Below are 240846 nucleotides of genomic sequence, written 5' to 3' on the forward strand. Positions count from 1 at the left end.
ATCAGAGCGACGAGTTAGTGATTTGTGAGAATCAGAGCGACGAGTTGGTGATTTGTGAGAATCAGAGCGACGAGTTGGTGATTTGTGAGAATCAGAGCGACGAGTTGGTGATTTGTGAGAATCAGAGCGACGAGTTGGTGATTTGTGACAATCAGAACGACGAGTTGGTGATTTGTGAGAATCAGAGCGACGAGTTGGTGATTTGTGAGAATCAGAGCGACGAGTTGGTGATTTGTAAGAATCAGAGCGACGAGTTGGTGATTTGTGAGAATCAGAGCGACGAGTTGGTGATTTGTGAGAATCAGAGCGACGAGTTGGTGATTTGTGAGAATCAGAGCGACGAGTTGGTGATTTGTGAGAATCAGAGCGAGGAGGAATCACCGCGTAGAGACGCGCGGGTCGTCTGCGAGCTGCGTTCCCCCACAGCGGCTCGGAGGTCCGATATGGATCAATCACAATCACACTCCACACTCACACTCCACACTCACACTCCACACTCAACACTCCACACTCACACTCACACTCCACAATCACACTCCACACTCACACTCACACTCCACACTCACACTCCACACTCACACTCCACACTCACACTCCACACTCACACTCACACTCCACACTCACACTCCACACTCACACTCCACACTCACACTCCACACTCCACACTCACACTCCACACTCACACTCACACTCCACACTCACACTCCACACTCACACTCACACTCCACACTCCCCACTCACACTCCACACTCCACACTCACACTCCACACTCACACTCCACACTCACACTCACTCTGCACACTCCACACTCCACACTCACACTCCACACTCACACTCCACACTCACACTCCACACTCCACACTCCACACTCCACACTCCACACTCACACTCCACACTCCACACTCACACTCCACACTCACACTCCACACTCACACTCCACACTCACACTCCACACTCACACTCCACACTCACAACTCACACTCACCTCACTCTCACCTCTCACCTCACACTCACACTCACACTCCACACTCACACTCCACACTCACACTCCACACTCACACTCCACACTCACACTCACACTCCACACTCACTCTCCACACTCACACTCCACACTCACACTCCACACTCACACTCACTCCCACACTCACACTCACACTCCACACTCCACACTCCACTCTCACACTCCACACTCACACTCCACACTCTCACTCCACACTCACACTCCACACTCACACTCACACTCCACACTCACACTCCACACTCACACTCCACACTCCACACTCACACTCCACACTCACACTCCACACTCACACTCCACACTCACACTCCACACTCACACTCACACTCCACACTCACACTCCACACTCACACTCCACTTTCACACTCACACTCCACACTCACACTCCACACTCACACTCCACTCTCACTCACACTCCACACTCACACTCCACACTCACTCTCACACTCACACTCCACACTCACACTCCACACTCACACTCCACACTCACACTCCACACTCACACTCCACACTCACACTCCACACTCCACACTCCACACTCCACACTCACACTCCACACTCCACACTCACTCTACACTCCACACTCACACTCCACACTCACACTCCACACTCACACTCCACACTCACACTCACACTCACACTCCACACTCACACTCCACACTCACACTCCACACTCCACACTCACACTCCACACTCACACTCCACACTCACACTCACACTCCACACTCACACTCACACTCCACACTCACACTCCACACTCCACACTCCACACTCACACTCACACTCCACACTCACACTCCACACTCACACTCCACACTCACACTCCACACTCACACTCCACACTCACACTCCACACTCACACTCCACACTCACACTCACACTCCACACTCACACTCCACACTCACACTCCACACTCACACTCACACTCCACACTCACACTCCACACTCACACTCCACACTCCACACTCACACTCCACACTCACACTCCACACTCCACACTCCACTCTCACACTCCACACTCACACTCCACACTCACACTCCACACTCACACTCCACACTCACACTCACACTCACACTCCACACTCACACTCCACACTCACACTCCACACTCCACACTCAACACTCCACACTCACACTCCACACTCACACTCACACTCCACACTCACACTCACACTCCACACTCACACTCCACACTCCACACTCCACACTCACACTCACACTCCACACTCACACTCCACACTCACACTCCACACTCACACTCCACACTCACACTCCACACTCACACTCCACACTCACACTCACACTCCACACTCACACTCCACACTCACACTCCACACTCACACTCACACTCCACACTCACACTCCACACTCACACTCCACATTCCACACTCACACTCCACACTCACACTCCACACTCCACACTCCACACTCCACTCTCACACTCCACACTCACACTCACACTCCACACTCACACTCACACTCCACACTCACACTCCACACTCACACTCCACACTCCACACTCACTCTCACACTCACACTCCACACTCACACTCCACACTCACACTCCACACTCACACTCCACACTCACACTCCACACTCACACTCCACTCTCACACTCACACTCCACACTCACACTCCACACTCACACTCCACACTCACACTCCACACTCCACTCTCACACTCCACACTCACACTCCACACTCACACTCCACTCTCACACTCACACTCCACACTCACACTCCACACTCACACTCCACACTCACACTCCACACTCACACTCCACACTCACACTCCACACTCCACACTCACACTCCACACTCACACTCCACACTCACACTCCACACTCACACTCACACTCCACACTCACACTCCACACTCACACTCCACACTCCACACTCACTCTCACACTCACACTCCACACTCACACTCCACACTCACACTCCACACTCACACTCCACACTCACACTCCACACTCACACTCCACTCTCACACTCACACTCCACACTCACACTCCACACTCACACTCCACACTCACACTCCACACTCCACTCTCACACTCACACTCCACACTCACACTCCACACTCACACTCCACTCCACACTCACACTCCACACTCACTCTCACACTCACACTCCACACTCACACTCCCACCACCCCACACTCCACTCCACACTCACACACCACACCCACCCACCACCCACCACACTCCACACTCACACTCCACACTCACACTCACACTCCACACTCACACTCCACACTCACACTCACACTCCACACTCACACTCACACTCCACACTCACACTCACACTCCACACTCACACTCCACACTCACACTCCACTCTCACACTCACACTCCACACTCACACTCCACACTCACACTCCACACTCACACTCCACACTCACACTCCACACTCACACTCCACACTCACACTCCACACTCCACACTCACTCTAACACTCACACTCCACACTCACACTCCACACTCACACTCCACACTCACACTCCACACTCACACTCCACACTCACACTCCACACTCACACTCCACACTCACTCTCACACTCCACACTCCACACTCCACTCTCACACTCACACTCCACACTCACACTCCACACTCACACTCACACTCCACACTCACACTCACACTCACACTCCACACTCACACTCACACTCCACACTCACACTCCACACTCACACTCCACTCTCACACTCACACTCCACACTCACACTCCACACTCACACTCCACACTCACACTCACACTCCACACTCACACTCACACTCCACACTCACTCTCACACTCACACTCCACACTCACACTCCACACTCACACTCCACACTCACACTCCACACTCACACTCCACACTCACACTCCACACTCACACTCACACTCCACACTCCACACTCCACTCTCACACTCACACTCCACACTCACACTCCACACTCACACTCCACACTCACACTCACACTCCACACTCACACTCCACACTCCACTCTCACACTCACACTCCACACTCACACTCCACACTCACACTCCACTCTCACACTCACACTCCACACTCACACTCCACACTCACTCTCACACTCACACTCCACACTCACACTCCACACTCACACTCCACACTCACACTCCACACTCCACACTCACTCTCACACTCACACTCCACACTCACACTCCACACTCACACTCCACACTCACACTCCACACTCACACTCCACTCTCACACTCACACTCCACACTCACACTCCACACTCACACTCCACACTCACACTCCACACTCCACTCTCACACTCACACTCCACACTCACACTCCACACTCACACTCCACTCTCACACTCACACTCCACACTCACACTCCACACTCACACTCCACACTCCACACTCACACTCACACTCACACTCCACACTCACACTCCACACTCACACTCCACACTCACACTCACACTCCACACTCACACTCCACACTCACACTCACACTCCACACTCACACTCACACTCCACACTCACACTCACACTCCACACTCACACTCCACACTCACACTCTACTCTCACACTCACACTCCACACTCACACTCCACACTCACACTCCACACTCACACTCACACTCCACACTCACACTCCACACTCACACTCCACACTCACACTCCACACTCCACACTCACTCTCACACTCACACTCCACACTCACACTCCACACTCACACTCCACACTCACACTCCACACTCACACTCCACACTCCACTCTCACACTCCACACTCACACTCCACACTCACACTCCACACTCACACTCCACACTCACACTCCACACTCCACACTCCACACTCACACTCCACACTCACACTCCACACTCACACTCCACACTCACACTCACACTCCACACTCACACTCCACACTCACACTCCACACTCACACTCCACACTCACACTCCACACTCACACTCACACTCCACACTCCACTCTCACACTCCACACTCACACTCCACACTCACACTCCACACTCACACTCCACACTCACACTCCACACTCACACTCCACACTCACACTCACACTCCACACTCACACTCCACACTCACACTCCACACTCACACTCACACTCCACACTCACACTCCACACTCACACTCCACACTCACACTCACACTCCACACTCACACTCACACTCCACACTCACACTCCACACTCACACTCCACACTCACACTCCACACTCACACTCACACTCCACACTCACACTCCACACTCACACTCCACACTCACTCTGCACATTGACTCCACACATTGACTTTGCGCGAGGCGTTGCCCAGTTAACCCTCTTAAGCGGTGGACATTCGCAGTATTTATCAAAATCTTCTTTTTTAAGTGTCTCATACCGCGGTGTTAGTTTACAAACCGCATCGTTATTAACAAAATCGGAGTCCTTCATCGCAAAACGACGCGCGACAACGTCAGCGACGTCTCTCAGTGACCTCTGGGGACGATGGTTCGACCGCACGCCCCCCTCCCTCCCAGCCTTGTTGTGACTTCCACCGCCGCTTCAGAGTCAACTCGTCTGGTGTGGCGAATCAGTTGGAGATCTCCCAGCCCGGCTGAAATCGATGTTTTGTCTTTCTAGCGCTAGCGGCGCGTACACTCGCTCGCTCGAGCCGCTATGTGGCCAAGCCATTAGTACTCTCGCTCCCCGATGCGAGGGGGCGATTGGCTTATCCCACCCGTCCTCCGGGCGGAACCGTCCCGTAGGCAATGTCCATCGTGCTGCTGCTGCCCGCAAGCAGCTGCATTGTTCTCGGCCTTGCGAAGGGAGGTTTCCATTCGTGGGGGCTGGAAGATTGAACGACGATGTTCACCCGCGGGTCCAGGAGTCGCCCTCGCTGTGCTGGGCCCGGGGGGGGGGGGCTGCTCTGCGGACGGGGAGCGGCGGTGCCAGGCGCACGCTGCCCACGCGTGCGATGTCGACTTGCACAGCATCTGGGCAATTGGCTCGCCACCTGGCCGTGTTTAACCGGGACAGTCCTGGAGTTGTCGACTGTGTTATCCGGTGGCAAGAATCCATTCGTACCATGGTACCGGCACTGGTATATTGTCGGAAATCGAAGCGTTCGAGAGACATCGGCTGACTGAGACGCGTGAACGGTCTTGCTCTGTGGAAACCGTCCAGTGGCCCTCATCGCAACTCCTAATGGCCTTTACAGCGCTCGGAGAATGAACGTCTCAAATCGCTCCACAAACGCGCGGGGCGTCCAAGCAGCCGCTTGCTTCTCAATGTCACCGCTCTGCACTTCACCGCTGGCACCAGCCAACGGCGCCTTCTCTGCGCTGACTGCTCCAGTGATGGGCGCCGAGAGGTCGCTGCCGATGGGGGCGAGAGGGCTGCTGCTGTCCAGTGGCCGCAAGCAGAGGAGTCGCCCTCGGGAGAGAGGGGGTCGATGGGGGGGGGGGGGGACCTGGGGGGTAACCGGGTGAAGCGAGGCTTTTAAGGAAGAGTCTGAGCCACGTCCTGCTCCAGCTCCTCTCGGATGGGGGGGGGGCAGCTGTTGTGTAGGGGGGGGGGGGGGCACCGTCACAGTGAGTGGCACCGCTCAGGGGATGGGAGGGAAGTCGCGTGGGGCCAGACGGACAGTGGGCGGCCCCGCAGGGCCCACAGACCCGCAGGGCCCCGTGCCCCGCAGGGCTGGGCGCTGCTGCCCGGAGGGCGAGGCACGAAGCTCGCTGCGAGGGCGAGGAGCCGACACAAAGATCACGAACGTTGCCCAGTGTCTGGCAGCAGGCGCGTGTTTGTTGTTACTGCCTTTGAAGCGCCATGAGGGTGCAGACATAGGGGCTAGTCACTGAGGAGTTGCCACGCCGCACGCTGGGCGTGTGAAACTCGGTGCACGAGGAAACAACGAGAACTCTGGTACTCGAGTGAAATGAATGTGTAGACAGTACTGTACATTAATCACACAGGAGGGCGTGCGGGCTTCACACGCAGCAGATGTGGTCTCCAGGTTACGTTACTGGACATCTGTAAAACAGAGCTTCATCTTTCATCGGATTACTCCAGTCTGAATAAAGATTCTGATGTTCACTCCCATAGAGTCGTAGCCTTCCCCATCTCGGGAGACACCGACCCTGGATAACAGTGGTGCCAATCTTGAGATTTGGTACATTTATATTTTATTGATATTCTCCAGAAAAAATTTCTTGGGGTTTTTAACTATTGGAGGAAACTGGACAACCCAGAGGAAACCCGTGCAGAGCCAGGGGAGAGAGATCACACTTACTCCACCCTCTCACACACACACACTTTGCAGAACCAGGGGAGAGAGATCACACATACTCCACCCTCTCTCACACACACACACTTTGCAGAGCCAGGGGAGAGAGATCACACTTACTCCACCCTCTCTCACACACACACACTTTGCAGAACCAGGGGAGAGAGATCACACATACTCCACCCTCTCTCACACACACACTTTGCAGAACCAGGGGAGAGAGATCACACATACTCCACCCTCTCTCACACACACACTTTGCAGAACAAGATGAGAACATACAAACTCCAGACAGAAAGGCGCCCGGGTTGGGAATCGAACTCAGGCCCTTCTTGCTGTGAAGTCGACTGTGTGACCACTGCGTCACCATCCTGCCGCCCACTCTGCCGTGGAAGTGGTGACGCGCGGTAGCTGAACAATCGCGAGCCACTGCTGCTGCGCAAGCCGCAGATGAGAATGTCATCGTCCAGGCGATGCACGACGTGACATCACGACACATCACGGCAGCAGCAGCAGCGCAGCCTCCCGTCCCGGACAGCCGTGCCGTGTTCCCGGGATGCCTTTACACAATCCTACTTTACACAATCCTACCGATCAGTGGCCAATTGCCTAACGTGTCCCCTAAGTTCACGCTGATTCACGCGGCAAGCTAAGGGGGATTTCAACTAATATATGTCATGAAACTGACCAGCGGCTCATACAATTTTACGGTTTATAACACAACTGTTGGCGAAACCATTGTGGCTGTGTACTCCAGGGGTCGGGCTGTTCCATGGAGCTGGCTGCTCCATGGAGCTGGCTGCGCCACGGTGGGATTTGAGTCAGGCCCCGCACCCACCTATGGACGGCCCTGACTGCAGTGGAGATCGGGGTGCGGGATGAAGGGTGGCGGTTAGCACGCTGCGCTACAAACCTGGCGAACCGAGTTCGATTCCTTCTCACGGCCGCCAATACCAGTGACGATGATTTGAACCGCTCCTGGGCCTCCCCTAGATCGACTCAGCGTCAAGGGAGTATCTGGTGCGATGTGTTAACATCGCCATTCGGGAGACAAGGCGGTCGGGCGTGGTGCTGGCCATCTATCTCCTTGTGCGCCGTGCCGGCCTTCAAATGATGCTCGCTAACCAGTACTTGTCCCAACAGACTCTTAAGGCTATACGCGGGCTCATGAGAGTGCGGGAGATAAGGTAGATAAACACGAGTGACGCCACGGCTGGGAGATTGTAGTCAGCCTACTTGGTTTTCCAGGACAGCCTCAATGCGTCTCAAGGCGGTGTTAGGAGGGTCGTGCAAAGTCGTCGCAGTCGGAGGCGGCCGTGCTGCTGCTGCTGTGTGATCCACGTTGAGTAATTTGCAGATAATGTTTCAGCATTGGCATTATGTTTTGGCCAATACCAGTTACATTGTATGGGTGTTTTTAGCTATGGGAAGAACCGGGGGACACGGAGGAAACCCATGCAGAACGGGGGGGGGGGGGACATACAAACTCCACACAGAGACGCGTCAAAGTCGGTGGTTCTAACCCAGGCGCTTCTTGGTGGGAGGCGCGAGAGTTGTGCCACCACTGCGCCACCACCAACCCAGCGGCCAGGTGTGGGTGGGGGGGGGTGGGAGGCGCGGGGCCTCTCTCGGGGTCACCGAGCACCACGGCGGCGGGGACATTCCGCGTCGGGTGCCGGTAACGGTGAGGGATGGGGCGGAAGGCGGTGCAAGATGTTGACAGAGATGGGAGACCTCGCGTGCAACGCGGGACTGCTGCTGCTCCTGCACTCTCTTGCTGCATTCTTCAGCGCTCCCTGTACCCTCCCGCCCCGTATGTTTATTCCCGCGCGCTGCGGAGACCCTGGCACGGACACATTCCTCACTCCTCGTCGGCCCTCCGATTAACACGGTTGGCTACGTATGGTGCGAAAGAAGTTCAACACACACATACCGCCTCCACTACCACCACGCAGCCTGGGAATTGTTTGACGCGCGTTTAGCTCTGAGAAGTGGCACTGAAAGAGAATCCACCCCAGCCATCCCATCAGGTGTCACAATTCAAGAGGGCACCGTTTGATTCAAAGATGCGGCGTGTCCCGTGTATTCTCTCCTGTTTGTTGTCTGATGTGTGTTACCTTGTTTGTAATTTTAGTCCGTTTAACACGTCGGCTTTCGCGGAAGCTCACATCATGGCGAGATCCCATCGCAGTAGCAGCAGCAACAGCAGCAGCAGCAACAGCAGCAGCAACAACAGCAGCAGCAACAGCAGCAGCAACAGCAGCAGCAGCAGCAACAGCAGCAGCTGCTCCCTGCACCTCGCGTCTCTCAGCTGCTGCAGCTGCTGTTGAGTGCAGCGCTCTGCATAACGATCTCGCGACAGAGGAGCGCTACGGGTCTCGCGGTGTTTGGTGAGCGCTACCTGCAGCCAGGGCCGCATTTAGGCAATGACGGGTCTAAGGCTGAGAGGAGGTAAGGGACTAAATATGTATTACATTTGAAAAAAAAAAACCGAAGTCATCAAACATTTATTTACCGATATAACATTTACAAATGTATTTGACTCAAGGTAAATTCATCAAACAAATCACTTACTACACGCATTGCTTAAAACACAATGTTCCCTTAACTTCAGCTGTGGAAAAGTCGCGAATGGTGTCATCGTAATTCAAAGACAAAATGTTTTGATGGCCGCGCTACCGTCGCTCATCTGTTACGACAACGTGGAATGGAGGGACTACGAGAAATGGGGGGCCTGAGGCAATCGCCGCATTAACCTCTGGGTCTGCAGCCCCGAGGTGGCGGGGAGGCAGATTCATCACGGCAGAGACCCCCGCGGGACCCCCGTCCTGCTCCGCGTTGGGGCTCCGCTGCTCTGGGCCAAGTCCGACGGTGGACGCGGCGCTGAGCAACCTCCTCTTGCGCCGAGCTCGCTCTGGCCACTGAATGCCCCATTGTGCAGGGCCCAGCTGTTTGCCCTTGGGTTTGCTCCGCGTAATCTGCGATGGTTCTGAGGCGAGTAGGAGGAGGACCTGCAGTGCACGTGCAGGAGCGCAGGGACGCGCTGCCGGCAAATTACTCAAACTCTTCTCGCACGGCTCTCAACGCCTTCTCCGCAGCCGTGGACAATATTAGGTGACAACACACGTCCTTGACGACCTCTCTTTACGACGGTAAACCCATGTTTAATCTCACTGCCTGTCCCGACTGCTTGACTCATGCCCTTTATGTAACCTGCTAATTAAACTCACAATATACCTGGCAAATCCCGTCCTACCCCTGGCCTTACGACAGCGCGTTGTGCTGGGGAATGTTGCCGCCATGAGCGGTGCTTTCCTGCAGCGCCTGTTCACTGCTGCCACGTGGAATCAACTTCAACCAGAGGTGCCACGCATAGACGGGAGCTGATCGTTTCAAACAGAACACATTTTGTTGCTTATATTATCCACAAGGACACCAATGAGTATTCTGTGTTCTGTATGACAGAGTTCTGTGTCATACTTGGACCCCTATCTAACAGAAAGGCGGCTCACCAGTGTCGATTCAAGCAAGGCAAACTCTGCTGATGAGTCACTGCGTGTCGAAACCTTTGCGAATGTTCGCTTGTGCTGAACCAATGTTGCTGACATTGAGCACTTACAGAAAGGTCGTGTGACTAATGAGATGTGGAGACAATGCCTTTATTTTTTTTATTATTGGTTCTTTCGGTAAAGTCACGTACAAGGGAAGTAATAAAATAATAAAAATAAAACATAATAAAATATGTTTTATTGTTTTACAAGGGAATTAATAAAATAATAAAAATAAAACATAATGAAACATATTTTATTATGTTATATTTTTATTATTTTATTACTTCCCTTCTACGTGACTTTACCGAAAGAACCAAGAAGATGAATCCCTGCAGTCACGAAAGCTTTATATCGAAATGCCTTTATTGTTTACGTGAAGGGACTGATGTGGGAAGGAGGCAATGTCCACTTGTTATTTTGTTGGTGACACGTGACATCTCTGTCGGATTTAAACATACAACATTCATTCAGAAACAAGTGTCACCCACTGCTGGATGGAGACCTCCCCACAATGCGATAGCCATTGGAAGTGTCTAATGGATTGTTTAAAGGAGTGATTCTGGTTAACGAGGGCCGTGTGCTCACGATTACCCCATTTGTTTGTGGACGCTGCTGCGTTGACAGTGGTGCACAAGGAGAAATCATTGTAAACTAAACACAATGTTTACCTGGCAGCCCTTTGCTTGGTGGAAAACTCACCACCGCCGCAGTTGCTGCCCACCACTTACATGAACATTGGCTGCTGACATTTGGTCTATGCCCATTTCAAACCTTTATAAACAGTTTGCCTTTAGAAGCAAACCCCCCTTTTCCTGACGACGACCGCTTGTGTTGCGATCGAAACGTCGTAGTTTTTTGTTCTTTTCTTTGAACCTATCTACGTGACTTTACCGGAAGACCAAAATAATATAAACACATTCGTCAATAACACCGTTCATGGCCTTCATAGGGAAACTGTATAATAGTCAAAGTTTCAGGCAATGACCCTTCATAGTGTATAGGTAGAGAAGCCAGAGCGATTGAGTGGATAAGAGTAGGAGACTGGACTTTAAAGCATGAGGGCTGATAAAAACAATCTATCGTAAATCTTATCAGGCCCCCATCGTGTGCTCGTAGACTCGCCCTTGCCGCCCCCCACACACAAAGCCAACTCGTGGCCTCCTCCTTCTCCTGCTGCTGCTCCTGCTGCTGCTCCTGCTGCTCCTCCTGCTGCTCCTCCTGCTGCTGCTGCTGCTGCTGCTCCTGCTGTTACTGCTGCTGCTGCTGCTGCTCCTGCTGCTGCTGCTCCTGCTGCTCCTCCTGCTGCTGCTCCTGCTGCTGCTGCTCCTGCTGCTGTTGCTCCTGCTGCTCCTCCTGCTGCTGCTCCTGCTGCTGCTGCTCCTGCTGCTGCTGCTCCTGCTGCTGTTGCTGCTGCTGCTCCTCCTGCTGCTGCTCCTGCTGCTGCTGCTCCTGCTGCTGCTGCTCCTGCTGCTGTTACTGCTGCTGCTGCTGCTGCTGCTCCTGCTGCTGCTGCTCCTGCTGCTCCTCCTGCTGCTGCTCCTGCTGCTGCTGCTCCTGCTGCTGCTGCTCCTGCTGCTCCTCCTGCTGCTGTTGCTCCTGCTGCTCCTCCTGCTGCTGTTGCTCCTGCTGCTCCTCCTGCTGCTGCTCCTGCTGCTGCTGCTCCTGCTGCTGTTGCTCCTGCTGCTCCTCCTGCTGCTGCTGCTGCTGCTCCTCCTGCTGCTGCTCCTGCTGCTGCTCCTGCTCCTGCTGCTGCTCCTGCTGCTCCTCCTGCTGCTGCTGCTGCTGCTGCTCCTGCTGCTCCTCCTGCTCCTGCTGCTCCTGCTGCTGCTCCTGCTGCTGTTGCTCATGCTGCTGCTGCTGCTCCTGCTGCTGCTGCACTCGTGCCCAGCTTCTGAGCCCCACGCAGTAGCCCCGAGGGCAGTCACCTGCTCCATTCCTCAATCACGCGCACACCACCACCACCCACCCCACGGCGAGCAGCGACCGTAACCCGACCCCTCGAACCCCCCAAATGACATCTCACGAATGCCGACCACTAATGGGTGAATACCGAGAGCCATTGGTGGCGACGGCGGTGCCACTTGGAGCCGGGCAGCAGCCGCCTCGTGCCTGCCGGGGCTGCTGCCCGGGCCACCGCCGCCCCGTGCGGACACTCACACGCCCCCCCCGCGGAACCCACTTGCTCTGCTGCCCTGTTTGGGCAGCAGAGCAAGTGGGTTCCGTCTCTACGGGGATTGACTGTTACCCCCCCCCCCCCCGTCACGATGTATCAACTCTCATCATTAACAGAGTTTGCCAAACATCACGACACAGCACCACGGAGCCGGAGCGACTGTTGGTCGCCGGCGCTGGTTCTGCTGCCTTCCCTGGCCTCTGTCTCGTCGGTTCCCGCGCCATCCTGCAACAGCTGTGCGCGTTACACATCCACTCGCTCTGGCCTTGCTATGTAGTGCTATGAAGAAGGGTCATTGCCCGAAACGTCACCTATTATATACAGTATATGTATTCATATTAAGACCACAGTGTAATTGACGAGCGTACTGATTTTGTGTTGTGAGACGAAATGGACGTGGGCAGATCATGCCACTTGATGAGCAAAGAGGAGATCCGAGTGGGAATGAGCCCATTGGGGGTGATGGGGGGGGACACGCTGTGATGGTGGCAGAGTGGCACCGCTGGGAGAGAGAGAGTGGGTGATGGGGGGGGGCACGATGTGATGGTGGCAGAGTGGCACCGCTGGGAGAGAGAGAGTGGGTGATGGGGGGGGGACGCTGTGATGGTAGCAGAGTGGCACCGCTGGGAGAGAGAGAGTGGGTGATGGGGGGGGGGGCACGATGTGATGGTGGCAGAGTGGCACCGCTGGGAGAGAGAGAGTGGGTGATGGGGGGGGGACGCTGTGATGGTAGCAGAGTGGCACCGCTGGGAGAGAGAGAGTGGGTGATGGGGGGGGCACGATGTGATGGTAGCAGAGTAACACCGCTGGGAGAGAGAGAGTGGGTGATGGGGGGGGGCACGATGTGATGGTAGCAGAGTAACACCGCTGGGAGAGAGAGAGTGGGTGATGGGGGGGGCACGCTCTGATGGTGGCAGAGTGGCACCGCTGGGAGAGAGAGAGTGGGTGATGGGGGGGGGGCACGCTCTGATGGTAGCAGAGTGGCACCGCTGGGAGAGAGAGAGTGGGTGATGGGGGGGGGCACGCTGTGATGGTAGCAGAGTGGCACCGCTGGGAGAGAGAGAGTGGGTGATGGGGGGGGGGGGCACGATGTGATGGTAGCAGAGTAACACCGCTGGGAGAGAGAGAGTGGGTGATGGGGGGGGGGGCACGCTCTGATGGTGGCAGAGTGGCACCGCTGGGGGAGAGAGAGTGGGTGATGGGGGGGGGCACGCTCTGATGGTGGCAGAGTGGCACCGCAGGGAGAGAGAGTGGGTGATGGGGGGGGGGCACGCTGTGATGGTAGCAGAGTGGCACCGCTGGGAGAGAGAGAGTGGGTGATGGGGGGGGCACGCTGTGATGGGGGGGGGGGCACCGCTGGGAGCCAGAGCCTCGTGTCCACTCGAGGCCACTTGGGATGTGGGTGACGTCATTGGCCACGATAACGATGTCGATAGCGAGTCAACTCGTCCTGCTCCCCCTTGCGAGTGAATGGACATTGGATAACAACACAATGCAGCATGATGTCAAGCAATAACAAGTTATAATAGGAACAAGATAAAACGGAGATGAGTCACTCCCTACACAGCCACAAGTGCACCACAAGTTTAGTCTGAAGTACATCTTTTCCCACCGCTGCGCTTTGTGTTTTCGTTTCAAATTAAATCGCCACTGCGCTCCCTGTGAGCCCAATGCCACAAAGGGCTCAGGGCACATTCCTCCTGCGCGGACCAACCCCCAGTCTCCAATCAGGTCGACCATTGTCCCACCAATCCCCTGTTGGGGGTTGGTAGACGAGGGTTCGGTGGGACAGTGGTCGACGTGATTGGTTCAAGCGAGCCCGGCTCTGCTGCTGCTACTGCTGATGAGACGCCGCGTGTCGAAGCCGCTGCAGGGTTTGCACGAACTGAAGCAATGCTGGTGTCATGATGCACTCGCACAAGGGCCTGCTGTGCCTTCATGGGACGTGAAACAATACTTCCGTTCATTATGCGGCGGGACAGATATAGGTAGGAGGCGGAATGTCTGATTAATTATTTAATGATGGTTTTTTAAATCGGGTTAATAGGATTAGGATTGGGGGGAGGGGTTCGGGTCAGGACCCCCCCCCCGCTCACCAGCGCCCCTCCCCCCTCGCGCAATCGCCGCCGCGTTTTACAAACGCGCTCGGCTCGCCGTAGCGCGGTGACGTCACCCGCAGTGGAGGCCTCGGGGAGAGAGGAGCCGGGACTCGGCTCTCGCGTCCCCAGCGGCAGCAGCAGCAGCGCCGTCGAGCAGCAGCAGCAGCAGGAGGAGGAGGAGGGGCAGCAGCAGCAGCAGGAGGAGTAGCAGCAGGAGGAGAGCGGCGGCGGTGGTGGCGGCAGACGCGGCTCGCCCCCTGCACGCCGCGACTCTCGCCGCAGCCGCCGCAGTCGCGCTGCTCGGACGCGGCTCCTCGCTGCGCGACCCCAGCGACCCCAGGTGACCGAGACGAGCGGACAGAGCCGAGCCTCGTGAGCCTCGTGAGCCAGCAGCAGCAGCCGTCACTCTGAGCGGGGACGCGGGGGGAGCAACCGGCCCGAGCGACCCTGAGCGAGGTCCCCGTGTGAGCTGAACGGGGTCCCCGTGTGAGCTGAGCGAGGTCCCCGTGTGAGCTGAGCGAGGTCCCCGTGTGAGCTGAGCGAGGTCCCCGTGTGAGCTGAACGGGGTCCCGTGTGAGCTGAACGGGGTCCCCGTGTGAGCTGAGCGGGGTCCCCGTGTGAGCTGAGCGGGGTCCCGTGTGAGCTGAACGGGGTCCCCGTGTGAGCTGAACGGGGTCCCCGTGTGAGCTGCGGTGGTTCCCGGTCTCGTGGCGTCGCGCTGCCTCCTCACCCCGCAGGCCGAGTGCCGCTGCCCGGCCTCGCCTGGGGCGCTTTGACGCCACCTCACCCAGCCTGGCTCGCCTCACCCTCACCTGCCCTACCCTCACCCTGCCTCACCCTCACCTGCCCTACCCTCACCCTGCCTCACCTCACCTGCCCTACCCTCACCCTGCCTCACCTGCCCTACCCTCACCTTCCCTACCCTCACCCTGCCTCACCTCACCTGCCCTACCCTCACCTGCTCTACCCTCACCTGCCCTACCCTCACCTGCCCTACCCTCACCTTCCCTACCCTCACCCTGCCTCACATCACCTGCCCTACCCTCACCTTCCCTACCCTCACCCTGCCTCACCTCACCCTCCCTACCCTCACCCTGCCTCACCTCACCTGCCCTACCATCACCTGCCCTACCCTCACCTGCCCTACCCTCACCTGCCTCACCTCACCTGCCCTACCCTCACCCTGCCTCACCTCACCTCACCTGCCATACCCTCACCTGCCTGGCCTGTCTGCTCCGAGCCGCCTGCCAGCCCGCGTGTCATTGCTGCCCCACTGCCCCGTGTACCTGCTCGCCATCCCCGCTCCATTAATGTCGCGTCTGTCGTCGTCCTGCTGCTGCTGCTGCCTCACTCGCGCCGTGTCCCCCCAGGCGAGCCGGGCGAGTCGGGCTCGCAGGTGCAGCCTCTGCTCAACGTGTGGGACACGCGATCAGCGTTCGAGATGTACCCCATTGGAGTTGTACCTCATTGGAGACGTTCACCATTGGGAGATGTACCTCATTGGAGACGTTCACCATTGGGAGATGTACCTCATTGCAGACGTTCACCATTGGAGATGTACCTCACTGGAGACGTTCACCATTGGGAGATTTACCTCATTGCAGACGTTCACCATTGGAGATGTACCCCATTGGAGACGTTCACCATTGGAGATGTACCTCATTGGAGATGTACCCCATTGGAGATGTACCTCATTGGAGACGTTCACCATTGGAGATGTATCTTATTGGAGATGTACCCCATTGGAGATGTACCCCCATTGGAGATGTACCGCATTGGAGATGTACCTCATTGGAGATGTACCCCCATTGGAGATGTACCGCATTGTAGATGTACCTCATTGGAGACGTACCTCATTGGAGATGTACCCCCATTGGAGATGTACCCCCATTGGAGATGTACCTCATTGGAGATGTGCCCCATTGCAGACGTTCACCATTGCAGACGTTCACCATTGGAGATGTACCTCATTGGAGATGTACCTCATTGGAGATGTACCTCATTGGAGATGTACCCCCATTTTAGATGTACCTCATTGGAGACGTTCACCATTGGAGACGTTCACCCGGCCGTGGCCAACGGCGATGAGTTTTTATCTCCAAACTTTACCGCCTTTTGAGACGAATCCGTCAGTAGCGCTTCGTCGAGATGAATGGGTGCTTGAATCTCTTTGAGTGATGTAGGATCTGAGACTAATGTTTAGTCTGTTGTGGTTCGTGCTGGGTTCAGCCGAACACTGAAATGGTCATGTCATTAAGTGTTCGGCTTCGTGTTTGGCTCGTGAATGGTTGTGGACTACTTTTGGTTCTGAGTTAGGACGAGAGTATAGTTCCGGGACTAGGATTTGGTTTCGCCAGTTCTAGACAATGGGCGACTTCACTGAGGATTAGGGTGGTGGCTCGGCTCAAGCACGCTGTGAATGAGGGGGCGGCTGTGAGCTTGTTGCGTTTCGGCCATCATCTGCCCGTCGCCACCGTTGTGGGCCTCTGCTGCTGCCGCTGCCTGGTTTCTGGCTCTTGTGCGACCCGTGCCCAGTCGCGCTGCTGCTGCCGCTGCCTGGTGCCTGGTTTCTGGCTCTTGTGCGACCCGTGCCCAGTCGCGCTGCTGCTACTGCCGCTGCCTGGTGTCTGGTTTCTGGCTCTTGTGCGACCCGTGCCCAGTCGCGCTGCTCCTGCTGCTGCCTGGTGCCTGGTTTCTGGCTCTTGCGCGACCCGTGCCCAGTCGCGCTGCTGCTGCTGCTGTCACGCAATCGCCACGAGCGACAGCGGCTTCCCGCAGGCCCCAAGCTCGGAGCGACTCCGGCGGTGAACTCTTGCCCGCGTCTGTGCTCGCTCGGCAAGTGACGTTCCATTTGAGGTGACGAGGGATTGGCCACTTTAGTCCGACACTTAAGGCGAAGCAGTCCGCACCGTTTCGTCTGCAAGACACTTGCATGGCGACCCGCTCCCGTCACTCGGCGACTACACGCGCGACCCCGCTCATTTGTACGCGCGCAAGCACACATGCAGTGGGACGCAGCGGCAGCAGCTGCTTAATCAGCTTCACGATCTTAAATTCTCAGCCTTAGCTTCTGCCAGTGCTGTCTCATGCAGAGTCTGAAGTTACCGAGGTCATTGTCCTCAAGCCACGGGTAGAGCCGGTCACATGAAGGCATCAACTCACCGTGGTCATGTTCAGCATTTCCAGTGCTTGATACACTTACAGCACAGGATGACGTAGTCATTGTCAAATTATAAATTTAATGGACAACTTTTACACACAACTCTTGCGATTTCAACTCCGAGTCTTATCAGCAGGAGTCGTGAATGGCCACCATTGGGCCTGTTAAGCACAGCACGAAAAAAATTGTACCCAGCTGATTGTGCCGTCGTGGAGGACTTTGGGTAACAAACGTAGGGATTAGAGGGGCTACGTTGAAACGAGTCCAAGGTGCCCTGCTTAAACAATGCTCCTGCAAGCCAATGGTACAGAAGGCAGATGGACTGATATGGGGGTTTTTGCGTTTAGACACTCATCTCTTGAATTGAACGCAGTTTTGCAGTTCATAGAGCCTTGTTTAAATTTAACGTTGTGAGAAGGCGCCACTGCCTTAGCTCTGTCACGATCTGCCCTTACACCTCTTGATACAATGCAGGCCTCTTGTGGTGTGCGGTCGCTGCTGGGGCCGATCCCTCTGTCCCTGCTGGGGCAGTGGCCCTCTAGCCCTGTACAAAACCAGCCAGGTGGCACAGTAGTTGGAGCTCACGCTTCGCAAGAGTTCAAATCCTGGTGGGGGGTCGACTGGGCCCATCATCTTTATGAAGCTGATAGAGAGGCATACTACTTTGTGGGGAGACATCGCAGTGTTTATCCTGTCACACACTCAGGAATGTGGAGTTTCTCCCGTTGGCTCAGGAGATTAGTTGGGTTTTACTCCATGCTTTTTTTTCTGGTGACCACGATTCATGTAATGTTAAGAGATTTTATGTATACATCTGAGCACACACACTATTTTGCATAGGCAATTCTTTGGGTTGTATGCATACTCTTTAAAGACTATGTAGGATTTGATTTTCAGAGCATATACAATTGTGATGTAATAACTGGAGAGAGATCATGATGAAAATATTGATTTGCAGCAACAATTAACTGACCTATATTCTGAAGCGATTGTGTGTTTGGTCTCAACCAAATGTATACAGCCAGCCAGCGTGTGGACAAGGTGTTTCACAAACACGTCCAATCAAAATATACTAAAGCGACGACAAAGCCTCTCATGAATGCAGAGAACTATGCAAGTAAAAAGTAGGCACCAAAAGTACATAGCTGGGTCACAGGGCATCATGGTAAAATGTAGATTACCCTGTGTGGTGTCTGGTGTTTGTGTGTAGTGTATGTAGCCTGTTCGTGTTGGTAGTAAACCAACACTAGCATTCTTTACTCGTTTTGTCCTTATTAGCCATCATCACTGCACTGTCCGCGACATGTACAGATTGTGTTTTATGGCTGCCACAGAAAGCAACCGGCCCACACACTGCCAGGCATCCTCCTTAACAGCCTCAATAAAAGCCTTTTCAAGGCTGGTGTTTAGGCGTGGGCTGTAGTGATGGGAGAGGATGTAGTCTTGTTTTACAGGCCTTTAGGTTGTGCTTATTCCTTTCTTTACGAAGGTCTCACAGTGTGTGCCAAGGGCAGTTCCTGAAAACAGCTGTGGGGTACACACAGTTCCAGTAGCATAGCAGGGCTGTACCACTCTGATGATTCGCACTAAAGATGTAACCAGTCCGCATTGAAACTCGTTTATTATATATGGTTGTACCATTGTGACGATTTTGTTTTATTTCCACCGCACTTCACAACCATTTTACATAATGTTAAAGTGTCGAGTCAAATGCCTCCCTGTCAAATGAGCAAGAGGGCATCACTCCACTCTTGTCGGTGGCCCTGAGCCAGTGGTGGTAATTCCACATGCCAAAGGCAAGGACCAGTCTGTAGGATTGCCACTGGTGGCACCACCGGTGGCTAAGATTGTACTGACATGCACATACACTCCTACAAAAGACGCACTCGGTATTATGGTGGTGATTTCCCCACATAGTCCTGTGGTGTAAACGCAGCTCGTATTTCACGTTAAGTGTGTTTGATATTTCGTCTCAATCTGCACTATTTTTCCAGTTGATGGCTATTCCTATCGATCAGAAGGACATTATTCCAATATGCAAGCGTGCTATGGATCCAGTATTGGAGAAAAGTGTACACACATTAGTGAAAGAAGGTGAAACGTTAATCCATCAGTGGATCAATACGGTCTGATGTGCTTACATTTATACAGAGTGTATTATTAACATAGATTATGCTGTTCTTACCAATATTTACATTAGTCCAGAGCTAATATGGCAGCAGGGTGGCACAGTGGAAACACTTGTGCCTCAGAGCAAGAAGGGCCTGCGTTTGATTCCTCATTTGGGCACCATTCTGTGGCGTTTGTATGTTCTCCACCTGTTCTGCAATGGGTTTCCTTCGGATTCTCTGGTTTCCTCCCTGAGCCAAAAAAACACCACACATTGTCACTGGTATTGGCCAAACATCCCAATGCTCAAACACGATCTGCAAATTACTCGTTTGGGATCACACACAGCAACATTGTCGTCTACTGGGAAAATATGCCATTGCTTTACACGTTGCCCTGTGGTTATACACCCAGCAATCAGTACGTGTCCATACGCAAGCAATCTTTGGACAGTGGTCATCTCCACTGGGGGTCCTAAACCAGTGATTGAAATGGCACATTTCTGCGGAAGTGATTAGTCCATCGACAGTCAACCACGATGGCCTTCCCACAGAATGAAATCCATTATACTCACTTCTGATGGGCGATGGTCCCAGTTGACACGGGACTGGAAGTCATCGGATTTGAAGTTGCAGTTATGAGCTGCCGTTCTACCACAGTGCAGTACAGTCGGTGTCTGTCAGCATTGAATCCCATCAGTTGACAAATAGGCTACACTAGTGCTGGGATGATTGGTTTATTGAATTGATAAATGGACGAAGTTTTATAATGGACAAATCTCCTGTTGGGTTATTAGCCGGGGCCCTTAAGTGATGCGGTTGATGGCGCTAATGATGTCACCAAGTCCTGCTCATCACCTCCCGTCCAGCGGCACACATGCCACTGCAAACTCAAAACAGTAAAGAATACCGCAGGCAGCTGTATTGTTCTAAATAAATGAACTGATTTCAGCGTGAATGTAACCTCGTAATGTTAAAGACGTATTGTCATAATCATTTTGTATATTTGGGATTGGCACCATACCTATAGTGCAAGGCAATCACGAATGCGCTTTTTATTGCACACAGCAATATCCAGTTGAGTAATTTGCGGATAATTTTCAAATTGGCATATTTGGATCGTGATGCTGGCACACGACGGCCTGCTCGTTTGGAAACTTTGATGTCCGCTGTGAAGCAGACGGCCTTCTCAGATTTACAGTTGATGCCCCCACGGAGTATTGTCCAGGGTGGCCTGCCAGAACCTGAGCCGTTGCAACAGGCGGTGAACGTGCTGCTGCTGGGCCATGTCACCACCATGTCTAAGCAAGAGGCCTGAGTTTATCTTTATTGTGCACGGTGTAGGAATGTTATTTGCTTTGCAGCAGCGGCTATGAATGAGATAGGTGTCTGGTTACTCCTTGGCTCACTGCAAGTTGTTGAATTTTTTTTTGTAAAAACACAAGCACGTCTAGAGAAATCCGATCGTTTCTTTGGCTGTGTGCAGCTGCTCGTAATGGGACAGCTGCACATGAAGGTTTTAAATGTTTTTATCCCCCAATTGTATCCTAACATTGGTGTCGCGACAGTGGATGGTGCGTCACCGCGTATTCAGAGTCGGAGAGCACCCCCAGCAGATTTCACACAACATCTGAAGTCGCTTTACTTGGTCTCTTGTTCACACTTGGCAGCGCACATTTACATCCCCTGCAGGGTTTGTTTGCCGTATTACAGAGTCAAACGTTAAGTCCCTTGAACACAATTTTTTAAAATAAAGTGAATAAACTAGGTTTAATAGGGTAATTGGTGACTGAGACAAGACCACAATCGCTAAACGTGGTTTACCCATGGCTGGCTGCCTGGATTCACATCAATGATCTCAGCAGTGCCAGCTCAACGCGTCGGCACGGCCATGAACCCCACGAGCCAGCCGGTCGCTGTGTCCTCTGGCTGTAGTAACCCGGCATGGCCCAGCCGCGTGCGTTATCCTGCGCTGATGCGGTCGGTGGACCTCGCAGCAGCGATGGTGTTGGGATGGCGCCCCGCTGGGCGGTGCCGGGGGGTGGGTGGCAGCACTGCTCCATCACAGCAGTCTTCTAGCCCTGCCGTCTGAACGCTTCTTTTCCTCTTGAGCGTCGCCGCTTCAGCAAAGAGCCTCGCCGCCAGGAGGATCCTGCCTCGGGTGTGCGGCCACTTCTTGTTTTGCTATTTTTGGGTAGATTAGAGCAAACTGGAGTGCCTGGAGGAAACACCTAAAACGAGTTTCTTTACATTTGAACATAAATGCATAACGTGAAGACAACTCCTGTTTAAAGATTAATTTAAACTAAAAACCTAGTGTAAGTGCATTTTCCAATGCAATACTATAAATAATAATTGCTCATTTATCCAGGAAAGCCGCACTGAAGCCAATGCTCTTTTCAGGCCAATCCTGCTATATTGGGATGTTTGGTCAACACCAATTACATTGTGTTTTTGTTAGCTACGGGAAGAAACCGGAGAACTTGGAGTAAACAACAGGGGAAGCGCATACAAACTCCACACAGAAAGCTGCCCGAGTCTGAAATCAAACCCGGACGCTTCTTGCTGTTGGGCACAAGCATTAACACTGCTGTCACCACCCTGCCACCACCAGACCACAATTCATTTTTAAATGATCCACTACCAATGCCCTGGCTTCCTGCACATAAACTCCCACAACCATCTGCATTATTGCTTTGCTGCGATTGGATACAAATCATTATATTGTATTAATCATCACATGCGGTATAAATATAGGCTTCGATGACGAGTTTCATATCTTGTTGCTGGCATTGTGCCATTCTTGATCACACATTATTATCACCCACAAGCCAAGCAGCCTCGCCCAGGCCACAGTCTAAATGATAGCATGCCAAGCAAAGTGCAAAACCATTGTTCGATTTAAAGCTTTCGTGACTGCAGGGATTCATCTTCTTGGTTCTTTCGGTAAAGTCACGTAGAAGGGAAATAATAAAATAATAAAAATAAAACATAATAAAATACAATTCTCACTAAGTGAGAATAAAACATAATAAAATACAATTTTCACTAAGTGAGAGTTGTATTTTATTATGTAAATTTTATTTTATTATTTCCCTTCTATGTGACTTTACCGAAAGAACCAAGAAGATGCAAAACCATTGTTCGTGGGGTGTTACATAAAAGCTACTCGCAGTCATGACTAATATAAGCTTGGTTAGCCGATCAACATGCGTCATACAATCGTACACAATTAACACGAATTTTAGGTGGTAAAGAATACGAGTTTTCTCGCAGAGGATATGAGATACGAAACCACAATTTCGGTGGAGAGTGGGATACAGTATTTATTTAACCCCAGGCAATTGTATATGATGATGGAATTTGTAAACAGGCGATTCGGCTCTCCGAGGGTGTCGGTCGCGAGTGTCTTTGCGTGCGCTGCATCTGTCATTGCATCCTGCGCCAGGCACCGCACCACTCAAAGGCATTTTCACACGGCTCACTGCTATAAACCGGCTGCTGCTGAGGCTTCTGCGTGTCCTGATAAACAACAAGCGATGGTAAACATTCGCATCGCTGAGGAATAATGTCGCTTCCATTGCTGGTGTTTGTCGAGCACTAGTTGGAATGTGCCGTTTACTCCAAAAAAGTGTCCCATTGATTTTTTTTTTAACAGAAATGCATCCTCTACACACATGGCTACTTGTGAAGCACCCTGACTAGCAACTGCCCCCAACAGTTGTGTGTGCTGTTTTGTGCAACCAGGTCACCAAGTTGCAGTAAACATGCAGAGGGTACGTCACTCGTGACAACACCGCTGTGGCATCTACAGATCCAACGAGCGTGCGTGAGCATGAGGATGCCGGCTTGCATGTGATTCTGATTCTGTATGCCTCATTCGCAACAAAACTCTAGCAAAGTTCCATCGCAAGGGCTCACCCATTTTAGGTTTATGGTTATAGCAATCAACGATGTGGTATGTTTAACAGACAGGTCTCCCGCAGTCCTGAAAACTTTTATCAGAGATTCTCCACGGACTCTACCCTGGCGACCTCTCCCCTCTCATCTCACTCTACTCCCCTCCACGCACTCTCCACTCCAGCAACCAAGGCTTTCTGTTGAAGTCCCCAGTCAACATTTGCTCAGTGGGAGGTCACTCTTTCCCCTCTGCTGCCCTCTAGTCTGGAACTCCCTTCCCCCAGCCAACCAAACTTTTGACTCCATGCCCCCTTGCCAGTCCTGGCTAGAGACCTTCCCCTTCTCTGCCCAAGACTGCGTCTTCTCTCTCAACGGACAGAAGATTTTCTATTTCTAATCCCAGTCAGGTATCAACTTATTTCGAAATCCCTTTGGGTTGATGAAATAAGTACCACTTTGTTGCGAGTCAGCAGTGGTTGTCCTATGGAGAGACTGGTTGCTATGGTTTCCACTACAGAAATGTGCTCAGGGCCCCCAGTACAGATGAGCATTGTCCCGTGTGGGAGCGCGGAGAGACCCCATTCTTTACATAATTAACAAAAGGTAGTGCCAGTAAAGAAGTGCATTTCCTGTGTGTACAGTATTGCCATCTTCCAGTAACAGGGCAGCAGGTTTTGCACACTCTGCACGATGAAGTTCCCACGTGACCACGCGCAATCTGCACAGGTCGGTCACAAACCTACTTGCTACTCTGCCTTATGTTGCTCATCACGAGGTCTCGCAACGCGGCACGGCTCTGATCTCTGCGCAATTTACCAACCCTGCCTCTCGGGCTCGGGCGGGCGAGCAATGCCCTTTGCCGTGTGTGTGGCGTAGTGAAGTTGTGTCGCTGCGCATGGTTTAAATACAGTGCGGCATTAAATCGCAAAGCGAGCTGCGTGCACTATGGTTGTTCTAAGCGGCTACTGCGCTGGCGATTATATTCCAGCCTGTTCCGACAATAATTAAAGTCCAAATAAGTTTGCGACTACATTTTATTAAAGTGCTACAGCACTTTATTTCAAACTCCTGATAAATAGACGTAAAACCCGTACGCGTGTCCCTGCTGAGTCACAAATCCTCCTCCAGCCTCCACCCTGGCGCAGTGTCTCTTCGCACGTTCTGCGTATCTACCATCAACGGTTATACATTCTGCAAATATCCGGGCATGTGGCTCAGTTCTCGCTTGAAACTCGGTACACGTATACAAAAGATCACTGAGAAGTGTTTTATAAAATGTATACTCGTTCAGCCAGGAAACCCTTGCTGAGTCTCAAGACTTTTTTCAGGACGGGCCTGCCAAGTTTTCAGTCAGGGATGATGATGCTGCTGCTGCTGTGTGTGATCCCAAATGATTAATTTGCAGGTACATTTTCAGCAATTACCAGTTGCATTGCATGATTTACTTAGCTATAAGAAGAAACTAGGATCCTGGAGGAAACCCATGCAGAACAGAGGGAGATAATATACGAACTCCATGCAGTCACGTGCCGGAGTCAGGATCGAACCCAGGAGCAGCTTGTGTTGAGGCGTGAGTGTCACCACTGCGTTATCCTGCTGCTCTTAAAGCTAAACAAAGTTTTGTTTCCAGACACGAATATCGTGTTCCTCACTATCCACAGCTTGACGCATGCAACGTCACACCCATCATGACGGTTACATGATTGTAAATCTGCCATTAAGTTTATCTGCTTTGGTTACACCAGATGCAAACCCTTGCTGCCCTCCCATAAGGTTCTGAGATGTGATTCCAGATTCAGGGAAATCGCATTCATCCACACTGCTCTACAAACCTAGAATAACCTGGTGTTAACGTCCTCAATTAAAGCCATCCCATTTAAACCGAACTTTTGCTTGGAAAGTTTGAGTGCTCTTGCTTTTGATAATTATCGTTCACACTTCATTTGAGTGTTGAGATGAGGATTCTGCTGAGATTCGTCAGTGCAACTCTTGACAGATCACACACAGATTGCTTGTTCAATGCAACCCCAGGACACAGGCAGTGAAATGAGAAGGCTGTCCTACCCCTACGGAAGCACGCTGCTTTATCTCTGCCGTGCCATTCATATCTATCAAGAAGAATATCGTTGTGTCTACGCCGAGTTAAATTTACCCCACAACCATAGGCGTCTCTCTTTGCTGTGCTCCACTTGTCCTGTGTCACTGCTAGGCAAGTCTAAAACTCTGTAGAGCTGAGTGGAATTGCATATCTTTGACTCTTGCTTCTGTGGCACGTCTAGCACTTCACTGCAAAGCTTCTTAATGGCTACAGTCAATTTGCTGTGCTTCTTTGTGCTCGGTGGAATGTTTTGCCATTCATTGTGTGTGCCTTCATCACTATTCCGCTGCAGCTTTATGATTTTGCCTTTCCCCGATGTAATTTTGTTGACTCGATTTCTTTTGTGAAAAAGAGGATTCTGTGGGAGGCTGCTTTGTTCGCATTGCACTGCAGTCACCATCTCTCCGGGGACACGTGATTAAATCCGGTGATGTCATTGGCTTGCCCAAAGATGTCACTGAAAATCACATTTGTTTTCTTCTGCGGCAGTGGCCTGGAACCCAAGCTTCACAATTTTTGAAACCAGCTATGAAGCCACTGATCTAGAAAAGGAGCCTCATCTTCCCCAAGGCTTAAGTAGCATTTGTTCAAAACACTGGGATGAGGTTGCATTGCCATGTAATCACGGTGGAACTAAACACAGCCATGCACTGTAATTATAAAGGAATTTGCAGGTTTATAGTCTCCAGGACTTAATACTTGAGCTGCTTGGAGGGGCAAAGTGGAAGTCACGTGACCTCTCAATCGATAAGCGATGCTTGCTTCTCCTGCAAGGTGACGGCACTTAGTGGCGGCAGCGGCGGCCACGACAGCAGCAGCCGTGGTTAGAGGTAGGCAGTGATAAAACGCTTCTTGAGAGACGTAATTAAGGGGCCTGTTTGGGAGTAAGGGGGAAAGATGACGCCCAGTTTGTGAGTTGATTCGGGTTAAGTATTGTTTATTTATGTATTCAGAGCATGCTCAAAATTTACCAAAAATGTAGAAAATTACATGCAAATTCTTAAATTGAGATGACACCACAAGATCCCTCCTCAACTGAAAACTTGGCAGCACCCTCCTGAAAATTATTCTGGAGATGAGTCTGGAGATTCGTTTAGGCTTTCCTGGGTGAACAAGCGTGGTGGTGATAATAACAACAGCTGACAGAAGCCGTGCTTCCTGGGCAGAGAAGCAAGGGGTCTGCGTGGCTTCTCACTGAGACTCGCACCATTCTCACTGGTCCCACAGCTGCCGTGGCTGTGACACGGCGTGGCTCTCCCTGTCACACCACGTGGCTCTCCCTGTGACACGGCGTGGCTCTCCCTGTGACACCACGTGGCTCTCCCTGTGACACCACGTGGCTCTCCCTGTGACACCACGTGACTCTCCCTGTGACACCACGTGGCTCTCCCTGTGACACGGCGTGGCTCTCCCTGTCACACCACGTGGCTCTCCCTGTGACACGGCGTGGCTCTCGCTGTGGCACTTGACGCTTCAAGCACCCATCGGATACAAATGCCAACACACGTGGCCATACTGATATGACTGAGGCACCCATATTGAGCTTATATAAAGCCACTGCTCTGTGTGATGACAATAATTAAACACACGACAACTTAGTATTTTTTTACGGCAGCAAAATAGACTTTGGGTGTGTAACATTTACTGTGCTGTGTTTAGAGCCCTTCTCTCATTATTTGTTGAAATTTAAATCTTCACTTAAAGCTGTCGTGACTGCAGGAATTCATATTCTTTAGGTCTTTCGGTAAGTCATGTAGATAGGTTAAAAGAAAATAACAAAAAACTATGACGTTTCGATCTCAACACAAGCAGTCGTCACCAGGAAAAGGGGGTTAGCTTCTAAAGGCAAACTGTTTATAAAGGTTTGAAATGGGCAGCGACTCATCACACGTCGGGGTCGCTGCCCACCACTTACATGAACATTAGCTGCTGACATTTGGGCTACGCCCATTTCAAACCTTTATAAACAGTTTGCTTTTAGAAGCTAACCCCCTTTTCCTGATAACGACCGCTTGTGTTGAGATCGAAATGTCGTTTTTTGTTATTTTCTTTGAATCTATCTACGTGACTTTACCGAAAGACCCAAGGAATATGAATGTTCAAATTTATTTTAGAAATCCTGGACAATTTCTACACCGCAGTCAATCTGTACAGAGATAATACTTGTGTCGCAGTTATATTGAGGGAATAAAAACTGACGGATTTAGATCGTCATTCCTGTTACACAGCGTGCAAAGTGGAATGCATGATGATTAAGTTTTATCGTTATTTGCAATGTGTGGCGTCCCTCCAACACCAAGGCGCAATCTCTTGAGGTTGGGCTCTCGGCCTGCGCCCTTGCAGCAAACCTCTCATCTCCCCCCGCATGTGCCTACAGCTTCGAGCTGCTGCGCCTTTGCTCAACTCAGATGTATGGCTGCTATTTCGCCCTCCTGCTCGCATTCTCTCGCTGTTTGCTCTTTGTATTTATTAACTCAAAACTTTGTCTTCAGTGCAGAGTGCCTGAACAGTTCTTCCTCGCAGGAAACTGTCCTTTACCAAGGCTTAGCCTTCACTATTTGTTCTCTCACCATCATAATCGAGGCATTATCCCCAGCTACGGACTCCCTTTCTCTGCTCAAGGTTCTCAGTTCTGGAACCCCCCCCCCCCCCCGCGTGCACTCCTTATGTTCGCAGTAACCTCCTCTTGTCCCTCCTGACGCGTGACCACGACAAAGGCCCAGAGCCTCCACGCTCAAACCCACGGTGGTTGTTGCTCGTCTTTTGCAAGGCGGTGGTGGTAACTCTATTTCCATGATGATGCCAGTCTTATTCGGTAGCGCATTCGCCGTCCGTTGCAGAGGTTTGGAGTTTGAATCCGGCAGGCTGCCCTGGTTATTTCTGTGGGGTGTATTGACCATAAAGTGTGCGCCGTTTAATCTACGGTGGATGTTAAAGATCCAGTGACGTCATTTGAATAGAGTAGCTAGTCGTGTGGCAGCGTCACGGTCCAAGTTTGGCAAATTCTAAAAGTTACACCGCAAATCTCAATGGGGATCACACATAGCAGCATCGTCCCCTACCGCGGAAATACTGCAGACTATGTGCACGATAGCGCCTTCCTTCGTGATAGCCTTACGCTATAAGAATGACGAGTATACCAATTGTACCCAACTGTCAATTCCCTTTAACATTCAGAAGGTGCCACTCATTTTACAGATTTTCCCAAGGAACGAAGTGTGCTTGTGATGCACACACGTGTGCCAGCACCCAAAGGTGCCCACGCTGCGGAAATGTGGAGACTCGTGTTTCTTAAAGCTATTATTTTCTTATTTAACCACTGAGGCTTTAGCCCACACCAATAGGTTGCTCAATGATTTTAATCAGCAATCTGAGCAGCCTCTCACAATGAGTCCAACAGCCAGGTATGTGCTCGCTTGCCACAGCCAATTGCACCGCTGCCGTGGATGGCTCTGAGTGAGCAGAACGAGCCATCCGCACCACCGCCTTCTGGTGCCAGCGTCGGTGACCCTATCCCAGTCTCGTCTACACAAAACTAGCAGGACAATCCGCCTCCTGTCCCATAGCTGTCCCTGCACGTAAACTACACAAGTATTCTGTGCACATCTCGTCAGCCGCACATCCGTCCAGCAGTGCACCATTTTGGCAGTGTTGCTTCAACAAAGAGCAAACTCTGAACTGGTTTTGATACTCGGTGTGTCATCAGCAGAGGTGAGCTCGCTTTAACGAAATGCTGGCTAAGTGCAGCGAGTAAACAAAGCCATTGACTTCAGCTCATTCACACCAACAAGTAAATTGCAGTAAAATGATTTCATAATGGCTGCTGGCCCTGTAAGCATTAATTACTTCAATATTTCACATTGATTCTGATGTTCACAATACGCACATTGATTTGTGCATGTACAGAGAGATTAATTTCAATGTATGCCAATTTGTATATTCATACTTTGGTTAATGATGCCATAGAGGTGATAAATAAACACTACAAATGATCCATATTTGTAGGGGCAGGTAAAATGTACTGATTAAAAACGTCCTTCTCTAAGTAGATTGGAATGTTGCTTTTTCATTATCATTGAAGCTGTACGGTGAAGGGGGTTCAACTGGAAAACACAGCAGCAGCAGACTGCTGTAGGAGTTTTTGTGAAAAGGGCAGGCGAGAGGGGGTTACAGCACTTGGAAATCTAATTAAGTCAGGGCCGCCTTGATAATCCGAGCGTGCGTGAGGAGGTTCGAGTGAAGTAGTAGAGTGAGGTGGATGGAACCATGGAGGTCGCTGTCCACGCGGCCGTGGGTCCGAACGTCCGGTGAGAGCCACCGTTGCGTGCAGCCTGGCGCTGCCGCCGCTGCTGCACTGTCCCCGCCGGTGCCGGCGGCGAACGCGGTGACGCTCCACGCGGCACTTGGCCAGCGGCCTTCTCTACATGGAAGTATTTCTTGTTAATTGTCTTTTGACTTAATTGACGTCCGTCTGAGAATATTTCCAAAATGGCAATTCTCTATTTGGCAGCCGGGCCTCCCAAATGCTTCTTATGTTCAGTGTGATGTGGTTGCCAGGCAGCAGCCCTTTGTCTTTCTATTCGAGTTGCTGTTTGTACCTGTTCCGTATCTGCACCGATGCCACTCGTGCGGCGAACGGCCGTGGCTTCTTGGAGAAGGGGACGTGGCTCAAACCCCGTTGGGTTTTCATTGTCGCCTCTGCTAAGAAGGAGATGGCCGATGGGGCCCACGCTGGTCCCGCGGCGCCGGCCCCACTGGGGGTGTCTGTCGCTATGCGGCTTTATGCATTGCTCACCGGCCATTGCTCACAGACACTGCAACGGTCCGCTCGATGGTAACGGAACTTGTTCCGCATTTAAGGAGCTTCACGAAAGCATGCGCTCGCGAGTAGTACGCACCTCCGTGTCACAGTACGATGGGCTTACACTAGGGTGGCCGCCTGGCTGGGTTGGACCAGACTGTCTGGGAGTTGGTGTCTGTGTCCGGGTGATAGGAATTGATTTGTAGCGAGATCTGGTACCGGTGTTGTGTTGAACTCAATAGCAGTATGCAGCAAGGTTTTAATAGACCTCGTGCTGACTGAGAATCGTTTCTGGGATTGGTCAACGGTAGAAAAGGTAGCAACGTGAGTGTTCACGTTGAATCTGTGGTGCAAAATTAAGTAATTCGATCCCTATTGGGTGGGCGGCGGTTGTGAGCTTCTCGGCTTTGTCAGTGGCTTTTATGAGGTGTATTTGCTTAGAGTTGAAGTTTTTTAAAGTATAATAAACAAAACCTCTATCAAGAGTGTCTTGATGGCTTTTCTGAGTAGATAGAAAACCCAAGTTGCCGTGCCTTGCCGGACGCAAGCAACCCCACGTCTGCTGTTGCATTGTACACGTGACGTGTAATTACGAACCAACCAACTCGCGATTAAGGCGGCATTGTGCCTGCTCATAGCGCGGTGCCGGTGCAGGAACAGGACAGGAATCCCACGATTCCACCGTGGAAGAAACCTGTGGGGATGATTGTTTTCGGGCAATTCCTCTGCTAACTTGAATGGCATCCTCACATGGTTAGCTCGCCATCTGGTGGGGATCCTTGGGATTGCCATTAAAGTCTAATGCTTGTGTAATAATTGAGATGAAGAATTCAACATTGAAGTCAATGGGGATGATCCCTGTCAAATATTCCCCAGTAATCCGACTGATGACTCTTGCGTCTCCATTCCAATGGAAGGGATTCTATTGGACGATCCTTAGGCTGTTAGAGAATCCCATTCTTTAAGCTGTCAAAGGATCCCATTCACTTAGTTGTAGATGCAGGAATTGCCTGTGATTTGAAAGGGGATGTTCGGACAGCCTCCGAATCATCGACGGTATCCCCATGTCGTGAGACGAGATGGGGATAGAGATGAGGCAGCGACGTCGCGTGGCCCCTGACTGCCGTTGGGACCCCGGGGATCGCGACCCCACTGTTTTTTACAGTTGCTGAGCGCAGGGCCAAGGCCCACAGCATCGAACGGCCAGCAACAAAGAGTCGTGATGGAGTCAAAGCGTCTCTTGCATTGAGCAAGGTTATTATTGTGCGAGCTTGGGGAAAGAGACGACGATGGGTGGAGGAAATCCAAACTGGATTATTACGAGGGAAGAAGCAGAAAGAGAAGTGTCGTGACTTGTCGCGTGGTGGCTAAGCACGGTGTGGATGAGACGACACGGTGCCTCGAGAGCTAATTAAACACATTGTGCCCTGCTGGGTGGCACCGTGATAGAACGGTGGCCTAATCACAGTTGGAATGTTGTAAATTCAAAACTCCAGTTATAGATCAACAGGAGTCCATCCTAATTGCAGGGTGAATATAATGAGTAGTACCCCTTTGTGCGAAGCCAACGGCACTCATGCCCATGGAGAGACCGAGGTCCGCCATCACAGTGGGAATTTTCACCGCTGCAATTCGGCCATGCCGGGACGTGAGCACCAACGAGAGAGGGGGGTAGGGTGAGCAAAGGCTCTTCACGCCTCTCTCCTTCTGTCCGTAACCGTGTGCGAAGAGAGTCGGACCGGGTTCACATTTCAGTTTACTCTGAAAAAAGGCGGCTTTCTTTGAGTCAGATGTTGTCTCGGGGTGATAGGTGTGCGGTGCTCGACAGCGTCCTGTGGCAGAAGCCAAGTGGCTGGCTTCTACAGAACACGCCGGGCGACCCTGAGTGTCCTCTTCGTGAAGGAACACAGTTTTGTTTCAAGTGTTGTTCGCAATAGGCCACAGGTCTCGAGGGTTCGCTGCAGTAAACTTGAGGTCCGTGTGTGAAGGGAGTAGTGAGTAAAATAATTTCGGCCAAATCTGGTGTGTGATTGAAACTGTGAAGGGTTTTTGTTTTTTCACATTAAAACCCCCAAATAATGGGCTCTGTGTAGTCAATATATATAAAGTCAAGTAAGCGTTTTGTATGCATTGACGTTCCATTACATAGAATGGTTAGTCGATGATATGTTGTTATGTTATAAGTTAATGGGTGGGTTGGAAATCATCAGGGTCATTCATTTTGTTGGACTGTGAAGGTCTCTCTGCACTGAAGCTTTGTATGCAGCAATAGACACACACGCTTGGTGACCCGCTTCACAATCATTTCTCTGCTTCAGTTCATTTTAGATTTTAAAAAAATTCCCCATGCTACAGGCATTGAAAAAACGTCATTCCTGCAATTCTCCCCAGGTATTTTCCACTGAGATGAGATGGCAGTGATTGTGGGTAAAGAAGGGAGACCTGGCTCAACGCCAGTTACTCGGAACAGCACTGAGTAAAAAAGCAAAGGAGATGATGACAATAAAAAGTCAGATTTATAGCACGTGCGGCATTCCTACAGCAAATAGAGTTGGTGGCAAAAGTCAAGCGATAAATTGTGAAACCTTGTGTTACCTGAGGAATTGCCACTGGCATTACAATGATGCCATTCAAGAGCGCTACGCATTATCAATTACTTTATTGTTCTGTATTAAATGTTGCTCAGTTGGTCACGGATGGTGGCCTGGACAGGATGGGCCTCCCTGCTGCACGGTGGCTGCTCGGCACGACTCGCCCAGCTCGGGCAAAACCGTCCCTGGCCCTCCCAAGCGTTGGTAGCTCCGCTCACTTCACGAGTTGCAGCGCATCGACAGAGCAAACAAGGAATGATGCCCTCCCACGAAAACTCATCATCTCTCTCGGGGGAGCGGGCGGGAGCCACGTTGTGTGGCTCGCAGCGTGGAGCGTATTAGCGTGGGGCCCACTGCCCCCGAGGTCACGCCGGGGCCAGCGGCACGAAGGGGGACGCGCAACGACGAACCTGGCAGCACCGACCCGACCTCCTGAGCTTAGGAAGCAGCGCGGTTGACTGGGCCCGGCAGACTGTCTCTCTCTCTCTCTCTCTGGGAGCTGAGACCGTCTCTCCCGCTGGGGGCACGGGGCAGGGATCGTGGGAATTTGACGCCGTGACCTCGTTGCGGTGTCCGGCCCCGGTGATGCGAGCGCTGTCCTAGAATCCACCGCTCCTGGACAGCGGGGACGTTGGTGCTGCGCGGGAGCGGTTGGCGTTGTTGGGACGGTCGGTGGTCGCACTGCGGTGTGTGGGGGGCTGCCACTTTGTCTTTGTCGGTGAGGTCGGTGCAGTTGCTGGGTCTCCTCCACCATGTCCTCGTCCCTCCCCTCTCTTTTATGTGCAGTGTTCGGCTGGCCTCCGCTTAGGTGAAAAGTTTATTCCATTGTCAATCGTTTATCATGAGTCTTGCAGCCTCATCGGGTAAATCAAGGTATTCAACCACTATGAGATGCGTTCATTACGAACAACGATGTTAACAGTTTAGGAATTTTTAGTGCTTCTTTGATGGAATTCACTGCCGTAAGTAACATCGGGTCTTTGGGATAAACCTGCATGGATTTGCCCCAGCATTGATTACATATTCAAGTTGACTGAATGTGAAGGAAATCATTCCTCGTTGCTCGGTACGGCTCCCTCGTTTGTCCGTGGTGTGCGGCGGGGACCAACGCGCTAGTGCAGAATGCCTCGGGGATTTCCGCGAATTTTACAGCAACGCCGGCCTGGAGCCGGGGGGGGGGCTGATTGCAAACCCGGGCCTCCTTGCTGTGCGGAGAACGAGTTTGGCCCTGCTCGGTGCAGGTTCGGCATTGGGAAAGTCTCGTGCATCACGGGAGGGTCATGGGAGGGAGGGAGGGGACTGGGCCCAAGGCTTCTCCGTGGCTGACGACCGCGACTGGGTCGCCCTCCCCGCACGTCAACGTGAGCACGAGGCCTCTCCCTGGTGCTTCCTCGCGCGCCGAGCCGTCGAGGTGTCGTCACGAGCGTCCCGCCCACATTGCCACTTCCGATTGTCCTCCTCTTGTACGAGTAGAACTTAAGTTCCGCGTATAAGTGAGCGGAATGATTAAAGTCCTCCCTGTATTGCCCCGTGCAGGTAGCATGCTGTTGCGCAACAGTTTGTCTCGAGCGCGGAGGGTGGCAGGGCGGTGCGGCGGTCACGCGGTGGTAACACTCGCAGCAAGAAGCGTCCGGGTTCGATTCCAGCTCGGACATTTTTTGTGTGGAGTTTGTATGTTCTCCCCCTCTGTTCAGCATGGGTGTCCTCCAGTTTCCCCACTCGATGCTGCAAAATTACCTGAGAATTACTCATTTGGATTACACATACATAGCGATGTCACCCCCACTGTGAAAACCTGGCAGGATCCTCCATAAAGAGTCTTGAGACTCGGTGATACTTTCCTGGGTAACGGGCACAATAACAATATTGGTAGTAATACACACGTCATGCCTGTTTATACAGCCCGACTCTGCTAATGAGACATTGCTATTGTTGAACTAGTGTTGCTGATGTTACGCACTCCCAAAAGACCATGTGACTGATGGAATATGTTAAACAAAGCACAATTATGCTTAAAGCTTTCGTGACTGCAGGAATTCATATTCTTTTGGGTCTTTCGGTAAAGTCACGTAGATAGGTTCAAATTCATAAAAATAACATAAACAAAAACCTACGATCGAAACGTCGTAGTTTATTACACAATTATGTGGAGCGACAGCTATGTGAAGGAGGCGTATGGTCTGCTTCGTTGTTTTGTTATTTGTAGTCTCCGCAATCACGCAAATGATTACATTTTGTCAAGAGAGGAGTCGCTTTCAATACGAGTCGCGTGTAGAGGCCGCATCCCTGCGCCTCGTCTGTGCAGTTGTTCCCATCGATCATCCGGATCCTCCTGCAGGAACTCCCCCGGTTCTCTCAAAGCGTCCCGGGAGGAGTCGCGTTTCAAAGCTTGCCCCACAAATGAGTTGATGTGAATTGATGCGTCGGTAATTGAAGCATCCAGGGTCGTGGTTTAGAAACCAAATCGTCTGTGTATCGCGCTGCTAATAGATATTGTCAGTGAATGCCTTGCAAGTCAACGCGCGTGAAAACGACCACGCGAAAAACGCATGAGCGGGATTTTAAATGACGCAAAATGTGGGAAGTAATACGCGGCAAATGATCACGTGACGCGGTTCTGTCTACCGCTTCATTCCCTCGTCCTGCCATCGAACGGCAAGCGTCACCGAAACGGCGATCGACTGGCACGTTGAATGATTACCGTTATTGTTTCGTTGTTCAAACAATTCCATCGCGAAATCTTACAGATCGTGAATTCTAGCCGAGCGAGCGTCTTGCCACGCGTCCCTGTGACTCCTCCGTCCTCCGGCGTGATCGCTCCTGCAGCGAGCGCGCCATCGCTGTTGTTGTAATTGGGGCCATGGGTCACATGGGCGTAAAGGTTAGCGTGAGTGACGGCGACGGGGTTCTCAGCTGGGTGGAAGGTTACTGTGAGGTTACAGGTGGGTTTGGTGGTTCGGGTGGTTTTGGTGATTTTTGTCGATTTTTATGTTTGAGGAGGGTTTGGTGGTTTTTGTGGTTTAGATAATTGAAGTGATTCGGTGGTTTTTCTGATTAGGTGGCTGGCAACACCTAAAGATGGACAGATGGCTGTGACTGGATGAAGCGATTAACTTCTATCAGGAAGACGATCCAATCATTCGCTAGCAGAGCTGCATACGTGTCACGAGAGTTGTTCTCGAGGTTCTTCACAAGAGAGTCACTCGGTCATTATTTTTATTCTGCTTGTTTACCCAGGAAAGCCTCGCTGTCTCTACACTCTTATTCCGAATGGTGCTGCCACGTTTCTGCTGTGTGGTAACTCAATCGAGTAATTTGCAGGTACATTTTCAGCATTGGGATGTTTGGCCAATACCAGTTAAAATGTGTGGTGTTTTTCGGGAATCGAACCCAGGCACTTCTTGTTGTGAGGCACGGGTGTCACCAATGCACCAACCTGCCGCCCACTTTTTTACACTTAATGTTACCAGAACCACCCTCTCGGAAACGAGTTTTGACTCGATTCCAGGCTGTTCTGAATACCGCGCTCAGTGATGATTAACATTCGCGTGCCATCCACCCACTCGGAGGGTTAGGAATCGGCTGGCGTGACTTAGTGCATCACACACAGGTTAATTACTGGAGCTGAACAGGCTCGCGGGTTCGCTCCGTGAGCGAGAGTCGTGGTCGTGTGTGGGAGCCTACTGCAGTCTCCACCAGCCTCGCCCAGTCAATTTCATGTAGTGGTGCTGTTAGCAGTGCAGTCAATGATGTGGTTCGTGGTGGGGATAGTAATGCGGTTAGGAGTGCTGTTATTGGTGCTGCTAGCGATGCGGTGAGTGGTGCTGCTAGCGATGTGGCCAGCAGTGTTGCTAGCGATGTGGTTAGTGCAGCGGCTGTTGCTGGAAGCCGTGGCTGATGTCTCTCCTCCTCCCACCGCACACGGGGGAAAGCGCAGCTCACGCGGTGCGGCTCGGGAGGCTATGCCGCTGCAGCAGACGCAGAACCTCTCCGAGGCCACACGGAATTCCTGCGCAGTGGAGAGCCGAGCGTGCTGCTGAGCGCAGCTAAATGCTAAACCAAATGCCTTGGAAACCCTCCAGCAACCATGGTTAATTATTTTTCACTTCTCAACAGCATGCTTGTGTGCATTGTTACACCTGATTAATTGTTAACACCTGGGTTAATGGTACACAAAGCCCTGTCCCGATTGAACACAAGAGACCCGATTCACGTGTGTACGTGTGTTTGCGTGCTGCACTACGGACCCGCGTCCAGAGTTTGATTACCGCTCATGGCCAACACCAGTGACGATTACCTGAACCGGTGGTACTGGGCCTCTCGGGAGACAAAGGCGGCTGGGCGTGGCACTGCTCACCAATTCCTTTGCGTGCTGTGCCCGCCTTCATAGGTGCACGCAAATAGCACTTTCCACAACATTATTTTAAGGCTATACGAGGGATCTTTGTCTTTTTGCCTGATCATCTCCACCCATATGACGGAGGTTTTGTTCTGATACAGAGTGCTTGCCCGGGCTGTGGCAGTGCGCCCATCGTTCCTCCACGTGTGATGAGTGTGGGGCAGTCCATGTTATAAATGAGTATCGGCAAATTCCTCAGCAGCACAGGCACCCCAGAGGCATCTGCAGGACAAAAGACGTGTCCAGGTGGTTCAAAGGATAGAGAACTGAGCTGGTGCCACTGAGGGACCTGGGTTTGAATCTTGGTTCAGCCGCCCACGATTAATCCTCGTTCTCAACTCCGCTAATTATCTCGGCCCAATCACCAATGGCTGTCACACATGTTGGTTGCATTCCAGCCCTCAGAATTAAAATACAGGTTTCACAATCGCAAGACAAACACCAATTCCACAGAAGAGCACGGCGAAAGTGCGTCCCTCAATGGGCAAGTTAGAAAACGTTTGTAGTTTTATTTAAACATTTCTGATGTTGTGCTATTGTGCGCTCCCTCCTCTCCTTTTCAGAATCTACGTCGGTTCCCTCCGAGGTGCGACGGCGTGGGGGACAGCCGCCCTCGGGCCGTGTCCGTCACGCACAGGGCCATGGCCCGTCCGCTCGCCTTGCTCGTCGCGCTCGTCGCGCTCGGCCTCGACGAGGCCGGCGCCGGGGCCGGCACCGGGAACGCGGAGGAGCCGAGCAGACCCGGCGAGCTCCTCCTCGCTCGCGCCGGGCCCGACTCATTCCCCGAGCCGAGCCTGCGGGCCCTCGACTGGAGGCCGGAGTGGCAGAGCCAGGAGCCGCCGCCTCGCGCGGAGCCGCGGGGGCCGGGGGGGCCGGGGGGGCCGGGGGCCGTGGCGGGGGCCGTGCCCGACCTGAGCACGAGCGCCGGCCAGGGCTTTGAGCTCCATCTCCCCGCGCTGCTCGAGGGCAACGCGTCCGTCCAGGTGCGCGCGGCGCGGGGGCGGCGGTGGGACGTTGCTCACGCGAGCGTGGGCAGCTGTTAATGGTTCGTGCTGAATAACTTAACGGTGGTGACCGGTGGAGCGTGGCGGTCAGGCTAATAACGCAGCGGTTCATAAGTCAAATCGATTCCTCCGCTTGTATCGTGGCTGTGAGAATTGCGCATTTCGGATTTCTGCAGATCGTGTGTCGTGTGCGTGTACCGTTGCACGTACAGCATGGAGATTGAATTGCTCGAGAGCAAGGTGCAGTGCATTGCTCGCTCTGTATGCGTGGCACACTGCAGCCCAATCCACACAACTCCGCACCCCCTCAATCATATTAGACTCGGAGTTTTTTGGGCAGTCAATCAATACAAGTTGGATGGCTCAGAAGAACGATGCGTGTGTGTGCGAGTGCTTGTTTTGTCCTTGTGTGTGGGGAATGGCGGCGTCCCGGTTACCGCACCGTGCTACGAACTCGGCGCCCCGAGTTGGATTCCCGCTCACGGCCAACATTCCAACGCCAGTGGGGATTATCTTCACCGGTCCTCGGCCTCCTCTAGGTCGACTCATCCTCAAATGGGTACCTGGTGTAGTGTGTAAACATCACCACTGGGGAAACAAAGGCGGCCGGGCATGGTGTTGGCCACCCACCCCTTCGTGTGTCATGTTGGCCTTCGTAGGTGCTACTCGCTTACCGCACTTGCCCCAACAGTCCGTTAAGGCTACACGGGTGATCTTTGTCTCCGTTGCTCGCAGGTCTACCAGGTGGGGAGTGACGCGTTGCCGCGGTGGCTGCACTGGGACCCCCGGGCCGGCCGTCTGCTGGGCCACCCCCTGGAAGCCGACACCGGCGTCTACCACATCTCCATCGGCCACGACGCGAGCCCCGGCCAGGTGTTCTCCATCGCCGTCCTGCCCGAGGAGAGCTCCGCCGGCGCCAGACCCCCCGCGCCCTTCTCCAACTCGATCGCGCCGGCGGCGGCGTGTGAGCCGGGCCAGCCCCACACGGTGCTCACGGTGGTGATCGACGCCGACGTCGACACGCTGGCGCTCGCGCGGCGCACGCGGCTTCTCGACGGGATGACCGCCTTCTCGGGCGTCGCGATGCACGACATGAGGCTGCTGCCCGTGCGGAACAACAAGCTGTTCGACATGTCTGCCTTCGTGGCGGGGCCGGGCAACGCCAAGAAGATGGTGGAGAACGGCGCCACGCTGTCCTGGCTGCTGGGCTGCGGCCTCGGCGAGGCCTCGGTGCCCAGCTTGGCGGCCGTGGAGAAGCCGGCCAAGGAGGGCGCCATGGCGACGGCGCTGGGATTCCCGGTGCTCGGCTGGTACGTCGCCAACCAGAAGCCGCCCGCGGGGAAGCGCGTGCGGCGCGGCGCGCCGCACGTGACGCCCACGCCGGTGATGACGAGCGCCCCCCCCACCCGGCACCCCCAGCCCGAGGAGCCGCCCGCGCGCGTCGTGCCCTCCCAGCCGTCGCACTCCCCGCTGCCGACGACTCGAACCGCCTGGCCGGACCGCTTCGCCGCGGGCGGCGCGGCCACGGCACCGCTCCCCGTGAAGCCCACGGCCACGCTGCCCGGCACTGCGGAGCCCACGCTTGTGCCCGCCCCTCCCGCCGTCCCCGACGTCTCCCGGAAGACGGAGGCCGCAACGGCCCCTTCCGCTCGGCGCGCCACCACCACCGCGGCCACCGCCGCCGCCGCCGCCACGCGCAAGCCGCCGCGCTCCAAGAGGCCCCGCGTGCAGAAGCCCGACGAGGCCGTGCCGAGGCCCGCGGCCAACCAGGTCCCCTACCTGCAGAACCCGGTGGACCGCCTGGACGTGAACGCGGGAACCTACTTCGAGTACAAGATCCCGGTGGACACGTTCTACGACGCGGAAGACGGCCCCACCGACAAGCTGAAGCTGTCTCTGTCCTCCCACGTGGACCACTCGGCGTGGGTGCAGCTCAACAGCGCCAGCCGGGTGCTGTTTGGGCTCCCGCCGGACGACGAGATCGCCAAACACGAGTTCTTTTTGACCGCCACCGACAAAGGCGGCAAGTTCGTCTCCGATGCTTTCGAAATCGTGGTTCGTGACAAACCCAACGGCGGCAAATCGAGCGTGAAATTCGAAGCGACGTTCGCCAACGACTACGACGCGGTGTCCAAGAGCCTCTTTCTGAAGGTGAAGCTGATGAAGAAGCTGGCTCAGGCGTTCGGCGAGAAGAATGCCAGCGTGCTGACCCTGGAGGGGCTCCGCCACGGCTCGCTCGTCGTGACGTGGAGCAACGGCTCCCTTCCCGCGGAGCCGTGCCCCCTCGCGGAAGTGCGACAGCTGTACGGCAAAATGCACGCGGGAGACGGCAGGCCGCGCGACGAGTTCCGCGCCGCCATGCTGCCCGAGTTCGAGGCGGTGGCGGTCGGAATAAAGGGAACCGACGGCTGCCGGGGGGCGAACTTCCTGTCGACGGCGCCGTGGGAGCCCGCGGTGCCGCGCGCCACCGAGCCCCCCACGCAGACCGAGCCCAGGAGCTCGAGCCAGGACGACGCTTACCTCCACACCGTCATCCCGGCCGTGGCCGTCGCCCTCCTGCTGCTGATCGCCGGCGTCGTCGCGTTCGTCTGCTACCGCAGGAAGCGCCGGGGCAAGATGTCCCTGGAGGAGCACACGACGTTCATCAAGAAGGGCGTCCCCATCATCTTCGCGGACGAACTGGACGAGGCGAAGCCCGCGCCGTCCTCCAGCATGCCGCTCATCCTCACGGAGGAGCGCGCCCCGCTCTCGCCCCCAGAGTATTCGGGCCAGACGTTCCCCGGGGGACTGCCCGAGGAGCTGCGCCCTCTGCGGGACGACGGCGGCGGGGGCAGCGTGCCCCCGTACCAGCCCCCCCCGCCCTTCGCCAGCGTGGAGGAGAGCCGCAGGTGCCACCCCAAGAGCGTCCACCCCGTCAAGTCGCTGCCCACCTACGTGCCCCCCTAACGCCGTGGCCCAGGGACTGTCCGGGACACTCGGCGCCGTGCGTATCAATCTCCTCCTCCCGCTTTAGAGTCTCGCCAACCCACCGCGCGAAGGGAACCACGTTTGTACAGTGTTTAAAGATTCCAGCTCGACTCGCTCTCTCGTTTTCTGTTACGGCTGTACGTGCGGTAGCTGTGCAAGCGTATCCACTGCCCATATAATTTCCGCATTGGTATCATTACTTTTGCGGCATTATTTCAAAAACGCTCTAGGGCTGTAGTGATTGATTTTGTCAATAAGATAAATTAGTAACCCTTGTTGATTTTGTGCGATTAATCTAGGGGTATCGATCATTCCCAAACAGCAGGCTTATGACCAAGTTTAATTAACTCCAGCACGTGTAGTGCTACGGCTTGGGCTCTGATCGCCTCTCCGCTCTTGTCACGACACCACGCTGCCGCTGCTGCAGTAGCAGAGGCAGCAGCGCCACGCTGCTGTAGTAATGAAAACATTGCGTTCTCCTGTGATTTTGTTAAAACACTAATTGACGAAAGCAATTTAATTACTGTAATTGACGTCCCACGCAGTTGCTAGTGACAGCTGTGCGCGGGAGCCGACGGCCGTAACGTTTCGGAGACACAAATCCACCCGGTCCAGCGCACGGTGGTACTCGCATTGATACGCACAGCACTACGCTGTCCTTGACTTACCAAAGTGTCCACGATTAACTTCTCGTTCTTCAGTCACATGGTATAGCAGCTAATACTACAGATGATCAGGTCTATGCACATAAGGCATGTGGTACGTAATGGGTGGCGGTTCTTGATTTTAATGACGAAGTGTACTTTATGTGCAGTAGCTCAATAAGGGATTTTGTCAATAGTTTTGAAAAGCTTTTACAACCGTGTTTGGATATTTTGTAGTATTTTTTATAATGTAAATGTGTTTCCATTCGAGGTTGCGCTGGTAGTGTCGGTGCTTGGGAGAGGGACCATGGAGGGGGGTTGGCCTTTGCCGGCGCAGGGAATTTTAATTTCAATTCCTTAATGCCCAGGATCCTCCTGGCGAGCGACAAACACTGACCGTGTGTTGCGGTGGCACGGATCGCGGAACAACACCGCCGCAGTCGAGTTGATCGCTGCAGGAGGGTCCCAGTGAGCTAGAAACCTCTAAATGCGGGATTCCTGCATTAACAGCAGATCAAGCAAACTTGTAAATTATCTGCAAATGTTGAATTTTTTGCAATACTGTACTCTTAACACTGCACACGCCTGGCACTGCCACTAACGTGGGTGCTGCGGTGGTTAAAAATTAACTACTGTAACAATTGCAAAATAATTATAATAAAAACATGAAAACACTCACAAATTTGAAACTCAAAAAGTAAAACGCAAGCGTTGGCGCTCTGTCATTCATACCGCAAATGAACAAACAAACACCACGTGACCATGGGGGGGGGGGGGGGTCGACCTGCACGTTGAAGCCCTCCCCGTGAGAGAGCCACTTGCGGCGGCTGGACCAGGGGACGGGGCGGTTCGCGTTCCCAAATCGGTGCATCTCCACGCGTGGCTTCGTCATGTTGCCAAGAGGAGAGGGGTGTGCAGTCCAAGTTATGTTCACAGTACTAACGTTTGTGGTCTTACGGCATCTAACTCTTCATATATATTTGCCAAAATTAATGTTTTGCATACAAACGGTACTACTAAGATTTTTTTTACCAACATTAAAATGTTGGTAAAAAACACATTTCTCTACCTAACGCTTGATAGAGAAATGTACATTTTTACCAGCGTTGAATGAACTACATTTGACCGTAGTGGTTTCCTGGTTATGTATGTACGTTGAACTTCTTTTGCACCGTACGTAGCCAACCTTGCTAATCGGAGGTGCGGGGGAAGGACAACAAACTAACCACACGGTGGTTAACGTCGTGGTCGTGAGCGCGTGGTTGTGCTGTCGGTACGGCGCGTGTATCGGTGCGCGCGCTGCGTTTGCCGCGGGCTGCTGCGGCCGCCCCGTTTTGGCAGCCGGCACCAGGACGGGCTGCGCCACTGAACCTTTTTATTATTAACCACGCTCACGGCTTCACTTCCAGCTTGTTCTGCAATGGCTGTGGATATTTTACTTTCTGCACCTCATTCTTGGTTTGGTAGTTCTTTCCTCTTTTTCATATAAAAAAACACATTTATTTAAAAGCTGCGTATTGTCGTTTTAATATTGTGAACGGAGTGTGAACCTTGCAATGAATACTGTCCCGTTATACAGCGGCTGTCTAGTTTGGGTTGCTACCTGTCTGGAAATTGGCATCTTGGTTTGGGTGGCGTGGATTGATTTGCTCAACATCTCTCAGTATTCTGTCAAACTGTTAGCTGTCCAGGGTTTAAAGACCTCGGCTCACCGAGAGACGTCTCTGGGTTTGGTCTGCAGTTGAAAGGAGGGTGGCAACCCGGTGGCCTGGGTCAGGCTGCGTCTGCCGGGCCCACGGTGCCGGCGTGCAGGTGGTCGAGGTGGGGCGGTCGCTGCATCCCACCACCGGAGGTTCCGGAAACAATGTCCACCACGTATCATCTCGTGGCTCCTTAATAAATATTATCATCCACATGGTCACCCAGGAAAGCCTCGCCAAGTCTCATGACTCTTTCAGGAGGGCCCTGTCAGGTTTCCTCAGTAGGGGGTGTTGATGCTGTGTATGATCCTATTTGAGTAATTTTCAGGTAATTTTTCAGCATTGTGATGTTTCACCAATACCAGTTGTTTTTTAGCCACGTGTCTGGAGTCCTGAAGAGGCCAAGGCTGTGCAATGAAATCCTCTCTCGTAAACAGTCTCGATTGTGTGCAGTCGTTGGTGTGTAATGTTACACGTTGCCACTTTGAAGAGATGTTTATGGAGCGTAGGGAAATGGCGGGGTGACTTCGAGGTCCACAAGATGTTGGGATACACGAACCATCGCCCCTTGGAGCCGCCGCCGCCGAAATCGGCTGGCGTCGGGACGCATCCGGACCTGGCAGCGTGTGGTCATCGTTAGGCAGCGCGCGGTCATCATTAGGCAGCGCGCGAGCGGCAAGCAGCCGGAGCTGATGAATTCGATATCCAGGGGCGCGTTAACGATTGCAAATTCCATCTCCGGCGTCGCCAGGCTACGGGGGTTCAACGGTACGCTCGGGGGCCACCGAGAGAAGCGGCGGTGCCCTCAGGCGGAGGGAGGCACGGAGAAAGGTGGCAACTCGGGAAAGCTTGTGATGCGTGTGCTATGATTGCGTTATTGATTTTTTCGTCAGAGCAAGAAGCCAGGCGCTTGCAAACAACCAGCATCTGTCCGTATGATCTAGCGTTACCAGCTCTGTGCCCAGTGAACAAGGCAGCAGTCGTACAAAACAGGCTTCATCAACTCAACACGTGGTGTTTCGCAGCCAATATCACAATCCAGAATAGATTTCTGGCCAAATGTTTGTAGTGAAACCCCTCCACCACCTGACATAGCCAAGCAAGTTAAATTGTCACGTGGTGTAAGAGTGCATAACATGGCGATTGTGTGGAGGTTGATGGTTCCACAATTAGGTAAGGCATGAACTCCTAGCCGAGAGCCTGATACCCTCACCTCCGATTAGCGCGGTTGGCTGCATACCGTGCGACACAAGTTCAGCGTGCATACAGTGGTGACACCACGAGGTTAACGCGACGACTATGAGATGCACGGCTTCTTATCACAGATGTTTATTTTATCAGTCTTTCACATGCGAGGTTCACATCTATATACACAGCTGAATTTGTATTAAAAGACTTTTCATTATAAATAAAAACTAGGCTGACAACAGCGTTCCTCTTTTCGACTCTGGTGACAGTCAAGTTTTGGCCACATTCTGTTCTGGATGTTGCAGTTTCCCTATCCTGGCGTGGAATCACGAGCCGCCTCCGCACATTTGACCGGATGGGAGCTCTCGGTGGCGTGTCCGCTGCCATCCTTGTGGCTCCTCTTGTGCTTGAGGATCTCCGTGGGGGCGAGCTGCAGGTCCTGCCCACACTCGTCGCAGTGGTAGAGCTGCTGCAGGCGTGCGGGCATTGTCCCCGTGCACCCGGGGCCCTGGGACGTGGCTGCAGAGGAAACGCGCGTGGGTGCAGACATCAAGATGAAGGGGGGGGGGGCAAACGATTAGTCCGGCAGTACCGCAGCCCATAAAATATGGATTTTCAACCCTCGGCTCACGGCTCCAGCAGACTGGCCAGGCGAGTGCGTTATGTACGCGTCATTGCAAACCCGAATCATTAGTGGGTGGCAATTCCCACCCTTAAAGTCGGGACGCCCAGTGGCGTTAGTTTCCAAGGTCGCACCTTGCTGATGAGGCTCTGTGAAGTCAAACGAGTCAAGTTGATTAAGAAAATGCCAGAGGCAAACATGAATCTGAAAGTCTCCCAATGTGAGGGATGAACCGTATATCTGTTTTGAATATTCAAGCCATCTAAAATATGCATTAAATCGATGACCGCTGTAGTTAAGCATAACGATCGGGGCACTTTCTTAAATACTTAAGTAACTCAAAATGCCTGTCGTTACATATCTACCATTCCATTGCCTTGCTGTAGTCCAGCCAAGGGGACCGACAGCGGTAGCTGTCCCAGCACCGGCCTGCAGATTGCATGTCTGCCAGTAGGGGGCGATGTTGCTTTGTTTTTCCAAATTAATAAATTGCAATGGATGAAATGTGGACCTTGACAGCAGCACTCATGAAACATTAAGAACTTCGAGAACCCCCGTAGAGGCTTAATACTATTGGGGAAAGTGCTGTTAGCGAGCACCTATTAAGGCCGGCACAGCACACGAGGGGGTGGGCATTACGCCTGGCCGCCTTTGTCTCCCCAGTGGCGATGTTTACACACCGCCCCAGGTACTTATTTGGGACCGTACTGCTCAGAAGTCCACAACACAAACATTAGGAGTCTGCATTCCCTGCCTCGGCCAGCAAGATCACCGAGGATGGCCCTGCAGTCGACTGACGTGAACACTCGCAGCAGTAGGCACCGGCTGCGCACGCACCCTGCTGCTGCTGCTGCTGCTCCTCAGCCGCCCGGCTGCACGCGTCGCTGTGTTGCAGCCTCTCGAGCGGCGTCAGCGGCATGTGCAGCTCGCAGCGCGGACACGTCCAGAAGACTCGCAGACACTCGCCGTACATGCTGTCCGAGCCCTCCTGCGGCCACACGTCACGCCACTGTCACGCCACCGTCACGCCACCGTGCACAGGCACAACACTGTCGTGCAGAGCATCATAAACAAAGTGGCAACACCATCACCTCGTCGCCAATGTGGAAAATTCCTGTGTAAACTCATGCGGGAATGTGCCCCACACAGAAGGCCAGGTGGGTTCACGTTTCAAGGAGTGACTTTTTTTCAGGAGCATCCCGCTTGACATTTGGTGAATTATGAACTCAATATTTTCATGTGTGGGAGGACAACAGAAATTCTTTGAGAAAACCCACACGGTGGAGGGGACGATGCTCGTTGTGAAGCCTGGCAGCAGGTTTAGTTGAGAAGCTGCGCCAAGCTGTCCAGGTGGCGGCACCCAACTACACGCCGTGCACATGCCAAGCGGCGCACATGCCAAGCGGTGCACATGCCAAGCGCGGTGATGACGTGTGGGGTTTTAGGAATTGGAATTGGGATCATGCCAAATGAAAGTTATCATACAGTTCATTCAGAGTGAAATACACTACGGTGGAACCTCTGTATACGTCGTTAATTAGTTCCAGAAGGTGGTAGGACTTATACCGAAAATGACGTATACCAAACGAATTTTTCCCATAAAAAATAACGGGAAAGGAAATAATCCGTTCCAGAGGAAAATAAATTATATTTTATATGGCATATTATACATTAATGGGGTTGTATAAAATAATTTAGACACTAACTCAAATGCATACAGAAGCCACGTGACCGCGCTGCTGCCAGCTGCGCTGGTCACGTGGCGTGCCTCAACCCCACACGCGCCTCGACCCGGGGCTCCACCCTCCATGGGGGCAGCCCCCCACGTCCCCCGCCCCTCTCGCTTTGTTTCGTCGTGAACGGGGTATACGCGGGTACTGTACGGGGTGACTCATCACGACCCATACAAGTTCTAGCAAGCGCGTCGTATCCCAAGCAAGACGTCGTATCCCAAGACATTTTTCTCTCGAAAAACACGACGTATACCAAAGCGGTCGTATACCGAGGTTCCACTGTAATACACATGGAATGAAACATGCATTGGAGACCCGAGACTGGTGGTATTTAACTGGGTAATGAACGTTATTCAACTTGGACTGGTATCTCATTCAGAGTGCTCCCGGTGCTCGAATTCTATTCGCAGCCCTAAGCCAATGCTGGAAATTCCACATTCTTGTGGCAGACCAGAGTCTATCCATAGGACTTTCAGTTACCACAAAATTACCCTAACAATCAGAATAGACTTTCGCAAGCAGCGTAGCTCATGCAAAGTGCATCTGACAACACTGCACAGTCTGCAAAACACAACGTCGCTTGTATCGTGCATTTAAAGATGTTTTCAGCCGAGTAATGAGTGTACATGTGGGAGGGACAGCACTATCCCGTACAGGTGGAAAGGATGGAGATTAATCCACTTGCTGTACCACCACCTGGCAAGCCATCGTATGGCTCCTCGACACCCACAGGCAGGGAGTGATCCACCAGCCCTCGCTACCTCCGCAGTGCTGGGTTACAGGCCACGTGCGTCGCCAAAGATCCCGCGTATAGACTAAACGGATTGGTGGGGCAAGTGCTGTTAGTGGTGAGCACCTATGAAGGCCGGCACGGCACCCCAGGGGGTCGGTGGCCAGCACCACTGCCGGCCACCTTTGTCTCCCCAGTGACAATGTTTGTAGCGCACCTCCTATGAGGCCGAGTCAACCTAGGGGAGGCCCAGGACTGGTTCGGACAATCATCACTGGTGTTGGCCGTGAGCAAGAATCGAACTCTGGTCGCTGGGTGCAGTGCAGTGCGCTAACCGCTGCACTACTGCTCCCCACCACCGCCCTGATAACCCCCACCACTGCCCTGACAACCACCACCATCACCCTGACAACCACCACCATCACCCTGACAACCACCACCGCCCTGACAACCCCCACCACTGCCCTGACAACCACCACCATCGCCCTGACAACCACCAGCTACCGCCCCGACAACCACCAGCTACCGCCCCGACGACCACCAGCTCAGTCGACCACCGACCAGGATTTCTGAGCAACTACCTGCGAGCGAGTTGCCTATCACACAGCAATTGGCCAATCAAATTAGGGGGCAGTACATTAACCAATGGGATTACCCGATCCATGGATTGCTTGCCAATAAATTGACGCAGTTAAAAACCCTCGAATAGATCGTGATGAATTCTCAAAAATAACTCAATCGGACATGTACGCCATTGGTTTGTATGCACTCTCAATCGCAGAATGTAGGGGAATATAAAAACTGACGTTTTAACGTGGCCGTCAGATCGACTGAGCAGAATGGATATGTAGTGGTGATACGTGCTGGCGGGGGGAGGATCGTGAGACAGCGCGTGGTGGGTGGCTACATCACGGTCCGCAGGCGGGTGCTCACATCGCGGTCCGCATAGGCCCCGCCCCCTGGAGCGGAGGGCTATGTAAGGCGATGCGCGGGGGCACTCGGGGAGTTGGTAACCGGCGAAGACAGAAGACGGAGGAAGAGATAGGCCCTGAGACCCCTACCCCCGCTGCCCTTGTAAGGGCCGGGGCTCTGTGAGGCTCAGAGGCGAGGCCTTGGGATTCACGGCCCGACGTCCTTGTAAGGGCCGGGCTGTGTAACTCAGTGGTCGAGACCCGTGGCCTGGCAAGGCGGGTCTGATAGCTCCCCGTGGGGAGAGCGTAGCCGGAGAGCCTGAGTGCAAGGCAGAGTTAGGCACGCGTACCCTACGGGAGAGACTGAGTGCGTGGCCGAGCTAGGCACGCGTAGCATAGGCGTTATCTCGGTTGTGCCTGTTACTGTGCAACCATTGTTAATAAATAAGTGCTGCCCCGTCAACTCGTCTCCAGCCATTATTGAGATATTACAGATACAATAGACACCTTCATTCAGGTTTCACAAGACTATATATGGGCAACACCACACCTACTTTCTTCCATATATGGGCCTATTGGAAATTTTGTCGGGCATAAAGTATGACAGCACCACCATGGTTCGGAAGCGCAGGGCGAGTGCGGAGGCCTCACCAGGAGGCAGCCGTAGGTGAGGTAGGAGTTGACGGCCACGCCGCCCTTGGTGGGGTGGGGCCGACTCTCGGCCATGGGGAAGAGGCCCGGCCCATCGGGCTCTGCGCTCACGGCCTCGCTTGGCCCCACGTACAGCGTCTTCATCTCCAGCCCACCCAGCCGGCGCATGGTGTATTCCACCTGTCCCGACGCACGCACACACGCGTTTGCGAGTACGTATGTGATTGAATGCTTGTGTGTGAGTTCACGTTTGTAATGTGAGACGCGGTAGCATAGTGGTGAGCACACTGCGCTATGGCCCGAGTTCAATTTCCGCTTACGGCCAATACCGCTTACGGCCAATACCAGTGACGAATATCCGAACCGGTCCTGGGCCTCCCCGAGGTCAACTCAGCCTTAAATGAGTGCCTGGTGCGGTTTATAAACATCAGCACTGGGGAGACAAAGTTGGCCAGGTGGGGTGTTTTCCATCCCCTCGTGTGCTTTTGCCAGCCTTGATAGGTGCTTGCCAACAGTCTCTAAAAGGCGACATGGCAGATCTCTGTCTCATTTGCGAGTTTGCGTGCGTGTTTGTCTGCGCGTTCGTGCCTTGGATTCGAGGAACTCTGCCAGCTGCTCAGTGAGCGTCTCCTTGAGCCGAGCCTGGGCCTGAGGCTCGAGCCTGGGGCCCAGCTGCACCCCGAGCGTCGCCGCGGCTCCCCCGCTCAGCAGGTGCGAGCGCAGCAGCCGCTCCCAGGACTCGCGCTGCTGCACCGCGGCCCACAGCGCCTGCTGCGCCTGCTCGGCGTCCCCCAGCGACAGCTCCAGCCAGCCGTCGGCCACCACGCGCCGGCAGTCAGCGCTCGTGTCCAGCGAGCGCGCGAAAAGCAGAAGGGCCTGCGGCACGGCAAACGGTGCAGACGGCGCGTGGGGCCAGCGGCGCGTGGCGTGTCCGTGCGTGCGGCTTGTACGGAGCGGTGTGCGCGTGCTCGTGGCGTGTTCTGCGTGTACCGTTGGTGTTCGTCCCCTGCCGTCCTGCGAAACGTCACCTATCGTGTACTCGTTCCTTTTAACGTGGCGTTGCTGACGAATATACCAAGCTTGGACGGCATGCTCCGTGGGCGTGTGCGCTGCGTGGACAACGGGGGACGGGCCGGGCCCGGGCACGCACCTGTAGCGCCGGCACGCGCATGCTGTTCACCAGGTAGGGTTTGGTCGTCTCTAACAGCGAGGCGTACGCCAGCAGCTGGTGCCGGTGGCTCTGCCCGGACTTCCGTGGCGCCGCCGTCACTGCGCGCGCGGTCAACACGGGCAGAGGAGAAGCTTGCGACACTTGGCAAGCCGCAACAAGGAACCCGTAAATGCGACGTAGCAGGCTCCTCGGAGGCTCATAATTATTTATCGCCTGCCTCAGGCTTTTGGGGAATCTTGAAAATGTATATTTTATGACATTTTTATTGGTTTTCTGAGAATAACCGTTATTTTCAGAGATCCTTTCATTCCACAAGGTTTAAGGCAACAAACTTTACACAAGTGAAGATAAAACATTAACAGACAAATCTCGTATATTTACAACTCATAAAATAAGAAATATCCATAGAATAAAAAAATATTAAAATAACCATAGCATGCCAGCATAAAATCACGAGGCTAAATTACAGAAATAGACCTTGATCTTTGATCTAAAAAAGCCACTGTAGGCAAAACCTCTGACGCGATGGGGCAGAGTTCCAGAGTCGCAGAGTGCGACCCCAGGGGAGCCACCTCCTCTCCACCCGAGCGCGACCCTCGAGAGCGTCGGGGTCACCAGCTAACCTCGGTGCACGCGGAGGCCGATAGCGAGTCAATAAATCTGACGAGCAATCTGATGTCATTTAGTGCTTTAAATGTCAGTAATAGAATAAAAAAATCGATTCCACAATTCACTGGAAGTCAGTGCAGAGATGCCAGCACAGGCATTGTGCGCAAACCTCTATTTTTGTTCTGGCGAGAACTCTTACAGCGCTACAACGCAGGAGATACGCCTGTTGTGCCTATTCTATATACCCAGTCAGGCAGGGCGGTTATCGCTTCACCTACCGGGACGCGTGTCCTCGCGCTCCTCGGGTGGGGCCAGCAGCTCGGGGCTGTTGGCGAACACCGCGGTGGGGTGCAGCACGACGAACGGCTTGCTCCGCGTGTGGAACACCTGCGGGGAAACTCACGTGAGGCTGCGTGCAAGCGCGACACGGGCGCGAGGTTTTGCACGTGGGTAGAGATTGTGACGTTTGTTCAGGCAAGACAGGGAGAGTCTCATTTGCAAGTGTGAGGTTCTGAATGCCACGCGGGGAGTGACTTGAGACAAATTCGTTTGAAATGTTGCACGCGACTTCGTGGAGAGCGGTCTGAGTGTGCGAGGTGTGAACGTGGCCGTCGTTGACGGTGGGGGAGCTGCCTGATCCGAGTCCTTCCTGGCAGCGTTGCACTCATCGGGGATCGCCAGCTGGGGGTAGAGGCCACTGCACAGCACCATCTTCAGCACGCTCAGCTGGCGCCGCGACAGCCCCCGCGAGCTCTGCGAGGAGGCGTGCAGGCGGCCCACGTCGTGGCGCAGCTTGAACTTGACGTCCTGCGCAGGCCAAGACAAAGATCCCCCGTGTAGCCTTCCACAGACCGTTGCGGAAAGTGCTGTTAGCGAGCGCCTATTAAAGCTGACTCACGACCGCGCTCGCCAAAGGCCCCCTGCGATCCGGTACCCTCAGTGGGGGGGGGGGAGGGGGGGTTGGTGGATTGTGCAACCGAAATTCCACGACAATGCAACGGGGATCTGCGCAGCGCGAGGGCTTGGGAGGAGGAGGGGGGGGTTGATTGGAAAGAAGCGAGGGCTCGGTTTCATGACGTCGATTGTCATGCAGACATCATCCTCTTCGTCTGTATAATTCCCATAATTTTCTTGCACAGCGACGTGGCACTGAGGATATGCAATACAACTTAATGTGTGTCAGAGTTTGTATTCCAGTTTCCTCCCATTTTGTGACGTAATTAAAAAGATAACTGGCCTAAAATCCCATCATCCATCTCTCCGGAGGAGTCTTCTTGAGGCTCGGTGGCCGTGTCATCTTTGAACGCTAGCGCACCGCGACGGCGGAGGAGGGAGGAGAGACAGGAGGAGGGACCTGGATGTCGATGGTTTTGCTGGAGCCGCTGGCGCCGTCTTCTTCCCCGTCATCGCCGCCGTCATCCTCTTCGAGGCCCCCGTCCTGCAGACGCAGCAGCTTGCGCTTCTGGGGGCCGCGCTGCTCGTGCTCACGCCGCAGCTGGTGCAGGCGGCGCCGCTCCCCGTGCTGCCGCACCCGCTGCACGCTGTCCCGCACAGGCTCCTCCCCGCCACCCAGCAGCCCGAACTGCACCAGCAGCTCCTGCGGCACACCAACAGCAGCGACTCATTCACCAACAGCAGCGACTCATTCACCAACAGCAGCTCCTGCAGCACACCAACAGCAGCTCCTGCGGCACACCAACAGCAGTGACTCGCACAGCACAAGCACCGACTCCTACACCACATGGCCAGCTCCAGAGCACACATAAAACATTGTCACGAAAGCACAAACACACAGAGGCACCACGGACGATCGTCCCGACTGTGACACACACTTGCGGGGGGGCCACCTTGAACTGGCGCTGCAGGTTGGCGATCTCGTAGAGGCGCTGTTCCTCCAGCCCGTGCCTCTTGCACCACTTGCGTGATGGCACCTGACCGCCCGACTTCACCTGTCGGCAGATAAACCAGGCCTCGATGGGAGACGCCAACACCGAACGCTGAGCCGGGAGGAAGCTTGCGCGCTCCGCACCACCTTCCCAACACCATCGTTGCTGTAAACTACAGCCTGGTGGATGCACAGGCCAACGGAGTCAAGTAAAATGTGTAACAAGTCAGCTGTGCAGGATGGCTTGGGATATTTTTCCCACAGAATAGACTGCATCTTATAAAAATTAATCCTATCTTGATTTTAAGCTTTCGTGACTGCAGGAATCCATACTCCATCTTCACGCTTGTGTTGCGATCAAAACGTCGTGATCTATTTTCTATCGACAGGACTTTACCGAAAGAACCAAAGAGTGTTTATTCATCCTTTTTTAAATTTAGTTAGTTGAACTGGTACGTGCCTCCTATTCCCTTTCTGTACTCATAAGTGTAGTTGGGACTTGACCGTGCCCTCCTGTCAAGTCCATTGCATCACTGCCCCTCGTAACCAGGGTAGCCCCATATACTTGGCAGCTTCCAGAATCCACACACAGGAAGTGTACGCTGTACTCCCCCAAGATGTTGAATGGAAAGTGGGGGGGAGCCCTGTGGTGTCTAACAAGGTCTAGGCAAATCAATCTTCCCGAAGTACTAAACTATTGATAATGAAACACGTGCGTAACAATGCACTGTGCGAGAGTGTTAGCGCACGAGCATGAGCACGGTACCTGCACCCACTCGTTGAACACATTGAGCAGGGTGAGCGGGTCGCCGTGGTCGCTCTCGAGCGAGCGGCGTGCGCGGGAGCAGTCGGGGTTCGTGTGGGCGCTGCGGTTGAAGGGCGACTGCACGCTCATGGCGGCCGCGATGGTGAGCACCGGCTCCACCGCACCCAGCACGCAGCCCACAAGCAGCATCTTCCCTGCAGCAGCAACAGCGGAGGCACGGCTCTGTTATGACGCAGCCGACAGAGATCACAAAACCCTGACACCGTCACGGCGAGATGCCGCCACCACGGCGGTAGAGACGGCATCTCATTCACGGCCCTCTTCGGACTAGTACGATGCAAAGGAGCGGCAGCAGCAGGCATGCAGCGACAAATACCAAGTTCCCGACGTGATTTACAAGACAGTAATTAGACCAGTACTGATGCACGGGTCTGAATGTTCAGAGTGTAAAAGCCAAGTTGGAGCACATGTTGTGCACCACAGAAATGAGGGTAGCAAGATGGATTTCAAAGATATAAGGATATAAAGAGAGGAGGAAAAAGGAAGAATGGTACTCATAGTAGACAAGCTAAGAGCTGACTCAAGTGGCTCGTAGCTACATCAGATGATGAATATGGAAGCGCCAGGGGCGGACACTGAGGGGCAGGCTAATATAGAGGTGGCTCCAAGCGGTGAGCCAGGATGTGAAGGACTGTAGAGTGGGCATGGAGATTATGGCCCAGGACAGAACGAGCGGAGCAAGAGGAGCAGGAATGGGTCAGGACCGAGGGGAGTGGGGAACACGGCAGGAAGAATAAGACTGCGGTGGATACTCCGTCCACGCTCCTCTTGACCACGCGTGTCGCTGCCGCGACGCGGCGAGTCACGGCTCGCTTCCTCCCCGTACCCGTGAGCACATCCAGTGGGAGCGTGGCCAGGACGCGCCCGATGGGCGTGAGCTCCTCCTGCTCGTCCAATGCTCCCTGCTCCTGCAGGAACTGCATGGACGTCTCCAGGCTGGAAGCCGGGGGTGGTTCCAGGAACCCAAACAAGCGCGGGTCTCCCAGCCCCATGCTCTTCATCTACGGCAGCAGAAGCGAAGAAGGAACGTCACGTGAGGCCTCCACCGGCCATATTTTTTTAGCGTAATATATGGGAAGGGAGTGTTTACAAGCGCTGCATAGAAAATCAGGGAAATTGTATAAACATGATGAATAAATAATAAAATAAACTAGCTCTATGTGCAACGGAAATCTCGTAAGCAATTCCAACAACTTTATGGACATACAGATTACAACACACAGGGCGCGCACACACACACAGGACACATACACACACACAGGGCACACACACACACAGGGCACACACACACAGGACACACACACACAGGGCACACACACACACAGGACACACACACACAGGGCGCGCGCACACACACACAGGGCACACACACACACAGGACACACACACACACAGGGCTACGAGTGACTGCGGGCGGGGAGGTGGCCACGATTACGCGTGTGGGAGGCGCGTGGTCACCTGCAGCACCACCGAGTCAAGTGGCACGCGCTGGACCTCGGGCACGGCATACGGCTCCAGGGCGTCGTACTCCGACTCTGCGTACAGGCGGAAGCAAACCCCTGGCCCCGTGCGCCCCGCGCGCCCCTTGCGTTGCTCCGCGCTCGCGCGGCTGATCCAGAACTCCTGCAGCCGCTGCATCTTAGCCTTGGGGTCGTAGCTCATCTCCTTGACCTTGCCTGAGCGGCAGAAGAGGACATCCATGACGTCAGGCTACTGCCCGAATGGTGGCGCGGCACTCATCTACCCGGGAAAGGCCCGCGGAGTATGGAGGTTATTCCACTAAAGTCCTGCATAGACATATTTGACCAAATCCTTTACGGAGTGTTTTTGCATGAAGAGAAAACAACAGTACCCAGAGAATATCCACATGTTCGAGGTGATGACACTCAAAAAAAGGGCACTGATGGTTTCATAACCCATATTTTTAGGTTTTTTCGGTAAAGTCACGTAGGTAAAACATCAAAATTAATAAAAATAAAATAAAATAAAAATCACGACGTTTCGGAGGCAACACAAGTCTCCGTCATCAGGTGGGACCGTCACAGCCAGATTAGCTACATCAAGTGAGGCAATGATTCAAGATGTAATCCCTTAAAAGCAAGTTGAGAGGGGAGGAGAGGGGGGGGGGGGAGCTCATCAGAATGAGTGCCACGTACAACGCATCGGGAGGGGGAGGGGGGCGGGGCCAAAAGGATGGACGACGGCTTGGACGCGGTTGCTGCACACGCCAACGCATTGGACAGAGAGGGGAGGCCTGATACACATGATAGAAAAGAACGAAAATGCCCATGTTTATACCAATGCTGGCTGAACAATGAAGAGAGTACTGTTAAACACTGGGGATGTTAACACTCGGTAAAGTAAAATAAAATAGTGCCTGTCAGATAAGATGGTCCAAAAAAAGTGTAATTAAGTCTTTTTTGCGTGGTTGATAACATCTTTCCAATGATTACTAAGTTTGTACCCATCATCACGGTTGAAATTGTCTGTGTTTGTATATTTGTATGGCTTCGTGTACAAACCTTTGATGGTAGCCAGGAGGTTTGCAGAGAACCTTGGTCTCGGAAAAGACAATTTCATGAGAGCCCACCGAGTTGTAGCAATGATCGGCAACGGCCGAAGAATCAGTTCTGCCGTGTTTCAGATCTGACTTGTGCTCGCGGACACGATCAGAAACATGACGTTTCGTTTCTCCAATGTAGCAATCACCACAAATGCAACTCAATTTGTAGACTCCAGGATACTGTAAGTCAGGAACGACATGCTTCACAGATGGAATCAGATCACGGAATTCATGCACTGTACTGAATCGGACTTGGATCTTATGTTTGTTTAGAATTTTGGAGATCTTTTTGGTCACGCCTGCTATGTATGGTAACGTGATAGTTTTGGTCGGAGTTTCATGTGGCTGTTTCTGTGTGGTGGGAGAGACAGCTTGGCGGATAGTACGGTCAGAGTATCCGTTCATCCTGAGGGCCCGATGTACATGTCTTAATTCACTGGTCAGGTGGTGTTGGTCAGAAATGCCATGGGCTCTGTGGTATAGCGTTTTGATGAGATAATTCTTTTGAGATGGGTGGTGGTGGGAATCCGGTTTCAAGTAGGAATCTGTGTGGGTGGCTTTCCTGTAGACAGAATGTCCCAAGGATCCGTCAGGTCTCCTCTCAAACAGAATATCCAAGAATGGTAGTTTACCGTCTTTCTCCACTTCCATGGTGAATCTGATGGATGGGTGTCTAGAATTGATGTGGTCCAAGAAGTGGTTCAATGCTGGGAGGCCATGTGGCCAGATGACGAAAGTGTCATCCACATACCTCTTCCCATTTGCTGTACTGTACTGTACTGCCATCTCCTCGCCACCTTGTAGCCCAGCGGGTTTGGGAGTTAAATTTATACAATCCATCAACCCTCACCTCCAAATTTCTGGATCACAGACAAGAGCCATCACACATGACTAACACGTTCATCATTCACACTGTGATGTAGAGAGCCTGCTAAAGGCCTGAGGGCCCCCCTGCCTTGCACAGGCCATGCATTGGTGTGTTCCCTTGCCTGCAACCACAGCGCGCTGTGTCTATGAGAAGTCTTGTACATTTGTGAACCCAATCTCTGGTGATAGCAGCAGCCAGCTTGAGGTCCACTTTCAGTTTGTGAATTTATGCGATTTTACTTTGTTTAACTTTACCGAGCAGAGCCTTACACACTCAACAAAATATTCAAGAGGGTTGGGTTTTTTTGCGAAAGATAAAAGAGTGCCCCCCTTAACAAACCGCTACCTATGAAAAGGGGATGTCTCTCCACTCAAGCTGGCAGCTTGAGACCAACCTGCTTGTCTACTGCACCTGTAGCCACCTCCTCATCGCCTTGCTCCTGAAAACTCCAACAGCCCAGCGCATAGAGGCAAGAACAGTGAACTTGTTGACAAGCACGGGGACGAACACATCCAGAAACTCGCGCACACCGCACGGCTGGAGGCGAGGCCCCGTCTCTAGGCCGGGGCGCTGCGGCCGCGTACCCGAGTCCACGATGAAGCGCACGCCGTCGATGGTGACGGACGTCTCGGCGATGTTGGTGGACACGATGCACTTCCTCACGCCCTCCGGGGCCAGGTCGAACACCTGCGCAGGAGACGCAACGCAGGAGGGGGAGAGGACGTCGCTCCGCTAACTACAGACGCAAAAAAGCTATCGAGGCCATGTCGCTCAGTTGGCTATTTGTTTCCCATTCGGTTGTCGAGTTGCAAGTGTATCAGCGCATTACAAGACGTTGACAATCTGCACGTGTCAGTCCACACCTGTGACACACCACTTCTGAGTTAAGGGCTGGTGGATCACATCAAGATGTTTTATTCTGCAACCCACTGGGCTGTGTAGTATCCCAGGGATGGCATTATAGCAAGTGGGGTTGTGAACCCATGTGTGGACCTTTCTAGTGATGAACACGAGTTCTCTCCGTGTATTCAAATCACTCGTTAATTATTTAAATGGCCAGATACCTCAATGCAGGACATTCCTGAAAAAACTTTGCGACCTCTTGAGGAAGTGCTAAATAAGTTACATTACAGTATTATGATCCTCAAAAGGATTCCAATGCAACGTTCTAATTTATCTCATTTTCTGAAGTGTGCATTAAATTCAGGTGCCAACCAGTGACAATCCTGCTACTGATATCGGTGATGACGATGGTAGCGGTGGTGACAAGAGCCAAGAATGAATTTGGCAACAAAGACCAACATTTAGCAGTCGTTGTGTGAGCCACGGTGACCAACAATTTGCCTTCCTTCACCCCTTCGTTAATAATCGGGGAGTGCAAACTCTGCCCGACTTTCTCCCCCTCCCACACCCCGTCGTGCCGTGGCCCTCATCACCACCTTGTCCTGCTGCTCCGCGGACAGCGTGGAGTGCAGCTGCAGCACGACCCAGCGCTTCGTCTCCACCGCGTAGCTCTGCGCCGCCTCGGCCACGCGGGCGATGTCGGCCATGCCGCTGAGGAAGACGAGCAGGTCGCCGCGCTCGTCGGCCGGGTACTTGTGGTCGATGCTCTGCATGATGCGCAGGTAGGGCCGCGGGTCGATCCTCTCCGACTTGCCCGTCTTCTCCTCCTCGGGGACGGGCCGGTAGACGACCTGGATGGGGTAGAGCCTGCCCGGCACCTGCAGCACGGGCGCGCCGCCCAGGTAGCGCGAGAACAGCTGGATGTTGATGGTGGCCGACATGAGCACGAGGCGGAGGTCTTCTCGCAGGGGCAGCAGCTCCCGCAGCACGCCGAGCAGGAGGTCGCAGTGCAGGTGGCGCTCGTGCACCTCGTCCAGGATGAGGACGTCGTAGCGCGACATGAAGCCCTCCGTCTGCATCTGGCGCAGCAGGAGGCCCTCGGTGAGGAACAGCACCTTGGTGGCGGCCGTCTTGGACGTCTCGAAGCGGATCTGGTACCCGATCTGGGAGCCGTGCTCGCCCAGGCTCTCGTAGGAGACGCGCTTGGCGAGGGACACGCAGGCGATGCGGCGCGGCTGCGTGCACGCCACGCGGCTCATCCCTGCCGAGAGCAGGTACTGGGGCACCTGCGTGGACTTGCCGCAGCCCGTGTCCCCCGCCACCACCACCACCTGGTGGGCGCGCACCAGCTCCACCAGCTGCTCCCTGTACTCGTGGATGGGCAGGTTCCTCTGGTCCCGCCGCAGCTTGGACAGGCGGCTCATCCGCTGCTTCTGGCAGAAGTCCACGTAGTGGAGCAGCACGGCCTGGAACTCGCGCAGGCGAGCCGGAGTCAGGCCGTCATCCTCCTGCTGCTTCTCCTCCTCCCGGCCCCCCTCGCCTGCAGGCCGCTGGTCCCAGCGTCCGGACCGGCACCGCTCTCCCCGCTCGCCCCTCGCCTCTCTACTCTCGCTCCTCTCGCCCCTGCTGCTTCCATCTCCCCGCTCGCCCCGGTGTCTCCGCTCTTCATTCCCACCCCGGTCTCCCCTCTCGCCCCTGCCACCGCGCTCCTCCCCACCCCGGTCCCCGCCTCCCCGACGAGCTGGCCTCGCCAGCCGCTCCGCGAGTCCGGGCACGGCGAGCGCCACGTTGATGCGGTCTTGTCGGTCGTAGACGGCGGGGAGGCCCATCGCGCCACCCGTGGCCGCTGGGCCGGGCCCGGGCTGCCCGGGCTGGGGGCAGGGCCCGGGCTGGGAGCCCTGCCCGGGCTGGGAGCCCTGCTGCTTCCCTTGCCGCGCCTGGAAGCGGCCCAGGAAGAGCCAAAAGTCCGAGTGGCGCGCGGAGCCGGGCTCGGGGAGGCCGCTCAGAGCCCCCCGCGGGAAGAAGATCGCGTCCAGCTCGGCGCGGTGCCGCTCTCCCCACCACGCGGGCCGCGACATCGGGGACTCGAAGAGCCGCCGGGGGTCCAAGGCTCAGGGACGCAGACGCCAGGAGACTCGAAACTGAGGGACTCACAAGGGCCCAAGACGCAGAGGCTCAGAGACCAAGGAACTCACAACGCAGTGGGGGGGGGTCGGTGCACGGCGGAGGAGACCCCCGAGGACAGCAGCTCCGGGTTCCCCGCTGTTGGGCCTCATCAGCCGGCAGCAACCTCGGCCGTGATTGGTCGAGGCCGCTCAGCTCCGCCCCTCCCACTCCTCAGGGTCACGGCCAATCGAGCGCGCGGTTGTTTGCGATGCGTTGTCGGCTACGTCACGTTACGAGTGGTCGCCGATCGGCGGCCATGTTGCTGCGGGTAAACCCGCGCGAGTTTTGCGCCGCGGTCTCCCCGCGGGCGGCAGTCGCAGGGCGATGACCTCGGCGGCGAGCGCCTCTCCCGCAGTAAGATGGCCGCCGCGAGTGCGCGACGGCGGAGACCGCGAGCCCCGCGTGAGTCGGAGTCGCGATCCGGGTCCCCGGGTGCCCGGATGATGCTGGAAGAGCTGCGCGGGATCATGAACAAGGGGTGGCTCGAGCTCGAGAGCGACCCTGGTGAGGGGGGCCCGGGGGGCACGTGGGGGACACTGGGGGGGACACTGGGGGGGACACTGGGGGGGACACTGGGGGGGACACTGGGGGGGACACCAGGGGCACAGGGGGGACACGGGGGCCCCGGCGGAGAGAGGGTTGAGGTCGCGCCCGGGCGAGCGGGCTGCTGCTGCTGCTGGTGGTGGTGTTGTTGTGTTTACGGTCATCCAGCCGTCCCGGTCAACCCGTGGTATCTGCGGGGTCTGTCCCGTGACCTCCTGTCAGCAGAGAGCCTTCGACGATCCACGTGGGTCTCGAGGTGCACCTGGCCTGGCACAGGCGCCGTGGTGACGTCACCGCCACTTCGTGGTGCACGGCGGCTGTTTATGGGGGACACGGTGTGCGGTTGTAGCTGGTTATTGGGTTGTGTAACAGTGTAACCGTGTATACATGTCTGTGTATATGCGCTCAAGCGGATACAACGCAGCGCGTTGGCACAGCAGCGGACACGAGTTGCCCATCGGAACGTGTTTAATTCTGACGTGCCCTGTGCTCTCCACTCTGGCAGGTCTCTTCACACTCCTGGTAGAGGACTTTGGTGAGTGCCCACTGACATGACTCAGGTCCTGTCCTGTCGTGAGTATGGGGCCACAGCCTCTCCGCTGGGAGTGGCGTGGGGGTGTTAGGTGATGCCCGCGTGCGGGGCCCTCTACTTGAGGACGAGTCGTGAGCCAGGTGGTCATCGTGCAGGCATTCAAATAAAGCAAGCTGAGATAACTATACATCACTTCCCAAATAGTCTCAAGACTGAGCTGATGGCTGAGAATTGTAATGTTTCCGGCTCTGTGAGGAAGTAAAACGTTACTCTTTTTGTCCCGTTATATTTATGCAGGACTCTATTTACCTTGGTGCCATGAAGGCAAATCTCTCATTGGGCGCGATGCGAGTTCTAATTCCTGTCGGGTGCTGACTGAGATCCATAAAATAAGCACCACTTTGAGTTACGTAGCAGTGGTTGTCCTGTGAAGGGGTTGGTTATGTCCTATGAATGTGGAATTTCCATCACTTACTCACCAGTGCAGATGGACATGGAGACACGCTGGGTGAGAACACCGACACGTTGATTCGAGTACCACCTCTCCGTGGGTGAGAATGAGGACCTTCATTTGAGTTGAAACATTTTGGTGTGCCATTCACTCATGCTTTTGTTTCCCAAGGGGTGAATGGAGTACAAGTGGAAGAGATTTACGACCTGCAGAGCAAATGCAATGGGTGAGCAGTGAGTTGCACATCTTATAATGAGTTATTACCTCCGATGTGTTTTAGGGTTGTGCACTGTTGTTCTGCGCCATGTCCGATGTGTCCCCCCAAGTTGCCGAACATGACGGCGACGGGCAATGTTACACGACCGCTAAGACCTACCCAGTGTGGTTTGAACCTTTTCGATTGTTGTATCGCGTGTTTGTCTTTACTTTATCGAACATAACCTCTCGTCTATATAGTTAGCTGTGTAATAAGCTTTGTGTGTGTGTCTACCAATGAGCCCGCAGAGCTCACAACGATTCAATTAGATCTTAATATAATTGGCGTTCACTGCCTTATTGTGCGTGAAATTGTGACCAGGAAGACACCATTATCGGGCTTCACCGAATACCACATCCTCACTGGACGCCAGATTCTACATTGAATCGCAACTTATTTATAAAACAATTACAGACGGTGAAGCTTCACTTCTCCCTCCGTGAGCGATCCCCCTGCCGCCTCCACACCGTGTAACGCCAGCCCCAGTGTGGAGACATCTCTGAGAGCGACTTTGCCCTGCAAGCTGAATCCAGCGACCCCATATACTGGTTGGCCTCGTCACCCCGTGCCCTGTGACCCCACACCATCAGTCATCCATCCCCCCCGTGTGGCGTGCGTGCCTCAGGCCCGTGTATGGGTTCATATTCCTCTTCAAGTGGATCGAGGAGCGCCGCTCACGCAGGAAGGTCTCTCCGCTCCTGGATGAGGCGTCCGTCATCCACGACGACATCGTCAACAATATGTTCTTCGCGCACCAGGTGCGTTGCGCGCACGCCGTCCTGGCTCCTCCGTGATATGCCTTGCTGCCAATCTGTTGTCGTTTTTCGGAAGCTAAACGTCAACGCCACACCACTCAAAACAAGTATTGGACAGTGTTCATTACCGTCCCGTGGTTTTGCGTGTCCTTGTGAGGTTTTTAAGAGATTTTGCGAGTGCTGTGATAATAAATTATGTGTAGTTCCTGTTTTGGTGAGTGTTTTGTTAGTCACCATATTCTGCTGTTAGTTATTTGTTTGCGGTCTCTCATACGTGTGTTCCACTTGTGTCTGTCGCCACATAACTCCAGCTCTAGCATGTACTGTTTATGAACGAGGGAGTTGTTGAAGGTGGCGTGGTGGGTTTCTGCCACTTCTGTGCTCTTACCTCGTTGTCGTGCTTGGAGTTTTGGATTCTTCTACCGCAGCCTAAAGCGTACTTTTCAGCCACCGAAATCGCAGTGCAAGTAAATTAATAAATTAAGTTACATCTCATCGATGTCACCGAAGTTGGTGCGGCGCAAGCTAATCTGAGCGCGACGCCACCGCCGCTGCGCGTGTGCACGGTGCAGCTGATCCCCAACTCTTGTGCGACGCACGCGCTGCTCAGCGTGCTGCTCAACTGTGAGGAGGTGGAGCTGGGCCCTACCCTGAGCCGCATGAAGGACTTCACTCGTGGATTCGGCCCCGAGGTGACGCCACATGACCAGCACAAACGCAGACATTGGTGTCGTCCTGGCAGTCGCACAGCCACCCCCGCCGCCATCACCGCGATCGCTCCCATTACCCCCGACCGCACACCTCGACATTGTCACAACAGGCACAATCATCACCTCCATTGCTGCCTTTTCCGGACTAATACCATCATGACCATCACTTCCATCATCATCTCTGCTTCTGCAGCCATTACAGCCGTTATAGCCATCGCTACCACCATCACCATGACTACCATCACCAGCACCAATACCATCACCGCTTCAACCACAGCTATCACTACTATCATCGCCATGACTACCATCATCATTACTACCATCACCGTTACTGACATCGTAACAATCACTTCAATCAATACTACTACTAACACAACCATGACTACAATCACCACCATATCTACCATTCCCACCATCACCACTGCCATGGTGGCACAAGCTGATGTTGCCGGAATAACCGCCGTTGGCACCGGGGCACCCGGTTTGTTGCAGAGCAAGGGCTACGCCATCGGGAACGCTCCAGCGCTCGCCAAGGCACACAACAGCCACGCCAGGTGAGCCGAGCCCGGCTGGCGAGCGGGCTGTGCGTACGCTGTGCGAGTGCCGTGCGTGCGCTGTGCGAGTGCTGTGCGGGCGCATGCCTCATGAGGGGGCGTGGGCGTCAGGGGGTGCTGCCACCGCTGTCCCGCACAGCTCTGTCATCTCACCTAGTGGCACACAACTCCCCATTGGGAGTGGTAGGTATACACACGTACGGTAATTTGTAGTCAAGTCGTTTTTATTTTGTTTACATATATGGCGTCTTTCTGTCACAAATCTCCCACTCAAAGTTCCATCACAAGGCACAATTGTGACCAAAGGATCGGTCCTCCCAATATGCTTTAGACCACCAAATAAATCGAGGCAAAATTACAAGCATCAGCGGATTAGACACATCTATAGGGTCCATCCTTCTTTGGAATCATCAGTACATGAAAGCTAGCCACTATTACCTACTGCTGCCTTTTGCCTCACGCATGTGTTTATACGGGCATGCCCTTTCTGATCACTTTGGGGACAGTTCGGAACTGAAGTAAAGTGCCAATAGACCTTTGGTTTAGAACTCTGCACTGCGAGAATGACAGTGCCGCATGCTGGTCTGTGTGAGTGTTGCGTTGTGTGTGTTCGGAGCATTGAGTGATAAGTGTTGGGTGAGTATTATGCTGGATGTGTGGAGGGTGTTGAGTGTGCCTGGTGTTCAAGATAGTTACTATGCAAGCATCTCTATTGGGCTACCTTTCTCTCTTGACTACATGCATGGGAGTTATTCTGCATGTTTGTGTTTGCTCCTTGCCTTTGCTGACCGTGGTATATATGATGACGTGCTGTGTGTGTAATACTCTTTGCTTCTGTACTGACTGGAGTGTGTGCCTCCTATGTGTTGTATTGTGCGTGTTTTAACTTGTGCTCGTTCGCATGTGTGATCCATGCGGTGTTTGGTGCTGCAATCTGCATTGTGCTGTGCTGCATTTGTTGTGTGCTGCATATGTTCTGTGGCTACATTGTGCTTAGCAATCCTGTATTCAAGATCTCGCGTGCTTCTTTTGCGCTGCGTACTGCGCTGCGTCGTGCTGCGATTCAGGCCAGAGCCGCGCCATTTGCCCGAGAAGCAGAACGGGCTGAGCGCCGTGCGCACCATGGAGGCCTTCCACTTCGTCAGCTACGTCCCCATCAACGGGCGGCTCTTTGAGCTCGATGGCCTCAAGGCCTACCCCATCGACCACGGTGAGGCATGCTCCCACGGCACTCCCTCAGCGCTTCCGTGGCACTCCGTTCATGCCAAGCGCGGACGCTGAGCAGCGCTCTCCGCCATAAACACTGCCGCTGCTTTGTGGTCATCTTCCTTCGTACGGATATGAATTGAGCAGCAGCTACAGATCGATGTATCGGTTGTATATCCCGATGGTGATTTGCAGCAGGAACAGGGAAATCCCACTCGTGCCCTCGGAGAGCACGCGCAGTGGACCCGAGTTCACACGGAGACCCATAGAGCCACACAGCGACCCATAGACCAACACGTGGACCCATAGACGAACACGTGGACTCATAGCCGAACAAAGATTCCTGTAGGCTCACAGTGGATATTAGCTCACGATGTTTGCCACTGTTTGTCGCTGTGCGCCACATTCGCGTTTGGGAGATCCTTTATTTGTTCGTGAAAAATAAAGAAATAATGAGCCTCAGGCGTTGCACTATACAGCATCTTCCAACCCACGTCAATTTGTGCTGGAGTTGCTGTTCCACTTCTAATGTGTATGGCTGACGTTGCTTTAGAGCAACAGCTGCAATTTTACACTGAGGTTATTAAGCCAGATGATTGTGTTAAGAGTAGCAGAGTGCATCATCGCTGTGATGATGCCTGCTTCGGGTTTGTGAATCAGGCATTGAATTGTCATATGTTCCATTGTCTGCTTTGAGTGACCACAATGGGATTCCGGACAGTTTTAAATGTTTTATTTGTGCATCCACTTTCCCTCTATAGCATTATTACGGCAGTGTTACAGCCCACGTTCAACCGGGAATTACGAGTGAACATATGTGTACTGTCAGTTGTGGGCTGTAGATCTACTCGTATGTGTACATCTATGCTTGCCTGTATGCGTGTCAGTATGTGCCTACTTGCGCGTGCCTGCGTGTACGCGTGTACGCGTGTGCGGGTGCCTGTGTTTACATGTGTACGCGTGTGCGGGTGCCTGTGTTTACATGTGTACGCGTGTGCGGGTGCCTGTGTTTACATATGTGCGCGTGTGTGGGTGCCTGTGTTTACATGTGTACACGTGTGCGGGTGCCTGTGTTTACATGTGTACGCGTGTGCGGGTGCCTGTGTTTACATGTGTACGCGTGTGCGGGTGCCTGTGTTTACATATGTGCGCGTGTGCGGGTGCCTGTGTTTACATGTGTGCGCGTGTGCGGGTGCCTGTGTTTACATGTGTACGCGTGTGCGGGTGCTTGTGTTTACATGTGTACGCGTGTGCGGGTGCCTGTGTTTACATGTGTACGCGTGTGCGGGTGCCTGTGTTTACATGTATACGTGTGTGCGGGTGCCTGTGTTTACATGTGTGCGCGTGTGCGGGTGCCTGTGTTTACATGTGTACGCGTGTGCGGGTTCCTGTGTTTACATGTGTGCGCGTGTGCGGGTGCCTGTGTTTACATGTGTACGTGTTTCCGGTCCGCGTCTGCCGGTGCTGTGCGTGGGGCGACGGTGCCGCGCAGGGCCGTGGGGCGAGGAGGAGGAGTGGACGGATAAGGCCAGGAGAGTCATCATGGAGCGCATCGGCCTGGCCACGGGGGGGTGAGTGCAGCGAGGAGACCGCCGCCCCCCTGGTCCCGACACAGCGCCTACGTAGCCACGGTGGCTATGCAGCGATCGGGCAGGACCTCCCTGAGCTGCAGCTGGGATGTACCCGTGATGTTGAGTGAGGGTGGTTAGCACCACGCCTAACTGCCCTTATTTAGCATGAGAATGGATCGGGGCCATGATCCTGACACTTTAAAAAAATCACCACGCCGACGGTGGCCACCGTGGCGACGCTGCTACCTCCGATGATAACCACGCCGTGTTTAAATAACGTGAGCACAAATTCCTCTTGTTAAGCACTGCGAGGTCTGTCATTGCAACCACAGAGTCTGTAATGCAGTGTTGTATGCCGGTGGCTGTGTCATGCATCTCTGTAGTTGCATTGTCTTGCGTGAGTGGTCGCGTGGTGCTTTGCGCACTACGTTACAAAGCCACTAACCCGAGTTCAACATCCAGGCCCTGTGCCAAGTCGTATCAGGTCAGCCCGTGCGGTGATTAAATATTAGCACCGGCGAGACAAATGCAGCCGGGCATTGTTTCCTGACTCACCACCTGCTCGTGCCCCAACGCAGTTGTAATAGATGCTCGCTCACTGCACGAACCCAAAGGCCACACAGTTATCTCTGTGATTGTTGTGTCGTGTTGCCCTCAGGGAGCCTTACCACGACATCCGCTTCAACCTGATGGCAGTGGTGCCGGACCGGAGGCAGATCTATGAGCAGAAGCTCACCATGCTCAAGGCGAACCGCAACACCGTGCTGGAGGCCCTGCAGCAGGTGCTGCTCGCTCGACTCACACGGCAGCCTCACCACCACCACCACCACCACAGCCTCACCACCACCACAACCACCACCACAGCCTCACCACCACAGCATCCTCACCACCACCACCACAGCCTCACCACCACCACCACAGCCTCACCACCACCACCACAGCCTCACCACCACCACCACAGCCTCACCACCACAGCCTCACCACCACCACAGCCTCACCACCACCACCACCACAGCCTCACCACCACCACCACCACAGCCTCACCACCACCACAACCACCACCACAGCCTCACCATCACAGCATCCTCACCACCACCACCACCACAGCCTCACCACCACAGCCTCACCACCACCACAGCCTCACCACCACCATCACACCCTCACTCACCACCACCACCACAGCCTCACCATCACATTCTCACCACCACAATCTCACCATCACAGCCTCACCACCACTAGCAAGCCTCGCCCCCACAGCATCACCACCACTGCATCTGAAGCCTTCCTTTCACGAGGATTCTTCTTCCAATGTTAATTCATTCTCTTTTAGTTTCTCTCCAAGAAAGATACACATATATTTAAACGAGGGCATTACATTTATTATCTACATATCTATCTTCTGTAACCACATATTATCTGTGCTATAACGTTTAAATAATCAGAAGCTCTTGACCTATAGTAGTGACGTGGAAAGCAAAATGGCTTGCGCATGTAGTTATTACAAAATCGTGCTTTTTTATCCCATTTTGCACTACAGCAGAGGGGAATGTCACCATGCGATAGCGCCGCTTAGTGGCGCGCAGGAAGACATCAGCGTGAGATACGACGAGCAGAAAACCATCCCAAGCTCCCTAGTCCACCGCGTCTCTGAGTGTGCACCGTGTATGTGCATGTTTGTGAGTTCGTTGTATATGTAACACTACTACGTGTACTCTCTTGCTGGGCAGCTGGTCCTGGTTACGCAACCCGAACTCATCCGAGCACAGAACCCGCTGGACGCCACGATCAAGGCCACCCTGCACTCGGAGGGCAGCTCGCACGACGGCAAGGCCGGGCCGCCCCCCGAGGGCAGCGTACAAGAGGCCAGGGCGGCACCGGCGGCGCCGGCAGCGCCAGGAGGCGGCGTGAACGGGGAGCCGTCGCGAACGGGTCCCTGTAAGGCAGAGGCCGGGGGGAGGGACGACGCGCGGCCGGCGGGCGAGAGCGGCGCCAGGGCGGCGGCGGACGGCGCCAGGACCCACGACCCGAGGAACTGCGCGCACGGTGGGACCCAGCCACAAATAGCCGTTCGCTCTCCGTCCGCGTGTGCGTAGTTGCTCGTTGCCCCTCGCGTAGTTGCCGCGAGCGCTGGGCAAGCACCGTCCGCGTACGACGGTTCTGCCTGAGCCGCCACCACCTCCTCCTCGCCCGTCGTTTCAGACGCGAGGAGCCGGGCGCGGGAGGGGAGCCCCCTGGACGCTGCCGGCCCCGTGCCCCCAATGGCGGCGCCGCCCCCCGGCAGCCCGGCCGACGGCGGCGTTGGCGGAGCCACCCCTCCGGCGCAGGCGGCCGGCCCTTCCCCCAGCGCCTCCATCCCCGCCCCGCGCCTCCCTGCATTCCTGGACAATCATAACTACGCCAAGTCCCCTCTGCAGGTGCTGCTAGGGATGGGAGCCGGGAAAACGGGCTGCGAGCGGGGATGTGGGTGGGTGGGTGAGTGAGTAGCTGAGTGAGTGAGAGGGTCGGTGAGTGGGCTGATAAGCAATTGAATCAGTGATTTTGTAGATTACTGAGTAGCTTTGTTGGTAAGTGGATTAGTGAGTTGATTGATTAGAGAGCGGACGAGTAAGGAAGTGGGTAGGTAAGTGAGTAGGTGGATGGGCAGGTGGAGTTGGTGTGCTCGTAAGTTGATAGTTTAGTGAATAAGTGGGTGAATGATGTCAGTGAGTTTGAAGTTTAGTAAATGAGTAGGTGAGTGAATACGTGGCTGGTAGACTGGTGGTGGGTGCTCGTGTTGCCAGGAGGTTGGGGATCTGGGACGCGCCCGCGTGGCCGTCCCACGTGCGGGCGGGCGCCTGGAGGAGGACGGGCTCGAGGACAGGCCGCACCTTCGCCGTGGACGGTGACCTTGGCGCACTCGCACAGTGTCGACACGCACTCCACACTAGTCACTACAACACTCGGTGTCACCGTCATCCACTTACACTACTCACACCGCTCAACACGAAACACAACACGAACTCAGCGTTGCGATAAACTCGCAAACACAAAATAATCTCAACACTTGGCTCCACAGTCGTTCCTCCACACACTCGTGCCACCAGTGAGCATGTGGTTTGTTTTGCTCTGGCAATGTCCCCTTGCCCCCTCTGCCCCTGCGCAGGTTCCGCCGGGCCCCGTCGCCACCGCTCAAAGATCCTCCCGCGCCCCTGCTCTACCGCGGGGCCGCAGGCGAGAGCGGGGACACGGACGCCGGCCCCGCGCTCGGCTCGCCGGCCCAAGCTCACGGCGGCGCCGCGGAGGCCCCCGGCTCCCCGGCGCCCAGCGACGAGAGCACGGACACGGCGTCGGAGATCGGCAGCGCCTTCAACTCGCCGCTGCGCTCGCCCGTGCGCTCCCGCAGCGCCACGCGACCCGGCAGCCCCGTGTCGCTGGCGCCCGCGTTGCCGCGCGCGCTGCTCAGCGAGGAGGTGTTCGCACGCCTCGACGCGGCCAAGCACGACCGCGCCCTGCACGACATGGGACACCGCGTCGGTCACGAGCTGCTGGCGCTCGAGCCCGATGGGCGGCTGCGCGTCACGTCCACCCAGCGGCTCCCGTCGCCCACCGACGGGCCCGGCGCTCCCCCTGCCGCGCCGGCGCTCGACCGGACGGAGCCCCCGGAAGCGGCGGCGGCGGCGCCGTCGGGCGGCCGAGCGGCCGCGCGCTCCCCGGGGCAGGATAGGGGCCCCGGCCTCCCCGCACGGCGCCCGGTCCAGCCCGGGAAATACTCGCCACAGGTGAGCACGGCTCCGGCTCCAAGCCGCGCTGTTGTCGTCACACTCGGACTCGCACACGCACGGACTAGTCGACACGTGGACTCGCACACTAACTCGCACGGTACTCGCACGGTACTCGCGCACGTGCTCGTACTCGGTCGCATCGCACGCGCTCGCCCACGCGTGGACTTGTGCACGCATTCACACGCGCGGATGCACACAGGCACGCACTTACGAACGGACCGCGTGCATTCCCACACGCGCTCACGCTTGCTCACGACGCTTGCTCACGACGCTTGCGCACGTGAGCGTGGGCTTCATTCCTCTTGTCCCGTGGCCCCACAGGAGCTCCTCACGCTACTCAAGGGTGTGGAGGCTGACATTTCCAACTACGAGGTCTGTCTGAAGGAGGAGGTGGAGAAGAGGAAGAAGTACAAGGTGAGGCTGGGTGCTGACGCTCGCTGAGCCGCGCGGATAGCAGCCTCGCCGGCTCCTTCCCAGGGGCCTTCACTGTGCCCAGCCTCACTGCCACGCACGGCACCCCAGTGTCTGACTCGCTCGCCCACCAATCACAGGCAGTCCAGCAGAATTTGAAATGTATTTTCTTCTAAAACTCTCATTGTCCCTCTCAAAGCCCAACTCTCGGTGACAAAGTGTCCTTTCCCATGGGTTTGGCTGCTCCGAGCCACGTAGAATGTGTTGATGTAGACGTGGTAATACGCTCCGAGTTCAAGTTCATTTTGTGTAACCAGGTGAGACCTCCAGAGACCAGGATAGAGTGACCTGGGGCATTAGTCTGCCAGTAGGGGGCGATGATCGCTATTTATATTCTCATTGAGTAAATTGTGATATCTTGATTTGAAGCTTTCGTGACTGCAGGAATCCATACTCTTTGGTTCTTTCGGTAAAGTCACGTAGGTAGAAAATAAAATAAATAGTGATATTTGGCAAAATTGGACCCTGACGCCCAGCACACAATAATGGATTACTCTTGAGAATGACATCAGGGGATTTTTAACGTCCACTGTGAAGCAGGCGGCTTGTTTTGTCACGGTTATGATGCAATGATTATCGGGGCAGCCGTTGGATTCGTGACTTTTGCACCAAGTGGCGAGCGCGCTACCGCTGGGCCGCGTCACTACCTGAGAGGATTCTCACCGTGTGAGCGGAGGGGAGAACCACACCAGTGGGACTGTGGCTCATTGCTGAGGCCATGCCTCGCTGTGCAGCTCGGTGACAACGCGTGTGGCAGTGCTCTTCACAACATCCTCTCCGACGCTCCCCCCCGAGCTGTCACACTCGTGTGACGTCACGTCCGCCCTTTACAGACGTATCTCACCGCCGTCGCTAGAGGGCGCTATAGCAGTGCTCGCGAAAGCAGGAATCGTCGATGATAGAAATGTATCTTTTCATTCCTGAAGCTGCTGTCAGACACCCCTTAATGTGCAGCATAGCCCTCATCACCACCACCAGCCTGCATCCCTCATGGCCTCACAACGCAACTGCTGCTGCACAAGAGCTGATGTCATTGCTCCATCTCTGCAGTTTTATTTCCTTTAACCTGCAATCTACTCGTGCCGAGCGACGGTGGCACCCACTCCCCGTCCACCACGGCGCCGGTCATGTTGAGTTCCTCGCGCGGTGTCGTGTTCGGCAGATTGACGACCAGCGGAGGACGCACAATTACGACGAATTCATCTGCACCTTCATCTCCATGCTCGCCCAGCAAGGTGAGCGCCATTTCCTCTCCAGTTGAAGTGCTCGCTGATGAGAGCAACGCTGCCGTCCGTACGCGCTTCTCTTGCGTGCATGACGAATGTCACGTCGTGTGAATTAGGGTGAGGAATAGAAATGGATTTTTTGTCTCGTGTGTAAAGAGATTTATTTTACAGGATTTTCTAATTAGAATTTTCAGACACTTGCTTCCTTTCATCACGAATGCACACATGCTTTACGGAGTAATTGCACACCAGGCTACAGGGTTTGACGGGGTTTGACGGGGTTGTTTGACGTGCGTGTGCCTGTGTGCGCTCTTGTTGGGGGGGAGCGGTGGTGTAGCGGTTTCCGCGCTGCGCTACGAAAGCAGCGACCCGAGTTCGATTCCCACTCACGGCCAACACTAGTGAGGATTATCTGAACCGGTCTCAGGCCTCCCCTAGGTCGACTCGGCCTCAAATGTGTATCTGGTGCAGTGTGTAAGCATCGCCACAGGGGAGATAAAGACGATCGGGCGTGGTGCTGGCCACCCATTTTGTCGTGCGCCGTGCCGGCCTTCATAGGTGCTCGCTAACAGCACGTGCCCCCAACAGACTGTTACAGGCTATGCGGGGGGGGGGTCTTTGTCTTTGTGCACACACACGCACACTCAGGCAAGCTGTCCAGCCTGGTTGAGCAGAACATCTCGGTGCGGCGCCGTCAGGGCGTGAGCATCGGGCGGCTCCACAAGCAGAGGAAGCCCGACCGCCGGCGCCGCTCTCGCCCCAACCGCACTCGCAAGTAGCGAGAGGCCCGAGGCCGCCCCCCACGCCCCGCACCGCAGCCGCGAAACGCACAACCAGCGACGCCCCGACGTGGGGCGGCTCTACGCACCCCCGCCCCCTATTTACACGCACACAACCACTCTGGTCTCACACCCATAGTACACTCGCCCTCTTACCCCGTCAGCAAGTGCCTTCTGTGGCGCTGCTGATCCGCGTGCGGCCACGCACCCTGCGGTTAGGCCCTGCGGTTAGGCCCTGCTCTTACTTACGCCCTGCCGTGAGCCGCCACGCTCGGCTCCTGCAGCCCTCGGCCCCCACGCTGCAGGAGCTGTCAGCGGTTGCGGTGGGAGGGAGGGATGTTTTTAAAATATGTGAAGTGTCTGCGCCCGGCAAGCGAAGATTACGTTTATTGAGCTTCTCCGCATTTTTGTTGAGTGCAGACGTCGCACGAATTTGGTGTTTAAGCAAGGCTGCTTACGCTTTATTTTTTGTTTTGTGTAATAAATTACGTTGTTCAGGTTTACTATCAACGTGCATCTTGTAAACCATTCATATGTACATACTAGGATAGGCATAACACTGTACAACACCCCCTGTATTTCTTGCCTTGATACCGCAGCCCAGAGAAGTAATTTAGACTTTACAGATGGGATGAAGGTGAGGAGATGCCACCTGCCCATTCGATGAGAACAAACAAATCAATTAATCGAAACACAGTCATGTAAATTAAACAAATGCGTAATTAACTCGCCCATACTTAACTTTGGCGCTACATTATTAAATCCCGGAACCTGTCCTTGAGAATTGGCCATTTTTAAAGTTCAAAGTTTACGCTTGGCAAACCAATGCGACCACATTCAAACCATTCATAACTCTTTATATGACAATCCTGGTGAACTGAGTTTATAACATCATTGCAAGTGCGAAAACAACTTGGATTTCTCCAGCGTTGCAGACCACGCTATAAACGGAGCAACATTAATCTACGTTCAAAGTAACTGTTGGAAAGTTGTACAGTTTAATTTCACCTCCCCACTTGTGATGCGGGCAGCTGCAGGTCACTCGCACGCGCTGCTCGTATCTCGCACGGACACACGACTCGCTCATCCCCACTTTCACCCTCCTCCTTCCCGTGCTGCCCTTCTGCCGGTCTCCCCAACGAGTTCTCTGGTCACATGGTCTCCTTCAGAATTGTCACACGAGTCACTTGATCTCCATTAGTACTCGTCACTAGTGTCCCCTTCATACAAGTCACGTGGTCCCCTTCATTTGAGTCACTCGTTACATGGTGTACTTCGTGAGTCGCTAGTCACATGGTCTCCATGAGCACAAGTCACTAGTCACACGGCTGCCATCACACGAGTGTTCACATGGCAGCCCTACAGTCGATTGGGGTGTAAATGACACCGATTTTGAGGTCCCGTTTCATAACTTTTATTCAATAACTGTTGGAAGCCTTCAAACTTCAAGCTCCTGTTCAATACTCGTTTGTAGAGCTGCAAATCGGCCCTCTGCCTCCATGGCCAGCGTGAGGATGGTCTGCAGTGCGGTCACAACCTGTAAATAAAGAACGTCTGATATGATCCGCCTGTGGTGCTTGAGTTATATTGTGACGGTATCTCTCGTACTCACAGGGAGGTTTTCAAATGGGCGCAAGCGATTCCAGACACCGGTGAAGACTCATTTTTGGTCGTTGTATTTCATGTGCCGCTACGAAGCGACTGCATCATCACCCTTCGCTGGCAGCATGAGAGCAGCAAAGCTTCCTGTGGAAAATTAAATCGTAAACACTCTCCACCTGCATTCAAAGCAAGTGAAAACATGTCATGCATTCGGTTCTCAACGAATCCATCTGAAGACAAGGGTGATTTGGTTTTAGCAGTCGTGCAAAACGCTTGTACACATGCCATTGACTACTTGTATGCACCCACACAGAGCATTCGCTGGGTTTTTTCGAAGGTGTGCACGCATTAAGCATGGATGCTGTTCTCCCCAGACCTCCAGGAAGTGATCGTTGAGACAGGTGTGCTTGAAATCCATCATGGGTAATAAATACCAACATCCAGCCGGCGACTGGAGGACGATACGCGTCATTGTGGGTCACCAAGTACACCCGAGTGTGAGTTCGTGAGGGGCTTTTAATCAAGTTGTGGCCCAGGTTACGGAGCATCTGATCGAAGGGACAGACATTGATTCACCCCGTTGGACTCCAGCTACAACAGCGGGATCCCAGGGGGTAAATCGCTGAGCTTCGACGCCTCAATGGAGTAGGTGGTAGCCACGATTTGTGATTTATCGGTGACAGAGAAGAATCTTCGCCGCTGGTCCTAAGTAGACTCCAACACACGCCCGGCCGCCTTTGTCTCCCTAGTGGCGATATTTACGCATCGCACCAGGTACTCATTTGAGGCCGAGTCGACCTAGTGGAGACCCAGGACCGATTCAGATAATCGTCACTGGTGTCGACTGTGAGCGGGAATCGAACTCGAGCAGCCGGGTTCATAGCGCAGCGCGCTGACCGCTGCACCGCCGCTCCCCTCGACCCGCACTCACGGCGAGATGCGGATCCCTGAGTCGCCGTGTCAAGGTGGCTCTCTGTGGCCGGCAGACCAAGAAGATTTTAACTCAAATTACACCGCAGTCTACGCCATCTTTTGCCCACCGAGTATGCGCAAACAGTTAATATATAATTTACCAATAAATCAGTTGCGCACAAATATAAATAGCACACATTAAAAAAAATGTAAGTGACCCTGTGGCCTTTAAAGGAACAATTTATGTGACAATTTGGGTAATGACCCTTCTTCATCGCACTGAACAGGGGTCTCGTTATTTGAATTTGGTAATTCAGGATATCAATACATGTTCTCAATTCCTCAACCGTACAAGCGAACTCATTTAGAGGAGACAATACATTTTATTATTTAATGTGACTCCTGTCACCGCAAGGATCTCTCGCTGGTGCAGAACTCAGAGGTGCGTGTGTGTGTGGTTGCCCAACAGAGGTATTTATTTGAATGTCCTCATCGGCCCACGCTAAAAAAAAAATGTTCTCCACCCCTGTCTTGAAGTGTCTCGTCTTTAAGCTTGAACTCTTTACTGCAATAGGCGCATTAACCTGTGATGTACAGCACTGCGGGTTATTTGGTGTTGCATAGACCCCGTATTGCAAGAGGTGGTGTGTGAAGAGTGGATTGACAAATAGACCCACAAATTATTAATTTATTATAAACATCATTACACTTGTAGGAGATGTAAAAAGTAGACCTATCATTCATAGTAAACGTGGAAACACAAACCTTAATGCAATAACCTAGACATCCATAACAAACAAGCACCAGAATTGTTGAAATAGTTAGGTGCGAGAAATATTTGAAATAAAGCGTCAGTAGCGTATATATAGGAAGTGAGGATTTTCAGTTTCATTTCAGTTTCATGTATTAGGTCTAACCCTGTGAGCCATGCGGCTTCTTGACTCGGATGCAACCGCCACAAACTAAAATATGAACAAGAAACATCTTAAAGTGACTACACGCAACAGAAACATCCTGGAAAAAACAGCAAAGTCTTCCAGAAAAAACACCGCATATCAACGCTGTGCGCAAAAATCCAGTGGGATGCAAGTCAAACAATAACAACCATAAGACAATTTAGATTAAAGTTATCAGGCTAACTCTGTGCTACAACAAACAAACAAACATGGCTAAACCAAAATGTTTTCGAAATCACCAAAATAAAGCTATAAAAACAATGTAACAGTGATCATAGGAACTTTGATTCAAATTTAACAATAAACGAGATACATAACATGTACGACCCATCTTTGCAGCCATAGCTGGCTGCATGAGTCACTCCATAACAGCAGGAGTATCAGCAGGAGTATCAAACTATTTCAATGCACCTTTACAGATCAGCACACTATAATCAAAACTCAACATCATACTTTGCAGCGGCCATCCGGAGCGATGCATTTGATTTCAGGCCACCCTGCATAGCAGTGGCAGCTAGGGGTGTACAGCTCCTCTACAGCAGTTTTGAGTGAAGATCTCACAGGTAGTGATCCAAGTTGCAGTTTATTGCGATAGCATTCCAGACCCTGGGGGCATCAATAGACAAGGCCCTTCCTCCAGTGTTTGTACGGCAATAGGGAATGTGAAGCTGGTAAATGAGCGAAGACCTTGGGTCACATTTGTTCTTTGAAACAGAGAGGAGATCCAGCAGGTAGTCTGCTGATTTTTTTGTAAGTACATCGTGAATAAATAAGATCTGATGCACAAGCCGTCGATCATTAAGAGAAGTTAAGTTTGACCCAATGTAGAGATCGCAGTGGTGGGTTCTATATGGGCAGTTCGATGCAAATCTTAAGTCTGAGTGATACATTGAGTCAAGCTTCTTCAGTACAGTACTGGGGGCTGATGTATACACGATGTCACAGTAATCAAGTAGAGGCAGTATGGAAGCTTTTATCAATTCCAAGCGGAACATAGGGGGGAAGCAGTGTTTGTGTCGATACAGAAAACCAATTTTTATTTTTGTCTTTTTACCAATATAATCAATGTGATCTTTAAAATTCAGTTTTGAATCAAAGATGACCCCAAGATACTTACAGATCTTGACTTGCTCTATTTTATAATTATTTAAGGAATGTAATTGGGGAAAAATAACTTCCTGCTTTAGTCTTGGTGAGAAGCATAGCACCTTGGTTTTGGAGGTATTCAGGACTAGTTTAAGAGCAACTAGCTGATGTTGTAGTTTGTTGAAATCACCCTGGAGCTTAGCAATCACGTCATCCGGAGATCGGCCAGCAGTAATCAGTCTTGTGTCATCTGCAAAAAGATTTACTCTGGAATGATCCAGGTCAGTGCCCAAGTCATTGACATAAAGAGAGAACAAGAGGGGGCCGAGGATGGAACCCTTTTTGTCATATTAACACTGTTTGACCTCCAACTATCTATGAATACAGTTTGGGTGCAAAAAGAAAGGTAATTTTTTAACCATTCTATTGCGTTTGGAGAAACGGAGGCAACTTAGTTTACAAAGCAGGGTGTTGTGGTCGACTATCAAAGGCTTTGGACAAGTCAAGAAAAAGACTGGTGCAGTATTGCTTATTATCAATGCTACTGTAAATGTGATTCAGAGAGTCTAATGCAACAGGTGTGGTGCTGTATTTTTTTCGGAACCCAGATTGGTTTCGATGTAATTTTGGGTGTATGGCAACGTGTGAATAAATTAGGAAATGGTTTAGAATATCCAAAATATCAAAGAGAACAGTAATTATTAATATTTTCTGAGGGTTTTCAGTTACTTAATTGTTACAAATAGGATTTAGTCCTTAATGTGATTATGTATAAAATTATTGTACGGTGTTGTGAAATGCAATTAGCATCAATGACTCCACTGTATAAAATGAAATTAAGATTTTAAAAAGGCCGAATTGAATGGTGTTCGTTTAAGAGAAATGTCACATTTGGTACAAATGTTTTACTGATATTAGAGCATTGTGTAGTTTTATTTACAGTCCGAATTGTAAAGGATGAATTGAATGACCTGCTAGAATCTTAACACGTAGATTAAAGAACATGTGAGTATGTTGAACTTCTTTCGCACCGTACGTAGCCAACCGTGCTAATTGGAGGTGCGGGCACTCGCAGGTGCAGAGTGTGAAGAGACACTCGTCCCTGTCATAGGAATGTGGAATTTCGACCAGTGTTTTCAGGACTTTAAAGTGGAGATGTTAATTTGGCCAGAAACTCACTAACTTGTAAACAAAATGTGGTGCTTATCAGCTGTCATCTATCAAAGGCGGCGGTCATCTGCCACACGTACGTGTGTGCGTGTGGTGGTGTCGTGGTTAGTACGCTACGCTAGGAACCCGGCCACCAGAGTTCGATTCCCACTCACGGCCACCAATCCCAATGTGATGATGCTCTGAACCCCTAAGTGGATTCGGCCTCAAATGAGCACCTGGTCCAGTGCATCAACATCGCCACTAGGAAGACAGAGGTGGTCGGTCGCGACGCTGGCCGCCCAGCCCCTCGTGTGCCGTGCCGACCTTTATAGCTGCTCGCTAACAGCACTTGCCCCAACAGTCTATAAGGTTATATGGAGGATCTTTGTCTTTGGTGAGATCAGCCCCAGCACAGGCGGAGGGCGGGGAAGAGCGAGAAGCCCGTGAAGGTCGCGCCCTCCCCTCGCACGGCGCAGGTCCAGCTACCGTCGGGGGAGACCTCCTCCTCCTCCTCGGGTGGCTTCTTCAGCCTGAAGAGGAGGAACTTGAGGGCTACAAAAACAATGCACGAAAGCAAATGTGAGTGTCCACGCATCGACGTGTACACACACAGCAACGAGAGGCGTTTACCAACCGCCGAGTGTTGGTCGGATAGAGCCAGTGGCCAGGCACGGAGAGTGGTGGAGATGACCTGGTGGCTCCGAGGTCAGAGTGCTGAGCCAACATTGCTGTTGCCTGGGTTTGAATCCAGGCAGCTGCCTCTGATTAAACTGGCAGGCTGATTTGTAGGCCGAGCTGGGTCCAACTTTGCCTCACTGAGACAGCTTCTACCTGGGCTCTACTGCCACAGGGCGCGTTGTGGCGAACTGCATGGGAGGTCCCGTTTAAATATAAAGAAATGATGATGAATGCTCATTATTATTTTCTATATCAGATCACTTGCCTTCTAAAATTGTCTGTGAATGTTGGTGAGGTCTTAGAACCATTTACGCGTCACCTGGGTTAATGCAGTTTGGACCGAAAGCGCCCCCTCGTAGTCCATTTAGAGCGGGGGGTGTGCACAGCAACAGACGCTCCATCAGCAGCTTCTGCAGGCCAGTGGGAGCGGTTGTGAGAGATTGAGTGCCACATTCAGTTGTCGGCAGCATCATTGTAGCAAGATGCAGGCTTTAAAACCAGAGCTATGGAGTTTTAAACAATGTCCTGAATTGGTTAAAGGTGCATTTAATTATTACTGTACTGTATCATTTGGATGATATGTTTCACTCTTTTCCCATGTTTTTAAAACAAAAGTTGTGACTAGATTAGTAAGCATTGATTGAGAATGGGCACAAGTTTGGGGTGCATCTTACATCTGAGATTGTTCAATAATCCTGAGAATAGTTCACAACTCACTGGGAAGGAATTATACCTCACGTGGAGCAGCAGGTGAGGTAAAGGATTTTTTGTTAGCGTTAATTGGAGTGGGATGCCCACTGCTACAATAAGGTCACCCTTCACACTACGGGTCTCTTCACGACTCAACATTCCAGTGCAGGAAGCAAGATGAGGGGATGGAGGAGGGGTTCGATGGAGTTCAAGAAATCTTGGCAAGGAATACTTGCCCCCAATTAACCTGTTCTGAAAAATTGCTGCAAATTTTAAATAGTAGTGTTCAACTTACCATTGTGATCATCCCCAATCTGCAACATAATAATATTTAATTTTAAAGAAAAGTAATCACAACAAGTCCGCAGGCCGTATGCAACTGCTTTGGGATCGTGTCTCTAACAAACAGCGCAACGTCAGCTGTTCACACACCAACTATTTACACGTCCGATTGCCGATATTTAACTCGGGTGTATGTTATTTGAGGAGAAAGATTATGAAATAACTAAAACGTTAACAATAACCACTTAATAAAGCGTTCATTTGTTTTTGAATTGTTGTTGTAACTTTCTGACCCGTTCCAACTGGACATCTGTGAAAAAGAGCTTCATGGCTCATCGGATTTCTCCTGCAGTCTAAATAAAGATCCTGATGCTGATTCTTCAGCACAAACAATCCCTCCACTACTTTCCCAACTCTCTCTGTCATCTCTCATTGTCTGTTTTTGATGTACAAATCATAAACTTCCTGTTTACTGAATTCATGCTTCCATTGCATTTGTGACACCTTGAATCATGTTTGTGACAAGTTGTCTATATTGTTTGCTAATGGTTTTACAGGGTTCTATGCATTCTATATTTTGTTTGATATTTTCCTATCCTTTCACACCTCGCCTTTACCAACACACTTTTCGTGGTTTCAGATCCCTTGCCGTCTGTTTATTTTTCTCTCCCCCCCCCCCCCCACTTTCACTCCAATGCCAATGATGTGTGTTTGCTGCCCAATATTGTACAGGAGACTGTTGACATACTGTATCAGCTGTCGAACAATTCCACAGTGATCCCGAAGAACCATCCCCAAGGGCCACCAGGCCCCTGGAGTGGCGGCACAGCGCTGTGCGCGGTCCACGGGTCGACTTGGTCCACTAACAGGGTTGCGCTTGTGGATTGAATCCATCTGTGTGGAGCTGTGAGCATTTCCCCTCTTGAGCGTGGGGTGTCTACTCACACTCAGGTTACTTCTACAACTTTGAGGCTTTCCTCGGTAAATCGTTGGCATTGTGATTCTAAATTACAGATTGCAGCGTTAATTAACTAAAAATAGCTACTCTCTCTGAGCTCTGCAGAAGTGGCATCGCCTGCTACAGCCTTCTTGTGCATTTGTCTGCTGTAAGTCAGTAACAGCAGCGAATGTGGTGATGGTTTTTGTTTTGAAAATGTTCTGCGCTGTGTAAGAACTGGATGGTCGTTTCCGTATCAACAACTTTCACTCAGCACATTAAACAAGCTCTGAGTCCTCAGGTTGAGTTACCTGCACGGCTGAAGTCATGTCCTCTTGCTGGCGACTGCAAAAGATAACGGTAAACAAATGCCTATTGTGTAAGTCACAGTTAATACACTCAACAAGTCCAATTCAAAATCAGAATCTTTATTGAGACTGGAGGAGCTGTGAAGCTTTTGTTAAAGGATGTCTCGAGGGACAGGTCACCAAATTAAAACAAGCAATACAAAAAGTATAGAAAGGGTAAGAAAGTCACTAAAAGTAAGTAAATAAAAATTAATAAAGTATATAACTACACATTGCATAAGTACATACATTCTTAAATGTTGACTTAAAGCTTTCGTGACTGCAGGAATTCATATTATTGGGTCTTTCGGTAAAGTCACTTAGATAGGTTCAAATAAAATAACAAAAAACGACGACGTTTCGATCGCAACACAAGCGGTCGTCATCAGGAGAAAAATAGCGGGAAAGCTGCGGTGATTTTCTTTGAACCTATCTACGTGACTTTACCGAAAGACCCAAGAATATCCATCCATTCTTGCCGATGTCTCAACACTAAATGCAGCTTGGGCAGGTAGCACCACGACAAGAACAGTCCCTCAATACAATTGCACATTCAAATTGAACCATCGATACATGGGCAAGGATCAAAGTAACATATCACATGTGTGACTTATTGTTCAAATGAGCATTCAAGCAGTGCTCATTCTGTTTAGAGTCTTGAGCCAGTAGTGGAAGTTCTACATTACTACTGCAGGACTGAGTCCCTCACCAGGACAAGCACTCCTGACTTGCCCACAAAGTTGTACAAAGTAGTTCCTCTTCTTGGTTCTTTCGATAAAGTCACGTAGAAGGGAAATAATAAATTAATAAAAATAAAACATAATAAAATACAATTCTCACGACGTTTCGGCCACAACGCAAGCAGCCGTCCTCAGGTGAAGAACAGGTCTGTCGGAAAGACAGCATCCTCAGGTGAAGAACAGGTCGGTCGAAAAGACAGCGTCTGTCTTTCCGACAGACCTGTTCTTCATCTGTCTTTCCGACAGACCTGTTCTTCACCTGAGGACGGCTGCTTGCGTTGTGGCCGAAACGTTGTGAGAATTGTATTTTATGATGTTTTATTTTTATTAATTTATTATTTCCCTTCTACGTGACTTTACCGAAAGAACCAAGAAGATGAATCCCTGCAGTCACGAAAGCTTTAAATCGAAATTTAAAGTAGTTCCTATTTTATAAAACCTGGAGATACGATGGGCTAGGTCAACCCCAAACTAGGATTCGAACTTGCAACCTTCTGATTGCGAGCCCCTTGCTTTCCCACCGACCCACCGTAAGTATACATACATGTCCTGTCTGAGAGCTGCGTCACGTGTGCATGTGTCCACCGTTGACTATTATTAGCCTGACAATGTGCATCTCGAGCACAACTCATGAACCTGGATGTATTTCTAGCAAGAGTGGCAGTACTGCGTCTGGTTTTTACACAACCACAAGCGTGAAACCATAAATCTTATTTCATCTCTCTAAATAAATGAATCATTATTGGTGGGTAATATTTAATTCTTGCTTCTGACAAATAAGGAAATGCATTCACTAAGTTGTCGTCTTTCTCACGTGTAAGATGTATTCACAGCAGAATGTGCGGAAGGTAGACAGCTTACTTGTGTGTGTATTTGAGAAGACTCTTGCACTCCTTGCATCCACATGTACGAAGCGAGGTGGCGTGCACCGTGAATCCGCCGCTGGAATGCACGCAAGGGGCACGGTTGACTCTCCTTCCCCCACTTTAGAGAGAGAGAAACACACAGGAGCAAGTGTGAGGTCAGGGCTACTCGACAAACTACAGAATTTGTTATCATGATAAACCTGTTTTTAAATAATGATGCCTATGACTTCATTACTCCTACAACCATAATTTTTAGCGATTATTTTAGTGTTTAAAATAAGCGATTGAGAATAAAATCGACATACACTGCTCACTTCGGCCAATGGCCAAATGTGTCAAGAGTGTGGATGCGTTGTTTGGTTTAGCGTCTGTCTTCGTGTCTTCACCCCAACTCTACAGGATCGTTTGTTTAGAAGTAAACTCATTAATTGCTGATAGCTGTGTTATGCCAGAAGGACCATTATACCTGCAACATCACCTCTTATATATTTGTTCCTTTTAGGGGAGTGTTATTGACAAACTCGTTGAGTTTTTTGCTCTCTGAGTTAGGGGTCAAGTCTCGCATCTAACACGGCTCGCACCTCCACACCAATAAAGAGTAAAGGTCATAGTCCTTCAGTCCAGATAAAGTGGCTTACAGAGCTTGACAATGCCATGGCTATAGACGGCACACAGCACTGAGTAATACACTGGGAGATGTTCTGTACGACCTACACTCGACAGTGCAGATACAGCTGATAGGGTTCGACAAGTTACATCTCGCTGCATGGCTTGGACATCCTGCTCACACAGACCTCTAACACCCCCACAAACACGGCTCATCCTGGGTACCTGTGTTCAATCAGCAGCTCGTTCTCACCTGACGATGTAGGAACAGAAAAAAACACATGGTAATAATTAAAAAACACATGGTAATAATTAAAAAACACCACGAGCAATAAAGAATGTGTTTCAATACGCAGCAGCAATATATTTGTGCCAGATGGCACGTGGGCAGTCCTGGCAATGATAACTTCTGGTAACGTAGAAGTGGCACTCACCGACCGGACCAACAACCCCATTAAACGAGGCCGGCCTGTTTCCTCTGAACAAACACACAAAACATGGCGAAAGCATGATAACAAAAAGTTTCACAATTTCTTAAGTGTGCAAGGTAACCACACCGATACACTGTGACTGTGTTTCACTGGTAAGAGGATTGTTGAACTCAGTGAACGGGGCACGTGGCCCAGAGGGCAGGCGGCTGCGTTGGGTTGGAATCCAAGCAGCTCCCGATGATTGAAGCAGGTTCCCGATTGTCGTGAGTTGATGGACTCAGCCTGGTCAATAATGACTGCATAAAGAAAAAGGCACTTAAAATTTGATTCTGCACTTAATTTGGCTAAATTACAGCTCTGAGAATAAAAAATATATAGTTTTAATGTCCTGCGACAAACCTCACGTACACACGGTGCAAGTGGGAAGTGCTGCCTTCGACTGTGTAGACAAGAGCGTGCTCAGAGGTAGCTCTGTGATATCCACTTCGTCTGTGCCATTGCCCAACACGAAGGGTTGCACTGCTGTTCAAGAGATCCGAAATGATACTTTGCTTCATGACGTGATGCCAAGAGGACAATTGGTATTAAATTAGGTGAACATGACGGCAACACAATGTGTGTTGAGCTCCGAGGTGAACCCGGAATGTCTGCAAGCCTTCACTCTTCTACAATAAAAGTGGCTTCCTCAAAATAACTCTTCTCTTGGGTGCCGATGCTTTGTGCGTTAGCTCACAAACGTGCACAAGGAAGCCACCAATAACCACAGGTCTGAAGACTTCGTGAAACAGACTTACGTGTTTCTCCTGCCAGTGGCATCCGTTGACTGTGGCTTAGGCCTGGTTAGAAAGAGCACAGACGATCTGTTAAAGGTGTAAGCCTCTGATTTGAGGTTTGAATAACAGTCAAATCAGTATCACTGTGAGCAGGGTCAATGTGCATGTCAGCAACCATTCACACTGACCATGTCTCGATTAATGTTTAAGCTGTTTGTGTGTTCTGTATTGCGTGGTTGTACTGCAATAATGCCGTATGCCAATTCATCTGGGCCACAACATAAAACTATGTATTTGGCTGTGCTAATTTATTTATAAACAATTCATATCGCCCGAATTTAAATGAAATAAACAGTTTTCGGCTGATTTTAAAACGAAGCCAATATTTGTGTCAAATGAGTGACATGGTACAGATGCAAAACATTGCACTGCATGCAATTTACAACATTCAGGCAATCAGAAGAGGGATTAGACTGGACGAGAGGGAAGCCCATCCTACAGACTGGGTTATGTGAGATTTCCCATCAGCTCAGTCGCTAAATACTAGCAGGCCTTAGAGGCCAGCTACTCGTGACACCTCGCCGCGACACCGCCGATGAGCGGGTCGACCACTAGAACCCAGCACCAATGACACCAAACGCTGCCCCGGTACTCAGAAGAGCTCCACACAATGTGCGTGCAGCTACGGAAAGAGGAGCGGTGCTGGAGGCACGAGGGGCACGATGACAATCGGATAACTTTCTATGCCTACCAGCATGCTTACGTAAGGGAAGTTTTTGAGGTAAAGGAATGGCTATTGTATATTTGGAGTCTGTGTGTTTTCTCCTCTCGTGGTGGTTGTGTGGATTTTTATCCGGATCCTCCGGTTTTGCCCTTCACATTTAGAAACATGTATTTAGATTATTTGGTTGCTACTATAAATTTCCACATGATATTAGTCAATTCAATTACTTATCCTGTGTGACCGGTTCACCTCTGAAAAACATCTGAATAATTCAATACCTGGTAGATTAGTCTACATCCTGCACCAGGTACTCATTTGTGTTCACCTGGGGAGGCCCAGAACCAGTTCGGATAATCGTCACTGGTGTTATCAGTGAGCGGGAATCGAACACGGGTCGCCAGGTTTGTAGCGCAACACGCTAATCGCTACAATACCTCTCCCTATTTGATTCAGCCTCAAATGAGTACCTGGTGCGGTGTGTAAACATCACCATTTGGGAGACAGAGGCGACTGGGCGTATGCTGGCCACCCACCCCCTAGTGTGCTGTGCTGGCCTTCATAGGTGCTCCCTAACAGCACTTGACCCCACATACACATCCACATACAGACAGACATACAGCAAACAATGGAAACATTCTATAGACTTTTTAGAACTGCTTCATGATGCCTGCCCCATTGCTTGGCTCACCTTGACAAGTAGCGAGCCGCAATAACCATGATGATGATGATCACTACAACTACAACGATGGCAACAATTATCATAGTCGGGGGCTTGGGCGAGGGCTTGGGCAGAGGCTGGATTGGATCGGATATTTTTTTTACTGCAAATATATGAAGAAACAAAAATACAGACATGTTAGGGAAATAGAATAGAAAAATTGGATTTAGTTTTCAATTTCACCTAAAAACTCTTCCACGTGTTCAATTATAGATGCAAGTATGACTTCGTCTGGAAGCTTTGCTAAATTCAATTAAGTCTGCATACCGATTCGTCTCCCAACCTGCTGGTCGTAAATGTAAAATCAAAAGGTCAATGCAGCTGTGAGGACCTCCTGCTGCGAATGGTCGTGCTATATTCTCAACAAAAGGGAAATGATGATTTAAGCTATTGTGTACCGGTGTCATGGTCCAAATTGGCGAAATTTGAAAAATAACTCCCAAATTTCTTTATCTGTAAAAAATGGAAATTCCTCTGGTAAAGATGTGTAAAGCGCCACAAACTACGTGGTCAAAGATGATGTTAAATAGTGTAGGGACCAGAGGACATCCCTCTCGCACCCCAAGGTAAATTTCTAAGCAGAGATGCAGGGCCTGTTAAAATTCTCTACACCTCAGCTGTAGTAGATAGACAAATAATATGGCACCTGCGCAGGACCACCCCAGCCTGATACCACATTGGGGCTCCGCAAGCCTCTAATCAGCGTGCCTGGCAAGGCGATTTTGACTAATCCTTGCTAGGATCTGTCACGGCATACTGAGGAGGGAGATGTCCTAGAAGTTGTTACAATTAGCACGGCCCCCCTTCTTGAAGGTGGGGACCACCAAGGTATCCTTCCACTGCTGCGGAACCCATCCTGTGGTCCAGACACAGTTGTGATGTCATATAGAGCAGTCTGCACACAATGCAACCCTCCTTGAGCAGTTTGCTGGAGATCATCTCTGCCCAGTGCTTTTCCTGGTCTCAGATTCTGGATAGCTCTCTGTACTTCCTCAACAACATCGTCAACGTGATTATCACGATGCACAGCTCACAACACAGATGTGAATGTGTCATCTCCAAGCAGTGGATGTTCAAGGTGTTCTGAGGCAATATCCACCATCATAAGGCGACACGTGGAGCTGTAGGGTGGCCTGCCCCTCTGAGTATATGGGCAGAAGCAGCACATCACAGAGATAGGTGCCGGTGTCAGACACCAGCACGTCCCGCAGGGAGATGGAGGCGTTGCAGGACGTGATGTTGCCTATCCAGTGGGCGCGATGGTCGTGGGCTACGATGGAGTAGTCCATAGTCAGTATCTGTGAACACAGAGGGACGTTTCATTGAAACACTCGCATCCAAGGGAGCTGAGAAGTCTCAATGGCAGCCACCTACAAACATATAATCAGATTCTGTAAAAGGGCAATGCATTGCCATGACTGTTGTGCCAGGCCTTTGTAAAATATAGAAAGGCATTTGACTCAGTAACCATTGATGCAGACACCTCCGATTAGCACTGTCGGCTACATACGGTGCAAAATAAATGCAACATACATACACGCAGACATCCACAATCTAAAAAACCAAGGCCTAAATAAAACACATTTGGGTATCATGAAAACCATTTACAAAAGCAGCCACACTGAGATTGCATGAAAAAAGTACCAAAATGCATATTGAGAGGGGAGTCAGACAATGTGAGTTTTCACACAATTATTCATCGTGATATTTTGAAAATAGAATAGCGGAAATGAAGGCAAACGACAGTGGTGGTCAAAGGCGGGAACAAGTCACAAATGACATCCACGAGGAGATTATGAGATGAAATGGGCTACTTTCTGGAGCCAGATGGAGAATTCTATCATACGACCGTGTGGGGAGGCCGTCATGCAGTCGTGGCTTGATCCTGGCTGACGATGACTGCAGTTGACCTCAGGAATGCGCGACTGGCTTCATTGTGTGCACAGACTGCCGAGTTGGGGATACGGTACTGGCCTTGTCACGCTGTGGGCGGTCGATTCTCCACCACTCCACCACCGTGACGAGCTGCTGCTGCTGCTGGGCCTCACACCGGTAGGTGCAGCTCAGTGTCGCCACGGCTCCAGCCGTGACGAACACGTCTCCTGGCGCGCGTACTTCCAACCCACGGCTGGGTAAAACTATTAACAACAAACGAAACCATTATCATTACTACCACTTTGAGTCTTGGAAAACAGTAGTACATTATTTTGTCCCCCCCCCCCCCCCCTAAGAGCTGGGATTCAGTCAAATTAAGGGCAACAACGAATGTCTTCTGTTTGTTGCGTGTGTTGTGTCATCATTGTTTGACTGGACAGAGACCATCGAGTCACTACGCTGGAGAAACAGGCTGCATCATCGGTAACCACCTGCATTCAAATGGGAGATCTCAGCGGTGCTAACCTGTGAGCCACTATGCCACCTCTCCAATCTGGTGTAGCTAAATAAACGGTGGTGATGATGGCGCACAATGGGGTTAAAGATTTGTTTCTATTTGTAAGTAGACATGTGGATGTTCGGGCACTTAGGCAAAGCACGGAGCTCTCGGTACAAAATAACAATTGCAGTTTAATTCCTTGAGCCCCAAACATTCCACCACTAAAAGTTAGTTATACATCTATCAATAAACACCTCAATCGAGACCCAAACATCGCATCTCCTGAACTTAACATTCCTTGAATACACTGTTGTACCATCAACAGCATCGGGACGTCAACAGACCGATGTGCACGTCTTCACAAATGGAACATGAAAGTCAACCCGCAGTCGTGGGGCTGTGGCCATGCAAACCAAGCGACGGCCGACATCGTGACCTGTGCTTCTATGGCGGCAGAGCACAACGACACGAACTCTCTGCTGAAGCCCCTCTCATGGCGAGCAGACCTCGACATTTAGCTCATGAACATCCTGCCATCATACGCAAGAATAGATTAACATAAACTGTCTAAGTGGATTGTAAATGTGTTATAATGAACCCTGCGTGAGTTATCTTAACATATAACATATATGTGTATTATCAACTTTGTCCAGGAAACCTCTCTCTCTATTTTACCAATCCACAAGCCACGATTTTTAAACAGCGGATGAAGCGAATTAGTCAAATATCAATGGCAGCGCTCATACAATCCAGAAGTGCGTTACCAGTCATATGCCTGTATTCGTGTGTAGATGTGCACATGTCAATGTAGCTGTGTACATGTAGATGTAGCTGTGTACATGTAGCTGTGCACATGTCGATGTAGCTGTGCACACTGTGTAGCCAGTAACTAGGCTGGCCAAAAGGCGAGCAGCGTCAAACAATCCGTTGCTAGTCACTGTACAAACATCCAAATGCCCAGGAGACGAGGCGGACCACGTCGCTTTGGAGGCAGCGATCTGAAGCAACTGCGGTCAAACTGGTTCTGAGCCACGGTCGCCGTGACAGCGCGTGCGCGTGTGTGCGCGTGTGCCAGGCTACAGTTGAAGCTGCCTTGTGTAATACGCAGAGAGCGAAGCGCAAAAGCAAGTTGGGGATGGTCGACTGTGAATCACGGTCACAACAACAGGGTGAGTTTCTAAGTAGAGGGGGCTTACCAGCGCCCATGTTCCTGTCACTCACCCCCCTCTCTCTCTCGCGACCACTGTGCGTGGGATTTCACCGCCAAATGTGGAACTGAACCAGCGTCTCAGTGCAGCGGCACCCTGCTGGAAATGAGCCTCGGTGAACATTTGCTGGATCAAGGGCATTATGAATATATTACGAACAAAATATGATGCTCAGGCAAACCGCTCCATAGGAATCAGTCGTTACGTATTTGTTTTACTGATGCGTCAGTGAGACAATTGTGAATGTTGTTTTTATAGAAGCTGGTGATCTCGATAACTTGCAGCCTTTGCGCCAATGTTGGTAAGACAGTGACCAGAGCCAGTGAACTCACTGGTGCCACTCACCACACGAGTCACGTGTGTTCCAACCTATTACTCTGTTCAGATTGTTACGTTTTTCGTGATAGGCAGGTGGAAAGTACATTACAAATAGTGCCGACTTGAGCAAACACTACGTAATATGAAGAAAACCAAACTGTGACCAAATAACTGTCACAGTGCAGAACTCTGTCGTGGGTAGCAGAAAGTGGATTATTGTACTGTACATCTATGCCCCCAGGTCTAGGCTCCTTGTCTTTACAAACCTCTACGACCCCCCTGAGCCAGACGGCGTGGGGTGGACCTCATCCAGAAGTGGACTGATGAACAGCTGTACATGATGTACTCTGCAAACACAAGTCGCCTGTACAAAATACACTGACTTATCGGGGAATGTTTTTGCAAACAGACATTGAAATACTGTTTGAAGATGATTTCCACATCAGAGCTGAAGACGATCATGTCTGTGGTGTGTCATCTGTCAAGCTGTGGAATTAGAGGATTCCAGCAATAAATCAGTAGAGGAGGCGAGGGGGAGTTTACCAGAACAAGCCACGACCACTGTGAAGAGCCTCAGGGACGCAGTGGAAAGCCACGGGGCTGGGGGCCTCGCTTTGTCCATCGGCGCAGCCTGCACACAGACACAGCACTGTGGAGTGGGCAGCGATGGGTGAGTGGGGGGAGATCACAGGGCAACTAGGGCCAGCCACGGTGCACAGCGTGGCTCAAGGATAAACATCTCTGTTCTGATGCATTTTACGGATCAAAATTAGAATCCTTAGTCAGACTGGAGGAGGAATCCGATGAGCTATGAAGCTCTTTTTCACAGATGTCCAGTCGGGGCAGGTCAGCAAGTTACAGATGGACCCCCAGAAATGTTGGGGGTCTGTCTCACTATTTGACTCGGCTTTTGGGTCGTTTAGAAAAAAATATAAGACACGGATAAAATGTACATTTACCTCCACAATTGTATCATGGAACTGTTGAAATCATTTACAGTCAAGTATCTGCAGAATTATGCTAATTTGTTTCACTGGTAAATGCATTTCAAATATATACTGCAATTCGTTTCTATCCAGTACCACTCAAACTTTTTCTCTCCAGTCACTTGCTAAAATCTGTTGCGTGTACTGAGTATAGACCGAGTGGCATTAAGGCAGTGTAGAACATACCACATACCTTAACTGCATGGATTCCAATCACATCACACATAGAAAACATTATTTATATATATTTGTAAAGATATCCGTCACAAACACTCGAGTGTTGACCCAAGCACGCCAATAGCACAATGCAGAAAGCACCAAAGGAATTAACTGACACGAATCTGTGTTTCAAACGCTTTGCTTTAGATGAGTTTAACGTTTAGCTGTGGATACAACAGGAATCTGTGTACATATTTGTTAAAGGAATGTCTATGTTCTGTACACAGCTATGTACAGAGGTATGTACCAGAGGTGTGGACTCGAGTCATGTGACTTGGACTCGAGTCAGACTCGAGTCATGAATTTGATGACTTGCGACTCGACTTGGACTTGCATAACAATGACTTTGTCCCACCTATGAGATGTGGACTCGAGTCATGTGACTTGGACTCGAGTCAGACTCGAGTCATGAATTTGATGACTTGCGACTCGACTTGGACTTGCATAACAATGACTTTGTCCCACCTCTGGTATGTACCCTGCAGCACAGCTGAAAAGGTGACCTGGAATGTGTAAATGTTTGGTCTATAATGGAGAATTGAAAGAGACAAGCTTACGTGTCACGACAAAGATCCCCCGTATAGCCTTAGACTTCTGGGACAAGTGCTGTTAGCGAGCACCAATGAAGGCACACGAGGAAGTAGGTGGCCGCCTGTTGTCTCCCCAGTGGCGATGTTTACACGCCGCACGAGGCACTCGTTGAGGCTGAGTGGACGCGTGACAGCACGCAGAGACCTCAACTAAGGAGCACGTTTCGCCCACATGGGCAAGAGCATGAATGCTCAATGGCTGGAGGATCTAATTTAGCAACGGCGATTCATAACTAGCTGATTTTGGGTTATTGATCATGGAAGTAGAATGTCAATGTTTAGGTAAAGTCACGTAGAAGGGAAGTAATAAAATAATAAAAATAAAACATAATATTTATTACTTCCCTTCTACGTGACTTTACCGAAAGAACCAAGAAGATGAATCCCTGCAGTCACGAAAGCTTTAAATCGAAAGTCAATGTTTAGCTTCAACCGACAGATCCAATCAAATGAAGTTGTCACATGATGGTTAAATGGCAATTGAGTTCTAGATTTGAAGCTTTCGTGACTGCAAGGATTCATATTCTTAGGTTTTTTCGGTAAAGTCACGTAGGTAAAACATCAAAATAAAAAAAAAATTAAATAAAATAAAATTCACGACGTTTCGGAGGCAGCTAATCTGGCTATGACGGTCCCACCTAATGACGGAGACTTGTGTTGCCTCCGAAACGTCGTGATTTTTATTTTATTTTTTATTAATTTTGATGTTTTACCTACGTGACTTTACCGAAAAAACCTAAGAATATGGCAATTGAGTTGTTATTCATAATAAACGATTTGTTATATCAGCAAAAACAAATGTTGGAAAGTGAGAAACATTGTGGCAAAATTTTGTATTAAATTACAAACATTTGCTTTCTTTTCAACAATCCAGTTTTGTTGATAAACCACATCAATGAACACATTTGCCAATCGAGTAACAACTTCATTTGCCTGGCTCTGTCAGTCGGTGGAGGATTAAACGGTAGTTGCAAATTGACATGCCGACACGCCGATATTTCCCAAAATAAACTCATTATGAATGATAATTTTGGTCGTGAAGGCCGACGTATACAATGTAGAGTAACAGTGAATTAATAATACAAACACTGGATGCAGTTCGCAGGACCAAGATAGCTCTGCGCATGTTTTACATGATCACAATATCTCCGTCGGCACGTGAGGTCTTCACTTGAGTTTCTGACCACCTCTAGGTACCACTCCTGTTGTTGGCTGCCACTGCTTGCCGAGGTGAGCTGTGACATCCGTGTGCCGTCACGTGGCTCAGTAGACCGATACGGGCAGCACAGACGCGGCACGTGACCTGGCACGTGGCAACTGAAGAGGCCTTCGCTGGCCACTCTGCCCGTCTCGATCACCACCTGGCCACCTCCACCCTACACCACGCGGCCCGTACATGGCGAGCATCTCCTCTGCATGATTGCCGGCAATTATTTTCTGCCACGTTTCACAGGACTGCAGATGTTACTGACTGATGGGTCGTGTAATAAGAAAAAAAAACGTTCACTTGTAATGTGGTGAGACCGATAAAATGTAGTATTTTAATAATTTCAAAGTGCAAAAAACACATTCATGTCATATCACCTGTTATGTATTTGTTTTTTCTATATTTCAGTATCTGACTGGAGCCCACACACACAGCCTACACACACAACCCACACACACACAGCCCACACACACACACAGCCCTGTCACACACACACAGCCTACACATACACACAGCCCACACACACAGCCTACACACACACACAACCCTACACACACAGCCCTGTCACACACACAGAGACCACACACACACACAACCCATACACAGCCCTGTCACACACACACAGCCTTGTCTCACACACACACACAGCCTACACACACACAGCCCTACACACACACACAGCCCTGTCACACACACACAGCCCTGTCACACACACACACAGCCCTACACACACACACACAGCCCTGTCACACACACACACAGCCCTGTCACACACATACACACAGCCCTGTCACACACACACACACAGCCCTGTCACACACACACACACAGCCCTGTCACACACACACAGCCCTGTCACACACACACAGCCCTGTCACACACACACAGCCCACACAGCCCTACACACACACACAGCCCTACACACACACAGCCCAAACAGCCCTACACACACACACAGCCCACACAGCCCTACACACACACAGCCCACACAGCCCTACACACACACACAGCCTACACACACACACAGCCCTACACACACACACAGCCCTGTATCACATTGAGCCCCACAGCTGCCCTCCTCACCTGCTGGTCGCTCGCGACTCTCTCGCCCCGCAGGTGACGCTCTCCTTCTGCTGCTGCTGCTGCACCTCGTGTGCTCGTTGTGCAATAAACCTGCAGGACGCTGTTCCCCTTTTCTGCAACGCCGAGGTACAGTAATTAAGTTGTGTTGTTGTTGTTGTTGCTGCTGTGCTCACGGCACCACGGATAGGCGGGCAACTGGCCAGACGGGATCATCCGCGAAACAAATAAAATAAAATCAGAACTCTCCTCTCCAGTGTGAGAGTGGAGGCTGAGTGCTGTGTGTGTGTGTGACAGGGCTCAGGCTGAGTGCTGTGTGTGTGTGTGCGACAGGGCTCAGGCTGAGTGCTGAGATGCCGCTTCCTCATCCGCCGCGCGTCCCTTCAAGAAGGCTGCTGCTGCTTCTCTTGTTGTTGCTGTACGAGCCGAGTGAAGCAACGCGCAGCTCCCGACTAATCAAACATCTCTCCTCACTCGAGACCCAAACATCATCGCACACCTCCTGGACTAGAGACTCCTCCTCGAAGACACCGGAGGAACTATCAGCTCCATCACGACATCATCAACAGGCGATGCGCATATTCACGTTCATGAATAGACAACTCAAGACGCGCCACGGTACAGGAGTGAGATCGTGGCCACGCAACCAACAACGTTGACCATATTAATTTAGATTTGAAGCTTTCGTGACTGCAGGGATTCATCTTCTTGGTTCTTTCGGTAAAGTCACGTAGAAGGGAAACAATAAAATAATAAAAATATAAAACAATACAATTCTCACGACGTTTCGACTGCAACACAAACAATCATCATCAGAACATTTTCTTGCTGTGTTTTTCACACCTGATTTTACCGAAAGAACCAATAATTTGTTGACCATCTCGTTCATGACTGTGGTCTGCTGAAGCCCTCTCGTGGCTCGCAGATCACGATATTTGCGTTCAACTCCTGAACGATATTGCTGTGTGGTGCAGGGCTGGGTGGTGCAGGGCTGGGTGTGGTGCAGGGCTGGGTGGTGCAGGGCTGGGTGGTGCAGGGCTGGGTGGTGCAGGGCTGGGTGTGGTGCAGGGCTGTGTGGTGCAGGGCTGGGTGGTGCAGGGCTTGGTGGTGCAGGGCTGGGTGTGGTGCAGGGCTGTGTGGTGCAGGGCTGGGTGTGGTGCAGGGCTGGGTGGTGCAGGGCTGGGTGGTGCAGGGCTGGGTGTGGTGCAGGGCTGGGTGTGGTGCAGGGCTGTGTGGTGCAGGGCTGGGTGGTGCAGGGCTGGGTGTGGTGCAGGGCTGTGTGGTGCAGGGCTGTGTGGTGCAGGGCTGGGTGGTGCAGGGCTGGGTGGTGCAGGGCTGGGTGGTGCAGGGCTGGGTGTGGTGCAGGGCTGTGTGGTGCAGGGCTGTGTGGTGCAGGGCTGGGTGGTGCAGGGCTGGGTGGTGCAGGGCTGGGTAGTGCAGGGCTGTGTCGCCCCGTAGGTGGCGCCACCGCCACATGTTTGAGGGACCCTCGGAGGTGCGCGCGAGCCCCGCGTCACGAGGCTGGCCACGGTCCGCGTGGTTAGAAGGAGGAGGAGGCCATGGTGGGGGTGGTGGTGATGGTGGGGGTGGTAGTGGGGGTGGTGGTGGGGGGACGAGGCTGAGGCGACGTGGTGTTGGTGCAAGTGTCAACGACCGGTACCGGCGGTGTCAAGCTCGGCCTCTGTGGAGGAGGCTCGTCACAGTCGCTGCATCTGCCAGTCGTCTCAGTTCACCACCCATGGCACCTGGATCTGTGCCGTGAGCCCGTCACCTGCCAGCGTGCAAGGGGGAAACACTCGATCCCAGTAGTCCTCAACCAGGGGTCCGTGGTAACCATGTCCCAGGGGAGACGTGACGTGAAGTGTGTCAACTTACCTGAGTCATTGGTGAATAATCACGTATTAATCTGCCACTATAAAATAACTACGGTACAATTTATATCCATATGGTAACCAAGAACGATATTTAAAGACATTTCTAAAGTCGTTGATGGCAAACAATGCGGGTTCCCAAGAGCGGCCAGCGAGCGCGAACAGATGACGCCGCTGATTGTTGTAATCGCGCGCAGTTACTCAGCTCGTTAGGATACCTCGCCAAATAGACAATTGGTTAAACTAGTGACGGAGAGTAGTGAGAGTACACGGAGAGAGTGGTGAGAGTGGAGTGAGGATACACGGGGAGAGTGGTGAGGGTAGTGAGAGTGGTGAAGGTGGTGAGAGTGGTGAGTGTGGTGAGAGTGGGGAGTGTGGTGAGGGTACACGGGGAGAGTGGTGAGGGTGGTGAGTGTGGTGAGAGTGGTGAGGGTACACGGGGAGAGTGGTGAGGGTGGTGAGAGTGGTGAGGGTACACGGGGAGAGTGGTGAGGGTGGTGAGAGTGGTGAGGGTACATGGGGAGAGTGGTGAGGGTGGTGAGAGTGGTGAGGGTACATGGTGAGAGTGGTGAGGGTGGTGAGAGTGGTGAGAGTGGTGAGGGTGGTGAGAGTGGTGAGTGTGGTGAGGGTACACGGGGAGGGTGGTGAGGGTGGTGAGGGTACACGGGGAGAGTGGTGAGGGTGGTGAGAGTGGTGAGGGTACACGGGGAGAGTGGTGAAGGTGGTGAGAGTGATGAGGGTACATGGTGAGAGTGGTGAGGGTGGTGAGAGTGGTGAGGGTACATGGTGAGAGTGGTGAGGGTGGTGAGAGTGGTGAGGGTACATGGTGAGAGTGGTGATGGTGGTGAGGGTGGTGAGAGTGGTGAGGGTACATGGTGAGAGTGGTGAGGGTACATGGTGAGAGTGGTGATGGTGGTGAGGGTGGTGAGAGTGGTGAGGGTACATGGGGAGAGTGGTGAGGGTGGTGAGAGTGGTGAGGGTACATGGTGAGAGTGGTGAGGGTGGTGAGAGTGGTGAGAGTGGTGAGGGTGGTGAGAGTGGTGAGTGTGGTGAGGGTACACGGGGAGGGTGGTGAGGGTGGTGAGGGTACACGGGGAGAGTGGTGAGGGTGGTGAGAGTGGTGAGGGTACATGGGGAGAGTGGTGAAGGTGGTGAGAGTGATGAGGGTACATGGTGAGAGTGGTGAGGGTGGTGAGAGTGGTGAGGGTAAATGGTGAGAGTGGTGAGGGTGGTGAGGGTGGTGAGAGTGGTGAGGGTACATGGTGAGAGTGGTGAGAGTGGTGAGGGTGGTGAGAGTGGTGAGAGTGGTGAGGGTGGTGAGGGTACATGGTGAAGGTGGTGAGAGTGGTGAGTGTGGTGAGGGTACATGGTGAGGGTGGTGAGGGTGGTGAGGGTGGTGAGAGTGGTGAGGGTGGTGAGGGTACACGGTGAGGGTGGTGAGAGTGGTGAGGGTGGTGAGGGTGGTGAGGGTACATGGTGAGGGTGGTGAGAGTGGTGAGTGTGGTGAGGGTGGTGAGAGTGGTGAGAGTGGTGAGGGTACATGGTGAGGGTGGTGAGTGTGGTGAGGGTACATGGTGAGGGTGGTGAGGGTGGTGAGGGTACATGGTGAGGGTGGTGAGAGTGGTGAGTGTGGTGAGGGTGGTGAGGGTGGTGAGAGTGGTGAGAGTGGTGAGGGTACATGGTGAGGGTGGTGAGAGTGGTGAGTGTGGTGAGAGTGGTGAGGGTGGTGAGGGTACATGGTGAGGGTGGTGAGAGTGGTGAGTGTGGTGAGGGTACATGGTGAGGGTGATGAGAGTGGTGAGGGTGGTGAGAGTGGTGAGGGTGGTGAGGGTACATGGTGAGGGTGGTGAGAGTGGTGAGTGTGGTGAGGGTGGTGAGAGTGGTGAGGGTGGTGAGGGTACATGGTGAGGGTGGTGAGAGTGGTGAGGGTGGTGAGGGTGGTGAGAGTGGTGAGGGTGGTGAGGGTACATGGGGAGAGTGGTGAGGGTGGTGAGAGTGGTGAGGGTGGTGAGGGTACATGGTGAGGGTGGTGAGAGTGGTGAGGGTGGTGAGGGTGGTGAGAGTGGTGAGGGTGGTGAGGGTACATGGGGAGAGTGGTGAGGGTGGTGAGAGTGGTGAGGGTGGTGAGCGTACATGGGGAGAGTGGTGAGGGTGGTGAGGGTGGTGAGGGTACATGGTGAGGGTGGTGAGAGTGGTGAGTGTGGTGAGGGTGGTGAGGGTGGTGAGAGTGGTGAGAGTGGTGAGGGTACATGGTGAGGGTGGTGAGAGTGGTGAGTGTGGTGAGAGTGGTGAGGGTGGTGAGGGTACATGGTGAGGGTGGTGAGAGTGGTGAGTGTGGTGAGGGTACATGGTGAGGGTGATGAGAGTGGTGAGGGTGGTGAGAGTGGTGAGGGTGGTGAGGGTACATGGTGAGGGTGGTGAGAGTGGTGAGTGTGGTGAGGGTGGTGAGAGTGGTGAGGGTGGTGAGGGTACATGGTGAGGGTGGTGAGAGTGGTGAGGGTGGTGAGGGTGGTGAGAGTGGTGAGGGTGGTGAGGGTACATGGGGAGAGTGGTGAGGGTGGTGAGAGTGGTGAGGGTGGTGAGGGTACATGGTGAGGGTGGTGAGAGTGGTGAGGGTGGTGAGGGTGGTGAGAGTGGTGAGGGTGGTGAGGGTACATGGGGAGAGTGGTGAGGGTGGTGAGAGTGGTGAGGGTGGTGAGCGTACATGGGGAGAGTGGTGAGGGTGGTGAGGGTACACGGGGAGGAGTCTCGGGGCGCGGCCTCTCAGCAGGCCGCGCACTCCGCGGTGAGAGACCCGCGCAGAGCGCGAGACGGGAGCAGGTGACACCTGTGTACACCTGTGGAGGTATTCAGGTGACACCTGTGTACACCTGTGGAGGTATTCAGGTGACACCTGTGTACACCTGTGGAGGTATTCAGGTGACACCTGTGTACACCTGTGGAGGTATTCAGGGGGGCACCTGTGGACACCTGTGGAGGTATTCAGGGGGACACCTGTGGACACCTGTGGAGGTATTCAGGGGACACCTGTGGGGATTGTTTTGGGGATACTCCAGGTGAGTGCGTGGTTGTGCTGGATGTTGGTGGTGACCGTGGTGCGTGTGGTTCTGTGTGCATTGTGTGTGTGAGTGAGTGGACTGTGTTGTGTGTGAGTGAGTGCACTGTGTGTGAGTGTTGTGTGTGAGTGAGTGCACTGTGTGTGAGTGTTGTGTGTGAGTGGACTGTGTTGTGTGTGAGTGAGTGCACTGTGTGTGAGTGAGTGCACTGTGTGTGAGTGTTGTGTGTGAGTGAGTGGACTGTGTTGTGTGTGAGTGAGTGCACTGTGTGAGTGAGTGCACTGTGTGTGAGTGTTGTGTGTGAGTGGACTGTGTTGTGTGTGAGTGAGTGCACTGTGTGTGAGTGTTGTGTGTGAGTGCACTGTGTTGTGAGTGAGTGTTGTGAGTGCACTGTGTTGTGTATGAGTGAGTGTTGTGAGTGAGTGTTGTGTGTGTTGTGAGTGAGTGGACTGTGTTGTGTGTGAGGACAACTGCTGACAACATTGATTGGATGTGACATTGTATTTGATTTAACACGAAGGAGGCTTTCGCGACCAATATCCATAGTATAGTTTTTTGGGGGTTAGATCGCGTAAATATATAAATGTGTCGTTAAACCCGCCACGAATTGGCCACGTTCTGTTGACGTGACAAACCTTCCTAGTTGGCTGTGTCGGGTCGTGGCGGGTTTAACGACACATTCATACTTACGCGATCTCACCCAAAATAAACAATATTAAGTATTACATTGTATGTGTTGTGCTGGGTGTGTTGGTGAGTTTGTTTCGTGTAGACAGGAGCCCTCAGCCGTGAGCCCCGCGCGGCGACTACCACCGCCGACTCGGCATGGAGAGGCGCGGCGAGGCGCGGAGCCCCCGCTCCGTGAGTGGCCTCCTCGCCTCATCGACACGTCCCCGTGACACGAGGAGGCGCCGTGAAACTCGCTACTCGGTATTTCTCCGGTCCACCTCATTGGCAGAACTCGCGCCAATAACACCCCCCCCCCCCCGTCGTCACCGTTCTGAGCATATCCAGCAAGATGCTGGCGAGTGCCGCTTGTGTTACCGGTGGTGCAAAGCAGCTGCAGCTCTCCGCAACATGGTGACTACGAAGCAGCCGCATTAGCCGCAGGCACGAGGGCTGGTTTGTCTCGTGCGCGCCAAATGGCTGACTGCGACACTGGGCGAGGAACTGGTTTTCCCACTGCGTCTCCCGAGGTCGGCCACTGCTGACAGCAATCACAGAAGAATGCCGCCCAGCAATAGGCGGACTGTCAGCCCGGGGCTCTCGCTGCGAACCAGAGAGGGCTTCGCCGTGGACTCTGTTTACACCGTGGGCTCTGCTTACTCTGGGGCCCATTGCGTGACAAGCAGGTGCTGTCAGTGTGTACGGTAATGCGAGCTCATTCCGTAATCCCTCCGGCAGCTTGCTGGGTCGTGGCACAGCGATGGAGAGGGCTCGGCCCTCGCCACCAGAGCGACTGGTCTCCGTGGAGGTCACGCTCAGTGCAGTGGGCAGGGGGGGGTTGCTGCGTGGCCAAATGATGGGTTGACTGGGGGGCCCTGCACACTGAGGCCTGCGAGCTTTGGCACGTGAACGCTGGTGGAAGTACCGCTGCTCTGACTTGTATACACGAGGATCAGAGGACAAGCAGACATTGGTCCTATGACGTGTATGTAAGCTCAGTGTGAGGTTAAGGGAATGCGTTACTGACCTGATACAGTACATTTAAATATGCCTACAGCACAGTAATTCTTTTAAACTTTGTTTATTCAGATATATTTAAATTACTGTACTTGCAATGTTTAAAATGTTTCATTATTTGTGGAGATTTTTTTTTTATTTCACTTCCAAACCAGCCTTTCAGGTTTTTCAGTTAAATTTTGAAAATATCAGCGAGTGTATGATCCGAGTCACGTATGTCAGTTTCATTGCTGAGAAAGGCCCTGCTTATTTTTGTATTTGTATCGAATTACGCTATCGGCAATGTGTCACGATATGAAGAATCAATTGGAAACTCTCAGAGCAGTGTTTGTGAATTTTCCAAGGAAGGAGCTATCACAGAACTAGCATGGGACCTCCTGTGCCAGTACCAGTCGTTCGTGACTGGGCTGGAAACACGAACTCACTGTACTTGAGAACACGAACTCACTGTACTTGAGAACACGAACTCACTGTACTTGAGAACATGAACTCACTGTACTTGAGAACCCGGCTTTACCCACGGGCGGCTAAAATCCTGATTCGATCCCAGGCCTCGACTGTGCCGGCTTAGCCTCTCGGACCTCTCACCCACCTGGCCGTCTGTTCTGATTTGATCTTCACTTCCAAAGAGTCGGGGCAATACGATGAATGAAGAAAACACTGCAGTGCAGTATGCATGCAAAACTGCCACGTGAAGAACACCAAGGTTCAGCCAAGTGAAGATGCGATGCCAAACATTGGCAGGTTTAACACGACACGAATGAGGATCACTTGGTGCCTCTGTTTAAAGGTAGCAAGGTGCTCGTTGTCCTCGTCTGCACCCGAGCAGTGATTAAAGCGGCGTACGTGAATAGTTCAGCACATACTTCTTCGTGGCGTGGTGACTATCCGAGGCGTGGTTGCTGATGATGATACGTACAAGAGGCTGTGATGCCATTCCTGAAGTTATTGTCGGAGTGAGCCATAGGCCAAGAGGTAAACACACTGCATCGTGAAAAAGAATACGTCACTATACCAGGGAATTCCTACCCTTACGGGTCCCAGGTGGGCACAACTCAATACAAAGCAATCGTGTATGTGATATTAGATGTGTATGTGATATTAGAACATACCAGTAGAAGTAATGTCATTTCCTAAGCATTTCGCTCCGTTGAAGATAATGCAGCACATTAACAAATGTCACGAGAAAAATCTCCAAAACCAAAAAAATTCAATCCGTGCCACCCAGAATTGGGTGAATGAAAACAAATATTTGTTGAACATAGCCCAATGCTAGATCATATCTGGAGGCTATGAAGGGTGCTATAGTCCCAATGTGACATTTAATGCAGGTATTTTTGGTGGAGTGTTATAATGGTAAGTAGCTGGTAATGCCCGTGACCAGTTACTCTTGATTTGCTCGTCATGAGACGGAATGAATGTCAATTTTCATGAAGTTCCAGCAAGGCTAAAAAGCTGAACGTTGGCACTTATAGAGTCGAATCGCGTAGTCAAAGTGATTGCTTTCTCAGTTGAGCATTGTGGAGGTGCTCATCTCCAGTTCACAGCTCCGAGCCAGTGAAATTCAACATTCCTATGGCAGGGGTGAGTATATCCATAGGGCGACCACTTGACTTTCCCACAGAGGCGGTAAAACTATTGTCCCTCATGAGTCAACCCCCACCCAGGATCCGAGCTCACAACCTCGCGACTGTGAGCCACTCGTTCCACTGCTGAGCCACCTGGCCCGTCTAAAATTGTGCTCACAACTAGAAACATCTGCAAAGCCACCCCTTGAATATGGGCCCAAATTTTTTGGAAGAAGTGGGAGTCAAATATCTCGATGTTGTAATTTTTTCACCTAGGACTACAAAGGTCGTTATCTGGAGGGTTTGAGGGCGATAAATGCGAATATGATGTTTTACTCTCTAATTTTTGATTGCTGAGCTGAAACAGATTTTCACATGACATGTAAACTGCACTTGTTTATTAATACAATGATAATGATGTTAATGATGATAATGTTGATGCTTACAATGTTTATGGTGATGTTGATGGTGTTGCTGGTCATGCTGTCTGCAGCGTGGGAGCATGGGCTGCCCACCGTGCCGTGTCGTGCCGCCCCACGCAGCCTCCGTGGCGGCCGGGGTGTCGCTCCTCCTCGTGCTCGGCACAGTGAGTCGACCCTCTGCGTTCCACTTACCCGGCCTCACCATCCCGAGCCAGGGTATGCACGGCTGGTAGTTGCAACGTCCGTCGAGTTTGCTCACCGCCGCATCTTCTGTATCGGCAGCTCGTCACCTGCGTGGCTGCACGCGCGCCCATGTGTGGGGAGCACCAGTTCCTGTCCAACGGACTGTGCCAGCCTTGCCGACAGTGCCCCCCAGGAGAGGAGCCCAATCAGGTGATGCGCTTCAAACCAACGAATCAGACAATCTGGTTCTTCGCAGCCACGCTTCCAGTCACTACCCCATGTGCTCCACCGCCATCCACGTCTACACATTAATTGCACACGCCTCGTGATGAGTGGAAAGAGAAACAGGCACTCTGGATTGTTAGGTCACCTAGAAAGAGAGATGTATGCAGGAAAACGCAACCACGAGGTTTCATGGCATCCATTCTGATGCACGTTACTCGATACACTTGTTGAGAGCAACTGGAATTGATTTTAATCCATCAATCCACGAACCTCTGAATCCCTAAAGTTGACCTTTATAATTACGTGTATACTTTACCACAATCACATTCTACAATTGCAGGGTCATTGGTAACTTGGCCGATTATATATTTTTTATTTTAACGCCACAGTGTTACTGATGAGCATGTTGAGTCGACTGTGGGAAGGGCTCCATGCCAAACTCGTTGGATGTGGAATGCCGACCAAGCAACAGCTGTGCGAGTTGGCGGGGAGTGGCGGTGAGCCGTGTGCTGGGATTCACAGCAAGGGCCCACTGACCTCTTGACACCGACCTGGGGGTCACCGGCCCGGGTCGCGAACGTGCCACGTGCAGGTCTGCGGCCACGACTATGGGGACGGCACGACGTGCGAGGCGTGTCCCGCGGGCTACTACAGCGACAAACTGGGCTATGGCAAGTGCCAGCCGCACGTCGACTGCGAACTCTACAACGCCAAGACACAGCAGGGCGGCGACAAGCAGCACGACTCGGTCTGCGGGGAGTGTCTGCCCGGGTGAGCGCTCCACCACCGCCGCCCGTTTCAATTCCTTTGTCGTTGCCTTTGCTCAGTGAGCAGCCACTCGTCGCGAGTCAGCCACGGTCCATCCGCTTGTTGCTGCGCTGATCTCATTCCCCTTTGTCTGGATCCCCTTTGGGGTCTTCCCTCTGCCACTGCCTCAATCTCCTTGGAAGATCTCTGCCCCCCCTCCCTGGCCACTCTGCTCGTTGACCACGTGGTCTCCTCCAAGCCCCATGTTCCTCTGCTTTGACTGCGCAGGAAACGATGGTTTGCGATGCTGCATTGGCAGCGGAGCATGAGCATAAATAGCAATAACTGCACACATCCGTTAATAACGCCGTGACCCTAAAAGGGATAAACATATAATAGGTGTTATTTATGGAAATGTCCGTTCTTCATTGTGGAGATGCTACGATGTATATTCCTCTTCTCCCTAGTGGCCTAGCGGCCTAGCCCATCCGACTGCTACTCCCCGCCCCCTAGCTACGACCAGGCCCACCCCAACCCCTCCTTGACCTCTCCTGCCTGTTCTCTTGTCACCATAACGACACCTCCACTTTTAATAACCCCACTCTTTATTATCTCAACCACTGTCTTAAGTACAATTGTATGATTGCTTTTAAGCCCCTCGGAATAAGGGTCTGTATACCTAATTCTTTCAAAGATAAGATTGACGAATGTGTTGAGTTTCGATGGCTTGAGATTGTTGATGGTTCGTGTGCGTCGCTCTCTGCAGGTTTTACCATTGCGCGTTGCTGTCCCCGGACTCGAGCAACAGATACAACAAGAACGAGTGCTGCGACTGCAGGAGAGCCACAACAACAAAGTTCCCCGGTGGGAGCGACTTCACTGGCTCGTCACAGATGTCCATCAACACGGACTCTGCTGCTGATGATGCTGATGATGATGCTGCTGATGATGATGCTGCTGATGATGAGACACCGCGTGTCGAAATCGGTCCAGAATTTACTTTGACTGAAATGATGCTGCTGAAATAATTCACTCCCAGATGGTCACAGGGCCAATGGGTTGTGTAAAGAATACTTTAGTATTCTTTATATAAAACGGAGATATGGTCTGATTATCTATTTCATTTGAGATGTTTATAGCCCGACTGAAGCTCCCGGAACCTAAAAGTTGATACATCTGCTATAACTTTGTTGTTTACACCACAGCTGCGTTTTTACCAATGGCCAGTTTGTCATTGTACTGGTTTAAACTTCGCTATATTGCAATATTTTGCGATGCATGGGTTGAGACGTTTGTTGAAGTAGCAGCACAGATAAAGTGAAGTCATGGACGAGGTAACTTTAGGGCATGAAGAATCTGTCAGAATCCATGAGTTTTCTGGATAAGTGTTTAGAATCGTGATTGTTGCTGGCTTATGCCATATTTCACTCTATATTATGTGTGTGTTTCCTCTAGAATGTGGGGATGTTCGCGCTACCGCAAACGTCAGAATCCCCCATGCCGGTGAGTATTCTCACTCACGCCACTAAGGTGTGACAGCGCCTGTTTCGTTATCGGTCAAACGTCAATGTCGCTCCCGGTTCTAATGAGAAATGTGGCGGCGCTAATCTCCATGGGCGAGGATCAGAATGAACGCGACATCACTGTAGCCAGCTCGCGGAGAACAGCCCGGTGTGAGCCGACGGAAAGCGGCGATGGTACGCGAACGCTCGCCAGCCAGTCAGAACCACGTCGGCCGTGACTGCGCCGGCCAAGGCCGCGCCATGTGCCGGACGCAGACCGTGGGCCGTCGACCGCTTGCGCCGTGACCATTGGTGTCCGTCGCATTTCTTGTGGAGACGATTGGAGGTGACGCCTGTTGCCCTCGTGTCGTCTTGCAGTGCCAACTTCATCCCACGAGCACATACGGCCGCTGTTCTATATGCTGCTGGGCGTGCTGCTGCTGTTGGTGGTCCTGGTCGTGTGGGCGGTCTGTGGGCCGCGCCGGCGGGCCACTGGCCGCCTCGTGAACCCGGTGGCCTCCTGGTGTCAGAGGATCTCATCCGGCTGCCGAGCGACCTCGGGTGAGAGCAGCGCGCGGGGACGCACCGCGCACGCCACGGCGCATTTGGGAGAGATCTCCACTCGCTGGCGAGCGCCATGACGAGGCGACGCTCGCCACCTTACCCAATGGGGACGCTCGTTCAATCGAGCAATTAGCAAAACGTCCCCTGAAAAAGAACCTCGAGACTCGGTCGGTGAGGTTTTATTGATACATTTAAGGCACCTGAATGAAAATATAAAATGTGCACATTGCGTGTACTGCACTGATGCTCTGAATTGACTCGAGTGGGTGAGGATTTGCCCTGTCCTGGCCAGCCGGCTCAAAAACTTATAACGTGAAAAAAATGCTCAGCACCCGGCCAGCACTCTTTGAATGTACTACTTTCTCAACAGCACCAACACAACTAAATGTATCATATCTTTGTCTTCTTTGCAGCTACACAAGCCACAATTCCGCTCTTGCCAACAGAAAGGTAAATTGCAGCATAACGAGCCCAGCACCGGCTGTTCTCGTTGCTCGTGTTTATCCGGTAAAGATTTAAGGATGTGCGTTTGTTGGGCGCTTAAATGGCCCAGCATATCGACGTGCGGAACATCTTGTCTTGCCCTTTTGGTTCAGGATGAAGACTGCCAGAGACTTGCAGTACAGCCCTTCTGAGGAGGCCACGTTCGATCCAGCAGGACAGTCGCGCATGAGTGGACGGCAGTTGAGTCACAACAGATGCACACCAATGTTAATTTTAATGACCCTGAGCATTTCATTTCCTTCTCTGTAACTCCCCCCTCTCAAATGAGACAAACATAGCATACGTGCTAGTGTACATCGAGTTTGATTCCCGCTCACAACCAATTACAGTGGTGAATATTTGATACGGTCCTGGGCCACCCCTAAGTCGAATCAGCCTCAAATGAGTACCTGGTACGATTTGTAAAACATCAGCACTCGGGAGACAAAGGCGGTGTGGTGCTAGCCACCCACCCCTTCATGTGCCGTACCGGCCTTAATAGGTGCTCACTAACAGCACTTGCCCCAAAAGTATGTTCAGGCTATACAGGAGATCTATGTCTCTGGAGCTGTGCATAAAAACTCACACCTGCTTATACATGGCTGAGTGATGAGTGGAGCTCAATACTCACAGCTCACGCCTGTGCATGGTTCAGTGAATGAGTGGGGCTCACTACTCACGGCTCACGCCTGTGCATGGCTGAGTGAATGAGTGGAGCTCAGTACTCACGGCTCACGCCTGTGCATGGCTGAGTGATGAGTGGAGCTCACTACTCACGGCTCACGCCTGTGCATGGCTGAGTGATGAGTGGAGCTCACTACTCACAGCTCACGCCTGTGCATGGCTGAGTGATGAGTGGCGCTCACTACTCACGGCTCACGCCTGTGCATGGCTGAGTGATGAGTGGAGCTCACTACTCACGGCTCACGCCTGTGCATGGCTGAGTGATGGGTGGAGCTCACTACTCATGGCTCACGCCTGCTCATGGCTGAATTAATGAGTGGGGCTCACTACTCACAGCTCACGCCTGCGTGTTAATGGCTGAGTGATGAGTGGAGCTCACTTCTCACGGCTAATGCCTGTGTGTACATGGCTGAGTGAATGAGTGGAGCTCACTACTCACGGCTCACGCCTGTGCATGTTCATGGCTGAGTGATGAGTGGAGCTCACCACTCACAGCTCACGCCTGTGCATGGCTGAATGATGATTGGAGCTCACCACTCACAGCTCACGCCTGCGTGTTAATGGCTGAGTGATGAGTGAAGCTCACTACTCACGGCTCACGCCTGTGCATGTTCATGGCTGTCAGACCGTTGCTGCATCAACGACGCCACAGCACCTTCCCAAGCGTCTGCGACAAGCTGAAGAACTGCAAGTGCGAGCATTGCCAAGACCTTTTGAACTCTTTGAAATCGTGAGTTATCTTCCATTCTCTTTTCGTCCAACCAAAGGCTTCCCAGGACAGTGTTACAATCTGCTTTTAAATGTCGTGTTAGCAGATTGCAAGCATTCGAGTAAGTTTAAAAGGTGTTTCCAAAACTGTATAACAATGTTTGAGATTGGAAAGCTATTATATGAGTCGAAACTCATTCAAAATGATTAGTTCAGTTGACATGAGCGCTGGCCATGTGTTTTATAAGGCAATATATTCAAATGCTGGTTAGAATTAGCTTACGTTGGGAGCTACATGAGTTAAAAATGGGAAGTGGTTCTACACAGAGAGACTGTCGATGTGGATTTGGGCACTCATTCACGAGTGGTGACATCCCCTGGACGAGACGGAGATTGGATTGCCACACACTGCCGGATACACGCAGTGTGCTTCCGTGATTAACATACATTTGCGTGAACGTTTCTCATGCCGTATACCGCGTGTTCTGTTTCCCCAGTAGCCACTCTCAACACAACACCAACAGGAAATCCGATAAGGTAAAACGATCTCTTCATCCCGATACAAAGTCGATGGGTATCACCAGTGCCCCCGGGATTGGCGATGCACATTCAGCTTTCTCTCATCCAGATGCGAGCCCGCCAATCCTCCATGTAAATCATTGCCGTGAGAAGCGCTTCTCCTTGGCTACATGACGTTTGTTTACTGCCGTAAAGTGGCGAGATCCGCTTGTGCCCGGCGAGGTGTCCGCACCAGTCCACGTGAGTGCTGTGCCACCGTCTCCTGGCGAGCCAGGGCATGGCACCTCCACGCCCACGGGAAGGGAGTTTCACAACGTTTGTGTGTGCGGCGATCCACCAACCCTCGCTGCCTCCACGGGCACGCACCACCACCGCCCGGCTAAATTGGGATCGCACTTCGCCCCCTCCTGCAAAAAGACTTGGTAGGACATTCCTTAAAAAGAGTTGAGACTCGAGGAGCATTTCCTGGATAAAGGAGTGGAATAATCGGCATCTCCTCCACCCCTGGCTTTGCTCTCGGTGAATGGAGAGGGCACGGACCCAGTGGCGTCTTCATCACGGCTCAGCCTCTCCACGCGGACACGCGTCTGTGTGGATGTTTAAGAGGCGACTGGTTAAGAGGCAGATTCACCAGGATGACTGCAACGCGTCACTTTTTATATATTCACTGTTGGCGATGGAGATGTGAGCGTATTCCCATGGCCAAACTCAGAAGGGGCATTCGCCAGCAAGTGAACCAGTGATATAATGCACACGACGTGATGGTTAATCTTTGCTTTTAATTTCAGAGCGACAAGAAAAATGGTGAGTTCGTTTATTTCATAGTCACTGGCATGAACAATAATGCTGTAATTAATTTCCATCGATTAAATCTACTGTAAATTATTGTAAGTAAAAAATTCTTACAGCTACTTGTAAATGATTATATTGCGACCATGTCATTTGTGTAACAAAAATTCAATGCATGTGTAATAAAAGACTCGGACGCTTCTCTCTCTGTCCTGTGTCCTTTATTTGGGTTCGATCTCTTTTCCCTCACGGCACTCCCCTATATACTCTTCGCTCTGCAGCCCCAGGCTGCTGTCGCTCACGTAGCCCAACTCCCTCCTAGTAGACCCGCTGCTGTCTCGTCGCGCAGACCCCCGCTGCTCAACTCCTCTCTTGCAGACCCGCTGCTCTCCGCAGCCTCCTCGCTGCTCCTGTTGCCCCGGGGTCGGTCACCGTTGGCCGACGGTGCCGATCCTCGTGGCCCGTGTGTGTGGCGATCTCGCCACTCTCTCTCTCACCCTTCGCCCTGCGTGGCCTCACACTTTCCCAGTCTCCGATCACTCCCCCTATTGCTTCCGGTTTCCCCCCTTATAGACCTGAACCCTCTCCCCCCATGACGTCACTTCCGGGAGGTCGTTTACGCCCGCATTACACCACCCTACCCCGTAGAGAAAATCCAGCCGACCTCGGCTGAACACAACTCCAACAAGCAATGCGAGCGAACACGACCGAATACGAAAAAGGACACAGAACACACGATAATATACCGAAAGAACAAGAACACAACACAATAATTAACGAAATGTGAGGGATTTCGAGCGGGTGCGGGTCGCCGGGCCGTCCCGGACGGTCGGTGGCCCTCCCGCCGAGCGGGAACGTGGCAGGGTTTTAAGGGCGACAGGTTGAAGTTCGTCTGTCGCTATTGGAGGCCTGGCAACGTCCCGGTCCCCTATTCTCGAAGGCGCAGCATCAGAGGCGTCCCGCAATCGCGTCCGCGGCGGGGTTGGAAGGGCTGCGGGCCTCAAAGGTTCCGCAGCCGTGGTAGGCGCACCCCGAGCTGAGTCTTCTTTCCCCTGCCGCGTCACGGCCGGCTCGTCTGTGAAAGGCACGACAGGCGCTCTTGCAAGGTCAGCAGGCACAGGCAAGGGCGAGTCGGCAGCAACAGACCCCGGCAAGGCAACCTCAGGAGATGACGCATCCGGTCGAGGGGCCACGTATGGTTTCAACCGAGCTGTGTGGACGAACCAACGCCGAGAACCAAACCGAACACGCGCCGACTGTGGGTTGGGAACCTCGATGAGGCGAACCGGCCCGTGCCATGGTTTATGTAACTTAGGAGAGGTACCTGGCCGCACCTGTGGACAATGGAGCCAGGCCAGGTCCCCCGTTTTCCAGGGGCATTCCCCTTTTGAACGTCGCGCACACCGCTCGTTCCGAGCCTGGGCTTTGGCCGTAGCCATGCGGGCCCCTTCCCGCGCCTCAGTGACTCGGCGAACGGTGTCCTGAATATAATCAGGAAAAGGCTTAGCAGGTCCCCTCGCTCCGGTTCCCAACTGTTCATTAATCGGCGGTACGTTTTCACGACCGTACATTAGAAAAAACGGCGAATATCCTGTAGCCGCATGCGGCGTCATCCGGTACGCTGAAAGCACCCCAGGGATATGCAAATCCCAATCCGATTGTTTTTCACTAACCGTGTGGCACAACATGGCGGACAGGGTCCGATTAAGCCGTTCCACCATACCATCCGTTTGTGGGTGGTAGGGAGATGTCCGTATTTTTTTTGTTCCCAGAGCCGCACACACCTCCCCCAACAATTTAGACGAAAAATTCCGGCCTTGGTCTGTAAGGAGCCTCTCCGGCGCCCCTTTGTCCATAACATACCCAAATAGAAAGGCGTCTGTGATAGACGCCGCTGACTGGTCAGGCAAAGGCCAGGCCATCGGCCAGCGGGAGAGGTACTCCACCCCTACCAGCAAATATTTATTTCCTCTAGCGGATGGCGGAAAGGATCCCAAAATGTCTAACGCCACCAACTCATTAACTCGAGACACCTGAATAGATTGTATCGGCGGCACATATGGATGTTTAGGTGGCTTACGGCGGGCACAATCGGGACACGCGCGAACGTGCCCGACGACATCCGTCGTCATGCCGTGCCAATAGTAGTCTCGCTGCAGCGTCAATAGCGTCTTCTGCACCCCCAGATGTAAAAGCGTGTCACAATGCAGAGTCCTAATCAATTCGTACCGCAATGATGCCGGTACAACAAGACGCCAGCGTTCCTGCATCCCTTCCCTCCACATCAGCAAGCCATCACGGAGAGCGGTTTCCGGCACGCCTCCCGCACAGAGTCCCCCACTCCCCTTCACAGGCCGCTTACGTAACGTTACCAAAGAATCATCCAACATTTGTTCCCGAATCCACACAGACCTCGGGAGATGTAGAATGCCATCAGCCGGTCCCCCATCAGCCGGCCCCGGCTCAAGCGGAGCTTCAGGCACTTCGACTGCCAGCGCGACAGGCTGAGGGGGGTGCTGAATCGGGCCACACCTATGCGTCCCCGATGCACACGCGCAAGGGGATCGCTGCGGCAGCCTGGAAAGTGCGTCCGCATTAGCGTGACGCACTCCCTTCTGATGGTGAATTTGGAAGGAAAATTCTTGCAGCGTGTCCAACCACCGCGCCAGCTGGCCGGATGGTTGGTCCATTTTAAGAGCATACTGCAAGGCTGCATGATCCGTGCGAACAATAAACGAACGACCGTACAGATACGGTCGAAATTGGCGGAGAAAAAAAACAATAGCCAACAGTTCCCTGCGAGTGACGCAGTAGCGGGTTTCAGCGGGAGACAAAACCCGGCTACCATACGCCACCACGCGTTCCACACCACCTTTGGACTGAGACAACACCGCCCCAATGCCCGTGTCACTCGCGTCCGTATCCAGAATGAAGGGATGTGCAAAATCCGGATAATCCAACGTCGGTGCCGTAGCCAATAGATCGCGTAGGCCTCGAAACGCCGCCTCCTCTGGTGGTCCCCAAGCAAATGTGTGTCCTTTACCCGTAAGGAGATGCAAGGGCCTCGTGATCGTAGCAAAATTTGGAACAAACCTCCGATAATATGAGGCGAACCCCAAAAACCGACGCACATCCCCCACCGTGGCAGGGGTTGGCCAATCGCGGACGCACGCAGTTTTGTCCGGATCTGTGGTCACCCCGTCCGCACTGACAATGTGCCCCAAATAACGCACAGAGTGTTGCAGTAGGTGACATTTCTTAGGCTTAAATTTCAAATTAGCAGAACGCATCCTGGTGAACACAGCCTCCAACCGCGATAAATGCTCGTCAAATGTGCGGCTGAAGACGATAATATCGTCTAAATATATAAGACATGTCTCCCACTGCAACCCCGTTAATACCAACTCCATCAACCTCTGAAAAGTGGCAGGGGCCGCATTCAGCCCCATCGGAAGACAGTTAAAATGGAATAACCCATGCGGCGTACGGAAAGCAGTCTTTTCTCGCGAGGACTCGTCAAGGGGAAGCTGCCAGAAGCCCGAAGAGAGATCTAGCGTTGAAAAGAACTTCGCCCCCGACAAGGCATCGAGAGAGTCGTCCATACGCGGCAGGGGATACGCATCTGCCACCGACACTTTATTTAATTTACGAAAGTCTACACAAAATCGCAATTTGCCATCTTTCTTCTTGACCAAAACAACAGGTGCGCCCCACGGGCTGTTAGACGGAGATATTACATGTCATCCACTGCCCCTCGAACATGCTCTCGCTCAGCCGGACTCATCCGATGCGAGTTCAACCGAATAGGGGCAGTGTCCCCTGTGTCAATATGATGGTAAAGCAACGAGGTGCGTCCTAAGTCCAAATCGTCGGAGCTAAACACATCAGAATAGCTAAATAATAATTTATGAAGCGCACAACATTGTTCCCCGGAAAGAGCTGAATTCTCCCCACACAAATCAGCAATCCAGCGATCATCTGCAGCTCCGGGCCCCGAAACACCTCCAACAAAACCCCGGCTGGACAGATCATCATGAGCTGTAAACGCAGTAGTGGCATGTGCCACAACGGTACCCGCCGGCACACACACGCTTTCGGCACTCGCGTTAAGCACCTGCAAAAACGGCTGCTGGTCTGGCCGGACAATAGTTTGTGCCCCAACCAGCGCCGATCCACCCGTGATGGTGGCGGACGGCGACAACAAAACCCCAATGGCTCCTTGACGACCAGGTACAGGCTTCCGATAACGCAAAGGAATGAGCATCTGTGAGCCAGGTGGAATATCAACAGACACTTCGGACAACGCCTGCACCTGGGCGACAGGAGCAGGTCGCCCCCAGGGCGATGGCAAAAACGCAATTTTACGGCCTTACGGTAATTCAATGCAGTTCTCATTAATTCTAATTAGAATGGGCATTTTGGCCAGAAAATCGGTCCCTAATAAACAAGGAACCGCAAGAGACCTCGAAATTAACACAATTCCCGAGGCCGACACTCCCCCGATAGCGATGTTAGCGTCCACCTGGCCCACAATGCCCATACTACCCCCGTTCGCGGCGACGCAGGAAGCGTAAGCCGGACTCACGGCCTCTGGTGGGATGTTCAAGAGATGGAATATTACATCCGAAATAATGGTCGCGGACGCTCCGGAATCTACCAAAATCCGTACGTCCACCCCTTGTATCGACCCAGGTACGGTGAACGAACCGGTAGCGGCCGCGACGACCCGCCGAGCCAACTTACGCCACTGTGTTACCGAGCGACAAGGCGCAGTTAATGGCCTCCCGATATTAACAACACCCGGATCGCATGACAACGGTGATGAGTGAGGTGTCAAGCCTTGCCGGGTGTCTGGTGCGCACCGACTTGCCTGTGCTGGCGAATCCTTTCTTGGAGCGGCCCCTGTCGAGGCCTCCTGCTGGGGCGGACCCGGGACGCAGGCCCAGCAGTCCCTGGCGTAATGGCCCTTATGCCCGCAGCGGAAACAGTCGATGTCGTTGCGCCTTGCTGCGGGCGCCCCGTCCCGACGCGGCCGTGTCGGCGGCACAGCCCGCGGCCCCGGCCCACCGCGGCCCGGCCACGGAGCAGCGGCAGCCGACAGCTCCTGCGGGCTCCTGTCGTCCGGCACATAAACTGCCTTCTTGGGGTCCCAACCCAAGGCTCCCCCTTCGACGATGGGCCCCCCCGTCCACGCCGTAACTTGCTTCCACCGGCGCAGGTTGAACTGGGCATCCAGACATTTAGCCGCAGCCCGGGATGTGAGCTTCTCGTGACCGCACACCGGCATAGGAATGCCGAGATCCCGGGACAACTCCAGCATCTTCCCCAGGATGAGAGGTTCCAGCAGGTCAGGCTCCGTCTCCGGGTATGCGGCCATAGCCAGCTCCAGTACCGCGCCCCTATATGCCACCAGGGGACTCCTCGGGTGCGCGTTGTCGTTGCACAAACCGGCGATGAGCATCATCCGGCGGCTCGTAAGCGTCTGCCATTTCGTCGAACACACCTCGCAATGTTTTCTTCTTCGCGGCTTTTATAGAGCGAAAGAATCTAACGGACTCGTCGTCGAGGAGAGTCGGAAGAACTCTCCTCGACGACGAGCGTACCGCTGCCAAAAATCTGCAGGCGAACGCACTCCAATCGCCCCCGATGGAGAATTCCTTGACAGTCGTTAGGTGACGGCTGCGGCTCCTTGGCGCGCTCCCTCCAGCCGCTGACTCATCCGGTGGCATGTTCAACATGGCGTCGCAACGTGGTGTCGACAAAATGGCGGCCTTCCGTCGCGGAGGGCCCAAAATGGCGGCTTCCCGCCTTTCGTCGTGCGCCACGCCCAAGATGGCGTCTTCTTGCCGCGTGGCCGATGGCGTCGATAGCGAAGACAACCCGGGCTCCTGCGGACCACCAACATCTCCTTCCGACGCCGCCCTCGGCGTGACGAGCTCACACAACTGTGCAAGTACGTTCTTGAGAGTTTCAAGTTGCACCGCCATCTGACTCCATCTTAAATCCGCGTCCTTTGGTGCAGACGGGTCCGCCGACGCGGCGACATCTTGGACCCCCGGACCCGCACTCGTCCTAGCACGGATCTCCTCCTCTGCCGGAGTCAGGTCGACCGCAGGAGGAAGGTCATCGTCGTCGGAAGATGAAGCCGATGCCGGAGACGGAATATTCTTTTTTCTCAGTTGTTTAGCCATGCCGTTACACTTCTGACACCAGTGTAATAAAAGACTCGGACGCTTCTCTCTGTCCTGTGTCCTTTATTTGGGTTCGATCTCTTTTCCCTCACGGCACTCCCCTATATACTCTTCGCTCTGCAGCCCCAGGCTGCTGTCGCTCACGTAGCCCAACTCCCTCCTAGCAGACCCGCTGCTGTCTCGTCGCGCAGACCCCCGCTGCCCAACTCCTCTCTTGCAGACCCGCTGCTCTCCGCAGCCTCCTCGCTGCTCCTGTTGCCCCGGGGTCGGTCACCGTTGGCCGACGGTGCCGATCCTCGTGGCCCGTGTGTGTGGCGATCTCGCCACTCTCTCTCTCACCCTTCGCCCTGCGTGGCCTCACACTTTCCCAGTCTCCGATCACTCCCCCTCTGCTTCCGGTTTCCCCCCTTATAGACCTGAACCCTCTCCCTCACGTGACGTAACTCCTTCCCCCATGACGTCACTTCCGGGAGGTCGTTTACGTCCGCATTACACGTGTGGTTTGTACTGAAGCTTCAATTATGCAATGTTCATGTAATAAAAATGTACAAAGCAAAGCAGATTTAGGCGCCTAATTTTAGCAAATCAAAGTTCATGGACAAGGGGTTTGTCAAACAGTGGCAGATTTCTCTCAGAGGGCCACAACTGGGTAACACAGCAGCCCTTGTCCCCAGGATGCGGTAACTGGCATAATACATGGAAGTGGAAAGTAGTCAATGAAGCAAGGAGATGCGTGCTTGGAATCGCATTTGAGAGGCAGAGAGAGGAAGGCGCGCGATGCAGGTCCATGACATCGTTCAAACAGTAAAGTGGACTCGTGCAGAACGTGTCAGTAAGAAGGGTTGATGGTCGATGGGCAGGATTTGAGATGGAGTGGTCGCCATTGAATGCAAAGTCCTCAAACCGAACTCGCACCAGAGAGTTCGTTATGAAGATCACCATTTTCATCGTCAAAGTGTCAACCTGTTGGACAACCAGAGGCACAAAGTAGAGCGATGTACCTACAAAATAATACTTAATCATACTTAATCCTCTTAAGGGGGTGGTTTAACTTTGCTTAACTCAATTTGGACACAGTTTACCAGAGTATGAAATGTATCATTGTGGTTTAGAGCCGGGAGCATGAGCAGGTCTCTGTGGCTGCGTCTTTACCCTAGGTCAAACTTCTGGAGTGAAACAAGTCAAATTTCCAAACTTCGTGAAGGATGATTCTGACAGGTGAGGCAACCAACGATCGCTGCGTCTGCTCGGACAGAGCAGTCTAGAAGCCGCGAACCTTCGATACGAATACATGGACGTAAGGAGCACGCGTGCAGCCTGAGACGCCATTACCTGTCCTGTCAGTGGCCGAGCGAGAGGGGCATGCTTCACACTGCCTTGGAGGAGGGACTGGTGGCTGATGCAGATTTCATTGCAGACGTAACAATTATCAATCACGCCACACTTCTCTCTTTGTCTTTCCAGGTACATTAACAATAGATATTTACACATCCCATCGGCCACACAGCCTTCTGGGAGTGCATCTTTTCAGCTGCATTTGTTCAACACAAGCGGCACGCTGGTTTAGTTATCGCGTCACAGAGTCCACACAGGAAGAACTGCACAGCAGCAGCTTGTGCCCTCTATGCTGTGCACATCAGTCGCTGACTGCACGTTCACCGATAATTACATTTATAACAATCCTACAGAAATGGCCTGATACAGGACATAGAGCCCCGTCCCACAAGCACGAAGCTTGTGTCCTTGGCAGTAGCCATTGCACTCTCTTGAGTTTCCAGTTCGTGTCTGTGAATAATGATGAGCAAGAATGTTCATGGATTTGAATGTATAACTCTTTTTAGCCTTATGTTTTTGAGTTTTATTTTTCCCTCAGTGATGAGAGTCGGAAGAAGACCGTTCCGCGCAAGGAGCCGTCAGTCATCGGGAGCAGGCGCGCCTCCATGGGGCCCAGGTGAGCTCCAGCACGTTGGCGGTGAGCCTCCTCCTGAGGGGAGATGCGGTGAGAACACACGGGAAGATTCCGAGCTGACCTTCTTTGGGTCGTTATGAACAGAGTAGTCTCGTTTACTTCAGGCTCTGAAGACGATGTTCACGCGGTTGCCCTTTGAGGAGCCTTTGCCGCTTGGAAAGGAGGCCCAGCAGCTTGAGAAGCTGGAGCGCACCCAGCAGGAACACAAGTCTGCTTTTCATGTACCCTAACGTTGCTCCTTTCGTACCACTGTCTGCAAGAGTTTGGCGCAACCATCATGTGGCAGACCGCCTCCGTGGCAAAAGAATGGCCCTGTTGTGGGCAGGCCCAGTGGGATGGGTGCAGCCCCAGTGGGGTGGGTGCAGGACCAGTGGGGTGGGTGCAGCCCCAGTGGGGTGGGTGCAGGCCCAGTGGGGTGGGTGCAGGCCCAGTGGGGTGGGTGCAGGACCAGTGGGGTGGGTGCAGGACCAGTGGGGTGGGTGCAGTGGGGTGGGTGCAGGCCCAGTGGGGTGGGTGCAGGCCCAGTGGGGTGGGTGCAGTGGGGTGGGTGCAGTGGGGTGGGTGCAGGCCCAGTGGGGTGGGTGCAGGCCCAGTGGGGTGGGTGCAGTGGGGTGGGTGCAGTGGGGTGGGTGCAGGACCAGTGGGGTGGGTGCAGGCCCAGTGGGGTGGGTGCAGCCCCAGTGGGGTGGGTGTAGACCCAGTAGGGTGGGTGTAGACCCAGTGGGGTGGGTGCCGGCCTGCACCACTCCTCATGGACCGCCGCCCGAGCCGGCGCTCCCCAACCTCCCCTGTGACCAAATCTCCCGCAATGCGCCTCATCTCGTGACCCCTTCGAAGCAGAGCCTGGACAGTGCCTCCCAGGCACAACGTGGCAAGGCCTGAGACCGCACGCACCTCTGTGGCTTGCTCAGTAAAACACGTGGTCGGCGTTCACGACCAATATTAGCCATAATAACGGGTATTTTTTAGTTGGATCGCGTAATTATAAATGTGTCGTTAAACCCGCCACCAACTCGACACAGCGAATTAGTAAGGTTTGTCACGTAAATAAAAGGTGCCAATGAGTTACTCCTGTACTTGAGCACACCGGTGTGTTGGAGAGTAACCCCACATTGAATGCGAAGACCAGAGGAGGGTTAATGGAGTCATATAAATGCCAGTGGATCATTCGCACGTGATAGGCTCACATTGGTGACATCACCGTTACCCTATTTAAGACCAAAAGATGAAGACTTCGTCACAATTCTGGCTAAACGCTTGAAGCTTGGTTGTAATCCAGTGGCGGATTAAGCTAGTGTGGGGCCTGTAGCATATGTTATAACGGGGCCCTAAATTTAAAAAACATGAATATTAAAACACATTGTTTACTTGCACAGTAAAGTAATTGTAGTTTTTAATTTGCTATACAGCCAGATAATACGACAAATCGCTAACCTTAAACACCCAGTCGTTCATAAAAAGTTGAAGGCAGTATAGTACTATAGTAATAGAGCAAGTACAGAATCACTGAACCGGAATTAATAGCTTGAAAGCATTGAGCGCGGGGTCCTTGAAAGTGCGGGGTCCTTGAAAGTGAGGGGTCCGTAGCATATGCTACTTTTGCTACTGGGATAATCCGGCACTGTTGTAATCACCAGCAAAACGTCATACTCGAATTGTAAATGTTGTGGGTTTACTCTCCAACACATCTCTTATGCCTTGCTGACTTCACAATGAACACGGCCTTTTTTAGCAACATATCCTTGTGTTCCTTCTGTAAGGGACACCCACCGTAACCTGCATCTGTGATGTAGATGGAGTGAACTTCATCCAGCAAGGACTGCAGTAGCTAATCTGTTTGAGAAGTCACGTCAATAGGTCGTGCTCAGCACCCTTGCATCGACTTCCCACGTTGTTCCGCCAGTGAAATGCACGCCAGGATTGCGTAGAGGACAGTTGTTTGAGATAATTCTGCTGCTGCTGTTCTTTGTTGTTGCAGTATCCTCCCCACGGTGCCCATCAAGCCGGAGGGATCAAGGAGAATTGTGAGTGTCTGGTGTGGCACCGTGCCAGTGGGTACAAGATGCATGTCGTGCTATGTGCAGTGGTAGGCGACCGAAGGAAAGTTGTTTGGTTGTTTGAAATTCATTTGACATTCGCAACGAAAGCACTGAGCCACACCATTCCACCTGTAATATGCAGAAAGGCAATTGTGAACGTGATACCATTCTGCTTTTTCTGTACTCATTTGAACCGGTTTCTGCTGGATGGATGACGCCGCCTGGATGGATGCCTGAGCGTCTGCTCCAAAGTTGCTGTTCTATTGATGAAATGTTTTGCTCACGTCAAAATGTTGTGTCTTACTTTCAGCTTCTCTTTTCTAGCCTTTCTCCTTTATTATCCTTAGCTTGTAACATTCCCTCTCTTTTGTTTACGATGCAGCCACTGCTTTTGAGAATGGGAATCTGGTGGTCTGCGGTGGCTCGCAAACGCAACTGGGTCACGTGGGACATCTGGGTGTTGGCAAAATGTTCAGGCGGAGATGTTGATCGTGCCACGTGAACGGATTTGTGAGATGTAATGTTTTGTAGGCAAGGTGCTCTACGATAGCTTTTAAATGTTGAGGTGGCGTTTTTTTTCTGGAACGTTTGAGATAATGCCACAAATTGTAGACTTTATGCAAAGAACTGAAATGGTTTAGTTCAGCCACTCTGTCTGCTGCACATTTACAGAGCCTCAGTGTCGGTGCTGTTGCTGGACACGGGACGTGTTTTTTATTCAGGAAACTTTGTTTCCCGCTATCTTTCAGAGAATGATTGAGCGTGTAGAAGACCTATACAGACGTGCCCTAAAGAAGACTAAAGGTGAGTTCTGGTATGCCCCCGTCGTGCCAGTGTATTGGACGTCACCACCCGCCGCTGGTGTGGAGGAGGAGCTGCCCGGTCTGCAGCCTGCGGACCCGCTCCTGCACCAGGCCCGCTCGGCACGGCAGTAACGTCGGGCGCGTGCGGCTTGCCCCCTGTGGACGTGTGCGCAGACATGGCCATCGATTCGCTCGACTTCAGGCTGAGGGAGGCGCTCACGCTCAAGCTCAACTCCTCCCTCACCGCCAGCAGCGGAGGCAGCCAGCAGAATCTGCTGTCCAAGCTGGCGCACCGCCTGGGCATCACGAGCGACGAGGCGCTGCTGCTGGGCAATGCGGAGCAGCTGCTGCGCGTGGCGAGCACGCGCGCTGCCAGCGTGCCGAGCCTGCTGGAGGCGCTGTACGACGTCAAGCACTACGACGTCCTAAACCTCCTGTGCAAGGGGCTCCTCACGCCAGACGAAGGGCACGACCCAAGTTACGTTTGAGTTACCAGATTCGCTGAATTGATCAAAGCTTCCAGTCTGAGCCAAGTCACCACAAACTACTACGGTGCAACTTCATGAGGAACGACCCTCTTCTCATGAAGTTGCACTACCCTATTCCGATTACAAGACGCACCCCAACACCTGTGCCTGGCATCAACACATTTACAACAAATATGGTCCCACACACGTGACGTTTGCTTTAAACTAGAGGATAAAGTGTACCTCGTAATCCAGAAAATATGGAAATTATTTCGACTTTCATAGAAATTCCGAGGATGAGAAACTTACCGGCAGCCGATTCCAAGCCAGGGGAGTGGCAAGGCAGGCGCCATGCACGTCACGAGGCCCCCTCCCGGCTGGACAAGTCGGGCCCTGCTTGGTGCAGGCTCCAGGATTGGGTGTTACAGAAGCACGCTGGCAAATGGTGTGCTGCTGCCGAGATCATGAACAGTGGTGCTGCCATTGCAAATGTTATACGCATTACATTTGACTGTTCTTGCACTGAAACGCAGCAAAGGCATGTAATGTTGAATTAGAATGCAGTATATGTGCAACATTTGTTTGATTACCTTATCCTTGTATTTGCAAGGTTTACATGAGAATAGGATTTTCTGGTTGAACGAACGTTCGTGGATGTGAAATTTTGTATAAAAATGACAACTTTGGTTGAATTTATATTGCGTAACTGAAAAATAAAGCACGCAATACCATCAGACCTTGGAAGCTAAGCTGGTATGAGCCTGGATAGCAGCGCTAGCTTGGGCGGCCAGCGTGGACAAAAATGGGATGTGGGTGCCGTGGTCATTCGAGGGCGGTGCAGCCAACCCACCGATGTCTGGCTCCCCTGCCACCACTCCAGGCCCACCAGCGTGGGGAGGAGCTGTTGAAACAACCTTCGCGACCCGTGCGGCGTGGGGGGGGGGGAAGCCCTGATCCACCAATGGGTCGACAACACGAGATGGGCACATTGAGCAGCGCCGTGAGTGACCGAGAAGCCCTCTCAACCGCTGTCTTACGGCAGCAGCGCCACAGGAGCTGGCCTGGTCTGTGTCAACCGAGATGTGTGGAAACAAAACAATTGTATCCATGGCAGAAAACAGATCTGCCCAATTAAAGAGGTCACTCATGACATTTATAACGAGTACAATATTTCACGGCGTGGATACTTTAACAAATAATTGAATCAGTTTGATTGGTGCTATATGGTCGTTTCAACATGATTTGGGTGGTATCCCAGGTCCACTACTCCACCTTCCAAAGCTCACAGGTTGTGTTGGTGTTGTGGTGACGCCTGACCACATCACACGGGACAGGATTTCCCAGGGCTGGAGGCTTACCGCGCTCGTGCCTGGGGAAGCAGGAGTGCAGAGCTGCACTTGGTCCTTCCACCTCACACATCCATCGTGGCCAAGTGGGTGAAGTGAAATTGGGGCTTTGTTTGAATATGCATCGTACAGTATATAATTACAGATGAGAAATGTCAACGATATTCGCGGTCATGTCAATGTATACGGTGATTTTGAGGTCATAAATAATGAAAACTTTTGTTTATTTTAGTGTAATTACTTTGGAGATCATCAACTCAATCTGGGATCGTTGTGACTAAATAACAACACTTGCAATACGGCATTGAAGTATAGTTTAATGGCCTTAAGAAAATGTGGCTTTGTAATAGTAACAGATCCGATTTACGAGTACAAAATTCACACGTGTCGCTAACAAAAGTCAGGCATATATTCTCGCAGAAAACTTAGCCCAATAAAAATACTTTCCAAAACCGAGCGAGGTTTATTTAACAGCATGGAGCAGCGCGTATTCACTCGGCACGGGAGTGTCACCGAGCGTGAACGAGCGCTGGCACGCACGCGTGCTTCCCGAGGTCGTGAGAATTACATCAATGCCACATTCCCATGGTGAGACGTCTGTGAAAAAGAGCTTCATAGCTCATCGGATTTCTCCAGGATAAATAAGGATTCTGATATATTGAATTTCTTGGCTTCCCTGCACCACATTGTTTAATTTTGCCAGGCAGTCCCCGATGTATGGACCCTGATGACTGGGACCACGGCAAAGACGATGGTGATGATGGAGTATAGCGCTGGTCCTCCTGGGCTTCATGACCAAGGGCCATTGTATGTATGTAGAACTTCTTTCCCACCGTACGGAGGTGTGGGGGAAGGACAACAAGCGCGGTGGTGGCCCCACGGCCATTACTCAAGTATCTCAGACAGGGCCTTGCGTTTCTTCTCTTGAGATGCCTGGTGTTGCCTCCATTCCACTGGCCTCCGAACAAAATTCTCCAGACACAGGTTCCTGACCACGAAGCGGCCGATGGGGTCACGGCGCAGATCAGTCCAACATGCGGCTGAACACCACAGAGACACACACACACACCCCACAGAAATTCACAGGTTCCATATACATATACAGACATCCCACACAGACCCCATAGACTCACAGACCCCAGAGAAACATTGATAGCATGGGACTCCAGAGATGCACAGATGCACCGTGTACAGGTGAGTGGCATGTACAGGTGTCAACCCACCCAGCTCCTGTGCCACCTCCTCCCGCTGCTTGACTCCGCTCTTTGCCCACAGTCTGTCGAGCACCCGGCTGCCGTGTTTATTCGTGGCCAGGGTGCGGAGCTGGTCCTGTGGAGGCACCGACACGGAGCGCGCGTGTCCACAAACGCTCGCCGCCTCCATCCGCCCATCGCTCACCTTGGCGGCGGCAGCTTGACGTTGATGCACTCTGCACTGCATTCCCCCGCACGCTTCCTTCTTCTCTGGGCTAATAACGAGCGCTGGAGGTTTGTCTATCGACAAGACCACACCGAGCCGGCCGGGACTTTATCGTTTTGTCGCCGCCTGAAATACGAGCATGTGACGCTGCACAGTGCTTGGTTAATTAAAAAAAGCAACTTAGACAAGTGGGGCTGTTTTTTCATATTTTCAACGCATTGTGAATCCAATCTTTGTTTTTGTGAAAAGAAAACTGCAAATTCACTTCCTCAACCCGAGCTCCTGGCTACAAGGCAGCACGTGCCACCGTCACCTTGGGGTCTCTCCCTGCTGCACACCAGGCCCTGTATTGTCTACCACGGCGTAGATCGCACTGGGATTGCAACAAAGGTGGGGTTAGAGGACTCCACTGGTGAGCTGAGCAAGAGGACTCCAGGTACACACACTTGGCGAGTCTCCCGGGACTGTGCGTTGCTATGGGTTAGAGTTCAGATTTGGTGTGGATACATGGGGAGCCTCTGCACCTCACCAGTGTTGGTGATGTGCACATGGAGAGCAGATGGACCCCAGTGGGGTCATTAGAGACATTACGGCAGCGCACTCGAGTGATCAGCTTCCACTCGCAATGGTCACTTCTCATCAAGGAAGCTTCAGCTCCGTGCTGGACATCCCAGGATGCACAGGCCAGGTGGACGCCATCGGTTCATGAGGAATGCACTCTATCTGTAACAGTTGCAGATGTGGTGCGAGTTTTAATTGGAGATTCAACTAAGCTGAGACTGGAGGCACATGGTAGTGCGTCTGGGAGACTGTTCTACGTTGAAGCAGCTCTGTGTGTGAGCGAGAGAGAGTGCCCGTTCAGGCTGTCGCTCTAGGGGCAGTCAAACTGTTGTGATTTTGCGACCGAACAGCGTGGTTACCTTGAGCTGCTGCAGTAGCTTGCCCTTGTGCTTGCGCGACACGGTGCCACTGCCCATGAATGCGTCGATCACGTGGCTTCCCGCGGCGCAGCAGCAGAGCGCAGAGAGCTGGGCGGACGGCAGGCCAAGGAGGCTGCTCGACACGAGCGCCGGCTCCGAGAAGCCCAGCAGGACCTGCAGCAACACCGAGCCGTGGTAGTTCACCTGCGTGCCGCAAACGATGGGGGGGGGGGGGGGTACAGGACTGTCAGGCCAAGCGTTGTCTAGGAGGGCCCGTTAAGGATGTCATGCCCACATTCACGAAGGCAAGGTCCGTGCAGTGGGTGGCATCGTGCAACATCACGATAGAGCCGAGTTCTCGGATCACGTCACAGCCCGGGTGTGAATGTGGGCTCCGCTAGACGCTGCGCAGCCAATCAATCCGGTCGTCACGGTATGGGACGCGGCACACCGTGGTGACGCGGTGATGAGGACGCACCTCAAAGGATTCTGGCTGCTCAGTGCCACTCTCTCCGTAGAGCATGTCCCACGTGACGAGGCAGGCGAAGGGCAGCGCACAGCTCTTCCTCCGCGACTTCTCCGCACAGTGGAAAGCCTGCAGATCATGGCGCACACACACAGGTATAAAATCAGAATCTTTATTTATATATCCTGGAGAAATCCGATGAGCTATGAAGCTTTTTGTTTACAGATGTCCAGCAGAGGCTGGTCAGCAAGTTACAACAAACAATATAAACAACGATAGTGCAAAGTAGAGAAAAGGTAAGCAAGTCACAAAAAACTGAATATTAGTACAAATTGGATAAGTACATCAATTCCTGCCGATTATTCAATAATAAATGCAAGTTTAGGAAAAGCAGCAAAACATTTGGGGAAGGCAGTGCCGAAGTTTACACAGCGCACCACGAGGATGTGACACGAGCACGTGCGTGCATGTGTGCGTGTGTGTGTGTGCATGTGTGCGTGTGTGCGTGTGTGCGTGTGCATGTGCGTGTGCATGTGCGTGTGCATGTGTGCATGCGTGCGTGTGCATGCGTGCGTGTGCATGCGTGCGTGTGCATGTGCATGTGTGAGTGTGTGTGTGCATGCGTGTGCGTGCGTCTGGGGCTCGTGCGGGGCGCACCGCGAGCAGCTGCTGTAGACACTCCTTCTGCAGCACGCCGAGTCTCCCGGCGGCCTGTGCGATTCGAGTCACCACGCCCATGTGGCCCTCGGCCATGATCTCCTCCACGGCCGGCACCAGCTCGGAACACAGCCGGGGAAACTGCAGCGGAGACAGGGAGCGCGGGGGGGGAGGTGGTGACGACAGCGCAGGAGACCGGAGGAATCGGCGAGACCGACCGTGCTTCGTAGGTCACCCGGTGTCGCGGGCCGCGTCCGGGCAGCACGATCGCGTACCAGCTTCTCGCTGCAACACTGCAGCAGCCGTTGCACCACAAAGTTTCCCAGGGGGTGGAGCGCAAGCGGCAGCAGCTTCCCCTGCAGTGCCTCCTTGTGCAGCCGGCGCAGGAGTTTGGGGTTGCCCACCTCGACGATGCGCTCCAGCACACGACTTCCAACGCGATCCTTCATGAGTGTCAACACGGAGCTGAGACACACACGCACACCCACACAGGTGATCCTTCACGAGCACGGAGCCAATGCTCCTTGTAATAGATGGAGGCAGCTATTGGAAAGTGCAAAGAGCTAAACAGTGGCAGGCTGCTCGTGTCTTTGTATCACAGCTTCCAGAATCGAATCGGTGAATGGAAACCTGAACGAGCATCAGTTTGGAACTGCTTATAAATACAATCACTGCAATGATTCTATCGTTGTGCTAGATGACACAACCACAAAATGCATGAACTTCATCACAAACACGCGAATCTGCTGCAGTCCACTCTCTAGGAAACCTGAATTCTCTTCCCGTACCAACGTGCGTCGCTTGGGATACGATTAAAAACCCCACCGCGATGCGCCCAACTTGCGGAAACAGATGCGGCGACTCTTTGCAAGATCCGACGTCGTGCCGAGCGGCGGCGGCGCCGTGGGTGGCACTCACCTGGGCGTGAGGCTGTCCAGGAGGGACGTGCAGAGCCTGCGCCCCAGCTTGGGATCGCTGGCGTGGAGCACCAACAGCGCCGTCTGCAGCACCAGCGCCGGCGCCTCCTCGTGGATGCACGCTAAGGTGGGAACGCCGCACACGCACAAGCACACACGCACGCAGGGCAAACCAGAACAAATCTCTTTAAGTCAGCCTCGGGCTACAAGAGACGTGCAGTAAACTGTAATGAAGTTCAACACGATGCCACCGGATCTCCGAACAAATCAATTCCTGCCGCCCGCACACCGATGCTAATTTCCGGACTGTCCGGGTGTAACCTGAGTCAAACCCTCGTTGAGAGGAATATAGGAGTTGTTTTTAATTCAGTGTTGTTCTTGAAATACCGGCCCAATTAAGTGGTGAGTTGCCCTGTTATATCCACTTTGTTAACAAAACTTCTGTGTGTGCACGTGTCGATTCGTTAGTGGAGAGCACGGTCTCACCGAGGAGGTTGGGGAGGAGGCCGTGGGTGATGAGCGAGCGCAGCGCCGGACGGAAACTCGGAGGAACCGGGAAGAGCGCGGGCGCTGCGTCTGGCTGAGACCCACGGCCCTCGCCTGCACAAACATCGCACGGCACGCGAGTCACTCGGCAGCAGCACACACCCAGCACGTGCATATACACACGCACACAACAGCCCTATGTGGCGATGACGTCACCACAGCTCTTATGCCAGGTAAGGTGCACCTTGAGACGATCATATGCCGTGTGGAAGGCTCGCTGGCAGCTCGTTGGACAGACTCAGATGCCATGCATTGACCGAATGAGATGACTGGCAGATGCACCACCTGTGCTCCCCACTGTGCCAACTTTCTGGGTTTTAGCCCCCTAGCACTCCGCTCACTGTTGCAAGCGTCACTGATTTGCCCTCAGCTGTTGCTGGAAAGCGACTGCCTCAAACTGCCCAGCAGCGTCCTTGTGTTGTTAACGAGCACCTATTAAGGCCGGCACGACGGACAAGCGGGTGGGTGGCCAGTAATCCATCCGGGCGTCTTTGTCTCCACAGTGATGATGTTTGAACACTGCAACAACTACTAATTCAAGGCTGAGTTGATCTTATGGAGGCCCAGGACCAGTTCAAACATTCATCACCGATGTTGGCTGTGAGCAGGGACACACACACACACCCTTGTGCGTGGTGGCGCCGCTGGCCGCCGTGTGCTTGGCCCCGGCGGCCGCGCTGCGCAGCGCGACGCCGCCCAGCACCTGCAGCAGCGAGCGCAGCACGTGGCTGCCTCGCACGTCGCGCGCACACCGCAGGAAGCGCCCGCCACGCGGCTTCTCCTCCTCCTCCAGCCCAGCGGCGACACCCGCCGGCCCTTCCTCCTCCTCCTCGTCGTCGTCCTGACCCAGCGCCTCGGCGATGCCCACCACCTCCTCGTGCAAGCGAACCACGTCGCCGTCTCCCTCCTCGTCGCCGTCTCCCTCCTCGTCGCCGTCCCCCTCCTCGTCGCCGTCCCGCGCGGCGCCGGCTCGCCGGCGCTTGCGCGGCGGCCGCCGCCGAGCGTCGCCGCCCGACTCGGACGCGGGGGCCTGCGCGAGGCGCGAGCACCGCGTGAGCGCCGTCTGCAGGACGTGCGCCGCCGAGCGGTGCGTGCAGGCGGAGAGCAGCGCGGCGCGCAGGGCGGCCAACACGCGGCCCGCGGCGCCCGCGCCCGCGGCCTCCAGCAGCCGCTCCAGCAGGGGGCTCAGCACGGGGTCCATGGCCACGGGCAGCTCGTGGCCACGCACCTCCGTCAGGACGTTCTCCACGAAGAGGACTGCTCTCACACGTGCACACAACGCAGCGTGCAACTTAGATTATAAAAAGTTTACTTTCATTTGTATATATTTTTCAAATTGTTTATCGTTCCTATACTTTGCACTCCGATCGTGTTTTGTATTGTTTGTTGTTGTAACGTTCTGGCCTGCCCCGACTGGACATTTGTGAAAAGAGCTTTATAGCTCATCAGATTCCTCCAGTATGAATAAATATTCTGATTCTCATAGAACGTAGCGGTTGTCGACAGAGCGCAGCACAAATAACTCGGCGCATATGAGCACAGAAGGTTGGCCACAGAAAGCCTACGGTGCGCCACGGGAGAGCGATTCGAGTGGGCCATGCGGGTGGGGGTGCACGCTGGCCGTGGCACGCAGCCACCCACCCTGCTCGCCGGTGCCGGGGAAGCCCTCCGGCAGCAGCAGAGCCTCGCCGGCGCGCCGCAGGTAGGCGCCCAGCTCCGCGGGCACGGCGGGGCGGCCGGGACCCGGCGCGGGGCCCGCTCCTGCAGCAGCGTCAGCAGCAGCAGCCATTCTCACGCCCTGCACACCCTGCACACACACACAGAGAACACGGCTGTGGTCAGTGTGAGCCGAGTGTGTTGAGATGAATGTCCGTGTGGTATGAATGGGCCCAGTTTGATGAATGCGGTGAGGTGAGTGTATTGAGTGTCGTGTGTGGTGAGCGTCATGCCTGGTGGGAGTGTGGTGGTGAGTGTGGTGGTGTGATGGTGAGTGTGGTGGTGAGTGTGGTGGTGAGTGTGGTGGTGTGATGGTGAGTGTGAGGTGAGTGTGGTGGTGAGTGCGGTGGTGAGTGTGGTGGTGAGTGTGGTGGTGAGTGTGGTGGTGAGTGCGGTGGTGAGTGCGGTGGTGAGTGCGGTGGTGAGTGTGGTGGTGTGATGGTGAGTGCGGTGGTGAGTGTGGTGGTGAGTGTAGTGGTGTGATGGTGAGTGTAGTGGTGAGTGTGATGGTGAGTGTGGTGGTGAGTGTGGTGGTGAGTGTGGTGGTGAGTGTGGTGGTGTGATGGTGAGTGCGGTGGTGAGTGTGGTGGTGAGTGTGGTGGTGTGATGGTGAGTGTGAGGTGAGTGTGGTGGTGAGTGTGGTGGTGAGTGTGGTGGTGTGATGGTGAGTGTGAGGTGAGTGTGGTGGTGAGTGTGGTGGTGAGTGTGGTGGTGTGATGGTGAGTGTGAGGTGAGTGTGGTGGTGAGTGTGGTGGTGAGTGTGGTGGTGTGATGGTGAGTGCGGTGGTGAGTGTGGTGGTGTGATGGTGAGTGTGGTGGTGAGTGTGGTGGTGAGTGTGGTGGTGAGTGTGGTGGTGTGATGGTGAGTGCGGTGGTGAGTGTGGTGGTGAGTGTGGTGGTGAGTGTGGTGGGGTGATGGTGAGTGTGAGGTGAGTGTGGTGGTGAGTGTAGTGGTGTGATGGTGAGTGTATTGAGCGTAGTGCGTGGTGAGCGTCGTGCCTGGTGTGAGTGCGGTGGTGAGTGCGGTGGTGAGTGCGGTGGTGAGTGCGGTGGTGAGTGCGGTGGTGAGTGCGGTGGTGAGTGCGGTGGTGAGTGCGGTGGTGTGATGGTGAGTGTGGGGGAGCGGCAGTGTAGCGGTCAGCGCTACGCTGCGCTACGAACCCGGCCACCGGAGTTCGATTCGCGTTCATGGTCAACACCAGTGACGATTATCTGAACGGGTCCTGGGCCTCCCCTCGGTCGACTCGGCCTCGAGTCGACCGAGGTGAGTGTGATGGTGAGTGTGGTGGTGAGTGTGGTGGTGAGTGTGGTGGTGAGGAGTGTTCTGAGTGTGGTGAGGAGTGTGTTGAGTGTGGTGAGGAGTGTAAGGTGAGGTGAGTGTAGTGGTGGTGAGTGTAAGGTGAGTGTGGTGGTGGTGGTGAGGAGAGTGTAGTGGTGGTGAGTGTAAGGTGAGGTGAGTGTGGTGGTGGTGAGTGTAAGGTGAGGTGAGTGTGGTGGTGGTGAGTGTGGTGGTGGTGAGGAGAGTGTAGTGGTGGTGAGTGTAAGGTGAGTGTGGTGGTGAGTGTGGTGGTGGTGAGTGTAAGGTGAGGTGAGTGTAGTGGTGGTGAGTGTAAGGTGAGGTGAGTGTAGTGGTGGTGAGTGTAAGGTGAGGTGAGTGTGGTGGTGGTGAGTGTAAGGTGAGGTGAGTGTGGTGGTGGTGAGTGTGGTGGTGGTGAGTGTAAGGTGAGGTGAGTGTGGTGGTGGTGAGTGTCAGGTGAGGTGAGTGTGGTGGTGGTGAGTGTGGTGGTGGTGAGTGTAAGGTGAGGTGAGTGTAGTGGTGGTGAGTGTCAGGTGAGGTGAGTGTGGTGGTGGTGAGTGTAAGGTGAGGTGAGTGTGGTGGTGGTGAGTGTGGTGGTGGTGAGTGTAAGGTGAGGTGAGTGTAGTGGTGGTGAGTGTAAGGTGAGGTGAGTGTGGTGGTGGTGAGTGTAAGGTGAGGTGAGTGTAGTGGTGGTGAGTGTGGTGGTGGTGAGTGTGGTGGTGGTGAGTGTGGTGGTGGTGAGTGTGGTGGTGGTGAGTGTAAGGTGAGGTGAGTGTGGTGGTGGTGAGTGTGGTGGTGGTGAGTGTAAGGTGAGGTGAGTGTGGTGGTGGTGGTGAGGAGAGTGTTCGTGTCTGTCCCGCACTCACGCTCGGCTCCTCGTGTCTGCACCGTGAGCCACGCCGTTCGGGTCAGGGGTCGCGCTGTGCCCCGGATGTAGTGATGACGTCACCTCGCAGGTTGTGTAAATTTACAGCGCGGTATAAAATCACTTTTTTCAGAATAATTCCATTTCATTAACAAGGAACAGCATAAAAACACTTTTCTCTACAAAAAAATATTGACCAAACAGAAATATTGAATTAACACCGTATTACCACGTGCAGTTTTAAATTAAACTTAGTGACAGCAAGTTCACGACGTTGGTGTCGACAAGGCGGATTTATTAAACACATTAAAACATTAAAACAATTAGTCACGAAATCTTCAAATCGAAAACAATAATTGTTTGTAAACTCACGGCAAACGACACGCTTCGGATGACGTCACATTTGGTGATGTCATTTGTGTGTGGGGGTGGTGCGAGTCCGTTACCGGTGACATGACGTCATTGAGACGCTTGACGTCACGCTTGCGAAGATGGCGGCGTCTGTGCGGCAGGAGCTCGCGTCTCTGGTGTCGTCGAGCGGCTCCCACAAGGACCTGGCGGGGAGGTACCGCCAGGTGAGGGGGGCTCCGGCTCGCAGCAGCAGCAGCAGCTCCACATCGACATCCACCGCGTGCCTGGCACTCAACAGCACGGCACTCCATCACCAACAACAACACTGCACCCCATCAGCATCAACATCCTAAGCACTATAGACCATCAACATCACCACTATATAGTATATACCATCAGCATCCTAACACGCAACACACTTTCGCACCACCGATTAGCACGGTTGGCTACGTACGGTGCGAAAGAAGTCCAACGTACAGTACATACAAACACGCGCCCGCTCTGACACGCGCGCACACAGTGGCACGCGTCACACGCCGCTGCCTCCCTCTGGCCCCGGCTGACGGCTGAGTTGTTGTCGTCGTCTCGGCCCGCGCGCCTCGCAGGTGCTCGAGCGAGCCGTGGCCGCCCCGGGCCCCGAGGACCAGGCCGAGGGCCTGAAGGCGTTTGTGGAGGCGATGGTGAACGAGAACGTGAGCCTGGTGATATCGCGCCAGCTGCTGTCCGACTTCACGGGCCACCTGGCGCGCCTGCCGGACCCCGTCTCCAAGGAGGTGTCCCACCACGCCCTGGACAAGATCCAGCCGCGCGTCATCAGCTTCGAGGAGCAGGTGCCGCTTGCCTCCCGCGGCGGCGTGGGACGTTGAGATGCCTGCGAGTAGCGCGGTGGGAGATGAGCATCACCTTGCACTTGAGCGGGGGGCCAGTTTGTGATTATGGTTCCTTCCTGGACAGATGTAATACGTTGAAGTCGACAGTCAGCATGTGACTGGCCATGGTGACTGGCCATAGTGACTGGCCATGGTGACTGGCCATAGTGACTGGCCATGGTGACATGGTCAGTCACGAAGAAGTCACCATGGCCCAGTGATGTTGAGGCCGACAGCTCGCCATTGCTTTCTTTTACCAAAACCCACAGCTCCTGTGCATCTTCTTGGTTCTTTCGGTAAAGTCACGTAGAAGGGAAATAATAAAATAATAATCTGCCTTTGTCTTTGTCACCCCTCCTTCATGAATACATATACAATGCACTCTGGCCGCATTCAATTGCTTGCCCTATCCAGTCATAAAATTCCTCCATAAGCCTTGAATGGCTAAATACTTATTTTCTCAATACATTGTTGGCCCATACATTAACACCAAGATTACTTGAGTCACGAAGACTTTACACTTTTAACAAAAAATTCCCACCATTTTCCAAAGTGGTTTGTGTATTCCATGAAGTGCACGCCCAAGTAATGGAATACGTCTCTCAACCTCCTCGCATCCCCCAGCATCATGCACAGTTCTACCTCATTCTAGTTCTTCACTCCCGTCACGCTCTCGTGTGTTGTGCGATGAAAACTGAAGGAAGGCTGCGATGGAATGGTGGCGTGCAGGTCGCCAGCATCCGGCAACACGTGGCCAGCATCTACGAGCGCGAGCAGGACTGGCGCAATGCGGCGCAGGTGCTGGTGGGAATCCCGCTGGAGACGGGGCAGAAGCACTACAGCACCGACTACAAGCTGGAGACGTACCTGAAGATTGCACGCCTCTACCTGGAGGACGATGACCCCGTGCAGGCCGAGGCCTTCATCAATCGTGCGTCGCTGCTGCAGAACGAGTCGGCCAGCCCCCTGCTGCAGATCCACTACAAGGTGCATGCCGCGGTGGCTCTCGCCCTGCTCGCTCGCGTGGCTGACACGGCGGGACGCGCAGCGCGCTCCGAGTGTGGCCGCCATCTAGTTTGTATTTGCCTTTTTAAGTTTTATTGTCTGTTTTATTCAATTATCCTTGAGGTAACGTTTGCATGTATCGCACATCATCTCACCACATCCTTCATATTCTCCTCTGCCTCTATAGATTATATAAGACATGCTCATTATATATGCCTCTTTATGCCATCGCTCTTCCTAACATTCTGACCAGGATTATCGGAGAATGTTCGTGCACATATGTCTGTCTTTGTGTGCCTGCGAGTACAGGTCTGCTATGCCCGTGTGCTGGACTACAGGCGCAAGTTTATTGAGGCTGCGCAGCGCTACAACGAGCTCTCCTACAAGCCCCTCGTGGCGGAGGAGGAGCGTCTGCAGGTACCTGGAATAGCGGTGACCCACAATTGTGATTTCACATCTTTGCAATATCAGGTCACAGCAGGGAGGCAGACAATTAGTTAATCTATTGGGAAAACTGATGTTTACATTCAGCATTCCACCATAATTTTCTAGTCTGTATATTTTTTTCTGCCATAGAAATATGGACTATGGATTTTCTGAAACTGGCCACCAACAGAGATGAGCACCCTGAGTATGGAGATAGATTTTGCCCAAGACTTTAAAACTTTTTCACATATATCTTACTGCTGGACATCTCTTAATGAACTTATTTAACCTGACCTGTTTAATTAAACCTAAAAGTATCATCTGGTATGGTCAGCATCGGCGTTGGAGAGAGAAAAGCAGTCGGTCTTGCGTGGGGCTGGCCCCACCACCACCTTGTTTGCCGTGTTAAACGTGATACGTGTTACAGCGTTTGCCCTGACAGGCAGCTCGGTGACTGAGAGGGTGCTTTGTCTTTTGTCAGGCCCTCAAGCATGCACTGCACTGCACCATCTTGGCTTCCGCTGGACAGCAGCGGTCACGCATGCTCGCCACGCTGTTTAAAGGTATGGTCGCACACGTGTCTCTCGCACAGCAACCGTTGTTCGTCATTAGGTGGCAGTAACGTCACTACGGCACGTGTGCCAGGGTAGGTGTACTTTGAGGCCACATGAAGTGTCGGAGACTCATTGGCAGGAAGTCACGGGACACACCCATCTGTTGTGGGTTGACCAAGATAACTGGCAGATGCACAACCTGTGATGTCCACCTTGCCACCTCACGTTTTAACCACCCGGTGCGCTGCTTGTTGTTGTGGGGTTAATGTGAGGAGAGCTACAGCAGTGAGTACTGATCACTCTATAAACCCTGCGATTGCAGCATGGGGCTGGTTCTTCTGAGATAAGTCGTCACGCTGTCAGGGCGTAATCACGTACGTAAATAGTCGTATAGGTGTGCGGGCACAAATGTAGGTATTACGTTGAAATCGCCTCCCCGTTGTTGAATATTGCCGTGTGTGACCATGCGTTCTGTCCTCGGCTGTGTTGTCACCAGACGAGCGGTGCCAGCAGCTGGCAGCCCACGGCATACTGGAGAAGATGTACCTCGACCGGATCATCCGCAGCGGGCAGCTGCACGAGTTCTCAGCCGAACTCGCCCCGCACCAGAAGGCCACCACAGCAGACGGTGAGAGGGGCACAAGAGCTGTGGTGCAGCAGTTGGCACACTGTGCCACAAACCCAAGCAACCCCTTGCCACAGATAACATAGCGGGCAAGTGTTATCTGAGCATGCCCTCTGCTTCCCCTTGGCTCGAATTATATCACTGGTGCACATTGTTTACATTAGCATGAGAGGGACAATGGCAGGGTGCTGGCCCCACCACCATATCATTTGCCTTGCCGGCCTTAATAGGTGCTCACCAACAGCACTTGCCCCTGCAGTCTTCACGGATAAGCAAAGTATTTTGATAGTGTGGTTGCACAGTGGTTTGATTCACAAACAAAATACAGACGTAATTCTCTGTGGCAATCACGGATGAGCGGGACCCTCACTGCATCTTCGCTCTGGTGTGTACAGGCTCCAGCATCCTGGACCGTGCGGTTATAGAGCACAACCTGCTGTCGGCCAGCAAGCTGTACAACAATATCACGTTCTCGGAGCTGGGCGCCCTGCTGGAGATCCCGCCCGAGAAGGCGGAGAAGATCGCGTCACAGATGATCACCGAGGGCCGCATGGCCGGCGTCGTGGACCAGATCGACGGCATCGTGCACTTCGAGTCGCGGGAGCCCCTGCCCACGTGGGACAAGCAAATCCAATCCCTGTGCTTCCAGGCAAGGCGGGCGGCCTACGCGTCCCTGTGACTATGCATGATCGTGATTATCCATTCCATGCACGTGTCGTGGCTGAAATATATTTTAATTCATATATCGATGCCTCAAGCCTAGGAAGCCACCTCCACTATCGCGATGCACGGCAGGCGCGTGTTTTAAGCGCTCGTGTGTGTAGAGCGGCAGTGTAATCGTTCGTGTCTTGTGCTACGAACCCAGAGACCCAAGTTCCATTCCCTCTCACGGCCAACACAATTGACGATTATCTGAACTGGTCCTGGGCCTTCTCTCGGTCGACTGAACCTTAAATGAGTACCTTTTGCGACATGTAACATTGCCGCTAGAGAGACAAAAGTGGCCAGGCGTGGTGCTGGCGACCCACCCCCTCCCGTGCCATACTAGCACTTGCCCCAAATGTCTGTCGAGGTTATAGGGGGAAACTTTATCTTATTGTCTAAGCACGTTTGTGTGCGCAGGTGAACACGCTGCTGGAGAAGATCACGCAGCACGCCCCCGAGTGGACGGCGCGTGCCATGGAGACGGAGATGGCGCAGTGATGCGGGCCGGCGGCGCTCCCTGTGCTGGGGAGGGTGGACACGAGGCTCGCTTGGTGGGGCCCCTGAGAGCGCCACCTTCACCACCCGCACTCTCATCTGACAGCACTGAAAGACTCGTCGCTTTCACTCTCCACACCACGTCTAGGTTTCTGTAGCTGTTTAGTTGAACCTGGCTGGTGATATTTCAGCAGAAGTGCCCAACTCAAGAGTAAGAATTTTTGGGAGGTCAAAGTTTAGGAGTCAACTCAGCCCATCATTAGTACCACAGTTCTATGGATAGATTGACCCTGCCATAGAAATGTGGAATTCTATCACTGCCTCATGATGGAAATGAGTGCCACATAAAGCTTGGTTAACCTTCAACGTTTGAGCCAGAGTTATTATTTAATGGAGCCAAAAACGATGATGTCCTGGAATAAATAACTCTCAAGTGGGCTCCCCTGACCCTTGACCTGGGATGCGCTGTTTATATGCGGTATTTATTTTGAGGCACAAATGAATCTGGTTGGTCTGGTGGTATTCACATGGTCTTTACTTACACAGGTCTTGTTGTATTGCCAATTTGTGTTGAAGCAGATGGCACACTTATTACCAAGCACCCACCGATCTGTCTCACAAAGGTTGCATCTTCTGTAAAATTATGCATTCGCAAGTTGCTTTTATTAAAATGAGTTACCCAGTCTATTGCATGTCTTATCACTCATCCTGTGTTTGAGCCTTTGGAAGCCAATCCTGTTAACCTCATCGCATGCCTCTGTCGTTCAGAATAACATTTCCTGCCATTGTAATGTAACACATGGCATCCCGTTTCACATCACGTACCAATTATCAGGTGGAAATATGGGGCAATTGCTTGAGTTTATTGTAGCGTGATTGGGGTGTCATTACAATGCAGCCAAAGTGTTTGTGACTTTCCTTTGCCACTTTGTTGCAGAGGTAATGGTTCAAACCCAGCGGCTGCCCTGATTAATACTGCGGGATTGACTAAAAATACACGCCCTCTGCTTCACAGTGCACATTAAATATCCCGTGATGTCATTCGAAGAGTAGGTCACCCGTAATGGCATGCTTACTCTTGCTTGCAAATCACTCTTGGAAGCTACACGGCAATCACCCATTACTGTGAAAACTTGGAAGGATCCTCCTAAAAATAGTTTGAGACTTGGTGAGGCTTTTCTGGGTAAACAAGCAGAATAACAACAGCAATGCCTGGATGTTTGTACCCTGCAATTCCCAGTCACTCCAATAGCAAGCAGCCCAATGAAAGTGCAGCTATAGCGTGCTGGAGGTTGCGATAAACGATTGTAAAAAAACCCGGCTGTTCCACCATTGGTGCATCACCATACGAGTACGGCTCGCTGGCTCCCCCTCGCGAGATGTTGGTGAATATTCTTAGGTTTTTTTCGGTAAAGTCACGTAGGTAAAAATAAATAATAAAATAAACAGTAAAATATTAATATAATAAAGCTTCAAATCTAGAATGTTGGTGAATACCACGCGAGACACGTGACCGGGCGTGCGGAGTTCCCCCCCCCCGCATCGTGCATGGCCACGCTGTTGTATTCGCGTACGTGTTGACGTCATTCCGTTTCGCTGTGCGTGATGACGTCACGCGGGGTGGTGGGGGGGAACCGAGTGGACGCGGGCCGCGCCCTCACCCAGGCCTCCCGAGGGTCACGTGACCCAGACGCGAAGCTCATTCAAGCGGACAGGTGAGTGTGATGGGGGGTGAGCGAGTGATGGGAGTTGATGGGAGTGAGTGATGGGGGTGGGTGATGGGGGTGAGTGATGAGTGTGAGTGATGAGTGTGAGTGATGGGGGTGTGCGTGATGGGGGTGGGTGTGAGTGATGGCACAGCAGGAGGCACAGCTGGTACATCTGCCAGTCATGTCAGTCAAACCATGGCACCTGGGGGTCTGTCCCGTAACCTGTCAGCGAGCCTTCGACACTTCACGTGGTCTCAAAGTGCACCTCGCCTGGCACAGGCGCCGTGGTGGCCTCGCCGCCACTTAGTGGCGAATGGTGGCTGCTGCTGCTGCTGGGGGTGCATGTGGGTGATGGGGGTGAGCGTGTGTTGTACAGTCGTAGGGGCCGTCCATAAATGACGTCACGCACCTGGGGGGGGGAGGGGGTCAGACATTTGTGACGATGTGTGACGAGGGGGGGAGGGGGGGTTGAGAAATGTGACGTCACATCAAAATGTGCAACTTTAAATAAATATAAACAACTTAAATATAATTGTTATGACAACACTAATTTTGATTAATTTTCATTATTAACTAGTTGATTATTTAAATTTACGAAGGTCACCTTTTATTTATTCCGTGAAGGAGAATTTTGCTTCTCCATTGGAGAATGGAGAAGCAAACATTTTGTAATTTTTTTTAATTATTGTTATTAAACATTTAGATTTTAATTATTCTACCAGGGCTTTTCATTCTGTGGAATGAATATATGATTGTTATAATTGTCCTCTCCATTTTTCTTCGTTCTACTACAAAGTTTCAAGTATTTATAAGAGAATTTCATTATAATATTCTGAACATCTGCAGTCTTAGTTAGACGTTGAATATTTTCAAGTGAATTTTTATGCTAAATTTTAAGATTTCTAACGCCTCTTTTTTAATACGTGTTTTTCCTACAACATCAGAGTACACACTACAATGACAATAGTTTAAAGCGATTTGAAGCATGTTTTATTTTCAAAATGGAAATATGGTTTTGGGAGGGGGGCAAAGCTTTGTGACGTCATATTTGAGGGGGTCTGACTTTTTGTGACGAGGGGGGGAGGGGGGTCAAAAATCGTCCAAAATCGCGTGACGTCATTTATGGACGGCCCCATACCTCGGCAGTGGAGTGGTTAGCTCTACAAATCCAGCGACCGAGTTCGATTCCGGCTCATGGCCAACACCGGTGACGATTGTTTGAACGGGTCCTGAGCCTCCCCTAGGTCGACTCAGCCTCGAATTAGTACCCGGTGCGGTGTGTAAACATCGCCACTGGGGAGACAAAGGCGGTCGGGCGTGGTACGAGCCACCCATCCCCTGGTGTTCCGTGCAAGCCTCCAACCGAAGGCGAGAATGGTGGTGGTGGGTCACACTCCCACCGAAGTTGAATATTATCGGAGGGCGACAGTCAAAGTTGCTGAGGCACATACCTTCAATGAACTGTCCCAGATGCTGGCGACAGTGGCCCAACGGGGTCGAGGTTCTCGTGTTGGGCGACTCGACGCCTGAGTGGGTTATGACGGAAGCACCTGTGCTGGTTTGATTGGAATCATCTCCCTCATTCGATTAGCACGGTTGGCTACGTACCAAATCATTTAAACAGTAAAAGGTTGCTAAACGTTTGTGCAGTCTACGGCCTTTGAGTAACCAACACGCTCTTCCAAACGTCAGTGCATCCACACATCACGGATGCACGCCGGGTCCAAGAAAGATCATCTGCTGGACTACGTTGCGACAGAACAGCGAATGCGGGCCCATGTCCCTGACACCATTACCTTTGTCTCTACAGATACCTGCTGCTGAAAATGTCCGAGACATCGGGCAGCACAGAGGTGAGTGATGCTGTGTGTGTGTTTACGTTCGTGCGTGTGTGTAGAGGGACGTTTTATTTCTAATGGAACATAAACTGCTGTATACGGCTGTTGACTAAAGACCACAGTAGAGTCTGTTGTCTAACTTGGGTCAAATCTACCGTCCCAAGACCCAGTCAATCTGACGGAGCGTTTTAAAGGGAACCAAATCTCCCTGTACAAAACAGTGGAAATTGGGCAACATGGGGAAAGGGTTTTATTTATATGTTCATGAATTGTAGGAAAAAATTAAGATTTTGAGCCTGTACTTGAAAAAGGACAGAGAGAGAGAGAAAAGTCCAAATGGCTGGGGGAAGGGTGTTCCAGACTGATGACTTAGCCAAGATAGTATGTGGAGGAGAGTAGACTGGTGTGAGTGGTGAGAGGTAGGCAGGTGTAAGTGCATTGATAAGATGGTGAGATTCATTGGCATAATCATTGCTGTTTATGTTGTCTCTGAGCCTTTCGTGGGTTGACTCGGCTATGAACGAGTAGCTGGTGTGATGTCGAATGTACAGGGGACACAAAGGGCTCTAGGAACAGTGCAGAACAGTGCTAATGAAACTCTTTTGCTCTATGAGGCTATACGTGATGTTGGTGGTGTGTGTGTGTGTGCATGTCCCAGGCTGGTAAGCTGTGGGGTGGCCGCTTTGTCGGAGCCACGGACCCCTTGATGTCTCAGTTCAACGCCTCGCTGGGCGTCGATCGCCGGATGTGGCGCGCGGACCTGCAGGGCAGCTCGGCCTACGCCCTCGCACTGAGCCTCGCGGGCATCTTGGCCCAAGCCGAGGCCCAGGCCATTCGCGTCGCACTCACACAGGTTCACAGACACACACACACCACTCATTATACACAGACACACACACCACTCATTATACACAGACACACACACCACTCATTATACACAGACACACACACCACTCATTATACACAGACACACACACCACTCATTATACACAGACACACACACCACTCATTATACACAGACACACACACCACTCATTATACACAGACACACACACACCACTCATTATACACAGACACACACACCACTCATTATACACAGACACACACACACGTCATTTTACACAGGCACGCAAAAGTCATTATACACATTTTGGCCAATACACACAGGTCTACACATGTCACTGGGATATACTGTACGTTTATTTTATTTGTTACAGGGATAATCCCACTGAGCCAGTTTCCCCGGCTAGTTACACAGGAGACCCGTGGTGCTGCATGAGCACAGCAGCAGCAAAACAAACATGTCAAAAGACGAGAACTGGTGACCCCCGACTTACGACCCCCTGCTTTTTACGACCTTCCTTACAGCAAGACCCCCAAAGTAACGACCAACACTCGTGTCTATGACCGCCTAACGACTGCTACCGATGCCGAGTCGATGGCGCTGCTTTGCTATTCTGCTGTATGCAAATGTTCAGCATAGCCCGGCAGTCTGCAGCTGCACTGAGTGCGAACGCAGCAGCGTCTCTTTCGCAACGCTCTTCACTTCTTTGTCAATTTTCTTGAAATTTTGATAAATGTTCGCCTTTTGCTATGTCTTGAGAAGAGCAAATGTGATATATGTGCAGAAAAGTACATATGGATTTTCAAATGTGTTTCTTTTTACTTAATAAATGTTTGTAAAAGTTTCGTTAAGCTACAATAAATGTTTGTCAGGGTTATTTTCATTTATTTTCATGCAAAATTTTGGTATTTGTATGGTATGTAACGGGTTTCCAGGAACGGAACCCCAATGTATAACATTGCGCCTATGGGAGATAAGGATTCGACTTACGACGGCTCCACGTGTGAGCGTCGTTCAGGCACCAATTAGGTCGTAGGTGCGGGGGTCGCCTGTACACGGCTCTTAAGGAATATTGCACAACTAACAAACTTGGTGTTTAACGGCCGTAAACTTTGGATTGTGAGTCGAGCGCTCTGCCACAGCGCCACAAGGCTGCCCGCACGTGCAATGTGCACGCGGGGTCTCTTGTCCACCGCTGAGCAATGGACGCTGCCTGTGGAATTTCACAGCCAAGCGGCGCCAGTGACTCGAGACTCCACATGCCCCGCCGAGGGGAATCGCTTTTGCACTCTAGAGCCCAAACTGGACTTTGCTCCTCCACTCCCCGTAGCGTAGCGCGCCCCTCGTGCTGCGCATTGATCGTGCGTTGGTTTGGAGGCGCTGGAGTGAGCGTGAATGAAGCTGGTGCGTGCGTGCGTGCATGTTGCAGATCGAGAAGGAGTGGGAGGAGGGAAAGTTTGAGGTCAAAGAGAACGACGAAGACATCCACACGGCCAACGAGAGGCGCCTCAAGGTAACGCACACAGACGCACAGACGCACAGACGCACAGACGTGAGCGCACTTACGAGAAGACGGTGGGTGTAGCTCATTGGTAACCCAGATTATTAGAGGCAAGTGCCAGTCATCCAGTATATCACTATTTTCTCTGGATGAAATCAGATTACAGTTACTCTACCGGTAGATGTGTTACATTGCAGGGAGTCATCGTACGAGCAGTATGGTAATCAGATTACCAGAAGGAGGTTTTCATTTATTTTCATGCCATTGCTGCCACCACAGCTCGAGTGCTTATTTCCGTGAGATCCGAAGCTGCTGCAGGGTTGTAACTTGTCCTTCAAGGTGCACTTGTTCGGTGCCCCACCAGCTGGAGTGGCAACCCTGGGTGGCACCCCTGGTAAGCACTCCAATGCCTGTTTTTTCCCTTGAAAATACCAAATTCACCATTATATTTCGAGATTTGGTTGTATTTAAATGCTATGTAAATCAAAATTGTATTGTCATTACTTACAAACCCTCAAGTTAATTTTCAGAATGCACCTTCCCGATGAATGTGTGCAAGTGCAAGTATCGTGCACACATCACACACAACCCTCAGTACTGATCCTTGAAACCACGGTCTCTACCACCCAAGAGTGGAACAGCAGCACGCGAAGCGACTTCATTCGTAGGTAATGGATTTGATCTGGAGTCCAAATGGTAATCAGTCAGTTGTCATGATGTCCGTGCGGAGTGATGTTACATGGGCAGCTGACACAGTGGCAGAGTCTTGGAGCCCCCCGAGACCCCAGGAAACCCCCACCCAGCGCTCGGCTGACAGCCACAGTGCAGAGACATCCAGCGGTGATTCTAATGCCGATGGTAGTGATGGTGTTGATGATGGCGAAGGTGGTGCTGGTCGTAATTGCGATGATGGGGACTGCAGGAGCTGATTGGAGAAGCCGGAGGGAAACTGCACACGGGACGGAGCCGAAACGACCAGGTCTCGTGATTCACACACTCACACATTCACGCACACACGGATACATTTACTGTCACACAGACGCACACAGCAAATATCCCCACATATAGCCTTGAATAGACTGTTGGTGTAAGTGCTGTAAGCACCCAACACACACACGTATTCACACATACTTCACTCTTTAAAATACGCAACCACTCACTCGCTGATGCACAGACATATTCACTTACACCCACACATGTATTCACTCACGCTCATTGACGTTTACGCACGCACATTGATTAAGCCTCGCGCACGGCACAGAGATGAGTGCCACCCCTGCTCATGTTCGGGTTTTTAAGTTGGGTTTGTCCAACCAGATTAGAACTCAACAGGACCAGGATAAAGTCTCGTTTGCAAGACTGACCTGGGTCACCAAAATCCTAAAATAGCATAAAACAGGGTACAACAATGGAGCAAATATCAATATTTCATAGCCACCAAGATTTAAACCTGCGCAGGGAGAACCAAGTAGACTTATAATAATTATCATAAATTTTTATATCGCGCTTGTTCACGCAAAACTGCATCTCACAACGGTGTACAAGACAAAACATTACACAAACCTCGCAACATACGTAGCACATGCAAACCAAGGTCAACTCAATTCAAGGCCAAAGAAAACAACAAACATTTTAAATGGGACTTAAATAGTGGCAGGGACTTAATTTGGCGACCGTGGAGCGTGCGTGCGTCCCACTGCGCGCGAGCATGGCGGCCCACGTGCCACGGCCTCTCCGCACGACGTTTCCCCTGCAGGTGGTGACGGACGTGAGGATCTGGCTGCGGGAGGCACTCTCCCACCTCCTCGCTCTGCTGCACACGCTCGTGCGCTCCCTCGCTCAGCGCGCCCACGCGTACGCCCTGCACCCCGTTGCACGCAACCCCCGCACCTCACTTACAGACTCGCCTGCATTCTTACTTGCTAGTGGTGGAGTCACTCGGTGGACTGGCAGGTGCATGGGTGAGTGGGTGAGGGAATGAAAGGGTGGGGGTGTGAGCGGTGGAGTGTGGTGTGGACGCTGTGTTGTGACCGTGTGCTTCGTTGCCGTGCTGTCTCGTGTTGCCACAGGGAGATGGACGTCCTCTGCCCTGGGTACACGCACCTGCAGCGAGCGCAGCCAATCCGGTGGAGCCACTGGCTGCTCAGGTGACCGGATTACAGTGTAACAACCGGTCATCCGTCGCTGTGAGGTGGATGCGGTGGAGCGGTGGCCACACCCGGCCTGGTGGTGAACCCGCTTGTGACGATGTGTTGATGTGCTGTTGTGACGATGTGTTGATGTGACGATGCGATGGTGGCGTGGTGCTTATCGTGCTCTGGGCTTTCTTCCAGTCACGCCACGGCCCTGCTGAGGGATGCAGAGCGGCTTGGCCAGGCACGCGCCCGCACCAACGTCCTGCCTCTGGGCAGGTGACTCCACATGGCAGACAGAGCATTCACATTCTCTAGTGACTCTGTGTGTGTGACAGGTCTCATTCACATTCTCTAGTGACTCTGTGTGTGTGACAGGTCTCATTCACATTCTCTAGTGACTCTGTGTGAGTGACAGGTCTCATTCACATTCTCTCGTGACTCTGTGTGTGTGACAGGTCTCATTCACATTCTCTAGTGACTCTGTGTGAGTGACAGGTCTCATTCACATTCTCTAGTGACTCTGTGTGAGTGACAGGTCTCATTCACATTCTCTAGTGACTCTGTGTGTGTGACAGGTCTCATTCACATTCTCTAGTGACTCTGTGTGAGTGACAGGTCTCATTCACATTCTCTAGTGACTCTGTGTGAGTGACAGGTCTCATTCACATTCTCTAGTGACTCTGTGTGAGTGACAGGTCTCATTCACATTCTCTAGTGACTCTGTGTGTGTGACAGGTCTCATTCACATTCTCTAGTGACTCTGTGTGAGTGACAGGTCACATTCACATTCTCTCCAGTGACTCTGTGTGTGTGACAGGTCTCATTCACATTCTCTAGTGACTCTGTGTGAGTGACAGGTCACATTCACATTCTCTCCAGTGACTCTGTGTGTGTGACAGGTCTCATTCACATTCTCTAGTGACTCTGTGTGAGTGACAGGTCTCATTCACATTCTCTCGTGACTCTGTGTGTGTGACAGGTCTCATTCACATTCTCTCGTGACTCTGTGTGTGTGACAGGTCTCATTCACATTCTCTCGTGACTCTGTGTGTGTGACAGGTCTCATTCACATTCTCTCCAGTGACTCTGTGTGTGTGACAGGTCTCATTCACATTCTCTAGTGACTCTGTGTGTGTGACAGGTCTCATTCACATTCTCTCGTGACTCTGTGTGTGTGACAGGTCTCATTCACATTCTCTCCAGTGACTCTGTGTGTGTGACAGGTCTCATTCACATTCTCTACAGTGACTCTGTGTGTGTGACAGGTCTCATTCACATTGTCTCCAGTGACTCTGTGTGTGTGACAGGTCTCATTCACATTCTCTCCAGTGACTCTGTGTGTGTGACAGGTATCATTCACATTCTCTACAGTGACTCTGTGTGTGTGACAGGTCTCATTCACATTCTCTCCAGTGACTCTGTGTGTGTGACAGGTCTCATTCACATTCTCTCGTGACTCTGTGTGTGTGACAGGTCTCATTCACATTCTCTCCAGTGACTCTGTGTGTGTGACAGGTCTCATTCACATTCTCTCCAGTGACTCTGTGTGTGTGACAGGTCTCATTCACATTCTCTAGTGACTCTGTGTGTGTGACAGGTCTCATTCACATTCTCTCCAGTGACTCTGTGTGTGTGACGGGTCTCATTCACATTCTCTCGTGACTCTGTGTGTGTGACAGGTCTCATTCACATTCTCTCCAGTGACTCTGTGTGTGTGACAGGTCACATTCACATTCTCTAGTGACTCTGTGTGTGTGACAGGTCTCATTCACATTCTCTAGTGACTCTGTGTGTGTGACAGGTCTCATTCACATTCTCTACAGTGACTCTGTGTGTGTGACAGGTCTCATTCACATTCTCTCGTGACTCTGTGTGTGTGACAGGTCTCATTCACATTCTCTCCAGTGACTCTGTGTGTGTGACAGGTCACATTCACATTCTCTAGTGACTCTGTGTGTGTGACAGGTCTCATTCACATTCTCTACAGTGACCCAATGGGCAGATCTCATTCACAGTCTGACTATGGTGACCCAGTTTGATATTTGAATTCTGTGTCTGAAATCTACCCATGGGGCCTGGTCCTCCCCGAGGCTGACCTAGCCTGAAATAAGAACCCGGTGTGGTCCTGCTTCTGCACTGGGGACACGACCACAGTAAGTGGACGCTTGGTAGCGATGATGCCCTCAGTCTGTCCAGGATGAATGCAACATCTGTGTGTGTGCGTGTGTCTGTGTGCATGCGTGTGTGTGTGTGTTGTGTGTGTGCGTGTGTCTGTGTACATGCGTGTGTGTGTGTGCGTGCTCACGCAGTGGAGCCATAGCCGGAAACCCGTTGAACATTGACCGAGAGATCTTGCGCAAGGGTATGTACTTATGGATACGTGGCAGAGAATGTGCTGTATGCACGTACACCACATGCGGAGTGCACGTCACGCACACACGCACCTATTGTTAGCCGGGCAAATGTTGTAGTCTTGTATGAAGAGTTTTAATGTGTAATCCTAGTGGAACAACAACTCCCCAGATTTATTTTGCAAAACACCACCCAGATCGCAGATGAGTTCGTGCCGATATTGTGGTGAACAGAACACAGGGCATCACCACGTCACGTCACACGTCGGCAGGACAACTCCACGTGGAGAGAAATTGTTCAACTTGCTGCAGCAGCCATTTTTTGTAGGCACACAAGTTGACTGCTGTGTTCATTCCAGTTATTTAATAGTGGATGATACCTTCATTGACACGCTGTGCTTTATTGTTTAGGGGGTCCTTTTTGCCAGCATCAAGATGATAAAAAAGAAAAAAAGCTTTTTTCTTTCTGGCAATACATACAGGTGTTCATATGTGCAAACACCAAATGGACACCTATTATACGGAATCAAGTCTGCATTAACCACACGTGCTTGCGGAAGCACCTCTCCTGGTAGTAATGAGAGTGTTAATGTTCACATGTTGATCATGGTAGGCTCGTGTGCACAGCTAACGTGCGAATCCTCTTACAGAACTGAACTTTGATTCGATCAGCCTCAACAGCATGGACGCCACAAGCGATAGAGACTTCATAGGTGAGTGGGCGTGTGCGCGCGTGCATGTGGCTGGTTGCATAACGAGTGCTCGTTAACACCGCTTGCCCAATTATTCTGCGACTGGCTCATTTGCATCCTCAATTGAGGAGGAGCTCAGGGCCATCCTAGGCCCGAGACGGGTTTGCTGTCCTCAGCGAAGCGCTCAGAGGGAGAGAGGCGCTGGCTATGTCCTGGTTCCCCTGCGGGAAAATCATCACAGCTGCTTTCCTTGCAAAAGGGCTCTGCTGGATTGGAAGGATGGCTGTGTAGAAATATATGTGACGTGGCAATGTTGTCGATGGTGATGTGATGTGTGACCTGGTGGTGTATTAATGGTGATGCGATGTGTGACGTGGTAGTGGTGGTGTTGTGGTTTGTGACGTGGTAGTGGTGGTGTTGTGGTTTGTGACGTGGTGGTGGTGGTGCCACGTGTAGCCGAGTTCCTGTTTGCGGCGTCACTCACCATGACGCACTTGAGCCGAATGGCGGAGGACCTGGTGCTCTACAGCAGCAAGGAGTTCGGCTTCGTCAGCCTTTCGGACGCGTACAGGTGACCACACGCATGCAGACGCATGCAGACGCACCGCACGGTGATGGTGCTGGTGGTGGGAGGTGTGTGCGGTGCGGGAGTGCAGCGGTTAGCACGTCGCGCCACGAACTTGGCCAACATCAGTAACAATTATTTGAACCGGTTCTGGGCCTCCCCTAGGTCGACTCAGCCTCAAATTAGTACCTGTTTCGATGTGTAAACATAGGAGGTGTGTGATGGTGGTACTAAACCTGATACTACTACTGAACCTGTGCTACTAAGAGATGGGGCCTGACTATCAGCCCAACAAAACCAAGCACATGTGTCATGAAACATTCCACCCCCTCCACTCCCCGTGAGGAATGGGACAGCTGTGAATAGAGTGGAGGAGTTCCCATACCTGGGCAGTGCGCTCATGAGTGACTCTGTTTTGGTGGTGGAGGTCTCACTGGGAATCGGTAGAGTGTCATATTTTCATCAGCTGTATAATGCTACGTATATAAGCTCCATAATAGAGGTGTTTTGGGTGAGATCGCGTAAATATATAAATGTGTCGTTAAACCCGCCACCACCCGACACAGCCAACTAGTAAGGGTTGTCGCGTAAACAGAACGTGGCCATTTCGTCACTAGTACAGCACGCCGGTTGTGTTGGAGAGCCAAGCCACAACATTTACAATCTGAGTACGACGTTTCACCAGAAATTACAACTAGCTTCATCAGGCGACAGCCAGATTTGTGGAGAAGTTCACCTGTTTCGTTCCTTATATAGAGGTGTAGATGTGGTGACCACACTTCTTGAGTCAACGTGCATTATGCATGCACATTATGCGGGCCCATTGATCGTGTCCTTCCTGTCCATTGTATTAAAATAGCCGTACCAACGGTAATCCCTATTGAAGTATGGTGTCCTGTATAAGCATGCACTTCCACGCAGCACCAAGTTGATAGCTATCCGAACGGTTAAACATTTTTTTTATTTCTCTTTCAAATTCCATACAAAGCTCCGTGTCTTATCGGCCACACTAATGCCCCCCCCCCCTTCTCTATTTTTGCGAAACACCTGAGTCTGTCACTTCACGTGGTCTGGCACAAGCACCATTGTGACGTCATCGCCACTTTGGCGGCGAATGGCAGTTATTGTTCTGATGGTGGCGGTGGGAGGTGTGTGATGATGATGGTGTGAGGATCTATGTCGGTGTTGTGAGTGACCGTGTGTGACCCTGCCCCTAACCACACTCCTCGCTCCAGCACGGGCAGCAGCCTCATGCCCCAGAAGAGGAACCCAGACAGCCTGGAGCTCATCCGCGGCAAGACTGGCACCGTCTTTGGCAGGGTAACCCCTCCTCGTCACTCGCTCTCGCCTCGTCACACGTCACCCTTGGTGTTTGGTTTCTAATGGCAAGTGGCCGAGTTGGACACTAGAGACCCCTGTAAGTTCAGCATCATTGGGGACAAGATTGACTCCTTACTAAAGCCGGGGGAAGTGATCGATGAGAAGGGAAAGTGGCCAAGAGGAGATCAAGAAAACCATTACAAAGGCAAAGGCAGCCGTCATCAGCCAGATACCAGACTTGGATGATGACACGGCACCCCATGAAGGATATAAGCGTCTGATAGTTGGTGTTTAATGTTGACAGGAGGATGGACAAGAAGAGTGATGAACGCAGCGTGCGGTGCGGGGATCACAGGGAACTCTCCTGCCCCGCCACCTCCTTAGGGGTATAGACGGCAGAAGGAGAAGGGGACGACAAAGATGGATGTGGTGGGGGGCGATGATATCGAGGAGTAGATCCAGCACAGCCCGGAGAGCATCGCAGAGTTCGCACTAAGAGAGTGCCAGGCTCCGAACACGGAGCTGACAACGATGAATGTGTAATGCGAAGTCCTTTATTACAGATGGATGCCGACAGCATCTGAACCACAAGTCCCCACCGGGTTGATTGAGGGGTCACTGCCTTTACTACTGTGGTGTGCGCGTGTGCGCGTGTGTGTAGTGGCATTGTAATTATTAGCAGCACACTTTGCTTTGATTCCATGAAGGGTCCATTCCCCTGATTAGCACGGGTGGCTACATACATCCATTCCTGGCCATGATACTCAAAATCATAGGTACTTTGTATCTAAGCTCAGCCTGTAATCCCATCGGTCAACTCAGCCTAAATTAATCCTGCAGTTTGTCGACAACTACAGTGCTTAGAAATCAAAGGTGACCAGGTGTGGTGCTACCCACACGACACCCTTTAGTGCCATGCTCGCAAACAGGACTTGCCCCGATGGTCCATGAGGCTAACCAGGAGTTGCTTGTCTTTGTTTTTCAACAGTTCGCTGGGTTGATGATGACCATGAAGGGGCTGCCCACCGCATACAACAAGGACTTGCAGGTGAGACATCATCAATGCCATTATTCTCACCATCATTGGCATAACAATCATAGCCATCAAGACAATCACCGCAGCTACTGTATCACCATCAAGCACACAGAACTGCAGCGTCGCCCGTCATCGCAGTCCCCGGCACGGCCAGTCCGTGTGCTGCGTGTGCACCGGTGGGGCTGTCTACTGCGCCGCCAGCGGCCCATGCCGCGTCCGCCTCCGTCGCGGCGTCTCCAGCGCGCCGTGGACTGTAACGTGATTGAATTGGACTGCGAGCGAATCGCCGATCACGCAGATATTGGCCAGTCAACAAAAGGGGCGTTTCACATTACGCTATACTAACCAATGGGATTACTTGATCTATGCATTGCTCGTCAATAAATTGACACAGTGATTATCCCTCGATGAATTGATACTCTAACGTAGCTGTCGGATCGACTTTGAACAGAATGAATGCAACAGATACCTCGACGGATGGTTTAGTTTTATTCGTAGGTGTTTTGGTGATTTGTTTACCTTTCTTGTACTTTGCACTACTAACATTTGTGCACTATTTGTTGTCACGTTCTCACCCGCCCCTACCGGACATGTGTGAAACGAGTTTGATAGCTCATCAGATATTTCCAGTATAAATAAAGATTCTGATTCTGCGGCACGCTCCGACGGGCAACACCGCGCCTACTTTGTATGAATGTTGAACTTATTTCACACTGTACTAGATGCCAACCGTGCTAATCGGAGGTGTGATTACCACCGTCGGGCTGATCGCTGATTAGTGATGTCATTCGGGTCCGATTTTATTATATTCCAGCGCCCTCGCTCCAAACATTTACCACGCAACTCCCAGCTCTCGTGAGCAGCTCTACTCCGTGAGAAGGCCACAGTGGATTTCCTGCCATCAGAATATGGGATTTCCACAGCTGGCTGGCTCCTTAATGGTCTCATGCTAATTCCGATGGTTACTTCTGCAGGGAAATATCCGGTTTGATTATCAAGTTAAAATGTATTTGTGTTTGACGAACGCGTACAGGAGGACAAGGAAGCAATGTTTGATGTCTACGACACGCTGAGCGCCGTGGTGCAGATCGCAACGGGCGTCATATCCACACTCACGGTAACTTGGTGTGCGCCCACGCACTAACAGCTACAGCGCCATTCACCACACACTCGATGGTCACGGTGCCACGTGGCATGCTGAAGGCTTGCAGCGGGGTCACTGGACAGGCACAGGCCTTATGACGGGCAGATGCAATACTCGCACTCGCTACTGAACCGATTTACAGGACTGTGTTCTATCCACCTCATGCTCGCATCATTGCTATGAGACCCATCCACAGAGGCCGATCTTGGCTGTGCTGGTACAAGTTGTCAGAAAAGTCGGTTCACTCGAGGTTCTTATGTACCGCATGAGCCCAACCCGTCTCTAGCCTGTTCTGGGCCCACTTAGCCCTCCTCTGTCCGGCCAAACAGAGACTGCTTGGGCATGCGGTGGCTGGGCATGCGGTGGCTGGGCATGCGGTGGCTGGGCATGCGGTGGCTGGGCATGCGGTGGCTACATGTTCCAGCCAACGCAGCCTCGCCTGATATTTCAAGGATCTGTGTACATGGTGTGGTCGGTGTGGTGGTGTCAGCATGGGATGTGGAACATCAGGACTGGGCATACAACAGAAGACTGACGTGTATGGTGCTGGCCCCAAATAAAACCCTCCTTAAGCTCTTGCAGTCTTAACAGGCAATTGCTGAGAACACGCATCTCCACAGGCTCTCCAGGCTGGGTGTGTGTGCCAGGTGAACAAGGCTTTGTGTGTGTGTGTGTCAGGTGAACAAGGCTCTGTGTATGTGTGTGCCAGGTGAACAAGGCTCCGTGTGTGTGTGTGTGTGCCAGGTGAACAAGGCTCCGTGTGTGTGTGTGCCAGGTGAACAAGGCTCCGCGTGTGTGTGTGTGTGTGCCAGGTGAACAAGGCTCCGTGTGTGTGTGTGTCAGGTGAACAAGGCTCTGTGTATGTGTGTGTGCCAGGTGAACAAGGCTCCGTGTGTGTGTGTATGTGTGCCAGGTGAACAAGGCTCCGTGTGTGTGTGTGTGCCAGGTGAACAAGGCTCCGTGTGTGTGTGTGTGTGCCAGGTGAACAAAGCTCCGTGTGTGTGTGTGTGTGCCAGGTGAACAAGGCTCCGCGTGTGTGTGTGTGTGTGCCAGGTGAACAAGGCTCAGTGTGTGTGTGTGTGTGTGCCAGGTGAACAAGGCTCCGTGTGTGTGTGTGCCAGGTGAACAAGGCTCCGTGTGTGTGTGTGTGCCAGGTGAACAAGGCTCCGCGTGTGTGTGCCAGGTGAACAAGGCTCCGTGTGTGTGTGTGTGTGCCAGGTGAACAAGGCTCCGTGTGTGTGTGTGCCAGGTGAACAAGGCTCCGTGTGTGTGTGTGTGTGCCAGGTGAACAAGGCTCCGTGTGTGTGTGTGCCAGGTGAACAAGGCTCCGTGTGTGTGTGTGCCAGGTGAACAAGGCTCCGCGTGTGTGTGTGTGCCAGGTGAACAAGGCTCCGTGTGTGTGTGTGCCAGGTGAACAAGGCTCCGTGTGTGTGTGTGCCAGGTGAACAAGGCTCCGCGTGTGTGTGTGTGTGTGTGTGCCAGGTGAACAAGGCTCCGTGTGTGTGTGTGCCAGGTGAACAAGGCTCCGTGTGTGTGTGTGCCAGGTGAACAAGGCTCCGTGTGTGTGTGTGCCAGGTGAACAAGGCTCCGTGTGTGTGTGTGCCAGGTGAACAAGGCTCCGTGTGTGTGTGTGTGTGCCAGGTGAACAAGGCCCCGTGTGTGTGTGTGCCAGGTGAACAAGGCTCCGTGTGTGTGTGTGCCAGGTGAACAAGGCTCCGTGTGTGTGTGTGCCAGGTGAACAAGGCTCCGTGTGTGTGTGTGTGGCAGGTGAACAAGGCTCCGTGTGTATGTGTGTGTGTGGCAGGTGAACAAGGCTCCGTGTGTGTGTGTGTGCCAGGTGAACAAGGCTGCCATGCGAGCTGCTCTCAGCCCAGACATGCTGGCCACAGACCTCGCCTACTACCTCGTCCGGAAGGGGGTGAGTTCGCCTCCTCTGTGCACCTGGAGGTCAAGGTAGTGGTAGCGGTGTGGTTAGGGTCAAACATTTAAACGCCTGTGTGTGTGTTGTGTGTTGCTGGATTTGATAGTGTGTTGTGATCGCGGCGGTGTGCGTGGCGTTGTGATCGCGGTGTTTGTGTGGTGTTTTCATCATGATGTGTATGTGGTGTTGTAATCGCAGTGTTTGTGTGGTGTTTTCATCATGATGTGTATGTGGTGTTGTAATCGCAGTGTTTGTGTGGTGTTTTCATCATGATGTGTATGTGGTGTTGTAATCGCGGTGTTTGTGTGGTGTTGTCATCATGATGTGTATGTGGTGTTGTAATTGCGGTGTGCCTCAGGTTGCTTTCCGTGATGCACACAATCTCGCTGGACGAGCCGTGGCCGAATCTGAAGCCAAGGGCTGCTCCTTGAAGGACCTCTCCGTGGATGAGCTGCAAACCATCAGGTGGACCCACCACAGCGCTCATTATGCACACAACATCAACAGCCGCCATTTGCCACTTAAGGGGTGGTGACATCATCAGCGTGCATGTGCCATCCTAGATACACTTTAAAGCTACTGGCAAGAGTTCACAGGACAGGTCAACTTGTTACAGGTTAACTGTCGTGACAGACTAGTACACTTTGAGGCAATAACGTGAAGTGTTGAAGGTTCGCTGGCAGGAGGTCACGGGACAGACTCAGGTACCATCGGTTAACTGAGATGACAGGCAGATGCACCACCTGTGCTCCCCACTGTGCCAACTTGCTGAGTGTTAGCCGCCCGGCACTCCACTCATTGTGAATGTCGCTCCTCTGCCATCCATTGTTGTTGGAAGGCGCCTGCCTCCAACAGCTGAGTTGCTTCCTTCATAAGTCACCACAGAGGCCCATCTTGAGAGCGCTGATACCAGTCATCGGAAAGTCTAATCAGCTCCACATCTTTCTGTACCACATCAGCTCCATCTCTTCTCTAAGCCGCACCATGCCCATAACATACGCACTTGAACACAGAATCGTAGACTCGGATCAAAATCAGTACCTAGTTCAGACTTGTTGAAGATGAACACAGCCTCAAGCTCATTTGAGCATGATGACCCTTCAACCTGTTCCATGGGACTGCCGCCTCATTCGATTCGAGACAACTTGAGTTGGCCTGCTTTCTCCCAGAACTTAAGTTGAACTCGAGTTCTTAGAGAAATCAATCCTGGTTAAAAAAAAGTGGTGTTTCCATGATTTGCTGAGTCCGTCTAGTGAACACGTGAGTGGCACCTGTCTCTCGCAGAGTACATCTGAGTAAGACTTTCCCAGAATTACCTGCGATTACAACGTCAAGACTGCATTGCTGCAAAATTAACTGTGAATGTTGAATGAAATGTTCCCGTCGCCTACAACATGTGTGATTGTTATTTGTTAGGTGGCATATTTCAGCTCAGTATGAATTCTAATATGGAGAATGTATGGCAGCCACAGAAGTGAAATCAACCCAGATAAATTGGGCTGCAACCAGAATTTAACAGCCGTCTCAACGTAACACAAATTTTGAGACAGAAACGTGGTATTCGACTTGGTGTGTGCTATTCGACTTGACTAACAGTGCTTGCTTTGATCATTAATAAACAGAGGTGTGTGTACAATGCGTGTACGTGTGGTGTGTGTGTGTCCGTGCAGCCCCTTGTTTGGCAGTGACGTGTGCGCAGTGTGGGACTACGAGAGCAGCGTGGAGCAGTACTCGGCTCCTGGGGGGACCGCCAGGGCCAGCGTCGCCCAGCAGATAGAGGCCATCCTCGCACAGCTGAAGCCATGACGCACTCCACTCCCATACACACGCGAACACGTGCTACACATACCACTCCTACAGGCACACGTGTCGTCCCTAAACTGTATGAATACGACTCAAACTGTGGATGAGTCAAATGCCTTAAAACAATCTCGGTTGCCTAGAGCCCATTGTAACCTGCTAATAGCCTTGTGAGACGATACGTCACTTTGGCTTTCATTTTTTGTAACATTTTAATGGTGCTGTCAATATCAAGATCTCATGAGACAGAAACACATTTTGAAAGCGTCACTCACGGTGAGCCTTGCACCAGCACATGGCAAACGGCTTGTCGGAACTACTCAACTCCTACCCACACGGTGAGAATGTTTATATGGTACATGAGCTGCGTAGAGCATTTCAATCGATATTTTTTGAGCTGGAGAACTGGAATTATGTAAAAAATAATATTTGATGTTGACTGGACTTAGACCATCAACTTGCTACTAGAGAACTCGGCTTAATCATAGCTGAAACTCAAATGTAGTCCCAGATTAGTGGTGCTGGCTGGGTGCTCTAACCTGGTGTTGGGCGACTCAGGCTGCACCACGGACCGCTGGGATAAAAGCTCTAAATGCATTTGATGTTTGAGTTTAGCATTGACCAATATCCCACCAATCGTCAACACGCTTGGTAGTTTTTGCACCGTAACAAAACTTAAAAAGTGTGCTGCAAGTTTGATTCAAGATTTACTCGGTACAGTGAATGTTACACGTGGACTAATAAAGGTGGTGGTGGTTATGGTGTGTTTTGTTGCCTCTGGTTCTTGCCAACAATGCAGATCTCCTCCGTCTCTGTGGCCGGTACGGACTCCTGAATGCGCCGCTGGCATCCCCGTCCCCCCTGCCCCCCCCCCGCCCCACTCGTCCCCCCCGCCCCACTCGTCCCCCTCGCCCCACTCGTCCCTCTGTCCCACTCGTCCCCCCCCCGTCCCACTCGTCCCCCCGTCCCACTCGTCCCCCCCGTCCCACTCGAGCCCCTCACCTCATCAGGTGTCCCCCTCTCTCCCTATAATCGCCTGCCCCCCCCCCCCCCGAAATTCTTCGTGTCCACTAGACTTTGTTGGAACCAAGTCTCACCTCTTTTTAACAAATCTGGCAATGAACTAAAAGACCACTCAGTTCATCAACTCAGTTCATCAACTCCCAATCCCCGGACCGGTGGCAAACCCTCGTTACATCACCAAGGGGAGGCCACGCCTATCCGTTGTGTGATTTTGATCCCGAGCCCGCAGATTGGCGATTGTAAATGCTAGAGCTGTTCAGCAAAGTGGCCAAATTTGCCAAAAATTTATTTGGTGAAACTTGGAATTTATGTTATTCATTTTTCTTTCTCCCCCTTCATGATGTTGACCTCTTATGAACCACATCATAATCTTCTAAATTAATCTTCATTTCCTGACTGGTGGAGCGATCTAGTAATTGGGAGTCGTTTCTGTATCCCCACTGAGACCCAGATGGCCACCCCACAGAGCGCTCTTCATCGCAAGCAGAAGCAGGAGAAACGCCTCAAGCTTAACTCATGCCAACTTGATTCTTACAATCTTCGCATGAAATTCCAGTGAGATAATTCAATAAACACCTGGGATATGGGCAGCCCAGGGCCGATGGTGGAGACTCCACAATCCCACGACGGGGCCAGGGACACCCAAAGCACGCGCACCAAGGATTGGCGGCGCTGCTGATGATGATGGGCCGAGTTTAAAGACACGGAGCGGAGCCGCCCCGTCCTCACGCGGTGGTTGTGAAAGGGGCCGTCCATAAATGACGTCACGCGATTTTGGAGGATTTTTGACCCCCCCCCCCATCGTCACGCGGCGTCACAAAAAGTCAGACCCCCCTTAAATATCACGTCACAAAGCTCTGCCCCCTCCCCAAATGAAACACGCTTCAAATCGCTTTAAACTATTGTCATTGTAGTGCGTATTTAATGTGCCGCTGCACTCTGATGTTGTAGGAGAAAACATTTATTAAAAAGTATATTTAATTAAGTAGAACGTGTTGTTTAAAGTTGCTCATTTTTATGTGACGTCACATTTTTCAACCCCCCCCCCCCATCGTCACAAATGTCCCCTCCCCCTAGGTGCGTGACGTCATTTATGGACGGCCCCAAAGAGTTCACGGCTGTAATTAGTGTAGTCCCTGATTACTGGTGTTTGGATGACTTATTAATGATTATTATTAATGTTGGGCCCTAATTTGGCACCTCCGGGACAAACAACGCCCCCTAGGAACTTTCTCGCAGCCCCGCCTCTTGCATCGTGACCCGGCAATGTGCACGGCGCGAGGCGACAGGGAACCACGCAGAGAGACTTTGTTCCATGTCGCCTCCTACACGGGAACCTCGTGGTGACCTTGTTTGTAAAGTAGCACGCGCGCGCCTGTTACTGTGGAGCGCTGAGACGACTCGAGTTCTCATGTAAAACCCGTCCAACCTGTGAGCGTGGGGGGCGGGGGGGGCGGGGTAAGTGGGGGAGGGGCGGGAGGGCAGTGAGTGAGGGGAGGGGCGCGGGGGGAGGGGGGTTGAGGGGCGGGGCTCGCGCCCATTTGTAGGCGCGGCGCGAGGCGCGGGGGAAAGCCCCCCCTCTCTCTCTCCGCCCTCGTCACGTGAGCAACTCGGACCGGAAGCGGAAGTCAAGATGAAGCCCCGACGCGCTCGAGCTCGCGCTCGCCCCAGGCTGGTTCCGCTTCCGGGTGGGTCGCCGGGTGGCATGGCGGCGCGCAGCGGTGCGTGCGAGCACGTGTGTGTGTGTGTACACGTGTACGTGACACGTGTGTGTGTGTGTACACGTGTACGTGACACGTGTGTGTGTGCGTGTGTACACGTGTACGTGACACGTGTGTGTGTGCGTGTGTACACGTGTACGTGACGTGTGTGTGTGTGTGTACACGTGTACGTGACACGTGTGTGTGTACACGCGTACGTGACACGTGTGTGTGTACACGCGTACGTGACACGTGTGTGTGTACACGCGTACGTGACACGTGTGTGTGTGTACACGCGTACGTGACACGTGTGTGTGTGTGTGTACACGCGTACGTGACACGTGTGTGTGTGTGTGTACACGCGTACGTGACACGTGTGTGTGTGTGTGTACACGCGTACGTGACACGTGTGTGTGTGTGTGTACACGCGTACGTGACACGTGTGTGTGTGTGTACACGCGTACGTGACACGTGTGTGTGTGTGTGTGTACACGCGTACGTGTGTGTGTGTGTGTACACGCGTACGTGTGTGTGTGTACACGCGTACGTGACACGCGTGCGTGTGTGTGTACACGCGTACGTGACACGCGTGCGTGTGTGTGTACACGCGTACGTGACACGCGTGCGTGTGCGTGTACACGCGTACGTGACACGCGTGCGTGTGCGTGTACACGCGTACGTGACACGCGTGCGTGTGCGTGTACACGCGTACGTGACACGCGTGCGTGTGTGTGTGTGTGTACACGCGTACGTGACACGCGTGCGTGTGTGTGTGTGTGTACACGCGTACGTGACACGCGTGCGTGTGTGTGTGTGTGTACACGCGTACGTGACACGCGTGCGTGTGTGTGTGTGTGTACACGCGTACGTGACACGCGTGCGTGTGTGTGTGTGTGTGTACACGCGTACGTGACACGCGTGCGTGTGTGTGTGTGTGTGTACACGCGTACGTGACACGCGTGCGTGTGTGTGTGTGTGTACACGCGTACGTGACACGCGTGCGTGTGTGTGTGTGTGTACACGCGTACGTGACACGCGTGCGTGTGTGTGTACACGCGTACGTGACACGCGTGCGTGTGTGTGTGTACACGCGTACGTGACACGCGTGCGTGTGTGTGTGTGTGTACACGCGTACGTGACACGCGTGCGTGTGTGTGTGTGTGTGTACACGCGTACGTGACACGCGTGCGTGTGTGTGTGTACACGCGTGGGGAGCGGTAGGGTAGCTGTTCAATCGCCCGATGCTGGATGTAATTATCAGGCAAACGTCGTACTTGCATTGTAAATGTTGTGGACTTACTCGCCACTACACCCGTTGGCTGAAGTAACTAATCGGCGCGTTCTGTTTACGTGACAACCCTTCCCGGCTGTGTCGGGTGGCGTAGGGTTACGATAAATTGATACTTGCGCGATCCAACGCAAAACCATGTCTTATGAAGGGTAGCCGTTGGCGCCCTTTGTTACGAGCCCGACATCCCGAGTTCGATTCCCGCTCACTCACGGCCCACACCACTGACGGATCATGGCCTCAACGGAGCACCTGCTGTGATGTATAAACATTGAACACGAAGGAGAGCCATCGGGCGCGGTGCTGGCCACCCAACAACTCCTGTGCACTTGCCCCTACAGTTTGTTAAAGGCTATACGGGGGATCATTGTCTTTGCATGGAGGTGTGTGAGTGCGTCAGGACCAGGCGCTCGAACCAAATGGGCAGAGCTCTGGAGACGGAGCTCTCGCTGGGTGTGCGCGGTTCTAACCGCGTCGCCCCTCGTTGTCCGTTGCGAGTCTCAGTCGCTGCTGCTGCTGCTGCTTTTGTAAAGTACCCGGACCCGTAATCGGATCCGACAGCGAAACTTTCAGCTAAAGTTGCACTTTGATAGCAATTAATTTTAAAGCCATAATTACAATTGTACTTGAACCCTGTTCTGAATTGGAAGGTCCCACGTTTAAATCCTGAGGCACCAACTCTATAATCATATAATGAGTCGAACACTTTTGTTTTTAAGGCAATAGCGGTGGTCCCATGGTCTCGAATTCTCACCTGGTTAAATGAATCTCGGACTTGTCGGGGTAATGAAATGGAGTGACGGAGTTCTATCGCGCCAATCAAAAATACATGTTTGCTTATCGGTCTGCAGATTTTTGGTGAAGTTGTGGCTGTCATGAATCTGTTGATGACTGCAGCCCGTCGTGGCCCATCACGCCCCAATCCCAGCCAGAATCCTGAAGATGCCGGTTTTTGCGATCTGATTTTGGAAGTTTCCATGTCCACTGGGCTAGGCTGTGCAACTATTTTTATAATGCGAAATGCTGTGGAAACCGTTGCTGGTGATGATTGCTGCAGCAATTTCTCTTAGATTTCCAGTGGATCGTGCCTCAACTGTGTGGATGAGAGGTAATTTTATAAGCGATATTCAGAGATCTCTTGGATCTTCACTTTCATAGGGCACTGCACAGATCTAAATAGATACAGTACTTGGTCTCGTGACATGACGGTGATAATTGGGCAAATTAGGAGAATGTAACTTTTAAGAGGGGTCAAACACTTGTGCCATCACAAGCTGTGTGCGAGTGTACACGGGGTTTGTTTTAGAACAATGCTTCACGCACTGCACTACCATCCCAGTCGCCTCGGATTCCCAACATCATTGCCGGACTTTGTTCTCGCGAACGGCACTTAGCGCTAGCGGGGTGTTGCGAGTTCCCGCGTGGGGTGTGATGTTTGGGAAGCGGTGGTGCAGTGGTTGGCAGGCCGCGTTACGAACCCGACAACCAGATTTCGATTCCACTCTGGGCCAACATCGTTGATGAATATCTGAACCGATTCTGGGCCTTCCCATAGGTTGACTGCCTCCAATGAATACCTGGTGCGATATGTAAACATTGCGAAATGAAGGGACGAGTGGCTGAGCATGCTGCTTGCCACGCAACTCCTTATGCACGGTGTCAGCCTTGAGGTGTGCTGTCCAACAGCACTTGCCCCAGCAGTCTGGTGAAGGCTACGCAACGAGGGGATTGTTGTTGTTGGTTGTGGTTGTATGTTGGTGCGTGAGCGAGCGCTGCGTGCCGCTGGCGTTGCAGATCTGCTGGGCTGGGTGCAGCCCGGGGCGTGCTTGCCCGTGGAGCAGCATGCCTGCCAGCTGCTGCAGCAGCTCAAGGCCATGCTGGACGAGAGGCTGCTCACCGACGTGCTGCTCCTCGTCGAGTGTGGCGGCTCCTTCCCCTGCCACCGCAACGTCCTCGCCGCCGTCAGCCCCTACTTCCGGTGAGAAGCGTTGCCGCGCCGGTCGGCTTTTCCCGGTTCTTCCGCGCGGCTCCACGGCCCGGCGGTAGCGCGCTCGCTGCTCCTCCGTCGCAAAGGTTCGCGGTTTGAATCCAGCGGCCGCCCAGCTTATTACCGTGGCGTTAAAGTCTGGTTCTGAAAAGAAAACCGACGGTCGTTTGACAAATCGTGTGCAGGGGTTAGGGCTGAGGCCACTCTCGTGATCTCCCTTCGTCATTGTGCAGCGGCGTTCAGTTTTTACCAAGGGCCACGGCCTGTTTATTCTCTTGGGATCAAAGTCGTCACAAGGCCGTCGTGGTCAATGCACGGGGCCACCTCACCAAAGCCACTACTGCCTTCTCCATGCCTCCTGACCCAGACGATTTGCTCCTAGAATCTACCACCACCTACCTTGGACGCCCACCGCTGGGTGCCACGTAAAACTGTCTCCTGGTAACCTGCGCTCTTGTCTGCGCGAAGTGAGGGGCAGGGTGGTGCTTGTATCAAGTGGGAAGTAAACGAGTGGTTTGCTGGCCTGCCTATAGCAGATTTGTCAAACGCCCCAACGACGACTCCTGGTGACGCTGCCTGGTAAGTAAATGTTTATTTTAATCTCGGTGGTTTTTCTGCAAGGAAGCTGTGCGATGAAACTCGTCACCAAGGCTTTCCCTGCGTCGGTGAAAATTCTACTTTCGCATGGCAGGAACTCCTCCATCCTACGGAGGAGGATGGCTGTTGAGCCATTTAAGAGTTTCCAAATTGTAGTTTTTACTGTAAATATACCGTTCCTACCGTTTATAAATTCAAAGGACCCGTCTGCCTCCTAACCCTAACCACCACTCAGGTCGATGTTCACCAATGGGCTGACGGAGAGCTCTCAGCGCGAGGTCTCCATCCTCGGCGTGGAGGTGGAGGCCATGCAGCTGGTGCTGGACTTTGCGTACACGTCGCGTGCCAACCTCACCGAGTCCAACGTGCAGGGAGCCTTCGCGGCCGCCAACCTCTTCCAGATCCCGGGGCTGCTCTCGCTCACCGCGGCGTTCATGGCGTCGCGTCTCGACGCGCAGAACGTCGTGGGGGTGTTCGCCTTCGCCGACGCGCACCACCACGCCGAGCTGCGCGCCGCCGCCTGCGGCTTCATCCGCCGCTGGTACCCGGCGGTGGCGCGCGAGCGCGAGTTCGGCGGCCTGAGCCGCGCCCAGCTCGAGGAGCTGCTGTTGAGCGACGACCTCAACGTGGAGCGCGAGGAGCAGGTGTACGAGAGCGTGGTGGCGTGGGCCGGGCGCGACCCCGGCCGCCTGTCCGAGCTGCCCGGCGTGTTCGCGCGCTGCCTGCGCCTCTCGCTCATGGACGCCGAGTACGTGCGCGCGCTGCCCGCGGCGCTGTCCCGCGCGCTGTGCCCGGACGGCGCCGCCGCTTCCGCGGACGCCAACGCCGAGGCCCAGGCGAGCCGGCCGCGGCTCGGAATGACCGCCACGGAGATGGTGATCTGCTTCGAGGCGGCGCACAAGCATTCCGCGCGCAAGCGCACGGTGATCTGCCTCGACCCGGTGACGCACGACGTCTACCGCCTGAGCCGGCTGCCGGGCGACCTGCGCGAGGCCGGCCTCCTCGTCACGCCCGACAACGACCTGCTGGTGGCCGGCGGCTACCGGCCGGGCTCCAACGAGGCGGCCGTGGACCACCGCGCCGAGGCGGAGTGCTGGCGCTACGAGCACTCGAGCGACCAGTGGCGCGTCTGCGGCACGCTAGTGCGTGCGCGCATTCGCTGCCAGCTGGCGCACTGCCGGGGGGCCACGTACGCCGTGGGGGGCCACGTGTACGAGGGCGACGGCCGCAACGCACTCAAGTCAGTCGAGCGCTACTCGGAACGCGACGAGGTGTGGACCTCGGTGAGCCCCATGCCGGTCGCCATGGAGTACCACAGCGCGGCCGCGGCACTGGGCAGGATCTACGTGTTGCAGGGTAGGCACGCACAGGCACGCACTCGCCCACGCGCGTCTCGCACGCGGATTGCGCGTGCGAGACGCACACGTATGTTCGCACGCACACGGCGCGCGGGTGGAACGAACCCTTGAGAGCGAGAACGTGAACCGGCCGCCGTGTGTCCCCCGCGCAGGCGACGTGTTCCTGGCCTACCAGGCGGAGCACGACCACTGGGAGTACCTGACGCCCATGACGGTCCCGCGGCTGCAGAGCCACGCGCTCGTGTGCGGCGACTGGCTCTACTGCGTGGGCGGCGCCCTCTCCTCGGCCGCGGCCGCCGCGGCGGCAGCGGCCGCGGCGTCCGGCGGCGGCAGCGACGGCGGCGACGAGGCGGGGGGGCCCTGCGAGGGCAGCCGCCGGCGCACGCTGACGGTGGAACGCTACTCGCTGCGCAACAACGTGTGGGAGCGGCGCTCGGAGCTGCCCCTGGACCCCGGCGCGAGCCCCTACGCGCGGCCCGTGGCGCTGGGCGGGCGCCTCCACATGTTCGTGCGGCAGACGCAGGTGCTGCTGGAGGAGCTGGTGTTCAGCATGTGCCGCCGGTACTCGCTGTTCGCCAACGAGGACGAGACCGACACGTGGCGCGAGGTGTACACGGCGCCCGAAAGACTCTGGGACCTGGGCCGCCACTTTGAGTGCGTCGCCGCCAAGATGTACCCGCAGTGCCTGCACAAGATGCTGTGATGGGGGGGGGGTTCGAGGATGAGGTGAGGGCACGGCGGGAGGTCCCAGAATGCGTAGGAACTTTCCACCAAAAACTGCCGAGTTTTATTTTATTTAAATGTCAACACGCCGTCATTTCGCTGAAGTGCAGCAGTCGAACGTCGCCGATCAATCTCTCCGATTTCCTGGCCACAAGACACCGTCTCCATTGCGAGGCCGAGATTAGTTTTTCCTCCTCACGAAGACCTCCAACTTGGAGTTGGGCCGGACGGTCACGCGCAGCCTGGGTGGGTGTAGCTACCACGCGTGTTTACGTGACAGATCTTGTCTTTACGGAAGGTGCAATCAGGAACCAGCGCTCGTGCTGCCTCCACTGTGTTGCCACCGCTCTCAAGCTCGCGGGTTCAGTTTGACGGAACTGCCAGAACCACTTTCTGCCATTTACGCAGTCCCTGAACGCCCACTTTTTCATGAATACCACTCGGACGTTTTGCGAGCGCAAGTTGAATGCGCCTCTATGAATACTGATGGTCGTAGCGGCGCCGACAAAATTCTGTGTCCCTCGTGCGTGTGTGCTGTGCGCGACAGTGCTGGGCGTACAGCTCGGCACTGCTGCTGCTGTATTTCTCGTCTCTCGAAAGGGGAGGGGGCTCCCCGCCGCCCCCCAGGGCTGGGATTGTTACCGGTGCTGCGTTCTGCACAAATGTGAACCCTTGGAGGCTCGCTTGGGGAAAACGCGTATTTTTGTAAACATGTGATCTGCTGCTCGAAGGCCGCTTAATGACTTGCCCCCCACCTCTAGTCGTTTGCCCCTTACAGGATGGGCTTTGTCGTCCATGCCCCCCTGGTTTTAAACTTCGTTTGTAATGACGCTTTCTCTCCACGGCCATTCTCTGTGAACACCGTCGGGGCTCTTGAGACTCGTCTAAACTGGGCATTCGCTTTTAGTTTTTATTCTCGGGCGGCCACACCCCGCACGCTCCTGGACGTGGCGACGGCGTTCCGGAGACGCTCGCGGGCACTGGCTCGGCGATCGGTGGCACGTGCACCGCGTGCACCACGTGTACCACGACCCACGTGCGACCTCCATATCGCTGGCATCGCAGGATTACTGGGATATCGCCAACTGTTCAAGGACCACACGGATCTCGCTAAATGCTCCACGTCCCGCACCAGCGAAGTTTTCACCTTGTCGGTGTCACCAAGACGTCGCTTCAAGCGCCTTGGCGGCACCACGACATCGCCTTCGCCCGAGGATTTGCTACGTGACGCCTCGACCGCCAAACTCTGGGAACGCGACGCTACTGCTTGATGCCTTCACTGTTCACTGCATAACTTGAAACTACAAGAGGCTGCTGATGTGTTTTATATCGGGCATCCTCTGGGATGTATGTTAATTTGCCCGTGTTGCTGGTGTTGTGGAACGGCGTGTGTGCGCATGAGCGACTTGTGCTTGTTGGTGTGCGGTGGGAGGAGGTGACTGCAGTTAGACCTCGTTCGGTGACCACGGAGCGCAGCTCCCATGTCCTGGTGTTCGGGGATGAAGGCCATCGCAGAAATTGCTCCCCGTGTGTAAAACCGTCAGGTGGAGGGCTTTGATGTCTGCGTTCATTGTGGCCAATTGCGTTGATGCCACCACAACCCACGCCAGCGCTTCCGCCATCTCGCTCGGCTATTGCAGCCCCCCCCCCCCCCCCCCAGCGCCCCACTCCGGTCTCCCAGCGTCTGCCTTTGGCTTCTTCCCTTTGGGCACCCACCGCTGGGCCACCTCTCCGGTACCTGTCGCTCTAACTGGTCTCCTGCCGCGTGCTGCACGAGAATAGAACCACCAACTCGTCCGGCCTCGTTTACAAACCCAAGGGTCGTCTTTTGAAATCTGTGAATGGAAATTTGTAACGGTGCGGTTGTGCCACACTTGCAGGCGTGCATAAAGGATGTGGCAAACATTTTTAACGTTTCCCCTCCACCCAACAAAAGACTTCTTTGTCGCATGCGAGCGCTCGAGGCGGAGGTGTGGATGGTTGGTGGCCGTGTCCGCGTGTCTGCTGCTGCTGCTGCTTCCCTCTCTCTCACCGACTCGGGACTCTGGTTTTCTTGGGAAGAGTCGTCGAGTCGTGCAGAGGGGACACCTCTCCTCATGCAACAAAACAAGTGTGTCTGGGTTTTACAATGTTTGTGTCGCCTTTTATGACTTTGAGAATTGCAAATAAAGTTTCAAAAAAAGTTCTTGTTTCATGAAGCAATTTTCTCGAGACTGTAATCCAGAATTAAACCAAGGCCCTCTCTGCATCTTTGTTTCACTCCCACAGGTAAACAACTTGACCACCAGAGGCTCTCGTGGGAGCACTTTGCCCAATTTTAGCCTCTTGCGGTGTTTCTCAAACTGGTTTGGTCCCGCGGACCACCCAGCCACCCACCCCGTGGTAACGACGCAGTCCACGCCTCTCGAAATACCACTCGGGCTAATTCAATCGTACATACAACTTTTTTTACGCAGCTATAAAGTTGTTTAAGAGCGACATTGAGATCTTGGTTATGATAGTTTAATCGGGGTAGTTTATGTAACAAGTAAAATATTAACGTCCAAAGCTAAAAGGTATGAACATTGTCATTGGTTCTGGATCGGCCCTCAACACCTGGCAGGACCATCGCGGCCCAGCGGTGGTTGGGGCACCGCACCTTGAGAACCACCGCGCTCTGGTGACGCCCAGTTCAATGTCCATCCGACGAGCATTCTGCAGTGCGTGCGAGCGTGCGCGTTGTGCAATGAGCGAGCGGACCAGGTGGTCCACCACTGTGGCCTGCGCTCTTTCGTGGAGGAGGAGGAGCAGCAACGCAACACGAACTCTGCTGAAGCCCTCTCGCTGTGGCCAGCAAACATCGACATTGGCATCGAGCTCCTGCGCACGTTGCCGCTGCCATATTACACACGAATAGGATGGGTGGGTTTGTAACGCTCACCACCCGCTGTGTAGATTGAAGAGGACGGCTGTTCATTATTTACGTTCCACTCGCGTGTTTGAGAGCTGCCAGTGGACGTGGTGGGCGAGCGGACCCAGCGCAGCGGCCTGTGCCCCTCTGCTGCGTCGTGCAGTGGCTTTGACGTCGCAGATCAACTCGGTCCACGTGGCGGTCAGGAGCTGGTGACGCCCATCGCCCTTCAGGGGTCGATACAACGCGAGCGCCGCTTTGTGGCGTTGCAACTTTGACCACCGACAGCAGCAGATCGCAGCTTGGGGTCTACCGAGGGCTCCACGCGAGGAGGATGGGGGTCGGGGGGGGGGCCGCGCCGAGTGGCCGCACGCCTCCAATTGGCCGGCCGTGCGCGTCGCCGCGGCGTTTCGTCGAAGCGGCATCTGCTCGCAATGTCGCAAGTGGCGCAGACAATCGTGGGTACTGTGGCGGGTAAACGGATCCCCCGCGGCTGCAGCACGCGGTCGTACGTTCGGTGGGGTCGCACGGACCGCTTGAACTCTGCACGTGGACGCTGTGCGGGGCTGGGGGCTCGGAGTCGCCCAGCAGCTGTGGCCAGCTCGTGGCTCGTGGGGTCGCCCCGGCGTTCCTGGTGTCGCTGCGGCGCGGCCAGAGCATCGTTCAACTCGCAGTCGGAAGTCGCTAGCTCAAATCACAGTCGGCGGTCCACTTGACGCAGCACATCATCACTCGAGATTTCTTTTTTTAATTACCAATGTATGGGAAGGCAACGTGGTTGTCCCATGCAGTGACCGACCCCATGCCCCGTGAGGTGGAGTTCACAGCGCCGTGCCGCGTGCTTCAAAGCCGGCGAGAGAGGCTGGAGCCCAGGGAGTGATGCTGCTGCTGATGGAGCCGTGCGCTCTGTATTCACTGCTTTAGTTTGACGGCTCATCGGCAGCAGCTGATGTGTATAATGGCGCTCCTATCGTGTTACTCTGTTCTGTGTAGTAACCTCGGTTCATTGGCGAGTGTCTCCCAGGGGAGGTCGCGTCGGGTGAGAGGATCGGCTCATCAGCCACGTGGTCGCAGTCTCACTGCCAACGCCGAGGGCTTGGGCCGCTTCGTCTCCACGGGAATCTCACCCGCAGCGATGTATTTGTTAAAGTTGGCGTGATATTGGTTCCTGTTACGCGTTAAATACGGCGCTGTCATCGACGCTGCTTCACGAGTCCCTTGCTGGGTTTGTTTGAATTTGAGAAGAAGTTGCCCCCTTTTTTCTGGCCACAAAACAGGTGTTGAGATCATCTTGGTTCTTTCGGTAAAGTCACGTAGAATGGAAAAAAGAAAAAAAGAAAATTTTTTATTATTTTATTATTTCAATTCTACGTGACTTTACCGAAAGAACCAAGAAGATGAATCCCTGCAGTCACGAAAGCTTTAAATCGAAATTTAAGGTGTTTAGATGTTTAAACACCAAACTGGAACCGTTTACAAGGAATCACGTCACTGCATTAACCACAATACTTGTGGTCAGAATGCAAACAAAAAACATACTCTGATAATATATTGGTATTGTCTTTGAAACTGATTGGTCCACACCAGAGACAGCTTTCTTTGGAGCCTCGTCTCAAAACGGCGTTAGACCAGAGGACGCCACAAGGCGTTCAGCGTCCTCTCGTCTCAAGCAACATCGTTTGAGGAGAACGCCGGAGAAGTGGGAAATGTGCCACTGGCCGTGACACCGCCGGCCATGAAACATTTCCTGTTTGAAATGTTTGCGTCTTCACAGCTAAGCATGGCGATGTCGAAGGCGAGTAGACCAGCATCTCAAACCAATTCATCTCGTCTCGGGCCTCAGAAGCAACCAACTTGACATTTCACACAACCCAGTATTGCGGCGGACCAGCTCACGAAGCGGTAACGACTCAATGATTTGCCGTCCAAGTCAAAGGTGACGCGCCTCTGTGTTGAACTGCAATGAGGGGGGGGGGGGGGTGTGGGACTCGCCTTTGGTGGAGGCGACGAGGGAGATATCCCACTTCCCAGGGGTCGATCTATCCACGGGGCGAGAATTATTTACTTTGCACAAAGTATTTTTGACCCGTGCACCAATATGTTTTAACTCGACAAAGCGCATTTCTTTTAAATGTGAAAATCCGTGGTTTTTGGGACATTATAGCCCATAGATACTCACTGATAGACACTGATAGTTACCATGGATACTCACTGATAGATACTGAGAGTTACCATGGATACTCACTGATAGATACTGAGAGTTACCATGGATACTCCCTGAAGGTGAATGCAGATGCATTATAACCTCGGCACAATTCATTTTTGAAGTGGTCAGGGAATGAACGTCTCCGTGGTCAGGTGGGGTCACGAGAGGCCCGCACGGGACACGCCGTGACCTCGGCTCGGGGTCACGGGGACATGCCGTGACCCCGTGGGTACAGGCGTGTTCCCAACGAGTCGCACGGGACCGCGACGTCTGGCCCCAGCGAGTTCTGTGGAACGCGCGCGATTCCGTCTCAGCGGACCACGCTGGCGGGCGTCTGGTCAGTACGAGTTTGCAGTCGGAGCAAACAAACAGACCCGACACAGGAGCCATTTATAGCACGAGACTGTCAAGGAACATTGCTGCGTCACGTTCAGTGGAGGCTCCCTTCGGGTTGCTGAGTAAGAGTTGCAAGGGTGGCATCTGACGGGAAGGGAGTACCACTTCGTGGCAATTCCAGAGTTGTCGTCCTTTGGATAGACTGTCTCTCGCCATGGGAACGTGTAATTTCCACCTGCGGCTGAAGGTGTTCTGTGGAGACGCGATGGCGTGGAAGAGGCGGGGGGTCGAGTGGGGGGGGGCTCGGGGTGGGGAGGGGGGGGGTCACGTTTCAGTGCCGCTGCTTGCCCACTGCCGCCAGTCGAGTGCAGGGGGGTGGGGATGGTGCGCGTGACAGGCGACCCACGTGGCCCGCATTCCTCCTCTTGTGTGGGCCGGGGCACAAGATGTGATTTGATTAGGCGCACGTGAGAGCGCGTGCCAGTGACTCTGCACACGCGCGTGCACGCACGACCTCCACGTATTTCTATTCGTGAGTTTTTTTAAAGCACAAAATGTTTGGCTGGCTGGTCGGAGGGAGGGACGGTTCCCTATTATTCTACTCCGCGTATTTATCCAGGAAAGCTTCACCGAGTCTCAGAACCCTCATGAGGCCAACGCCAAGTTTTCGCAGTACGGGGCGATGTTGCTGCTGCTGTGTGTGATCTCAGTGGAGTCACTGGCAGTGCAATTGTTCAGCATTGGGGTTGTGTTTGACCAACACTAAGTGCAGCGTGTGTGAGTTGGGGTCTTGCAATGGAAGAACGCCGGAGGAAGCCCGTGCAGAGCGGCAGGAGAGAGAAGACACAAACTCCACACAGAAGACGCACAGAGCCGAGAATCGAACTCAGAACCTTATTGCTGAGAGGCACGAGCTTTGGCATTGCGCCACGCTGCTCTGAGTGTTTAAAATCACAGTGCCCGGAGTATATCCACACAGCCAGCGGCGTTACGACACCAATGTGCTCGAGAACGCAACACGAAGACGATTCGAGTTCCAATCGCGCTCCTATCTCGATCCGAGATCTGAGCTCTGTGTGCTCGCCCAGCTGCCCGCCCGCCCGCGTTACCCAACGACACGTGCTGAGCGGGTTGAAGGCAGCTTGGGTTATTTGGGGTCACTCTGGGACTGGGAGACATCGGGGCGGTGAGGGAGGGAGGGTGGTTGGGCGCAGAGTGGTGGGGTGATGTGCGTGCGGTTGTGTGGGTGGGGGGACCTCAGTGTCAGTCGCGTACAACGAGCGATGTTTGATGCAACAACGTGAGGTCAGCTCCATCGCCCGCAAAGTTGAATGAGTTCAGTCTCCAACTCCTCATATTCGCTCTTCCTCTCTGTTTCTGGCTTCTCTCTCTCTGTGCTGCAGAGAAGGGCCGTCGCCCGATACGTCGCCAATTTGGTTTCTGTTTAAGGCCGCACGGAGTGCTCTGTTTCGTGGCGCACGCCCCGTCACCGAGCACAGTGGAGGCGGCAGCGAGGGTTGCTGGGTCACCGCGCTGATGTTTTGAAACTCCCGTCCCGTGGCCGTCGAGGAGGTGCTGTGCCCTGGCTCTGCTAGGAGAAGGCGGTGCAGCAACCACGTGGACTCCACGTGTTCCGTCCGCACGTGGTAGAGTGTTTCCCCTGCCACGCGTGGGTTTTATACGGGTGCTCCGGTTTCCTCCCGTGAATAAACACGCACTAATTGAGCGATAACACCTTAACACTCAGAGGACCGCAGAGCTTGGAAAATTGTTGGAGCCGGCTCACCGCGTGGCTGCTGCCTTCTTGTTGTCTGGGTTCCTCCTCCTCGTGCCTCTGAGCCGTTTCCTCTCGACGAGAGCGAGTTGAAATTATTATAATATTATTATAATATTATTGACATAATATTATATTAATATATTTGTTGACGAACGTGTTGAGTTTGAATCTTGACTTAAAGCTTTCGTGACTGCAGGGATACATATTCTATGGGTCTTTTGGTAAAGCCACGTAGATAGAAAGACCCATAGAATATGCGTTGAGATTGGTTTTATTTGCTTAAAGTTACAGCGCTGTTTGAGTTTCAATCCGCCGGTGGCCCTGTGCTCAGAGCTCTCGACTGGCAACGTCAGAGATCCGAGTTCGAATCTCACCCTGGGTTCGACAGAGCCCATCATTTTCTCGAGGGTTCCAAACCGAGCACCGCTGCGTGGCGAGAGTCAAATTGAAGAAGTGGCCGCAGTTCCCATGGCCCCCTGTGGACACGCGTAACGAGACGCGGTGCCTCCTCCTCATCTTCCTACTCCTCCTCCTATACTGGCTGTGGTGCCGCAGCTGATTTGGTGGTGGTCTGTACTCCCACCACTGCGGGCGGTCACGCTGCCCCATCGCCGTGGGAGCCTCTCTGTGGGGGCAGGGCCGTGGGTCCGCGCCGCCCTGGGCGGCCTGAGCGGCGAGACGGGGCTCGGGGTTGAGTCACGAGTCGGGAGATGCGAGATAGGACGAGGCGGGGTGGGGGCGGGGGTGTCGTGGGGTCAAGGCGAGAGCGCGCGGCCTCCTGACCCCGTTAGTTGCCTATGCAGCGGGGAGCCCAGCCTCCAGCTCCTCTCAGATGGCGGGGGGGGGGGGGTGGGAGATTCTGTGTGGGGGGCCACGGTGACGGAGCTGGAGTGTGAGTCGTGGGGTCGCACCGGACTTGGTTTTGGCCTTGGAATGGAGGCAGTGGAGGTGACATCATCCTCCCTTTATCTGAAACGTCTGGCGAACACAATGGCCTGTCCCAGGAGAACATTTGACCCAGTTGCTTTCCAGGACGTCCTCGGGATGGTATCCAACCGGTCAACTTGTTGATGGCCCAGTATTTCCATTTCATGAGAATGGTGGAGAGCTCCATGGAGCACAATGTTGCGTCCAGCTGACGGCTGTGGCGCAAATACACAATGGTGAATGTTCTTCTGGGAGGTGTTGGTTGTGTCGCCGCAGTGGAGACGCCATCCTTATACCATTGCGTTGCGTTCTCACATGAATAGGGGAATACAATCAACCGGATTATATCTGGCATCCCTCCAGTCTTTCTGCAACAGCTTAAGGAAGCGCTGGCAATGATGTGACCTATCTGGTCGTCTCAGTCGGTTTCTGCACAAGTTTCAACCAACAAACAGAACAGGGGTTCACAATTCACGGTTTTGTCCACATCGCCACGTGTGTCCTGCACCCTCTCCCACCCACACAGCCAGTTAATAAAGTTGTCGCGTGAACGTGCCAATGCGCTTCAGCACACCGGGATGTTATTGGAGATCCATCTCACAACGTTGAAGTCATGGGAACGACGTTTCGCTGATAGCTACAACCCTCATCATCGTAAAGTGTAAAAATCACTCCGCCTTTGTGCAGTATGCGAAGTCCATCAGCGGTTCCTGAAGCAGTGTATTGTAGATCTCTTCGATGAGGTCACCATAAAATACATTTTTAGAAGATGTGACGAAATGACGGCAGTAGAAGCAGCAATGATGCCGGATGGACAACTGTGCAGTGGTTTCGTCATCATTAGGACTCATCAGTTACGCATAGCCACCCATTTCTGCACAGGACACCCAAGTTACGGTTGAACACCTTTTGCGAGCGGCGACTTGTGAGTCAGCCCACTGCCCATCCCGGCTTGTGGAAGAGTCAGGGCGGACTGTGACCCCGTGAGTATTTATGGACGCTGGCGTTCCCCATCGCGCGCCGCGAGAGCGGAGCGCTGCCTGGCGCCTTGCAGGACGAGGCCAGGCGGGAGGCAGCGTGGGAGTCACGTCTCGCCGGGCGCGGTGGGGGCGTGCTCCCGGACGCGGCCGCACCACCATCACCACCATCACCACCACCACCACCCCCCGCCCCCTCCGCTCGGAGCGAGCCGGGCCCCCGCGCTATTTATTGCGACGGCTCATCTCCCGCCGCTCATTATGACGAGCCGAGTGTCCGCGCAGAGCACGCGACCCCGCAGCGAACAGCACCGCGGGAGCTGCTGACGGCGCCCCTGGCTGCACCCAGGTCAGAGTCGCGCGGCCGGGCGAGGGCACCAGGCACCGACCGGGCCACGGGGATTTACATTTCGAGATGTATTCTCTCGCCTGACGCCGCGCTTTGCTCCTGCAGGACTGCTGCAGGAGAGCGAGTCCGGAGTTTGGACTCACGGAGCCCTTCGTACCCACGGCCACTGCCCGACGGAGTCGCAGCAGCGGCAGCAGCGGCGGCAGTCGAAGACGACCGAGCGCGTCCCCCGGGGAGAGTGACCCCCCCACTCCTGCTGCTGCTCCTCCTGCCGTGCAGTGAGTGTCCCGTCCCCCTCTCTCTGTGTCTCGACTCCAGCTGTGCGCGTCGCCAGCGTTGTCGGGAGCGAGCTCCCACGCGGGCTCAGCTCCCACGCGGGCTCAGCTCCCACGCGGTCTCTCTCGCGCGCTCCGACATTCAACTCGACATCGCGAGCAATGCGAAGACGAAACTGTTTTTTTTCCGAAACGCGTTCATTACAAAAACGTATACACTATGAGATGTAAAATGTTTGCCTTTGTCTCAAGGAGGTAGCCATTGGTGGTCTACTTCTCGTGTTTTGCACCAAAGTCGGACTCGGGTCAAACAGCAGCGACTCAACTCGAGCGAGAGTCGCACGCCACCGCTACGAGCCGGACGCGTGGTCTCTCGCAGCCGGTGGGGTGACGCATTCCAATCTGGGCTCTTCTGTTTTCCTGTAGCACCTCCGATTAGCACGGTTGGCTCCGTGCGGTGCGAAAGAAGTTCAGCACATTCACTTCGAGTACAGTACTGCATCCATCTGTATTCGTTTCGGCAATGGACCAAATGACATTGTAAGGGAAAACCCGATTATATGTTTTTCATCTTCGTGAGAAATGATGGCCGAGCTAATACGATGGGCTTGCTACGCCGTAGTAGAGGTCACGTGATCGAGCCAGCAGCGCTGCGTCTCGACACGGCCACCGTGACCCCCCCCGGCCCCCCCAGCCCCGATCCTCACGCGCCACCTTCAGCGCTGCCATCACAGTGGCCGCGCTGAGGTCGTCGACGTCACCGGTGATTGTGACGCAACAATCAGAATCAGAGTTTGTATTTATCCTGGAGAAATCCGATGAGCTGTGAAGCTCTTTCTCACGCCCAGCAAAGCACCGACGCAGCACGCGAGGACACTGGGTCGCAGCCTGCAGCTCGAGACGCGCCCTGCAGAGTTTGTGTTGATGCAACGCCAGCAGCAGCAGATGGGGACGGCCGCTGGCGAACTGTCGGGGCGGGTGGGATGTGATCCCTAGAACTCGCTTGACCTGTCAAGCGACAGCCACGCACGGCACGCCAGACCCCGCCAGCCCGGGGCAGCTGCCTCGAGACGGACAGCGGGCGGCAGATGGAGCGCGACCGTCCAGCTCGGCTCCGTCGCCATCGGCCCGCGTGGGGTGCACGAGGCGATGGTGGCGATGCGAGGCTCTTGGCAAGGGGCCCTGGGGGACGAACGCCCCGGCGAGGTGGCCACGGTCCGCAGGGAGAGAATCAGTGAAAGGGGCACTGGGCGGCTCTGGGGTTGTACCTCTGTGTGTGTGTGTGTGGCGGTGGTGGTGGTGGCGGCACGCGTTGATCTGTAGCGTGACATCCCGCGTGGTATTTGTGCTGACCTTCACTCCGGTATACAGGGGGGGGGGGGGGGGTGACAGGCCTATAGGCTGACTGTGAAATATGTCTCGGTTGGTTTGTCGTTAGCCCTGAGCCGGTTGTATAGACAACGCGTTCCGAAGGTAGGAGCCAGTATACCTTTCGGATGACTACTACTGATTGCCCATACAGTGCCATTTTGTTTTATTGACCCCAGAGAGGTGATGGGCCGAGTTTACCCAAGACTGGGACTGGACGCACAACCTTTCGTGCAAAAATATAAATTTAACAAAAATCATAAACCACGACGACAATGTGGATGACTAGAGAAGTGAAACATGCTCGACAGTAATAATAATGAAATAAATTGTCGATTAAAAAAGCCCCACGGAGTCTCATACTCGTTTTCAGGAGAGTCCTGCTAAAGGAACGTTTAATCAATGTCACGTAGAAAGTAAAAACATACACAGAGGTATGTTTGTACAGTAGATTAAACTTATGTCGCACCGTCGGTAGCCAACCGTGCACATGGGAGGTGCGGGTGGAGGGAATGCGGCGAGGTTTGTTTGAGTGGAACGCAGCGAGCTTACCCCTGTTCAGCGCGACTGTTAACAGAGTGCACCTCTACATCTCACAAGGGTTGGGGTACAACTGCATGAATGCGACTTCTGTGCAGGCAAGGTATCTGATGCAGTTGCCTGTAATGCGTACAACTTACATAGTCGGAACTTTAGTGAGTGGAAGTTTCCTCTCGATACTGGGATCGTAGTCCTCGGCATTTTGACGGGAAGTGGGGGGAGCGAGATAAGAGATGGAGCTGATGCGGCACGGGAGGATGTGGAGCTGAGTGGATTTGCCCATGACCGGTACCGGCGGTGGAGGAGTCTCGTGAAGGACGCTGCTGCTGCTACTGGGCAGTTTGAGGCAGTCGCCCTCCAGCAACAACGGGGGGCAGTGGGGCGACTCTCACACGTGCCCAGCGGTGGTGAAATATGGGAAAGCGACCCTCATGGCCGACAGTGTGGGGAGGGCTTCATCCAGCAGTGGATTGACACAACGGCTGTAAATATAAATATATAATTAAGCCAAGTGAGAGAGCCTGTTCTGTATTTGTATCTTGCAAAGCAGATCTGGGAGTCTAGATTATAAGCTGGCATTATTTGGTGGGTTTTCTCTCTCCTAATTTTGCATTTGGACCGTGAAACGGGAACGCAACGCAAGCCCCGATTATCGCGGAGTCTTTAACGTCCGCGGCACACAGACGGCGCGCTTGGGCAACCCCCGCGGGCTCGGCTCAGCGGGGCCGGGCGCTCGCCCAGATCCTCACGGCGCGCGCGGCGCGTCCTCTCGTCTTGCTACCGCTCGGCCTGATCGCCGCTCCTTTGGGATGAACGTTTCCCGAACGTTGTTTCCACTCCCAGTGACCTCGCATGGCGCTGCACTGTGCGCAGCCTACGTGCGGAGCGAACTCCCGAGGGAGGCACCGCAGCACAGCGAACCCACGCGCGTTTCCCCGCCAGCCGAGTGTCTGTTATCTCCACCGGGCAGCCTTGCCTCATGAAGTTCACCACCGCAGCGATCACGGTGTCAGGCCGCCTCGGGACAAATCAATTCCTGTCGCCCGGAGACAGATGCCACTTATTCCCACGAACTTCTCCAGGTAACACCCGAGCAGGGCAACCCTGACATAGGCTCGCTGCTTAGTGTGGATCACACAGCATGTGTGTGTGTGAGAGACTCTCAAACGACAGGCCTATACACGGGGTGGTCAGTAAGAAGCAGTACAGTGAGTAGGTTGCTGATGCACGTAAGAATTGCGTGTGTGTGTGTGTTTTCTCACCATCTTTCCCGGGCACACACTCACTACTCGACTGAATCAATTATTCTGAAAGTATGCACTCCCAGAAGGCCGATGGGTTGTAAAGATTGTGTTTATATTTATTTTCTGTGGAGAGACAGATGTACAAAGGAGACTTTGTCTGCTTTTCTATGTTGTCACTCGAGAGGGTTTTGGTCAAACTGCCCAAGTTAAATCTCTCCACAAAACGTGGCGTGAGCCTCCTCGAGGCTTTGCTGCATCAACGACTCCGACTCCATTGCTCTGGTTTACAACTCGGCGGCCTCGAGGCATGCGAAGGGCGCGTGGCCTCAGGCCTCTGTCAGGCCTCAAGGCCGCTTCAGGCCCCAGTCAGGCCTCAAGGCCGCCCCAGAGCGCTGGGCCAGCGTCGGTCGGGGCGGCGTAGCGGTGGCAGCGGTCGCCGTCGGTGGCCCTCGCAGCTGCAGTGAACGCTGAGGGTTCTCCTCGGTGGCCAGGACTGTGTCACGCGTCACACTCATTGTGTTCCTTGCACGCTCGCTGTATTCTGCTGACGGTGCGAGTCTCTTTCCAACATTCATCTGAGCTCATGCATCTTCGTTTAGGGATCAACTTCGCTTCACGGTGGTTCTCGGCAGAGTTCCCGGTCATTAATGGGATGAAATTAACGACGTGGTGTCTGTTTCCAGGCCAAGATTAGCGTGCAATGACCTTCGGCTAAATGATTAACCTGAAATTACAATAATATTTCCCTTTCTTTATTGGGATGTGTGGTGGCTTGTTTTGAAGTACCTCGGGGCCCTCCGTGCATGCGGTGAGATATCACTCAGTTGTCCACAGCCGTCACCGCCTCAAATTGTCTGCGAACTGCCACGGGAAGCAAGTCGTGCACCACCTCGTGTCAGAGAATGGCCCCAGAAGAGTTCATCACAGAACCACTTCAGAAATCCCTCCAGCACACCAGGTTACGAAGAGAGTTCGCCGCATGTAAATTAAACCGATATTTTAATTGTTAGGGCTGGATTAAGCCAAAGTAACGTTACAACCAACGTACAATTTGTGCGTAGTCATTGGTGACCAGGCTGAGAGAATCCGGTTTGATCGTGGTTGGCTTGGAACTGGATTTGAACCTCGCTTCTCAGGCATGCGCGCCCAGAGCCACCGACTGAAATTGTGAATAATCACTGCCGCTTGTCTCACGTGGCTCAGAGTTTGCCTTGTAATGCTGACGGTGTGGCGCACGCCTGCTACCGGAAGCCAGGAGGAAGGGGCTTATCGGCCTTGACGCCACCTTCTCTCAAGGTGCCTCGAAAGTCAAAATCGAGCGCGGTGGGTCACGCTTCAGCGCCAGCCGCGGCGCTACGGGGCTCACCCGGGCTGACCTCCCTCCTGGCCGCTCCATTGTCTCGCAGCTCCAGCCACGCCTCTACAGCTGTCTCTGCTGTTGCTCACTCCGCGCCACAGTCTCCCCGATATTCACGTCGGCCTCGTGCGACGCGTCTGGCGGTGACGTCGCCCGTGATACTAAATCCGTCGCCCCCAGAGAGGCGAGGAGCTGAGTTGACCCCCGGCCACGGCGTGAACGCCGCACGACCTCCCCTTGCGAGCAGAGCGCTCTGCAAGAATTCCACCTGGGTCAGCTTTGGTCACCCGTTGCTGAGGCTGGCTCCTGCAATACAAATGTGGAATAAAACATTGTTTTACTGGCCTCACACCGCGGCTCAGCAATATCTCTAAAGTTAAAGTTGCACGGAGAGAGAGAGCCACGGTTCTTGTGCACGGAACACGCTCCGCCCTTCTTGTCAATCCACTGCTGGATGAGGGCCTCCCCAACCCGCGTGGGTCGTAGCGGTTATTTGCCATGCATCACCACGCTTGTCAGTGTGTGTTGGTGAATGGAGCATAGAAGCGTAGGTACGGTGCAGTACAACAATAGACGTCGTGGCCGTGTCCCCCTGTCGACAACAAGCCCCGCGGCAGCTGCTCGCTACCCGCGCGTCATGCTCGGTGATCGTCCATCTAAGGCAAGGGACATGGAGCATAGTACAGTACAACAATGGAGTTGTGTGTGCACTGCCCCCTGCTGGCAACTTAGCCTCGCAGCAGCCTACAACACCTGTTGTAGGCTGCTGCCATTAGCACAGTTGGCTACGTACGGTGCGAAAGAAGTTCAACATACACACATAAACCTGCTTAGCTTCCGAGATCTGTCGAGATCGGGTGCATTCCGGAGACGTGGGTGCTAGAGTCGTAGGGACCTAGAGTCGTAGGGACCTCTCTGCTGCCACTGAACCCGGAGCGCCTGGGGGGGGAGGGAGGGGTCTGGAATGCGACCTCATCGCCGCACGTCTCGCCGCCACTAAACTCGGCCCGGGGAGTCATTCCACCCAGTCCACCACTTCGTTTCCATCCACATCGTCGCTCCGCCATGCGCGCTCGCTAATGCGTTTCCCTGCAGCCCCAACGCATCGCTGGGGCTGCAGTCGCATCTAATGGCTGTGGAAAAAGACTGCAGCGACCTGTCTCCCTGTGTGACCTCGCTTGGTGGAAACGGCCGAGCTGGAGCGGGTGGTGGTGGTGGGGGGGTGCCGCGTGAGTTGGAACATTTCGCGGGTCACGAGGGTTTGTCCACACCGAGTGAAGGTGGCGTCGTGAGTGTCCACCCACCGGGGCTGGCGCAGCGCACGCCGGAGTTGCGTGCCGTGGCCAGCGTCACGCACGGCCACTTGTGCCTCCCCACACCGCATTGTTTCCTCTCGCGTTGACCGTGTCTGTCCAAATAATGACAGAATGGTGTGGAGCCGTTGGCCAGGTAAAAGCTTCATTGAGTCTGCAGAGATGTGTGTGTGTGGAAGGGGCCCGCCGCCTGGCCACTCCTCTAGTGTCAGACAAAGGGAGCAGGGCGCCTGACAGAAACGAAGTGGTGCGAGGGAAAGGCATCTGTTGCCTGCTACAGCAGAAACCTACTTGCCGCGCTGCCCCTGAGAGAGCCTACCGCGCTCCCCGGCTGGCGGGCGCCCATTGCTTGTGCACGTGGCCCTCGCGGCTTTGCACTCACCACCAGGTCCCAGGTCGAACACAGCCACGGCGCGTGCCACCCCGCACCTAGCGAACCGTCGCTGGATAATTGTGAGGCCGCCCTGACCACAGCAATGTGGAATTTCCATCACAGATGAGCGCAGCCAAACAACCAAACTCGTTGTTCTCCTGATGACGATTGCTTGTGTTGCGAGCGAAACGTCGTGATATTTTTTTTTATTCACTTCATTTTAATTTTTATATATATTTAATTGTTATTATTTTTTCTATCTACGTGACTTTACCGAAAGAACCATAGCATCTAATAGAAACGAGCCCACTTATTTCCGCGCAAATGTCGACATTTTGACCGCGACGATTTCGCGTTGCCCCGCCGGGCGCGGAGCCCCGCGGCGAGGGGGACACGGGCTGACTGTGGCCGCGGGCGTCGCGCGCGCTTCCCCCACAGAGCCGAGCCGTCGCCACCGCCACTGACGCCGTAACACGGAGGAGCCCGCACCATGGCGCCACCCACGAGCTCGGGGACCGGGGAGGGCGTCCCCGACGGCGGCTGGGGCTGGCTCGTCCTCGCCGGCTCCGTCATCTCCATCGGATTCTCCTACGCCACTCCCAAGGGGGTCACGGTCTACTACAAGGAGATCCAGGAGGTGTTCGACACCACCTACAGCGAGATCGCCTGGATCTCCTCCATCATGCTCGCCTTCATGTACGGCTTCGGTAAGACATCGCAACGCAGGCAACCGCGTTACAACAACAACAAAAGTTGGCTCGACACAACAAATTGCCTTTTTTTTAAACCGCTCGCTTAGAGAAACGTCAGCGTGGGTGCGGGGCGAGTGTCCCCCTCGTGTGTCAACAGACACAGACACGGAGCACCCCGCGCGTCGTGGGCGCTGCAGTTGCGGCTGAGTTATTTCTTGTCACTGGGTGATTTTGTTTGGCAGATGCTGCGTAAGATTAAGGGCACCGATGTCTTTCTGCTAAGGGGTGCAGCTGCTTGCAGCCAGCGAGCAGGCTGTGGAATCTGGGGTAAAGGGCGAGGGATGATCGTCTCCACAGACACCGGGGCTGCTGCTGCTGGGTCGCATGTTCTCGGGGTGCCATATCCCACTGGGCAGCACGAGGCAGCACGTGGTAGAGAGATATCGCAGCACGTGGTAGATGTCTTCCCACGCGCGGGTTTAATTTTACCGCGCTCAGACATTCGGAAGACGTTGCCCGGGTGCCGAATCTCCTCGGAGCAGCTGTGTGTGTCGGCGCAGAGCGAGAGCGCTCGGCACGTCTCGTCGCGCCGCCCGCGGCTCTGAGCACCCCGTGTGGTGCCACGTGCAGGTCCGGTGTGCGGGGTCCTCGTCAACAAGTTTGGCAGCCGGCCGGTGGTGATCCTGGGCGGCATCATGGCTGGGGTCGGCATGATCATCGCCTCCTTCGCCACGTCCATCATGCAGCTCTACATCTGCCTCGGCGTTCTCGTAGGTTCGTGACGCAACGTTGACTCCCCTGGCGAGCTACGGCCGCCTCCTCACGCGGCTGCTGTGCTGGCAAGCGTCGCCATCGTCAAAATCCATATCATCGTCATCATCGTCATCATCAGCCTCACCGTTGTCGTGACTGACATCATTATCACCTTCATCCCTCTGGGTTGGGTAAAAATGGGGCTACGCCACTATTTCAGAAAGTCAATCGTGGTTGCGTTAAGAATATACTTAGTCCTGTCGTGCACATGTGGAATTTACATGCAATCATGGTATTTTTTAGTAATCTTCTTCAAATGTATTATGTTTCTGGGAGTAAACGTGTATACCCGGATAAAACCCACTCATTGGAGCGAATGACGCTCCAATGTTGACACAAACAGGTCAGAAACCCACTTGCTGTGCTGCCACCACCACCAGCCAATTGGATTTGGAGTCTCAACACGTGGCAGGCATGCGCCACCACTGATTGAACTTGAAAACATTCGGGTTTCAAAGTTCAAAGCCCCCGTCTCTTGCCCGCATCACGACAGAGTGAGATCTGTGATGTGCCAGTGCCATGGCGCGAACTCAGAATGCGCCGACTGACCCCCAGCGAGGCCGTCCTCCCGAGTAGAAATGTCACACAAACGTTCGAGGGAGACGTGGTCACCGACAAAGGAGCATTCGGGTAATCATTCTCCACAGTTCTGAGACTGGGCCAGAAGAGGCGCTTGTTGATGTGTTGCGTGTGATTTGTGTAGTTCGTACACCGCACTGCAAGGTGAATGCGTTTGCTTACACTCGAGTTGTGAAAACAACGCAGTGCTTGCTTGAATCAGCGTCCCCGATGTTTATACGACTATCATCAGAGCTCTTGGTGAACACACAATCATCGCCAGGCTCATGTTCCACTCGCTTTCCACCCAGGCCGGGATGTGCAGGTGGTGGGATTATCACTTGGCATTTGGCCGTAAGCTTAAAGTAAAGCTACCAAATATCTCAGAGGCTCAACCAGGACACGTTTGAAAACAAATTTATTTAGAACTGCTTTTTGTGTGTTTAGTTTGTTGTCCTTCCCCCGCACCGGTTATCACGGTTGGCTACGTACGGTGCGAAAGAAGTTCAACCTACATGTACAGTACATGCATCCACTTGATGAGCCCTTCCCTCCATCAGTCCCACCCACTTTCACAATAGCCCCGCCCACTTTTACAATATCACCGCCCATTTTACAATAGCCCCGCCCACTTTTACAATAGCCCCGCCCACTTTTACAATAGCCCCGCCCGCTCGACTGCTATCACCGCCCACATTGGGAGGCCGTTCATTCCCAGACCGCGTGCCACTCACCTCACTCCGCCCTTTGCCCTGTCTCATTGAGTAGTGAGGTCAGGACGTTTTAAAAGCCGGGACAAAATCCCCATTTAAAAAAAAAAATGCTATTGAACACCGGATGGCCCTTCTGAAACTGGGATGTCCTGGCCATACCAGGCAGGACATTTGGTAGCCTGAGCCATAATAAATAATGCATCTGTACGTCATACGGAGCCTCAACAGATACCTGCTGAACCTGTCACTCCCCAAAACCCTGGCGCTAACTCCAAGATGCAGGCGCAAGTCAACGCAGAGCGGCAGTTCCCAAATCACAAGCTGGCAATAGCGCAGCACCACCACTAAATCGGCTGTTTCCATCAGCGCGTGATTTGTCGTGACGACTGTAAAATGAGAACCACGAGTTCCGAGAATGAAGTGATATTCACAGGTGGGGAGCGAAGCGCCTAAACATCGAGCCGTACCCTCATAAATACATAACAACAAACGCCATACGCCACTAAGTGGCGGTGACACAGCCACGGACAGCACTTGTGCCAGGCTAGGTGCATTTTGAGGCCACGTAAAGTGTCGAAGGCTCGCTGACAGGAGGTCGCGGGACAGAGCCAGGTGCCATGGGTTGACTGAGTTGACTGGCAGATGCACCACCTGTGCTCCCCACTGTGCCAACTTGCTGTGTTTTAACCGTCCGGCGTTCAACTCATTATTGTGAGCGTCGATCCCCCAATCTCCATTGTTGTTGAAGGGCGACTGCCTCCAAATGCCGAGCAGCGTCCTTCACGAGCCTCCTCCTCCTCCACAGCGGCTGATCTTGGCAACGCTGGTACCGGCCATCTGCAAGCCCACTCAGATCCAAATCATTCCATACCGTAACAGCCCAGTTCAGGGGTTCACTCAACCTATCATCCCACAGGAGCAGATAAAACGAGTACCACTGTATGAGAAGGCACTGTTGGCCGTGTCAAGGGCACCGTATAAAGTCCACTTTGGGCCGAGCGCCGCGCTGCCCCTTGGCTCAGCCCAACGCTCTGACTCTTGGGCCAAGCGGGGACCAGCCTCGTCGCGAATGACCTCGTGTGACCCCGCGTGACCCCCCCCCCCTCCCCCCATCGTGCCGCGTACAGGCATGGGCCTGGCCTTCAACTTGCAGCCGTCGCTCACGATGATCGGGGTCTACTTCTACAAGCGGCGGCCAATCGCCTACGCCGTGGGCATGATGGGCAGTCCGCTCCTGCTGAGTACGCTGGCACCGCTCAACCAGTTCCTGCTCAACACCTTCGGCTGGCGCGGCAGCTTCCTCATCCTGGGCGGGATCCTCCTCAACTGCTGCGTGGCCGGCGCTCTCTACCGCCCGCTGCAGTTGCCGGTCAAGAAGCCGACGGCCGCGGAGAAGGCGGCGGAGGAGGAGATGGTGCCCTTGGCGACCGTCGAAGGCAAGAAGGCGGCGGCGGAGGTGGAGGAGGTGAAGAAGAAGGGCGCTTGCGGGAAGATCACTGACCTCCTGGACCTCACTCTGTTTATGCACCGGGGCTTCATGATCTACCTGGTGGGGAACGTGCTCATGTACATCGGGCTGCTGGTGCCCATCGTGTTCCTCACGCCCTCCGCCAAGCACATGGGCATCGAGGAGTACCAGGCCGCCCTGCTGCTCACCGTGTTGGCCGTCGTGGACCTGGTGGCACGGCCCGCCTGGGGCGCCATCGCCAACTCACCCTGGCTCCGCCCGCAGGTAACCGCCTCGCGGCCGCCCTCGGCATCGCCAAGAGGCCGGGTGGCACGGCCACAGACACGTGGAGCCCTTCGCTTAGGCCTTCTTGTGGACGGACACGGAGAGGGGCAGACGGACAGATGGAGAACACTTGGGAAGGGCTGGTGTCGAATGGAGTCTCGAATCGACAAATCTCTGATTGGTGCTTTGGATGCTGGGATGGAAGATGGGTCTTTCCCGTCAACGTTAGATCAACCTTCTCTATTCAGTCGTTGTGTAATTTGAAGTCAGTAATTTCCATCGGTTGTTATATCAACAAATCCAAGAGCGTTGATATATTTTCCCCATTTATGTTCATTCCTTCATTCGATGAATGGAAATTAACTGCAGGAAATAATTCTGAGAATGTTTAATAAAAGAGGCTTACAATGTAAGGTTCACTGTAAACATGAGTAAAACAAAATGCATTGCTGAAACTGGATTAGCTTCATCCAGGTAAGCCTCAGTGAAAGCCAAGAACATTTCCCAGGAGGGTCATGCCTGGGTCATTGGTTCATTCCTTGTTGGCTATGTTGGGTGTGTGGGAAGAAACAAGCTCCTAGATAAACGATGTACTGTCGTGTACATATAGGGCGAGAGCACTGGTAAATCTGCACAAGTGGGTCAAACATCAACTCCCCGCAGTGGCCACGTTCCATTGCTGCCACCGGACCTCCGTGCCCGTCGCGGAACTCAGCGGCCGTGTTGCGTCACCCTCGCCCCGCAGATCCACAACATGCTGAGCCTCTCCATCCTGCTGACGGGCGTGTGCGACCTGCTGTGCCCGCTCGCCACGGGCTTCTGGGGCCTGGCGGTGTTCGCCGTGGGCTTCGCCGTCTTCTACGGCCTGCTGTGCGCCGTGCTCTTCGAGGCGCTCATGGACCATGTCGGGGCGAAGCGCTTCCCCAGCGCGCTGGGACTCGTCACCATGGCGGTGTGCTGCCCGCTGCTGGTGGGGCCGCCCTTCGGAGGTGAGCCCCCCACCCACCACCCCACTCGCCCCCCGCCCCCCACCAGGTCCCACGCACCGCGCACGATGCCAACAACGAAGCGTCACGAGCGTGGTCAGCGCTGAGACAGCGGCGGAAATTCCAAATTCTGAATTCGGACGGTGGAGGCGAACCTTGACATGAAACGACCGCTGTTGACTTGTCACAAAGCAGTAACTAATTTATTGACCTCGAAAGTTGACCCCTGCCTGGGTGGGCTGCAACTAATTTTATTTGTGAATTATCCGAAACCCCACTACCGCCTTACACAACACACGTGCGTGCACAGAGGATGTACAATAGATGGGTTTACAAACTGGGACTCTTCTTCCGCGTCTCTCTTCTCTCTGACGCGTCTGGATTGTCGCCTGCACCACGCGGCCGCATGCCTCCCCACTCCGCCACCACCCCCGTGTGGAAGCAGCCCGCACAGCATCCCTTGCTTCACTGCCGCACTCCCAGGACGCGCGTGCCCTCTCCACTCGTGCCCTCTCTCTACTCGTGCCCTCTCCACACGTGCCCTCCCCACACGTGCCCTCTCCACACGTGCCCTCTCCACTCGTGCCCTCTCCACTCGTGCCCTCTCCACACGTGCCCTCTCCACACGTGCCCTCCCCACACGTGCCCTCTCCACACGTGCCCTCTCCACTCGTGCCCTCTCCACTCGTGCCCTCTCCACACGTGCCCTCCCCACACGTGCCCTCTCCACACGTGCCATCTCCACTCGTGCCCCCTACACGCGTGCCCTCTCCACTCGTGCCCTCTCCACGCGTGCAGCGCGGCGGGACGCGGCCGCTCCCATGCCTTCTGTCGACCCACACTGCGGTTGCGATGTCTGTGGGGGGTGGGAGTGGTGACGCAGCAGTTAGCGTGCTGCGTTACGAATCCAGTGACCCGAGTTCGATTCATGCTCACGGCCACCAGCACCAGTGACAATTATCTGAACTTGTTCTGGTCCTCCTCTCAAATGAACACCTGTAAACCTCGCCACTGGAGAGACTAAAGGCATTCGGGCGTGGTGCTGGCCACCCACCCCCTCGTGTGCCGTGCAGTCCTATCACAGGTGCTACTCGCCAATAGCACTTGCCCCAACAGTCTGGTAAAGGCTACATGGGGGATCTTTGCGCGTGTGTGCCGCAGGCTGGCTGGTGGACAAGACCGGGAGCTACAACGCCATGTACCTCACGTGCGGGGGCATCATGGTGCTGGCGGGGCTATTCCTGGGCATCGGAAACTTCATCCACTTCCGGCTGCTCCGGCGCGAGCAGCTGCACGAGCAGAGCCAGGGCCAGAAGAGCGACCTGGAGTTGTCGGGCACCAGGGCCAGTTCGGGCATCCTGCACGGCGAGAGCGACCTCACCCACAGGAACGGGAAAAAGGAGACGGACGCTTAGCGGTGTCTGATGTGTGAGCCCAGCAAACACCGCCAGCACCAACACCACCAACACTGCCAGCACCAACACCGCCAGCACCAACACCACCAACACCGCCAACACCAACACCGCCAGCACCAACACCGCCAGCACCAACACCGCCAGCACCAACACCACCAACACTGCCAGCACCAACACCGCCAGCACCAACACCACCAACACTGCCAGCACCAACACCGCCAGCACCAACACCACCAACACCGCCAACACCAACACCGCCAGCACCAACACCACCAACACTGCCAGCACCAACACCGCCAGCACCAACACCGCCAGCACCAACACCACCAGCACCAACACCACCAACACTGCCAGCACCAACACCGCCAGCACCAACACCGCCAGCACCAACACCGCCAGCACCAACACCACCAACACCGCCAGCACCAACACCGCCAGCACCAACACCGCCAGCACCAACACCACCAACACTGCCAGCACCAACACCACCAGCACCAACACCACCAACACCGCCAACACCAACACCGCCAGCACCAACACCGCCAGCACCAACACCGCCAGCACCAACACCACCAACACTGCCAGCACCAACACCGCCAGCACCAACACCACCAGCACCAACACCACCAACACTGCCAGCACCAACACCGCCAGCACCAACACCACCAACACCGCCAGCAGCAGCACTGGCAACACCACCAACACCGCCAGCACCAACACCACCAGCACCAACACCAACACCACCAACACCAACACCACCAACACCGCCAACACCAACACCACCAACACCGCCAACACCAACACCACCTACACCAACACCACCAACACCAGCAGCAGCAGCACCAACACCGCCAGCAGCAGGAGCAGCAGCATCAGGATCAGCAGCAGAGTGCAACTCACATCTCTCGTCTGTTCAGCACATATTTTTCGACCACCCAATCACAATGAGACGTTCACATTTTACCAACTATCTGAGGCCACTCCCTTTAACTTACTCTGTAACAACATTGTGTTTTTTTGTTCAACATGTACATTTATATATTTCTGGATGTTGGCAACAACTGCATCTTAAATGCCGCATCAGAGTGACGGCAAGAGATGAAGAGACATGTCCGTTCTGGAGTTCCTTCGGTGGGCAGGGCTCCAAGCCGTCACGGCCACGCCACGGAACTCATCCAGAGGCCTCTGCTACCCAGCGCGAGTCGGCCGGCACTCCGCCACAGGGCTCAGAGAGCGTGGGGACTCGGGGGTCTAGGGGGGGAGTCTGCCCGTGGCCTCAGATCCAAGAGGGTCTCAGAGAAGGCTCAGACGACGTCGAAGGAGGCCAGATCCCGCCTGCCATGCCGCACTGTTGTAAGGAGATGCATCGCCTATGTTACCCATCAGACTCACTCTAATTCGAGTTCTCAAAAGCTCAACTTTCGGCAAGTCAAGGGTGAAGCCGAATAATATTTGATGGCTTCCATTTGGATAGTAACGGGTGACTGGTGCTGAGGCCGTGAGCCCGGTCCTGTCCACGCGGAGGCGGCGGCGCCCCCCACGGAGAGGGATCCCAAACCCGGCGCCGGGAACCGCTCGGCCTCCCCGCGGGTCGTGATGATTCCCATTCACCTTGTTGTTGTTGTTTATGCTGTGTTAGTGAATAGGCTGTTTGGGTTATTGTTAAATAGAGCAACCGAAGCAAACCGCAGGGTTTGGTTTGCTTGGTCAGAAAAGCTGCCCCTGGGTGGTTGTCGAGGACGTGCAGCAGTGGAGGAGGAGGAGCCCTCGTGTCGCAGTGCGCGGCAGTCGAGACAGCACAGGGCACGGCTTCTTGCACCTCCCCACCTCCTCCTCCAGGATGTTTGACCAGTGTGGAAGAGCAGGCCAAATACCCCGTAGAGGGAGCCCTCTAGAGCTCCCTCTAGTGGAGGCCCTTCTGCCAGCAGTGGTGTGAACAAGCAATTGCAGGGCTGCCCCTTTCCCCTTGATACATCCATCAGTGCATGGACAAAGGGCTGTACATATTCAGTGTAGAGTACGTAGAGTGTGCATCATGGCAGGAGAACGTTTGAACTCAAGCCAAATGGCTCATGTCTGTGCGCCATTGGGTCTGGGTTTGTAAAAACGGCCGTGCATTTTGGGTTGGGGTTCAGCAACGGAACACTAAATGTGTAACTGTGTCACCTTTCGGCGCGTTAGGGATACAAATGATGCTATTTATATTGTTCGGTCTCAACGATATGCTCACGTGCTTAAACTATTGTAATAAAATGAGGATTGTCCGACACGCTTCCTCCTGTTGTTTGTGAATGTTTGTTTACAAGAAGGCTCGTGGGGCCACATCACAATACAGACTCGTGGAGCTTCGAGTCAGCAGCGTGAGGCATCACCACGCCCTGGCTTGCCAGGAGAGGACAGAGCAGCAGCAATGTGGACTCCACCTGCTCCGTCTATGTGGGATACAGTGTTTCCCCCTCGCATGCCTGGGTTAATTTTCTGGTTACTCCGGTTTCCTCCCACATGATAACAGTCAGTAATTGGACGATAACACCTTCACACTTATGGGACGTCAGAGCTTGGGCAATCGTTTGGAGTCGGCTGTGGAAAAATGTAAGAGGCTGGACTGGGGCCTGCAGCACCGCCCCCCTCCACGGCTCGCAACGCCACCGCGGGGGACAGCGCAGCCCCCGTGGGTACTAAATCAACTCCTGACACGGGCAAGCACGCGCCCAGGATAACCTTAGTTGGGCATTATCATCACGTGTCACCGAACCAATGTTATCATAATTTAGTCCACAATATTTCACGGCCCCCGTTCTATTTGCTCTGCGCCGCGCGGCGTGCGTGCGTGCCAGAGAACCAAACTCGCGCAGTCCGCTCTGGCAGACGTCCCCGCCCGGGTGATGGACTCGACACGCGTTTCGTTGAAATGCCACGCGGCGTGAACGCGCGGCAGGGCTCTCGGTTCTCTGTCGCGCCCTGCACAATGGGCGGGTCAGGGCGCGTTTGGCAATGGAAGAGTCAATAGACAAAACCACGAATCTTGGACGGATACGATCACAAACCTCAGCGTACAACTTTCTTCCAACACATTGGGGTTGGCTCTAAACTTTGTCCATGACTTTCATGAAAACCATGTAGCCACCCCTATTCTTTATAGAGTTTGAATCTCACACCATTTGGAATCCTTGATCGATACCAGGCACATATTTTAGAAGTTGTGTTTCGCGTCAGTGCACAGGTCTGAAAGATGATGATGTCATGCCCAGCTGCCTACGTTACGACAGTTTACAGTACACAAACGTGCATTTGTCAAAACGATCACTTCAAACAGAAACCCCGTGTGCAAAAAGTCCCTGTTGTGCACCGGTAGTTACCTGGGGCCAGTAGGTGAGACACAGCGGGATTTGGACTGGGCACGGCAGAGACCCGCAGGGACGGCCCGAGACCAGCGACTGGCGCCCTGGCGATCCATGCAAAACCCCAAGGGCAGATCGAGGCTGAGGTTTTTGGTAAATTGGGAAACATGTTGCCACTATTTTCCGTTTAATGTTTGTTCAGCGTATTTTTTTTTTAAACAGGGGCATAACTATTCGTTTGGTCCGTCCAACCAATACATTCTCGGAAATGTTGAGAAATGAATGATAATCTATATTCCATCTGTACGCGCACGGGAATTTAAATAATGACGTGTTCATTATTGAAAAGAAAATGTCTTCGAATTTGGTGCCCCAATTAACTTGGCGGCCCAGGCGACCTTCGAGTTCGCCCCCATGGAAGGGCCGCCCCTGGCAACGAGCGACTTGAACCGCAAGGTCACAGCCCACGTTGCCATCCCGAAGCTATCGCCGGACCACAGCGGAAACCGGGTGTACTACCACGTGGTCTGGCGATGACTGGCCTCTCGTTTTTTACAGTAACTTTAATTAAAATGTTTATGTTTCGGATCTTAACTGATTGTTGTTCACGTTTACGGCGACTTTCAGTCCGCAATCCACTCACAGGCATTAACTGTGTATCTTGTGTTCTCCACAGGGAATGCATTACTTGCTCCGCTGTTGGTGTTCGGTCACCGCTCTCCCATTCACATGTTTCATTGCTTTAACATTCCATCCCTTTGTTATTGCTACCCCCTGCGCCCTCCCTTGAAACCCCCCCGCCCACCTCCTACGCCTCTTGATATGCACATCCCTTTGTTAAGGCGCTCTTCTTACACCCCCCCCCCCAACTCAGCGTATATATAAGCTCCCAGCTTGACAGGTTCTCATTCTTTACCTGAAGGCGGCTGCTTGCGTTGTGGCCGAAACGTCGTGAGAATTGTTTTATTATGTTTTATTTTTATTATTTTATTACTTCCCTTCTACGTGACTTTACCGAAAAAACCAAGAAGATGTTTATGTTTGCTAAGCATGTATGAAAAATATAACATGACGTTATCGATCGGTCTCTGCTCGTTACACGAGCATTTTCTCGTTTTGCGAGCACATTGGTAAGTTCAAACTGCTCTTAGCGAATTCTCTTAAGAACGCTCGTTACGCCAGTCTAGACGCCTGTCCAGTCCTTGCGAGGAATCTGGTGCCTGTGCTGCCCCCTCCAGGGAGCTGCGAGGCACAGCGTGGGCGCAGCATGCACGTCTCGCTGTGGCGGCATTGTGCCACCCCAACACCAACTTGGCGCAGCACTCGAGTGTGCAGGCGGTACCATTCCACGGGCACCCCATGGGCCAGAGGTGGCCAGGCACCGCGCTACGTCGAGGGGAGGGGGAAATTGGATGGAGGCCAACTTTTATCGCTTGCCCCAAGGCCCTTGCCACGTGTCTTGCGCCAATTGCTGTGGGGATGGCGTCACAGCTCAGCGTCATCTCTGTGGCCGCTCAGTGATGGCGTTGGAGAATCCCGTGGCCACGCGCCCCCCCCCCCCAAAGCGGCGTCTCACGAGCTTCCTGATTGCTGGAGCCCCGAGTGGGGAAATTCGTTGTGCGTCTTGCACACGTCTAGGCCACTGGCAACGCACGCCCAGACCGCTTAGCCAGGAAATGACTTCAGTTGGGTGGTGGGTTGCTTTAATGCCTCTATTTCATGCTGCCACAGAAGCTCACGAAGGGATCGACGACGTTGTTTCCACAATCACACGTTGGGCTTTCTTGGAATGTCCACTTGCGAAGGACACGTTCGGATCTGCCGTGAACTGCGTGGTCTCGATTCTAATTTGGACGACTATTGATTCCGAGGTAGATTAAATCCCGGAGATTCTTGAGTGAGATTAGTGATCAGAACTGCTGCTTCGGGATGCTCGCGTTTGCCAAACATCCGTTGCCATTTCTCGGAAGTGCAACACATTCCAAGGGATGTGGTCAAAAACTGCACAATTTCAGGTGATTCAGGTTTCGCAGATCTGCTTGGATGGGCAGATTTGTAGGAGAATCTAAAGGGTCCGGGGGCTTCATGATTGGTCATGTAAGCGGGTCAGGATGCTCAAGTGTCTGCAAGTTCTGTGTACTGCAGCTTGTTTACATTGCTCAGGATGCTCAAGTGTCTGCAAGTTCTGTGTACTGCAGCTTGTTTACATTGCTCAGGATGCTCAAGTGTCTGCAAGTTCTGTGTACTGCAGCTTGTTTACATTGCTCAGGATGCTCAAGTGTCTGCAAGTTCTGTGTACTGCAGCTTGTTTACATTGCTCAGGATGCTCAAGTGTCTGCAAGTTCTGTGTACTGCAGCTTGTTTACATTGCTCAGGATGCTCAAGTGTCTGCAAGTTCTGTGTACTGCAGCTTGTTTACATTGCTCAGGATGCTCAAGTGTCTGCAAGTTCTGTGTACTGCAGCTTGTTTACATTGCTCAGGATGCTCAAGTGTCTGCAAGTTCTGTGTACTGCAGCTTGTTTACATTGCTCAGGATGCTCAAGTGTCTGATATTGTGTGTACTGCAGCTTGTTTACATTGCTCAGGATGCTCAAGTGTCTGCAAGTTCTGTGTACTGCAGCTTGTTTACATTGCTCAGGATGCTCAAGTGTCTGCAAGTTCTGTGTACTGCAGCTTGTTTACATTGCTCAGGATGCTCAAGTGTCTGCAAGTTCTGTGTACTGCAGCTTGTTTACATTGCTCAGGATGCTCAAGTGTCTGCAAGTTCTGTGTACTGCAGCTTGTTTACATTGCTCAGGATGCTCAAGTGTCTGATATTGTGTGTACTGCAGCTTGTTTACATTGCTCAGGATGCTCAAGTGTCTGCAAGTTCTGTGTACTGCAGCTTGTTTACATTGCTCAGGATGCTCAAGTGTCTGCAAGTTCTGTGTACTGCAGCTTGTTTACATTGCTCAGGATGCTCAAGTGTCTGCAAGTTCTGTGTACTGCAGCTTGTTTACATTGCTCAGGATGCTCAAGTGTCTGCAAGTTCTGTGTACTGCAGCTTGTTTACATTGCTCAGACCGCGCTGTCACCACACCGCCACGAACGTGCACGTGATGGGCCCTGGCCTTGTAAGAAGAGTCATCAACGTTCCATTAAATGCGCCGTCAATCTTCGCGGAGCGGTGCAGATCGCCGCGCGGAGGCGGCCCCCTCGAGAGCTCTACTCCTCCACATGCCACGAGTTCAGGCCAAACCTTTGGTGGGACAATGCAGCCCCATCGTGCACCATCACAGCTCCGATGCTCGTGCTAAAACCACAACGTTCCTTGGTGGTCATCAGCCGTGCTGGATGAAGACCCCCCCAAGGCATCACCATGCCCGACAGTTCTGCAAGGCAGAAATTCACCTGCCTCCTGCACACGAGATGTCATCGCCACGCAGTAGACGCTCTCTCGCGTCGCTCCTTTGGCTGCAACTGTCACGAGTCTCAACCACCGGCCACCATCCCTTCGAGCGACATCCATTGCGATGGAACAATGCCAATCGCATCAGCAGCAGTGTTAGGGATTTGGGAATGCAGGATCAACGAAGATGGCGACATGGGGAGGCCTAAATCCAGCAGTGAATATATCACGGATGTGGCGCCAATCATATCGAGAATGGTGACCCGAATACAAAACACCCCCGAGTATTTACCCTCCCTGCACGACTTGGTAATTTGGCACACTTCAGGCTCAGGGTTCAGGAATTTATTAATCGTTTATACCACCGCAGCTGTACCATCTGCTTTATAAAATAGTTTGGCATATGGCATGGCCATCTTTTGTCGGTGTACCGTGCGAGTGTAGCCCACTCCCCCTTTCTTGTAAGCTCTCAAACTTTAGCTGCACCTACGGAACATCTCAAGAGATCGACTAGAGATGAGGTTTCTGGTGCAAAGCCCCTCATCGAGGCGGGATCCTAAAACCAGCTCCTTTGTACGGGATTTTGTCTCCGTGGGAGTGTGGTCGGTAACCTGTCTTATCGTCCAGGGTATTGTATTCGCCTGAAGGAAAATTATTCACAAATCGATTGTATTCTGACACGCATTATGTCCAATGCACGCATTTGCAGATTTCATTTTAATTGAATCACGAGGCTACTTGGGGAGGACCTTGTTCGGGTCTGGTGCCGAGCACGCTCTTCAACAAAAGCAAAGATCCCCCATGTAGCCTTAACAAGACTGTTGGGGCAAGTGCTGTTAGCAAGTAGTACATATGAAGGCCGGAATGGCACACGAGTGGGTGGGTGGCCAGCACGACGCCCTGTCCGCCTTTGTCTTCCCACACAACACCAGGAGCGTATTTGAAGTCGAGTCGACCCCGGACTGGTTCAGATAATTCTCACCGGTATTTCCGTGAGCGAGAATCTAACGAGTCTCTGCCGGGTTCGTAGTGTAGTGCGCTAACCGCTAGACCACCGCTCCCCACTGCACAATCGCTCTGCAAGGGCCACTTCACCACATACAACAGCATATTCTTTATTCCAAAACAGACCATGGTACACGAAGCAGAACATTTCAGTCTGGAATTACTTTAACAGATAATAATAACAATAAACAGAATCACCTATGTGAATTTAACTAAGTAATCTAACGTGCTACCTCACACGAGTTAGAATTGTGTGCAATGAGCCACTGCTGCCTGATTGACAAAATTGGCTTAATTGGGGAGAACAAAATTAGTTAAACCAAACACCAATCCCTTTTCCCAACAATTACACCGGGAGTGCCCAATGAGCCACAGCACGACTTAATAAACCAGACGCAGAGGTGGTCACAGTACCTTAATTACAAAATCATCATTCGACGTTTTTTTTAGTTTCCAAAAGACTTCGCAATCTAAAATACAAATGCTCAACGTGCTGAGAAGGCAACCTCTAGTATTGTGTTCTGGCTTTGGCAGGTGCACGTAACAACAGTAGCAACAGACGGACATCACTTCAAAACGCACTGGTGTGAGATTCTGGCTGCCAAACGCACGGGACAAACACGGCCACAGTGCCGGGGAATCACGATGGAGCGACAGCCCACCCATTAGTCATGTCACAAGTATAGCCCCACCACACAGTGTGCAGCAGCAGCACGCCAGCGGGAAGGCCTTCGGAAACGCCGCTCAAGCGCAATCACTTGCCGTCGCTCGCGATGTCCGCGACGACAGAGCAAGCTGCCGCGCTCGCACTGTGTCCCAATCACGTCCAATCAATCTTAGTTACGCCGTGGATTCAAAACGAACATTGTGGATATGCTTATGAGAGGACTAACCTGAGGTTTTACACCACAGTGCGCAGGCACAAAGGCTTCTAGACACACCTAGTGGGGAGCACCACAGCCTGGCTGCACTTTAAACAGGAAGGCAATAGGGCCAGAGATCTGTGCTTCATAAACAAGGGACACCAAACTCAGCAAAGGGAGATCTCATGAAACCTAGCAGAATCCCTACTGATCCCCTATAATAATTGTTCATTTTCAATCGGTAACAATTCATTGGGATTAATTTATACAAAGTCGACTCGATTAACCGCACTTCAATCAGTCTCAAACAATGCTGCTGGCATGTGCACTGGTGAACTTATTTATATTGCGAGGTTGGGGCCCACTCACATTTGATCAATTTATTCCGAAGCCCTGCACTCTCCCATCTCACCGCAACACCCCCCCCTCCTTCCTCACCGCCAAATCATCTCCTGTCCAAAACTGGCTTGACAGAATTTGTTTGTATTAATAGCGCTCAATGCGATCCGGTTAACGTCCAATTACCTTGACAATCATTCATCCGCAAAGGGTCGCCCGTTCCCCAAACAAATGCGGTTAATCGAGTCCACCGTTGCGTCCGGGGAAACTCTCAAAAGGTAGCCGGATTCTGCCGCGTTGTCACGAGGCCGGGTCCCGTGAGCCGTGCCCCTCCCGGCGCACGGGGAGCGGCTGAGACTAGAGCAGTCGGCAGCCCGACTTCTTCTTGCGCGTGCGGACCTGCAGCGCGGCGCGCGTCGCCAGCTCAAACACCTCGCGCACGCCCTCCTTGTTCTTGGCCGAGCACTCCATGTAGCCGAAGGCACCGATCTTGTTGGCCATGTCACGCGCCTCCTCGGTCCTCACCGGTTCCTGTGCAACGACGATGACCACGGTGGGGGGTGAGGGGGGTGGTGGGGGCACTGCCCACTCGCTCATCACACTGTCATTACCGAGTCAAAGCAACCCTCTCTTCACACGATTATTACGGTTGGCTATGTTGGCACGGTGCGAAAGAAGTTCAAAAGACATACATACAAGCGATGGGGGGGGGGGGGGTGCATTCCCAATTCTGGCCGTGAACGTCTGGAGGAATTTCCACATTCTCATGGTGAGAATGTAGCCCACAGAGCCACTGTTGTTGACTTCCTCCAGAATGGTACTTGTATAGTAGATGACAGCGATTTAACTTCTTACCTGATTTCGTGGAGCACTTCCAACTATAACCCAAGCTTAACGCTACGAGACATTACTATTATACGTGCACTAAAATTCTAACCGGAACTTGAGCGTTTTTTTGCATGCGATTACCAGTAATGCAAGAAAGCCCCCTATGTTAACCAAGCCAACTCTGAGCCGTGCCAGCTCAGGGTGCTGCCAGGGCACCGGGACCCCTTGAGGCAGCGCACCACGCGGAGCCCCACCTCACCTGCTTCATCTTGGCGAGCTCACGGCGGGTGGCGTCGTCGTGCCGCAGGTCGCGCTTGTTGCCCACCAGGATGATGGGCACGTTGGGGCAGAAGTGCTTCACCTCCGGGGTCCACTTCTCGGGGATGTTTTCTGAGCGCAGAAATTACGTCCATGAGAAAAACGCGCGTGAGGAAAGCGGTATACGACGCAACGCGTTTCCTCTTCAGCGATTGTGAGAAAGAGCCTTTGGCAACATTTTCAAAGCATTTAAGGATATGAACACGTGGACAAGAAGAGCATAATAAAGGTGCCATAACGAATGCTCACATCTATATCCAAGCACGATGGCAGTGCTGCCGAGATGACTCCAAAAATCATGGTCAACCACACATGGATATACCAGCTGGCCAAGTGTCAGGCACTCGTGCTCTCAGCCCACTTATCCTTGATTGGACAAGTGCACGATCATACATTTGATAAATAATCTTCCCTTCAGGATCCCTACAAAGGAAATAGCAGCCTCCTGTTTCACCAACCTAGGACAGTATCCTAGGACAGTGCTCGGCACTGGTTTTACACGACAATATACTTTTGTTTTTATTACCAAATTCTGCCCAACCCAGCTGCAATAATTAAAAGGTAATTGTTAGGACAGCCGTCTGTTCATGTCTATTTCATGGTTTCATTAGGATTTGCGTGTCTGTCTCCCGTGTTCAATTGAATGTCTGTGTGTCTGTTTATTTAACTGTTTAACATTCGTGTCTGGGTGTCTCTGTGGTTAAATGTTAACTATCTTATTTTCATTTTCAGTCTGTCTGCTTATCAATTTGAAAATACTGTGGCACAGCCAAGATATATATAACAGGGAGGGCATATCCAGTAAATAGTAGGGTGACTGAGAGAGAATGAGTGAAGAAATATACAGCAAGGCAACAGTGGTCTAAGGGACTGTGTAGAGAGATAAAAAATCTGGGGTACTCCATAGAGCAGGAATATTTGTAAGATGGGTTTTCTTATCAAGTAGGAGACAAATACACACAACTACACAAGAATAAGATTGGGTTTTCCGATGACACTACACGCCATGGCGATAACTGTTATGCGCACAATGTGTTGTGAACACATGGCCTGGAAAACAATGCATGTGACGGAACTGTGTAGGAGGCTCACGAAGGATGCTACTTGGTAGTTGAGGCCTTCCAGTAACAATGGAGCCCAGAGGAGCGACGTTCATAGCAACGAGCGGAGCGCCAGGCAGCTAAAACGCAGCAAGTTGGCACAGTAGGGGAGCACAGTTGGTGCACCTGCCAAACATCTGTCAGTCAACCCATGGTACCTGGGTCTGCTCCGTGACCTCCTGACAGCGAGCCTTTGACATTTCATGTGGCCTCAAAGTGCACCTAGCGTGGCACAAGTCCTGTGGTGACGTCACCGCCATTTAGTGAAGAACGGCGGTTGTTGTTGTGTATGTGTGAAGCTATGCGCTGGACTCTCGCTACACGGCCACTGTGAGGGGGAAGGAGATTGGTACCCAGGCTGTCGGGACTGTCGATAGAGAAGCACATGAGGATGACGTCGGTGTCTGGATAAGAAAGAGGCCTCAGTCGGTCGTAGTCCTCCTGCCCAGCTGTGTCCCACAAGGCCAGCTCCACCTGCACACACGCACAGATAAATGGAAACGCGCACACAAAGATACAAAACATGAATACAGGCACTCACGAAGGATCACTCACAAAGGACACATGAAGAGAAACCCCCTGTAAAGCATTGCGGATTACAGCAGCAAGTGCTGCACATGACGCAGTGGTGGCGATGCCAACGCCACTCTTGGCCATCTTTTTTTAACCCCATGCTGATGTTCGCACACCACGCCGAGTTGACCAAAGGCTCACAGGAGGTTCAAATACCACTAATCAATGATGCAGCATGCAATCCATTTTGCCACGATATACACACATACAATGTTGTCACAGACAGGACATGGCTTCTGCCTGTTATAATGAACAGTAATGTTAAGCATCACTAGCGTAGACCAATTCATACAAAGAATAGTTACATCTTTAAATAGCCATCACGAAGAGGATGGATTAAGTAGCACATTTAAAGTTCCATCTAAAATACAGGTAGATTCAGACGGTAGGCAATAGATGGTGTCACAATAATCAAACATGGGCAGGATGGTGGCTTCAGCTGTATTCACATGGAGCCGAGGTGAAATACAGCATTTGTTTCTATCTCAGAATCCAATTTAGATTTTTATCTTGCTGGCCATATGATCGATGTGGGTCTTGAAAGACAGATGAGTCCAGGATAAATGCCTCGATGTTTAAAGCTGTCAACCTGCTTGATACAGTGCAAGTCCAGATCCACAATTTGCAAAGGCGGTGAGACAGGTTTAAGAGAATAATATAACTTTGGTCTTCACAGCGTCGAGGAACAGTTTTAGGGCGTTAAGTTGAAGATTGTTGAAGTCCTGTTTAAGATGCTGTTGTATATTTATGTTCATGATTTTTTATATGCGAGTGTGATTGTGTGTGCTATTTATTTGTGCGAGTGTGTGAGGGTATGTATGCAACTGTTCAAGTGTGTTACTTTGCATTATGTCTTCATGTGTGCGTGTCCGAGAGAGAATGTTTTGTGTGTATCTATCGTGTTGCCATGCCGGTCTTATTAGGTGCTCACTAACAATCTGTTAAAAGTCTATGTGGGGGATCTTTTTTTTGTCTATTTGTGACAGTACAGTGTCTGTGTGGGGAGAGTATTTGTATGCGATTTTGCACGTGTGCATTTGTGGGTTTGGGCACGTGTGAGTGTTTGTGTGTGTGGCTGAGTGAGTTTGTGTGTGTGGCTGTGTGCATGTCTGTGTGAGTGTTTGTGTGTGTGGCTGTGTGCGTGTTTGTGTGAGAGTTTGTATGTGTGGCTGTGTGTGTGGCTGTGTGAGTGTTTGTGTGCGTGGCTGTGTGCGTGGCTGTGTGTGTGGCTGTGTGCGTGTCTCTGCGTGTGTACCACTACGGGACAGCTATGAACCCGACAACCTGATTTCGATTGCCGCTCAAGGCCAACGCCAGTGACAATTATCTAAACCGGTTATGGTCCTCCCCTAGGCCGACTCAGCCTCAAATGAGTACCTGGTATGGTGTGTAAACATCACCACTGGGGAGACAAATACGGTCGGGAGTGGTGCTGGCCACCCACCCCCTTCGTGTGCTGTGCCGGCCTTCATAGGTGGTTGTGTCCTTAGACTGTTAAGGTGATACGGGGATCTTTTTCTTTGTATGGGGAGCGGTAGCGCAGCGGTTATTGTTCTACACTACGAACCTGACGACGTGATTTCACGGCAAACACCGGTGACGAATATCTGAACCAGTTCTCCACTAGGTCGACTCAGCCTCAAATGAGTACTTTGTGTGATGTATAAACATCACTCCGAGGGACACGAAGAGAGCTGGGCATGGTGCTGGCCACCCACACCCCCTCGTTTGCCGTGGTGGCCTTCACTGGTGCTACTCGCTAACAGTACTTGCCCTAACATTTGTTAAAGGCGATACGGGGAATCTTTTTCTTTGGACGTGAATAATGGCGAACTTGAGGGTGGTGCCCACTTCGCCACAATTGTCTCGTGAAATTTGAGGCAATCCCTTTGAGTAAATCCCGTAGGGAATCGGAAATGGGACAAATCTTGGCCTTTGAAATGAAGAGAATTGCACAAGCAAAGGTTCTCAGTCCCCATGATAGATCAAAAGGGTGCAATGTCTGGGTACATTCAGTGCAGAAATAAAAACGATAAAATATAAACAAAAACAGACTGAGAATGTACGAAGAATTAAATGATTAAACGTGACATAATGGACAAGCACAATACAATCACACACATAATTTATTTGGGCGCAACTACACTACAAGGTAATGAATTATCTTAAGGGAAATGAATTGGCAGTTATGCACAAGCGGAGGGGTGAAAAATACTTCACTGCCATCAGTACTGACCCTGCCTAAAAGGCTGTTTCACAAGGCAGCGTTAAGGACGACAGAGGGAGGTGTTTTCAATATGTTCTCATAATAACAACAGCAGCAGCAGACGGAGCACCGTCAACGCCACACCAACAGCCTCCGCAGCGACCGTACCGACAACTTGCCAGCCCCTGTACGAGCTCATGAATTGTCATAATTGAGACTCATTCATCGATTCTAATTGCTTTGTTCCTACGGTCTAATTTGTACTGTTTTGGTCATTTGTCCATTCGTTTTAGTGCTTTACATAATTTTCATAAACTACAAGTAATCAATTATCACAACGACAACTCGCTATATAGTGAATGTAACAAAAAAGTCGGATTGATACATTTCACATTTTTAAACTTCTGCTGTAAGTCATGTCACAATCCACCCACAAAGTAACACGATTACATACAAAGCTGGAATTCAGCGTAACAATTCAACAATGTATTCTTGTTAGCTATTGTCATGCAGACTTGATGTAAAACAATCACAAACTAAGAATGTGAACTGAAAACCATATATTCTTACAGAAACAATTCACATTTCAAGTAAAAGAAGCTGCTGCTTACTCTACAGGAACTTAAGTGCTTGTTATGCTTCAGTGCCCTCTCGTGAGTTAATATCGTACACGTTAATGGATCACAGCATGCATGCACTGGGTCACAAAGAGAGATGTTGGCACTAACGTTAGAAGTAGTTCCCTAGCCATGACAAGCATATTCCCCCAATAACCCCCATCCATTATGCCAGGTATGACGATTACGTGTAACAATGAATAGGATGTCATCATACTGTGGGCCTCACTCGGATCCAGGAGATGGTACCATCCACATGCCCGAGTGCACACATGTCGCTATCATCTCCAATATGTCAACTAGTCAAGACACTGGAACATCCACACTGGACACTTCCTGCTTGTAGACCACAGCACAACCAGCACCACAGCACAAACAGCACCACTCACCAACCAGCACCACTCACCAACCTGCACCACTCACCAACCAGCACCACTCACCAACCAGCACCACTCACCAAACAGCACCACTCACCAACCAGCACCACTCACCAACCAGCACCACAGCACAAAGAGCACCACTCACCAACAGCACCACTCACCAACCAGCACCACTCACCAACCAGCACCACTCACCAAACAGCACCACTCACCAACCAGCACCACTCACCAAACAGCACCACTCACCAACCAGCACCACTCACCAACCAGCACCACAGCACAAACAGCACCACTCACCAACCAGCACCACAGCACAAAGAGCACCACTCACCAACAGCACCACTCACCAACCAGCACCACAGCACAAAGAGCACCACTCACCAACAGCACCACTCACCAACCAGCACCACTCACCAACCAGCACCACTCACCAACCAGCACCACTCACCAACCAGCACCACTCACCAACCAGCACCACTCACCAACCAGCACCACTCACCAACCAGCACCACAGCACAAACAGAACCACTCACCAACCAGCACCACAGCACAAAGAGCACCACTCACCAACCAGCACCACTCACCAACCAGCACCACTAACCAACCAACACCACTCACCAACCAGCACCACTCACCAACCAGCACCACTCACCAACCAGCACCACTCCCCAACCAGCACCACTCCCAAATGCGCCATGACACGTCTCTCCGTGGAGAGGGGGTGGGCGGATTAGGGTGGAAGTGATAGTGAGAGCTTGGGAAACCAGTTCTCGCTTTAGTGCTCAAATAAAAATTTTCCTAACCAAATCACCACCACTCCTGCTCATACTAACTATATGAATCGATACCAAATCATGAGGGAATCCCAATTTTTCAGACGAAACTCATGGTCTGACGGCGGTGGTGTCACCTGGGAGTGGTGGTGATTTAACGAGAGAAGTGTGCATATTGATACCAACAATGAGACCGAGTAGGGTCCTTCATCTGATTCTTTGTGGAAACGCAATCAACTCCCCTCCAATGCGATTCACTGAGTATAAAATTCAGAGACAAGTAATGACGAGGCAGTCAGGATAGGAAGCGGTCACTGACGACAGGAAGAGGAGCAACCAGAACAAAAGCATGGATGAATAGGGCCACAAGTGTGCATGTCGCTCGACTTGGTATTCCCCAGATTGTGCGGACCTGGGCGATTGTATGAGCATTGGGAAAGAATGCTGGCGAGCACGCTGGAAGGGTCAATAAGAAGGGCTTTGACAAGATTTATTTTCGTGAGCTTTTGAGATGTTTATATGTAAATGCTACATAATCAACACTGTAATGTAATCGTATCGTAGAGTTCATGTATAAGGAAAGGAAGGTGATAGAAGAGAGTGACAACAGGAGGAAGGTGTAGTATAATATTATCATCATGAAAGTTACAAGAATAAAACATATTTAACCAGGAACAACCTCGATGGCTTTGAACAGTGAATCCGGTAGGAGCCTGAGTGTGCCGGGTGTGGCAACACTGCCATGACCCAGCAGTTGTCCGGGGGCGTGGGGGCGGAGGGCGTGGAATTCATCGCGTGCGTGACACCCCTCCTCCTTCAGGACTCGGAATTGGTGAATTCCAGTGCAAGTAGGTTTGTTGACCTGTCTGCAGAGTCCGTGCATGCGTGCATTTTCTTGCGAAACTCATATTTCCACACACTTGCAAATACACTCATTCAGAAATGGAACTGACTGACTGAACATCCCAATAATGGACCACAGGGATTACACATTGCAAAATCTTGCCAGGACCCTTGTGAAAATTAATCCTGAGATTAAGTGAGGACTCCCTGGATGAAAGACTGATATATTATTATGCAGTTATAATCCTACAATTTAAATAGAATATCTGTGAATTGCCGACTCATGTGAAGCTTATGGCGGGACCCGGGTCCCGAATAAACGTAAGGCAAAATCGTAATTCATTAATTTATTTTTGGTGACTCTGTCCCACCACGCACATAAACGCCACGACCCACCACAAATTAATCCTCTCGTTATTCACCAAGTACCCATCTTTGCCAAAATTGCCGTAATCATAAACAAAACATTGAAACTTTGATTAGTGCATCGTGTAGAGCTCGTCGTGAGAAATAGATTTCCGTATCGTTCGCCTTCAACAGACATAAAATGACGTCGCAATGCAGTATATGCCAGAGCCGGGGGCTTATGGGAGCCTGGGGTCCCACCATAAGGTTCATGTGAAGCCACAATAAAAAATTGCTGACATTACAGATTACCTGCAGCTGAAAATATAAAGATCTTATAGTTTTTTTAGACAACCCAGATATACGTGACCTTAGTGTCTTTCTGCAGGAAGACCACAAATATGGAAGTGATAAAGTCACACGATCGCGACAACGTAACAGAACATCTCCTATGTGCTACCTGGGCAATGTTGCCGTACAGCAACGTGCAATGACACTGTTCATCTACGTGAGCGCATGCAACTACTGTACGATGACATACATGCAAGAGGACATTTGGTAGTTGGTGTAGTAATAGTTACATGGATCTACTACCTGCAAACACTGTATACAATACAATTAGCTGTTATAAAGAGCTCTGAAAGCAGAATAAGGCAGGCTGCCTTATGATAACAATGATAACAAAACTCAACGCCATTTCCTAACCAATCCAGCTCAAAATTAAGCCAACTCAAATAAATGTTTAAAATTTGCTTACCAATATTTCATTTTGCGAGTATTTTCGGGTATGACTTGGAATGGAGTTGCAGAGACAGGGAGTGCATTTGACCAAATGGAGGGGCTAGCTGAATAAAAGCACCTGTTTTGCCACGACAATTTAAACACTTTAAGTTTAACTTATTTGAATAAGACCTCGACTTAAGGGTGTGGCCCAAGCAGGCATTACCCGCCAGAGTCTGCAGGATTCAGTATCGCAGACGTCATGTCACTAAAGTAATTAATAACAAGCCATCTCCATATATATAAAAGGCAAAGTTGTGAATATGTGTGTCTGTTCAAAATGTTTAGCATACTTCCCGACATGCAACAAACTTGAAATTTGCCATGTGGGTAGCTTCCAGACTGTACACGATGTATAACGTCTAAAAATAGACTTTTGTATTTTGGGGGGGGCACAATAATGGATATATTTTGCACAGCAAGTGAGCGGTGACGTCACATTTGTGATGTCCCCCACATGCGGCAGCGTCACGCAGTGTGCGCGTCACGCATCTCCCCCCCACCCTCCGCATAGGCCGTGTATTAATCCAAGACAAGAATCCATGTCTCGGGCGAAGCCGGGTAGTAAAGCGAGTACAGTATACAAGGGTGTGAAACAGTGAATTTCATATATTCTGAATGGATGTCACTTGATTGGTTTCAGATTATTTTGGCATAATCTGCAGTTAAACACCGACTTGTGTAGCTGGTAGAACAGTTTATTACATTTTTCTTAACTTATAAATGTATTAAGTATACAGCCAAGAGGCAATGTGGTCAGAGTGCTCGACTCATACTAGGAAGCTCAAACCATGGGAGTCAACTCGGCCTATTATAATTGATACAACTTTGTAAAGTCCGTGGTCGTCTTACAGAGATTAATCCCCACCGTAACAATGTGGAATGTTGAATGCTTGTGAGATGAGTGCTGCCCCATCGCTAATTTCAGCAGGAAGACATTGACACGACTCATTTATACATTGACAACTATCTCGTCGTTTGCAGCAGTAAATCACTATCACACCAATGCTACAACTGCGACGCAAACATGTTGGCGCATTCTGGTGCTGATGCATGGGTGGTGCTGGTTATCCAGGAATGAAATCTCCACCTGCCTATGGTGGGGCCCATCTGGTTATTCGGCACCAGCAGGCGGCGCTGGTTTTCCAAACCCTCGCGGAACACTGGGCTGCCTGTATTGACTGCCCAGTGCACGCACCCGGCATCTTGCTGTTACTCAGCCTTCACGGCTGATGCACTTGCACGTATATTTACAGTACAATTCCCCCTGTTTCAAATGAAGAACGTATTTGTCTGTGTACGATAAGGCCCAAACCCTCTTAACTGCAACAATGTGGATGAAAATAATTGTGTACCGCATACAACCTCCATGATTAGGAACGTGCTAAGGTAACAGCGTCTTATTACCAAACATTGCCTATAAAACTACTTCTCATAACTTGATCTTTCAAGGTTAAAGAACAGAGCACGATAAAATGTACCGTATTTTGAATATCTAGAATGCAATTTCACTAAAAATATTGATCCCTTTTTTCCCATTAAATTGTTCCAATCTTTAAAGATTTGTTTCTGGTCTTATTTTTTCCCCTTGCATCAGCCCTGTTTTCCCTTCTGCCTCCTGACCCTCTCCCGCCCCTGCCACCATTCTCCACTTGCGTGGGGTTTCTCCTGGGACCGCCGGAATACGTGGAGGCCGTGCGAGACTTCCCCAGGAGCCTGCTGGGGTGATACCGCGGCACGCTGGGATGATACCGCGGCACGCTGGGGTGATACCGTGGCACGCTGGGCCTCTCCCGGTGCCCGCTGCAGGGAGACCGTGGCAGCACAAGGGCCCTTCGGGAGCCTGCTGTGTAGCAGTTACATCAAAGGAGCGAGTCGCTCCCTAAGACCCATCGGAGATGCATCACCAACATTTTGTCCTTCAGCTTCTGTCGTGCCCCAGTTGTGAGTGGCCAAACATTCACCATTGTTTTCTTCCACTGCATTGTCCCAAATGTTATTGCTCGTTTTTCTTTTTCCCTTTATCCCTCTCTGCCTTTATGAGCTTAGTTCTCTTGTGAATAATAATCTAGTACTTTGAGATGCTTAGGAATTTTCAGTACTGAATGCACATGTCTACGCTATATATATTTATCCATATTTAGCGAGCCATAACACTTTGTTTGCGAGGTCCGTGCTTGGGATGTTTGGCCAATCCCATGTTATACATGTTTGTACGTGGGAGGAAATTGGATAGGAACACCGAGAGAAAACCCATGCAGGCAAGGAAACGACACTCAACATCACCTCATAAGCCAGACTACATGGATGGTATCCCTGTGCAGGGCTCAGAAGAGGCTAGGAAACAGACATTTCCAGTGTATTTTGGTACAGACATTGTCTACAGTGTTTGCTGACACACGGACCTGGCTCCATATGAACGAGTAAGAATCCGTTACATTATTATAAGGTCACGGATGCAATGAGTACTATTTTTAAATACCTTGTGTACAAAAATAAATAAAAAAATTGACGTAAAGACATGACATACAAACACTACATTTAGATTAATTAAACTAATGAGACAGAACAAGACATTACAGAACAAAAAAAGCATGTAAAAGCAAGACAAAAAAAGAGGATCCTTCAATGGAATCATGACCACAAATCGTGACAATTCCATCAAAGTGTGAGAGGTCGGAGTGCGGTTCATTATACGCCATACAGCCAGTGTGACCCCACGGTGAGCCCACGTCCTCGGTCACGCACACAACACGTGGTCACACACACACGCGCATGCACGCCCGCTCAGCCAGCACCCTACCTGCTTGCCGTCCACCTCGATATCGGCCACGTAGTTCTCAAAGACGGTGGGCACGTACACCTCAGGGAACTGGTCCTTGCTGAAGACGATGAGCAGGCATGTCTTCCCGCACGCGCCATCGCCCACGATCACCAGCTTCTTACGGATGGCAGCCATCCCTGCAGCACGCACACCCAGCAAGCACATCAGCAATGTTGCAGTACACGCCCGCTCGCCGTCACTCACGTTTAAAGAGAGGAGCTCTACCTGTCTGTCATGAGGCCCAGTGGTAGTGGACACCTGGCAGGAGCGACAAGGTGAGCTTTCAGAATTACAGTAACATAAAGGAGTCGGTTTCAGAATTGGGAATTTTGCCAATGGTGCAGTCAGTGTTTTGTTATAAGTCTGTCCATCAATTTTACAAACAATACAGGATGGAATAAAATCGCAGTTTCCAATATTACTGAACTAGGTGAGAACCGTTAAAGCCACCCCTCAGAATGTATACATTCCACGAGCCATTTGCAGAGCTGCCACTCCAATAAGTGGGGTCCTGTGTAGACGTGGGAAAGAAGGGACCACGGCACAGTCTCATGAAGCCGTCTTTACGCGACCCCTTAGCGTCCGGAGGGGTCATGGAGGCTCACTGGGGTGGTGCGCTCACACCTGCTTAGGAGTTCTGGAAATCTTCTCTCTATGGCCGCCCTGGGAGGGCAGGTTCTATTTCCAGACAAGGGAGGCCAAATGACATCACGCTAAAGCGTGCAGTTAGCCGAGGGCGTGGAATTGGCAGCTGGTAAAGGAAAATACAGGCTGGAGAACACTCCGGGGCTGCTGTTGATGTGAGTGCAGGGTTTAACCAACACATAATAAATGCAACAAAATAAAAAATGAATTTCAACGAACATAACAAATCCAATATAGAAATAACAAATACAACATCACATACAACACAATATCATGAAAAAAATTAAGCAAATAGCAGTCATTTCCTGCTAGATTAAGGCCTCCCAATGTCACCACCATCCCTCACGGATCTGTGATGTATAAATTCACATCACTCCTGCATGTCAGTCGATCTCATCGCCACGACAGTCATCCTCGGGTATATCCCCTCCCTCGGCTGTCGTTCTGTTACCAATCTCGTTGAAGGCCCATCGACCCATCCAGCGATTGATCCTGCCCAAGCACACTTACTCTTCTCAAGTCAGGATGCTGCCTCTGTTCTTGAATCCATGTGCTCCTCTGTCTGTGCATCGTTGCAATTACCAGCAAGCATATCGGTGCTTTTCCTAAGTACTTTTAAGTTTATGCTGCATTGTCTATCTCGGTGTCCATGTCTCTGAGGCATGTAACAGGAAGTAATGTGAACCAATTGAACACGTTACCTCTTTCGACAAACAGGTAAGATGCTTTTCAGTCTCAAATTACATTTTTAAAAGTACTGCAAACCACTCTGGCTGGCCTCTTTCATACATCGTTTCTATGCTGGTCTGTCGCCTTTAATAATTACAACTCTTGTGTTTTCTATTGTCTCCTCCAACAATGATTTTCTCTCGTTCAGCAAACTTGTTGCAGATTACTTGTTTTTACTAATATTGATTTTGAGCTCAGCCTTTGAGCCTTTTTAAATACGTTCCTGAAGTTAACTTTCATCGGTTGCTATAATCACAACATACGACCCATTCAATAATTTATCCATGTATGTTTATGCCAGCTAAACTGTCGCTGCATGTAAAAAGTAACAACATACAAATCAGAAGATGAATCAGACAAGATACAATTCTCACCAAGGCTACCCACATCCACAAAGTTTTGATATCACTCGCAGAAAAATGACTCGTACAATTAGTGAGTCGGTAAGCATGCACGTTGATAAACAATAGCTTTCTATCTTGATTTGAAGCTTTCGTGACTGCAGGAATCCATACTCTTTGGTTCTTTTGGTAAAGTCACGTAGGTAGACAAAATAATAGATCGTGACGTTTCGATCGCAACGCAAGCGACCGTCTTTGCTTGCGATCAAAACGTCGTGCTTTCTAGTTGTGTAGGAACGCTGCGATGAGGTGCTGTTGCAACCTGAAAGCATGTGCACCGCTACGGAGGAGACCCTGAGACTCACAGGTGGCCACGATCCTCCTCCAAAAACGAGCGCACACGGAGCAGCGTGGGCCGTCTCAGCGTTACAACACACGGAGGAGCCATGAGAGAAGCGAGGTCACGGCAGCACACTGCCTGCTCCCACGAGTAATACTTTAAGCAATACAACTCTTATACCAATTACGTTTCTCTTCCACATTGAATTAATCTATTATGTAGTTACATTAAAGTAAATAAATTGCACTTTTCGGCTTGCAACATTCTTGTAATTGATTATCAATAAACATTTATGACAAAGCAGTTATGGAGAACACTTGTGCTAAAAGAAATACTGGCTGTCACACAACAGTACACCAATTGACAAAACATTAATTCCATTCCGAATCGCAAGGTGCATGGTGACTTTCTGCTTGTAGAAACACACCATGTGAGTGTCCATCAGAATGACATTGTCATAATTACATTAAAGTGGCGATGGAACTGATAAATTATTCGAGAGTGCATGGCCACCCATTACAATGGAGCAGGAAATGAGCCCAAGCCGCAGCGGTTGTTAAGATGGATACAAGAGCTCTCTCTGTGTGTTGTAATAAAACCTCAGCCCCGTGGAGATACTGCTTTACTGGGTCGCACACTTTAATAACACAAGCGGCATTCAACATTTCAAGGGGGAAAAGGCGCATTTGAAAATTTATGAAAATAAAATCTAAATATACAGTCGTGTACATCTCATCACCACACTATATGCTGCTCAGACTCAAACCCCAATTCTGAAAAACATGTTTTCATGGCAGGGTCAGCAGGGCTATTAACATTGAAGTGGAGGTCTAACCTTACAGTGCACTAGGAGTGTTACAAAGTCTTAAGTTACAACTTAACTGTATAAATCACTTAGAAATTCCACATGTCTATGGTAAGGGCCAGTCTCCCCACGTGACAACCACTGCAGAGTAGGGTCCTCGTGTATTATCATGGTACAGCAATCTACAAGCAGTCGTGCAACTGTTGTTGAAATGCAGCTGTCAACAACAAGCAGAAATGTGTAAAAACGCAGCCTTTGTGCATTATCCAACAACCATCAGCATTTCCTGAAGAAGTGCATTGTTGTCCCCTTGTCTTAGGCCACCATCAAAACATTTGGTGATGAGACATGATAAGGACGAAATTGGTCTACGGTTGTCCATCTCTGGGTCAATGTTATTTTATATTGGCCTAAGTGGCCAAAAAATACAAGCATGCTGATGTTTTGCATCATGCACAAAGGCTGTGTACTTTTTACAGGTTTCCGTGTGTGGATTGAAACGTATCTTTTCCAGCCAGCACGACAGTATTATTCCATTACGATGGATCTTCTCGTCATTTAGAGATTTGATTAACGTCGTTGCAGCAGCAGCGTAGCAGAAGCTACGTAGCTGTCGCAGTAGTGTAGCTGTAATAGTTTAGTTGAAACAGTTGCACAGTAGTTGTGGTGCACATGTAAGCTGTAGGTGAAGTACTTGTACTATGCTCGGAGTTATATCACTGAAGCAGAGTAGTGTCGCTGTAGTCGTATAGCTGGGGCAGTGTTGCTGTCGTATCAAGTATAGCTATCGTCCTGTACTTGCAACTTTATCATTAGGAGTATGGTGGCAGCAGCTGTAGCAGTATGGTGGCAGCAGCTGTAGCAGTATGGTGGCAGCAGCTGTAGCAGTATGGTGGCAGCAGCTGTAGCAGTATGGTAGCAGCAGCTGTAGCAGTATGGTGGCAGCAGCTGTAGCAGTATGGTGGCAGCAGCTGTAGCAGTATGGTGGCAGCAGTGAGTGTAGCTGTAGCAGGGCAGTGCGGGCACCGCCACGCGAGAGAGAGAGAGGGGCGCTGTATCAATTATTCATCGCTGACATTTCCACATCAACTGCTCGCCCGGCCTTTGTTTGCCTCCCCTCCCCCTGAGCGGGTCCCAGCAGCCCCCCCACCCCCCACCCGTCACATCAGAGGTCCGACTCACGCCAGCCTCACCTCGTTACCCGCCACACACCGGGTAACCCCCCCGAGTTACAGGTTAACCCGCCTGGTTACCCGTCACACGTTGTGTAGCGCGTGCTACTTTGTCGTAGGTTACCCCCCAACTCGAGGTAACCTCACCCAGTGTCACCCTCTCGCTAGGTTACCACTCATCCCTGGCGAGTCTTGACCAGATATCCCAGCCGAGGTTACCCCACCACAGGGCTCCTCCTTATTAGGTTACCCCACCCTAGGATAACTCACTCAAGGTTACCACTCACAATGGGTCACCGTACTCCAAGTGACCTCACCCAAGTTTACTTTAGACCAGCTCACCCGCCACTTTAACTCCTGGTTACCTGCTAGCGATCTCACTCACCACAGCAGTCTCATCAGTAGCACCACTCCAGGTTACCCCTCACAAAGGCAGCCATTAGCTGAAGGTTACCCTCGTATCGCACCACAGCTCGCGTCACATTACCTCTCACACCACGTTACCCAGTTCCATACGTTACCTCGTCATCCCTTACAGTCACCCCATAATACCGATTACCCAAGGTTACCTTACCCCAGATGACTTTTAATCTTGTTACCCATAACATTGTTACCCTCGCTCCGCACCCCATGTTACCCGGTAACCTAAGGTTACCCGAAGCCTGCGTTACCCGAAACCTGCGTTACCCGGTCACCAAGTTACCCCCACCACGCGTTACCCCCACCACGCGTTACCCCCACCACGCGTTACCCCCACCACGCGTTACCCCATACGCTCACCCCGCGTTACCCGGTCACCTCGCGCACAGGGAAGTGAAGTCTCCGGACATTAAAAAGAACCCCACTGCGCATGCGCGGCGCCGCACACAGCGGGGCCGCCGAGTGGGGGGCCCGCGGGAAGGGAGCGGGGCCCCCCAGCCCCCAGTCTCCCCCGGTGTGTGTAGGGCGCGGGGGGGGGGCTCTCGCCCCCACATCCACCCCCCCTCACCCCCCCCCCCGCTCACCGCTCTCGTCGTGCGCGCGGTGCTCGGAGTCGTCGCGGTCGGCACAGCAGCAGCAGCAGCCACACCCAGCCGCACTCGCAACTACTACCCACAGTGCCACGCGCGCCGATACTTCCTGAGGGCGGGGGGAAGGTGGAACGGGGGAGGCGGGGCGGGGTAGGGGGGGAGGCGCAGGGGGGGCGGGTACCTGTGACGTCACCCCTCCCCCAGACTCGCGCGCCGGCCCCGCCCTCGCGCCCCGCCTCGCACATCTGGGCCGGGTGCCCGGATGTGCGACCGCTGTACCTCGCAGGCGCTACCGGCCACGCGCAGGGCACCAATCACGGCGCTGTTGTTCTAACTTCTAAGACGCTTCCGCATCTCCGGCAGTCCGCAGTGGCCTACAGCCAGGGCCATCGAAAGGGAGTGCGGGGCCCGGCGCATATCCCACTGTGCCCCCCCCCCAACACCTTGAACTAAACCGTGACGTCGAAGCGTGGGGCCACCCCAAAGCGCGGGGCCACCCCAAAGCGCGGGGCCACCCCAAAGCGCGGGGCCACCCCAAAGCGCGGGCCACCCCAAAGCGCGGGGCCACCCCAAAGCGCGGGGCCACCCCAAAGCGCGGGCCACCCCAAAGCGCGGGGCCACCCCAAAGCGCGGGGCCACCCCAAAGCGCGGGCCACCCCAAAGCGCGGGGCCACCCCAAAGCGCGGGGCCACCCCAAAGCGCGGGGCCACCCCAAAGCGCGGGGCCACCCCAAAGCGCGGGGCCACCCCAAAGCGCGGGGCCACCCCAAAGCGCGGGCCACCCCAAAGCGCGGGGCCACCCCAAAGCGCGGGGCCACCCCAAAGCGCGGGGCCACCCCAAAGCGCGGGGCCACCCCAAAGCGCGGGGCCCCCCAAAGCGCGGGGCCCCCCAAGGCGCGGGGCCCGGGGTGGTCGTCCCGCTCACCGTCCCCAAGGGACGGCTCTGCTTACAGCGCCGTGAAGTGAGTCGTCTTAAGGCCACCAAACGTACGTGCCAGATGGTAGAACTATAACTCGCTTGATAGTTGTTCTATCTAGCTCGGAGATAGAATGTTTAAGTAAGGGTTTATACAATCTCCATAGCAAAAAAGCGTATCCCAGGAATCAAACGGTGTCTCGGCTGAAGAGGGATTTCCTTTCACCTGCCGCCGCCGTCGTCGTGACGCTCATTCATCCCGTCAAGCTTCCACAAGAGGGCGGTATGTCTGCGCTGTGGTCCCAATTGACAAATTGTGAGCTGAATGTTCAGCAGAGAAGGTTGGCCAATACCAGTGACAGTGTTTAGCGAAAGCGGGAAACAGAAGAGACCCCCATGCAGAGAGAATATACAAACTCCGCAGCCGCGTCTTGCTGCGAGCCACGCGTTTACCACGGCGCCACCCTCCCTGCCTCACGTCGTTGGACGAGCTACAATCTACCAAATTGCAATCATCGCATCTCCAGTTGAACCTCAACAACAGCTATTCCCATCGGGCACGCACAATCCACGCAGTACTGTGGCCACGTGTCGTGTCGTCGTGGGAATGATGCATCACTTTATAGAGTTACATCTTAATGCTCACAAGCTGCCCACAAATCGTGTTAATAATCGGTTTTAATAAATGTTGTGATTTGTCCACGTGACCCATGCATCCATAAGAGCTACATTATTCAGAGTTAAAAAGGATCGAGTCTTGAATGGTAACGCAAACCCGAATTGTGACAGATCGCCTGAGGTGGGACATCGTCAAGCTCCTGGTTGTCTGCATGCGAGATATCCACAATAAGTACGACGGAGCGTGTTGGGAAAGTGTAGCTCGAGAAACATGCAGTCAAGGTCTACTACGGCCACTTTCCGACACGATAATCTGGCGAGACGGGCAGCAGAGTTGTTTATTTTTGTTTGCATTTTGACTGCTTGTGTTGTGGTTATTGCAACCATGATGCCTTGTATAAAGGTGTCAGTTTTTGTACCAGTTGAAAGGGTAAAAACCTACTATATTTTGCCACTGGTAAATGAGGTCTCATAGTGATTGTGGTGACATGAAGACAATGCCCGTGACCGATTCACCCAGAGTGCACCCGCCCCGTCACATCTCAGGTGGTGAGCAGGGATATGGTCCTGGATCGTGCTTGGATGGGCGACTGCCGCTCCACCCGTTGTAAAACTGTGCTTATATCGACTTCCTCGTTCCTCACTCCCACCAACTCACTGTGGAGTGTGGCCAATACCCTGCATGGCTTGGGGAGGCCCCCAGCCAGCAGTGCGTTGACAAAAGGGGTTGTACATGCACATACAGGACTCCCTACACAGCAGTCATGATATTTATTTACGTAACTTTTCATTAGTCATCTCAGAATGCACACTTCCATCTCGGGCGAGGGGTCAGGCACAAGGCAGCCGGCAGTCTGGATCCTCGCTCGCACACCACTCGAGCACCACAGTTCGTATTTAGAAACACGTCTGCCTACCACCGGCCCTGCTGGGGCGGAGAACTGCGTTGCAAAATAATCCACGGTGTTGTCTTGGCAATAGCTCTTACAAGTGCAAGGTTCTTTACAATCTACGCCTCTTACGTCATGCACCTTTCATGCATTCTTCAGGGAAATCGGAACGAGACTTCATAGCTAAGCCTCTTGCATTACCAAGTTCACAATCGCAGCCCTCTCACACAATCACTCCAGTGGGAACGCATCGTCGCGTTTACACTTTGAGCTGAATCTCTAGTGGCTTCTCAAACGGTGTTGTACCAAGCTTGTTCTGCTTGTGTAGATTTTACATAAGTCATGCTTTTGATCATTCTCGTTTAACACCGCAAAACATTTTGTAACTGGCTTAACCCCTTGTCAGTGTTTTTTGTTGACTATTTGCACGTCTTTGTTTACATTTGCTCATCACCTCACCCTTGTGATTCATCACCTTGCCAATTAGCGCATCTAGATGCCCATGTTATCACTACACCATGCAACAATATTACGTTACTATTTTTTTTATTCTAGTCTTGCACAATTGCAAGCATGTTTTAAATTATTGTATGTTCTACATCTGTACACCTCCATCATCGTGTTCTCCACACCGTCCTTGAAACAAGCTGACTTGCACGTCTCTCACCGTCTAAAATTACTCAACTCAAGACTATCATACACACAAATGAAAATGCCATAGATTAAAAACCAAGACCAGTTGAAATTGTTAACTGGGAAAGCCTCAAGGAGTACACAAGACTGATTTTTTTTTATATATGCACCACCACCCTACAGGAAAGACCCCTCTAGGAGTCATTTTTGAGTGATAAAACAACTCAATCGCAAAGTTGCAGAGTTAAAGGTGTGCATTTACTGGCAGCAAATGACGAATGTTTCAAGAAATGGACCTTAAGAGGCAAGGCAAACAACCAACTCATCTTGAAAATATTTTGCATTGTGGTGGCTCAACAATAAAATCTGCTGAAAAAGTTGGCATAGTTTGCACAGATATTAATCTCTTAAAAATAAAGATTTGCTAACTGGTGCTGGGAGTGTTTGACAACACGCAGGTGAAAGGCCTTCCTCTTTGACGGGCAAATTCTTCTAGGCCACCCACACGAGAGGTAGACAGACCCACACTACTCCATCATGCGATCCATCAATAAGTACAATGAGCCAAAGAAACAGACATCAATTTACGTCGTTAATCTTAAAGAACTATACAAGCTTCTACTGTGATCAACTCAACTGTACGAGCGAAGCCATGCGATTTCTCTCAACGAGCACTGCCTTGTCCATTGGCCGTTCAATCAGGGTCGAATGGGCAATATAACCGACGCGATAATTTGGCTGTTACCAGATTGACATTGTCAAGATCAACGCACACAGGGACCCATCACTATCAGGCCAAATGGCCCGTGTTGGGGGGGACACCTGGACACCTTCACTCGTTTGCTGGTAATTTCTACAAGGCCGCATTCCATACGCCAGACAACGCAGAGTAGATTACTTCATGAAAGGTCACAAACACACCTACATAAATAAAGCTGCATTCATCTCACTAATCATTACTTGCATGAGAAACGATATCAAGACAGAGTAGCACTAAAAAAACACGAATGTGAAAAAAAACATTTGGAACTTTCTGCAAAGACTTTATGAAGCGCGATCTTAAAAAAAAACACTTGCGTGTCCCTACAACTCATGGCAAAGTACCATCAGAACACAGCAGCAGAATAACCTATTTTAACATCTGCTGTTCACGTGTAATTCCACAGGAAAAGTGGGCATTTATTGATGTAGAATAAATAAAACTAATGAACCTTTTTAGAGTCACCACCCATGGTGTAGCCCAGCCAGAATGTCGAGTATGGAAAGTTTGTGCTCTGCGAGAGGGTGTGCGTGCGGGACGAGTCTTAGAACATGACGGGCTCTCGCTCTTCACTGAAGAGTCCGTCCAGCACCAGGTCCTTGGCCATGAGCTCCTCCTCCACAGTCTCCAGCACCCACTTGTGCTCCGTGATCTCCAGGGCCTCCCATTCGGCCTGCGAGCGATGGCACGCGACGGCACGCGACGGCAATCAGCGTGAGGGACTTGCGCCGTGTGCGCCACATGGAGGCTGTGACCCGGGAGCGCCAGCGTGCCAACGACAGAATCGTCCCGTGTGCCCAACGCCCAAATAGGTATGTGACATGGATAAGAATCGTCTTGCTCTGGGGGCTAGGCCATTGCTACACAGTGTTACTATTACACGAGTCCTGGAAGATGACAGCACAAAAATGAAGTAATGCCTTAAAAAGGCCTTACATATTCTTGAATAAATAAGCAGCCAAATTTAAACGAGATTTTAGTGCAACGGTGACCAGGCTGATACAATAACCCTCCTCCCTCCACTTGGACAAGTGGGTTAATATTGCTGCAAGAAAATTAACCCATGATCTTGTCATTGCAGGCTCTCTGTGTTCACACATGGTATTCCACAACAACGTTTGAACCTATTTTGATTGAGACAATGTAATAACAGCAATAAGACCTTGAATGCCTTGTTGGGGTCAGGGGGCATAGCCATGGCAGCACCAGACATCTGCTCCTGCATGATCCGGGCCTGGTCAGCAGCTGCACAACAAGACCATCATCATACATGTCAGTATCAAGACCATCATACATGCCAGTATCATCGTACACACCATTGATATACATCACTATCATCACAGCACTATCATTATATGAAGATCATCCACACAAACGTCACCATAAACATTACCATTACACACCAATGATGCGCTTCACTATCACACACACCATCATAGTTTAGTACAACACCATCACAGCACTAACCTAATTAAAGAACATCATATACAAAAATAACATAACATACACCGATATTATTTACACCAATATCATACCAATATGAGAATAGGTTTTTCACCTTTTTTCTGGCAACAAAAAAGGTGTTAAGTTGTTAAAACACCAAACTGAAACCTTTTACAAAGAATAATGTCTGCATTAACCACAATACATGTTGTCAAAATGCAAACAAAATACACTGATAATATGCATTGTCTTTGAAACTGATTGGTCCACACCAGAGACAGCTTTCTTTTGAGCCTCGTCTCAAACGGTGTTAGACCAAAGGACGCCAAAAGGCATACCAATAATACACACCAACATTATACATGGCAAAATGCTTGACGAATGCAGCCTCCTGTATTTTGTAGATGTTGTGTTCAGTGAGTGTTGTGTCCTGGGTTTACTGTGCGCTGTGCTGTTTGTTGCATGCTGTGTCTGTGTTTATATCAGGGTTAATGTTCTGCCGTGTGCGTTCAGTGAATAGTGCTGTTGGCTGCCACCGTGTGGCGCTATAAGAGCGTCGTTCTGGCTTACTGGCGTGCGCGTCGTGCGTGAAAACGGTGGCAGCGTACCGTTGTCCTGTCCCAGGATGAGGGAATACATGCTGCGCAGCCCAAACACGTTCAGGAAGTACCACGACGCTGAGCTCACCCTGCACACAGCCCAGCGCAATACGCCATCGTGTTAATAATGGCAATGATTTTTTTTTTTATAGTGCCCTTTACGCATGGGGAGCTCGGGACGCTTTAAACGTGATAAGCAACTTACATCACATCTCAAACATTTGAAAGGGCAAGCACTCCATCTGAGCACTTGAAGTATTAATATGAGTGATGTCACAGTCACGTGCAGGGTGTCACAAGGACTAGATTGTAACTTAGTCTATTTCCTATTAACGGAGCTGCAGATTTAGGCCAGACAGCCCATAACACACAAACTAGGTACACAGACCACGTATGTGTCTGCAACATCTGTGTTTTGGGTTGCATAGTGAAAAGATGCTCGAGGTCCATTATCTTTAGACTGCATTGTGCAACCAGATAGAGTTGTGCTTGCCTGCATTCAGTCTAAAGCAAAACGAATTACTGGAGGTAATACACTAGCGGTAAGACACTGGAGGTAAGACACTGGCAGGCTCACTGCAGATCCAGCTGCATCAACCTGTCTCATCACTGGTCTCCATTCTTCCACCATTTCCAAAAACATTTTAAAGCAGCCCTCAGACAGGGCGACTGCTACTGATCTGAAGAGGGGTAGTACAGTGCAGCGAGTGTGAAGCTGGCTACCGAAGAAGTCGCGAAGATGGACTCCTTACCACGACGCGTCCAGCGACACCAACTCAATGCCGCGCTGCAGCATGGGCTTGAAGCGCAGCGTGAGCGGGAAGGGCACCTTTGCTGAGGAAGTGAAGACACGTACACATGGGTGCAAGCACACACAATTGCTCACACACACATACACCATTACTAGACAGCCACCACTCCTGGATGAGGACCACCCCATACTGTGCAGGTTGTGGGGTTTATATATTTCTTATTTTAACTGGTGCGATTTCCAGTACTCGCAGCTCGTTATACCAATGATGTCGTGCTGGCCTTACTGGTCACGAAGCCGGAGAAGGTCCAGTTGATCCAGCCACCGATGACAATCATGGGCAACACGTTCGTGAAGTTTCCCTTCATCATGTCGGTCAGCATGCTTGGGTCTGCTCAAGACACATACCGTGGGTTACGCGTGCGCACAGCCATGCGCAACGTTACATGTAACTTATAGCGCGGCACATATATTATTTTGTTTAAAATGGAAGTGTAAATACAGCATGCGTTGCAAACCTACCAATTTAAGTGGTAGGCTGACAATGTTTAAATCCGTTTACTGCATGTGAATTTAAAAAGACTGTGTTTACTAATAAAAAAGATCTACAATGCGGCATGATCGTCTTTGAAATTCGGCATGCGGTGAAAACAATTGGCAGCCTCCTGCATAAATCAGTCGGGTTGTCAAGTACATATCAGTGGTTAATAAGTAAATATATGACCAACACCAATATCTACACAAGGGACAATACCAATAAGATATTCTCTCATTTGAATACAAAATATAAAAACATTTTGTTAATGACGGCTATTGGGGAATGATGCTTGAGTTGTGTTAAGCATAAATCATAAAACCACAAAATGTGTAACACTCGGAGTAAGGAAGCACTCAGAATACCTGTCATGGGGTTTTTAGGGATGGTCTTCCTCTTGGTTTTCTTAAAAAAACCTGTTTCGGTGTCATTGAAGTAGTGCTTGCGATTGATGAACGACTGTAAGGAAGACATGACATTCACGCGCTTTAAATGCTGAAAGGAAATAACAAAAACATAAGCATTTTTCTTTTACAAAGTGCATTTGTTCTATGAGCATTAATAATACTGAGTGTGTGCTCATGCATGCAGGTGCCAAGTTCCATTTCAGGACATACACTCAAGTGGCAATAATAATCTGAACTTGCTCGGAGCCATAACAGAGGTTTTTTTTTAGTTAGATCGTGTTACCCAGGTCAACTCAGTCTATAAGTGATTACCGGTGTGGTCAACATCAGTTGTGGGTGTACCAAGTTGGCCAGATGTGCATGTTCCTGGATACACTGCCCTGGTCTTTAAAAAAGATCAGGAGCTAAAAACACACACATTGTAACTAGAATTGACCTACGATCCCAATTCTGAAACATTACCTGCAACTTACTCCATTGGAATTACATGTAACAATATTGCTCTGAGTGGAAAACTTAACAAGACCCTCCTACTACACCTGTATATGCAGATGGCAGAGTCCCACATGTTGACCGTCCACTTACTGGGATAGGTATTGCATGTGCACGAGTGTGCATTTGTGCTCTTGCCGATACAAGCAGGTACGCGCGCACCTGTGTATTGCGGTGCAACTAAGGCCACGTGTGTGCGTGCAGGAGTGCAAGTGTGGGATCCGGCATGGGCTGCCATGTGCACGTTACCTGCCGCGGGATGTACTTCCCATGCTCTCGGAGTATTCTGCTTCGTAACAGGACTTGACTGGATGAAAAACACAAAAACACATGAATATATTGCACCATCAGCACAATAAACTAGGCCCAACAGCCTTATTTTTACAATTCTTTAGGCAAGTACTGTGTAATAACCTTCTCTGTTTTATTGTTGCAGGTGGTTGACTTGTGAAGGTCAAGAGGACAAGTTAAACATTAAACACTCAGTGGACTGAGGAAACAGTATTATTGTCGGCTAATTAAAACTCTATCCCTACTTAACTCTCTCCCTACATCTACGCAATAAAACAGATAATGGATCTCAATCATTTATTAACTATTTTAAGGGCATGAATAGAAAAGAGTGAAGGACAAGTGAGTATACCACCAAACTATTCTAATGAGAGGAGAGTTGATCATTAAGAACAGGGTTTGCATTAGGGACAGTGTTAGTGATGTTACTTGGATTAGGGTGTTGGAGGTATTATTACATTACGGATAGTCAACATCAGAAATGTGTCGATAATGGATATGTCTGAGGCCAGGAATAAGGATAATGATGGTGGTTGGGGTGAAGTTGCTGTGTGGAAGCGAGGAGAAAAGAAGACAACTCCATAAGCGGTCGCGAAAGCCGACGTGTTAAGAAGACAACTCCATTCAGTTAATCCGTGGTCACCCTTTTATATCACAGGAGAGTTAACAGTAATTATGGCGTATTTCAGTTGTCCAGCTATTAAGGCTCTTAAACCACTACAAGTTAGGGGCAATTCAAATTAACTTCGGAATGAGGCCAACGCGCTCTGCATCACAATGGGTGACTTCAATGGCAGGTGAAAGGTGCACAAAATCAAGGAACACGGTTCTGAGAGGGGCATTGCAACGTTGAAACACCTCTTTTAAAAAAAGGATAGAGAATGATCAAGGAGGAACCCAACCCGAGAAGTGAGACGTGAGATGTCGTGTAATGTACAGCGCTTGCTTCTCGGCAACACCAAGTCCAGAAGTGCGTTTCTGTCCTCGACAAGTCCAACGCAGGAAATTCAACATTGCCAAATACAGAACTAAAGTTAACATCAGACATCTAGCGACACGTTCAAAGCTCGACAGATAAGCAACACTGCAGGACCCCGCAGGCGTCACGAGTCTCGCCCGCCGGGGACAAGAGGCGACTCTCACTAGGCCTCCCCGCGGCCTCGGCCCTGCCTGACCGCCCCCCCCACCCCCACGGGCCGCCCGTCGCTCACCTGTCGGAGACCTGCTCGAGTTCTACCTTCTTGTCGGAGTGCAGCAGGTGCGACACGTAGTGGCGGATGATGCCCACGAGGAAGGTGATGAGCACGATGGGCAGCACCACCCACACCCTGATGTTGGAGTCCAGCAGCAGCTCCGGCTCCGCCATAGTTTCGCCGGCAGAAATCGATTCCACGGTGTCGATTCCACGGTGTCGGATACCGCGGTATCGATTCCGCCGTTACGCAACACACGCCGGGGGGAATCGATTCCCTACGATACATGACGAGTCGCATGGTCACGGAATCGCAATATGTACCGTACGATATACAGTATATCGTCCTTGTCATTATAATACAACTTCGCTCCATCGTCGTTATCGTTAATCTCCATATATATAAAAGGCAAAGTTGTGAATATGTGTGTCTGTTCAAAATGTTTAGCGTACTTCCCGACATGCAACAAACTGGAAATTTGCCATGTGGGTACTTTCCAGACTGTACACCATGCAAACATTATACAAATACACTTTTGGTTGTTTTTTGGGGTGGGGGGGAGCTCAATAATGCAGAAATTTTTTGCACGGCAAGTGAGCTGTGACGTCACATCTGTCACGTGACCCGCGGAAGTGTAACGCATTGTAGTGTAGCGGGTAGCGTGCTGTGTGTGTGAGTGGGGAGCGGTGGTGTAGTGGTTAGCGCGCTGTCTGTGTGTATGTGGGGGGGGGGGGAGCGGTGGTGTAGTGGTTAGCGCGCTGTGTGTGTGTGCGTGGGGAGCAGTGGTGTAGTGGTTAGCGCGCTGTGTGTGTGTGTGAGTGGGGAGCGGTGGTGTAGTGGTTAGCGCGCTGCGCTATGAACCCGGCGACCCGAGTTCGATTCCCGCTCAGGGCCACCACCGGTGACGATTATTTCAACCGGTCCTGGGCCTCCCCTAGGTCGACTCAGCCTCAAACGAGTGTGTGTGGTGTGTGGTGTGTGAACATCGCCACGGCCGGGCGTGGTAGATCCAAGTCCCGGGTAGTACAAGCTAGTATTTTCATATTTCACTTCCTTACTCATTTTCGGAATTATTACAGCGCTAAATATAAAGTTTTAAAGCAATCATTATTTATCAAATACATTATAGGAGTGCTTTGTGAACTATTGGCAATATGCCATCAACATCTCATAATTTGAATTTTTAATACAATTTAGTTTATTTTGTCATACATTTTTACTCTTGAAAGGGTTGTCTCTTTCTTGATTTGAAGCTTTCGTGACTGCAGGGATCCATACTCTGTGGTTCTTTCGGTAAAGTCACGTAGGTAGAAAATAAAATAAACCACGACGTTTTGGGCGTAACACAAGCGTCCCACCTGAGGTGTGGACTCGAGTCATGTGACTTGGACTCGAGTCAGACTCGAGTCATGAATTTGATGACTTGCGACTCGACTTGGACTTGCATAACAATGACTTTGTCCCACCTCTGCTGATGACAGACGCTTGTGTTGCGCCCGAAACGTCGTGATTTTTTTTTTATTTTATACCTACGTGACTTTACCAAAATAACCAAAGAGTATGGTTGTCTCTTTCTCAATTATCAGGTAACCCTTCATATGCTAATTAAAAAAACTACTCTTATGAGACATCCAAACAGAGGCAGGCACCTTAGCAGCTATCAGGCAGAGCATCTTCAACACGTTTAGTATAATCTCGTTGGGTCTTTCGGTAAAGTCACGTAGATAGAGCAATAATAGATCACGACGTTTCGATCGCAACACAGGCAATCGTCTTCAGGCGAGAGACGATTGCTTGTGTTGCGATCGAAACGTCGGGATTTTTCTATTATTTTATTTTTTTCTATCTACGTGCCTTTACCGAAAGACCCAACGAGTATGAATTCCTGCAGTCACGAGATCTTTAAGTCAACGTTTTGTATATTTTACTGGGTAAGGCCCACTGAGCTATGCAGATCTTTATCAGAAGCGGCCTGGCCACAAATGGTAGCTCAGTAAAGTGGCGTATCACTTGGAAATGTACAGCAGTCAAATACTCTAAATGCACGTTTCTAAATGTGGAGGGGAAACCCGGAGGACCCGGAGAAAACCACGCGACCACGGGGAGAACGGCATGCCAAGTCCAAACGTACAGGAGTCAGGGTCGGGATCGAACCTCGTCTATAGCAGGCGAGGTGGTTGGCATCTCGCCACCTTGAAGAAGAGTGGCACTCCACGACGACAGGAAGCTTTGTGTAATGACTGGCGAAACGTCTCACTCAGATTGTAAATGGTGTGGCTCTCCAACACACCGGTGGGCTGTATTAGTAACGAATTGGCATGTTCTGTTTACGTGACAAACCTTACTAATTGGCTGTGTCGGGTGGTGGCGAGTTTAACGACACATTTCTATATTTACGCAATTTAACACAAAAAACCTGTATTATGGATGATATTGGTCGCGAAAGCCGACGTGTTAAACATTACATTTTCTATTAAATGTATTATTTTGACTATCCTTCAAGCCGTCTACTTATATATATAAACAATGGTGATAGAATGAAATCTACAAAGACTGCCAAATCACATGTCCATAGATCAAAAATGTTGCCATCACTGCTGCTTACTCCCTTGCAATAACCGCCGGAGAGTGGGCTGTTGAGGCAGGCTGTGAACAGATAATTGCACTTCATTTTTGTTCAAGTACTGGCTCCAAGCAAAACAAATTTGATGTATACTCGACTTTTGTGACACTTCGACCGATCAGTCAGAATAGCAGCCTGGAGGTTGGCGCTGTTTACTTTGCGGCGCTGTGGCACTCACGAAGGGTGGCAAAGGTGTTCGTGATGCACAAGTCCCTTTGGTTCGTGGCTTGGCTCACGGCCATCATTCCCACCTGCCACCCGTGCTACCAAGGTGCATGTTGATTGATTGACTATCACGTTTCGTGTTATTGCTAACAAGAAATATTGTGGTTACATAGAAAGCTACAGTTTGTTTGCTTTTCTCACCGATTCGTGGTACAGCAGACTTGTGAAATATCGACGAATTTTGCCTTTGATGAAAGCATAAAACTTGGCACAGAATTGATGGAAGTCAGTAAAATAATTGGCCAGGAAAGCCTTTTGATGATTAAAAAAAAAATCTCAGCATGACTTATGGGCTGAGGGTACATTGCACGCTTTGATCAGCCCGTGTGTTGCCAGTGTTCAACTCCGGGGCTTACATCATCACGTTAGAATCTCATGTATTGATTGCTCAATGCACGTATCTTGCCGATGAACGCACGCGAGCGATAGATTTCTGCTGTGGAGATGCAGCCTGAGAACGCGAGTCTAACTTCAACAATTGGCCTTACAAGGCGCGGTCGTCCATGCCTCAACTATGAGAGCTTCCATGCTCTGTTAGATGGTTTTCTAGATGCTTTCAGTAAAAACCTCCCCAACGATTTGGGGAGATCTCTGGTTCGGCACCCACACTTACACATGTAATGCTTGACATTTGTGACTAAATGTGCTCCGGAAAAGGTCCGTCAATGCATCCAGAAAATGCGAGATGCCGATTGGCATATCTCCTTCTAATAGCCCATGGAGCGAGTGCGTCTGCATTTGTGATAAGAAAAGGATGGTTCGTGGAGGGTTTGCGTCAATTGCTGACACTTTAATAAGGTCGCTGTTACTGATGCTTATTTATTGCCAGGTATCCAGGAATCCATTGATCCTTTGTCAGTGGCAGTGTACTTTTGCACACTTTTTTGCCTTCGGGAAATTCGAATATAACGTACTCCTGATGGGCCGGACAAAATTCACCAGCTACCTTCCAAACATTGATGTAAATTGTCTTATCATGCCTACAATGCCAGACTTTCCTTATTTACATCGACAACATGATTATTTTTTGGGAAACATTTTAACGAGCATTTTTCCGGACTGAAGGAAGTGTTTTTGAGGTAGCGTGAGGACAATTCTAAATTTAAACCTTCCAAATGTGTTCTCTTCCAAACTGTGGTGCGTTACCTGGGACATGTTGTCATTCTGGAGTAGCTACTCACCCACCATAACAATATTGCATGTATTGAGAGTTAGCCCGTACCTCTAAATATTACTCATCCACCAGTTCAAATGTCTGGTAGCATATTATCGGAGGTTTGTTTAACACGTGGGCTTTCACGACCAATATCATCCATAATAGAGGTTTTTTAGGGTTAGATCGTGTAAATATATAAATGTGTCGATAAACCCGCCACCACCCGACACAGCCAATTAGTAAGGTTTGTCACGTAAACAGAACGTGGCCAATTCGGCACTAGTACAGCACTAGTGTATAGTAGTGTAGTGTATAGTAGTGTATAGTATAGTGTATAGCGTAGTATACTAGCACAGCACACCGGTGTGTTGGAGAGCCAAGCCACAACATTTACAATCTGAGGACGACGTTTCGCCAGTAATTACAACTAGCTTCATCAGGCGACATACAGATTTGTGGACAAGTCTAACTGTTTCGTTCCTTATATAGAGGCGTAGATGTGGTGACCACACTTCTGCGCTCTTGCACAAAATAGGGGGGGGAGGTTAATGAATCAATGTACACTATGCATGTGCATTATGTGAGCCATTTGATCTTGTCCTTCCTGTCTATTGTGTGTATTAAATTAGCCCTACCAACGGTAATGCCTATTGAAGTATGGTGCCCTTTATCGGCATGTATTTAAATAATGTATTAGTTGATGATTCGCTTCCACGGAGCACTCGGTAGCTATCCGAACTGTTAAAATAATTTTGATTTCTTAAAATTTCGATAGATTCTCTACTTAGTCTTGGCCAGTCGTAGCTAGTTTTGCACAGAACTTTAACATTATCAAAATTAATTGAGTGTCCTTGTTGGCACACGTGTTCTGCTACTGCTGACAGTTGTATTTGGGAGTATTTAATATTTATTTGATGTTCTTTTAGTCTCGTACTGATCATTCGTCCTGTTTGGCCAACATAGCATTTGCTTCAAGTGCAGTAATCCTGTATACACCTTCTGTGTGATAGCTTCGGTAACACATCTTTCGTACCAGATATTAATTTCTCTATTTCATGTACCGTGCCAAATCTGACTCGGATGTTTTGTTTTTCCAAACATCTGGCGAGTTTATCAGTTGCTCCCGCAATGTACGGTATTTTGTTTTAATTACTTTGGCAGTTTCAATGCTCGTGTTATTTGAATGCGAAAACCATGTTCTGTTTACGTGACAACCCTTACTAGTTGGCTGTGTCGGGTGACGGGTTTAACGACACATTTATATATTTACGCGATCTAACCCCAAAAAACCCCTCTATTATTACCGAAGGTTTGTGCAAAACGTTGCCGGCACTGCTCACCTGCTGCATTGGTTGACTAAAAGCAAATACTATTCATTCAGTCTGCAGACACTCAAACAGCATTTGATACGTTTCAAGTCAAATTGACCGAAAACGTTGTGTCAGCCAACCCTGATTATTGTTTTAATAAATGCATTCTTCATCCCTCTCCCTGGCAGTATGCTCAATTATTTGTCCCGCCATCTCGTGGCGTGTGCCCACGTCGTATTTCGCCAAACTCTATCGTTACATTGTTTGCAAGGAACTAGTTTTCGTTTAACGAGTTTTTCTCAAACGAGGACTTTACTGGACTGTAATGTGCACGGCGCCTCTGAGTGAGAACACGCAGCAGCGCTGGCCGCTCAGCCAAAGGGAACGCTCTCAGCCACAACCAGACTCCAACACCCGCGATTCGATTATCCCGTTCGTAGTCACGATTATATTTAAAAACAAATAGATTTGTGTCGCCTGGTGAGAACTCGCCAAAAGAAGATCGAGGTCAGGCTCCGCTTCCTAATATTGGAACGAAGAGCGTTTCAGACGGCTGCAGAAAAGCGCCGTGCGATGCGGTGACCGCCGTTGTTTGATAGTTTGGCAAAAAAAAAGAATGTTGCCTGGATGATAAGTTCATCTTGGAATTTTTTTTTTCCTGCAACTTTGAACTAAAAGGTCAAAGTCTTGATTGTGTGGTGTTTAGATTAATGTATGCAGGAATAAAGGCATTATTATTTTATCATCACTGGTCAATATTTGTATATTTTGTTTTAATTGTTATTTGGTAGGAGCTTGTTAGTCAACCCTTTACATGCCTTCCTTTGCCTTGTCTGTGTTCCTCTCTCCTTGTTTCTCTCTTCCTGTCTGTATTTGCCTCCCTTACCTTGTCTATCAAGACTGTGCGGTAGTAAAATATGAGTGTTCAACACAATACCACCAGATCTCGGGACAGACACACTGATACAAACTCCCAGTTCAACACATACAGGTGGCAACCCGAGCGTAGCTTGATGGGTTTTGACTGTGGTAGTATATTGCAGTTTAGTATATTGCAGTTTACATGTGCTTGTACATTTGAAATACTGTATTCTTTACATGGCCGTTGGAGAAAATGTACCGTACGTGGAAGTGCAACATTTATGCGAACCGATTTTAAACAGGAGACACAAACCACCGTTTTGATATGTAGAGAATATTTAATTGCTGAAAAGCAGATATTGGTAACAAATACCGAAGCAGGCAATATCGGACAATTCCACAATGTAGGCAAGCACACAATGAGAAATCATCCCCATGAGAGGGCTGTCTTTTTCTAGGTAAGTCCGACTCATGGCAGAGGGACATTTTCAGCAGTGGGGGATGTCTGTTACATTGTGTGTGGGAGGAAAACGGATAACGTGAAGGAAACCCGTGCAGAGCAAGGGGAGAACACACAAACCCAGCACAGAACGGCACCCAAGTGGGAAATCAAACTCAAAGACGTCTTGCTCAGGCACAAATGTTCCTCCTGTGCCATCCTGCCGCCTGATGGCTGAGAAGTCTGAAACAACACGCGTACCATGGTTAGAGAAATGTATACGTGGCATTGTAAACATTGTAGCAGACTCCTCTGAGGTGATACGGTGAAGTACGGGAATAACTCCCATGGCTTATATGTTATGGCAAGGATTTCATCCAGCAGTGGATTGTCGAAGGACAAATTATTAGTATAAATATAGAAACAACCCAATACTGTCATGATATATTCATTGTGATGCCATGATTCCGAATAAAAAAATGATTCTTGCATTCATGGCATGCGTGGATTTTTCACGTAAAATTAGTTATTTTGCATTTGGATGTGGCACATGAATTGTGATAAATGATTAATAAGTAACATATGACATATGATCCATATGTGATGATTAGTTTATGACAACGCTACAGCTCCATGTGCCCTACACGCACCGTAACAGCCAACAATAATGAATGGTGTGATTGGAAGCGTAGCCCGATTAAACAAATCATCTCTATGCTGACGGGGGGAATCAGGAATCTTAATTTGGGCTGTTCAGCGATAATCCGTAAATTCATGATCGGTTTCACATCAAAGCCACGAATTTATAGCTGCACACCGATTGACAAGGGCAATCATTCAAGCCACACGGCGGATTAAAGGTAACTCGTCTATCTAATGTCTTGGAAAAGTGTGGAGAGGGAACATTTCAAATCACGTCCCACCCTTCTCCCATGCAAGGTGCGTGATGCAGTGACTGAGCCGGACACTGTGCCCAGGGCTCTGTGCTTGGGGTCACTCACCGCGTAGAGCTTCCCATCCCGGACCTCGCGGACGATGGTGTTCACGGCGTCTCCCCACTTCTGCACGTGCAGCAGCTTTCCTCCGTCAACTGACACGATGCTCTATGATGCACAACAAACACATTCGTCATCTCCACGAGCGAACCTGAACTCGTATTGAACATTTCCCTGATGGGATCAAATCCCTCCAGAGAGCAAGCATTATTCCCTTCATAGACATAATTGGGGCGAAGTGATAGTTAATTTATCACCACAGAGGGATGAATGACTGAGCAGAGTTATCGGCTTGCTTGAACTGCCAGATGTTTAGAGGCAAGGACCCTCTCTGTTGGATATGGGTCCTAGTTCGATGCAGAATTATATAATACACAACCCAAAACAATGTTGTGTAGAATATTTGTAACAAAAAGGTCCCTCCCACCTTTACTTTCCTGTTGTCCAACGTGACTTCTTCATTTTCCGCATTCAGCTTGGCGGTGAAAGCCGTCGAATGTATGTTGGTACTGCTCTCGATGGTGTTGTGTATGTACCCCCTTTTTATATTTTTTTAATATTATTTTTTTTTAAGAATTATTCTGCCAACATATATAATATAGTTTTTTTAATAGACACGGGGCAACGTGGAACGAACACGCCCCCACACTTCCACAGATGCGCGCATACCTCATTTCAAAGGAAAGAGGGCATGAAAGGGGGCAATAAAGATAATAAAAACTCCCCGAATTTCACACAAGAGGAACAAGAGAGGGGAGAATTGCAGGCGGGGGGGGGGTTAGAATGACACCCTTTCGTTAAAAAGCCTTACAAAATCAGGCATCACAGAGGAAGAGATAATTATATTCTTAACAAAGAAACAGCATTGACGATAAAAAAACACAAACGGGTTTTGAACCATGTTAGATAAACAAGTACCAACTTAGCCATGAAGAGTAAGCAAACAGTATCTATCCTTACTCCAATTGGAAACCAGACTACAGGTTGCACCAGAGTCGCGATTCATCAATTGTTAATTAAATACGGACATTATTTACCTTAAATAATTTCTACGCGGCCGGGCCGAAGCACCAAAGAATAATTATGGCTTGAGTCGCTCCAAAACAAAATTCCTAGCCGGGATATCAGATTAAATAATCACAAGAAGTCAAATGATGAGCATGGAATTAAAGTGGATATCCTAGAGGAGCTAAGGGCGGAGAAGCCTCTCAGAATTAACCAAACACAACACCCCGTGGGAAGCGAGCAACACGGCCGTCTTTGTCTTTCCGAGAGGATCTCCACACGCAGGCACAAAGCCAGGAAATTGCCCCAATAAAGGTTGGAACACATGCCTCCGAAGATAATAAATAAGCGCATGCGCCGGGTGCTTCCACCGTGAAAACAACCGTCTTTGTCTCCCCGCAACACGGACAGCAAAAATTGCACACGCGAGCAAATGACATTTCCATGGGAGATCAGGTCACGATGAAACATCGTGAACACGGTTTCGGCATAACTTGGGCATAATGGAAATAAGTCGCATTTCAACTTCCAAACCAAAAACAACTTAAGCTGTGTGAGACAAAAGATATGATCCCCGAGCAAGGGGGGGAATAATTAAGCTCGCTTAACGCGTAGGTTTTCGCGACAAATATTATTCAGTAACAAAAACATGGATTCGAATTTTTTTTTTATATAACTCGACGCGAATCATCGGGCTGATTAATGGATAACTTAGGTGGCGCCGTCGCGAGGCCCCCACCCTTCTCCCAGAATGATTACACAGCTGTGTCTTCAAAGCTAATTAGCACGCGAAACACACGGACGACACACACACGGACGCAGATGGTTCACCCCCACAGGAATGTTTTATGACACAGCCTTTTGAACAACTCGGGAAACTGAGTGGAATTCCCAGATATAAGCCAAAGGAAAATCCATCCAAAAGAGATCGTCAAGGGCTTCGGCCCCCACCACATCTCGTCAGAGGCCCTGGGCCCCACCTCATCTCAACGCCGACAACGAAGAAGTTTTCGTCATCCAGAATGACGAGGTTCGCGGGGTAGCGACGTGCAGCTACAAGCCGAGGTCTGCACCACCTGAGAAGAATCGCTACCCTGAGTCGCCGAGCTGCGAGTGAAGCCAACAAAGACGCCAACGTCCACCCTGCCACGAACGAAGCATCGCTCCTCGTCAGAGTGACGACCAGCGAACAACCCGCAGGAAAGGCGGAGATCGCCAAGCGAGCAAAGCAGAGAGCGCGAAGCAGTGGAGAAAGCCTGGTCAAACGGCTGTGAGGAGGAGGACAGCGCTGTTGAATGCGCCGTGTGTCTAATACACACCCAGATCAACCAGCATCAACCAAAACCGACTCGTCATCCCGCAGTGGAGAAAGAGAGTGAAAGTCTTCCGAGCGCCACCGAGCGCCACTGAGCGCCAACGAGCGACAACGAGCGACCGAGCATCTTCAAGGACAGCATCGTGCCAACTCGTCGTCCAGCAGTGGAGAGAGAGCGAGGGAGCAGCAGGAGCAGAGCGGCGGCCACGCCCAACCCAGAGAAAACTTCTGGCCGCTGTTCGTATCCTCCCACACCACACAAGCTAACGACACAACTCCCGGCTCTAAGAATTAATTAATATTACAAGGGGACAACGCACACACAGCACGCACACGAATAAGACTTTAAAAAAATTGTCATTGCGTTTCAAAAAGGGTTGCCATTTCGAGGTGGTGCGTTCAATATCAACGGATCGTGCAAAGCCGTTGCTGTCGTCGAGTTACATGAATAAGAAATGTTTTAGTCATTCATTTTCGTTAACTGCATAATCACGCCAATGAAGAAGTATTTTTAGTCATTCATTTTCGTTACTGCATAATCTTGTCCATGAATTTATTGACGTATACTTGCTTTCGGATAAGAGAGTGTCATGTGCTTGCTTAGAATAAAATTGCTTATCACCAACTGTTCGAGTGCTTCTTTCCAAGTCCATGCAAAACTATCTTATTCTTGATAACTGTATCCTGCGATGAGATATGAAAATGGAGACCTACAATATCATAACACACACTAAGATAATCGGTAAACGTTTAATCGATGATAATCGTATTATCCTGATTGATATAACAATGGATAAACGAAGCTAAGCCTAATTATCATAGCTGCTCACAGTAACATAATCGCAAGCATCCGCATAAATTACTACGATTATCTCCGTGATTATCATAATTCATGCATATAATTACTCACATTATCATAATTTATGCATATTAACTCACACATTAACATAATTAATGCGATTTGCGCATTTTTCGGAAAATTATTACTTTTTATTCTTTTCATCAAAATTTCATAACCCGACACATACAACAATGGTCACGTGATCCCCATCGATGCTGATGGTCTGGATGTACTTGTTTGATGGACCTAGGACACTTTAGACTGCGTCAAAGTTATTGCCTTTCAAAGAAGAAAACAGTCAGACAGCCATGAGTTTAACCAGCATTGACCATCGGCGAGGTCAATTCTACGTCCCCAGCTTGCCCTCACCCCACCCTCTCACACCCTGCCCAGCACTCTTTGTTGAGGCGCACGTTCAATCCCACTCAGTGCACACTTTAAACAGATTAAAACACAAGTCAAGTTGCATACATCGTGTAACAAACCGCAGGCCGCTGAGACTCGAGCATGTGACAGAGGGCCATGTGCTCCGTGTGCGCACACAACGAGCCCTGCGCGTGACACTGAGAGCCGCACATTCTCACCGATGGCCTGGACGTACGGCAGGAGGTTCTCGCTCCCCTGGAGGTCCCAGGTCCGGTTGAGAGCCCTGACTGCCATTGCGATGTCAGCTGAGGGTTGAGACGAAGGAGTTGGACTGCACTCTGCCACAGATGGACTGCACGGGACCAAATCACCACCTTTTATATGAGACGAAACTTATGTAACCATCTCCATATCCCTCTGGGTGTCAACAATCACACAGTGAATGATATACGTCTCTTTGTGGTGGTTTAGTAGGCGTCAGCCAAGTTGCAGTGAGGTGTTGATTAAAATTCTGTGATTTAAAACTTTGAACGCCAGCGGGAGATTGCTGGATTATTTTGAAAACATTTTTTTTTTGGAATAGCTGATTACCCAAGAACCGAATCTTATATAAGCGAGGGATCCCTGTGCAATGGAAAATACTCAAAGTTTATATGACCAGCGAAATGAGGGGAATCCTTCACGTACACCAATAGTGGTGCATCTCAAGTAACTCACCAATAGTGGTGCATCTCAAGTAGCAGATCTGCTACTTGAGATGCACCACTATTGATTTGCTACTGGAGATGCACTACTATTGATCTGATACTTGAGATGCACCACTATTGATCTGCTACTTGAGATGCACCACTATTGATCTGCTACTTGAGATGCACCACTATTGATCTGATACTTGAGATGCACTACTATTGATCTGCTACTCGAGATGCACCACTATTGATCTGCTACTCGAGATGCACCACTATTGATCTGCTACTTGAGATGCACCACGATTGGTGTGCTACTCGAGATGCACCACTATTGATCTGCTACTCGAGATGCACCACGATTGGTGTGCTACTTGAGATGCACCACTATTGATCTGCTACTCGAGATGCACCACTATTGATCTGCTACTCGAGATGCACCACGAATGATCTGCTACTCGAGATGCACCACGATTGGTCTGCTACTTGAGATGCACCACTATTGATCTGCTACTCGAGATGCACCACTATTGATCTGATACTTGAGATGCACCACCATTGATCTGCTACTTGAGATGCACCACTATTGATCTGCTACTTGAGATGCACCACTATTGATCTGCTACTCGAGATGCACCACTATTGATCTGATACTTGAGATGCACCACCATTGATCTGCTACTTGAGATGCACCACTATTGATCTATTACTTGAGATGCACCACTATTGATCTGATACTTGAGATGCACCACTATTGATCTCCTACTTGAGATGCACCACTATTTATCTGATACTTGAGATGCACCACCATTGATCTGCTACTTGAAATGCACCACTATTGATCTGCTACTCGAGATGCACTACTATTGATCTACTACTTCAGATGCACCACTATTGATCTGCTACTTGAGATGCACCACTATTGATCTGCTACTCGAGATGCACCACTATTGATCTGCTACTTGAGATGCACCACGATTGGTGTGCTACTTGAGATGCACCACTATTGATCTGCTACTCGAGATGCACCACTATTGATCTGCTACTCGAGATGCACCACTATTGATCTGATACTTGAGATGCACCACCATTGATCTGCTACTTGAGATGCACCACTATTGATCTACTACTTGAGATGCACCACTATTGATCTGATATTTGAGATGCACCACTATTGATCTGCTACTTGAGATGCACCACTATTGATCTGATACTTGAGATGCACCACCATTGATCTGCTACTTGAGATGCACCACTATTGATCTGCTACTCGAGATGCACTACTATTGATCTACTACTTGAGATGCACCACCATTGATCTGCTACTTGAGATGCACCACTATTGATCTACTACTTGAGATGCTCCACTATTGATCTGCTACTTGAGATGCACCACTATTGATCTGATACTTGAGATGCACCACCATTGATCTGCTACTTGAGATGCACCACTATTGATCTACTACTTGAGATGCACGACTATTGATCTGCTACTTGAGATGCACCACTATTGGTGTGCTACTTGACAGAGGTGTGGACTCGAGTCATGTGACTTGGACTCGAGTCAGACTCGAGTCATGAATTTGATGACTTGCGACTCGACTTGGACTTGCATAACAATGACTTTGTCCCACCTATGAGATGTGGACTCGAGTCATGTGACTTGGACTCGAGTCAGACTCGAGTCATGAATTTGATGACTTGCGACTCGACTTGGACTTGCATAACAATGACTTTGTCCCACCTCTGCTACTTGAGATGCACCACCATTGATCTGCTACTTGAGATGCACCACTATTGGTGTGCTACTTGAGATGCACCACTATTGATCTGCTACTTGAGATGCACCACTATTGATCTGCTACTTGAGATGCACCACTATTGATCTGCTACTTGAGATGCACCACTATTGATCTGCTACTTGAGATGCACCACTATTGATCTGCTACTTGAGATGCACCACTATTGATCTGCTACTTGAGATGCACCACTATTGATCTACTACTTGAGATGCACCACTATTGATCTACTACTTGAGATGCACCACGATTGATCTGCTAATTGAGATGCACCACGATTGATCTGCTACTTGAGATGCACCACGATTGGTCTGCTACTTGAGATGCACCACTATTGATCTACTACTTGAGATGCACCACTATTGATCTACTTCTTGAGATGCACCACTATTGATCTGCTACTTGAGATGCACCACGATTGATCAGCTACTTGAGATGCACCACTATTGATCTGCTACTTGAGATGCACCACTATTGATCTACTACTTGAAATGCACCACTATTGATCTACTACTTGAGATGCACCACGATTGGTCTGTTACTTGAGATGCACCACTATTGATCTACTACTTGAGATGCACCACTATTGATCTACTACTTGAGATGCACCACTATTGATCTGCTACTCGAGATGCACCACTATTGATCTGATACTCGAGATGCACCACTATTGATCTGATATTTGAGATGCACCACCATTGATCTGCTACTTGAGATGCACCACTATTGATCTGCTATTTGAGATGCACCACTATTGATCTGCTACTCGAGATGCACCACTATTGATTTGATACTTGAGATGCACCACCATTGATCTGCTACTTGAGATGCACCACTATTGATCTGATACTTGAGATGCACCACCATTGATCTGCTACTTGAGATGCACCACTATTGATCTGCTACTCGAGATGCACTATTATTGATCTACTACTTGAGATGCACCACCATTGATCTGCTACTTGAGATGCACCACTATTGATCTACTAATTGAGATGCACCACTATTGATCTACTACTTGAGATGCACCACTATTGATCTGCTACTTGAGATGCACCACGATTGATCTGCTACTTGAGATGCACCACGATTGATCTGCTACTTGAGATGCACCACGATTGGTCTGCTACTTGAGATGCACCACTATTGATCTACTACTTGAGATGTACCACTATTGATCTACTTCTTGAGATGCACCACTATTGATCTGCTACTTGAGATGCACCACGATTGATCAGCTACTTGAGATGCACCACTATTGATCTGCTACTTGAGATGCACCACTATTGATCTACTACTTGAAATGCACCACTATTGATCTACTACTTGAGATGCACCACGATTGGTCTGCTATTTGAGATGCACCACTATTGATCTACTACTTGAGATGCACCACTATTGATCTACTACTTGAGATGCACCACTATTGATCTGCTACTCGAGATGCACCACTATTGATCTGATACTCGAGATGCACCACTATTGATCTGATATTTGAGATGCACCACTATTGATCTGCTACTCGAGATGCACCACTATTGATTTGATACTTGAGATGCACCACCATTGATCTGCTACTTGAGATGCACCACTATTGATCTGATACTTGAGATGCACCACCATTGATCTGCTACTTGAGATGCACCACTATTGATCTGCTACTCGAGATGCACTACTATTGATCTACTACTTGAGATGCACCACCATTGATCTGCTACTTGAGATGCACCACTATTGATCTACTACTTGAGATGCACCACTATTGATCTGCTACTCGAGATGCACCACTATTGATCTGATACTCGAGATGCACCACTATTGATCTGATATTTGAGATGCACCACCATTGATCTGCTACTTGAGATGCACCACTATTGATCTGCTATTTGAGATGCACCACTATTGATCTGCTACTCGAGATGCACCACTATTGATTTGATACTTGAGATGCACCACCATTGATCTGCTACTTGAGATGCACCACTATTGATCTGATACTTGAGATGCACCACCATTGATCTGCTACTTGAGATGCACCACTATTGATCTGCTACTCGAGATGCACTACTATTGATCTACTACTTGAAATGCACCACCATTGATCTGCTACTTGAGATGCACCACTATTGATCTACTACTTGAGATGCACCACTATTGATCTGCTACTTGAGATGCACCACTATTGATCTGATACTTGAGATGCACCACCATTGATCTGCTACTTGAGATGCACCACTATTGATCTACTACTTGAGATGCACCACTATTGATCTGCTACTTGAGATGCACCACTATTGGTGTGCTACTTGAGATGCACCACCATTGATCTGCTACTTGAGATGCACCACTACTGGTGTGCTACTTGAGATGCACCACTATTGATCTGCTACTTGAGATGCACAACTATTGATCTGCTACTTGAGATGCACCACTATTGATCTGCTACTTGAGATGCACCACTATTGATCTGCTACTTGAGATGCACCACTATTGATCTGCTACTTGAGATGCACCACTATTGATCTGCTACTTGAGATGCACCACTATTGATCTACTACTTGAGATGCACCACTATTGATCTACTTCTTGAGATGCACCACGATTGATCTGCTACTTGAGATGCACCACGATTGATCTGCTACTTGAGATGCACCACGATTGGTCTGCTACTTGAGATGCACCACTATTGATCTACTACTTGAGATGCACCACTATTGATCTGCTACTTGAGATGCACCACGATTGATCAGCTACTTGAGATGCACCACGATTGATCTGCTACTTGAGATGCACCACGATTGGTCTGCTACTTGAGATGCACCACTATTGATCTACTACTTGAGATGCACCACTATTGATCTACTTCTTGAGATGCACCACTATTGATCTGCTACTTGAGATGCACCACGATTGATCAGCTACTTGAGATGCACCACTATTGATCTGCTACTTGAGATGCACCACTATTGATCTACTACTTGAAATGCACCACTATTGATCTACTACTTGAGATGCACCACGATTGGTCTGCTACTTGAGATGCACCACTATTGATCTACTACTTGAGATGCACCACTATTGATCTACTACTTGAGATGCACCACTATTGATCTGCTACTCGAGATGCACCACTATTGATCTGATACTCGAGATGCACCACTATTGATCTGATATTTGAGATGCACCACCATTGATCTGCTACTTGAGATGCACCACTATTGATCTGCTATTTGAGATGCACCACTATTGATCTGCTACTCGAGATGCACCACTATTGATTTGATACTTGAGATGCACCACCATTGATCTGCTACTTGAGATGCACCACTATTGATCTGATACTTGAGATGCACCACCATTGATCTGCTACTTGAGATGCACCACTATTGATCTGCTACTCGAGATGCACTACTATTGATCTACTACTTGAGATGCACCACGATTGATCTGCTACTTGAGATGCACCACGATTGATCTGCTACTTGAGATGCACCACGATTGGTCTGCTACTTGAGATGCACCACTATTGATCTACTACTTGAGATGCACCACTATTGATCTACTTCTTGAGATGCACCACTATTGATCTGCTACTTGAGATGCACCACGATTGATCAGCTACTTGAGATGCACCACTATTGATCTGCTACTTGAGATGCACCACTATTGATCTACTACTTGAAATGCACCACTATTGATCTACTACTTGAGATGCACCACGATTGGTCTGCTACTTGAGATGCACCACTATTGATCTACTACTTGAGATGCACCACTATTGATCTACTACTTGAGATGCACCACTATTGATCTGCTACTTGAGATGCACCACGATTGATCTGCTACTTGAAATGCACCACGATTGATCTGCTACTTGAGATGCACCACGATTGGTCTGCTACTTGAGATGCACCACTATTGATCTACTACTTGAGATGCACCACTATTGATCTACTTCTTGAGATGCACCACTATTGATCTGCTACTTGAGATGCACCACGATTGATCTGCTACTTGAGATGCACCACTATTGATCTACTACTTGAAATGCACCACTATTGATCTACTACTTGAGATGCACCACGATTGGTCTGCTACTTGAGATGCACCACTATTGATCTACTACTTGAGATGCACCACTATTGATCTACTACTTGAGATGCACCACTATTGATCTGCTACTCGAGATGCACCACTATTGATCTGATACTCGAGATGCACCACTATTGATCTGATATTTGAGATGCACCACCATTGATCTGCTACTTGAGATGCACCACTATTGATCTGCTACTTGAGATGCACCACTATTGATCTGCTACTCGAGATGCACCACTATTGATTTGATACTTGAGATGCACCACCATTGATCTGCTACTTGAGATGCACCACTATTGATCTACTACTTGAGATGCACCACTATTGATCTGCTACTTGAGATGCACCACTATTGATCTGCTACTTGATATGCACCACTATTGATCTGCTACTTGAGATGCACCACTATTGATCTACTACTTGAGATGCACCACTATTGATCTACTACTTGAGATGCACCACCATTGATCTGCTACTTGAGATGCACC

General features: G+C 51.8%; 12 protein-coding genes and 1 long non-coding RNA gene across 18 annotated transcripts; 7 read left to right on the plus strand and 6 right to left on the minus strand.

Annotated features, from left to right (window-relative positions):
* Positions 1-15135: 15135 nt before the first annotated feature.
* LOC144944251 (dystroglycan 1-like) lies at positions 15136-44671 on the plus strand. The gene is made up of 3 exons (XM_078872258.1): positions 15136-15426; positions 38707-39126; positions 39883-44671. The coding sequence occupies exons 2-3, from the start codon at positions 38785-38787 to the stop codon at positions 42091-42093; spliced, it is 2553 nt and encodes an 850-aa protein (XP_078728384.1). The 5' UTR covers positions 15136-15426; positions 38707-38784; the 3' UTR covers positions 42094-44671.
* A 1077-nt stretch (positions 44672-45748) lies between these two features.
* On the minus strand, positions 45749-61538 carry DHX34 (DExH-box helicase 34). 2 transcript variants are annotated; one of them, XM_078872257.1, is made up of 15 exons: positions 59655-61538; positions 58861-58902; positions 58800-58818; positions 56243-56460; positions 55611-55785; positions 54725-54918; positions 53921-54022; positions 53428-53670; positions 52707-52880; positions 52352-52460; positions 51444-51562; positions 50882-51169; positions 50294-50473; positions 47106-47256; positions 45749-46165 (listed from the first exon to the last, which is right to left on the minus strand). In XM_078872257.1, exons 1-15 carry the CDS (start codon positions 61134-61136, stop codon positions 45957-45959), a joined length of 3705 nt encoding a protein of 1234 aa, XP_078728383.1. In that variant the 5' UTR covers positions 61137-61538; the 3' UTR covers positions 45749-45956. The 2 variants fall into 2 exon arrangements, with proteins under 2 accessions (XP_078728383.1, XP_078728381.1); XM_078872255.1 differs by having other exon boundaries at positions 58800-58902.
* A 45-nt stretch (positions 61539-61583) lies between these two features.
* BAP1 (BRCA1 associated deubiquitinase 1) lies at positions 61584-75602 on the plus strand. Of its 2 annotated transcripts, none has more exons than XM_078872259.1 (16): positions 61584-61728; positions 62273-62302; positions 62922-62976; positions 63632-63764; positions 64334-64453; positions 64964-65025; positions 66093-66235; positions 67724-67802; positions 68461-68584; positions 69530-69845; positions 70002-70216; positions 70583-70683; positions 70945-71560; positions 71885-71977; positions 73197-73269; positions 73909-75602. In XM_078872259.1, exons 1-16 carry the CDS (start codon positions 61584-61586, stop codon positions 74037-74039), a joined length of 2436 nt encoding a protein of 811 aa, XP_078728385.1. In that variant the 3' UTR covers positions 74040-75602. The 2 variants fall into 2 exon arrangements, with proteins under 2 accessions (XP_078728385.1, XP_078728386.1); XM_078872260.1 differs by having other exon boundaries at positions 61596-61728; positions 70586-70683.
* A 3791-nt stretch (positions 75603-79393) lies between these two features.
* LOC144944421 (uncharacterized) lies at positions 79394-87548 on the minus strand. Its single transcript, XM_078872561.1, has 8 exons — positions 87510-87548; positions 86119-86160; positions 85328-85371; positions 85119-85146; positions 84283-84405; positions 81411-81429; positions 80745-80835; positions 79394-80299 (listed from the first exon to the last, which is right to left on the minus strand). Exons 1-8 carry the CDS (start codon positions 87536-87538, stop codon positions 80148-80150), a joined length of 528 nt encoding a protein of 175 aa, XP_078728687.1. The 5' UTR covers positions 87539-87548; the 3' UTR covers positions 79394-80147.
* Positions 87549-87574: 26 nt separating this feature from the next.
* On the minus strand, positions 87575-90889 carry LOC144944422 (uncharacterized). The gene is made up of 4 exons (XR_013639580.1): positions 90861-90889; positions 89514-89677; positions 88639-88837; positions 87575-87642 (listed from the first exon to the last, which is right to left on the minus strand). It is a non-coding gene; the product is annotated as an uncharacterized LOC144944422 (long non-coding RNA).
* Positions 90890-101273: 10384 nt separating this feature from the next.
* LOC144944423 (tumor necrosis factor receptor superfamily member EDAR-like) lies at positions 101274-122015 on the plus strand. The gene is made up of 17 exons (XM_078872562.1): positions 101274-101309; positions 104193-104285; positions 104404-104514; positions 105122-105300; positions 106043-106140; positions 106732-106779; positions 107157-107339; positions 107756-107792; positions 107939-108025; positions 109135-109239; positions 109715-109754; positions 110525-110540; positions 117874-117934; positions 118590-118667; positions 120664-120709; positions 121474-121528; positions 121702-122015. The coding sequence occupies exons 1-17, from the start codon at positions 101274-101276 to the stop codon at positions 122013-122015; spliced, it is 1587 nt and encodes a 528-aa protein (XP_078728688.1).
* A 1625-nt stretch (positions 122016-123640) lies between these two features.
* On the minus strand, positions 123641-132196 carry NOP9 (NOP9 nucleolar protein). The gene is made up of 11 exons (XM_078872563.1): positions 132145-132196; positions 129907-130072; positions 128890-129522; positions 128206-128319; positions 127721-127841; positions 127078-127267; positions 126803-126943; positions 126158-126274; positions 125680-125883; positions 124564-124669; positions 123641-124380 (listed from the first exon to the last, which is right to left on the minus strand). The coding sequence occupies exons 2-11, from the start codon at positions 130052-130054 to the stop codon at positions 124226-124228; spliced, it is 1929 nt and encodes a 642-aa protein (XP_078728689.1). The 5' UTR covers positions 130055-130072; positions 132145-132196; the 3' UTR covers positions 123641-124225.
* Positions 132197-132610: 414 nt separating this feature from the next.
* Positions 132611-137858, plus strand: COPS4 (COP9 signalosome subunit 4). The gene is made up of 8 exons (XM_078872261.1): positions 132611-132718; positions 133100-133324; positions 134093-134350; positions 134678-134785; positions 135276-135357; positions 135845-135976; positions 136369-136622; positions 137096-137858. Exons 1-8 carry the CDS (start codon positions 132635-132637, stop codon positions 137174-137176), a joined length of 1224 nt encoding a protein of 407 aa, XP_078728387.1. The 5' UTR covers positions 132611-132634; the 3' UTR covers positions 137177-137858.
* Positions 137859-138793: 935 nt separating this feature from the next.
* ASL (argininosuccinate lyase) lies at positions 138794-156791 on the plus strand. The gene is made up of 17 exons (XM_078872262.1): positions 138794-138888; positions 140693-140735; positions 141379-141573; positions 142994-143077; positions 143988-144044; positions 144822-144919; positions 145135-145212; positions 145399-145476; positions 147510-147562; positions 148202-148264; positions 148700-148814; positions 150044-150128; positions 151117-151176; positions 152198-152281; positions 154146-154226; positions 154588-154694; positions 155900-156791. Exons 2-17 carry the CDS (start codon positions 140709-140711, stop codon positions 156033-156035), a joined length of 1401 nt encoding a protein of 466 aa, XP_078728388.1. The 5' UTR covers positions 138794-138888; positions 140693-140708; the 3' UTR covers positions 156036-156791.
* Positions 156792-158582: 1791 nt separating this feature from the next.
* Positions 158583-166876, plus strand: KBTBD8 (kelch repeat and BTB domain containing 8). Of its 3 annotated transcripts, XM_078872265.1 has the most exons (5): positions 158759-158773; positions 161111-161148; positions 161835-162018; positions 162860-163980; positions 164135-166876. In XM_078872265.1, exons 2-5 carry the CDS (start codon positions 161142-161144, stop codon positions 164683-164685), a joined length of 1863 nt encoding a protein of 620 aa, XP_078728391.1. In that variant the 5' UTR covers positions 158759-158773; positions 161111-161141; the 3' UTR covers positions 164686-166876. The 3 variants fall into 3 exon arrangements, with proteins under 3 accessions (XP_078728389.1, XP_078728390.1, XP_078728391.1); XM_078872263.1 differs by lacking the exon at positions 161111-161148 and having other exon boundaries at positions 158583-158773; XM_078872264.1 differs by lacking the exons at positions 158759-158773; positions 161111-161148 and adding an exon at positions 158583-158740.
* A 7177-nt stretch (positions 166877-174053) lies between these two features.
* LOC144944257 (monocarboxylate transporter 2-like) lies at positions 174054-189799 on the plus strand. The gene is made up of 7 exons (XM_078872266.1): positions 174054-174167; positions 174273-174445; positions 181076-181344; positions 181960-182103; positions 184541-185145; positions 185891-186134; positions 187293-189799. Exons 3-7 carry the CDS (start codon positions 181128-181130, stop codon positions 187544-187546), a joined length of 1464 nt encoding a protein of 487 aa, XP_078728392.1. The 5' UTR covers positions 174054-174167; positions 174273-174445; positions 181076-181127; the 3' UTR covers positions 187547-189799.
* A 5578-nt stretch (positions 189800-195377) lies between these two features.
* LOC144944258 (transforming protein RhoA-like) lies at positions 195378-213217 on the minus strand. 2 transcript variants are annotated; one of them, XM_078872267.1, is made up of 5 exons: positions 213107-213217; positions 208050-208207; positions 199083-199203; positions 197571-197701; positions 195378-197014 (listed from the first exon to the last, which is right to left on the minus strand). In XM_078872267.1, exons 2-5 carry the CDS (start codon positions 208203-208205, stop codon positions 196841-196843), a joined length of 582 nt encoding a protein of 193 aa, XP_078728393.1. In that variant the 5' UTR covers positions 208206-208207; positions 213107-213217; the 3' UTR covers positions 195378-196840. The 2 variants fall into 2 exon arrangements, with proteins under 2 accessions (XP_078728393.1, XP_078728394.1); XM_078872268.1 differs by lacking the exon at positions 213107-213217 and adding an exon at positions 212883-212956.
* A 2184-nt stretch (positions 213218-215401) lies between these two features.
* On the minus strand, positions 215402-222849 carry EMC3 (ER membrane protein complex subunit 3). Its single transcript, XM_078872270.1, has 8 exons — positions 222658-222849; positions 221405-221462; positions 220622-220715; positions 220008-220112; positions 219723-219804; positions 218980-219059; positions 218091-218173; positions 215402-217601 (listed from the first exon to the last, which is right to left on the minus strand). The coding sequence occupies exons 1-8, from the start codon at positions 222810-222812 to the stop codon at positions 217473-217475; spliced, it is 786 nt and encodes a 261-aa protein (XP_078728396.1). The 5' UTR covers positions 222813-222849; the 3' UTR covers positions 215402-217472.
* Positions 222850-240846: the final 17997 nt, after the last annotated feature.

Source organism: Lampetra fluviatilis, chromosome 34 (genome assembly GCF_964198595.1).
Source record: "Lampetra fluviatilis chromosome 34, kcLamFluv1.1, whole genome shotgun sequence".
NCBI classification, from domain to species: domain Eukaryota; kingdom Metazoa; phylum Chordata; class Hyperoartia; order Petromyzontiformes; family Petromyzontidae; genus Lampetra; species Lampetra fluviatilis.

Excerpts from the sequence above, each read along its gene's own strand:
- LOC144944423 (XM_078872562.1), top strand. The coding sequence starts at position 101,274 with ATGGAGAGGCGCGGCGAGGCGCGGAGCCCCCGCTCC. Across the intron at positions 101,310-104,192 it reads AGGCGCGGAGCCCCCGCTCC|CGTGGGAGCATGGGCTGCCC; the intron begins GTGAGTGGCCTC and ends TGCTGTCTGCAG. Across the intron at positions 121,529-121,701 it reads TGCCCTAAAGAAGACTAAAG|ACATGGCCATCGATTCGCTC; the intron begins GTGAGTTCTGGT and ends ACGTGTGCGCAG.
- COPS4 (XM_078872261.1), top strand. The coding sequence starts at position 132,635 with ATGGCGGCGTCTGTGCGGCAGGAGCTCGCGTCTCTGGTGTCGTCGAGC. Across the intron at positions 134,786-135,275 it reads CGGAGGAGGAGCGTCTGCAG|GCCCTCAAGCATGCACTGCA; the intron begins GTACCTGGAATA and ends GTCTTTTGTCAG. Across the intron at positions 136,623-137,095 it reads TCCAATCCCTGTGCTTCCAG|GTGAACACGCTGCTGGAGAA; the intron begins GCAAGGCGGGCG and ends TTGTGTGCGCAG.
- ASL (XM_078872262.1), top strand. The coding sequence starts at position 140,709 with ATGTCCGAGACATCGGGCAGCACAGAG. Across the intron at positions 143,078-143,987 it reads CCAACGAGAGGCGCCTCAAG|GAGCTGATTGGAGAAGCCGG; the intron begins GTAACGCACACA and ends TGGGGACTGCAG. Across the intron at positions 150,129-151,116 it reads CTGGCACCGTCTTTGGCAGG|TTCGCTGGGTTGATGATGAC; the intron begins GTAACCCCTCCT and ends GTTTTTCAACAG.
- LOC144944257 (XM_078872266.1), top strand. The coding sequence starts at position 181,128 with ATGGCGCCACCCACGAGCTCGGGGACCGGGGAGGGCGTCCCCGACGGC. Across the intron at positions 181,345-181,959 it reads CGCCTTCATGTACGGCTTCG|GTCCGGTGTGCGGGGTCCTC; the intron begins GTAAGACATCGC and ends TGCCACGTGCAG. Across the intron at positions 185,146-185,890 it reads CACCCTGGCTCCGCCCGCAG|ATCCACAACATGCTGAGCCT; the intron begins GTAACCGCCTCG and ends CTCGCCCCGCAG.
- NOP9 (XM_078872563.1), bottom strand. The coding sequence starts at position 130,054 with ATGGCTGCTGCTGCTGACGCTGCTGCAGGAGCGGGCCCCGCGCCGGGT. Across the intron at positions 129,523-129,906 it reads CCCCGGCACCGGCGAGCAGG|TCCTCTTCGTGGAGAACGTC; the intron begins GTGGGTGGCTGC and ends GTGTGAGAGCAG. Across the intron at positions 127,842-128,205 it reads CCTCCTCCCCAACCTCCTCG|CGTGCATCCACGAGGAGGCG; the intron begins GTGAGACCGTGC and ends TTCCCACCTTAG.
- LOC144944251 (XM_078872258.1), top strand. The coding sequence starts at position 38,785 with ATGGCCCGTCCGCTCGCCTTGCTCGTCGCGCTCGTCGCGCTCGGCCTC. Across the intron at positions 39,127-39,882 it reads AGGGCAACGCGTCCGTCCAG|GTCTACCAGGTGGGGAGTGA; the intron begins GTGCGCGCGGCG and ends CGTTGCTCGCAG.
- BAP1 (XM_078872259.1), top strand. The coding sequence starts at position 61,584 with ATGGCCGCCGCGAGTGCGCGACGGCGGAGACCGCGAGCCCCGCGTGAG. Across the intron at positions 62,303-62,921 it reads ACTCCTGGTAGAGGACTTTG|GGGTGAATGGAGTACAAGTG; the intron begins GTGAGTGCCCAC and ends TTGTTTCCCAAG. Across the intron at positions 70,684-70,944 it reads CCGCACCTTCGCCGTGGACG|GTTCCGCCGGGCCCCGTCGC; the intron begins GTGACCTTGGCG and ends GCCCCTGCGCAG.
- EMC3 (XM_078872270.1), bottom strand. The coding sequence starts at position 222,812 with ATGGCGGAGCCGGAGCTGCTGCTGGACTCCAACATCAGGGTGTGGGTG. Across the intron at positions 219,805-220,007 it reads CTTCTCCGGCTTCGTGACCA|CAAAGGTGCCCTTCCCGCTC; the intron begins GTAAGGCCAGCA and ends TCACTTCCTCAG. Across the intron at positions 217,602-218,090 it reads ACCCCAACAAGGCATTCAAG|GCCGAATGGGAGGCCCTGGA; the intron begins GTCTTATTGCTG and ends CATCGCTCGCAG.
- LOC144944258 (XM_078872267.1), bottom strand. The coding sequence starts at position 208,205 with ATGGCTGCCATCCGTAAGAAGCTGGTGATCGTGGGCGATGGCGCGTGC. Across the intron at positions 199,204-208,049 it reads TCGAGGTGGACGGCAAGCAG|GTGGAGCTGGCCTTGTGGGA; the intron begins GTAGGGTGCTGG and ends GCGTGTGTGCAG. Across the intron at positions 197,015-197,570 it reads AGCTCGCCAAGATGAAGCAG|GAACCGGTGAGGACCGAGGA; the intron begins GTGAGGTGGGGC and ends GTCGTTGCACAG.
- DHX34 (XM_078872255.1), bottom strand. The coding sequence starts at position 61,136 with ATGTCGCGGCCCGCGTGGTGGGGAGAGCGGCACCGCGCCGAGCTGGAC. Across the intron at positions 56,461-58,799 it reads GCGCTTCATCGTGGACTCGG|GCAAGGTCAAGGAGATGAGC; the intron begins GTACGCGGCCGC and ends TCTGCCGCTCAG. Across the intron at positions 51,170-51,443 it reads TGCGCGTGCCGGCGCTACAG|GCCCTTCTGCTTTTCGCGCG; the intron begins GTGCGTGCCCGG and ends GCCGTGCCGCAG.
- KBTBD8 (XM_078872263.1), top strand. The coding sequence starts at position 158,686 with ATGAAGCCCCGACGCGCTCGAGCTCGCGCTCGCCCCAGGCTGGTTCCG. Across the intron at positions 158,774-161,834 it reads TGGCATGGCGGCGCGCAGCG|ATCTGCTGGGCTGGGTGCAG; the intron begins GTGCGTGCGAGC and ends CTGGCGTTGCAG. Across the intron at positions 163,981-164,134 it reads CAGGATCTACGTGTTGCAGG|GCGACGTGTTCCTGGCCTAC; the intron begins GTAGGCACGCAC and ends TCCCCCGCGCAG.
- LOC144944421 (XM_078872561.1), bottom strand. The coding sequence starts at position 87,538 with ATGGTTATTGCGGCTCGCTACTTGTCAAG. Across the intron at positions 86,161-87,509 it reads GCGGCTCGCTACTTGTCAAG|GCCTAAGCCACAGTCAACGG; the intron begins GTGAGCCAAGCA and ends CTTTCTAACCAG. Across the intron at positions 85,147-85,327 it reads TGGGGTTGTTGGTCCGGTCG|GTGAGAACGAGCTGCTGATT; the intron begins GTGAGTGCCACT and ends CTACATCGTCAG.